This window comes from Doryrhamphus excisus, chromosome 13 (assembly GCF_030265055.1).
Source record: "Doryrhamphus excisus isolate RoL2022-K1 chromosome 13, RoL_Dexc_1.0, whole genome shotgun sequence".
In the NCBI taxonomy this organism is placed as follows: domain Eukaryota; kingdom Metazoa; phylum Chordata; class Actinopteri; order Syngnathiformes; family Syngnathidae; genus Doryrhamphus; species Doryrhamphus excisus.
The window spans coordinates 19,666,213-19,954,570 of record NC_080478.1 but is presented as its reverse complement, the minus strand read 5'-3'; the positions used below and the strand labels follow the sequence as shown (position 1 = coordinate 19,954,570).

Below are 288,358 nucleotides of genomic sequence, written 5' to 3'. Positions count from 1 at the left end.
TCATGTACCCAGAAAAAATTATTACGTTTGATTCATGTTCATGTTAAAGGTTAAATAACTGTTAATAGTTATCCTCCCTATCCGTGTGGAAGTGGTAAGTTTTTTGGCTATTTAAGTTGAAAGGAAATAACTCGAAGGCTACCGTTTAGGTCGCTAGCTCTCTAGTTTGCGAGTTAGCATGTGTCTCGAGACCCTGCAGTTGCGCAATATGTTGTAAATAAAAAGAGTATAAATGTGACTATAGTCGTGTTTTGTCATGTCTACAGGGCTCTAATAATGCTTTGTTCATTTTAATCTGAAAAAAATAATTTACCCACCAACTATATGTGCTTTCTTAAGTTTTTATTATTTGCCCTTTTATTATTATTATATTTATTGATTAATTTTCTTTATTCTTGATTTGTTTATTTATTTTTCATCTTATTTTGTGTAGAAAAATAAAAAGTAAGATATTTGAGAACAGTGGAATGTTTTTGTTGAGGTTTACTTTAAACTATCAGTACTTGTCTTGTATATGTGTTAAGTGGCTGCGTGATGAGTTTAGTGTTCTTTCCAATGGGTTCCAGTGGAGCTTTTATTGTAGAAAATCGGAACCAAAGCGACGTTTTTTTTATTTTTTTGTTTTTAATAAATGCATTTTTTTTTAATTTTTTTCTGAAAACCTGATGCGGCCCAGTCTCACCCAGACCCGAGCTCCAGTGGCCCCCCAAGTAAATTTTGTTTGAGACCCCTGGTGTACAGTGTAGACGCCTTTCATTAGCATAGCTCATGGGGCCAAGTGTAATACTGTACCTGGTCATGTTGAGCAACATTTTCGCCACAATGTTATTCATGGCATCAAACGGCCGCTCGATGCCGTCTTTCCTGATGGCACCTGACTGTCCACGATGGGATGTCTGTTTGATCTTGTTCAATATCTCAACCAATGCCTAGCGATGAAAGGAGAAAGGACGATGTGTTTGGTGTACATTTTTTTTTGTGATGGCGGTGGGGGAACAAACCTGATTTTCAACAGGCAGGACACAGTCGGCATTCTCCGTGAGTTCCCTCATGGCCAGGATGCTGTTGTAGGGGGAGATGATGACATCATCCTCCGAGGACGGATACACGGGGGTGACAATTCTACACACCTCAGGGAATTCATCCTTGAGGAGGCTGAGCACTTTGGTTCCTAGTCCGGAACCTGTACCTGAGGGCACAAAGAATATCATTACTTCGGTTCAATTTCTATTCAGGTGAAAGGATGAATCGAAAATACATTATGACCTTTAAAATGAACTTAATTTAACCTTCTAAATGCTCAAGTCCAACCAGAAAATGTACGCAAAGTTGCACAATGTGATGTCTAAAAGAACTATAGGGGTGTTATTTCATGTCTACAGGGCTCTAATAATGATAAACAGATATTTAGAAAGTCATAAACAGGTTTACTATGCTCTTACTGCAAATATATTCACTTAATATTTATATGACCTCACAGCTAGGAGACCAGGGTTCAATTCCACCCTCGGCCATCTCTGTGTGGAGTTTGCATGTTCTCCCCGTGCATGCGTGGGTTTTTTCTCCGGGTACTCCGGTTTCCTCCCACATTCCAAAAACATGCTAGGTTAATTAGCCACTCCAAATTGTCCATAGGTATGAATGTGAGTGTGAATGGTTGTTTGTCTATATGTGCCCTGTGATTGGCTGGCCACCAGTCCAGGGTGTACACCGCCTCTCGCCCCAAGACAGCTGGGATAGGCTCCAGCACCCCCCGCAACCCTCGTGAGAAAAAAGCGGTAGAAAATGAATGAATGAATGAATGATGGGCTTGTTAACCCATTGGAAAGAACACTAAACTCATCACGCAGCCACTTAACACATATACAAGACAAGTACTGATAGTTTAAAGTAAACATAAACAAGAGAAATGAATGAATGAATAATATTTATATGTAACATTTATTATACAGTAAACCTCGGATATATCAGATTCAATTGTTCCCACTGGTTTTGTCCGATATAAGCGAAATCCGTTATATGCGTATACCGGAAAATGTCCGTTTTACGCATATATGGGATTTATATCCGGTATATGCGTAAATGGGATTTTATCCGTTATAAAAAGGCACTTCCTTGACTATGTTTCCAATGTACCTGGACGCGCAGGCAACGCTGCAAACGCTGCAAATGACGTCGTATAGCGGCCTGTCACGATGCGGCGAATCGGAGCGCCACGATGCGGCCATCCGATATATGCGAGGGAAATTTCATGGAAATGCATTGGAACGGGACTGGAGATTTTGTCCGAAATAGGCAAAATCCGTTATAAAAAATCCGATATATGCAATGAATTTTTATTGGAAATGCATTACAGAAAAATCGGTTCTTTTTTATCTGTCCGTTGTGAGCCAATTTCCGATATATCCGAGTCCGATATAGGTTTACTGTATTAATATTAAACGCACCAAAGTGTAATTATTGCATCCAGTTTCAATAGTACTTCCTGTTAAACAGCTAAGTATGAGCACTTCCATTAAACCCCCATGTGACACGGCTGTCGGGAAGCCGCTACGTTGTGGCGTCTCACCTCCTCCCATGGAGTGGAGAAGAAAGAAGGACTGCAGACAGTCACATTGTTCAGCAGCCTTTCGCAGCTTGTCCAGTATTTCCTCCCTGTACGTTGATCCGTACGTCAAATGTCCAACTGCCCTGATTGGAAAACAAACAAAACAAAACGACTTCACAATGGGGCTAAAAAAATTTACATCGGGTTGAAATTTGGCATCATTTCAAAGTCCAAAATGCGGACGCCGTAGTGCCATATCAAACAGAGCTGGAGAAACTCCTGTGTGTGTTTATTTACACAGCAAACAACCAGAAACGAGGTAAATGTCTATTTTGGCACCTACATATTCATGATCTGGGTTTAGTTGTTTAAACTGGAATGCCAATCATGGCCGACTTCAGACGAAACGTGCATGTTTTTGTAACGTGGGAGTCGTCGTAGATACTTGTGTCTCACCAGTTGTTGCCTGCACCTGATACGTCCGTGAGGAGCTGAGTGCTGTCGAACACGTCCCTCAAAGGGCCCTGCAGAATCTCGCTGACCACACCCTCCTCCATGTCCACCAGCACTGCCTGCAGATACGATAACAGAGATACGGCGTACAGGTCAGGTTTCATGTATGTGTCACTGTTGCATGCAGTTTTTATTGGCGCGTGTTACACTTTTGTGGTTTAAAAGTCACTAATGACTGGGATTACTGAGACTGAAGATGGTTAGCTTAGAACAGTGATTTTCAACCACTGTGCCGCGGTACACTAGTGGACCTTGAGAGACCGTCAGGTGTGCCGTGAGGAATTATCCAATATCACTTTTTATAATTAACATTTATTAATCATCATTTGCAAATATGATGTCAATAGCCATTATGTCAATAGTATACATGGACACAAATATTCCAATTGCATTTGCTTTATTTGCTAAAAAAAACGGAAAGAATTGAACAGGGATGGAATATTCCTTTAACCAATCCGATTGAGGTATCTTGTACCCGCTCAAACGGAAAGTTGTCAGACTGTGTTCTTCTTCTTCTGTTGTTTTTTGGCGGTTGGCAAGCAGCTTTCGTATGCATTAGCGCTTATCTGTGAAACAGAATCTAAACCCTTCTATACTTTATTCATAAGTCCAGTTTTATTAAAAAATAAAATATATATCTATATAAAACATGTCCTGAGTTTAATTATAAAATATTATCAAGATTGAATTTGATCTTTTCCTGTTTAAATTGATCCCGGGTGCGTTCTTTCAGCGCATGCTCAGATATGACGTAACACGCAGATCCAGACGTTCTTCACTTTTAAAAATGGAGGCCAGCAATCGGCACTGGACTAAGCAAAAGTTTGTTTTGGATTCAAACTCAATTTCAAGACTGGACAGACGAAAAACTGGCAATACGGAGTTATTCCGACAAGTGAAAGAAAAACTCGGTATCACGTGATGTTGATGTTTACATTTTACTGGGCATGCCCTATTGACTATTCTGGTTGATTTTTTACGCCGCATGTAGACAAGAGATTGGAATATTCCTTTCTATGGATACTATTGTTTTTCCCGAAAAGGTGATTGGGAAAGAGAAAAAGTGGTGATGTAAAAACGTGGCTACTGTGGAGTGTCTGTGGAGTGAAGACTGGCAGAGCAATGTAATATTGGTCCGTGTGGCAACACCTACCTTGTTCCTCCCATGGACTTATTGATGCACGTGTGAGGTCGTGGTGACATTTTGGAACATTTTTGGTTAGTGGTGTGCCACAAGATTTTTCCAATGTAAAAAAAACGTGCCGTGGCTCAAAAAAAGGTTGAAAATCACTGACTTAGACGACTGAATTATGAGAACATACCCGTGCTTTCAGCAGTTGGATTCTTTCACCACCGGCTACATGTACTCCATTCCTGTTCATTGGGGGAAACAAGTACATTACTTCATGTATGACGAGCACATACGTGCACCAAATATATGGCAGCAATAGCAGATATGACTACCTTGAGTCCACATTATGGAAAAACGTTCCAATGGTGTCGTCGTACAAGCCGCTCTACATAAGACAGTAAATATGTATTAGAGGTTATATATTTTTCATACATTTGGGTCCAGTTTAGAGCTGCTGCTAAGCTATGGAAAAAAAAAACAAATTGCAGATTGTGTCAAATTGCATTAATTAATAAAATTAATCATTTTAATCGAGTCCCACCACTAATTATTTAATCACAAAACTCAGTCAGCATGCCCCAATGAATTCAAAATAAATGCATTGTTTAGATGTAATGTTTACACAAGTAAAGTATAAACACTTACTTTGTTAAAGTGGGCATGCTCTTTCAAAGCAAGATCCCAAAACCGACAACCAATCTGATTTCCGCATTGTCCAACTGAAGAGCAGATTAAAAGGTTTATCAAATACCTGATAATAATCAGTCCCATACAACAAAGATGGCGGCATTCAGCCTTAATCAGACTTTGCTAAGTTACAAATTCATAGCTGTTCAATCGTTAACAGTTATACAGTTAAGCTATGAACAACTCACCCTGGACAACAACCGACTGCGTCATGGCTATTCAAGATGTTACACGGGCGATGGCTTGGCTCATGTTGGCAGTTGACAAGTCTGCCATTAAGTTGGGCTTTTGTATTCTTACCGCTTCTTCTAGGACCACTGTTGCCGGATGTGACGTCACTGTCAGCGGCGGGCGATTGTCCCAGCAGTGTTGCCGTAGCATTTTGGCTAGCATTTAGCTAACTCTTAAAAACTTTACATGAACGCAGATTAAACTAACGTTTTTATTGGAATCATGTTTGGGTTAATAAATGTAGCCTTTTTAAAATATATGTATATAAGTACAAATATGTGTAGTCGGCGGCGTCAATTTACCTTTTCCCATCAAACAGAAAGAAGCAGCATATCCGTCCGCTGCGGATTTAGTTCCGTGGGGAAATTGTTAATAATTTTTAATTCCGGAGTGAAAAGAACTCTCCGAACAAAAACAAACGCAGATGGGAAATATCATTTCTTCCACTTTTTTTCCTGTAATTTGAAACTTCTGCTCATTAGGTGAGTATAGTACATGGAATCATGAGGAGCTTAAGTCTGCTTTATTAGTCGGAGTGGCTTGACATTGACTTGGCAGCGAGTTTGTAGCCTGTGGCTAGAAATCACTGGCTCTTCATGTGCTAACTGCAGTCGGGGCCAAAAGTTTTGGAGAATTACACAAGTCCGATGTTATTATGATAAACCGAGGTATAATTACAAGGCTTTAGTGACAGTTTAATTAAGTTTATGCAAGAACAAATAAATATTGACATTTACACGTACGTCTCGTGAGAGACAATTAAAATGTCTGTATCTAATTACTACTCTATCCTAAGTATAACTACACAGTGTTAGTGACTAGTAACTTGCTGATTTTATATATATATATATATATATATATATATATATATATATATATATATATATGTATATATATTTTTTTTTATGTAGTTAACATTATTCTGTTTTGTGCAGCAATCAGGTGATCCGGTCAAATATGCTGCCTGCTATTAAACACGCAAGGTCTCGCCTGAGATACTTCCGGAGTATCTCAAACAAAGGTAAAACTCTAATGCTAAGAGTACACTGGGCCGGTGCCCGTTGGTGCCAATGCAATTTGCGCCTAGTCTCGCCAATAAGGCGCCTAGTGGCATTCAGTGGCTCCCAACTGGCTCGTGGTGGCCCGTAACGGCAGCCAAAATTGAGTTTGACGGCAAGAAAATTTCAAAATGTTTAAAATCTTCGTCGCGCCACTTGCATCAAGCAATTGGCACAAGGTGTCCACCATGTGGAACCAAATGGAATCCACTGGAATGTAATGGCGGGAGCCAAGTTGCGCCAATGATGCTAGGAGTCCACTGGGCCGGCGCCAGTTGGTGCCAATGCAATTTGCTGTGTCGCCAATAACGTGCCTAGTGGCGTGCAGTGGCTCCCAACTGGCTCGTGGTGGCCCGTAACGGCGTCAAAAATTTCAAAATGTTTAAAATCTTCATCGCGCCACTTGCATCAACCAATTGGCACGAAGTGTCCACCAAGTGGAACCAAATGTCACAAACAATTTGGAAATATTGGAATCCACTGGAATGTAGTGGCGCGAGCCAAGTTGCGCCAATGATGCTAGGAGTCCACTGGGCCGGCGCCCAGTTTGCTGTGGCGCCTAGTGTCGCCAATAAGGTGCCTAGTGGCGTGCAGTGGCTCCCAACTGGCCCCTGGTGGCCCGTAACGGCGGCCAAAATTGAGTTTGACGGCAAGAAAATTTCAAAATGTTTAAAATCTTCGTCGCGCCACTTACATCAAGCAATTGGCACAAAGTGTCCACCAAGTGGAACCAAATGTCACAAACAATCCGCCTATTGGAATCCACTGGAATGTAATGGCGCGAGCCAAGTTGCGCCAATGATGCTAGGAGTCCACTGGGCCGGCGCCAGTTGGTGCCAATGCAATTTGCTGTGGCGCCTAGTGTCGCCAATAAGGTGCCCAGTGGCGTGCAAACAGTGGCTCCCAACTGGCTCGTGGTGGCCCGTAACGGCGGCAAAATTGAGTTTGACGGCAAGAAAATTTCAAAATGTTTAAAATCTTCGTCGCGCCACTTGCATCAAGCAATTGGCACAAAGTGTCCACCAAGTGGAACCAAATGTCACAAACAATCCGCCTATTGGAATCCACTGGAATGTAATGGCGCGAGCCAAGTTGCGCCAATGATGCTAGGAGTCCACTGGGCCGGCGCCAGTTGGTGCCAGTTGGTGCCAGTTGGTGCCAGTTGGTGCCAATGCAATTTGCTGTGGCGCCTAGTGGCGCCAATAAGGTGCCTAGTGGCGTGCAGTGGCTCCCAACTGGCTCGTGGTGGCCCGTAACGGCGGCAAAAATTGAGTTTGACGGCAAGAAAATTTCAAAATGTTTAAAATCTTCATCGCGCCACTTGCATCAAGCAATTGGCACAAAGTGTCCACCAAGTGGAACCAAATGTCACAAACAATTGGAATCCACTGGAATGTAATGGCACGAGCCAAGTTGCGGCAATGATGCTAGGAGTCCCCTGGGCCGGCGCCAGTTCACGTCCAAGATTATGTGATTGCCGCGTAGTGGCTCGCTGTGGCGCCGAATAACGGCAACATGGCAACATACCGAGCGGACATTAATTGGGCGCCACTACGCGCCATTCACATAATCTTTGGCGCCAACTGGCACCAACCCAGTGGACTCCTAGCATAATGGATTCAACACTAATGTTCACAAGTATTCTATGTGTTTCTATTCCATTTTTGAATCCCCGTCTTTGGTGTATGAACTGTGTCGTAGGATACCACCAGGCAGATGTAGTCATCCTGCCTAAACATTTGGCCGACGACTTTGAAGCCTTCTGTCACAGTAACTCTGCACCTTTACCACTCCTCTACCGCAGCCAATCGGGTGACAGCTCATTCCCACCTCTGGCTAAAGATGCTGACATCAGGTAAGACAAATGTTTTATCGTCATTGATTAAGCCTTGCTGGGCTGTATTGTCGCTATCTGTGGCCATGCGTATTGTGTCACGATCCAATATTATATACTCAATTTTTTGCCGATATCGGACTGAAAGGCTAAATCGGCAAAAAAACTGAACAGCTACAATTTCTGATATCAGTACTCAAATACAGGAAGTCCAGGCAGACACGCTACAAAATTAAAATAATGGACAGTATGAGAATGAGAACCGCCTCATTCTGGTTCATTCAGTAAAAAGATCCGTTCATTTCGGTCAATTGGTCGTTAGCCTGTGATCTCCCCCCCCTGTGCATAGACCCGGTCAGCTGTGTCGAGTCAGTCCGTTCACTCACGTTCACGTTCGTTCCGACTCAACTGTCGCTCAATTGTCACGATTCGGCGAATCGGAGCGCCACGATGCGGCCATCCGATATATGCGAGGGAAATTTGAATGGAAATGCATTGGAACGGGACTGGAGATTTTGTCCGAAATAGGCGAAATCCGTTATAAAAAATCCGATATATGCAATGAATTTTTATTGGAAATGCATTACAGAAAAATCGGTTCTTTTTTATCTGTCCGTTGTGAGCAAATTTCCGATATATCCGAGGTTTACTGTAGTTCTTTTGACCCGTTCGTTCATGACCGACGCACCACTACTTGCACACCACTGGGTCTAGATAGGCCTGACTTTACAAATTCCACATTCAAGCATAGTCCTCCATCTGTACTAGGGATCGACCGATATGGTTTTTTTTTGGGGCCGATGCCGATACCGATTTTTTTCCATCACCCTTAGCCGATGGCTGATTTTGCTTGGGCCGATACTGCTTTTGATCCCTCAATTTACATGAAAAAATGACAATGATAAATATTACAGGTCGCATGTTTAAACAAATATGTATTGAAATGTAAACACTGAACACAGTAGGATTCAGCTTTCTTAAACATGCGGGGTCCTCTGCTGCAACACAAAGCTGCCCCGGCGGATGCCTGACTTTAAATCATGCGGTGGAAAAATACATCGGCGAACCCACGCGCGTATCGGCCGATACCGATACAAGGAAATGACTCAATGACTATTTCCTTCAGAAGGTCACATACAGTAGTCAGTATATGTCGAGAAAAATGCATTCCTATCATACATATAAATGACCTTTACTAGATGTTGGGTTTCTGTTACGTGTACTACATTGTTCTCTGCTTATGATATATGTAATATGTGAAAGTATTTGCTTCTTTCCGTGTGTCCAGGACAGACGTGTCACAATACAGAGTGTATCAGGATGGCGTCCTAGTGACAAATGTCTCCAGCCTGCAGAAGGACGGTGCTTCAGTCAGGTGCGATGACACGGACGCATACCGCAAAGTCCATTAGTCGATTAGGGATGGTTTGAAAATGAAGAAGCGGTATGACGCCATCCCTCGTTTAAAGGGACAGCACCTTTTTACGATGCCCAAACACAAGATGACATATTTTGAGTAGAGGTGCATGATCTGTAATAATAACAATTTGGATATGATGTGTTGTGTTCAGGAGCACAGCAACACAGCCAGTAGGTCATCGAGTCAAGTGGTCAGACATGGTGTGTTTCCATCTGGGCAGCAGCTTTGGTTTTGAGGACATCTTGAAGAAAGCCGGAGTCGGCGTTGGTAAAAGTGTGGGCATGTACAAGGTACGTAGATATGAAATATGCCCCTGTATGTTGCCACGGATTCAGGACAAGAAATATGTCCATGTCTTCGTTCAGACTGCAGTTCCCTGTATTAGAGCCGGGGTTTTCCGGTCCCCTCTTGTGGTGTCGATGTATCCGATTCCACCTGATATGTTGGAGGCGGCAGTTCAGGTCTCTCACCGTATCCCACAAGCGCACGGCGCCCCCGTGCACATCGGCGATACAGGTACAAAAACGCTATTTTGGTTATTTTCATGTTGTCTTGAATGAATATGGAAATGTTGACCGTGTGTTTTTAGCTTTCCTTGGCATACAGGATCTATCCAGACCGGACTACGGGGATCGAGTTGAGCTACAGCCTTCGGATGTTCCGGTCTTCTGGGCCAGTGGAGCGACGGCTGTAGAAGCAATAATCAGCAGCAGTCCGTATTTAGTATAACACTTATTGATATTTCATTCATTTTAAGCTAATGTTCCCTTGAACGTGTAAGGATATCAGGTCTCACTTATGGGGAAAATTCTTTTACAGTAAACCTCGGATATATCGGACTCGGATATATCGGAAATTCGCTCACACAACGGACAGATAAAAAAGAACCAATTTTTCTGTAATGCATTTCCAATAAAAATTCATTGCATATATCGGATTTTTTATAACGGATTTCGCCTATTTCGGACAAAATCTCCAGTCCCGTTCCAATGCATTTCCATGAAATTTCCCTCGCATATATCGGATGGCCGCATCGTGGCGCTCCGATTCGCCAAATCGTGACAGGCCGCTATACGACGTCATTTGCAGCGTTTGCAGCGTTGCCTGCGCGTCCAGGTACATTGGAAACATAGTCAAGGAAGTGCCTTTTTATAACGGATAAAATCCCATTTACGCATATACCGGATATAAATCCCATATATGCGTAAAACGGACATTTTCCGGTATACGCATATAACGGATTTCGCTTATATCGGACAAAACCAGTGGGAACAATTGAATCCGATATATCCGAGGTTTACTGTATATGTTTTTGCTGACATTTTTTTAATAAATTAATGCAAAAAATGATCTTATACAATATTCATTGATTATTGTACTGGTCTAAAAGACTGATTTTTTTTGTTTGTTTTTTTTTAATTCCAGAGCCAACGTTGGCATTCAGTCGCTCACCTGGCATGTTCTTGACTGACGCCCCCCTTCCCACTGACAACAAGGAACCCGAAGCCATAAGCCCCCCTCCAGAGCTGACCCCCACCTGCTTTCTGATATCCAAAAATCCTTTGTTATATAGTTTGGTGTCCAAGAGGGTTGCGTCCAAGATCGGCAAATTGGATGCAATTATTGGAGAAGATCCAGGTAAATTATTCCTCGTCTTTTTAGTCGTTTGTCACGACACTGTGACTGAAGCACAAAATTTAAGTCACTCCCAAACTTTTTTGTTGCCATGACTGTTAATGAATATTAATTATAGTAAACCTCGGATATATCGGACTCGGATATATCGGAAATTCGTTCACAACGGACAGATAAAAAAGAACCGATTTTTCTGTAATGCATTTCCAATAAAATTCATTGCATATATCGCATTTTTTATAACGGATTTCGCCTATTTCGGACAAAATCTCCAGTCCCGTTCCAATGCATTTCCATGAAATTTCCCTCGCATATATCGGATGGCCGCATCGTGGCGCTCCGATTCGCCGAATCGTGACAGGCCGCTATACGACGTCATTTGCAGCGTTTGCAGCGTTGCCTGCGCGTCCAGGTACATTGGAAACATAGTCAAGGAAGTGCCTTTTTATAACGGATAAAATCCCATTTACGCATATACCGGATATAAATCCCATATATGCGTAAAACAGACATTTTCTGGTATACGCATATAACAGATTTCGCTTATATCGGACAAAACCAGTGGGAACAATTAAATCCGATATATCCGAGGTTTACTGTACTAGAAAAGTCACATTCCCACAGGGTGATTTCCAACAAAGCGGGAATACTTCTGCACGTCACTTTGAAATATAATACCAAAATATATCAGGAGAATCATTGGCAATATTCAGATTATTTTGGCAGTAGTACTTCTGGTCATGTGACAGCGACGGGGTAGCGTAATGACACGTCAGCGTTATCAGATGTTCCCCGCTCTGGAAGCCAGCGAAGGGCTGAAACGATAAAATACTTCACTGTTTCAACCTGGAAGAGGTGCAAAGAGTCCAAAACAACGAGTGCCAGTAAAAACAAGCTGCTTCTAAAAATGTCGTCTGGGCCACAATTTGGGCTTCCGTACTGGGAAAACTACTTGATTGGTGAAATATAATGTCGTATGTACGATACGTCCGATATGATTGACGGGTTATTGAATCGGAGCGTCTTTCCAACAGGTCAACGAGGGATCAAAGCTTTGTTTGTCCAAGATGAACTCCTGCGTTCCTGTCTGGCTCTCTCCCATGCATCATCTGTTGCCATAACGACAGGCTTTCCCACGCACTACATGCACAGGTACTACCTCTCACACATAGTAAGTATCCCTAATACACTATTCCACTGAGGACAGTATTCTCATTCTGTGATACTACCAGGATTACCTGGATTTATTTGCATACTGCTCAGAGCGTATGCGCCCCTGGAGACCAGTTGAAAAACTGAATTTGGATCTTAAGGAAGTTCTAAGCGGAGCTTCAAAATAATTGTCTGTTTATCAGCTGACGTTTTTGTATTTGGTACTAATATCTGGCTATGCGTCGTTCATCCATTTTCTACCGCGTATCCTCACGAGGGTGGCGGGGGTGCTGGAGCCTATCCCAACTGTCTTGGGGCGAGAGGCGGGGTACACCCTGGACTGGTGGCCAGCCAATCACAGGGCACATATAGACAAACAACCATTCACACTCACATTCATACCTATGGACAATTTGGAGTGGCTAATTAACCTAGCATGTTTTTGGAATGTGGGAGGAAAACTGGAGTACCCGGAGAAAACCTGAGTGTGGCCGAGGGTGGAATTGAACCTGGATCTCCTAGCTGTGAGGTCTGAGTGCTAACCACTCCTCTAGAAAATTAATTAATATCTATAGATATTAATTAATTAATATCTGGCTATGCGTCATTCATTCATTTTCTACCGCTTATCCTCACGAGGGTCGCGGGGGTGCTGGAGCCTATCCCAGCTGTCTTTGGGGCGAGAGGCGGGGTACACCCTGGACTGGTGGCCAGCCAATCACAGGGCACATATAGACAAACAACCATTCACACTCACATTCATACCTATGGACAATTTGGAGTGGCTAATTAACCTAGCATGTTTTTGGAATGTGGGAGGAAAACCGGAGTACCCGGAGAAAACCAGAGTGTGGCCGAGGGTGGAATTGAACCCGGATCTCCTAGCTGTGAGGTCTGAGTGCTAACCACTCCTCTAGAAAATTAATTAATTCATTCATTTTCTACCACTTATCCTCACAAGGGTCGCAGGGGGTGCTGGAGCCTATCCCAGCTGTCTTCTTAGGGTGAGAGGCGGGGTACACCCTGGACTGGTGGCCAGCCAATCACAGGGCACATATAGACAAACAACCATTCACACTCACATTCATGACTACAGACAATTTGGAGTCGCTAATTAACCTAGCATGTTTTTGGAATGTGGGAGGAAAACCGCAGTACCCGGAGAAAACCCGAGTGTGGCCGAGGGTGGAATTGAACCCGGATCTCCTAGCTGTGAGGTCTGAGTGCTAACCACTCCTCTAGAAAATTAATTAATATCTATAGATATTAATTAATTAATATCTGGCTATGCGTCATTCATTCATTTTCTACCGCCTATCCTCACGAGGGTCGCAGGGGGTGCTGGAGCCTATCCCAGCTGTCTTGGGGCGAGAGGCGGGGTACACCCTGGACTGGTGGCCAGGCAGCCAATCACAGGGCACATATAGACAAACAACCATTCACACTCACATTCATACCTATGGACAATTTGGAGTGGCTAATTAACCTAGCATGTTTTTGGAATGTGGGAGGAAAACCGGAGTACCCGCAGAAAACCCACACATGCACGGGGAGAACATGGAAACTCCACACAGAGAGGGTGGAATTGAATTCCGGTCTCCTAGCTGTGAGTGCTAACCACTCGACTACCGTGCAGCTGAGTCAGACTTTATAATGAAAAAAGTGTCCAAGCACATATGTTGATGTTTAGTTAAGATGGCCCATTTTTGTGATAATAACGTCCAAAAATGTTGCTGTTGACTTAAACGGGTTCCACTGAATTGAGGCGTCTAAAATGTGGACGACTTTGAAGGTGGAAAGGCTGCTGAAGACATGCTTTTACCTTCTTCCAGTCCTCCTGATGAGACTGATGGCCCGCCTGGAGCTTTTGCCATAGCGACCATGCTGCAGTCCCTTGGCAAGCGCGTTACAATGGTGACGGACCGGAGAGCCTTGGAGATGAATGGAGCCCTCATCGATAAAGCTGTGAAGTCAGGTAGGAGCTCCGTTATGATGTTTCTGGGTGTCGCTCAGTGTTTCCATAACGGCCATGATTCTGGACTTTCCTGCTCAGGTGTTCTGAAGACCACCATTCCGCTGGTCACCTTTGAAGACAGCGGTCCAAACGCTGCTCTTGATTTTTTGTGTCACCACGGTGACCCCGCTAAGCCCAGGTCAGATGAAGTGACTTTCACCAAAGCATGTTAGCTCGTGGAGTAGAAATCAGACCTTTGCAATAATTCTTCGTTTGTCGCCTTGCAAATGTGTGTAATGATCTGTGATATCAGGTACGACCACCTGGTGGCGATAGAGCGCAGCGGGCGAGCTGCGGACGGGAACTACTACAACATGAGGGCGATCAACATCAAACATCTGGTGGATCCAATCGATGACCTGTTTCTTGCCGCAGAGAAGATCCCAGGAATTACAACCACAGGTTAGCTAACGCCGTCGTAGTTGGCTGCCATTTTGGACACGTCCTGTTCTCCGCAGGCATTGGTGATGGCGGCAACGAGCTGGGGATGGGGAAAGTGAAGGAGAAAGTGAAAAGTTTGATGCCGAAGGGGGATCTCATAGCCTGTGATGTCGCCGCCGACTACGCCATCACTGCAGGTTTGCATTAAAACGCTGCGGTTGATTATATTTCATATTCTCCCAATAATAACACGGTTTATGTATGCCACTCGCAGGGGTGTCCAACTGGGGAGGGTACGCTGTGGCCTGTGGCCTTTACCTGCTGAACACTTGTCCCACCCACCAGCGATACCTAAATAAAGGACTGGGAGTGGATCACGTCACCCCAAAGGATTTACAAGACTGGACCGCTAACCTGCCATCCGTCAACAAGGTGACTCACGCACTTAAATACATTAGACTATTTTTTATGGTAACATAAGATGATTTTAGCTACAGCAAAGCATGCTGGGAAATGCGTACTCTAACAGGTTGTGATGTTTTTGTGTTGATATAAAAATACTGTTGTTTTTTCTCCCCGATATTTTCTACCGCTTATCCTAACGAGGGTGGCGAGGGGTGCTGGAGCCTATTCCAGCTGTCTTGAGGCGAGAGGCGGGGTACACCCTGGACTGGTGGCCAGCCAATCACAGGGCACATATAGACAAACAACCATTCACACTCACATTCATACCTATGGACAATTTGGCGTCGCTAATTAACCTAGCATGTTTTTGTTTTGTTTTTTGTTTTTTTACTTTTAAGAGCCAGTGGCGTCATTAGGCCTATTTTAAAATGTTCTTAAGACCCCCTAAATAATTTCATATTTTTTATTGATTTTTTTTCCATTGATTTTTTTTTTTTACAAAAAAAAAATCATCTCTGACAAATTGTATATAATAGGGCAAAAGCAGGCTAATAAGCAGGCCAATACTAGCTTGCTACTACTACTAGTAGTAGTAGTAGTAGTAATAATCATTCATTCATTCATTTTCTACCACTTATCCTCACAAGGGGAGCGGGGGTGCTGGAGCCTATCCCAGCTGTCTTGGGGCGAGAGGCGGGGTACACCCTGGACTGGTGGCCAGCCAATCACAGGGCACATATAGACAAACAACCATTCACACTCACATTCATACCTATGGACAATTTGGAGTGGCTAATTAACCTAGCATGTTTTTGGAATGTGGGAGGAAACCGGAGTACCCGGAGAAAACCCACGCATGCACGGGGAGATCACTCGGCCACCGTGCAGCCCATATTTGTGAACAGTTTAACAATAATTCATGGTTCCATTTATCACAGTGAGTCTTCCAGGTCCTGATGCAGCAAAACAGTCCCAGACCATCACACTACCACCACCATATTTTACTGTTGGAGTCATGTTCATTCATTTTCTACCGCTTATCCTCACGAGGGTCGTCACCAGCTGTCTTCGAGCGAGAGGCGGAGTACACCCTGGACTGGTGGCCAGCCAATCACAGGGCACATATAGACAAACAACCATTCACATCACATTCATACCTATGGACAATTTGGAGTCGCTAATTAACCTAGCATGTTTTTGGAATGTGGGAGGAAACCGGAGTACCCGGAGGAAAACCCCACGCATGCACGGGGAGAATATGCAAACTCCACATAGACGGTGGAATTGAACCCTTGTCTCCAAGCTGTGAGGTCTGCGCGCTAACCGCTCGACCGCCGTGCAGCCCCGCGTCAAAACAAGTTATTCAGTACTTCCACAGACTACTGGACTGTAGATATTTCAACCAGGAATGAACGGACACAAAAAATGTGGGGGTTACTCTCCTAAACCCCCCAAACTGGGGAACTTGTGTATTTATCTGAAAAAGTCGAGCCAAATTTTACTGTTTTTTTTTTTGTTTTTTTTTAGGAGGAGTCTATTTTGTCAACGCTGGTGGATTTCGGCATTCGGAGTGGGAAAACTGGTCACCTGGCTATGGAGGTGGATGGTTTGACCTTTCACCCGTCACATTCTGACATCATAACCAGACTCCTGGAGGTCACCCTGGGCTCAGCCAAGTAGCTTGTATGCCAATAGATTGAGTTATGTCAATACTGAATAGTCTGTATGTGCGTAGTATATGAAATTGTTGTTTTTGTTGATGATAATAAGTTAGCAATCAATTCCCACAGTGAACCGGCCTTTCTGTCTGCGACCGTGGATCTCATCTATGATTCATCTTATACTTAATATCTTAATCATGTTGCGTCATGGTTTCTGCTATTCCGTCCATTCTTTTCTTGTACTTTTCCACTGTGACCTTTTGACCCAAATTGAATGTGATTTCCTGCTGCATGATAGCAGCATCTGCCAAGATGAATATACGCATACAACGCATCACACATGAATCGGTATCATTGAAGAGATTACACAAACACACACACACAATGCTAGCATCCAGAGGAAAAGATTGGATTACAAAATAAATCCGGTTTTCCTAAGTTACCTGACCACTGTTTTGTGAATCTTTTAAAACTAATAAACAATTTCTCACATTCAGTTCAGCCAACCACAACACAAATGTCCTTTCTTCAAACTGAACCGGAATCAGTCACCCATGATACAAGCAAAGGGATCATATGTGAACTAGAAATTGTGTGTGAATGCTGGCTGTAACGCCGCAGCTACTGCGCTAACACCTAGCATGCTACTGCTGCTAAAATGCTAATTTTTAGAATGCTAGTTTGCTTGGCTGACTTGAACAGGGGACATTTTGACTCGTTTGAGCAGTACTGCAACCTAGCAGGAAACATGTATCATAACATAAGTGAGAAATTTAGCTGGGTACTTTTTTTTTTTTTTTACATAGTTAGCTACTTAGTTACTAGTTAGCTAACCAGAGCTAGCTTGAGCTAACAAATAGACTCGTTTGAACAGTACTGCAACCTAGCAGGAAACATGTATCATAGCATAAGTGAGAAATTTAGCTGGTCACTTTTTTTTTACATAGTTAGCTAGTTAGTTACTAGTTAGCTAACCAGAGCTAGCTTGAGCTAACAAATAGACTCGTTTGAACAGTACTGCAACCTAGCAGGAAACGTGTATCATAACATAAGTGAGAAATTTAGCTGGGTACTTTTTTTTTTTACATAGTTAGCTAGTTAATTACTAGTTAGCTAACCAGAGCTAGCTTGAGCTAACAAATAGACTCGTTTGAACAGTACTGCAACCTAGCAGGAAACGTGTATCATAGCATAAGTGAGAAATTTAGCTAGGTACTTTTTTTTTTTACATAGTTAGCTAATTAGTTACTAGTTAGCTAACCAGAGCTAGCTTGAGCTAACAAATAGACTCGTTTGAACAGTACTGTAATCTAGCAGGAAACGTGTATCATAACATAAGTGAGAAATTTAGCTGGGTACTTTTTTTTTTACATAGTTAGCTAATTAGTTACTAGTTAGCTAACCAGAGCTAGCTTGAGCTAACAAATAGACTCGTTTGAACAGTTCTGCAACCTAGCAGGAAACATGTATCATAGCATAAGTGAGAAATTTAGCTGGGCACTTTTTTTTTTTTACATAGTTAGCTACTTAGTTACTAGTTAGCTAACCAGAGCTAGCTTGGGCTAACAAATAGACTCGTTTGAACAGTACTGTAACCTAGCAGGAAACATGTATCATAGCATAAGTGAGAAATTTAGCTGGGCACTTTTTTTTTTTTTACATAGTTAGCTAGTCAGTTACTAGTTAGCTAACCAGAGCTAGCTTGAGCTAACACATAGACTCGTTTGAACAGTACTGCAACCTAGCAGGAAACATGTATCATAGCATAAGTAAGAAATTTAGCTGGGTACTTTTTTTTTTACATAGTTAGCTAGTTAGTTACTAGTTAGCTAACCAGAGCTAGCTTGAGCTAACAAATAGACTCATTTGAACAGTTCTGCAACCTAGCAGGAAACAAGTATCATAGCATAAGTGAGAAATTTAGCTGGGCACTTATTTTTTTTACATAGTTAGCTAGTTAGTTACTAGTTAGCTAACCAGAGCTAGCTTGAGATAACAAATAGACTTGTTTGAACAGTACTGTAACCTAGCAGGAAACATGTATCATAGCATAAGTGAGAAATTTAGCTGGGCACTTTTTTTTTTTTACATAGTTAGCTACTTAGTTACTAGTTAGCTAACCAGAGCTAGCTTGAGCTAACAAATAGACTTGTTTGAACAGTACTGTAACCTAGCAGGAAACATGTAACATAGCATAAGTGAGAAATTTAGCTGGGCACTTTTTTTTTTACATAGTTAGCTAGTTAGTTACTAGTTAGCTAACCAGAGCTAGCTTGAGCTAACAAATAGACTCGTTTGAACAGTACTGCAACCTAGCAGGAAACATGTATCATAGCATAAGTGAGAAATTTAGCTGGGTACTTTTTTTTTTTTTTACATAGTTAGCTACTTAGTTACTAGTTAGCTAACCAGAGCTAGCTTGAGCTAACAAATAGACTCGTTTGAACAGTACTGTAACCTAGCAGGAAACATGTATCATAACATAAGTGAGAAATTTAGCTGGGCACTTTTTTTTTTACATAATTAGCTACTTAGTTACTAGTTAGCTAACCAGAGCTAGCTTGAGCTAACAAATAGACTCGTTTGAACAGTACTGTAACCTAGCAGGAAACATGTATCATAACATAAGTGAGAAATTTAGCTGGGCACTTTTTTTTTTACATAATTAGCTACTTAGTTACTAGTTAGCTAACCAGAGCTAGCTTGAGCTAACAAATAGACTCGTTTGAACAGTAGTGTAACCTAGCAGGAAACATGTATCATAGCATAAGTGAGAAATTTAGCTGGGCACTTATTTTTTTTTTACATAGTTAGCTAGTCAGTTACTAGTTAGCTAACCAGAGCTAGCTTGAGCTAACAAATAGACTCGTTTGAACAGTACTGCAACCTAGCAGGAAACATGTATCATAACATAAGTGAGAAATTTAGCTGGGTACTTTTTTTTTTTTTACATAGTTAGCTAGTTAGTCACTAGTTGGCTAACCAGAGCTAGCTTGAGCTAACAAATAGATTACTTTTACCTTTTAGCAAGGATTTGTAATTTCCAAAGGCTTCATTGACGTTAAAAACCGGCGTCTGCGTCTGCTTTTTTTTGGCCCGAACAACACACACAAACCTAGCTTTACTTACCTTATTTGTGGATCGACAGGTCGAAGGTATCCATGTCGCAGCTTAAATGGCGGACCCATTTATGTGACGTCATCACAATCGCCATGTTGTTGTTTTTTTTTAACCCTCGAAGGACACGATTTGGTGTCTGTACTTTGAATATTTACTTTGGGTATATTTTTTGATTTTTTTAAAAAAATGTGGTTGGAGCAGAACGAGGAATGTATTGGCTGTGGTGGGCGGGGCCTAGGGTTTGAAAGAAGAACTATCCCAGGCATTCTAATACATTAAGGGGTGATACCAGTTACCGATATCATTCTTTTGGCATACCAAAATGTTTACCCTGACATGTTTACCCTCCAAAAACACACATCAAATATACTGACCATTGCCAACTTTAATGTGTATTTTTGTCACGTATTCATCATACGTGACATCACAAATATAATAATACTTTAATACACAACGTAACATAGGGAAAACCATGGGTGTAACTTGGCTTGTCAAATAGTTTTGCTTTGATCAACCAATCAGAGGACGGAAAGCTGCTGATGTCACTGAGGGGCCAGCCCAGTGAAGCTGAAATTTGATTGGTTAAAAAAAACAAACAAAAAAAAAAACAGCACCATTGTTTATAGTGTGTATGCAACATGCGCCAGCACTACTGATTCTGAAGGCCCTGGGAAGATGACATTGCTATGGCTAATTCTTAACATTAAGGTTAAGATACACATTATGAAATGAAGATTATCGACTGTTGGGAATAAATTCATGCATTTTATTGGTTGTAAATGTAGTTTTCAAATGTCGTTTTCAAGTATTTCATGCCTTTATTCACGCGCTTGTTTAGAACTGATCATTTCAGAGACATGCACCACGACTGGCCGTCATTCTTATAACAATTCTTATTCTGAAATGTTAGTTTATATTATTGTGAAATGATCACATGTAAGTCTATAACAGGGATGGGCAAACTACGGCCCGGGGGCCACATCCGGCCCGCCAAGTGTTTGAATACGGCCCGCCTGTTCTTTCTAAAGTATTTAATTTAACCTGGCATCATGGTTTGAGCCAACCTTTTGATGGTTTGAGTACCTGTTTTATCAATATTATTATTATATTATTTGATGTGGTCTGTTGTTTACAAAGTGCTCCTGAAAAAAGGGACACCAGCACATAATAATTGTAAAATTAAATTAAATTAAATTTATAATGCACTTTGCATCAAAGGAATGATCTCAAAGTGCACATATAGCAGATTGCACGACACTTTTACAGATACAGTAATTCCAGGTGGACAGTTACGTATAAAATATATAGTCTGCCCCCTCCCCCCGTCAATGCGGCCAATGAGTCAAAAAGTTTGCCCACCCCTGGTCTATAATCTTTGTCCTGTGTTTTATTGTAAATATGTAACAAATTAAAGGTAAAAACACAAAATAAGTCCATGGAATTTCAAGTAGAAAATAGTGGAACAGGTCTAGGTAGCTGCAATACTGGCCCCGTATGATGCTAATATGTATGTGCTAATGGGTATAAATAGTAACTGTAGTGCATGGAGTGGATGTAAAGACAATAAGACCATGAAGACGTGATGCTTGTTCATCGGATCCATTGACTTCATAATAATAATAATAATAATAATAATAATACTTTACAGTATGTGATATTCTGACTGTCTTCTGCTTGTCCTCAACAATAATCTTTCCATCAAGTTAACGGTGTGATTGTTTTTTTATCATCTGCGGTAATTAAAATGATATTTTTGCAGTTGTTGCTCATGTGAGAGATCCGAGTCGGGACCTCGTGGGATTCCGTCGTGACGTTGGCGAGGCTGGCGGCGCCGCCGCCGAGGCAGCAGCAAAGAACCCTGGTAGCAGGTCGAAAAAAGGCCCTGAAAAATCCGTGGCGGGCGCTTTCGCTGACGAAGCAGTAGAGAGCGGGGTCAGCCACGCAGTTGAGAGAGGTCAACAACAACGCCAGGTGGTAGTAGTTGAATATTCCTTTGGGAAGAACGACACGGGATGGATGGACGGTGTGGAAAGGAACGTTTCCTTTGCTGACAAAATGGCGTACCTGTGATAAAGTTGCAGTCCCGCTCCAGGACGGTGCGAACCAACAGAAAGATGTGGTACGGGGAGAAGCAGATGAGGAAGATGAGGATGGTGCTGCTCACTAACTGACGGATTCTGGTCTTCTGAACTGGTTGCGTGCCCGCACTCTGACCCACGGCACGGAGCACACACAGGTAGCTGACCTGCAAACAGCGGCATTGAACATGAATGCAGCGCATCCCCACACTGATTACAATTTTACACATGATGGTACACATGCTAATTGTACTGGTACGCATGCTAATTGTACTGGTACGCATGCTAATTGTATTGGTGCACATGCTAATTGTATTGGTACATATGCTAATTGTTTTGGTACACATGCTAATTGTACCGGTACACATGATAATTGTATTGGTACACATGATAATTGTACCGGTACACATGATAATTGTATTGGTACACATGCTAATTGTATTGGTACACATGCTAATTGTATTGGTACACATGCTAATTGTACCGGTACACATGCTAATTGTATTGGTACACATGCTAATTGTACCGGTACACATGCTAATTGTATTGGTACACATGCTAATTGTACCGGTACACATGCTAATTGTATTGGTACACATGCTAATTGTACTGGTACACATGCTAATTGTACTGGTACACATGATAATTGTATTGGTACACATGCTAATTGTACTGGTACACATGATAATTGTATTGGTACACATGCTAATTGTACCGGTACACATGCTAATTGTATTGGTACATATGCTAATTGTACCGGTACACATGATAATTGTATTGGTACACATGCTAATTGTACCGGTACACATGCTAATTGTATTGGTACATATGCTAATTGTACCGGTACACATGCTAATTGTATTGGTACATATGCTAATTGTACCGGTACACATGCTAATTGTATTGGTACACATGCTAATTGTACCGGTACACATGCTAATTGTATTGGTACATATGCTAATTGTACCGGTACACATGCTAATTGTATTGATACATATGCTAATTGTACCGGTACACATGCTAATTGTATTGGTACATATGCTAATTGTACCGGTACACATGCTAATTGTATTGGTACACATGCTAATTGTACCGGTACACATGCTAATTGTACCGGTACACATGATAATTGTATTGGTACACATGCTAATTGTACCGGTACACATGATAATTGTATTGGTACACATGCTAATTGTACCGGTACACATGATAATTGTATTGGTACACATGATAATTGTATTGGTACACATGCTAATTGTACCGGTACACATGCTAATTGTATTGGTACATATGCTAATTGTACCGGAAGACATGATAACCCGCACAGAAAGCCTTCTAGAGTGTGCAACCCTTTCTGCAGCTAATAAATGGTCTGTTTAATGTAGTCCACCCCCGGCCCTCCTCTAGGTACGCCCACTACACTGTGATTGGGCACACTCCAAAGTGCTCCCAAGGACTTCCGGATGTTGACCGAGTGCGGGCAATCTGCTGCCCATATAAGGAAGTCCAACTCATTTAACACGAGAATACAACATTGTAAAAAAAAAAAAAAGGCAACACAAAGAAGTCGCGACGTTGCATTCAATGACAACGACCAAAAGTGTTCTTACCAGCAGAATGGCCAGTGGAAAAATGAAACCAACGGTGAAGCGGTAATAGTTGATTGGATACTCCCAAGGTTGCATGGGGTAGTGCTCGAAACACACCGACTGGTTGTGGGGGTTTTGACTCAGCTCTTTATGGCGGAAGAAAACAACCCCGACCGCAATCTCCTTTAGCCAGATGATGGCGCTGAAAAGAGCGGCGACGCCCATGGAACGGAGGGAGGTGAACCTACGGAGGAAATGGGAGGTGCTTGGTACAGTTAATAACCATGTATACAGTTACATATGGAATATTTAACACTTGTTTTAAAGGTGACTTGTCAGTATTTGTCATTTTCACACCAGAACATCTAACGTAGAACGCTTGGTCAACCTGCTGGTTTATTTTATTTTCCAGAGTAAATCATTGATTTCCTGTTTGGGTTACAGGAAGAAACCAACATTGACACATTGCTGTTGATGAGTCCCCACCGCTGGGACCAACAATGCGGCCAGAGGACCACCGACCGATTATTAGAATCGGTTGGGCCACCCTCAGCAACAACCGCTTTTGTGACCCCTTGAATTAGTCGTCGCTGCTCACCCGGGGTCATTTTGGTTTGGCCCGACACTCCTGGGGAGGTTCACCACTGTTCCATGTTTTTGCCATTTGTGGATAATGGCTCTCACTGTGCTTTGCTGGAGTCCCAAAGCTTTAGAAATGGCTTAATAACCTTTTCCACACGGATAGATCTCGATTAATCTTAGTTATGTTTTAACTGGGGGGGGGGCAATCACTTTTCACACATGTCATTTTGGATTTGTTTTCTCTCGTAATAACACAAAGTTTCATTTAAAAACGGCATTTTGTCTTCAGTTGTGTTGTCACTGACTACATGCTTGATGATCTAAAACATTGAAGTGTGACAAACATGCAAAAAAAAAAAAACAAAAACAGGAAGAGACAAACACTTATTCAAACATTAAATGGTGATTGGGCTGCACGGTGGACGAGTGGTTAGCGCGCAGGCCTCACATCTAGGAGACCTGAGTTCAATTCCACCCTCGGCCATCTCTGTGTGGAGTTTGCATGTTCTCCCCGTGCATGCGTGGGTTTTCAAAAACATGCTAGGTTAATTAGCGACTCCAAATTGTCCATAGGTATGAATGTGAGTGTGAATGGTTGTTTGTCTATATGTGCCCTGGGATTGGGTGGCCCCCCCGCCTCTCGCCCCAAGAAGGCTGGGATAGGCTCCAGCACCCTCCGCGACCCTCGTCGGGATAAGCGGTAGAAAATGAATGAATGAAAAAATATTAGTTTCACATTGAGCTACTTTTACAAAATGAAACATTTCTTTTCATAGCTTAGCTTAGCTTAGCTTGAAGCCAAACAAAGTGAATATGCTTGGTTTTTACCAGAACATGAACCAAATGCTGGTATCCGCCACTCCCGTTTTCTATTTCACGATGCATTATTCATTATTAACTCGCATTAATAACTGAAATCCTACATGAAAAGCAGGTTTGCGCGCCTCTGCTGTGCCCCTCCAGCCGCATCCGCTGCCTTCGGAACCTCATAAGAAGCCGACTCCCTCTTCTGTGCCCTCGGCATATCGGGGAGGAGACAAAATGCCAGCGTTTCAAGCGCGCCACAAACACTCATTCGTCACTCGCCGAGACTGGGGAAGCGCCGGGAATTGAGGTTCCTGTTTTAGTTTGTGTGGGTTGTCTCTGACGTTCCAAAAACATGCTAGGTTAATTAGCGACTCCAAATTGTCCATAGGTATGAATGTGAGTGTGAATGGTTGTTTGTCTATATGTGCCCTGTGATTGGCTGGCCACCAGTCCAGGGTGTGTGCGCCCCGCCTCTTGCCCCAAGACAGCTGGGATAGGCTCCCTTGTGAGGATAAGCGGTACAGAAAATGAATGGTAACGAGGCAGACCGACCTTAAAGGATGGACCACAGCCAGGTAGCGGTCCAGACTGATACAGCACAGGAAGCCGATGCTGATGTAGATGTTCTCATAGAGAAGAAAGCCACACAACTGGCACAACCATTCCCTGTGACGCCAATCGTCATCCTGTAACAACAAAGCACAGACACGAAGCTTAAGGCTCCGCCCCCGGCTGAGCTGAACTACAATACTGTTTTGTTACTATACAGTACTATGAATCAGGGCTTCAGTTTACCTGGAAAATGTACTGGAGCCAGAGTGGTAATGATGCCAAGTATAAAAGATCCGACACGGTGAGGTTTATCAAGTAAACCCCCAATTCATTCTTTTGCTTCAGCTGCAGCACTGCATGGTACAGGGAGTATAGGTTGGAGGGAACACCCACCTGAAATGAGAAAGACAAGCAGCGATAAGAACAAAGTACAAGTATACAAGTACAAGTATCACAGCAGAATCCGCCTTGTGGTGAGTGACATTGCAGCATGAAAAATAATACTCAACTATAGTATCCATAGAAAGGAATATTCCAATCTCTTGTCTACATGCGGTGTAAAAATCAACCAGAATAGTCAATAGGGCATGCCCAGTAAAACGTAAACATCAACATCACGTGATACCGACTTCCGATACTGAGTTTTTTTTCACTTGTCGGAATAACTCCGTATTGCCAGTTTTTCGTCTGTCCAGTCTTGGAATTGAGTTTGAATCCAAACCAAACTTTGCTTAGTCCAGTGCCGATTGTTGGCCTCCATTTTTAAAAGTGAAGAACGTCTGGATCTGCGTGTTACGTCATATCTGAGCATGCGCTGAAAGAACGCACCCGGGATCAATTTAAACAGGAAAAGATCAAATTCAATCTTGATAATATTTTATAATTAAACTCAGGACATGTTTTATATAGATATAGACAGTAAACCTCGGATATATCGGACTTGGATATATCGGAAATTCGCTCAAAACGGACAGATAAAAAAGAACCGATTTTTCTGTAATGCATTTCCAATAAAAATTCATTGCATATATCGGGGGGGCGGCACGGCGGTCTAGTGGTTAGCGCACAGACCTCACAGCTAAGAGACCAGGGTTCAATTCCCACCCTCGGCCATCTCTGTGTGTAGTTTGCATGTTCTCCCCGTGCATGCGTGGGTTTTCTCCGGGTACTCCGGTTTCCTCCCACATTCCAAAAACATGCTAGGTTAATTAGCCACTCCAAATCGTCCATAGGTATGAATGTGAGTGTGAATGGTTGTTTGTCTATATGTGCCCTGTGATTGGCTGGCCACCAGTCCAGGGTGTACCCCGCCTCTCGCCCGAAGACAGCTGGGATAGGCTCCAGCACCCCCGCGACCCTCGTGAAGAAAAAGCGGTAGAAAATGAATGAATGAATGCATATATCGGATTTTTTATAACGGATTTCGTCTATTTCGGACAAAATCTCCAGTCCCGTTCCAATGCATTTCCATTAAATTTCCCTCGCATATATCGGATGGCCGCATCGTGGCGCAATCGTGACAGGCCGCTATACGACGTCATTTGCAGCGTTTGCCTTTTTATAACGGATAAAATCCCATTTACGCATATACCGGATATAAATCCGATATATGCGTAAAACGGACATTTTCCGGTATACACATATAACGGATTTCGCTTATATCGGACAAAACCAGTGGGAACAATTGAATCCAATATATCCGAGGTTTACTGTATATATTTTCTTTTTTAATAAAACTGCACTTGTGAATGGCGTATAGAAGGGTTTAGATTCTGTTTCACAGATAAGCGCTAATGCACACGAAAGCTGCTTGCCAACCGCCAATAAACAACAGAAGAAGAAGAACGCAGTCTGACAACTTTCCGTTTGAGCGGGTACAAGATACCTCAATCGGATTGGTTAAAGGAATATTCCATCCCTGTTCAATTCTTTCCGTTTTTTAGCAAATAAAGCAAATGCAATTGGAATATTTGGGTCCATGTATACTATTGACATAATGGCTATTGACATCATATTTGCAAATGATGATTAATAAATGTTAATTATAAAAAAATGATATTGGATAATTCCTCACGGCACACCTGACGGTTTCTCAAGGTCCACTAGTGTACTGTTGCAGTACTCCATTCTGGTTGTGATGAATGCGTGGATCAGGGAATGTAAGTGATGGACGAAGGAATTAATCTGACAGGATGGACGCGCTTGACCAGGGGTGGGCAAACTACGGCCCGGGGGCCACATCCGGCCCGCCAAGTGTTTGAATACGGCCCGCCCAATCTTTCCAAAGTATTTCATTTAAACTCAACATACAACCTGGCATCATGGCCTGAGACAACCTTTTGATGGTTGTATCAATTTCGTTGTTTGACATGGTCTGTTGTTTACAAAGTGCTCCTGAAAAAAGAGACACAAGCACATAATAATAATAAAAATTAAAATAATAATTATTATATTATTATTATAACTATTATATTTATTATATTAATGCTAATTATTATATTAATTATATATAATAATATTGTTATATTTGCATATTTTACATAATAATAATATAATAATTATTATTTTAATTTTATTTTAATTATTATAATATTTTATTATTTTTAAAATATTTAAATATAAATATAAAATAATAAATAATAATAGCAGATTGCATGACAATTTTACAGATACAATAATACCAGGTGGACTGTTACGTGTAAAATATATAGTCTGCCCCCCCCCCGGAAATTTTGTTATATCAATGCGGCCCGCGAGTCAAAAAGTTTGCCCACCACCCCTCTCTCGACTTGAGCTTCAGTCATGGATCGACTTATTTTACTGTCTTACTCTCCCAATCCAGCTAGTATTTGCTCATTCTTACATAGAAGTGGAATCTATCCCAGCGTGTCCTGTGTGAAAGGGGGAGGGTAAACTACACTCTCCACACTCCAGCCACTGAACATGGAGCAAAACATTATACAATATATTATATACACACACGGTGAAAATATGCCAGCTTCAAATTAAGAGCCTCGTTAGGTTGAAAGGAAGACAAATGTCCAGTGTGACTAAATATATTTAGTGTTATTAACAATGTAATTCCTATACTAGTGAGTATGCGTATAAATATTTACACACGCGGCCACACTTACCAAGAGTACGAGGATATAAACAAAGGAAAAGAGGTACTGGTGGATTTCATGGCTGATGGTGCAGTTCATAATGTCCTCCTCAAGCATAATGGACACCAGAACTATTTCTGCGTCACATACACCAACCCATTCATGTTTCCAGATATGTGCACGAATACACACGTACAAATTAATCTTCCACTGGAGTGCTTGGTTGTCTTCCCAGTTCCACACTTGGGGTTTCTGTCGTCACCCTAAAAGAAAGCAGAGAAACGTGCATATTACTGAACTTATTAAAATTGGGTAAATCACGCAGACAATAGCGCTAGCAGTTAGCATCAAATGCTAATACAAATGAAGGTGCAAAAGCCGTATAAAAAACAAACAACTGTGAATCAAAATGAATGATAAATCAATCAGAATGATCGCACAAACACTGATCGTTTAGCTTGTAGCTCTGAATAAGCGATGAGTAAAGTCCATTCCGAATCGGAACCATAGGTTGGATACCCGTTTGGAGTGTCCCGAGGAAGACAGAAACTAGTGGTGTGTCGTGTGTCATGAACGAACGGGTCAAAAGAACTAGTTCTTTTTTTGTGAACAGAATGAACAAGGTCACCGCCCTCTAAAATACCCGTTCGGTGCGTTCAGTTGTAAATGTGATTGGCTGGTGAGTCAGTTCACCGTTCCTTTTGCAGGGCGGGACTATCTTATCCTATCGTCGCGTTTCGCTCTGTGACTTGGGGGGGGGGATTAGCTCACTGAAAGACCGAGACCGAGAGATTGACCGACACTGTCGGTGACCTTGTTCATTCCGTTTTTTAAAGGTCTTTTGACCCGTTCGTTCATGACCGACACACCACTAGTCATCACCTGTTGAGTCGGAACGAATGTGAACATGAGTGAACGGACTGACTGCGGGGATCACAACTTATTAAAATTGGGTGACTTGGCAAAGTGGACTCATCACATTCGTGGAGTGATGGAGTGATGGAGTGATGGAGTGATGGAGCAGCGTAAGAAGCAAGAGATCAAGAAGAAGAGATCAGAGATTTCCGTCCGTCATGGTGAGTCTGTACGGCAATGAGATGGCCTTTTCACAGACAAATGAAGTTAGCGGACACAAAAGAAGCGCTGCACTCTATCAAACTAGCGCCCGCTGTCCGAGCCTGGGCCCGATGAGCTGCTGTAAAAAGATTAACGGAATAATCCACAGAACGACACAAGTCCACAGAACGTACACTACAAGTTAAGAAGTTAAACACACGATCACATCAGCTTGGCTTGTCACGATAATCCATAAATTGATTAATGGAACGGCTGCACGGCACCCGAGTGGTTAGCATGCAGGCCTCACAGCTAGGAGACCCGAGTTCAATTCCACCCTCGGCCATCTCTGTGTGGAGCTTTCTCCGGGTACTCCGGTTTCCTCCCACATTCCAAAAACATGCTAGGTTAATTAGCCACTCCAAATTGTCCATAGGTATGAATGTGAGTGTGAATGGTTGTTTGTCTATATGTGCCCTGTGATTGGCTGGCCACCAGTCCAGGGTGTACCCCGCCTCTCGCCCGAAGAAGACAGTTGGGATAGGCTCCAGCACCCCCGCGACCCTCGTGAGGAAAAAACGGTAGAAAATGAATGAATGGATGAATGAATGAATGACGGGCTTGTCAACCCATCGGAAAGAACACTAAACTCATCACGCAGCCACTTAACACATATACAAGACAAGTACTGATAGTTTAAAGTAAAAAATGAATGATTATTACTACTACTACTACTACTAGTAGTAGTAAGCTAGTATTAGCCTGCTTATTGGCTTGCTTATTAGCCTGCTTTTGCCCTATTATATACAATTTGGCAGAGATTATTTTTTTGTAAAAAAAAAATTAAAAATCAATGGAAAAAATCTATAAAAAAATATCAAATTATTTAGGAAGTCTTAAGAACATTTTAAAATAGGCCTAATGACGCCACTGGCTCTTAAAAGTAAAAAAAACAAAACATGCTAGGTTAATTAGCGACTCCAAATTGTCCATAGGTATGAATGTGAGTGTGAATGGTTGTTTGTCTATTTGTGCCCTGTGATTGGCTGGCCACCAGTCCAGGGTGTACCCCGCCTCTCGCCCGAAGAAGACAGCTGGGATAGGCTCCAGCAACCCCCGCTACCCTTGTGAGGATGAATAAACTGGAGCATGTCCAAAGCCGTGTCCATTCGACGAGGGCAAAAGGGTTAGCAAACGCTGAGAAAAATGGCTTCCGTAACATCGCCCAAAGACAGCTGGGATAGGCTCCAGCACCCCCGAGACCCTCGTGAGGATAAGTGGTAGAAAATGAATGAAAAAAAAACAAAAACAAAGTTGATAAATTGACATGTGCATTCAGTATATTCCTGTTTGTCTCTCTGTAGCACACAGGCTGGATGACAAGAGTGTTCACTCTACACATCTGTGCGCATTGGTTCTATAGCGGAATGAACTGAGAGCATCAACCCATCAACCCAACTGAGAGTTTTTGTGCTCAGCGGCTCTCAGGAGGCCCCACCGTGCCCCCCCCCCCCGGATTCTCCGCCTCCTAATGCAGTTCTGAGCCCAGACCACAGAAAAAAATAAAAATTACAAAATCCATGATTGAATTGAACCACAACATTGGTGCTAGTAAAGAACATTATGGTAAAAAAAAATTAAAAAGCCATGTCCAGCTGTTTAATGACGTTTGCCATGTTAATGACGGGAGAAAGGGAAGCAGGAAGTCAGAGTTTTACTGCTCTACAAGTTAAACAAGTTCACTAGTTTGATTAATTTGTAATTATCCTAATTATTGCAAAGAAAGTTAGCTCTTAAGTTGAGCTACACGATTATCGCAACAGTCAGCTTCTTTCTTTGTGTTTGGCTTTGACATCAAAAGACGAATGTGACACCAGAGAGCAACGTTTCAGCTTTTAGTGGATGCGTTGCGCAACTTTTAAAACGAACCCACTCGTTTTTTAACGAGATTCATGTGATTGATTGAAGTGTGTTTTGTTGCCCGGGTGTGTCCTATTCAACCAGTTAATAGTACTAAACACCTTGGCCGGTGTAGACTACCTTTACAGGTGAAAACAGTATGAAAAACAAGCAATCGTGAATCCAAATGAATGGTAAATCACGCAGACAATAGCGCTAGCAGTTAGCAAGAAAATGCTAATACGAATGAAGGTGCAAAAGCCGTATAAAAAACAAACAACTGTGAATCAAAATGAATGATAAATCAATCAGAATGATCGCACAAACACTGATCGTTTAGCTTGTAGCTCTGAATAAGTGATGAGTAAAGTCCATTCCGAATCGGAACCATAGGTTGGATACCCGTTTGGAGTGTCCCGAGGAAGACAGAAACTAGTGGTGTGTCGTGTGTCATGAACGAACGGGTCAAAAGAACTAGTTCTTTTTTTGTGAACAGAATGAACAAGGTCACCGCCCTCTAAAATACCCGTTCGGTGCGTTCAGTTGTAAATGTGATTGGCTGGTGAGTCAGTTCACCGTTCCTTTTGCAGGGCGGGACTATCTTATCCTATCGTCGCGTTTCGCTCTGTGACTTGGGGGGGGGGGATTAGCTCACTGAAAGACCGAGACCGAGAGATTGACCGACATTGTCGGTGACCTCGTTCATTCCATTTTTTAAAAAAAAGAACTGGTTCTTTTGACCCGTTCGTTCATGACCGACACACCACTAGTCATCACCTGTTGAGTCGGAACGAATGTGAACATGAGTGAACGGACTGACTGAGGGGATCACAGTCTAATGACCAATTGACCGAAATGACCGAAACGAACGGATCTTTTTACTGAAGGCACTGGAATGATCCGGTTCCACTGAAATGAACAGTTTTGCCCACCACTAACAGAAACCGCCGGCGTACTAAGCAACAAACATCCAACAAGAAGACCAAAGAAAACCTCAGCGGTTAATGGTGGAACCATTTTGGGATCCGTAAAGAAAGGAAGGAAAGTATCACTATCGACTCTTCGTTAAGCACTTCCTGAACCAAATACTACAGTAAACCTCGGATATATCGGACTCGGATATATCGGAAATTCGCTCACAACGGACAGATAAAAAAGAACCGATTTTTCTGTAATGCATTTCCAATAAAAATTCATTGAATATATCCGATTTTTTTATAACGGATTTCGCCTATTTCGGACAAAATCTCCAGTCCCGTTCCAATGCATTTCCATTAAATTTCCCTCGCATATATCGGATGGCCGCATCGTGGCGCTCCGATTCGCCGAATCGTGACAGGCCGCTATACGACGTCATTTGCAGCGTTTGCAGCGTTGCCTGCGCGTCCAGGTACATTGGAAACATAGTCAAGGAAGTGCCTTTTTATAACGGATAAAATCCCATTTACGCATATACCGGATATAAATCCCATATATGCGTAAAACGGACATTTTCCGGTATACGCATATAACGGATTTCGCTTATATCGGACAAAACCAGTGGGAACAATTGAATCCGATATATCCGAGGTTTACTGTAAAAGGGCAAAAGCAGGCTAATAAGCAAGCCGATAAGCAGGCTAATACTAGCTTACTACTTCTACTAGTAGTAGTAATAACCTAGCATGTTTTTGGAATGTGGGAGGAAACCGGAGTATCCGGACGGGGAGAACATGCAAACTCCACACAGAGATAGCCGAGAGTGGAATTGAACTCGGGTCTCCTAGCCGTGACGCCTGTGCGCTAACCACTCCCCCGCCGTGCAGCCCAGAGTTGTTTAATGATAACTAAAATAGAGCTGAAAATAATGCATAATGGCAGAGTTAAAATAGCTGTTTTTCATTTTACTTTAAACTATCAGTACTTGTCTTGTATATGTGTTAAGTGGCTGTGTGATGAGTTTAGTGTTCTTTGTAAAATGACACTGTGAGTCAGACTGAGCTGTGAAAATCCAGCGGTTTCCTGATGAGCTACCAAGTGGCATATTATTTTACACAATATTACTTTAAAAAAAATATGTTGTCATCTGGGTGGCACGGTGGTCTAGTGGTTAGCGCGCAGACTCACAGCTAGGAGACCAGGGTTCAATTCCACCCTGGGGCATCTCTGTGTGGAGTTTGCATGTTCTCCCCGTGCATGCGTGGGTTTTCTCCGGGTACTCCGGTTTCCTCCCACATTCCAAAAACATGCTAGGTTAATTAGCCACTCCAAATTGTCCATAGGTATGAATGTGAGTGTGAATGGTTGTTTGTCTATATGTGCCCTGTGATTGGCTGGTGACCAGTCCAGGGTGTACCCCGCCTCTCGCCCGAAGACAGCTGGGATAGGCTCCAGCACCCCCTGCGACCCTCGTGAGGAAAAAGCGGTAGAAAATGAATGAATGAATGAATGTTGTCATCTGCGGACAGCTAGGAGACCCGAGTTCAATTCCACCCTCGGCCCTTTTACGGACTGATGGATTTTTGCGGCTCATAGCAATTGACCACTTTATGGTTTTCATGTTGTTTTCACCTCTAAATGTCTTCCTCTTCTTTCCTTGCAATGGTCCACCTATTCTTGTCAGTTATGTGACATTTGCTGCGACTCTTTCCATCCACAATTCAACATTGTATGATTTTCATACGTCCACCTGATCTTTTATGTGCCTGTAACCGTTTCAGTTTGGGTTTTGCCCTCGTCTACACAGGCAAAACATAGGCTACCTAAACTGAAACCGAGTGCACACATTCTGTGCTATTTATTGGTTGAATAAGCAATGCAATAACACCTCACACACAGTCACGCGTTCCAATACTTTTGCTCACATCAAAAATGGGCGGGATCGGACTCATATATTTGCCTCATATTTGTCTTTTGATGTCAATGCCAAATTATTAAAAAAAAAAAAAACCCTCACTGGAAGACAATTTGGTGAAGTACATTCTAGTGTATTATTAGTGTGTATTAATAGTTTAAAAAAATAGCTCTCTCAACAACAAAATGAAATAATAACATTTATAATTGTATCAAATGTATTTGGTCACGGGGTTTTTATATGGCACGTGCCAGTCAAAATGTCTGTGCGCGTGCCTGCTGTTTTGTGTATTAAAAGTGTAACAACAAAACGATGTTTGTGAGCATAATACCTCATATAAATATCACATAAAGCCGTGTAAAGACATGTACTCGTGTAGAATACACACTTTCACTTGAATACAACAATCTTGAGCCTTTTCAGTCACAATACCTTCTTATATTTCACTCTTTGTGTACCGTAAGCTGCTGTCCAACTAGCTAATAAAGACTTAATAGTCACATCAATAATTCACAACTATGTATATATATATAGATATATATATATATATATATACAGGCAAGGTGCATCTTAGGTAATTATTCACAACAATTATTAACAACCCGGTGACGATGATATGTGACTTTTTAAAAAAAGTGGTATTAGCTAATTACCGCCGATAGAAACAGACTCACGTGACGTTGAGCTAACATATGAAGAGATTCATCGAAAAATGAGAAAATACAAGTATTACTTAGTATTACTTAGTATTACTTAGTGTTACTTACCGAGTCTCCGTGTGACGCCGTTGTGGAAAGTCTTACTGTGTATCACTGAGGTCTGCTGCATCGTGTACATTCACGACGAGCCCGGCTACAACATTATGGGGATGCTGAGGGAGGGGGGGGGGGCGAGCCAGTCCGCCATTACCGTTTCACTTCATTACTATACCATTAAGACAACAACCACAACAACCGGTACTACTATTGAGTACCATTAGCTTCTTTTTTTTGTATCTTCTTTTCGGTGTTTAAGACGTCCTTTCCTCTTCTGCTACCTAATAGCTGCTGTCTCTACCTGTACTATTACTAGTTCGGCCATTACTATTCCACAGGTATATATGTCAAACATAGTCCAGGTTTACACAGACGAAAATTAGTGGCGGGTGGCACGATCCACATGTCGATAGTTTCAATGTCAAGGGTGATACCAGCATAATGATGATTATATTTTGGAGTTCAATTATATGTTAATTTTCACGTACTGTAATTGAGTTTTGTTGTTATGGCGGCCATATTGTTATTAGAATTAGGAATTCATACAAACATTATAGTTGGGTGGGGGCGGTTGATACCAAGTGTGTATCTAATTTAATACCCTTACCCTTCAGGTTTAATTACCACATCTTTTTTTGTTATTTAGTTGTTTATATTGGGCGGCCATATTGTTATTAGTATTAGGAATTCATACAAACATTATAGGTGGGGGCGGTTGATACCAAGAGTGTATCTAATTTAATACTCTTACCCTTCAGGTTTAATTTCCACATTTTTTTTGTTATTTATATTGTTATATTGTTACTTTGGGAGTAAAACTGCAAAGGGTTTCAATGGGAGTTTTGCTTTTGTTTACTTATTTTGCACTTTATTTTGCTTGAACAAATAAATAAAACCAATATTTTTTTGTTTATTTTGTTTATTATTGCCTTTAATTTTTAACAAATTTCGTATTATTTGCTTTGCTAAAATGTTGGTTTTATTGTGATAATTATCACGATCACACAAATCATTAAATTATCTTGAAAAAATGGCAAGCGAAGAGTATCGGTATCTGATTGATACCGCTACCAAAGTGTGGTTCTGTGTACTATTTATATAGAATACTATGGGGAAACATTACTGTATCAATTTTGTATGGAAATAAATGAACGAGCTTACCTGACACGCCATCATCACATGACTAGGGGCCAGTAAAATGGAGCTCCCAAGCCGCACTTTGGACACCCTTGCTATACTTGTGTTTGGCTGCAGATCGAATGTGTCGGGCTTTTCAGATGAAAACTCATCTCCTCCTGTAGAAGGCAATTAAACCTTAAATGGTTCTATCGGAAAAACAAAACAAGTTATTTTAAGAAGCTGGAAAGCCAAGGGGGGGCCGGGGGGGTTCTCTGTGGTATTTGGTCCATTGGCAACCTTTTTATAGGCTTCTCTTTGTTACCATGAACACTCGAAAAGGCAGCCGCTGGTACATTTCTTTATTATCACAAGCTTTCCGACTGTAGCATAACATCACTTTCCCCCCCACAAAAAAATAGTCTCATTACATTTGCCCAATCAGCAAATTGAGTTCTCTCATCTGAGGATGTTTTATCCTTCGGAGGGGGGGGGGTGCACAAAGAAATACACACACACACACACACACACACAAATACACTTTCCTCTCAGACAGCCAATAATGTCCGATACATTCAAGTGTTATTTCAGGAGGTAAAAAAAAAATAGCCTTGGGGAATTTAATATATTTTCTTATATCAGCAAACACACCAACACAGTCTGCCTCAGCGCAGATGGAAGAAAATAAAAAAAAAAAAAAAAAAATCAGGTTAGTGATCATCAAGTCATCAACTAAGTCATCAACTAAGTCAATCTTATTTCTAATATTTTATTTATTGCATCAAAATCTACATATATTAAACTTTTCCAGTGGAATTAGCTCGTTTAGGGTCTTTATTTTATACCGCATTACAGATCAACTGTGTTTTTTTGGTATGCATTTTCAGCTAGCTAGTACATTTTACCCCCCCCCCCCAAAAAAAAAAAATTAAAATTTTTTTTAATCCAGTTTCATCAACTAAGTAAATTATTCCTACAATTTTAAAGCATCAAAATCTAGAAATATTAAATATTTACATGTCAACTGTGTTAGTGGTATAGTAAATCAAACCTTCCAAAAATGACCCCCCCCCCCAAAAAAAATCCAGTTTTCCTCAACATATAGTGCCAATAATTTAGGTTGTTGCATATAGAAACGTGCTTCACATCCCACAGGGGGAGGGGGGGGTAAACACGGGAAGAAAGGTTCCCGGTCATCTTTCCAAGTCCAGTGTAAACAAGTCCACGTTCCCGTGCCATTGTTCTATCTAGTGCTTATCCATTGGGGGGTCTCTGCTGCCCCCGGTTTTCCATCGGCATTCCGACGGCAGTACGGCCACTCGGCTTCATAATCACGGAATCTGGATGACTACTTCCATCTTTTGTTGTTCTTAAGCAATTGATACTTTGGCTGTTTGTCAAGTGGAATACTTCAAAGAGGAATACACGGTGTACTTCAAAATCCAAATACACCAAGTCCTGTTTCCACCAAGAAGTATAGTTTGGATTGCTTTGCCATTAGGTATTTAGTACGAGTATTTCAATATTACTTACAAACGTACAGGTGCTTTTTGTATTTTTGTTTGTGTGGACATGTCCGGGGCTGCACGGTGGATGAGTGGTTAGCGCACAGACCTCACAGCTGGTAGACCCGAGAGTTCAATCCCACCCTCTGCCATCTGTGTGTGGAGTTTGCTCCATTGTTTTCTCAGAGTACTTCGAGTGCTAGGTTAATTCCCGATTCCAAATTGTCCATAGGTATGAATGTGAGTGTGAATGGTTGTTTGTCTATATGTGCCCTGGGATTGGCTGGCCACCAGTCCAGGGTGTACCCCGCCTCTCGCCCCAAGAAGACAGCCGGTGACGACCGTCGTGAGGATAAGCGGTAGAAAATGAATGAACATGATTCCAACAGTAAAATATGGTGGTGGTAGTGTGATGGTCTGGGACTGTTTTGCTGCATCAGGACCTGGAAGACTCACTGTGATAAATGGAACCATGAATTATCGTTAAACTGTTCACAAATATGGGCTGCACGGTGGACGAGTGATTCTCCGGTTACTCCGGTTTCCTCCCACATTCCAAAAACATGCTAGGTTAATTCCCGACTCCAAATTGTCCATAGGTATGTATGTGAGTGTGAATGGTTGTTTGTCTATATGTGCCCTGTGATTGGCTGGCAAACCAGTCCAGAGTGTACCTCTCGCCTCTCGCCCCAAGAAGACAGCTGGGATAGACTCCAGCATCGTCCGCCGCCCTTGTGAAGATAAGATGGTAGAAAATGAATGGACGTGTCCTTAGTTCGGTAGGTCATAGAAGTGTAACGGTAAAGTTCGGTAGAGAGATACGCCACACGGTCCACGTGAAAAGCTCGAGAATCGCGGTCCCCGGTCCCTCTTTCGTCGTCAAGGTCCCTTTATTGTACCCCGAAATGAACCCGACGGTGACTTTAAACCGAGGTGCACACCAAAACGTGTTCATGGCGTCCCATGACACCCCTAAAAGTAAGACATCGCAGTATTCTCATAGCTTCTTTGTTCAAATAGGCCTAAGCGGAACGAGTGTTGACTCGGGTATCGGTTGCATCAGTTCCAAACCCTTCCAGTCGCCGCCGTTTGGTCTGCCGTTCTTACATGGTAAGACTTCTTCGTTCTTTCGAGAACAAAGTTCGTTCGAGACAAATGTTGGGGTACGACCAGTTCAGTTCTGATGCTACTCGTCGAATTAGGTGGTCCGGTTCCATATGTACAGACTGGAACGCAGTTTTTTCTTCTTGTTTGTAGTCAAAAATGGTGGAAAAATGATACTTGGTACACACTTACTTGGAATCAACGGACCAAATAATCGGTATACGCGGTACCTTGTTTGGACCGCGTATGTCAAGTGTACGTTTTGTACACATGAGGTCTTCCGGGTTACATTTGATCGTAGGATCAAGTAGGACCAGGTTTCTCCAGTTCCTGGTCGGGTTTTGCTAACCATCACCAAGGTTTCAATCCCTCAACGGACCAAATAATCGGTATACGCGGTACCTTGATTGGACCGCGTATGTCAAGTGTACGTTACGTACACATGAGGTCTTCCGGGTTAGATTTGATCGTAGGACAATGGAATCATTTACCAGGTTTCTCCAGTTCCTGCTTCTTCGGGTTTTGGTCGGGTTTTGCTAACCATCACCAAGGTTTCAATCACTCAACGGACCAAATAATCGGTATACGCGGTGCCTTGATTGGACCGCGTATGTCAACTGTAGGTCCCGTACACATGTGGTCTTCCGGGTTACATTTGATCGTAGGACAATGGAATCGTTTACCAGGTTTCTCCAGTTCCTGCTTCTACAGGTTTTGGTCGGGTTTTGCTAACCATCACCAAGGTTTCAATCACTCAACGGACCAAATAATCGGTATACGCGGTACCTTGATTGGACCGCGTATGTCAAGTGTATATTCCGTACACATGGGGTCTTCCGGGTTACAATTGATCGTAGGACAATGGAATCGTTTTCCAGGTTTCTCCAGTTCCTGCTTCTTCAGGTTTTGGTCGGGTTTTGCTAACCATCACCAGGGTTGACTCACATCTGGTGACATTCTATCGGTATACGCGGTACCTTGATTGGACCGCGTATGTCAAGTGTACATTACGTACACATGAGGTCTTCCGGGTTAGATTTGATCGTAGGACAATGGAATCATTTTCCAGGTTTCTCCAGTTCCTGCTTCTTCAGGTTTTGGTCGGGTTTTGCTAACCATCACCAAGGTTTCAATCACATCTGGTGACATTCTATCGGTATTCTGGTGCGTCGGTGCAGTTGGCGTTCTGTTGGAACCTACACCCATCTCTCAGGTGGTCTCGGTGTGCTAGTTTGGTCCTGGGTTCAGTCCATTGCGTTCTTTTTACCCGAAGCAAACTAATACCGAGATCAGTATCTAGTAGTCTCTTGTCACGGTAATAATCCTTTGGTGGCTGCTTCAGTATCCAGTTCTGTTGTGGACCCCAAAAGCCAGGTTTGGTGACTTCCAGTTAAAGACGAACCACATCGGAAAAACTGGGAAGGCCGGATGTACGAGACCTTAGGTTCCCACGTACAGAGAACAAGGCTGGTATCTGATTGGCTGCGGTATTCAGACACAGCCGTATTCATACCACACCGTCTGGGGGTCGTTGTTGGGGTCGGGGGACGCCGGTGTGCTTTTTGGCCGCTCCACGGAACTACAGTCTGGCCGTTCGCCGTCTCCATTTTGTATTTCCTGTACCCGCTCCAAAGCGTCACCCAGTTGGGTTGCGGGCACGGCCCTCACCGGGGTTACCATGGCAACCTCGCCACGGTGATGGTAAGACGAAGGGGGGCCATTATGAGCCACAGGGGTTCGCCCCCTCTCGCAGTCTCTGTCCCCGGGTCTCTCGGTCGGCAGGGCGAGCGAAGACGAGTGGTGAACGGGCGAAGTCAGGAAGCCGCCGTCTCCGTGCTGATTGGTTGAACCGGCCAAACGAGCGGAGAGCGGCCTCTCTCTTCCGCTCGCCCCGCCTCCCTGGCGGCGAATGATCGAATCCGATTGGTTAGGGGATCCTCCATTTCCGCGAAAACTGTCCGGGCCGTTGGAGCGCAGCAAATCCGCCGACGCCAGGCTGAACGTCCTGCTAAGCGAGCGGTTGGTTCGCTGGCTAATCGGGCGACCCGAGGCCGGAGATTGACCAACAGGCTGTCGGGGGGACGGCTTAACACTCTGGCCCGGCCTCTGGTTCGATGTATGCACGGTGGGCGTGACGTAGCTGGTGGGGGTGATCTGATCGCTGACGGCGGGACCCGGCGGGGCGGGACTTCTGGTGAAGTAATCCTTCATTAAGTCCTCTCTGCTTCCAAGTGAAACCTAATTGACAACAAAGGACACAAAGAACATATTTACATTTTGGTTAGTCTTTTCGTGTCGCCGCCATCATCCTTCGTGATGCGGGGTTTCGGAACCCAGACGTTTTTCAAAAGACGTGCGCCCCAAGAGAAATATCACAAAGACATGAAAGACTTTTCATCCAAAACAGACGCTTCTTCTCCTGAGATAAGGAAGAATAAATCACTCGAACCGCCAGGCACCGCCACGTTACCTCCGGCTGACCCGCGTGACCCACGTGACCCGCTTCCCCTCACAGCAGACATACTCAAAGAAACATATGAGGACTGTTAGAACTGAAGTGAAAAAAAGACCAGTAAAATATTCATTATTCGTTCATTTTCTACCGCTTATCTTCACAAGGGTCAGGGGTTGGGGGGCGGGGGTGCTGGAGCCTATCCCAGCTGTCTTCGAGCGAGAGGCGGGGTACACCCTGGACTGGTGGCCAGCCAATCACAGGGCACATATAGGCAAACAACCATTCACACTCACATTCATACCTATGGACAATTTGGAGTCGCTAATTAACCTAGCATGTTTTGTTGTTTTTTTTTATTTTAAGGGCCTATTTTAAAATGTTCTTAAGACCTCCTAAAAAAAATTATATTTTTTATTGATTTTTTTTTATTTTATTTTTTTTACAAAAAAAAAAAATCTCTGACAAATTGTATATACAGTAAACCTCGGATATAACGGACTCGGATATATCGGAAATTCGCTCACAACGGACAGATAAAAAAGAACCAATTTTTCTGTAATGCATTTCCAATAAAAATTCATTGCATATATCGGATTTTTTATAACGGATTTCGCCTATTTCGGACAAAATCTCCAGTCCCGTTCCAATGCATTTCCATTAAATTTCCCTCGCATATATCGGATATATCGCCGCATCGTGGCGCTCCGATTCGCCGAATCGTGACAGGCCGCTATACGACGTCATTTGCAGCGTTTGCAGCGTTGCCTGCGCGTCCAGGTACATTGGAAACATAGTCAAGGAAGTGCCTTTTTATAACGGATAAAATCCCATTTACGCATATACCGGATATAAATCCCATATATGCGTAAAACGGACATTTTCCGGTATACGCATATAACGGATTTCGCTTATATCGGACAAAACCAGTGGGAACAATTGAATCCGATATATCCGAGGTTTACTGTAATAGGGCAAAAGCAGGCTAATAAGCAAGCCAATAAGCAGGCTAATACTAGCTTACTACTACTGCTAGTAGTAGTAATACCCTAGCATGTTTTTGGAATGTGGGAGGAAACCAGAGTACCCGGACGGGGAGAACATGCAAACTCCACACAGAGATAGCCGTGAGTAGAATTGAACTCATGTCTCCTAGCCGTGACGCCTGAGCGCTAACCACTCCTCCGCCATGCAGCCCAGAGTTGTTTAATGATAACTAAAATAGAGATGGAAATAATGCATAATGGCAGTTAAAATAGCTGTTTTTCATTTTACTTTAAACTATCAGTACTTGTCTTGTATATGTGTTAAGTGGCTGTGTGATGAGTTTAGTGTTCTTTGTAAAATGACACTGTGAGTCAGACTGAGCTGTGAAAATCCAGCGGTTTCCTGATGAGCTACCAAGTGGCATATTATTTTACACAATATTACTTTAAAAAAAATACGTTGTCATCTGCGGACAGCTAGGAGACCGGAGTTCAATTCCACCCTCGGCCATCTCTGTGTGGAGTTTGCATGTTCTCCCCGTCCGGGTACTCCGGTTTCCTCCCACATTCCAAAAAAACATGCTAGGTTAATTAGCGACTCCAAATTGTCCATAGGTATGAATGTGAGTGTGAATGGTTGTTTGTCTATATGTGCCCTGTGATTGGCTGGCCACCAGTCCAGGGTGTATCCGTCACCCAAAGACAGCTGGGATAGGCTCCAGCACCCTTGTGAGGATAAGCGGTCGAAACTGAATGAATGTTGTCATCTGCAGGGTATAAATGGCCCTAAACGGCCCCCGGGCTGGACTTTGCACACCACTGAGGAAAATAAGAAAAAAACCTTTGATGCAGGGGTGCTCATTCCGTTCACTAATCTCATGGACTGAACCTTTCCAAATAGATCTTATTCCCATCTGCAGACTACAAGGGCCACTCGTTCCCTACGGGACCATGAGTGAGAATTATTATGGGTGGTGTGTTCAGGGAGACGTGGAATGTTGAGGCGAGGTCAGCCACGTGGACGATTGGAATGGAGGGGTGATTTACAGGCAGGAGCAGATTAGATGCATCAAAAGGAAACAAATAGGCATGACAGCAAATGAAGTTTGCTGGCTTGAAAGCCATATGTCGTTGCGCTAACAGTGAACCTGAACGTCTCATACGTTCTCAATGACTGTGGACTGAAAACTGATTGCAAAGTAAAACATTTTTTTTGTTAAAGTCACAGCGTATTCTTGTATTTCTATGGAAGCCCGTTTCCACCAATTAATTTTTTTTTTATCCCAATCGTAAATCGAAATCTCATCATTTCTACTTTTTAGCTCGTTATTTCGACTTTCTATCTCAGATTTTCGACTCTCTATCTCAGAATTTCGACTCTCTCATTATTATGACTTTCTATCTCATAATTTTGACTTTCTATCTCATAATTTCGACTTTCTATCTCGTAATTTTGACTTTTTATCTCAGAATTTCGACTTTTTATCTCAGAATTTCGACTTTTTATCTCAGAATTTCGACTTTCTTTCTCAGAATTTCGACTTTCTTTCTCAGAATTTTGACTTTCTTTCTCAGAATTTCGACTTTCTATCTCAGAATTTCGACTTTCTATCTCAGAATTTCGACTTTCTATCTCGTAATTTCGACTTTCTATCTCGTAATTTCGACTTTCTATCTCAGAATTTCGACTTTTTATCTCAGAATTTCGACTTTCTTTCTCAGAATTTTGACTTTCTTTCTCAGAATTTCGACTTTCTCGTAATTTCAACTTTCTTTCTCGTAATTTCGACTTTCTATCTCGTAATTTCGACTTTCTATCTCGTAATTTCGACTTTCTATCTCGTAATTTCGACTTTCTATCTCAGAATTTCGACTTTTTATCTCAGAATTTCGACTTTCTCAGAATTTTGACTTTCTTTCTCAGAATTTCGACTTTCTCAGAATTTCGACTTTCTCAGAATTTCGACTTTCTTTCTCGTAATTTCAACTTTCTTTCTCGTAATTTCGACTTTCTATCTCGTAATTTTGACTTTTTATCTCGTAATTTCAACTTTCTTTCTCAGAATTTCAACTTTCTTTCTCAGAATTTCAACTTTCTCAGAATTTCGACTTTCTTTCTCAGAATTTCGACTTTCTATCTCAGAATTTCGACTCTCTCAGAATTTTGACATTTATCTCATTATTATGACTTTCTATCTCGGAATTTCGACTTTCTCGGAATTTCGACTTTCTGTCTCAGAATTTCGACTTTCTGTCTCAGAATTTCAACTTTCTGTCTCAGAATTTGACTCTATCTCAGAATTTCGACTTTTATCTCATTATTATGATTTTCTATCTCATAATTTCAACTTTTTAAATCCTAATTCCGACTTTTTATGTCATAATTTCGACTTTCTATCTCGTAATTTCAACTTTCTATGTCGTTATGACTTTTTATATCGTAATTTCAAGTTTCTATCTCATCATTTAGACTTTTTATCTCGTAATTTCAACTTTTTATACCATAATTTCGACTTTCTTTCTCAGAATTTAGACTCTCAGAATTTCGACTATCTCAGAATCTTGACATTTATCTCATTATTATGACTTTCTATCTCATAATTTTGACTTTTTATGTCATAATTTCGACTTTCTATCTCGTAATTTCAAGTTTCTATCTCATCATTTCGACTTTCTATCTCAGAATTTTGACTTTTCATCTCAGAATTTTGACTTTTAATCTCATTATTATGACTTTCTATATCGTAATTTCGACTTTTTATCTTGTTATTTCGACATTTTATCTCATAATTTCGACTTTCTACCTCAGAATTTCAACTTTTTATCTCATTATTTCGACTTACCATTGGGATATTTTTTTTTCAGCGGCGGAAATATATTCCATCTATAAATAGCTTCCATATATTTCTCACCATTTGCGGCGACTTGAGGTTGCTCTCTTGTAGAAACTCCTCCAACGTCACCATTTCACTTCCGGGAGATGAAGGTCGAGGCCTGTTGCTGTTCCTTCCTCCACGCTGTGGTTGGGCGCGCTGGGGTGTGTGCTCGTACGGGAGGGTCACGCTACGTGACAAGGTCGGGTGTGATTGACTTAGACCTGTGACGTCATCGCTGGACAGACTACCCGACCAGAGATGACCGTCTGATGCGTCTAAAAGAAGAAAAGGTAGAGATGAATCTTAAACATCTTTGTACACGCGTGAGTACTTAGTGTGAGTAGTTAGCCTCGCCCTCTGTTAGCCTCTCAAAGTAGTACCTCTGCAGTTGACAGGTGAGTTTGAGCTGGAGGTGCGGTGACTGACAGCTGATCCCGGACGACCTCCCATGTGACCATGGGCGCCAAACACAGCACCCGTGTCGTCGTCAAAGAACATTCCTATAACATTTGGAAAGCACGGTCATTACTACTCATGCTATTTCAGGTCCGGCATCATACTTTTATTATATTTATTATTATAGGAATGCTAAAGAGCAGCAATTTAACACTTTTCCACATCCTAAAAATCCCCTTCGGTATTCAGTATTCACATGGAATTTCACAGAAATGAGAATCCATCCATTTTCTGTGCCGTTAGCAGAAATGACCTGGTTATTATTATTATTATTATTACCTCTCGGTCTGCAGCCGGCGCCTTGTTCCAGTGGCGAAGTGGAGCTGCTTAGGGCCAATGACGATGACTGATGGCTCGGGGTGGAACTCAGAGCTTTGTGGGTTTGAGATAGGCCTAAAACACACACATACACACACACACACACACACACACACACACACACAAAGTGTTACACTTATACTCCTTAAATGACTAAACTCCAATCTCAAATACATAAGCATGGTTATATGGGATGAACAAATACAGATATTGTTTGCTAGGTCTTGTCCAAATACTTTCCTGATGTAGTACTTGAAAATATATGCATTATGTCAACATTATCCAATGGCTACCGCTTATCCTCACGAGGGTGGCTAATTAACCTAGCATGTTTTTGGAATGTGGGAGGAAACCGGAGTACCCGGAGAAAACCCACGCATGCACGGGGAGAACATGCAAACTCCACACAGAGAGTGGAATTGAACTCGGGTCTCCTAGCTGTGAGGTCTGCGCGCTAACCACTCGTCCACCATGCAGCCCATATTTGCATATTAACAATAATTCATGGTTCCATTTATCACAGTGAGTCTTCCAGGTCCTGATGCAGCAAAACAGTCCCAGACCATCACACTACCACCACCATATTTTACTGTTGGAATCATGTTCATTCATTTTCTACCGCTTATCCTCACGAGGGTCGTCACCAGCTGTCTTCTTGGGGCGAGAGGCGGGGTACACCCTGGACTGGTGGCCAGCCAATCACAGGGCACATATAGACAAACAACCATTCACACTCACATTCATACCTATGGACAATTTGGAGTCGCTAATTAACCTAGCATGTTTTTGGAATGTGGGAGGAAACCGGAGTACCCGGGGAAAACCCACGCATGCACGGGGAGAACATGCAAACTCCACACAGAGATGGCCGAGGGTGGAATTGAACCCCGGTCTCCTAGCTGTGAGGTCTGTGCGCTAACCACTCGTCCACCATGCAGCCTATATTTGCATATTAACAATAATTCATGGTTCCATTTATCACAGTGAGTCTTCCAGGTCCTGATGCAGCAAAACAGTCCCAGACCATCACACTACCACCACCATATTTTACTGTTGGAATAATGTTCATTCATTTTCTACCGCTTATCCTCACGAGGGTCGTCACCGGCTGTCTTCTTGGGGCGAGAGGCTGGGTACACCCTGGACTGGTGGCCAGCCAATCACAGGGCACATATAGACAAACAACCATTCACACTCACATTCATACCTATGGACAATTTGGAGTGGCTAATTAACCTAGCATGTTTTTGGAATGTGGGAGGAAACCGGAGTCCCCGCACGGGGAGAACATGCAAACTCCACACAGAGATGGCCGAGGGTGGAATTGAACTTGTGTCTCCTAGCTGTGAGACATGCATGCTAACCACTCCACCACCGTGCAGCCTTGCATCAAATATTTATACTAATAATTCTGACATGAAGAATGTAATGACATAAGATGAATAATCACCGTGTCCGTGTCCGTCGTCGCCAAGGACGCTGCTGTCTGTAGCCGTGCTGCTGCGGCATGGCCCCCGTCCTCTGTCAATCAAACCTGCACACCAAAGGATAAATAATAACGTTTTGTGTTATGATATGCCGGCGGAATACTGTAAACAGGACGCAAGCGACAACAGGAAGCACAGTGGGGCAAAAAAAAAAAAAGCAGGAAAATGTTGTGATGCGTGTGTGTGATCGTAGGCATGATTAGTTCAAGCGTAGCATTGAGAATGCTAACTAGCCTTAGCTATTAACTCAATTTAAAACATCATCATGGGGTACGAGAATCTATTTTTCACAAAAAATAAAAATGTTGGCGGCACGGTGGTCTAGGGGTTAGCGCGCAGACCTCACAGCTAGGAGACGAGGGTTCAATCCCACCCTCGGGCATCTCTGTGTGGAGTTTGCATGTTCTCCCCGTGCATGCGTGGGTTTTCTCCGGTTTTCTCCGGTTTCCTCCCACATTCCAAAAACATGCTAGGTTAATTAGCCACTCCAAATTGTCCATAGGTATGAATGTGAGTGTGAATGGTTGTTTGTCTATATGTGCCCTGGGATTGGCTGGCCACCAGTCCAGGGTGTACCCCGCCTTACGCCCGAAGACAGCTGGGATAGGCTCCAGCACCCCCCGCGACCCTCGTGAGGAAAAAGCGGTAGAAAATGAATGAATGAATGAATACTCTAGTCACTTCACTGCAATACTGTACATATTACTGCTATTATATATTGTCATATCCATACTGTTTATAATCTGTATAATCTACAATAGCCATATTATAGTCATTTCCATACCCTAGTCACTGCATTGCAATACTGTATATATTACTGTTATTATATATTGTCATATCCATACTGTTTATAATCTGTATAATCTACAATAGCCATATTATAGTCATTTATATCCCTGTACATATCCTCACTGTATTATAGTCATAGCCTGTATAGCAGGGGTCGGCAACCTTTCCTATCAAAAGAGCCATTTTACTAAAAGGGAAATAGACTGGAGTCGCAAAACATAATTCAAAAACAATATCTTATGAACTTTCAGAACTTTGAAAGCGACGTGATCACATCCAAAGCGAAACGCGAGTCTCCCATGATTTTGATTGACTGCCAGATTTAGAGGGAATTTTGGGGTATCAAAGTAGTTCCGAGGAGAAAAAGCGGAGAGTACTTTTTCGAGTACTCTTGCTAGTATCGGATCTTGCTAATATAGAAGATAAATGTACATAAATATCTGTGTAAATTAAATTACATTTTAATTACATTTTGATTAAATGTTAATTTAAAATATTTCTTTTAAATATTAATTTAAATTATATTTAATGTTAAATTAGTTATTATTAAATTATGTTAAATTATTATTTAACATATTTAATGTTAAATTATATTTTAAATGTTAATTTAACATATTTATTTTTATTAACATTTAAAATAATTAAAATTATTAAAATTATTAATTTTAATTTCATTTAATTACTTTAATTAAATGATACTGTTTACATTTGTTGACAAACATGTTCACTCTGGCCCCAACAAGTTCGGGTGTTAAATACTTGACCATTGCGACGGGAGCCACAACAAAGAGGTTGAAGAGCCACATGCGGCTCTGGAGCCGTGGGTTGCCGACCCCTGCTGTATAGTTTTATTTACATAGATTTGTCCATACTAATGTACTTATAAAAAATTGCACTTCTGGTTGGATGCTAACTGCATTTTGTTGCCCTGTACAAGTGACATGAGCAATAACAATAAAGTTGAATCTAATCTAATCTAATCTAATCTAATCTAAAGGGCTGGCGGAGTGAATGTACGCAAACAAACAATATTTATAGGCATAAATACACTTAAAGGGGAAGGCGTGCAGGTAGGTTTGCTGTGCTGTGACAAAGGTGGCGTGGGCTCATCGTATCACACGTGCGCACAAACACACACACACACACACATACACACACACTTACTCGTATTTCTGCCTCTTTTGTGAGTACTTTGATTTGTTGGCTGGAGGAAATGTATGTATGTGTGTATTCTGCAAATATTTGTAAGATGCGCTAAATGTGGATGAGACCTGATGATGATGATGATGATGATAAGTACAGTTCTAAACATGAGGAGGAAGAGCATGGTATTATAAGACTCCATTGGCGGAGACAGACGGGCTAGTGATGATGTCGGCTGTGATGTCAGCGGATGACCAAAATCGGAGTCGTCTGCTGAGAGAAAGGGAAGGGCGGGAGGCGGAGTCGGAGGGAGGGGAAATAGATGGGAGGAGTTTGTCTTGGCTTTTACTGCGAAGAAAACAGAAACGTTTCTGGGCAGGCGGAGCTAAGGGGTGGAAACATGGAGAGAGAGAGAGATGGAGAGATGGAGAAAGGTAGAGAAAAATCATAAAACAAGAGTGAGTTCATGAAAATAAATGAGTTAAAAGTTATTGAATATGTGATGAAAAAAGGCGGCTAGTATTCCCTAGTATGTACTACTAGTAATACTACTGTATTATAACGTGTGTACTTCTACCTCGACTGATGGGCGTCAACACCGGACTGGCGCAGTGGTTGCTATGTTTACTGTGGGCGTGGCCGTTGTCCTGGGAGTCACTTCCTGTCCTCTGGGGAGGTGGGGGTGGGGTTTCCGGCGGGAGCAGAGGCGGGGGCGCAGGCAGGGGGATATCCGGGGCGCTCTTGGCTCGCTCCCGGTCTTTGCCGCCTTCCTTGTCTCGGTCGCCGCCTCGTTCCCTGCTGCCGTCCTTTCTTGGTTTGATGAGTTTAGCCAAAGCTTTGGCGCCCGACCACTGGCTCTTCCTGACACCACGCAAAAGGATGACACATTTGTTAATAATTAATTAATCATGATTAATCACGATTTCAAACTATGTCTGAAAATTTTAATTCTCCGGAATACCCGAAGAAAACCCACGCATGCACGGGGAGAACATGGAAACTCCACACAGAGATGGCCGAGGGTGGAATTGAACCCTGGTCTCCTAGCTGTGAGGCCTGCGCGCTAACCACTCGTCCGCCATGCAGCCCATATTTGCATATTAACAATAATTCATGGTTCCATTTATCACAGTGAGTCTTCCAGGTCCTGATGCAGCAAAACAGTCCCAGACCATCACACTACCACCACCATATTTTACTGTTGGAATAATGTTCATTCATTTTCTACCGCTTATCCTCACGAGGGTCGTCACCAGCTATCTTAGGGTGAGAGGCGGGGTACACCCTGGACTGGTGGCCAGCCAATCACAGGGCACATATAGACAAACAACCATTCACACTCACATTCATACCTATGGACAATTTGGAGTCGCTAATTAACCTAGCATGTTTTTGGAATGTGGGAGGAAACCGGAGTACCCGGAGAAAACCCACGCATGCACGGGGAGAACATGCAAAGAGATGGCCGAGGGTGGAATTGAACCCTGGTCTCCTAGCTGTGAGGCCTGCGTGATAACCACTCGGCCCATCTGCAGCCCTTAAATATTACTTATTATACTTAAATATTACGGTAAATATTATGTAAAGTCCACACAGAGATTGGCCGAATGTGGAATTGAACTCGGGTCTCCGAGCTGTGGGGCCTGTGTGCTAACCACTCCTCCACCGTGCAGCCATGTCTAAATAAAAAAAAATGCCCATTTAAAAAAATAAACAGGAAATTTGAAATGACGCTAAAATATATGACCCATGTGTGTAAATCTATCTTTTAGAAGTTTAGGCAAGAATCGATTCCTCGCCGTTTGGGTACCTTGATTACGAAAAATGACCAAGGAATTTTTTTGGTAGAATTCTCACGTGTCATAAGTTGTAGCGTATTACCCACAAGTTGAACACTTCCATACCAAAACTGAATCAAAAGTCAACATTTTGAAAATTCGAGACAAGGTAAAACGAACATAGTGGATACTAACTTCTTCGGTGTGGGGTCATAGAACTTGTACTGATCCATGATCTTCTCCTCTAGTTTCTCCTTCTGACGACGAAGAGCGTTCAGCTTATCACTAACGGAATAAAAGATGAGTAATAATCACATTTTGGTTTGCGTCTTCACAACGTCTGATGGATATCCCAGACGGTGGAGCTTACATGTAGAGCTTCTGTTCCTGGTGGTAGAGCTCTTTGCTCTCCATGCTTCTCTCCAGCAGGGTGTGGTTCTGCTGACCGAGAAGGTTGATCTGACTCAGGAGGTGATGGTTTTCTTCTTCAAGGTTCCCTTTCAGACGACTCAGCAGCTGAACCGACACGCGAGCGTACAGTGTGTGTTAGATCTCAGGTACATCCTGGAACGAGTACCGCAGGTTTGTTACCTCACAGTGGTTGTCTAGTTTTGTCATGGTGATGTCCAAGCCCTGGTGCTTCTCCATGAGGCCGTCGTATTGGGCCATCCAGCGACTTGCTTCCAGCTGAGCCGAGCTTAAGGAGCCCTTCAGTTCGTTCACCCGCTGCTGGAGCTTGTCCGACTGCTCCGACTGCTGGGATTGGCTGTGTGATAGCCTAGACGTTGAAGGGGAATCAGACGATAAAGATACAGGGTTTGACACATTTGAAGGTTAAATAAAAGGCAAATAAAGTAAAGTAACAAAAAAAAGTGTTGCTTTGTTTCTTTGTAATGCCATAATTTTGGTTTCTTTTTCAGTTGCTGCCATGAATTGGAATGGTGAGCATAGCGCTTTTATTGTGAAAATGTTTATCAAAACTTTATTTTATTTTTATCAAACACCTTTTTGTTTCTTTACTTTATTTGTCTTTTATTTAACCTATGATACCGTATGTACCGTAATTTGCACTTTTTTTTCATAGGTTGGCTGTTCCTGCGACTTATACTCCGGAGCGACTTATAAATGAAAAAAGTGTTTATGTTTACATAAACACTGGACACCTTTTGTGTTCATGTTTATTTTTAGTGTAGCTGAATAAGCATTGTGTTAGCATATCTTACACCTATTAGCATGTTCTCTATTCTTTTATTCATGTTAGAACTTGCCTTCCAAGATGACGTAATGTCTGTTTTGGTCAAGTAGTTTGGAAAATTAATTACCCGCAAAAAATGCGACTTATACTCCAGAGCGACTTATGTATGTTTTTTTATACCTAATTATGCATTTTTGGCCTTGTGTGACTTATACTCCAGAGCGACTTATGTATGTTTTTTTCTATCTAATTACGTATTTTTGGCCTTGTGCGACTTATACTTCAATGCTACTTATGTATGTTTTTTTTCTATCTAATTAAGTATTTTTGGCCTTTTGCGACTTATACTCCAATGCCACTTATGTATGTTTTTTTTCTACCTAATTATGTATTTTTGGCCTTTTGAGACTTATACTCCAGTGCGACTTATGTATGTTTTTTTCTATCTAATTACGTATTTTTGGCCTTTTGAGACTTATACTCCAGTGCGACTTATGTATGTTTCTTTCTACCAAATCATGCATTTTTGGCCTTGTGTGACTTATACTCCAGTGTGACTTATGTATGTTTTTTTTCTACCTAATTACGTATTTTTGGCCTTTTGCAACTCATACTTCAGTGCGACTTATGTATGTTTTTTTTCTACCTAATTATGCATTTTTGGCCTTGTGCGACTTATACTCCAGTGCGACTTATGTATGTTTTTCTTTTCTTTTATTAATGTTAGAACTTGCCTTCCAAGATGACGTAATGTCTGTTTTGGTCAAGTAGTTTGGAAAATAAATTACCCGCAAAAATGCGACTTATACTCCAGTGCGACTTATGTATGTTTTTTCTACCTAATGATGCATTTTTGGCCTTTTGTGACTTATACTCCGGAGCGACTTATAGTCCAGAAAATACGGCAATTTATTTATTTATTCATTATTATTATTTATTTATTTTTACAGTTTTGTTGTTTTTTACCGAGTACGGCATCTGACTTGCAAGTCATGTTGCCAGTTTGTATGTTAAAAGTTGAAATACTTAGAAAGCAACTGGCGGGCCGGATTCAAACGCTTGGTGGGCCGCATGTGGCCCCCGGGCCGGAGTTTGCCCATCCCTGATTTAGAGTCACCTCAAATTAGTATAGATAGTAAAAAATTGAGGTGGCTGCGCGACGGTCGAGTGGTTAGCACGCAGGCCTCACAGCTAGGAGACCTGAGTTCAATTCCACCCTCGGTGCATCTCTGAGTGGAGTTTGCATGTTCTCCCCGTGCATGCGTGGGTTTTCTCCGGGTACTCCAGTTTTCCTCCCACATTCCAAAAACATGCTAGGTTAATTAGCCACTCCAAATTGTCCATAGGTATGAATGTGAGTGTGAATGGTTGTTTGTCTATATGTGCCCTGGGATTGGCTGGCCACCAGTCCAGGGTGTACCCCGCCTCTCGCCCCAAGAAGACAGCTGGTGACGACCCTCGTGAGGATAAGCGGTAGAAAATGAATGAACATTATTCCAACAGTAAAATATGGTGGTGGTAGTGTGATGGTCTGGGACTGTTTTGCTGCATCAGGACCTGGAAGACTCACTGTGATAAATGGAACCATGAATTATTGTTAAACTGTTCGCGAATATGTGCCCTGTGATTGGCTGGCCACCAGTCCAGGGTGTACCCCGCCTCTCGCCCCAAGAAGACAGCTGGGATAGGCTCCAGCCCCCACCGCCACCCTTATGACAATAATCGTCAGAAAATGAATGAATATTTCTATACCTATCCACGTCCGCTTTCAGCTGAAGGTTCTCTTGCTGCAGGAGTCGGTTCTTCTGGTGCTCGAGGTTGAGCTCCTCTCTCTCCTTCTGACCGCGTCCTTCTAGCTCCTCCCATTTCTCCTTCTGCTGTAACAAGGTGCAATACCTGCAGAAAGCCCCAGATTAAAATTAAATATTCAAATCGTCACTGGTGCTACAGCGTACCCAAATTAGTACTTCCACTGGCTGAGTTTGATGCCTACCTTTCTACGCTAGCTTAGCGGCACCATAAGGAGAAACATGGCATTGAACTGCAAATGCGTACTTATTACCGACTACTACATTTCCCATCTTACTTGTTGTGTGTTGCTCTGTGTTCGCTCTCTAGCGCCCTCTGCTTGACTTTCAGAGCGGTGTGTTGAGCGATCAGGTGCTCATACTCCTGCGCCTGCCTCTCGTGGACGCTCAGCAGGCGCTCGTGGTCGTCGAGGACACTTTCTCGCCCTCGCCAGGCCTCCTCACGCTGTCTCTGCCACGACTCCACCTCGGTCTCCAAGGCGCTGACTTGGCCCTGCAGCACGGCATTTTGGGCCATGAGAGACGCACTCTGGGAGGACAGCGTGGAGTTTTCCACCTAGGAAGCAATAACATCCATTCAATTCCGATCCAGGAACGGGGACGTGTTATGATTAGTGGGAACGTGTATACCTGAAGTTTGGCTGTCTGAGTATGTAGAGACGTATTCTGCTCCTGCAGAGTGGCAGTGTGCCGCTGCAGCGTTGCCATCTGACTGTTCAGTGAGGTGTTCTGGTTCTCCAGTTGTTTCAGCTGATCCTTCAACAAACGGCTCTGGGTCTGAAGCGAGGCGTTCTATCGATAACAGTGGCAACGTTAGCAATTATGGAAGACGCAACATTGTCATAATATAGCTGATAAAATGCATAAAAATGGCTATTTGCATGTTCTCCCCGTGCATGCGTGGGTTTTCTCCGGGTACTCCGGTTTCCTCCCACATTCCAAAAACATGCTAGGTTAATTAGCCACTCCAAATTGTCCATAGGTATGAATGTGAGTGTGAATGGTTGTTTGACTATATGTGCCCTGTGATTGGCTGGCCACCTCGCCCGAAGACAGCTGGTGATAACCCTCGTGAGGATAAGCGGTAGAAAATGAATGAACATTATTCCAACAGTAAAATATGGTGGTGGTAGTGTGATGGTCTGGGACTGTTTTGCTGCATCAGGACCTGGAAGACTCACTGTGATAAATGGAACTATGAATTATTGTGAATATGCAAATATGGGCTGCACGGCTGACAAGTGGTTAGAACACAGACCTCACAGGTAGGAGACCAGGGTTCAATTCCACCCTCGGCCATCTCTGTGTGGAGTTTGCATGTTCTCCCCGTGCATGCGTGGGTTTTCCCCGGGTACTCCGGTTTCCTCCCACATTCCAAAAACATGCTAGGTTAATTAGCCACTCCAAATTGTCCATAGGTATGAATGTGAGTGTGAATGGTTGTTTGTCTATATGTGCCCTGTGATTGGCCGGCCACCAGTCCAGGGTGTACCCCGCCTCTCGCCCCAAGACAGCCGGTGACGACCGTCGTGAGGATAAGCGGTAGAAAATGAATGAACATTATTCCAACAGTAAAATATGGTGGTGGTAGTGTGATGGTCTGGGACTGTTTTGCTGCATCAGGACCTGGAAGACTCACTGTGATAAATGGAACTATGAATTATTGTGAATATGCAAATATGGGCTGCACGGCTGACAAGTGGTTAGAACACAGACCTCACAGGTAGGAGACCAGGGTTCAATTCCACCCTCGGCCATCTCTGTGTGGAGTTTGCATGTTCTCCCCGTGCATGCGTGGGTTTTCCCCGGGTACTCCGGTTTCCTCCCACATTCCAAAAACATGCTAGGTTAATTAGCCACTCCAAATTGTCCATAGGTATGAATGTGAGTGTGAATGGTTGTTTGTCTATATGTGCCCTGTGATTGGCCGGCCACCAGTCCAGGGTGTACCCCGCCTCTCGCCCCAAGACAGCCGGTGACGACCGTCGTGAGGATATAAGCGGTAGAAAATGAATGAACATTATTCCAACAGTAAAATATGGTGGTGGTAGTGTGATGGTCTGGGACTGTTTTGCTGCATCAGGGCCTGGAAGACTCACTGTGATAAATGGAACCATGAATTATTGTGAATATGCAAATATGGGCTGCACGGCTGATGAGTGGTTAGAGCGCAGACCTCACAGCTAGGAGACCAGGGTTCAATTCCACCCTCGGCCATCTCTGTGTGGAGTTTGCATGTTCTCCCCGTGCATGCGTGGGTTTTCTCCGGGTACTCCGGTTTCCTCCCACATATTATAATTATTATTATATTATTATTATTAACAATACTAGTATAATAGTAATAATAACAATAATGATAAAAGTATGTATTCAAGACTGGCATGATGACCAGAGAGCTACGTTCCAATCATAAACTGTAAAAGGTTCCTAAAATATTGTGACACTTAATAGGTTATTACTCAGGCCATATTACTTAAAAAAAATATATATACATTATTTTTTTTAAATTGTGCAATAAAACAATAACAAATAATTTTTTAAATATTTGCAAAAATTAATCATATTTTTAATGACCTCTCATGGCCCACCTGCAGTACCGCCACGGCCCACCAGGGGGCCGCGGCCCACACTTTGGGAATGAATCACTGGTCTAGTAGTAGATGGCAGAACAAATGCATGAGTGGTCGTTTTAACTTGGGCACCCGAAGGCAACTGAAACATTCATTCAGCAACCATGCCGTGATTTGATTGACGGGCTCAATAATAATAAAAAAATTATAATAATTAAAAAAAATAACCTACACTCTTTTCTACGTCAATCAGATGATCTTTGATATGGAGCAGCTCAGTCGTGGCCGAGTCTCGTCGCTCATCTCCTCTGGAGAACCCTTGCATGTTGAGCTTTTCTCCTTGATGGACAACCTAAGGTAGAACATACTCATTCATTTCATGAGACCTAACCCTCTTAATCCTTCCTACTACTCTTATATCAAGTGTACATGAAATATGAACATTCATAAAATAAATGAAGTTACTAGTCAATGAATAAACAGACAGGAAGCTGAAGGTTTCACTTACAGCGGCTCGCTCCGCCCGTAGCGTTTTGTTGTGTGCGTTAATCTCTTCCAGTTTCTTTTCCAGACCGGATATCTTCTCATCTTTCATCTTCAGCGCCTGTTGGACCGTTTCCTCCAGTCGGGATTCAAGCAGCTTGTACTTGCTGACACACACACACACACACACACACACACACACACACACACACACACACACACACACACACACACACACACACACACATTTATCATTATCAGAGCGATACAACTGTGATAATTTTATTTTTATTTTTAAAAATAGTCTCAAGACCCACCTATTTAATTTGGTTTTTAACTCGTGCTCTTAAAAATAATTACTTTTAACCTTTTTAACTTGACTTTTATCTAATTTTATACCCTATACCTTTTGTTTTGGCTCTTAAATGTTTTTTTACACATACTTAATTTAGTTTTTATTAGTGTTCTTATATATTTTACTTTTTATGTCATTATTTCTATATTCTTATTTTATATTTTTATCCCATATATCCAGTGTTTCCTCAGTGGGGGGCCCTCTGCGCTGGGGGCTGGGGTGTCTCGTCTCGTGGGGCTCACCGGCTGGAGTGGGTGTGGGCTCTGTGGCGTGTGTGTGTGTGTGTGTGCGAGCGTGTGTGTGTGTGTGTGTCTTGTTGTGTTTTTTCCACATGTAAAGCACTTTGTGTTACATTTTATGTATGAAAAGTGGCTACAAATAAAGTTTGCTTGATTGATTGACAAGATCCATGTTGTTCTAAAATATCTTTGGTAGTGTTGTTACATTATTGATATTGCTATATTATCATATTGTCGACAAAATCAGGGGAAAAAAAATTGGAAACAGGATGGCTTTGGAAGAGGGAATATTACGGTACTTTCCTTTTTGCTTTTGTTTACTTATTTTGCTAAAACAACTCTATGGAATAAGTTGGTAACATTGTCTTACATTGTAGTATTTACCTACGTAGATACATATATATATTGATACATTGTTCACAGGATACTTTTGGGGGCTAAAATCCAGATTATAATCATTAATTAACAAATTCAAGTCAACACATTAACATCTCATTAATCCTTAGATGCATAAGTGGGTCAAAAATGACCCGGTCAGGTTGTTTTCTTGAAATATCTTCGTAATAAATTTTTTTTAGCATTTCATATTCCAGGTATTCCTCAAAAAACATGTTTTGATATCATACCATTCACATTTTTAACTTACTGTTTATACATTTTAAGAAATTTTAGTTTTTGTGTTACTACCCCAACCTTCCATAAGTGGGTCAAAAATGACCCGGTCAGGTTGTTTTCTTGAAATATAATTTTTATTAAAAAAAATTTATCATTTCATATTCCAGGTATTCCTCAAAAAACATATTTTTGATATCATGCCGTTCACATTTTTAACTTACCTTTTATATATTTTAAGAAATTTTAGTTTTTGTGTTACTACCCCAACCTTCCATAAGTGGGTCAAAAATGACCCGGTCAGGTTGTTTTCTTGAAATATCTTTGTAATGAAAATTTTTCATCATTTCATATTCCAGGTATTCCTCAAAAAACATATTTTTGATATCATGCCGTTCACATTTTTAACTTATGTTTTATAAATTTTAAGAAATTTTAGTTTTTGTGTTACTACCCCAACCTTCCATAAGTGGGTCAAAAATGACCCGGTCAGGTTGTTTTCTTGAAATATCTTCGTAATGAATTTTTTTTTTATCATTTCATATTTCAGGTATTCCTCAAAAAACATGTTTTTGATATCATGCCATTCAGATTTTTAACTTATTTTTATACATTTTAAGAAATTTGAGTTTTTGTGTTACTACCCCAACCTTCCATAAGTGGGTCAAAAATGACCTGGTCAGGTTGTTTTCTTGAAATATCTTTGTCATGAAAATTTTTTATCATTTCATATTCCAGGTATTCCTCAAAAAACATGTTTTTGATATCATGCCATTCACATTTTTAACTTATTTTTATATATTTTAAGAAATTTTAGTTTTTGTGTTACTACCCCAACCTTCCATAAGTGGGTCAAAAATGACCCGGTCAGGTTGTTTTCTTGAAATATAATTTTTATTAAAAAAATTTTATCATTTCATATTCCAGGTATTCCTCAAAAAACATATTTTTGATATCATGCCGTTCACATTTTTAACTTACCTTTTATACATTTTAAGAAATTTTAGTTTTTGTGTTACTACCCCAACCTTCCATAAGTGGGTCAAAAATGACCCGCATGCATTTTCTATGGAATCCAATAAGAACCTTTGATTCTTATCAACTCCTAAATATAATACTAAATATCATACAAGTGATTATTCCTAACCAAAATGGCAAAATTGTCATAAAAAGGCATTGATTCTAGTATGGGTGATTTTTGAGCCCCTTATGGAAGAGTGTAGGGTCCAGTCACTCGTGCATCTAAGGGTTAACAGGGACTTGGTCGTGTATTGCGTCATTTTAAAAAGGTACCGTACCTGTCCTCCAGGGTGAGCTCCTGCTGCAAAAGTCTTTCTCGGTTCAGTCCAACCTTCTCCAGTTCTTCACAGAGTCTCTCTAACTCAACACTGTTCTGCTGGACGCTCAGTTTCTCTGACACCAACTCCTGCACATGAGAAGATCAATGATACGTAACTACAATTACCATTTTCTATACCGCTTATCCTCATTGGGGTCGCAGATATGCTGGAGCCTATCCCAGCTGTCTTCTTGGGGCGAGAGGCGGGGTACACCCTGGACTGGTGGCCAGCCAATCACAGGGCACATGTAGACAAACAACCATTCACACTCACATTCATACCTATGGACAATTTGGAGTCGCTAATTAACCTAGCATGTTTTTGGAATGTGGGAGGAAACCGGAGTACCCGGAGAAACAGGCAGAACATGCAAACTCCACACAGAGGTGGTGGAATTGAACCCGGGTCTCCTAGCTGTGAGGTCTGCGCGCTAACCACTCGTCCGCCGTGCAGCCCATATTTGCACATTAACAATAATTCATGGTTCCATTTATCACAGTGAGTCTTCCAGGTCCTGATGCAGCAAAACAGTCCCAGACCATCACACTACCACCACCATATTTTACTGTTGGAATCATGTTCATTCATTTTCTACCGCTTAACCTCACGAGGGTCGTCACCAGCTGTCTTTGGGTGAGAGGCGTGTTTTTGGAAGTACCCGGAGAAAACCCACGCATGCACGGGGAGAACACGCAAACTCCACACAGAGATGGACGAGGGTGGAATTGAACCCGGGTCTCCTAGCTGTGAGGTCTGAGCGCTAACCACTCGCACGCCGTGTAGCCCATATTTGCACATTAACAATAATTCATGGTTCCATTTATCACAGTGAGTCTTCCAGGCCCTGATGCAGCAAAACAGTCCCAGACCATCACACTACCACCACCATATTTTACTGTTGGAATCATGTTCATTCATTTTCTACCGCTTATCCTCACTAAGGTTTCGGGTATGCTGGAGCCTATCACAGCTGTGTTCGGGCGAGAGGCGGGGTCCACCCTGGACTGGTGGCCAGCCAATCACAGGGCACATATAGACAAACAACCATTCACACTCACATTCATACCTATGGACAATTTGGAGTGGCTAATTAACCTAGCATGTTTTTGGAATGTGGGAGGAAACCGGAGTACCCGGAGAAAACCCAGAGATGGCAGAGGGTGGAATTGAACGCGGGTCTCCTAGCTGCGAGGCCTGCGTGCTAACCACTCGACCACCGTGCAGCCCTTAAATATTACTTCATTCATTCATTGTCACTGTCCCGTGAGAGTTGAAGACCTCAGCTGGATGAAGCTACCAGGACCATCAACGCTTTGTCCTCCTTACCTCTCTCAGTGTAGCCAAAGTTCTCTTGTCAATGGTCGCTTGCTTCTGGAGCTCCTTGTGTTCCCTTTCCAGCTCCTTGGCCTTGACTGCCACCTCCTTCAGCCTATCGACTTCTTTGCTCAGAGCCTGGACCTCCTTCTGGACCACAGCCAATTGAGCGGCTTTCTCCTCCAGCTCCGTCTCCTTGTTGTCCAGGAGCAGTCTGATCCTCCAGCTCTCCTTCTCCAGGTGCTTCCTACTATTCTCAGACTCATCCAGATCCAGTTGAAGCTTCCTCCTCTCCGCGTCGCCCTCCTCTCTCCTCCTCCGCTCCTGACTGAGCTCCTCTATTTCCTTCCTCAGCTCCTCCAGCCTACTCGAGGCTCCCTGCTTTTCTCTCTGGAGTTCTTCTCTCTCCTCTTTAAACGTTTCGACATGGACCTCCAAGTGATGCTTCTCCTGGTGAAGTGTGGCAACGTTTGCTTCCAGTCTCTCCGCTCTCTTCCTCTCTCCTTGCAACTCCACTCCGACCTCCTCGAACCTGCTCTGCAGCTCTTGCAGTTTTTTCTGCACCTCCCGATTTTCCTCCTGTTGCTTCGCCAGGAGAGCCGAAGAGGAACGCAGGTTTTCCAGAGTGCAGCGGAGATCCAGGTTCTCCTTGGTGAGGACGCCGTTGTCTGGTCCTTGTCTGTCTGCCTTCAGTTGCTGAAGCCCTTGCTGGGCGTCCGCTGCCTCCCGTTGCAGTCTGTGCAACTCCTGCTCCAAGGAAGACACCTGCTTCTCCAGAAACTCCGAACGCTCACTGCACGTACGCAGAGATGCCACCTGGGGGGGCAAAGACGTCAACGAGCACCTTTGAGTCAGCAGGAAGTACGTTTTGTCGATGACGCGCATTCGATTACCTCTCTGTTGAGAGCGTCCCGGTTTCTCTCCAGCCGCGCCACCTCCCTCTCCACCTCATCGCATCTTCCCGCCCGGTCCCTCAGCCGCTCTTCCTCTTCTTGGGAAACCTTCAGTTGAATTTCCAAGCTAGCCAAGCGAGCGCTGGTGTCCGTAATTCCCTGGTGCAGGAGGCGGTTCTCTGCCTCCACTTCCCGGACCCTCGCCTCGCTGTCGGCTTGAGCGCGCTCACGGAGCGAGACCACCGCCTCGGAGAGATGTTGCCTCTGGCTCTCCAATTCGGAAATCTGTTGGAATATCGTCGATATAAGCCGGAGCCATTTTAAGTTGCAACAACATCTGAGCGTCATTTACCTGTCGGTCTTTGTCCGCTCTCAGGGCATGCATGTCTCGTTCCAGATTGTGTTTTTCCTTTAATAATTCCTCTCCAAGAGACTCCATGTCTTGATTGGTCAGTTTCTCCTGGTCCAGCAAGCCTTGGAGATGCTCCAACTGCAACATCGAGATCAAGAGTTAGGAGGCCGGACTCAGAACAGGCAGTTTGTTCCGTGTCGGACTGTGACAATTTGAATGCATCCCATAATCAGTTCCCAGTTCCACAAGGACTCCAAAAGGAGTAGGAAGAAGCAAAGCTTATTAAATCCTACCCCTCCATCTGGTACTTTTACAATCAGTAACTGTTACATTTGTTCACTTCCTGCTTTCCTAATATAGTTTAAGTTTTTTTTTATAAATGCCTACATTTTTTATCATTATTTTGATATTTTATATTATTATTTTATATTATAAAATTATTGTTATAAATTTTTTATGACATTTTTTATATTATTATTATTTTAAATTTTTTTACGTTTTATTTAATTTTATTTTTGTAACGTCAAAAGAGTAAAAAAAAACATTTTTATTATTATAATTTTTTTTATAGTTTTGAATGCATCCCATAATCAGTTCCCAGTTCCACATGTCCAAAAGGAGTAGGAAGAAGCAAAGCTTATTAAATCCTACCCCATCCATCTGGTACTTTTACAATCAGTAACTGTTACATTTGTTCACTTCCTGCTTTCCTAATATAGTTTAAGTTTTTTTTATAAATGCATACATTTTTTATTATTATTTTGATATTTTATATTATTATTTTATATAATAAAATTATTGTTATAAATTTGTTTATTACATTATTTTTATATTATTATTTTTTAATTTTTTACGTTTTATTTTATTTTTGTAACGTCAAAGGAGTAAAAAAAAATTTTTTTATTATTATAATTTTTTTTATAGTTTTCAATGCATCCCATAATCAGTTCCCAGTTCCACATGTCCAAAAGGAGTAGGAAGAAGCAAAGCTTATTAAATCCTACCCCTCCATCTGGTACTTTTACAATCAGTAACTGCTACATTTGTTCACTTCCTGCTTTCCATAATACAGTTTAAGTTTTTTTTTGCAATTAGGCAATTAACCTAGCATGTTTTTGGAATGTGGGAGGAAACCGGAGTACCCGGAGAAAACCCACGCATGCACGAGGAGAACGTGCAAACTCCACACAGAGATGGCCGAGGGTGGAATTGAACTCGGGTCCTCTAGCTGTGAGGTCTGCGAGCTAACCACTCGACCGCCGTGCAGCCTGCTTTTATAGTTACTACCCCATATTTCCACACAATAAGTATTATAGTAATTGAGCTCTTCCTGGTGATCATATTTCTCCTCTCTTCAAAGTAAAAGCAATGTTTTTTTTTTTGTTTTATTTTGTGAAAATAACCGGACGTTGCTCACTAGCTAGCTTAAATTTTGCTGAATTTGTCCAAACTAAATTGTAAACAAACAAATAAATAACACTCAGGATCTAAACGGGCACTTTCTCACCTGATTAAAAAAATAATCTCAATAAAGTTATGTATTTAAAGAGTTTAGAGCAAAAGTGAAATGGGTTCGGGTAGGAGAGCAATGCATTGTGGGTTATGTAGTACGCTGTAGTGTAAAGGCTTTGCATACTGATGGATCGGGTATGCAGTATAGATGTGATTAGTATGGGCATGGAATTATGTAGTACTTAGTATGCGGTTTCCGTGTCTGACCTCCGACGGTCTTTCAAGTTCAAGCTCCCTACCTTCTTGCTGAGACCCTGCTTTTCCCGGTCCAGCACTTGAGCGTGGAGCTGCTTCTCCTGCAGGAGGTGATTATCTTCTTTCAGTCTCTCAACCGTGACTTGAAGCTCCCCGTTCTCCTTTTCCAGCTTCAAAACCCGGCTGGAGACACACTCATTGAGCTCGTGTACAAACGACTTCCGAGCTGCAGAAGAAGCAAAATATGAAGGAATCACCAGGAAAACGAAGAAATGTTCTCCTGAAGGAGAAACCAGAACCAAAGAACAAAAAAGTGTCTTACTCTCGGAGCTGCAGTTCTCCTGGTTTTTGGTCAGCTGTTCCAGTTCCCAGCCAAGATGAGCCGATTCGTTCATACTTTGTTTCTGCCCAATCTCTAGCAGCATGTTCTCCTCCACCAGCTCCTCCAGCCTGCGACGCTCATTGTCCCTCACCTGCATGGAACATACAAATAGACATAAAATGTCCACAGCATTGTTCTCCACAGCACGGTCTAATGTCAGCTTATTGTTGTGATTTGGCAAAGTTTAGCTACTTTATCACAAATCTGTAATTTTCCATGTAGAAATGTCCATAAATGACATGAATTCAAGGAGACCAGGGTTCAATTCCACCCTCGGCCATCTCTGTGTGGAGTTTGCATGTTCTCCCCGTGCATGCGTGGGTTTTCTCCGGGTACTCCGGTTTCCTCCCACATTCCAAAAACATGCTAGGTTAATTAGCCACTCCAAATTGTCCATAGGTATGAATGTGAGTGTGAATGGTTGTTTGTCTATATGTGCCCTGTGATTGGCTGGCCACCAGTTCAGGGTGTACCCCGCCTCTCGCCCCAAGAAGACAGCTGGGATAGGCTCCAGCACCCCCCCCCCACACCCTTGTGAGGATAAGCAGTAGAAAATGAATAATTGATTCCAACAGTAAAATATGGTGGTGGTAGTGTGATGGTCTGGGACTGTTTTGCTGCATCAGGGCCTGGAAGACTCACTGTGATAAATGGAACCATGAATTATTGTTAATATGCAAATATGGGCTGCACGGCGGACGAGTGGTTAGTGCACAGGCCTCACAGCTAGGAGACTCAAGTTCAATTCCACCCTCGGCCATCTCTGTGTGGGTTTTCTCCGGGTACTTCGGTTTCCTTCCACATTCCAAAAACATGCTAGGTTAATTAGCGACTCCAAATTGTCCATAGGTATGAATGTGAGTGTGAATGGTTGTTTGTCTATATGTGCCCTGTGATTGGCTGGCCACCAGTCCAGGGTGTACCCCGCCTCTCGCCCCAAGAAGACAGCTGGTGACGACCCTCGTGAGGATAAGCGGTAGAAAATGAATGAACATGATTCCAACAGTAAAATATGGTGGTGGTAGTGTGATGGTCTGGGACTGTTTTGCTGCATCAGGACCTGGAAGACTCACTGTGATAAATGGAACCATGAATTATTGTTAAACTGTTCACAAATATGGGCTGCACGGTGGACGAGTGATTCTCCGGGTACTCCGGTTTCCTCCCACATTCCAAAAACATGCTAGGTTAATTAGCCACTCCAAATTGTCCATAGGTATGAATGTGAGTGTGAATGGTTGTTTGTCTATATGTGCCCTGTGATTGGCTGGCCACCAGTCCAGGGTGTACCCCGCCTCTCGCCCCAAGAAGACAGCTGGGATAGGCTCCAGCGACCCTCGTGAGAATAAGCGTTAGAAAATGAATGAATGAATTCCTACCATTTCCAGGTCGTGTATTTTAGCTCGTAGCAGCAGGTTGTCTTTCTCCAAAGTGTGAACTTTATCACAGCGCCCTCTGGAGACCGACAGTTGCTCCTCCAGCAATATCTTGGTCTCCATCAGGGTCAAGTTGTCCTCACGAAGCTCCTAAGTGATACATGAATTTATTTAAAGTTTGGATTATTGTTTTCATGCAGGAATAATGAAATATATCACCATTTTTTTTACCTCCATTCTGGCCTTGTAGAAGTGAACATCGTTGAGCTTCTCTTTACATCGAGTCAATTCTGTTTCTAGTCGGTCAACCCGAGCCGTTTTCTCCCTCAGGGAGTCAACCTCGTCGCGGTACACTCGCACCGAACGCGCCTCACAAGACAGCGACTGGTTCTGAAGCACATGGAGAAACACGTGGACTTGATTTCTTCATGGTGCAGGAAAGCTACAGTGGAATCAAACTAGGACGCCATAAACGGACGTACATCGTTTCATGACGTAGACCAGGGGTGCTCACACTTTTTCAGCATGCGAGCTACTTTTAAAATGACCGAGTCAAAATGATCTACCCACTACAAAAATGCAAAACATCTATTTATTTTCAAATGTATTGAGGATTATTTGTACGTACAATGTATGTTGATGTACCTTACATAACCAAATGAGCCAATATTGCAAAACACACATAATTAACTATTAACATTTTTTGTAATTACCTGAGTTTACTTTGATGACTTGCACTGAATTGAACCAGCCAGGGATGCATAGTCCGGACAGTAGCTGCTGATAGCCAGCCTCAAGCACACTTCCAAATGTTTATCAGTCATGGATAATATCCGTATCATAATATCCGTATAATATTCCATATCCGTATGGAAGTGATATGTTTTTGCCTTTTTACTTGGTCCAGTTTTTGCCTTTTTACTTGGTCCAGCTCCTTCACTCATTTTAGTGACCATAAACTTTAGCGAGGGCTTAAAATCTGACGCAATTCGCCGACTAGCTTAGCACTTTGCATCGTTGTTTACGCATGAGCGGTGACCTAAAGGTCAAAATTCAGTTGTCATCTGACTGGTTGTCCTGTATGTCAATCAAGTAACGGGGATGGATGATAGGCTGACATCGTAAGTTCTGCTGCACTTAGAGACGTTGTTTGATTTGATTGGTCGCCCGAAGGGCAACATTCAGTTGTCATCTGAATGGCTGCCCTGTATGTCAATCAAGTGACGGCATTGATGCTGGGATGATATTTTTTTAATGTCACGCCGCGATCGACCAGCGATCGACCAGTACCACCTCCGCGATCGACCGGTAGATCGCGATCGACTTAATGAGCACCCCTGACGTAGAGTACCGTATACTTGTGTACTGTATACTTGTGTACTGTATAGTTGCAATGACGCTGACCTCCTGTTTAAGTCGCTGAAGCTCCTGATCCAGACGCTCCACCTCGTGTCGGGAATCCATCAACTGCTCCGTTTTCTCCTCCCTGCACAAAAGACGGCTCCAATCATCTCCGGCCTCGTGTCGTGGTTTTATGAAGTCAGCTTTAAAAGACGACGGAGTTCCGGACTCACAGTTCTTGTCTGTTTCGGCGAAGCTTGGCCTTCGTGTCGGCCAGCTCCACTGACAAATGTTGCTTTTCTTCTTTGGTGAGGTTGGTTACGGTCAAGGCTGGTCCGCCGTTATTCACGACAACACCTCCAGGACTGGTGCCTTGCTCCGGGCTGCGTATTGGTCTTTCCTGGGGGTGCAGGCTGGACAGGTAGTCCCTCTCGTTGGTGAGATCCACAATCACCTATGAAGGACATGAAAATTATCATTCAAAATTCTACTTCCTTATCCGATATTTGTAACATGACGTATCTCCTGTGGTGGAATAAATGCATATGTTTTGTATATAGCATTTTTTTATATGTGGGAAAAAAATCTGATACTGATATCGAATTTTTATGCTGATATCGAGCCGATAAGTATCAGTAGCGGTAATTATCAGACATCCCTGGGGTCCTCTCATCCATCTCTAATTTTGGGTTCCACCTCGCTACCAATGCTAACAATATTGTTGTATTTATATATTATATTGTATATTATGTAACACTAAAATCTGCTGTGTTTATACTAATAATCATGAGCAAAAAAATTGAAATATTGAGAAAATCCTAGTAAAAAGTACTGCATTTGTATCTGTACTTAGTATCAGATCATCATCAAAAGTTGCCGTATAATACTATAAAAATATTGTGTTAAGTGTAAGACAGATATCCCTCCGCCTGGCTAACTTCCTGGTAGCCGATATCGCATTTTTATGCTGGTATCGGCCCGATAATTATCAGTAGCGGTAATTATCAGAATTTTTGTGTTTGCAGCGTTTGGAATAATAAAGAATATGAATTAGTTTTCATGTTATTCCTGTGGTGGAATAAATGCATATGTTTTGTATGCAGCATTTTTTCATATCGGGGGAAAAAAAATCTGATACCGATATCAAATTTTTATGCTGATATCGTGCTGATAATTATCAGTAGCGGTAATTATCAGACATCCCTGGGGTCCTCTCATCCATCTCTAATTTTGGGTTCCATCTTGGGTTCCACCTCGCTACCAACGCTAACAATATTGTTGTATTTATATATTATATTGTATATTATGTAACACTAAAATCTGCTGCGTTTATACTAATAATTATGAGCAAAAAAATTAAAATATTGAGAAAATCCTAGTATAAAGTACTGCATTTGTATCTGTACTTAGTATCAGATGATCATCAAAAGTTGCTGTATGATACTATAAAAATATTATGTTAAGTGTAAGACCGATATCCCTCCGCCTGGCTAACTTCCTGGTAGCTTGGCTAACAGTTTTAGCTTTTGTTTTTATTTTGTTTTTTATGGTGTTTGTGTGTTTTGAGTTTTGGATCATTTTTGTCTTTGCGGCATTTGGAATTAAAAAGAATATTAATGAGTTTTTCCTCTTCATATTAATCTTTGACAGTTTTTTTTCCCAACGTCGTTACCTCACTGGCCTTGTCTCTTTGCTCAATCAGTTGCCGTAGCGATGCAGCCATGCTGCGTGACAGCGGTTCCAGCTCTTCCTGTCCAAGTCCTGCTCCTTCCTCCAGCCACGAAAGGTCAAGAACATTCTGCCGGTTGTGGGTCACCTGAAAAACACACTTTCATGTGACTACAGTAATGGTGGTTCCCTTATGGTGGCAGGAACCCTTAGGGGAAAAAGTCTGGACAATCAGAACACTTGAAGTGGTCTGGGCTCTACTGACCTCCTGGATGTGAGACACAATGGCTGCCTGGGTCCCGATGTCCAGCAGTTTGATCTTCTCGATCATCTCCTCCTTACGTTCGCACTGGGGATTCACAAACACCTCAAAAGGTTAAAAACATGGGCAGAAAGGGTGAAGACCGTATGGGAAATGGAGTTATTCGTCATAGTTAACACGTCAGGGTGGCCTGACACGATATTTCCCATCCCTCCATTCACCGACTGCTCCCATCCTTCCTGTTTCATGAAACCAGTCGAACAAAATAACGGAAAAAGACGAGAGCAGGGAGTGTTCAATGCTGTCCATTATTGACAGAAACACCACAGAGCTTTATGGTAATGGTAATGGTTTTATTTTATTTGAACATGCATCAGATTAGTAACTGTCAGTAACTGTTACATTTGTTCACTTCCTGCCTTTCTAATATAATTTAAGTTTTTTTTATTTTTTGTATTTAAAAAAAATGTTTTTATTTTTTTTTATTTTAATTTTTTTATGGCTTTATTTCATTTGAACATGCATCAGATTACAATTGAGTGCATCCCATAATCATTTCCCAGTTCCACATGTCCAAAAGGAGTAGGAAGAAGCAAAGCTTATTAAATCCTACCCCTCCATCTGGTACTTTTACAATCACTAACTGTTACATTTGTTCACTTCCTGCTTTCCTAATATAATTTAAGTTTTTTATTTTATTTTTTTAAATTAAAAAAATTTGTTTTTAATTTTTTTATTATTTTAATTTTTTATGGTTTTATACTGTTACATTTGTTCACTTCCTGCTTTCCTAATAGTTTTTTTTAATAAATGTATACATTTTTTATTATTATTTTGATATTTTATATTATTATTTTATATTATAAAATTACTGTTATAATTTTTTTATTATTTTTTATATTATTATTTTTAATTTTTTATGTTTTATTTTATTTTATTTTAGTCACGTTCCGAAGTACGAGTTGATATGACCATCCTATGACATAATGGTTACCATAGTAACCGTCAATATAGTGATATATATATACATAGCACATCATGACTGGTTCAAGACCAGTCTAGCATAACGTAGTCCTAGCATAAAAGTGTTTCTTTATGAACTTACTAGCATCTTACTTATTAAACAACACTTTAAGCTAGCCGCTGCTGAGTGTACTAATTCTCATTATGTTGGAAGTGGGGATTGTTCAATCTGACTGGAGACTTTTAGTCATGACAAGCTACACAAACAGTCCCGTTATAATGTGTTTGAGAAACAGCTAGCACCAAATCTGCCAGTAAAAACGGTAGCGAAGACTCGTTTGTGTACAAAAGCTTTCATGATTTTAGTCATGGCTGCACGGTGTTCGAGCGGTTAGCACGCAGGCCACGCAGCTCGGAGACCCGAGTTCGATTCCACCCTCGGCCATCTCTGTGTGGAGTTTGCATGTTCTCCCCGTGCATGTGTGGGTTTTCTCCGGGTACTCCGGTTATTGTGGCAACGTTTAATTCCACAGCGGCGCCAACGTGCAGCTGAGTCTATTGATGCAGCGTCGGCAGTCGGCTCTGCTCAGACATGAAAAGCTAAACAGAAATACTCCTTGGGTGAGCGACGCAGTGGGAGAGACCGGCTGTCTGGGCATGTGTATTTGGTATTTGTGTAAGAGTTACCTGAACAGCACAGCCAAGAATTAACAGTAGAAGTCTTTTCAGCTCCTCCATGCTCTTTGCTGTGGGGGCAAACAACACAAAGACTTACTTTTTCTGCTTTTGGATTAGAGTAGATTAAAAAAAATGATAGAAACAATTTTTTTTTGCATGTTCTCCCCGTGCATGCGTGGGTTTTCTCCGGGTACTCCGGTTTCCTCCCACATTCCAAAAACATGCTAGGTTAATTAGCCACTCCAAATTGTCCATAGGTATGAATGTGAGTGTGAATGGTTGTTTGTCTATATGTGCCCTGTGATTGGCTGGCCACCAGTCCAGGTTGTAACCCCGCCTCTCGCCCCAAGAAGACAGCTGGTGACGACCGTCGTGAAGATAAGCGGTAGAAAATGAATGAACATTATTCCAACAGTAAAATATGGTGGTGGTAGTGTGATGGTCTGGGACTGTTTTGCTGCATCAGGACCTGGAAGACTCACTGTGATGAATGGAACCATGAATTATTGTTAATATGCATATATGGGCTGCACGGTGGTCGAGTGGTTAGCATGCAGACCTCACGGCGAGGAGACCAGGGTTCAATTCCACCCTCGGCCATCTCTGTGTGGAGTTTGCATGTTCTCCCCGTGCATGCGTGGGTTTTCTCCGGGTACTCCGGTTTCCTCCCACATTCCAAAAACATGCTAGGTTAATTAGCCACTCCAAATTGTCCATAGGTATGAATGTGAGTGTGAATGGTTGTTTGTCTATATGTGCCCTGTGATTGGCTGGCCACCAGTCCAGGGTGTAACCCCGCCTCTCTCCCCAAGACAGCTGGTGACGACAATGAATGAACATGATTCCAACAGTAAAATATGGTGGTGGTAGTGTGATGGTCTGGGACTGTTTTGCTGCATCAGGACCTGGAAGACTCACTGTGATAAATGGAACCATGAATTATTGTTAATATGCATATATAGGCTGTACGGTGATCGAGTGGTTAGCGCGCAGACCTCACAGCTAGGAGACCAGGGTTCAATTCCACCCTGGGCCATGCGTGGGTTTTCTCCGAGTACTCCGGTTTCCTCCCACATTCCAAAAAAACATGCTAGGTTAATTAGCCACTCCAAATTGTCCATAGGTATGAATGTGAGTGTGAATGGTTGTTTGTCTATATGTGCCCTGTGATTGGCTGGCCACCAGTCCAGGGTGTACCCCGCCTCTCCGCCCAAGAAGACAGCTGGGATAGGCTCCAGCATACCCACGACCCTCGTGAGGATAAGCAGTAGAAAATGAATGAATGAATTTATTAGTGGGAACGGCGCTTAAGTGTTTCCATGAATGTTATCAAGATGTTTGGGGCGTGTCAGTTACCTGATAATGGATCCTTGGCGATGCAGACGATGTTAGGAAGGGGCATCACTATTAGCTGCTGAAGGGTATCCTGTAACAGAAGAGGAACGTTCATAAAGGCAGAGGAAAAAAAACTACTTGAAAACCGCCTCATCCATGACATGCTAGTCATGAACAAGACTCTAACATGAACAGAATCTAAAGTTGCGTGACTCCATGTTTATAGCCTTCTTAGGTGTGTTTCCCTCCCCACTCGTGTGTCTGTGGGTGTGGAGCCAACACTCAGCCAACAAGGTTTATCAGGAAAAAGGTCAGAATGGAGGATAGGAGCAAAAGCTTGACATGCTTCTTCAACTTGGGGTGAGCGGATGGATCAAAATGTTAACTGGTATTGGAATTGGATCAATACTAGCTTGATGAGAGTGATATTTTTTCACTTGGGTTGGGAATGTTACTTTAAAAAAGTAATTAGTTATAGTTACCAGTTATATGTTACCAGTAAAAGTAACTACTGCTACCCCCCCTCCCCCAAAATACGTGGACATAGTTTTTTTCCGGGGATATAACGTACTTTCGACGTGTACATATTTTTACCTTTCGCCTCAACGAGGTTAAAGTAGTGTCTGTACTTCCTTTTGGCAAACGCTGTATTCACACTAGATTGCACTAAACACCCGCCCACTCAAGTTCTCTGATTGGCTGAAGACGCAATCTTAGCCAATCCTCATTGCTTATGTGCTGTACACACCCGCCCAGCTAAGTTCTCTGATTGGCTGAAAACACAATCTAACTAAACCTTAGCCAAATGCTCATTGCTTATGTTGCTCTAAACACCCGCCCACCCAAGTTCTCTGATTGGCTGAAGACGCAATCTTAGCGAATGTGCTCTAAACACCCGCCCATTCAAGTTCTATGATTGGCTGAAAAAGCAATCTTACTAAACCTTAGCCAATTCTCATTGCTTATGTGCTCTAAACACCCGCCCACTCAAGTTCTCTGATTGGCTGAAGACGCAATCTTAGCGAATGTGCTCTAAACACCCGCCCATTCAAGTTCTCTGATTGGCTGAAAACGCAATCTTACTAAATCTTAGCCAATTCTCATTGCTTATGTGCTCTAAACACCCGCCCACTGAAGTTCTCTGATTGGCTGAAGACGCAATGTTAGCGAATCCTCATCGCTTATGTGTTTTTTCTTGTTTTTAATATTTTAATATCTATTTTACGATTTTATTTCTTAAATTATCTTTTAGTTTTGGATTAAATTCAATTTGTACATTTATTTATTTGTATTTTATTTTTACTTTATATTTTACTAGTCTGTGCAGCACTTTGGAAACTCTGTTTATAAATTAAAGTGGATTGGATTATGTGCTCTCTAAACACCCGCCCACTCAAGTTCTCTGATTGGCTGAAGATGCAATTTGTGAAGTCTGTGATATATTTTTTAGGCGGCTTCAGTAACGTACAGTAACGGGGTGTCGAAAAATGATAACGGCGTTAATGCCGACAGTAAAAGTAATTAGTTAGATTACCCGTTACTGAAAAAAGTAACACCGTTATTCCCATCGCTGGTCCTAGGTCTGCCCAGGGGCCTTTTTTCCCCGGCTGGGAACGCCAATGGAGGCGTTTGGACTACATGCCTAAGCCACCTCAAGCCCCGCTCGCAAGTATCTGCAATTGACTTGGTATTGCATTGATATTAAAATTTCCAGTATCGGCCACCCCATCATCAACATGGTATTGTTCCGACAATTCCAAAATGTACGTGAATGAAAGGTTGTAATGGAGAACAATGGACTTGTTTACACGAGGACACATGAGGGTGGATTAAGGACTCCATGAAGAGAGATAGAGAGTTTAGAGCGAGGACGTATGGGAAGAGACATAACAAGGTGTGTGCTTGTGGGCGAGAGAGAGGGGGAGAGAAAGTGGAAGTCCCTGGGAGCCGTCTGGGAATAACGCACGCAAAAACAAGCCCCCCCCTCACACACACACACACACATAGTTCCATAACGCACATTTCAAAAGTCGTCGTTTGGTTTGTGTTTCTCGACTTAATACGTCGTCTGAAAGTCGCCTGCGCTTGCATCGCCTTACATAAGCGTTCCAACTGAACTGGCGTACGGGAAAAGGCTCGCAGGGAGCACAATGGCTGCAGGTACGATTACAATGACCTTAAGACCAGGAGGTAACTTGATCCTGGAACCTCGCTCTCCCTTTACCCACAATGCACTGGAGGTGTGAATAAAACATGCGTGCCGATTACCAGCTGGTCCTAGGAGGTTTGACACAGCTTACGTCCCATCAGGGGGGGGGGGAAAGCCACAATATTTGAATAGCAACTGTAACCGTGCTAGTCTGGAGCTATATGCTAAATGTACAAATATAGACATGAACAGGAGAAATATGATCCCATTATGTCATTGGATGCTCATATCACCGCCTACTTCGGTACGAGGTGCATTATTATTAACAAAAAAAAAACACCTTAAACTGTATTATGGAAAGCAGGAAGTGAACAAATGTAACAGTGAGTGATTGTAAAAGTACCAGATGGAGGGGTAGATGCATGTTCAAATGAAATAAAACCATTAAAAAAATTAAAATAATTAAAAAAAATAAAAACTATTAAAAAAAAATTAAAAACTATTTTTTCAAAACAAAAAAATAAAATAAAAAAAATTAAATTATATTAGAAAAGCAGGAAGTGAACAAACCATAAAAAAAATAATGAAAAAATTAAAAACAATAAAAAAAATTAAAAACAATTTTTTTAAATAAAAAAATGAAATTAAAAAAAACTTAAATTATATTAGGAAAGCAGGAAGTGAACAAATGTAACAGTTAGTGATTGTAAAAGTACCAGATGGAGGGGTAGGATTTAATAAGCTTTGCTTCTTCCTACTCCTTTTGGACATGTGGAACTGGGAACTGATTATGGGATGCACTCAATTGTAATCTGAGGCATGTTCAAATGAAGTAAAACCATAAAAAAAATTTAAAAAAAATTAAAAACTATTAAAAAAAATTAAAAACTATTTTTTTAAAACAAAAAAATAAAATAAAAAAACAAATTATATTAGAAAGGCAGGAAGTGAACAAACCATTAAAAAAATAAAATAATAAAAAAAATGTAAAACAATTAAAAAAAATTAAAAAAAACAATTTAAAATAAAAAAATAAAATTAAAAAAACTTAAATTATATTAGGAAAGCAGGAAGTGAACAAATGTAACAGTTAGTGATTGTAAAAGTACCAGACGGAGGGGTAGGATTTAATAAGCTTTGCTTCTTCCTACTCCTTTTGGACATGTGTAACTGGGAACTGATTATGGGATGCATTCAATTGTAATCTGATGCATGTTCAAATGAAATAAAACCAATACAAAAATTAAAATAATTAAAAAAAAATTAAAAACTATTTAAAAAATTAAAAACTATTTTTTTTAAACAAAAACACAATTAAAAAAATTAAATTATATTAGAAAGGCAGAAAGTGAACAAACCATTAAAAAATTAAAATAATTAAAAAAAAATTAAAAACAATAAAAAAATAAAAACAATTTTTTTAAATAAAAAAATCACAATTTTTTTTTTAATTATATTAGAAAGGCAGGAAGTGAACAAATGTAACAGTTTCTCCTTTTGGACATGTGGAACTGGGAACTGATTATGGGATGCATTCAATTGTAATCTGATGCATGTTCAAATGAAATTAAACCATTACCATTACCATCACCAAATAAAAGACAGGTGGCGTCAGGTAGCGCTTTACTATTTTGAGTGGAGCAAGATTTTTTGCAAGAATTGTTATAAAGACGCATTTGAATGTGATCTGATAAAATAAAAATAAATATAATATCAAGTAAAATATATATATATATATATTTTTTTTTTTTTTTATTTTATAAATCTAAAAATAAAATATGTGCTGTGCATCAATGCTGAAAAATGACTGCTTGCATCCAACGCATAAGGACATTATAACAGGACTCAACAATGACCCATTTACACACACACACACACACACACACACAAATCCATGCCCCATTAACACTGTGGGCTCGCATGTCTAATACCAGATCAATATAATATTGGCAGCCACCAGGAGACCTGACTTTAACAAATCCTCTAAGCGTCACTTTCGCTTTCACACCAGGAGGAGGAGGAGGGTTCACTCGCTCTCCTCATTCTGCTAGAAAACCAACACGCCCAGGTGCCGTGAGACATACGTAGTACATAGTGAACCCGAGTGGTACCACTACTTTTGTGTGTATGTACGTAAAGTAGGCCAGAGGATACGGTGTTCAAAACAACCACAGAGTCAACCTTTTGTTTGGCAGTTTCCTCCGTCTCCCAAGAGTCGGAATTCCGACGGGAAGACCAGACTTAGAGGGCCAATTCTACTAGTCAAAAAAAAAATACTACAACGGGTACTTGGATCAAGATAAATATAAATATCAACTATGTTTATTTTTGTTGATATTGTTACATTTAGGGCAGCACGGCGGACGAGTGGTTAGCGTGCAGACCTCACAGCTAGAAGACACGAGTTCAATTCCACCCTCGACCATCTCTGTGTGGAGTTTGCATGTTCTCCCCGTACTCCAGTTTCCTCCCACATTCCAAAAACATGCTAGGTTAATTAGCCACTCCAAATTGTCCATAGGTATGAATGTGAGTGTGAATGGTTGTTTGTCTATATGTGCCCTGTGATTGGCTGGCCACCGGTCGCCTGAAGACAGCTGGGATAGGCTCCAGCATTCCCGCGACCCTTGTGAGGATAAGCGGTAGAAAATGAATGAATGAATGAATAATACATATCAAGGCTACACGGTGGACGAGTGGTTACCACGCAGGCCTCACAGCTAGAAGACACGAGTTCAATTCCACCCTGGGCCATCTCTGTGTGGAGTTTGCATGTTCTCGACATGCATGCCCACATTCCAAAAACATGCTAGGTTAATTAGCCACTCCAAATTGTCCATAGGTATGAATGTGAGTGTGAATGGTTGTTTGAACATGAACTAACACCCCTATAGTCACCTTTACAGCCTTATTGTGTAATATAGTAAGCATAATAAGAGTATATAAGCCATTTAAAACGGCGGTCTAGTGGTTAGCGCGCAGCCCTCACAGCTAGGAGACCAGGGTTCAATTCCACCCTCCGCCATCTCTGTGTGGAGTTTGCATGTGTGGGTTTTCTCCGGGTACTCCGGTTTCCTCCCACATTCCAAAAACATGCTAGGTTAATTAGCCACTCCAAATTGTCCATAGGTATGAATGTGAGTGTGAATGGTTGTTTGCCTATATGTGCCCTGTGATTGGCTGGCGATTGGGATTGGCTCCAGCACCCCCCTCCCCCCCCGGCGACCCTTGTTAGAATAAGTGATAGAAAATAAATGAATGAATGTATTATCAGAGCTCTCTGAACATGATCTAACACCCCTATAGTCACCTTTACACCCATATTGTGTAATATAGTAAGCATAATAAGAGTATATAAGCAATTTAAAACATAATTAAGAGTTAATTAACAGACCCTGTCCACAGGAAGTGGACAGGGTCAAGTTTTAGCTTAGCTTGAGTTACTGTTACTAACTTTCGTATGAAGGATTTTTGTTCCTGTTGTGAGACAATGCAAACCTGCAATAAAAGCCTGTTGTTGGCATTACGCTAACATTATTTACATGTGGTGGCCCGTTGGAGAATATGAATATTATTTACATATTATTACTTGGATATAATAGGCCATATTCCATACAATGCAACGTTCACAGACTGATTGTACTTCGAGTCTGTATGCACCGTTGAAGTGGGTCATTCCGGGCAGTATGGGGTTAATCTGATGGTTAATCTCTAACCACAAACAAATACCTACCACTGAACACACACACACACACATACATACACAGTGTTACACATGTACAAGTACAAGTAGACAAGTAGTATTTCTGAAACGTGATTCTTAGAATGCCTTTAAGATGCGCCAACTAAAACAACTAAATAATACAACTGATGTGTTGGATGGCGTCCTATTGGTTGATCATCCATACACACGTGTGCTCCTCGATGTATGACATTCCTCGTTATGATGTTTCGGGATCATGAACGCACCCACGATCAGGTCTCAGCACGTCACAATCACAAACAGTCCAAAACCACCAAACGCTACACATGGAATGATATCTGCAGACTGGAATCAGACTTCCTGACTACAAGTTGCTATTAGCATCACGGGGATGTCGATATTAGCATCGCTGTAAAAGCCCCAGGGTAAGAAAAAAAATTGTTCTTTTTTCTATTACTGTTTCATTTCATTCTTATTTCTTGTTAGATGCTATATGACAACACTCACTGGCTAGCATATGTTAGCATTCATTCATTTTTTACCGCTTATCCTCACAAGGGTCACACGGGGGTGCTGGAGCCTATCCCAGCTGTCTTCTTAGGGCGAGAGGCGGGGTACACCCTGGACTGGTGGCCAGCCAATCCCAGGGCACATATAGACAAACAACCATTCACACTCACATTCATACCTATGGACAATTTGGAGTGGCTAATTAACCTAGCATGTTTTTGGAATGTGGGAGGAAACCGGAGTACCCGGAGAAAACCCACGCATGCACGGGGAGAACATGCAAACTGCACACAGAGATGGCCCAGGGTGGGATTGAACTCGGGTCTCCTAGTATTGAAGTGCTAACCACTCGACCACCGTGCAGCCTGGCTGGGATAATGTTAAAAACGATATTTGGATGGATGGATGGATGGATGGATGGATAGATAGATGGATGGATGGGATAATGTTGAAAACAATATTTGGATGGATGGATAGATAGATAGAGAGATAGAGATAGAGAGATGGATGGATGGATGGGATAATGTTGAAAATGTTGTTTGGATGGATGGATAGATAGATAGAGATAGATAGATAGATAGAGAGATGGATGGGATAATGTTGACAACGATATTTGGATGGATGGATAGATGGATGGATAGATGGATGGATGATGGCTGGATGGATGGATAGATAGATGGATGGATGGGATAATATTGAAAACGATATTTGGATGGATGATAGATGGATGGATGGATGGATGGATGGCTGGATGGATGGATAGATGGTAGATGGATGATAGATAGATGGATGGATAGATGGATGGGATAATGTTGAAAACGATATTTGGATGGATGGATAGATGGATGGATGATGGCTGGATGGATGGATAGATAGATGGATGGATGGGATAATATTGAAAACGATATTTGGATGGATGATAGATGGATGATAGATGGATGGATGGATGGATGGATGGGATAATGTTGAAAACGATATTTGGATGGATGGATAGATGGATGATGGGTGGATGGATGATGGCTGGAAGGATGGATGGATGATGGCTGGATGATAGATAGATGGATGGATAGATGGATGGGATAATATTGAAAACGATATTTGGATGGATGGATGGATGGATAGATGGATGATAGATGGATGGATGATGGCTGGATGGATAGATAGATGGATGAATGGATGATAAATGGATGGATAGATAGATAGATGGATGGAATAATGTTGAAGACGGTATTTGGATGGATGGATGGATGATAGATGGATGGCTAGATAGATGGATGGATGGATGATAGATGGATGGCTAGATGGATGGATGGATGGATGATAGATGGATGGCTAGATGGATGGATGATAGATGGATGGCTAGATGGATGGATAGATAGATGGATGATAGATGGATGGATGGATGGATGATAGATGGATGGATAGATGGATGGATGGATGATAGATGGATGGATAGATGGATGGATGGATGGATGATAGATGGATGGCTAGATGGATGGATGGATAATAACATGGAGAATAAATAGATGACATAAAGTGTTTTTCTACACTCCAACTCCAATAAAAATGTATTCCAGAGTTCCTGTTCCCTTGAAGTTCTTCTTGAGTGATTATGGTCTGATTCCACACCTTCCTCATAATCCCCTTGGAGGTGTAAGGGGAATATAAGGGGAATAATTCACTTATCTTGGATTTATTCCATTTTTTATGATCACAGTGGTTTCTTTCTCATAAAGCTCCTTGAGGAACAGGAATAGGAACAGGAATAGGACCAACTTGTGTCCTTGATGTGCTCGTATGTGACCTGTACCCAAGTGGTTTCTGGAGGGACGCAGCAACCAAATGTGTGCATACCTGGTAGTACGTCCTGACGTGTCGGGTGAGGAGGGTCAGGTTGTGAAGACGGAGTGACACGTCGTTGTTCACGTTCTTGTTCAGCCTCTGATTATTTGGTCCGGGGTCACTATGGGAACAAAAACACATCCTTAGAGGACTTAGTTGGCACCCATTTAGGACGAGGACTACTAGAAATAATTCCTTTTGTACGGAAGGAGGATTTACGATAACAGACGTCATCCTCTGACAGGCTCATTTGCATTTCAACAGTGTGTGTGTGTGTGTGTGTGTATGTGTGTGTATATGTGTGTGTGTGTGTGTGTGAGCCTTGAAAGTCTTTTCCTGACCTGAGCCACGTCCCAACATAACCAAGTCCAACATGGAAGGTGGCAGGAATAAACGGTCCTGGGTTAGCCATTAGCGTGTTCACATAAAAGGGCGACGCTAGCACCAAACGACCAGTTACAAACATCAACAATGTACTGGTGTTGGTAAACTGGTCTGGTATGGCGCTTTGCCAGCTCCGTCATCAGGAGCAACTGGGGCTTCTTGCTCAAGGGTACGTCGACATGATAATGCTAATGATGGTAATGGTTTAATTTCATTTGAAAATGAAATTCAACTTATTAAATCCTACCCCTCCATCTGGTATTTTTACAATCAGTAACTGTTACATTTGTTCACTTCCTGCTTTCCTAATATAATTTAAGCTTTTTTTATTATTTTTTTAAATAATTTTTTTTAATTTTTTTACAATTTTTTAAATGGTTTAATTTCATTTGAACATGCATCAGATTACAATTGAATGCATCCCATAATCAGTTCCCAGTTCCACATGTCCAAAAGGAGTAGGAAGAAGCAAAGCTTATTAAATCCTACCCCTCCATCTGGTACTTTTACAATCAGTAACTGTTACATTTGTTCACTTCCTGCTTTCCTAATACAATTTAAGTTTTTTTAATTTCATTATTTATTTAAAAAAGTTTTTAATTTTGTTTTAAATTATTTTTATTATTATTATTATTATTTTATTTTTTAATGGTTTGTTCACTTCCTGCCTTTCTAATATAATTTAATTTTTTTATTTTATTTTTTATTTAAAAACATTTTTAATTTTGTTTTAAATTGTTTTTAATTTTTATTATTATTTAATGGTTTGTTCACTTCCTGTCTTTCTAAAATAATTTATGTTTATTTTATTTTAAAAAATAGTTTTTAATTTTTTTAAAAGTTTAAAAAAAAATTTAATTATTTAAAACATTTTAATGGTTTTATTTCAATTGAACATGAATCAGATTACAATTGAGTGCATCCCATAATCAGTTCCCAGTACGTTCCCTGGTACTTTTACATTCAGTAACTGTTACATTTGTTCACTTCCTGCTTTCCATAATGCATCCAATGCCATAATGGGTACCATAGTAAGTGTCAATATAGTGATATATATATATAGCACATCATGTCGGCGGCATTATGAATTATCCTTACTGGCCTTTTTTGCAGTACATTTAGCCATGAAATAAGGAATGATGGCAGTTTCCCATATTTCCCAACCCATTTAGGATTCCCCCAAAAGCGACTGCATTCCCTAGTTAGGTTTTATTTTGTGTGTCCAATCCAACAGAATGAAGAATGATCAGTTGGGGGGTGGGGGGTTGGGTGGGGTGGGGTTCCTAAGGTGCGGTGAACTCCGGTCATGTCCTATGGAGTTCTGTGCCAGCTTCATGTGGACTGAAATAATAGACTGACTGGGCTGAATGACCTTCCTTTAATAATGTTCACAGCACCTCCACCCTGGGCCCCCTCCTGTTTAACCCACTTTCTTACAGACCCCCCCCCCACAAGACCCAACCCCAGACTGAATATATGCGAGGGGGCTGGGGATGCAGTGGGAGAGTGGAGAACAATAGCGTTATTATGATTGGAATAACGTATCCTAAGACAATGAAGTATGAACGCGTGTGATTGGCCGGCTTCAAATGCACAGAAGCCTTTTATGTTCAGCGCAAACAACCATTCACACTCACATTCATACCTATATGGACAATTTGGAGTGGCTAATTAACCTAGCATGTTTTTGGAATGTGGGAGGAAACCGGAGTACCCGGAGAAAACCCACGCAAACTCCACACAGAGATGGCCCGAGGGTGGAATTGAACTCGGGTCCGCTAGCTGTGAGGCCTGCGCGCTAACCACTCCACCGTCGTGCAGCCCATATTTGCATATTAACAATAATTCATGGTTCCATTTATCACAGTGAGTCTTCCAGGTCCTGATGCAGCAAAACAGTCCCAGACCATCACACTACCACCACCATATTTTACTGTTGGAATAATGTTCATTCATTTTCTACCGCTTATCCTCACGAGGGTCGCGGGGGTGCTGGAGCCTATCCCAGCTGTCTTCTTGGGGCGAGAGGCGGAGTACACCCTGGACTGGTGGCCAGCCAATCACAGGGCACATATAGACAAACAACCATTCACACTCACATTCATACCTATGGACAATTTGGAGTGGCTAATTAACCTAGCATGTTTTTTGGAATGTGGGAGGAAATCGGAGAGATGGCCGAGGGTGGCATTGAACTCGGGTCTCCTTGCTGTGAGGTCAGTGCGCTAACCACTACTCCACTGTGCAGCCCTTCTAATTTATAGCCTTTATGGAATGTTTTTTAGGGATTTTTTGTTAAAATTGAAAATAGAGTAAAACAGTTAGAGTACAGTATAAAAGTGCGTTTCATACAAAGGTTTGCTAGTCTTTGTAATGATAGAAGTATAATAAAGTATAATGTAATAAAGCCCTTTTAGTACATGAAAGCCATTTTGTTGAGTCATGCTGGACCGTCTGAATCCCATCAAAGATGCTTCATAAAAAGGCTAAACTATCACTTTTAAGAGCGTGAGCAACACATGTGGCAGTGACGCCCTCAACCTGAAACAAGAGCGTCACAGGATGTGGTCGCGCATAAACGCACGCAAGACGCACTAACACACACACACACACACACACACACACACACACACACACACACACACGAGTCAACCGAACCAGAAGCATCACCTACATGTGTGTCATGATCTTGTGCAGGAAGACGCCATCCACGAGCTCGATGAACATGTTGACACGATCCTCCGAGCCCACGTGGTCACATGACCCCAGCGGGCCCAATGTCCGCACCTGAAAACACACAATGTAAGGACAAAAACAATCATTGTGACACAAATTTATTTTACGAAAAATAGAAAAAAATGCTGCGTTCCGCTAATGGCCCCCGGGCCGTACTTTGAAGACCATATAAATTTTTTGGCTTTTGAAAAAAAAAATTATTACAAATATAAAAATTTGATTTTTCAGATAATTAAGATAATTTGCTTATTATTTTATTTAATGTATTTCAATTATTTTTTAATATTTTTATTTTTAAAAGGGCATTGATTTTTTTTTTATTGTTTTTATAGTACTGGTTCACGCGGTTAATAGTTAAATAAGTAAATAATATAAATATTATTTAAAAAATAAAAATATTTTATTTATATATTTAACTATATTGTTCAATTCTGTCACAAGAAAGGGCATTGATTTTTTTTTAATTGATGGTACTGGTTCAGGCGGTTAATAGTTAAATAAATACTTAATATAAATATAATTTTAAAAATAAAAAAATATTTTAAAATAATTAAAATACATTAAACTACATTAAATAAAAGTATAAGCAAATTATCTAAATTATCAGAAAAATCGAATTTTTATATTTGTAAGATTTTTTTAAGGCAAAAAAATGTATAAGGTCTCCAAAGTACGGCCCGGGGGCCATTAGCGGACCGCAGCATTTTTTCCCCAAATTTTTTTAGTGCACCCCCCCACCCCCCAGTACTCGGTGGAAAAAGTTTAGACACCCAAGCAGTATCGTATATGAATTGAAATGTACTGATAGAAGTTGAAAGGAAGCCATGATTATTATTTACCTGTCATCCATGTTCGATACTGCCACCTACTGGATTGGAGTATGCACCTTTTCAAGTCAAACCGCCATTGTACCAAACAATAACCTTGTTTTGCTATTGATATTTTTGGTGTTAATAAATTAATATCTTAATAAAAAAGGATAAGAAATAAATTTGTAGACTGGAATAGCAAATTAGTGAACTTTTACTTTTACGTGACAGTACTTTTACGTTGACATGTGTACCCAAGACACGGTCATTAGAATTAAAACTATAACAAATATGCATACAACATATATTTAGAACCCGTCGTGATGCGTTTGTGGAAGTTTGTTAACTTCTACCCGGGAGAGAGAGACACGCTTCCACTCACCCACAACACGAGTGGGGACTCCAAGAAGGCAACCAAGAGCTCGGAAAGAGTCACATCCATGTTGGTGGTGGTTGGTTGGGGCTGCGGATCAAACAATCGATCAATCAATCGATGATCTCCACAGGACGGAACAAAGCCCCCCTCGCGGAATAGACCTCCCCCGGATGAGCTTTCTCTCCAACGCTCACTATTGTTTCACTTTGTCCCTCCACACATGGTTTAGTATTCCCAATCGTCTCCAAATGGTCCCAAAAAGTCTTCCGCAAAGTTCCAAAAAGCGACACAATCATATCCGGTGGCTACACTTGGGAAATATCCATTTTATTCCACGGAAAAACACTTGATCCCAACTTCGCAGGACTCGCGTTGTCCGGGATACATCACACATGTACAAACAAAAAACTATTAAAAAAAAAAGCAGCAAAAATACGCGATAAAATATTACTTTACACGCAAATGCGACGTTTTAATGGTCTTTTTCTTAAACGTCCTACCGCAATGGTAGCGGAGATACAATACACAAACTAAAAGCGGACAAGCGGAAGTTGATTGGCGGCAGTTTTGACCAATCAGCTCAAGCGAACAAGCAAACCCCGCCCTTTACTACAAAATAACCAATTATCACGCAGTAAAATGCGATCGCTGGTTTTCATCTGGCTGACGTCACAGCTAGCTGTGTTTTTTTTAATCAGTATTGCAATACTGCTAACTATTGCTGATGCTTTTTTTACTTGAAACATTTCAAGCTCATTGACTTTGTTGATTTGATGATCAGGATTATAATCATAATAAACAAAAGAGTACTAAAAGTAAAACTACGAACAACAGAAATAATCGATTTGTAAAAACAAACGGAAGGATACTGAAATCAATCGATCTCATCTTACGCTTCCTATCGACACTTTCGACATTCTGAACAGCCCACCTTCCTCTACGACCCCAGGTTAAATTAAGCAATTAAAAAATGAAAATAAAGTTGAGAATCATCAACCAAACAAACTTAAATGATTGGCCTCACTTGGAAAATATTATAATAAAATATAAGTACACCGTTTTACTTAAAACAACATCACAACAACGCCTAATTTTGAGGAAGATGAAAAGTGTGCAGCACCGCCACCGCGTGGAGGCTTATTGTTACTACAAATATGACTTTCATGCAATCCGGCAATTGCCCAATAATGGCTGCCAATATGAGCATAATGTTCATGGTGCTTACCTGTATGCTCGATATGTGGAGGCAAATAATCATACAAGGGTATTACCAATTATTTTAAGGCAAAACAAAATATTAATGTTATTAAAATATGAATCATTTTTGACAGCGATCAACATATGTTGCGGAGCAAATTACCGTTTGTGTTTGTCTCATATTGATTTAGCAACGAGGCTGCACGGCGCACGAGTAGTTAGCACGCAGGCCTCACAGCTATGAGGCCCCGAGTTCAATTCCACCCTCTCCGGGTACTCCGGTTTCCACATTCCAAAAACATGCTAGGTTAATTAGCGACTCCAAATTGTCCATAGGTATGAATGTGAGTGTGAATGGTTGTTTGTCTATATGTGCCCTGTGATTGGCTGGCCACCAGTCCAGGGTGTACTCCGCCTCTCGCCCCAAGAAGACAGCCGGTGACGACCCTCGTGAGGATAAGCGGTAGAAAATGAATGAACATTATTCCAACAGTAAAATATGGTGGTGGTAGTGTGATGGTCTGGGACTGTTTTGCTGCATCAGGACCTGGAAGACTCACTGTGATAAATGGAACCATGACAAATATGGGCTGCACGGTGGACGAGTGATCTCCAAGTGTATGCGTGGGTTTTCTCCGGGTATTCCGGTTTTTCCTCCCACATTCCAAAAACATGCTAGGTTAATTAGCGACTCCAAATTGTCCATAGGTATGAATGTGAGTGTGAATGGTTGTTTGTCTATATGTGCCCTGTGATTGGCTGGCCACCAGTCCAGGGTGGACCCCGCCTCTCGCCCGAAGAAGACAGCTGGGATAGGCTCCAGCAACCCCCGCGACCCTTGTGAGAATATGAATGAATGATTTAGCAATGATGCAATAACCAAAACACCAACTTTAGATTAATTAACTCAGCAAATAATCATTAGTTACAGATTTAATTTGAAACAGATTTTCAAAACAAGAACAGAAACCAATTATTTCTTCAATTTATTGTGAAAAACAACAAAAAAAAAGGCAAATTTTCCAGAAAGATGCAAGGTCAAAATTGACATAAAGTGGTATTGATTAACTTCACATTCAATACAGTTAATTCCACTTTGCCCCGCCCCCTCACCTCCTCCTGGACCAATGGTACGAAGGTGAGGTAGCTGAAACCTGCGATCCCATTGGACTTCATATATCTATTCTGAATATTACAAATATAATCAATGCTCTAGTCAGTGATACCACTTCATACTAGTACTTCATGTCGTAATACTTCATTGTGTGTAAATACACGGACACACACAGTCGTCCACTCATGTACAGACACTCAAAATATATTATTCCATCAGCAACACGTGCCGAATAGGACGCTGCTGAGTTTGATCACGGCGCTTGCTAGCATATATTTTGTCAGCATGAAATATTTATTATGCACCATTACTTTCTATAGTCCATGTTTGAGATAAATGTGACTAAAATGTGACTAAAATGTGACTAAAATGTGACTAAAATGTCATACAGGAGGCGCTTTGTGTGAGCTGGAAGGTGCTTGTCACTGCTGTTTTTCCATACAGGAAAAGCCTTTTTTTTTAACAACAGCAGCAGCACTCGCTAACTAGCAAAAAAGTCAAATAAAAATCCTGAATGAATTAATTAATCTGACTGTGGAGATGTTGGATTATACAACCAAGCTCACCAGGAAGCGATCTGACTTTTACAACAAAGTATGAGAACGTGTCCTGGACAAGAAAAGGCTGCATGTACTTCATATACAAATAAAAAAAGTTAAAAACATAAATTTTTTCCAGTTAATAGAAAATAAATAAAGCGGACTAAAATATTTGACAACAAGTTGAAGAATTATTTTTTTAACAAAAGTTAATTATTCTCTTAAAAACCTCCGCGGGTCAGTGCCCCACCAGCCATGAACCTCATCGTGGTTGTTTGCGTATTAATAAATCTCAGCATTGACGTTCATATTTACTCCTAAAAATGAGCCTCATTAATTATGAGCGCTCGGGACTTAAGTTTTATATGATGTTGTTTTTATTCTTCAGTGATCATTTTATTTTGAAATTTATTTTGAGATTTGTTCGGCGGTTTCTTGAACACACCATGTGCTCCAATCGGGGTTTAATCGCGGTTAATTGGTTCCAGACCACACCGTGATAAGTGAATTTCCATGAAGTAGGATTCCTTTATAATTATATTTTTTGTAGTTTTAGCATGGAAAAACTGTTTAGAATCTTCTAGATACATTTTTGTTAGCATTTTTACACCTTTACAAACGTATTATGCAATATAGTAGACATTAATATATTCATTTTTTATGCCGCTTAATCCTCATTAGTGTTAAATAATAATAATAATAAAATGTATTTGTATGGCGCTTTTCAAAAATAACGGATGTTGTAAATAAAAAGAGTATAAATGTGACTATAGTCGTGTTTTGTCATGTCTACAGGGCTCTAATAATGCTTTGTTCATTTTAATATGAAAAAAATTAATTTGTCTACCCACCAACTATATGTGGTTTCTTAAGTTTTTATTATTATTATTATTATATTATTTATTACTGATTGATTGATTTCTTTATTCTTGATTTATTAATTTCTCATCTTATTTTGTGCAGAAAAATAAAAATTAAGATATTTGAGAACAGTGGAATGTTTTATCAGAGCTTTTATTGTAGAAAATCGGAACCAAAGCACTGAAAAAGTTTGTGTATTTTTCTGTTTTTAATAATTTTTTTGTTTTTTTTTGTGGAAAACCTGATGCGGCCCAGCCTTGCCCAGACCCTAGCTCCAGTGGCCCCCAGGTAAATTGAGTTTGAGACCCCTGTTGTATACTGTACGACAAAAATGCAGTATAATGTCAGTACGCGGATGTTGCACACAAAAAAGCCTAAAATAGTGAGTTGCTAGTCTTGGCTATGCAGCAGAAAAGGAGGGACTAACTTGAAATAAAGGCGTCTGAAAGTGGAAATCGGTGGAAAGTAGTGAAGGAAAAAAAAAAAAAAGGTAAATATTCGGTAAGTGTGCAATGACAGTAATTAATTTGAAACAGTCAACATTCAGGAACCAAGTCCCCAGTGTGTGCAGCATACATACCCGAGTGTACTACTGACAGAAGTATGTGATTTTTTGGCGTGGATGGTGTGTACCCACTACGAACACTGTGTATGCGTCAGCGCAGCCAGGAGCTGGGCACCCACTGAGGCTCTGTGTCCAGCTTGTTGATGAGTCTTTGCAGTTCGGCGTAAGCTTTGTCCTGGTCCGTGTTGACGATGATGGCATCAAACAGGTGACCCCAGCTCTGCTCCATCTCCCGCGCTTTCTCAATGATGTCTCGTAGCTCCTCTGGCTGTCCACAACGCATAAATTATTTAAGTAAACAGACGCAACCTTTTATTCTCTTGTGTGAGCTTTCTGGTATCATAGACATAGACTTTCTTTATTGTTATTGCGCAATAACACAGCAGTGAAATTGCCAACGAAATGTCGTTGCCTGGCTCCCGTGTAATAATAAATAATAAATAATAAATAATAAATAATAAATAATAAATAATAAATAATAAATAATAAATAATAAATAATAAATAATAAATAATAAATAATAAATAATAAATAAATAAGAAATAAGAAATAAAATATAATAAATAAATAATAAATAATAAATAATAAATAATGTGGAGAATAAATAGATTACATCAAATATGAACAACAATGTACAGCGTAAACAGTAATTTGTACAAATAATTATACATCTCTTATGTTAACGGGTCTGTAAAATTAAATAATTAATAATTTAAAAAATTGTTACAACTATAATGATGAAAATGGTAATATTAATGATGATTAAAATGATGGTAATAATGATAAAGATTATAACAATAATTATAATAATGATAATAATAATAATATTACAATGATAATAATAACAGGGGAAAACAAGACAGTGGCATGAACATGATTATATCTTGCAAAAAAGGGGTAGGCATTTATAACCTTTTGCTTCTGCCTACTCCTTTTGGGCTTGTGATCAGATAGTTGAATACAAATGTTTCATATATTTGCCCAAATTAAAAAAAATATACACTAAAAACAATAAGTTACCATCAAATTTGCTTCTCATGTCTTGGTTACCTTCTTAGGCTTCCTCATCCATGAAAATGTTGGTTTTAATACTTTTGGTGATGGCATGTAGGCCTTTTTTGTCACTATACCCCTCCATTTCTATTTCCAAAAATGGTAAAAATGAACCTCAAAAGAATCATATTCATAAATTGAAGGTTCTTTTATTACCTGGTTATTACTGAGGGCTATAGAACATATCTCTTGAATCAATTAGTTTTATTTATTTTCTCATTTTAGTATTAATCACTAAAGAAACATCTATGGCAGGGGTCTCAAACACGCGGCCCGCAGCCAAATGTGGCCCGCAGGACACTAGTTTGAGGCCCCCGCCTTGATATGAAAGTTTAATGTTAGTTTGATATGGATGCTGTATGGTATCATGTACCCAGAAAAAATGATTACGTTTGATTCATGTTCATGTTAAAGGTTAAATAACTGTTAATAGTTATCCTCCCTATCCGTGTGGAAGTGGTAAGTTTTTGGCTATTTAAGTTGAAAGGGAATAACTTGAAGGCTACCGTTTAGGTGGCTAGCTCTCTAGTTTGCGAGTTAGCATGTGTCTCAAGACCCTGCAGTTGCGCAATATGTTGTAAATAAAAAAAGTATAAATGTGACTATAGTCGTTCATGTTTTTTATATCTTCTGTACAGAAGATCTGCGCTTTGAAATAAAATGTATTATTCAAAGTGAGTGAATTCACCTCACATGTCTGTTTTTCTGCTGGTATACTGGAAAAACGGTCAAAATAAGAATCCCCTGAAGCTTCCATGATGAGAAGAAGAGCTGGTTGTCATTGTGTTGGCTAATTGTACACTTATGATTTCGGTTTTGGCTCAAAATATTAGCTTTATGGTCATATTATTGAAACCGACCCTAACAATACAGTGGTCATAATTTCAAATAGTCCATTTTAAAATGTAGTAAAAAAAATTTTTTTGGTTTTATTTTGTTGAAATAGAGTTTCCTGACAAAGTCAAAAAGCCTTGATGCAATAAACAAATGTTATGTGATTCTTAAAACAACATAAAAAAAAAAGTGTTCGAGCAGCACCTTGGGGTTCTTGTTGTCTTTAGCCAACAGCGCTCTGAGCCTTTCCTGGGATGGCGGGGCTATGAAGATGATGTAAGGTTTTAAATCGGAACTCCTCAGCACCTTCAGGGCCTGCAAACAGAAACACACGTTTGTTTATACTTCCCCAACGTGGCGGGCGACAAAGGAGAAGACACGCCTGAATACACCAACCTGAGTGTGCAGACAGAGGACGCATATTTTTCCAGTGTTTATGACCTGCCTCACGGAGTCGGTGTTGGTCCCGTAAAGATTCTTCTCAAACTCGCCGGATTCAATCAGCTTCCCTAAGAAAAGTATTCAAGGTAAATAAAAGGTAAATAAATGACATGAACTGACATAAAGTTGAGACAAGTTAATATGTAACCTGCTGCTTGCACGGGAGTAAAGGTGAGTTCAAATGCATTCCATTCATTCGTTCGTTTTCTACCGCTTTTCCTCACGAGGGGTGCTGGAGGCTATTCCAGCTGGTGGCCAGCCAATCACAGGGCACATATAGACAAACAACCATTCACACTCACATTCATACCTATGGACAATTTGGAGTGGCTAATTAACCTAGCATGTTTTTGGAACGTGGGAGGAAAAACCGGAGTACCCGGAGAAAACCCACGCATGCACGGGGAGAACATGCAAACTCCACACAGAGATGGCCGAGGGTGGAATTGAACCCTGGTCTCCTAGCTGTGAGGCCTGAGCGCTAACCACTCGACAACCGTGCAGCCCATATTTGCATATTTACAATAATTCATGGTTCCATTTATCACAGTGAGTCTTCCAGGTCCTGATGCAGCAAAACAGTCCCAGACCATCACACTACCACCACCATATTTTACTGTTGGAATCATGTTCATTCATTTTCTACCGCTTATCCTCACGAGGGTTGCGCAGGGGGTGCTGGAGCCTATCCCAGCTGTCCTTTTGGGCGAGAGGCAGGGTACACCCTGGATTGGTGGCCAGCCAATCACAGGGCACATATAAACAAACAACCATTCACACTCACATTCATACCTATGGACAATTTGGAGTCGCTAATTAACCTAGCATGTTTTTGGAACGTGGGAGGAAACCGGAGTACCCGGAGAAAATCCCCGGGAGAACATGCAAACTCCACACAGAGATGGCCGAGAGTGGAATTGAACTCGGGTCTCCTAGCTGTGAGGTCTGCGCGCTAACCACTCGCCCACCGTGCAGCCCATATTTGCATATTAACAATAATTCATGGTTCCATTTATCACAGTGAGTCTTCCAGGTCCTGATGCAGCAAAACAGTCACAGACCATCACACTACCACCACCATATTTTACTGTTGGAATAATTCATTCATTTTCTACCGCTCATCCTCACAAGAGGGTGCTGGAGCCTATCCCACCTGTCTTTTGGGCGAGAGGCGGGGTACACCCTGGACTGGTGGCCAGCCAATCACAGGGCACATATAGACAAACAACCATTCACACTCACATTCATACCTATGGACAATTTGGAGTCGCTAATTAACCTAGCATGTTTTTGGAACGTGGGAGGAAACCGGAGTACCCGGAGAAAACCCACACATGCACGGGGAGAACATGCAAACTCCACACAGAGATGGCTGAGGGTGGAATTGAACTCGGGTCTCCTAGCTGTAAGGCCTGCGCGCTAACCACTCGACCACCGTGCAGCCCATATTTGCATATTCACAATAATTCATAGTTCCATTTATCACAGTGAGTCTTCCAGGTCCTGATGCAGCAAAACAGTCCCAGACCATCACACTACCACCACCATATTTTACTGTTGGAATAATGTGCATTCATTTTCTACCGCTTATCCTCACAAGGGGGTGCTGGAGCCTATCCCAGCTGTCTTTGGATGAAAGGCGGGGTACACCCTGGACTGGTGGCCAGCCAATCACAGGGCACATATAGACAAACAACCATTCACACTCACATTCATACCTATGGACAATTTGGAGTCGCTAATTAACCTAGCATGTTTTTGTAATGTGGGAGGAAACCGGAGTACCCGGAGAAAACCCACGCATGCATGGGGAGAACATGCAAACTCCACACAGAAATGGCCGAGGGTGGAATTGAACCCTGGTCTCCTAGCTGTGAGGTCTGCGCGCTAACCACTCGACCACCGTGCAGCCCCCCAAATGCATTCCAATACACCATAAATATGTGAGTATTTAAATCTTACCGGCAGCCATCTCTGCCTCAAACGTTTGACGAGAAACAAAATGATAATCTCGACCAATCAGTTCGCCATCTCGCCGGCTCCGCGTTGTGTCTGCAACACACAGTCAACATGTCAGCCGCCATGCGTTACAAACCCTGCAGTGAGCGCTTGTGTTGACGTCTTACAAGGCACGGCTCCGGCAAAGCGTTCTGGTTGGTTATTCAGCAGCCTCTGCCTGAGCTCCGCCTGCCCACAGCTGGTTGGGCCAATCAGCGCAATCGGCCGCTTCCTATTGGCCGGCTGGTGGTACAGGGCCATCTCCTCATAGGTCAGAATCTCTTCATCGATATCTGGATGAATGCACAGACGGACAATGACCATCCACCTTCAAGTACTTCATGTATTAATACTGAGAAAGTACATTCATGATGTTGTACCATCGTTTTTGTTGTTGTAAAGCAACTTCTTTCTCTTCTTTTTGTTCTTTTTGGCACACCACAGCTTTCCTGAAAGCAAAGAGACACATTAAAGGACCGTGGAGACAGACTGACAATGTTACTGAGCATTTTTAATTCAGATACAATCCCTAAAGGGACGTACAGACAACATTTTGGGGTGATTGTCATGTCAAAGTCATGTGACTATCCCAGAGTATAGCTTTCCCAAAATGGCAGTGTTTCTACTATTTTCCAAAAGCTAATTTTTTGCCATTAAAAAGGTCTTTGTAAAGCAATTTAACACTCGGCTAAAGTGTTGATTGAATTCATTGGAATCTAACATTGCTCTGACATAGCCTGACATAACGTGTACATTTCCAGAGAAGTTAAACACACCTGACTTCTCAGGTTCCTTGTCTTCTTCTATCGTCTGTTTCATGGCTTCTCTCTGCTGCTGGAAATTCTTACCTTTGGGGAAAAAAAAACAACAATAAATGAGGCCCATGTGGTGTACTGTACATCCTGAAAAGCATTTGTAACAATAGAAAAAAATATATATGTAAATATATATAGTGTAGACATTTTTTTATATTGGTATTTAATAGGGGAGGAGAGATCAGTCAGGAGATCAGGAAGACCTGGGTTCGAGTCTCCATTTGGGCATCTCTGTGTGGAGTTTGCATGTTCTCCCCGTGCATGCGTGGGTTTTTCTCGGGGTACTCCGGTTTCCTCCCACATTCCAAAAAAACATGCTAGGTTAATTAGCCACTCCAAATTGTCCATAGGTATGAATGTGAGTGTGAATGGTTGTTTGTCTATATGTGCCCTGTGATTGGCTGGCCACCAGTCCAGGGTGTACTCCGCCTCTCGTACAAAATCAGTCTGAGGATAAGCGGCATAGAAAATAGATGGATATTAGGGAAGCTACCAATCTGTGAAAATGTATTATATGATTAAATAAAAAAATATATATACAAATTTAATAAATATAATTCTATAATTATAAATATATAATTATAAAAATATTATATATATATATATATATATATATATATATATATATATATATATATATATATATATATATATATATATATATAATTATATTTATTAAATTTTTTATATATATTTTTTTTATTATTTAATCATATAGTACATTTTCACAGATTGGTAACTTCCCTAATATTATTTATTAAATTTGTATATATATTTTTTTATTTAGGGAAGTTACCAATCTGTGAAAATGTATTATATGATTAAATAATAAAAAAAAAATATATATAAAAAATTTAATAAATATAATTATATATATATAATATTTTTATAATTATATATTTATAATTATATAATTATATTTATTAAATTTGTATATATATTTTTTTATTTAATCATATAATACATTTTCACAGATTGGTAACTTTCCTAAATAAAAAAATATATATACAAATTTAATAAATATAATTATATAATTATAAATATATAATTATAAAAATATTATATATATATAATTATATTTATTAAATTTTTTATATATTTTTTTTTATTATTTAATCATATAATACATTTTCACAGATTGGTAACTTCCCTAATATCCATCTATTTTCTATTAAATAATAAAATATATATATATATAAAAAATTTAATAAATATAATTATATATATATATATATAATATTTTTTATAATTATATATTTATAATTATATTTATTAAATTTGTATATATATTTTTTTATTTAATCATATAATAAATTTTCACAGATTGGTAGCTTCCCTAATATCCATCTATTTTCTATGCCGCTATTTTTATTTTTACATTTTTGGGGAAGCCAAGGAACCTTAGAATTGTCCTGACTTTTCCCCTTTATATGGCAGCTGGGTGTCTGGTGACACCCCCAGTATTTAAATATTACCTGGTACCAATCCAGCGAGAGGCTGGTTATCCTCGTCTCCATCCCTGTAAGCCTGCCACCAATTAGGGTCTGACTGGCTAATGATGTGAAGAATATCTCCTTTCTGGAAGGACAGGCCCAGCTCTCTGCATGGCACGTAAGGGTCATCGGATGGGTCATAATCAAAATGGGCTTTTACGTGAACCTAAAGGGATCAGAGAAGGAAATGAGATATACAGTGCTATTATGTTGCTAAGACATAAATCGGGTCTCAAACACGTGGCCCGCAGGACACTAGTTTGAGGCCCCCGCCTTGATATGAAAGTTTAATGTTAGTGCGGCCCGCGCAAGTTTGATATGGATGTTGTATGGTATCATGTACCCAGAAAAAATTATTAAGTTTGATTAATGTTCATGTTAAAGGTTAAATAACTGTTAATAGTTATACTCCCTATCCGTGTGGAAGTGGTAAGTTTTTGGCTATTTAAGTTGAAAGGAAATAACTTGAAGGCTACCGTTTAGGTCGCTAGCTCTCTAGTTTGCGAGTTAGCATGTGTGTCAAGACCCTGCAGTTGCGCAATATGTTGTAAATAAAAAGAGTATAAATGTGACTATAGTCGTATTTTGTCATGTCTACAGGGCTCTAATAATGCTTTGTTCATTTTAATCTGAAAAAAAATAATTTGTCTACCCACCAACTATATGTGGTTTCTTAAGTTTTTATTATTTGCCTTTTTGTTATTATTATTATATTTATTTATTACTGATTGATTGATTTTCTTTATTCTTGATTTATTTATTTTTCATCTTATTTTGTGCAGAAAAATAAAAATGAAGATATTTGAGAACAGTGGAATGTTTTATCAGAGCTTTTATTGTAGAAAATCGGAACCAAAGCACTGAAAAAGTTTGTATATTTTTCCGTTTTTAATAAATGCGTTTTTTTGGGGGGGGGAAACCTGATGCGGCCCAGCCTTGCCCAGACCCTAGCTCCAGTGGCCCCCAGGTAAATTGAGTTTGAGACCCCTGACATAAATATTATTGCAACTCTAAAACTGCTTTGGCGTACAGCTGTTTTGTTTTATATGTACGATACATTCAATTACAATAGTAATACTAATAGTATTCAGTAATATCAGCATAAGGCTAAAAGCTTCAGTACTTACCACAGACTCTTTGACGAGTGGGGGTTTGCTCTGACTGCTCGGAATAAGCACAAAGGTCAGAAGGCCGTGCATGTCCGCCTGAAACAAAATTAAAAAAATGACATCGGCACAGAATCGTTTTGTGTTGTGGACGTCGGCACAATAAAATGTCTGTCATGACATCAACAGAACAATTCCAATTGTAATATGTGTATGTTCTTACGAGGATGTCAAAGACTTGGTTGACATCTTTCCCTCTGATCTCAACGCCGTTAATTTCCAGTATTTCATCTCCTTCCGCTAAAAGTCCACTGCGTTCGGCTGCTCCACCTCGAACAATTCGACTGATAATCACGCTCTCCATTTCGTTACGGACCGTTGCCCCCTGCCAAACGCACGGATACAACAATTGTGAAGGATGCACAACACTGCCAACCCCTTTACTGTCAGTGACTGATCACGCTGCCCAATTTGGAGTGGCCAATTAACCTAGCATGTTTTTGGAATGTGGGTGGAAACCGGAGTACCCGGAGAAAACCCACACAGAGATGGCCGAGGGTGGAATTGAACTCGAGTCTCCTGAGGCCTGCGAGCTAATCACTCGTCCGTCGTGCAGCCCGTATTTGCAAACAGTTTAACAATAATTCATGGTTCCATTTATCACAGTGAGTCTTCCAGGTCCTGATGCAGCAAAACAGTCCCAGACCATCACACTACCACCACCATATTTTACTGTTGGAATCATGTTCATTCATTTTCTACCGCTTTTCCTCACGAGGGTCGCGGGGGGGTGCTGGAGCCTATCCCAGCTGTCTTTGGACGAAAGGCGGGGTATACCCTGGACTGGTGGCCAGCCAATCACAGGACACATATAGACAAACAACCATTCACACTCACATTCATACCTATGGACAATTTGGAGTCGCTAATTAACCTAGCATGTTTTTGGAATGTGGGAGGAAACCGGAGTACCCGGAGAAAACCCACACATGCACGGGGAGAACATGCAAACTCCACACAGAGATGCACCGAGGGTGGAATTGAATTTGGGTCTCCTAGCTGTGAGGCCTGCGTGCTAACCACTTGCCCACCGTGCAGCCTTAAATATTACTTCATTCATTCATTTTCTACGGCTTTTCCTCACAAGGGTCACGGGGGTGCTGGAGCCTATCCCAGCTGTCTTGGGGCGAGAGGCGGGGTACACCCTGGACTGGTGGCCAGCCAATCACAGGGCACATATAGACAAACAACCATTCACACTCACATTCATACCTATGGACAATTTGGAGTCGCTAATTAACCTAGCATGTTTTTGGAATGTGGGAGGAAACCGGAGTACCCGGAGAAAACCCACGCATGCACGGGGAGAACATGCAAACTCCACACAGAGATGCACCGAGGGTGGAATTGAACTCGGGTCTCCTAGCTGTGAGGCCTGCGTGCTAACCACTCGACCACCGTGCAGCCTTAAATATTACTTATTATACTTAAATATTAATTCATTCATTTTCTACCGCTTATCCTCACGACGGTCGTCACCAGCTGTCTTTGGGCAAGAGGCGGGGTACACCCTGGACTGGTGGCCAGCCAATCACAGGGCACATATAGACAAACAACCATTCACACTCACATTCATACCTATGGATAATTTGGAGTGGCTAATTAACCTAGCATGTTTTTGGAATGTGGGAGGAAACCGGAGTACCCGGAGAAAACCCACGCATGCACGGGGAGAACATGCAAACTCCACACCGAGGGTGGGATTGAACTCGGGTCTCCTTGCTGTGAGGTCTGCGCGCTATAGATTCAAAATACACAAAGTCCACAATATATGTCAAACGGGGTTGATTGTACATTCATTGGTATAATGTGCTGGAAGCTATACGGACCCATTTCACCCAACCACAGTAAGACTCTTTCTGTCACGTGATCCAGTCTCTCCATGAAGACCAAAATGAATGTGAGAGCAGACTTATATCCCCCGGACTTACCAGTGGTATGTCTCGGGCTTTCTCTATTTGGACAATCTTTACAGGCTCTCCGCCCCACTGTCTCAGTGTCTCCGTTTGGCTGCTCAGTGGTTCTGGTTCCATTTCTCTCTCTGCTATGTTGTCGTGTGCCACAAGCAAAGACTGCAGCGCGGGCGAGCATAAAGACACATATCATATAAAGACATATGAAGAGCTTGCAACCAAAAGGCGCTAAATCCGTTTTGACTGATTTTGAGAAAATCAATGATTTTTAATTACGCACATATCAATCTATTTGGTCATCAAGTCTATATTGTAAATGAAAGAGCTATCAATATAGGTCATAAAAATGCATGCTATAAAAATCCTGCACACACCATGTATTTTATATATATTTTTTAAATTATTTTTTTTTCGGATTTAGCGCCTTTTGGCTGAAATAAATTTGAAGTCACCTTTAACTTCTGCAATGGCATTGTTATAAAAGAATGTAATGTGCTTTAATGTGCTATGCTAATAAAATAATTACAACACAGAAGCCATTCTCAACATACAATACACCCCCCCCCACACACACACACACATGCACTCGTTCACCTTCACACATGCTGTATGGTATCATGTACCCAGAAAAAATTATTATGTTAGATTAATGTTCATGTTAAAGGTTAAATAACTGTTAATAGTTATCCTCCCTATCTGTGTGGAAGTGGTAAGTTTTTGGCTATTTAAGTTGAAAGGAAATAACTTGAAGGCTACTGTTTAGGTCGCTAGCTCTCGAGTTTGCAATACACCCCCCCCACACACACACACACACATGCACTCGTTCACCTTCACACATTACAGAAACAAAATGTTATAACCTACCACTAGTACACTGTTACTGATAAAATTTTGTTAAGATATTATAGCACACATTAACATCATCCACATTCCATGATGATCAGCTTTAACACAACTCAACATACCCAATTATACAAGACAATGATACAAAACATGTCATACATTGCAGGTGCATTCAACCTGTAGGCTGCAGTAGAGCGACACATGAAAAATAACAATTACTGTTTGTGTACTTAATGTACGTACAAACAAAACAGGATGCGCACTGATACTGGCTTTCTGTATGTGCAGTGCCAATTGTATTCTTCTCTCTGATTGGTCAGATTATCAATAGATGGGAAACTTGGGCCAATCAGAATAAAGATAAAGAAAGGGATTTAGCCCCCTTTGGTTGAAATCTGAAATGGAAATAGCGCCTTTTGGTTGAAAGCATAAATTTCAAAATTATCACTTTTTTTCATATTTTTAAAAATGATTTCAAGACCAAAATATGTGATTTGGATACACATGACAGAGGTCTATTAAACTCATGAAAAACATGCAACTTAGTGAAAATTGGATTTAGCGCCTTTTGGTTGCAAGCTCTTCATATAAAGACATATAAAGGCATAAAGACACATATGATAGCCACAACATCACACGGAGCAATACTTTGGTGTATTGAAAGTGTCAATGGATGTGAATCTTTACCTGGATGTGTGTGTCCGACAGCAGGCTGGAGAGTTCCAGTCCTTCTTTGTTATGACTTGTTTGGCTGAGATTTCTGACCTGAATCAACAACATGAAATAACGTCAGAAGAAATATTACATCTACATTATAAAAGAATTGTATTAATTACCTCCAGTGCCAGTTGTAGTGCCTGGTGTGTGTGGGGGTACGGAGGGGAGGGTCGGTGCATGCTGCTCGCCACCGCATTATGTATTTTAAGTGCAGACTGGAAATCAGACTAGACGCAAAAGCCAGGGTACAAAATGTTTAGCATTAGAAATATGGAGATACAATACAAGTGAACTTCAAAATATATCTGAGATGTGGAGTCATTTGTTCAAAAGCAGATGAAGGGAAGGTCATCAATACGTTTATTTTAGTGCGTCCAGATCAATCCAAACAGACAGTGTTGATACCAAGGGTACTATCAGTACCAGGTCGATACTAGAGTGATATTTTTAATTGATATATTTTCACAAATACAGTAAAGTCTCGTTATATCGATATCGGTTATAACGAATTACTGCTTATTACGATACTATTTTCATTTCCCGGCAAATTTCTAGTCTTTTATGATATAATTAGTTCCGTTAGTACGATACCCGGTTATTATGATAACCCTTTTCATCTCCCGCCAGCCAATTTGGTCTGCTTATATCGATACAAAAGCAGCTTAAATCAATCTTTGCTTAAGGATTTCAATACCAAAAAAAGAACACGGCGAACGGCTGCTTCCAGTCAACTTTATTTTTCACACTTCCACCACCAGAGCGCAGCACACACACCGATTCCCGCACTTCCTGGTTCACAGGTCATGCTCAACCCGCCCCACATAGCTGGCCAAACACATGCCTGCAACAGAAGAACCAACTGACATAGCATACACACCTATTCCAACGAAGACACAAGCGTACAAATACATGTATTTAATTGTGTTGTATTCAGATATCTTTTTATTCTATACACACGATAGAAACCACGAACGCAGTTGGTTCTTCTGTTGCAGGCATGTGTTTGGCCAGCTATGTGGGGCGGGTTGAGCATGACCTGTGAACCAGGAAGTGCGGGAATCGGTGTGTGTGCTGTGCTCTGGTGGTGGAAGTGTGAAAAATAAAGTTGACTGGAAGCAGCCGTTCGCCGTGTTCTTTTTTTGGTATTGAAATCCTTAAGCAAATATTGATTTAAGCTGCATTATTGCCCACTTTTAATGCAGTTCGGCGCAGGATCGGACATATCGACAGTCAGGTTATATCGATATTTTTTCCGACTCCCGACAATATCGATATAACGAGACTTTACTGTATCTTTGTTTTTTCCAATGTGTCTTTCATATTATAATACCGATATTGTTACATTTACATATTAAAAACAAACAAAATGTCACCTCAGAGAATATGTGACATAGGAGAGCTTTGACTTTATTCAGTATCAGTATGAGTATTTCATGCAACTTTCCCTAAAAATATACTTATGGTAAATACTTTGAAGTTCACTTGAAGTAAACAGACTTTACATTTGAAGAGACTGCACATGACTGGAGGAGAAATACTGGTAAAAAAACAAACAAACAAATAAAAAATGGGTAAAATACAGAATAAGCACGAAGCAATACAAAATGTACAATTTTGGATTTGATGCTACCTTTGACTGAAAGTTATAAAAAATGAACAGTTCGACATTTGAAGCGTCATAAAAGCAGATATGAAGGTTAATGTTTCTTTATTACCAAATACTTTTAGACTCTCAATTCATGAAAGTGATTTTTTCTGTTTCAATTTTGTGTTTGTTTTTTTTTTACATCAAATTATGCTGAAAATGTAATTGAATAAAAATTCATAAGCAATGTGTGTTCTTAAAAAAAATCATTTTTTTTTACATTACACAGGGTGTGAGACACGTGTCATGTGACTCAGCACATTACACTTGAATGGCTAGCTCTGAGAAGACGTGTCTTTTGCTTACAAAATTTCATTCAAAGATAATTTCCAGCATACAATTGCGGACAAAAGCCCAAAAAGAAGCAAATTAACCTTCATCAATAAACACTAATGCCCATAGAGCAGGGGTGGGCAAACTTTTTGACTCGCGGGCCGCATTGATATGACAAAATTTACAAGGGGGGGGGGGGGGACTATATATTTTACACGTAACAGTCCACCTGGTATTATTGTATCTGTAAAATTGTCATGCAATCTGCTATTATTATTTATTATTTTATATTTATATTTAAATATTTTAAAAATAATAAAATATTATAATTATTACAATAAAATTTAAATAATTATTATATTATTATTATGTAAAATATGCAAATATAACAATAATATTATATATAATTAATATAATAATTAGCATTAATATAATAATTATAATAATTATAATATTTCTAATAATTATTATAATAATCTAATAATAATAATTATTATTATAATAATCATAATTATTATTATTATTATTATGTGCTTGTGTCTCTTTTTTCAGGAGCACTTTGTAAACAACAGACCATGTCAAAAAACGAAATTGATACAACCATCAAAAGGTTGGCTCAGGCCATGATGCCAGGTTGTATGTTGCGTTTAAATTAAATACTTTGGAAAGATTGGGCGGGTCGTATTCAAACACTTGGCGGGCCGGATGTGGCCCCCGGGCCGTAGTTTGCCCACCCCTCCCATAGTGTTAAAAAACAAGACCGGCTTGGAGGTAAAAGAACTACTGTAGGATGTTTGGGATAGCGAGGAGGAGGAGGAGGATGACGACAAACCAGGTTCTACCTACAGAATATTTACACTGACCTCAAATTCAAACTGCTTGTTGACTGGACATCAAAATGAAGAGAATTGCATGTGCTTGTTAAGTGGCTAATTGTGCAGCGGACTTGACCCTATGTTGACCTAGCCTAGCAATGTTGCTTACAGTCAAAACCCTTGAAAGACTTATTTAAAATGTGCTTTATGTTGAAATGAGTAAGTACGAGGTTAGCTTAGTACACTGAGGAAATATTTAATACAGGAACAATAGCAGTGCTGTTTATACACGCTGGACTTGACCTCCTTTTGAAGCAAAACTTTCATGGTTTTAGTCCATTTGGTTTTGGAGGTAATAAAATCTGGCATGTTATTACTAGGAATTGTCCAATTTGCTAATTTACTGCATCAGATACTGTATCTAGCGTGGGAACAAACCTTCAAATCCGATGCAAAAGCCTACTAAATACTCAATTTAACATTGCGCAACATGCCACTACAGGAAAAAACTAAATTGTTGGCATGGTGTAGAACAGGGGTCGGGAACCTTTTTGGCTACAAGAGCCATGAAGGCCAGATATTTTAAAATGTGTATCTGTGAGAGCCATATACATTTTTTTAAACATTGAATGCAATAAAATGTGTGCATTTTTAATGTAAGACCAACAGTTTTAGATATAATGGGCTCTAATTACGTAGACCAGGCACACTACCCCACGCCAATGGGGTGTGGCCAGCACACTTTCGTGAGCAGCGCAGTGTCTAATAATAAATCAAATACTTGTTGCCATTAATGCAACTTCTGCTGCTGCATGGTTTTGCACCGTACTCCGTATATTTAATTCTTTTGGCCATCTTCGTCAGAAGGCTTGGTTCTGTAGCTTTAGCTAGGTGACTATTTGACTAAAGGAGGAAAGTTTACATTTACATGTTGACATCTCAATGACCGAGGTAGACTACCGCATTATCCAGTAATAATCAAGTTTTGGTGTTTGACCTGGAAAATATCATCAAGAAAGATAGATATGGTCGGCCATATTGCAGTAGAAAATAGATGGACGAATTAAAATGCATAAGAAAGTTGTTGATTTTTAATATTATTTTTAACAGTGATTTCTGTGATGTTTACTTTAAAATGTTAGCAAAAATACATTTTTATTGTGGTAAGAAATGCTTGAGAACCAGATACAGTCATCAAAAGAGCCCAACCTTGCTCCCGAGCCATAGGTTCCCTACCTCTGGTGTAGAAGATGAAGCGGAGAAGGTGAGACAGTTTTTGTCAAAACCTGAATTGTGTCAACCTTTTTCATAGTACAAACATGAGCCAGATGCTCTTGACAGCAGCACGGTTGTCAGTGTTCTCGGGATGAAGCCGACCCTGCGACTGATGCTTTTCATCACATAGATATATTAAAGTATTAAAGCAGTAAACTACATTAAATGTTGCTTCTTATCAATTATAGTAAAAAGCATTGAGATGATTCACTTGTTAGGTAATAATAATAATAATAATAATAATAATCCCTCAGGAGGAGTTTAAGGACTTGAGCTTGCTCAGGAAAATAGGATAAAACTTGTCAGTGCAGTTACCAGGATGTAGACGGCCCCAATGACTAAACACGGCCCTGACTGTAGCACAGTAGCTCACTAATATACAGTAGAGCAGGGGTCTCAAACATGCGGGACAATAGTTTGAGGCCCCCGCCTTGATATGAAAGTTTAATGTCTTGTTTGATATGGATGCTGTATGGTATCATGTACCCAGAAAAAAAAATTATTACGTTTGATTCATGTTCATGTTAAAGGTTAAATAACTGTTAATAGTTATCCTCCCTATCCGTGTGGAAGTGGTAAGTTTTTGGCTATTTAAGTTTAAAGGAAATAAGTTGAAGGCTACCGTTTAGGTCGCTAGCTCTCTAGTTTGCGAGTTAGCATGTGTGTCAAGACCCTGCAGTTGCGCAATATGTTGTAAATAAAAAGAGTATAAATGTGACTATAGTCGTGTTTTGTCATGTCTACAGGGCTCTAATAATGCTTTGTTCATTTTAATCTGAAAAAAAATAATTTGTCTACCCACCAACTATATGTGCTTTCTTAAGGTTTTATTATTTGCTGTTTTATTATTATTATTATTATATTTATTTATTACTGATTGATTTTCTTTATTCTTGATTTGTTTATTTATTTTTCATCTTATTTTGTGCAGAAAAATAAAAATGAAGATATTTGAGAAGAGTGGAATGTTTTATCAGAGCTTTTATTGTAGAAAATCGGAACCAAAGCACTGAAAAAGTTTGTATATTTTTCTGTTTTTAATAAATGTGTTTTTTTTTTTTTGTTTTTTTTTTTGGAAAACCTGATGCGGCCCAGCCTTGCCCAGACCCTAGCTCCAGTGGCCCCCAGGTAAATTGAGTTTGAGACCCCTGCAGTAGAGTATGTGTGGTGTTACTTTACATACAAAAGGGAAAAGTAGAGTACAATTTCTGCGACGCGTCTCCAGAGGCGTTTGAATCAACGCTTTTCAAAAGGATCACAGTGGTTCTTAATGTCAAGAATCACTAGGAAGAAACCTGAGGAATGACGGTGGTCATTCCAAACTTTGCTGTGAACTCTTTGCAAGGTGCTTCTGTGTGTTGGACAATGAAAAATACTACTGCAGTACACGCGTTTGAAGGATTGCATAACTTCAGTCATGCTAATTTCATTCCTTCCTTCAGGGGACCAGAATAATAGCATAGTACAATAAAAAACAAATACAGTATTGCGGTATCGGTAGCTAATCCATTACCTTGTTTAGTAGTGCAAGAACCAGTTGTATGTCGTTCTGACTCTGTTGGTCCGACAAAGAGCCCTGGACCTGCTTCAGTGACAGTAGCAACTCCTCCAACTCTGCAGACAAAAGACGGCACATACAAGCGACCATGTTTACCCACCTAAGAGACTCTTTATCCAGGCTGCAGATTAACATGTGCACCATTTAATTTCACAGTATAAACATCAGCGTCCCCAACAGTTTTAATAAAGTGGCTTCCAGGAGCCCCCGTGTACAGTATTGTCGCTCCCTCCCTCCCTCCCTCGCATTCCTTTCACTACAGCATCGGCTTGACTTCCTCTTTGACGGCATTCCCTTTCGCCGACATACTCTCTGAACATTTGACGACTTTATTTGTAGTCTCATTATTTGTTGTGTGTTTATACAGTACCTAGCAAAGGGTGCTGGTTGCTGAGTGGCGGCTGCTGTGGTGCGTTTGTGTCCTGGAGGAACGTGGGGTTGTCAATGCCGGTGTGGGGATTCTGGGAGAGCTTCTTGAGCCTGAGAGAGGCGTTCAGATCCAGCTGCCGACCCTCCTCTTCTCTGCGCCGACGAAGGTCCTCCTAGCAACCGCAGAAAAGACGAGTGGATGAGAGTATAGCTACTATGTCTGCAGGAGCGGTACAAGAAAAAAAATGAGTGGAATAGGGCTGCATGGTGGACGAGTGGTTAGCGAGCAGACCTCACAGCTAGTAGACCCGAGTTCGATCCCACCCATCTCTGTGTGGAGTTTGCATGTTCTTCCCGTGAATGCGTGGGTTTTCTCCGGGTACTCCGGTTTCCTCCCACATTCCAAAAACATGCTAGGTTAATTAGCCACTCCAAATTGTCCATAGGTATGAATGTGAGTGTGAATGGTTGTTTGTCTATATGTGCCCTGTGATTGGCTGGCCACCAGTCCAGGGTGTACCCCGCCTCTTGTCCCAATGACAGCTGGGATAGGCTCCAGCAACCCCTTGTAAGGAAAAGCGGTAGAAAATGAATGAATGAATGTTAGGAGTGACGCTGCACGGTGGATTGAGTGGTTAGCACGCAGGCCTTACAGATAGGATACCCGAGTTCAATCCCACCCTCGGCCATCTCTGTGTGGAGTTTGCATGTTCTCCCCGTGCATGCGTGGGTTTTCTCCGGGTACTCCGGTTTCCTCCCACATTCCAAAAACATGCTAGGTTAATTAGCCACTCCAAATTGTCCATAGGTATGAATGTGAGTGTGAATGGTTGTTTGTCTATATGTGCCCTGTGATTGGCTGGCCACCAGTCCAGGGTGTACCCCGCCTCTCGCCCCAAGACAGCTGGGATAGGCTCCAGCACCGCCTGTGACCCTTGTAAGGAAAAGTGGTAGAAAATGAATGAATGAATGTTAGGAGTGAGGCTGCACGGTGATGTAGTGGTTAGCACGCAGGCCTCACAGATAGGATACCCGGTTCAATTCCAATAGGGTTACACCCTGGACTGGTGGCCAGCCAATCACAGGGCACATATAGACAAACAACCATTCACACTCACATTCATACCTATGGACAATTTGGAGTGGCTAATTAACCTAGCATGTTTTTTTGGAATGTGGGAGGAAACCGGAGTACCCGGAGAAAAGCCACGCATGCACGGGGAGAACATGCAAACTCCACACAGAGATGGCCGAGGGTGGAATTGAACACTGGTCCTCCTAGCTGTGAGGCGCTAACCACTCGAGCGCCGTGCCGCCCTGAATGAATAACATAATAAATGAAAATGAACTCAATAATTTTGCCGGCTTCAACAAGCTCTGAAAGGCTTGCTCTCGCCGTAACGGCATCGAACTTCAGCAGCAATGGCACACTACAAGTAGTCTACAAGATGGCTTTTCTAACTTTCATGTTAAGTATAAACTCGTCTTAACGTTTGATCAGGAGCGTATTTGGTCAGTGTGTGCTAGCTTGCCTGGTGTTGTCGTATCCTCTCCAGTTGTGCAGATCGTCGGACCGGCAGCGTTCGGCTCCCCAGCTCTCCCGGACAGTCGACCGCCATTTCCCTGTGCTGCTGTCCTAACCTCAGCTCTTCATCTCCTCCTCCGTGGCCATTCAGGTAGGATGTTGTCATCCCTGACGCAACTCGGAGCCACAAGTGTGTGTGACTTGTGTGTGGATCCCAGGGTTGTGTAGCTGTGTGTGGCTAAATGAGGATGTCTAGGAGGGGAGCTCAGTAAACAAGGCAGCCATGTCACCTTTCCCTGTGGAGAGAGCAAATGCCCAGTGAACAAAGGTGTGCATATTTATTGTATGAAGATTATTATTACAAACAAACACAAGAAACAATCATAACGTGTAAAATAAAGTATTATTCATAATAAGAAGTCTGCACGGTGGACGAGTGGTTAGCACGCAGACCTCACAGCTAGGAGACCGGAGTTTGCATGTTCTCCCTGTGAATGTGTGGGTTTTGTCCGGGTACTCCGGTTTCTTCAACAAGCATTCCCACTCACATTCATACCTATGGACAATTTGGAGTGGCTAGCGGCGGCACGGTGGTCTAGGGGTTAGCGCGCAGACCTCACAGCTAGGAGACCAGGGTTCAATCCCACCCTCGGGCATCTCTGTGTGGAGTTTGCATGTTCTCCCCGTGCATGCGTGGGTTTTCTCCGGGTACTCCGGTTTCCTCCCACATTCCAAAAACATGCTAGGTTAATTAGCCACTCCAAATTGTCCATAGGTATGAATGTGAGTGTGAATGGTTGTTTGTCTATATGTGCCCTGGAATTGGCTGGCCACCAGTCCAGGGTGTACCCCGCCTGTTGCCCGAAGACTGCTGGGATAGGCTCCAGCACCCCCGCGACCCTTGAGGAAAAGCGGTAGAAAATGAATGAATGAATATATTTCATAGAATATTGTGTTCTGCTGCACGGTGTTCGAGTGGTTAGCACGCAGGCCTCACAGCTAGGAGACCGGAGTTCAATTCCACCCTCGGCCATCTCTGTGTGGAGTTTGCATGTTCTCCCCGTGCATGCGTGGGTTTTCTCCGGGTACTCCGGTTTCCTCCCACATTCCAAAAACATGCTAGGTTAATTAGCCACTCCAAATTGTCCATAGGTATGAATGTGAGTGTGAATGGTTGTTTGTCTATATGTGCCCTGTGATTGGCTGGCCACCAGTCCAATGACATTTCCAATGACTGCAAATGACAAACTGATCTCCAAGTCACCTCTTGCTCTTCAGATGCTCAATAATCAGGCTCAGGCCTCCACTTTTCATGATTCTCATGACACCAACTCTTCCCACAGTTAGATGGTCCACCAGCTACACACGTACTACTACTAGTATGCACATACAGGCCACAGAAATATATACAATTGTGGGAGAGCACTCAGTGGGTGGTTGGGACAAATGAGAGAGGATTAACAACAACAATGGACGTCAACAAATGAAGAGGATGTAAACGTTACAATGAACTGATTGCTTATCTCGTTGTGTCACAATGTATTTGATTTCTATGTCTTACCGGCAGGACTGTGTACCTACACACACACACTTTCACACACACACAAACAGAAACAGACCCCATGATGCAGGAGTGAGGAATGCCAGGCAGTCCTGGGAACAAAATTCCACGGCTGGGGGAGGGGAGTGTGTGTAGACAAGACGATGAGTGATCAACACACGCAGACTTTACAATATTAACTCAACCAAGGACAAAACTGAAGGTAAAAAAAAAATAGCATTTCAGTATGTGGAATCAAACTATGGAATGGATTGAGTAAGGAAATCAAACAATGCACAACGATGAGCCAATTCAAGAAACAATACAAGCAGTTGATGTTTGCTAAATACAAGGATGAAGAGTCTTGAACCAGTCATGATGTGCTATATATATATATATCACTATATTGACACTTACTATGGTACCCATTATGGCATTGGATGCTCATATCACCGAGTACTTCGGTACGAGGTTCATTATTTTAAAAAAATGTTTTTTTTAATTTAAACTGTATTATGGAAAGCAGGAAGTGAACAAATGTAACAGTTAGTGATTGTAAAAGTACCAGATGGAGGGGTAGGATTTAATAAGCTTTGCTTCTTCCTACTCCTTTTGGACATGTGAAACTGGGAACTGATTATGGGATGCACTCAATTGTAATCTGATGCATGTTCAAATGAAATAAAACCATTAAAAAAAATTTTTTAATAAAAAAGAAATACTTTTTTTCTTAAATTTTTTATTTAAAACAGAATTTTAAAATTAAATTTAAAAAAATAAATAAATAAAACTTAAATTATATTAGGAAAGCAGGAAGTGAACAAATGTAACAGTTACTGATTGTAAAAGTACCAGATGGAGGGGTAGGATTTAATAAGCTTTGCTTCTTCCTACTCCTTTTGGACATGTGGAACTGGGAACTGATTATGGGATGCATTCAATTGTAATCTGATGCATGTTCCAATGAAATAAAACCATAAACAAAATTTTTTTTAATCATCAAAAAACAAATAAAATTTTTAAATTTATTTTTTTTTATTTAAGACAACATTTTTAAATTAAATTAAAAAAAATAAATAAAAAAACTTAAATTATATTAGGAAAGCAGGAAGTGAACAAATGTAACAGTTACTGATTGTAAAAGTACCAGATGGAGGGGTAGGATTTAATAAGCTTTGCTTCTTCCTTCTCCTTTTGGACACGTGGAACTGGGAACTGATTGAATTAAACCATTACCATATTTCATTGCAAAGCCAAACTGTCCAGAAATCCACTTTCTCAGGTTCACAGCCACAGCCAGAGGTTCATCTTAGAAGATTAAAATCACACGTTTCATGGATGTTAACTATATGCTAACCACCTTAAGCCACTACAGAGCAGGAAAACAAACAAACAAACCAAAAGCTCTGTAATTAACAGACATATTGAAAGACAAATAAATGCTGATCCAACCATCTTTGGCAGACAGAACAAAACAATAGCAAATACTATGGCATTCCTTGCTCCATCTCATCTCCTGTCAGGGAAGAATTTCATTTGAGACCGAGACATTTCAACATATATCAACAATGGAATATCTTTTTTTTTTTTTTTTTTTAAAACATTGTTTTTCCTCCGTCTTCCCGCACTTGCTGTGAGACAGTCTACCTGTATCTGGTCCTCTGCTAATCAAGTCACACCAGTGTTGCCTAACAGGTGAGTGGACGAGCAGCTCTGTTTGAAACGGTTCTAGATGAAAGGTGGTGGAGCCATAAAAGTGCTAAAGGGAGTCTGACTGGTCCAAGTCTGTGGATCAGACATCCCTGAGCAGACATTCAGGAGGATTTAGGCAGCTCCTGTTGAGGGGTTGGAGGGGGGGCTGGACAAGTTCCTATGATAACAAACGTTAAACTAACAATTCTGAAGAGCACGAAATCGAGTATAAAAATGAGGCCTTCAAAATTAATTCATTCATTTTCTACCGCTTATCCTGGACTGGTGGCCAGCCAATCACAGGGCACATATAGACAAACAACCATTCACACTCACATTCATACCTATGGACAATTTGGAGTCGCTAATTAACCTAGCATGTTTTTGGAATGTGGGAGGAAACCGGAGTACCCGGAGAAAACCCACGCATGCACGGGGAGAACATGCAAACTTCACACAGAGATGCCCGAGGGTGGAATTGAACTCGGGTTTCCTAGCAGTGAGGCATGCGCGCTAACCACTCGGTTACTGTGCAGCCACAATTTGGTTCAAAATGCTAAATATGAACCTGCTAAGCTATCGTGTAAGCAGCTTAAATTTTTTTTTAATGAAACATAAACAAGTAATTCTCCAATACTGTAACTTTTAATTCTCATAAGAAAATCTATCTACAAAAATTAAAAAAAATTACGAGGGATCACTTTGATACATTTTGTGCATTAAAATATATTATAACTAATCCAATGCAGGTCAAAATGCCGCTAGTATTATTGATCCAAACACCCTTACATGCTAAACAGATATCCTCTGTAAGGGAAAAGACTATACTTTCCCTATTGTATAGATTATTATCTGATGCTTTGTTGTTATGCAAATTTGGATTGACCGGATCGGAGCAGGAGGGGATAGAAAAGAAGAAAATAAATTATGTCACATTATGTAAATTTTCTTGATACTACACGTTTTATATAATCATGTTCATGCCACTGTCTTGTTTTCCCCTGTTATTATTATCATTGTAATATTATTATTGTTATTATCATTATTAATATTATTTATAATCTTTATCATTATTACCATCATTGTAATCATCATTAATATTACCATTTTCATCATTATAGTTGTAACAATTTTTTTTAAATTAATTATTTAATTTAATTTTATAGCTGATTTAATACAAGGGTCAAAACCGACCCGTTAACATAAGAGATGATACCAGAAAAAGCTAACACAAGAGAAACGTTAAATCCGTCTTTAGCGTTAAGGAGGACAATTTTCAGGAAGACTGTTGTCATGTAAAGGTCAGCCGAAATTCCACATTCCTTTCCCCTCAACTTCCTTCTCAAGCAGCTACTTCTCGCTACAAGAGGGACATTCCAGTGAAATGATCGTTCGAAAGACGTACGAGGGATGTTTCTGTAGATAATGTCACCGGAACTAAAATAACATATGCTTAACGCATTCAGGCACAGTTACAATAATGATTTACTTTACATGATGATTTTCTCTATTGTAATAATTAAAAAAAAAACATGTCAAAGGATACGACTACTGTGTTGCATGACAAAATTAAACAATGAAAATAGTAATTTAGGACAGAGACTGAACAAATCTGCAGCTATGTAACCTGACCTTATCAGGCCTTGGAAAGTGTACACATGAAACACACACACATACACTCCTAAAACAAGGCTGTACCACTCAGTACCAAGCTAAGCAAAAACAACCCAAAAGACAGACAGAGGAAGCGAACTATCTGGACTAAATCAACTACTTTTCCTATAGTGTTGTTTTCGGAAAAGTTTATATCAGGGGTCTCAAACACGCGGCCCGCGGGCCATATGTGGCCCGCAGGACACTAGTTTGAGGCCCCCGCCTTGATATGAAAGTTTAATGTAAGTGCGATATGGATGCTGTATGGTATCATGTACCCAGAAAAAATTATTACGTTTGATTCATGTTCATGTTAAACGTTAAATAACCTTATTTAACCTCCCTATCCGTGTGGAAGTGGTAAGTTTTTGGCTATTTAATTTTAAAAGGAAATAACTCGGAGGCTACCGTTTAGGTCGCTAGCTCTCTAGTTTGCGAGTTAGCATGTGTCTCGAGACCCTGCAGTTGCGCAATATGTTGTAAATAAAAAGAGTATAAATGTGACTATAGTCGTGTTTTGTCATGTCTACAGGGCTCTAATAATGCTTTGTTCATTTTAATTTGAAAAAAATCATTTGTCTACCCACCAACTATATGTGCTTTTTTAAGTTTTTATTATTTGTCGTTTTATTATTATTATTATTATTATATTTATTTATTTATTACTGATTGATGGATTTTCTTTATTCTTGATTTGTTTATTTATTTTTCATCTTATTTTGTGTAGAAAAATAAAAATTAAGATATTTGAGAACAGTGGAATGTTTTATCAGAGCTTTTATTGTAGAAAAAACAACGTTTTTTTTAAATGTTTTTGTTTTTTTTGGGTTTTTTTTGGGAAAACCTGATGCGGCCCAGTTTCACCCAAACCCGAGCTCCAGTGGCCCCCCAAGTAAATAGAGTTTGAGACCCCTGGTCTAATATGATGGTTAGGGGAAGCACTGATTACCGTCAGTCCAACACATATTTGGAGGCACATTTTGCTTTGTCTGTGGCCTAGTTTTGAGTCCCTCTCAGGTCACAGAGACAGAGTGAGAGAGGATGACAGAGAATTCCACAGAACAGTGGATGTGTGTATTGGCCTGGCCTGTGTCCCACGCGCTTGTCCTCACTAGCTTAATATGTAATATATATCAATAAATATTAGCTTTGGCCGCATCACCGCATCGATGCGACTAAATACCTGGCTAGGAATAGAGCCAGCTCTAACACACATTACTGTGTTTACACAGTGTTTTACTGCTTGTTAATGTACTCGAGTGTTTTACGATGCCTGCTGACGTATGAAAAATTCATAGAGAAATAAGGACGAGATGCACATTTATTGTAGCTCCCGGTTCATCTTGAGTCAATACACATAAGAGCGCTGTTCGACACATAACGACTAATTGTGTAAACAAAATAAGGGTGTCCAAAAAAATATCTTACAATAATAACACAATTACACCTTAAGCTCAATTCCAACAAAGTATGCAGCTCAGCTCAGCTCGTGCACACATCTGTTCCTCATTCGCCACACTTGCAATAACGCTTCCTCCTTAGCCACCAAAGACATTAACAGCAAGGTGCATTCATGAACACCGGAATACAGGACATCCATGCTACAACACTAACAGGTTGTTATAATACATGAGTTTTCGTGGATGTTGCTTCGGTCGTCATTGTTTATTACTACAGTCCTAGGTACCTATACATAGCTAAATGGTAATGGTAATGGTTTTATTTCATTTGAACATGCATCAGATTACAATTGAATGCATCACATAATCGGTTCCCAGTTCCACATGTCCAAAAGGAGTAGGAAGAAGCAAAGCTTATTAAATCCTACCCCTCCATTTGGTACTTTTACAATCAGTAACTGTTACATTTGTTCACTTCCTGCTTTCCTAATATAATTTAAAACATTTTTGTTAGATTTTTTAATAAAAAAAAATTGTTTTAATTTTTTTTACACAGGGGAAATTACCAAAAAAAATTGTTTTAATTTTTTTTGGTAATTTAAAATGTTTTTTTAATGGTTTAATTTCATTTGAACATGCATCAGGTTACAATTGAGTGCATCCCATAATCAGTTCCCAGTTCCACATGTCCAAAAGGAATAGGACGAAGCAAAGCTTATTAAATCCTACCCCTCCATCTGGTACTTTTACAATCAGTAACTGTTACATTTGTTCACTTCCTGCTCTCCTAATATAATTTAAGTTTTTTTTTTATTAAAAAAAAAATTGTTTTAATTTTTTTGGGTAATTTAAAATTTTTTTTAATGGTTTAATTTCATTTGAACATGCATCGGGTTACAATTAAGTGCATCCCATAATCAGTTCCCAGTTCCACATGTCCAAAAAGGAGTAGGAAGAAGCAAAGCTTATTAAATCCTACCCCTCCATCTGGTACTTTTACAATCAGTGACTGTTACATTTGTTCACTTCCTGCTTTCATAATATAATTTAAGTTTTTAAAATAAGTTTTTTTTATTTGTATTTTTTATTTAATTTAAAAAATTTTTTTCATTTTTTGGTAATTTAAAATGTTTTTTAATGGTTTAATTTCATTTGAACATGCATCATTTGTTCACTTCCTGCTTTCCAAAATACAGTTTTTTTTAAATAATAAAATATGATATGACCATACAATGACATAATGGGTACATAGTAACTGTCAATAAATAGCTAGTCACTGCCATAAACCAGTCTGTTACAATAATTTGAAACGATAAAAAGATAAAAACATTTATCTTGCATTTAATTTTTTTTTTTAAAAGCATTTTTGTTCTATGTTTTTATAATGTACACTTACGAAGCCATGAAGGGCCGCCGTCAGGTCATTGAGGTTCTGGGGTACAGAGTTATTAACCTCAACATAGCGCCTCAGCTGGAGTATTCTATGGGACTCGGGTCCATTTGAGGTTCCCCTAGTCTCAAGCAACTGTCCTCTAGTAATGATGCAACTGGAACACTGTAGTCCATGAAGATGAAATTAGGTCTGTGTTGTTTATGCAGTGGCGCAATGATAAGATTAGCGATGTTATTGCGGGAGTATGGGCTGTCCTGTATTGACTAGACACACCTACCCGCTGTGTAACAGCTTGGCAATCATTTCTGCTCAACGTGAATCAACTAGAACAGCTCCGAGGTCTGCTGGTCCCTCGTCCAGCGAGCAGACCTCTCCGATGGCTTACTGTGAAACCTGTGTGCCTCTCACTTCCTTCCTGGAGCTGAGTGGCATCATCCAGTTCAAGTCACAAGGATGTGACCGAATGACATCCACTTCTACGCCTTTGAATAACACCATGAAGAGGACTGTTTAAATACCAATTTTAATTGTACAGTAAACCTCGGATATATCGGATTCAATTGTTCCCACTGGTTTTGTCCGATATAAGCGAAATCCGTTATATGCGTATACCGGAAAATGTCCGTTTTACGCATATATCGGACTTATATCCGGTATATGCGTAAATGGGATTTTATCCGTTATAAAAAGGCACTTCCTTGACTATGTTTCCAATGTACCTGGACGCGCAGGCAACGCTGCAAACGCTGCAAATGACGTCGTATAGCGGCCTGTCACGATTCGGCGAATCGGAGTGCCACGATGCGGCCATCCGATATATGCGAGAGGCGAAATCCGTTATAAAAAATCCGATATATGCAATGAATTTTTATTGGAAATGCATTACAGAAAAATTGGTTCTTTTTTATCTGTCCGTTGTGAGCGAATTTCCGATATATCTGAGGTTTACTGTATTGGTCGATATATGGATCACAGGTTTATTATGAATTATTCCGGTCAGTTGCTTGTTAGAGAACAGGAAAAGCTCTGAAACATTAAACAATTGGATAAGTGCATTTAAAAAGGTCAGAGATGGTCAAATTAAGTTCACTTTTAAGGGTAATTAGTGCATTTTAGGTTTTTCCTGAATTTTCTTTATGTGAATTGGGATCTTTAAATTAATCTTATAGATAATATTAGGAGCCCTAATAGACTGTTTACTATTCCGTGGGGCGTGTCACTTCTGATGCTTGTTAAAATCTTTATAATTGAAAGAGTAAATAATTATGTCTAGTTTATCAAATAGAAGGGCTTGAGTTAAAAAATAGGCATTTACAAAACAAGCATTGACGATATAACACAACACGTCTACGACAAATATAAAAAAAAAGTATTTAATGTAAACACTACCATTTAAAATACATATCTCATTAAATGTAAAATGTTAATTATGTTCTAATAACATTAAACGCGGTGACAGCTAGCTTGGGTTAGCTAACATAGGGTTAACTGAGACAACTGTTTGGATAATCAGTACCAGTATCAAAGTAACTTGTTACTGCTAGTAAAACTATTATCCCCCAACTATGTTTATTTCGGTATGACTTTATTAAATTACCGTTCCAAGTCGGCGCCCTCAGAAAAGCTTAGTAAATGAACCGAGTGCGTTTTTTCCCACACTTATTGTTACTAGCCTAATGTTAGCATTGAACTAGCTAGCTCTCTGGCGTCTTCCTGTGGCACCTGTTGATAACAAAGCCACTTCAGTCCGGACGAAAAAGCACAGCAAATACTCACGCCGTATCCCAGGACGTCCGCGTATAAACAACAACTTTAATCCAACCGATCCCACTTCAGGTTTGATGGAGATATGTGACAGTTTCGCTCTTGGCAAGTTTGCAGCTCGTTGGTGCGACTCGGCGGCTTGCGAGTCTCTCGTTACTGTCATTTCCACATCCAGCCAGGCGGAGGGGGGGGAGGGAACAAACCGCATCCAACCAGATAGAACAAGGAAGATAATTGGATAGAGTGATAAGAGGAATCTTGGCTTGACCAATCAAATGAGACTTCTTTCTTACGTCATCACTCGGCATATAACACTGTGTAAGTTTGTATCGCATGAATCAAAATGAGTCAGTAATGTATCATATCCGCTATTTAAGTATGTTGTGATTTGGTATTGTAACCAATAAACCTCATATTTAATATAAAAATTAAAAAATATCCGAAGAGCTTGAGGTGGATGCAAATATGAAGAGTTTCGATACTGGTAGTATGGTATCACATCAAGAGTCACGTGATGTTGTTTATATCCTTACATTGTTTATAGGCAAAAAGCAATATTTATTTAACAGAAAAACAAAACAGAACCCAGACACGGTGTACAGAATAATCAGGATGAATTTTTATTAATTCTTCTTCAGTTTCAATAATATCATTACAGAAAAAAAAAAAACATCCTTTACATTATATTTTATACAGTTGTAGTAGAATGCTGTGTAATTGCTTCAAGTGCTGGTCATAGTTTATAAGTGTGTGCAATGTGACACTGATTTCAGTCCAGTGTTAAGAATCACTCGATAACAAAGGCAGTAATAACCTGCTTCTTCTAACTCAAAATCAATCAATCAATCAATCAATCAATCTGGGGTTGATTCTGCCTGGAAGAGCTCTTATGTTGTGTTTAGATCATAATGGATTTACCATAAATATACGTTGCACAAAACATGTGGCAAGTCATTATAGATTTTTTTTTTTTTAGAATTATTTGAATGTAATAAACCTCTATTTACCTATAGCACACAACTATGGACCGAGATAATATGAGATGTTAATCTACTCATGTTCCTTCACTTGTATGGGTGTGACGTGAATGCAGCACGAAGCCGCACACATAGAATGATGATGCATTTAAGGTAACGGGGAATTTCTAAATTTACACACTACAGAAATGCATGACCCGACATCTTCTACGCATAATCCCCTTAACCCATAAGAACCCATAAACTTGAATAATAATAATAATAATAATAATACTGCTTTGTGCTTATTTGTGACATATAGGACATATTTTGAAGTGGTTGTCATGTGACAGTCATGTGACTATCCTTGGATATGGCTTCTCCATAATGGCAGTGTGTCGTGTGAGATAAATTATTAACAAAAGCGTATTTTTTTGCAGTTTATTGTCATTTTAAACCCATTTAGCCATACTGTTTAGTTAATACGCTAAGTGTACAATATTAAAATTACCATATTTCTTTAATTTATTCGTATAAAATAAGCTAGGAAAATATCAACATCGGGTTTTAGCCTGAAAATTGCTAACAAACAGCCTGACGTGAAGTTTTTTGTCGAGGCGATGTATTGCCTCTCATTCCAGCAGGCTTCATCAGTTTATGCTAAACGACTAGATAGGACAGCTCTACCTCCACGCAGACTAGAGACGGACTATATGTACTCTATGTACTCTATGTATATGTACAGTATGTATATGTAACATGAATGGAGATGGGCAGCTCATACTGTAGTCAGACTACAGCTGTCCTATCTAGTCAATAAGCATGAACTGATGAACGACAGCTCGAGCCAAGACTGCATCTACCCTAGCTTGTCTTTATGTATGAACTGACAAACCCTGCTCAGATGAGAGATCCGATGCTCTAGCTCTGGTCGGACTCAAGCTGTCCTATCTAGTCAATAAGCATGAGCTGATGAATGAAAGTTCTAGCTCTAGTCAAGACTACATCTACCCTAGCTTGTCTTTAAGTATGAACAAACCCTGCTCAGATGAGAGACCCAATGCTCTGGCTCTGGTCAGACTCAAGCTGTCCTATCTAGTCAATAAGCATGAACTGATGAACAACACCTCTAGCTATCATCAAGACAACATCTGTCCTAGCTTGTCTTTGAGTATAAACTGACGAACTCTGCTCATATGAGAGACCCAATGCTCTAGCTCTGGTCAGACTACAGCTGTCCTATCTAGTCTTTGAGCATGAACTGTGGATAGTTCTAGCTCTAGTCAAGACTACATCTGTCCTAGCTTGTCTTTGAGTATAAACTGACGAACTCTGCTCAAATGAGAGACCCAATGCTCCCGCTCTGTCAGACTACAGCTGTCCTATCTAGTCTTTGAGCATGAACTGTGGATAGTTCTAGATCTAGTCAAGACTCCATTTATCCTAGCTTTTCTTTGAGTATGAACTGACGAATCCTGCTCAGATGAGAGACCCAATGCTCCCGCTCTGTCAGACTACAGCTGTCCTATCTAGTCTTTGAGCATGAACTGAGGATAGTTCTAGCTCTAGTCAAGACTCCATCTGTCCTAGCTTGTCTTTGAGTATGAACTGACGAATCCTGCTCAGATGAGAGACCCAATGCTCTAGCTCTGGTCAGACTCAAGCTGTCCTATCTAGTCTTTGAGCATGAACTGTGGATAGTTCTAGCTTTAGTCAAGACTACATCTGTCCTAGCTTGTCTTTGAGTATGAACTGACGAATCCTGCTCAGATGAAAGACCCAATGCTCTAGCTCTGGTCAGACTACAGCTGTCCTATCTAGTCAATAAGCATGAACTGATGACAGTTCTAGCTCTAGTCAAGACTCCATCTGTCCTAGCTTGTCTTTGAGTATGAACTGCCAAACCCTGCTCAGATGGGAGACCCAATGCTCTAGCTCTGGTCAGACTACAGCTGTCCTATCTAGTCAATAAGCATGAACTGATGAACAACAGCTCTAGCTCTAGTCAAGACTGCATCTCTCCTAGCTTGTCTTTGAGTATGAACTGACGAACTCTGCTCAGATGAGAGACCCGATGCTCTAGCTCTGGTCAGACTCAAGCTGTCCTATCTAGTCTTTGAGCATGAACTGTGGATAGTTCTAGCTCTAGTCAAGACTAGATCTACCTTAGCTTGTCTTTGAGTATGAACTGACGAACTCTGCTCAGATGAGAGACCCAATACTCTAGCTCTGGTCAGACTCAAGCTGTCCTATCTAGTCAATAAGCATGAACTGATGAATCCTGCTCAGATGAGAGGCAAAACTAGTATAGTTTTTGAACGTGAACAGATGGACGGCTCATGTAGTAGTCAGACTACCGCCGTCAGACTCGAGCTGTCCTATCTAGTTATGGAGCATGAACTCATGAATAGAAATTCAATGCTCTTGCCTCAGTCAAACATGATGTGTCCTACGTAGTCTTTGAGCATGAACTGATGAAGGCCGCTCGCATGGGAGGTCAACCGTCTCCTAAGACAACCTTAAGAGTCCAGTTGCATTCGAGTCAAGCCAGGAAAAAACAACAACCTGGATAAAAAGGAGAATATTCACGTACATATTTTGGTATGTTCCTGACGTGACCCATAAAGCCACTTTTAATTGTTTTGAATCGATATATGTTCCTTCATTAAATTCAAAGTACATTTGTGATACTAAGCACAAAAAAGTATCAAGTTTACCATAAACGCCCCATGTGTAATATCGTGTATCTTTTACAATAATTCGTAGCATTAATAAAAAAAAAGTCTGGGTTCTTATGGGTTAAAAGTATCAGCAAAACAAACTTGTAATTCCAATATGACTCGAACGCAGCATTGTTTGTTTCGATAAAAAGAAAAAAACATAATTAGTTGATCGAGTGCTGTTTTTATTTTATTTTATTTTATTTGGCCAATCACGATTTGTTTCCAATTATGAAAACACCGCGGCTAACCGGGTCCACTTTTTTTTTTTTAGACTGAAACGGATCTTGTTTGGGTTGGTTACATGTTAGATATATATAGCAAAAAAATAAAATAAAATAAAAAACACAGGTCAAATACTAGTACTCTTTTCTTTTTCACATTTTGTTGGACTGCATACAGTACAGCGAGAGAAGGATTTTTTTTTTTTTTTTTTTAAAAGGATTGAGATTTTTTTTTTTGGCTTTTTCTAAAGAACCTGAATGATGCGTTGAAAAATGACGCTGCGTGAGAAAAACAAAGATGCTGTTGGATTATAAACAAGGAGGGATTTGACTTGACTATCGCATGCAGTCGAGGGGGGCGGTTGGGAGGGTGGGGGGTGGGGGGGTGGGTAAAAAAAAATCGAGTTTGTGACTGGTGGTGGGCACGTCAGTGTGTGTGTGTGTGTGTGTGTGCACGAGTGTTTTTCTCTTTTATTTTTCCGTCCTTCCACATCGCAAAAGCATGCAAGCAAGTTAGCTTCATGGAATTCTCGAAATTGTGAACGCTTGTTATCCCGTATGTGTTCGTGACTGGGACTGGTGGTTGGGGACACGTTACGCGGCTTCCCGAGCACCGTCGAGGTGCCCTTAAGCAAAAATAAAAGAAGATTAAATAACTTTCGGGGGCGGGCAGCTCAATATAAATATTAATACCAAAGATGAGATGAATATTTTTCAGTTCTTTTCAATCATCATAATGAAGGAGGGTTAAGCGGCATAGAAAATTAATGTTGTTCCATTTATATTACAGTAAACCTCGGATATATCGGATTCAATTGTTCCCACTGGTTTTGTCCGATATAAGCGAAATCCGTTATATGCGTATACCGGAAAATGTCCGTTTTTTACGCATATATGGGATTTATATCCGGTATATGCGTAAATGGGATTTTATCCGTTATAAAAAGGCACTTCCTTGACTATGTTTCCAATGTACCTGGACGCGCAGGCAACGCTAACAGCAAACGCTGCAAATGACGTCGTATAGCGGCCTGTCACGATTCGGCGAATCGGAGCGCCACGATGCGGCGATATATCCGATATATGCGAGGGAAATTTCATGGAAATGCATTGGAACGGGACTGGAGATTTTGTCCGAAATAGGCGAAATCCGTTATAAAAAATCCGATATATGCAATGAATTTTTATTGGAAATGCATTACAGAAAAATCGGTTCTTTTTTATCTGTCCGTTGTGAGCGAATTTCCGATATATCCGAGTCCGATATATCCGAGGTTTACTGCATTTGTAAACTAAGTACCTGGACAGCGGAGGGCTTTGGGGGCAAAAAGCCAAAGCATTTGAGAAAGAGCCAATAGAAGCTTTTGCTTCGGTTATTGGGCAAAAATAATCTTATTTGCTAAAAATAAAAATAAAAATAAAAATAAAAATAAAAATAAAAATAAAAATAAAAATAAAAATAAAAATAAAAATAAAAATAAAAATAAAAATAAAAATAAAAATAAAAATAAAAATAAAAATAAAAATAAAAATAAAAATAAAAATAAAAATAAAAATAAAAATAAAAATAAAAATAGTAAAAGTAATAAATAAATTTACATTCTGATAATGTATTTATATCATGTTAAATTGTTTGCCTAAAATCTGGGATCTGTGTTTTATTCTGGTTCTAATCCCGATGGACACAATAAAAAAAGGCAAAAATCACAAAATCATTCAATGAGCTTGGAAAATTTCAAGTAAAACGTTATCGATATCAGTATCAGAAATACTAGCCCTGTATTGTATTTGTGACAACGTGGTATTTGACCTGTATAAAAGAAATGGGTTTCAAAGAAATATGTTGTTATTATTATTATTATATTCCCGTAAATAGTTTTACGCGACAAGAATGTACTTGCATGTTTGTCTCCATCAAAGAAAACTGCTTGCTAATTTAAATAAAAGAATACAAACCATAACAAAAATATGTAAGTAAAAAAAAAAATTTTTTTAGTACTTTAGTTTTAGTGGCTAACACGAAGTAATCACATTTATTTTAAGGAAAGGGCACCTTTAATGTTCATTTAAATAATTCTTCCCTGACCATTTGTGGGTGAAGCCACGCCTCCTTGGTAACCGCATGTTATTTTCCAACGGAAATTTGCCACATAAAAAAAGGGGTGTAACGGTACGCCGTAATCACAGTTCCATCCATACCTTGGTTTAAGGTCACGGTTCGGTTCATAAATCACAGTTCGATCCATACCTTGGTTTAAGGTCACGGTTCGGTTCATTCATTCATTCATTTTCTACCGCTTATCCTCACGAGGGGTGCCGGAGCCTATTACAGCTGTCTTCGGGCGGGGTACACCCTGGACTGGTGGCCAGCCAATCACAGGGCACATATAGACAAACAACCATTCACACTCACATTCATACCTATGGACAATTTGGAGTGGCTAATTAACCTAGCATGTTTTTGGAATGTGGGAGGAAACCGGAGTACCCGGATGGGGAGAACATGCAAACTCCACACAGAGATGCCCGAGGGTGGAATCGAACTCGGGTCTCCTATCTGTGTGGCCTGTGCACTAACCACTCGGTACACCGTTTCAATCGGCAATTAACCTAGCATGTTTTTGGAATGGCGGACGAAACCGGAGTACCCGGATGGGGAGAACATGCAAACTCCACACAGAGATGCCCGAGCGTGGACTTGAACTCGGGTCTCCTAGCTGTGAGGCCTGCGCACTAACCACTCGACCACCGTGCAGCCACAATTCGGTTCAAAATGCTAAATATGAACCTGTAAGCAGCTTAATTTTTTTTTAATGAAACATAAAAAAAGTAATTCTCCAATATTGTAATTTTATTTTTTATTAATTTTTAATTCTCATAACAAAATATATCTACAAAAAATTTAAAAAAAAATTACGAATAATCAATTTTGCATTAAAAGATATTCTAACTAATCCAATGAAGGTCAAAATGTCACATCTTAGCTTTTTGTTTTAGAATGGCCGAATGGTTAGCATGGCACGGTGCCGAGTGGTTAGCATGTAAGCCACGCAGTCAGGAAAACCTGGGTTCGATTCTCGGCTCATGTTCTCCCCGTGCATGCGTGGGTTTTCTCCGGGTACTCCGGTTTCCTCCCACAATTCCAAAAACATGCTAGGTTAATTAGCCACTCCAAATTGTCCATAGGTATGAATGTGAGTGTGAATGGTTGTTTGTCTATATGTGCCCTGTGATTGGCTGGCCACCATATATGCGACCCTAGTGAGTATAAGCGACATAGAATACGAATGTATAGGTTATTCTAGAATATGCTAGGGCACAATAAAAAGCTACAAAAGTGCGAGGAAAGTGCAAAGATGCATTTGTAAGAATTTAAACAATTATTGTCTAAATTTGCAATCATTGGGTTCCTTATCTTTATCGAACAACACCGGCACCTTTTTCACGGAAAAGTGTTCCCGAACAGAACAAGATGGCTTCCAGGCTCGGGATTGTCCTTGGCACTATCGCTAAACCAAATCCCGGGTTGCACGGTATTTAAGGAACTCCACAAGACTAGTTCATGGAATCGGGATATAGCAAAACATCTGTACGGAAAGACCTGTTGACAAATGTACCGTTACACCCCTAGTAATATAAATAATCTTAATTATTCAATAATAAAAGTGGAATTTATCAAAAATATTCCACATGCTACAAGCAGGTGACCCCGGAACAGGAAATATAACATCTGTCCAATTTTTTTTTTTTTTTTTAAACTTGGAAAAGTATCTATTTTAATGTTTAATGTCATTCCGGTAAGGCTTTGCTAATATTAGATTGACCTTAAATCTTTGGACATCCATTTGCGTTTCTCCACCTTCTTCAGGTGTAAAGTGCCTGGACATAAATCGATGCTGTAAATTTGCCGCTATATATATATTTATATATATATAAATAAAATGGACTTCCTTAAAAACAGTATTTGCATGGCTTTCATTGAGGATAGTCGGCATGACTTGTAGCGTGTAATAAAAAGCAGTTCTTGCTTGGAAGGGGGTAAAAAAAAAAAAAAAAAAAAAAAAAAAAAATCGCAAGGGTCGTTGGATTAAGCGAGAGGGGGGGGTATCTACATATATGGATTATGACAAAAAAATAATTCTATATCTATATATATCTATTAAGGAAAAATGCACAATGTAAATGAACGGGAAATATGAGAACGTGAGTACTACCAACATGATCAATACCAAAATAATGATAATAATAATAATAGAATATGAAGTAAGAATATTAATAATCATTCTAATCAGGAGAATTATATCATATTACAGAATAAATTTCATATTTATATTTTTTTCATTGAAATACAATGATTTTTTTTTTGTTTTTTTTTGTTGTTTCTCAATGCAGACATATGAGAATTCAGCCTCTGCTGGCTCCAATTGGCTGTTGCATATGACATCACAGCTAATAGCGGCCAGGTAGACATGCTTTAATTCTTGCCCCCGAGGAGGTCCGAGCACCACCGTCACAAGTGAAAATCTGGGGAAAACAAGGGGTTGAATGGGTTTCTTACCCCCCCCCCCGACCCCAAACCCCCAGTATAGTGTGTTCAATACCTGTAGTAAAAAGTACCTGCATCATAGTCGTCCGATGACCATGACGTCCACGACTTCCCCCTTGTGCAGTTCCACATACTGCTCTGTTTTAGGAGGCAACATCAGGAGGCCGTTGGCGCTGCGCATCGACATTAGCCTGCTGGACACCTGGTTACCTGTGGAAGGGGGGGGGGGGGGGGGGCGGCGAGTTACTTTGGGTTAGGGAGGGGTATCCATCCATTTTCCTCCGCTTATTCGGGTCCGGGAAGCAGTCTTAGTAGGGACTGCCCAGACTTCCCGGGTCCCCGGCCACCTCCTCCAGCTCCACCAAGGGAGGACACCAAGGTGTTCCCGGGCCAGCTGTGAGACATAGTCCCTCTCCAGCGTGTCCTAGGTCTGCCCCCGGGGGTCTTTTCCCGGCTGGGCATGCCCGGAACACCTCACCAGGGAGGCGTCCGGGCCATGTCTCAAGAACCAGATTTGGCCGCCGAAGACCAGGTCAGCCCATGCACCCACCCTTGACCGCCACCAAACACACAATGCACCGGACCCTTATGCTTGCCCCCGTAGGTGGTGGGTCTACGAGGGGTAGATCCCGTGTGGCTTCTTCGTGGGCTGGGCCCGGGCCTGGCTCTAGGGTGAGGCCCCGTTATCCCACATCCGGGCGAGGTACCTTGAGGTTCCTCCTCTTGTTTTCAATCATACGGGTCTTCTGAATCACTCTTGGTCTGTCCCGTCACCTCGGACCTGTTTGCCTTGGGAGACCCTACCAGGGGCATGTAGCCCCGGACAACATGGCTCCTCGGATCACTCGATAAGGTGGTGGGTCTACGAGGGGGAGATCGCGTGTGGATTCTTCGGGCTGGGCCCGGCTCCACAGGTGAAGGCCCGACAACCAGGCGCTCGCCTGCGAGCCCCTCCCCCGGGCCTGGCTCTAGGGTGAGGCCCCGGTATCCCACGGTTCCTCCTCTTGTTTTCAATCATACGGGTCTTCTGAATCACTCTTGGTCTGTCCCGTCACCTCGGACCTGTTTGCCTTGGGAGACCCTACCAGGGGCATGTAGCCCCAGACAACATGGCTCCTCGGATCACTCGGGCACTCAAACCTCTCCACCACGATTAGGTGGCTTCTTCGGGCTGGGCCCGGGCCTGGCTCTAGGGTGAGGCCCCGGTATCCCACATCCGGGCGAGGTACCTTGAGGTTCCTCCTCTTGTTTTCAATCTTATGGGTCTTCTGAATCACTCTTGGTCTGTCCCGTCACCTCGGACCTGTTTGCCTTGGGAGACCCTACCAGGGGCATGTAGCCCCAGACAACATAGCTCCTCGGATCACTCGGGCACTCAAACCTCTCCACCACGATTAGGTGGCTTCTTCGGGCTGAGCCCGGACCTGGCTCTAGGGTGAGGCCCCGGTATCCCACATCCGGGCGAGGTACCTTGAGGTTCCTCCTCTTGTTTTCAATCATCCGGGTCTTCTGAATCAATCTTGGTCTGTCCCGTCACCTCGGACCTGTTTGCCTTGGGAGACCCTACCTGGGGCATGTAGCCCCAGACAACATAGCTCCTCGGATCACTCGGGCACTCAAACCTCTCCACCACGATTAGGTGGCTTCTTCGGGCTGGGCCCCGGGCCTGGCTCTAGGGTGAGGCCCCGGTATCCCACATCCGGGCGAGGTACCTCGAGGTTCCTCCTCTTGTTTTCAATCATACGGGTCTTCTGAATCACTCTTGGTCCGTCCCGTCACCTCGGACCTGTTTGCCTTGGGAGACCCTACCAGGGGCATGTAGCCCCAGACAACATAACTCCTCGGATCACTCGGGCACTCCAACCCCTCCACCCCGATAAGGTGGTGGGTCTACGAGGGGGAGATCGCGTGTGGATTCTTCGGGCTGGGCCCGGCTCCACGGGTGAAGGCCCGACAACCAGGCGCTCGCCTGCGAGCCCCTCCCCCGGGGCCTGGCTCTAGGGTGAGGCCCCGGTATCCCACGGTTCCTCCTCTTGTTTTCAATCATACGGGTGTGTGTGTGTGTGTGCATGTTCACACCTGTGCTTTGGGCCCAAGGCAGTGGTTCTTGGTGATGCCAGGTGAGAATACAGCGATGGTACTCCGGTCTCGGATCCAGCTTCACATCACATGAAAGCTAAACATAAACACACAAGCAAATATTTATGACCAAAGTTATTCTCCTCTGAGTAACATTTACTAAAATATAGGAGTAGGACTACAACGGTAGGGCGAGCGGTTAGCGAGACCCGAGTTCGATTCCACCCTCAGGCACCCTCCCACATTCCAAAAACATGCTAGGTTAATTGGCCACTCCAAATTGTCCATAGGTATGAATGTGAGTGTGAATGGTTGTTTGTCTATATGTGCCCTGTGATTGGCTGGCCACCAGTCCAGGGTGTACCCCGCCTCTCACCCCAAGAAGACAGCCGGTGACGACCCTCGTGAGGATAAGCGGTAGAAAATGAATGAACATGATTCCAACAGTAAAATATGGTGGTGGTAGTGTGATGGTCTGGGACTGTTTTGCTGCATCAGGACCTGGAAGACTCACTGTGATAAATGGAACAAATAAATATGAGCTGCACGGTGGACAAGTGATCTCCCCGTGCATGTGTGGGTTTTTTTCCGGGTACTCCGGTTTCCTCCCACATTCCAAAAACATGCTAAGCTAATTAGCGACTCCAAATTGTCCATAGGTATGAATGTGAGTGTGAATGGTTGTTTGTCTATATGTGCCCTGTGATTGGCTGGCCACCAGTCCAGGGTGTACCCCGCCTCTCGCCCCAAGACAGCTGGTGACGACCCTCGTGAGGATAAGCGGTAGAAAATGAATGAGTAAAATATGGTGGTGGTAGTGTGATGGTCTGGGACTGTTTTGCTGCATCAGGACCTGGAAGACTCACTGTGATAAATGGAACCATGAATTATTGTTATACTGTTCACAAATGAATGGTTAGCGTGCAGGCCTCACTGCTAAAAGAGCCAAGTTCAATTCCACCCTCGACCATCTCTGTGTGGAGTTTGCATGTTCTCCCCGTGCATGCGTGGGTTTTCTCCGGGTACTCCGGTTTCCTCCCACATTCCAAAAACATGCTAGGTTAATTAGCCACTCCAAATTGTCCATAGGTATGAATGTGAGTGTGAATGGTTGGCCCAGTGGACTCTTAGCATAACAGACCGATGGCCAGTGTGTGTGTGTGTGTGTGTGTGTGTGTGAAAGAGAAAGTGTCTTACCCTGGCTTTAATAATCGTAGGTCTGGGGTCTAGAATGCCTTGCATCTTCCTCAGTGCAGGAATCACAAATAGATTGCATGTCACCACTGCAGACACTGGGTTACCTGCAACAACAAAATGTCCGCAGGCTTACAGCATTACACAAGGAGAAACTAGGAATGACCACATGCATCATTATACCTGACTATAGCATGACTATAGTCACATTTATACTCTTTTTATTTACAACATATTGCGCAACTGCAGGGTGTTGAGACACATGCTAACTCGCAAACTAGAGCGCTAGCGACCTAAACGGTAGCCTCCAAGTTATTTCCTTTAAACTTAAAAAGCCAAAAACTTACCACTTCCACACGGATAGGGAGGATAACTATTAACAGTTATTTAACCTTTAACATGAACATTAATCAAACGTAATAATTTTTTTCTGGGTACATGATACCATACAGCATCCATATCAAACCCAAAAACTTACCACTTCCACACGGATCGGGAGGATAACTATTAACAGTTATTTAACCTTTAACATGAACATGAATCAAACGTAATAATTTTTTTTTCTGGGTACATGATACCATACAGCATCCATATCAAACCCAAAAACTTACCACTTCCACACGGATCGGGAGGATAACTATTAACAGTTATTTAACCTTTAACATGAACATGAATCAAACGTAATAATTTTTTTTTCTGGGTACATGATACCATACAGCATCCATATCAAACCCAAAAACTTACCACTTCCACACGGATCGGGAGGATAACTATTAACAGTTATTTAACCTTTAACATGAACATGAATCAAACGTAATAATTTTTTCTGGGTACATGATACCATACAGCATCCATATCAAACTAACATTAAACTTTCATATCAAGGCAAGGGCCTCAAACTAGTGTCCTGCGGGCCACATTTGGCCCGCGTGTTTGAGACCCCTGACATACCCTCTTCCAAAAATGTTGATTTTTGATTTGATTTCTCTGATCCAAAACCTACCATAAAAACTCCAGACTGTTCAACTCTTGGTAAGGCGGTCAAACATAAAAAAATCCTTATTCCTCCTCATATAAGTTTCGTACCTGGCAGAGCAAAGATGAGTTTCCGTGCTCCATCAATGTCAACAGTGGCAAAGGTAGTAGGAAGACTGAAAAACAGAAACAGAACCACTTAGGTCCTTTCTAAATACAGTTTTTAACATCATTAGAGTGCTACAAACGTGAAATAACACCCCTATAGTCAGCTTGACACGACTATCATTCTTTGTTTACGACACATTGCTCGGCTCTTATGCTGCAGGGACTCGAGAGTAGCTAGCAAGCTAGTTAAATTCACCACTTCCACACGGAATCGGAGGAGAATCTTTTGTCACTTAATAATGCCGGACTTCATGCAGTGTTAAGGTTCTATAATGTAAGGTAAAGTCAATGTTTTGTGTCATTACTGCCGCCTAGTGACCAGAATACTACATATCATTTGTATGTACTTCGTTTTGTTTTGACTAATAATACAATTTTGTCTGCCATGACGGCCGAGTGGTTAGCATGCAGGCCTCACAGCTAGGAGACCGGAGTTCAATTCCACTGTGTGGAGTTTGCATGTTCTTCCCGTGGGTTTTCTCCGGGTACTCCGGTTTCCTCCCACATTCCAAAAACATGCTAGGTTAATTAGCCGCTCCAAATTGTCCATAGGTATGAATGTGAGTGTGAATGGTTGTTTGTCTATATGTGCCCTGTGATTGGCTGGCCACCAGTCCAGGGTGTACCCCGCCTCTCGCCCCAAGAAGACAGCTGGTGACGACCCTCGTGAGGATAAGCGGTAGAAAATAAATGAACATTATTCCAACAGTAAAATATGGTGGTGGTAGTGTGATGGTCTGGGACTGTTTTGCTGCATCAGGACCTGGAAGACTCACTGTGATAAATGGAACCATGAATTATTGTTAAATTGCACGGTGGATGAGTGATCTCCCCGTGCATGCGTGGGTTTTCTCCGGGTACTCCGGTTTCCTCCCACATTCCAAAAACATGCTAGGTTAATTAGCGACTCCAAATTGTCCATAGGTATGAATGTGAGTGTGAATGGTTGTTTGTCTATATGTGCCCTGTGATTGGCTGGGGATTAGTCGCCCGAAGACAGCTGGGATAGGCTCCAGCAACCCCGCGATCCTCGTGAGGATACCTCGTTGCCAGTTTGTATGTTTAAAGTTGAAATGCTTAGAAAGCAACTGGCGGGCCGGATTCAATCGCTTGATGGGCCGCATGTGGCCCCCGGCCCGGAGTTTGCCCACCCTTGATTTAGAGTCACCTCAAATTAGTATAGGTAGTAAAAAAGTTGAGGGGCTGCACGACGAGCGAGTGGTTAGCACGCAGGCCTCACAGCCAGGAGACCCGAGTTCAATTCCACCCTCGGCCATGTTCTCCTCAGAGTTTGCATATTGTCCATAGGTATGAATGTGAGTGTGAATGGTTGTTTGTCTATATGTGCCCTGTGATTGGCCGGCGACCAGTCCAGGGTGTACCCCGCCTCTCGCCTGAAGACAGCTGGGATAGGCTCCAGCACCCCGGCAACCCTTGTGAGGATAAGCGCTAGAAAATGAATGAATGAATGAATGAATGGATCATGGGACTTTATGCAGTGTTAAGGTAATATAATGTAAGGTAAGGTCGATTACTGCCACCTAGTGACCAGAATACTACAAATCACTTGCATTATGTTTTGTTTTGACTTATAATAGATTTTAGTCTGCCATGACACAGCAATAATTTATTATATATTTTTTCTGTAAAAACACAATAGAGCAATAATCCAACTGCAATATTGCTTACCCCGGCTTCATGAAGACGCGCCCAAAGTGGATCTGAGCATGAAGATCGATGTCCAGAACCTGCTTCAGGTAGTCCTGGTTAGAGACGGTAAATACAAAGTGTGGTTAACCCTGAATGATATACAATACAATACAATAAGCAATGGCGATGTCGGTGGCGTGTCGGAGGTCAGACGTTACCTTCTCTCCCATGGACACGCCCCCCGAGGTGATGATGACATCAGCCCGACTGATCCCCTCATGGAGAGCCGAGAGCAGGTCATCGGGGCTGCAAATACGGTTATGATGCATTAAAGCAAAAATAGCTGAAGGATGAAGAGCACCGCTGAGACAACATGGGTGAGTTCTTGTGAAGCATTAGCTCGGTCGTTGCTAATTGCTAATGTTTTCATTTACCATTCAGTCAAAAAGTCAAGTCATGTTGTTTTGGGCTAGTCTCAACTACAACAAGAAATGATACAGTAGCTAGCTTACACGGTTACTTTAAAAAGTTCAAACGCATCCCAATAAGGAGCCTGCAGAGCTTTGACAGTAGCGCTGAGAGGAATGGTAATGGTTTAATTTCATTTGAACATGCATCAGATTACAATTGAGTGCATCACATAATCAGTTCCCAGTTCCACATGTCCAAAAGGAGTAGGAAGAAGCAAAGCTTATTAAATCCTACCCCTTCATCTGGTACTTTTACAATCACTAACTGTTACATTTGTTCACTTCCTGCTTTCCTAATATAGTTTAAGTTTTTTTTTATAAATGCATACATTTTTTATCATTATTTAGATTTTTTTATATTATTATTTTATATTATAAAATTATTGTTATAAAAAAATTTATAACATTATTTTTTATATAATTATTTTTAATTTTTTTACATTTTATTTTATTTTATTTTTGTAACGTCAAAGGAGTAAAGAATTTTTTTTATTATTATAATTTTTTTTATAGTTTTGAATGCATCCCATAATCAGTTCCCAGTTCCACATGTCCAAAAGGAGTAGGAAGAAGCAAAGCTTATTAAATCCTACCCCTCCATCTGGTACTTTTACAATCAGTAACTGTTACATTAGATTAGAAAGGCAAGATGTGAACAAATGTAAGTTTATTTTATTTTTGTAATTAAAATTTTTTTTAATTGTTTTTAATTTTTTTAATTTAATTTTTTTTAAGTTTTTATTTCATTTGAACATGCATCAGATTACAATTGAGTGCATCACATAATCAGTTCACAGTTCGAGTAGGAAGAAGCAAAACATATTAAATCCTACCCCTCCATCTGTTACAGTTGTTCACTTCCTGCCTTTCTAATATAATTTAAGTTTATTTAATTTTTTTTTTATCTAAAAAAAAATGTTTTTAATTTTTTTATGGTTTAATTTCAATTGAACATGCATCAGATTACAATTGAATGCATCCCATAATCAGTTCCCAGTTCCACATGTCCAAAAGGAGTAGGAAGAAGCAAAGCTTATTAAATCCTACCCCTCCATCTGGTACTTTTACAATCACTAACTGTTACATTTGTTCACTTCCTGCTTTCCTGATATAGTTTAATTTTTTTTTGTTTTTTTTATAAATTAAATTAAATTTTATAAATTATTTTGATATTTTATATTATTTTATATGATAAAACTATTATTATAAAATCTATAAAAAATTATTATATTATTTTTTAAAATTATTATTTTTATTTTTTTATGTTTAATTTTTATTTGTCACGTTCCGAAGTACTCGGTGATATGAGCATCCAATGCCATAATGGGTACCATAGTAAGTGTCAATATAGTGATATATATATATATATAGCACATCATGACTGGTTCAAGACTCTTCATCCTTGTATTTAGCAAACATCAACTGCTTGTATTGTTTCTTGAATTGGCTCATCGTTGTGCATTGTTTGATTTCCTTACTCAATCCATTCCATAGTTTGATTCCACATACTGAAATGCTATGTGGAGCAGAAAAAGAGGAGCAGACTCGTCTTACTTGTCTCCAACAATGCCCAGGTTGATAGTTGGGTATCCATGTTCCTGGATGGTGGCCAGCAGAGTGGAGCGGTTGGAGTCTCTGATCTTGCCAGGGTGGAGGTCATCCTCTGGATTCAGCAGCTTTTCAATGAAATCAATTCAGTGTATTTATAGCAACAATGTAAACAAGGTCAAAACCGGAACAAGTGTAAGTGTGTTTGCATGCACACACACACACACACACACACACATATACACACCTCATTACCAGTGGACATCACAGCCACCACTGGGAACTTGTGCACGCTGACGTCAGTCACTCCCACCGTGGCCAGCAGACCAATCTCTGATGGGCCCATGTGTGTTCCTTTGGCTAACACGCACTCCCCCCGTCTGATGTCGTGACCTATTGGCCTGAACAGACAATTCACACGTGGTGACCATTTCTCAAGCACTTTGCGGTTTGAAATTTGTAGTAAAAAATGAATTAATATTCGGAAAATGTGCTTAATAAGCGTTTTCAAGCATGAAGATGATACAATGAAATAAAACACACATACAGTTTAAAGGACGGTGATGAACTACAGTCTAAACTGGCCACAAGATGTCAGTAGTTACTATTATTGCAGGTTTCAGGGGCTGCGCGGTGGTGTGAGTGGTTAGCACGCAGGCCTCGTAGCTAGGAGACCCCAGTTCAATTCCCATCTCGGCCATCTCTGTGTGGAGTTTGCATGCGTGGGGTTTTCTCCGGGTACTCCGGTTTCCTCCCACATTCCAAAAACATGCTAGGTTAATTAGCGACTCCAAATTGTCCATAGGTATGAATGTGAGTGTGAATGGTTGTTTGTCTATATGTGCCCTGGGATTGGCTGGGGATTAGTCGCCCGAAGACAGCTGGGATAGGCTCCAGCAAACCCGCGACCCTCGTGAGGATAAGCGGTCATGTTGCCAGTTTGTATGTTTAAAGTTGAAATGCTTAGAAAGCAACTGGCGGGCCGGATTCAATCGCTTGATGGGCCGCGTGTGGCCCCCGGCCCGGAGTTTGCCCACCCCTGATTTAGAGTCACCTCAAATTAGTATAGATAGTAAAAAAATTGAGGGGCTGGACGACGGACGAGTGGTTAGCACGCAGGCCTCACAGCGAGGAGACCCGAGTTCAATTCCACCCTCGGCCATGTTCTCCCCGTCCGGGTACTCCGGTTTCCTCCCACGTTCCAAAAACATGCTAGGTTAATTAGCGACTCCAAATTGTCCATAGGTATGAATGTGAGTGTGAATGGTTGTTTGTCTATATGTGCCCTGTGAAGACAGCTGGGATAGGCTCCAGCACCCCCGCAACCATCGTGAGGATAAGCGCTAGAAAATGAATGAATGATCAGGCCCAATAACATCAACAATCATCATCTTCATAAATCATAATAATAATCAACTCTGAACTCTCGCCGGCGGAATATAGGGGTGTTATTCTATTTCTAGAGGGCTCTAATAATATATATAAAGTTGTGAACAGGTTTTCTGTGGTCCAACAAAGGATTTCGACCGTCTGGTAAGTCGACCGAGCATGCAGTTTTTCATGTTTTTTGTTTTTACCTGATGTCCTGCCCAGGTCGAGCCTGAACCATAATCCTCACTTCTAACTCTTCTGTGCCCTGAAACACATCAGAGTTAAATGACAAGGTAATCCCCTCCCCCCTCAAACAAATTGCGGTGTGCTTACATCTTCAGACTCCCTCAGTAGTTCTGTATCTTCCACTTGGACGACAGCATCAGCACCACAAGGGATGGGAGCGCCGGTGGTCACTCGCATCACTTGGCCTGGCATCACTGTGTGGGTGGGCTGCAGAGACACACACTCAATATTAGAGACGGCGTCACAAATCATCTGGTTAAGGTCATAAGAGTTCATTCATTCATTCATTTTCTACCGCTTATTATTCCAACAGTAAAATATGGTGGTGGTAGTGTGATGGTCTGGGACTGTTTTGCTGCATCAGGGCCTGGAAGACTCACTGTGATAAATGGAACCATGAATTATTGTTAAATTGCACGGTGGATGAGTGATCTCCCCATGCATGCGTGGGTTTTCTCCGGGTACTCCGGTTTCCTCCCACATTCCAAAAACATGCTAGGTTAATTAGCGACTCCAAATTGTCCATAGGTATGAATGTGAGTGTGAATGGTTGTTTGTCTATATGTGCCCTGTGATTGGCTGGCCACCAGTCCAGGGTGTACGACGCCTCTCGCCCCTAGAAGACAGCTGGGATAGGCTCCAGCACCCCCAGCGACCCTCGTGAGGATAAGCGGTAGAAAACGAATGAATGAATGAATGAGTTCTGTATGCTGCACGGTGGAAAGTGGTTAGCGTGCAGGCCACACAGCTAGGAGACCTGAGTTCAATTCCACCCTCGGCCATCTCTGTGTGGAGTTTGCATGTTCGGGGACTCCGGTTTCCTCCCACATTCCAAAAACATGCTAGGTTAATTAGCCACTCCAAATTGTCCATAGGTATGAATGTGAGTGTGAATGGTTGTTTGTCTATATGTGCCCTGTGATTGGCTGGCCACCAGTCCAGGGTGTACCCCGCCTCTCGCCCCAAGAAGACAGCTGGGATAGGCTCCAGCACCCCTCCCCCGAGACCCTTGTGAGGATAAGCGGTAGAAAATAATTATTATTTGACTAATTATTCCTCATAATGTTCGGAGGCCATTGTTGGCTTCGGTGCAATGAAGGGACCAGTCTCAGAGTTTGGGAAAATGAATAATGTGATAGATGACTATCACGTCTGAGTCCCATGAGATTGACGGTTCTTTCCTGTTCAAGCGTCAAGCTCCGCCCTTTAAGCCATGTACCAATTCGATTTGACTCCAAAATGAACTCACCCGGTACTAATTTTGGAGTCATTGGCATTACATACAATTTCATAAAGAAGTAATATGTATGTATTCAGGGTGGCACGGTGGTCGAGTGGTTAGCGTGCAGACCTCACAGCTAGGAGACCAGGGTTCAATTCCACCCTCGGCCATCTCTGTGTGGGTTTTCTCCGGTTTCCCCCCACATTCCAAAAACATGCTAGGTTAATTGCCCACAGGTATGAATGTGAGTGTGAATGGTTGTTTGTCTATATGTGCCCTGTGATTGGCTGGTGACCAGTCCAGGGTGTATGAATGAATGTATGTATATAATTTTTTCTTCAAGATGACTAAATGATAGAATGTAGAAGGGCTAACCTGCTGTCCAGCCTGTGATTCTCCCATGATGAAGCGATCTCCGGGGCCATCAGCAGCTACAGGACAATAATACATAGTCAATGTAATTATATATTCATATTAATACAGATTTCCAGTGTAAAATCAGGAGAAAAAAAAACTATTTAAATAAATCATTCAGCGCTCCGAATTAACATTTTTTGTAATTATTTTTGTAATTTTTAAGGACATTATTTAATTCATCAATTGACATTTCTGCTTTCTTCACACACAAAAAAAAGATACTTGATGTTCACTTGAGTGGGATTCGGTTAGCGTTCACACTTTGCTCGTCCTGGCAGAGCAAATAGACTATTGGTCGTTTGAACCAAACCAAATATGACAAGTGTGAAGGCACCCCTTGGTGCATGGCGGCGCAGCACAAAAGCCGAGCGCACCCTTCACATTTGTACAAATAACTTATGTTAGAATTATAAATTATGTATAGTTAAATTAATTAATATTTTTAACTATAAATTAATTAAAAAATATTTTTAACTATAAATGTATTATTTTTTACATTTTTATTATTGTATTATTGTATTATTTTATGATTTTATTTAATTAATCAATTAATTTTTATTATTTAATTTATTTTATGATTTTATGATTTTATTTAATTAATCAATTAATTTTTATTATTAAATTTATTTTATTGTTTTATTTTATTAATCCGTTAATTTTTATTATTTAATTTATTTTATTATTTTATTAATTATTTTTTATTAATTCATGAAATTAATTAATTGATTAATTTTTAGCTATGAATTAATACAAATCAATAAATTTAACTATAGCTTTTCATGGGAAAACAACTGTGTGAAACACTGTAGTCAGTGTAGAAATGTGCGGTCCTCTCAAAATATTAAACATGTTAATTCAAGATTTAATCACGATTAATCGCGTTTTTGCCCACGGTTAACCCAAAATTAATCACAATTAATCACAAATAAAAAGAAGTCTGTATTTATCATAAGTAAGGATGTGAATCTCTTTTCCTACGCAATATTTACCTTTGCTCTTCTCCTCCTCTGCTTTTTAACCGTATAATGTATTCACTCCGCTTCGCCCATCATTCCATACGCACCATTAAAAGGCATTTTGAGGGCATCGTGTGGGGAACTGACCATGCACTCCATTTTGCCGTACTTTTACCGTGAGTGTGCAGGCACTTATGCACTCAAAAGGCTAAGTCGCTACCATAAGTGCGCAAATTGAGACGCGACCTTGTGAAGCAACCTTGTGAAGCTCTGACCACAAGCGTGTATATTTATGAGTATACTGTATACTTAGTATATTTGCCACGACCTACCTCGTACAGCATAGCCATCTTTAACAGAGGCTGGAAATGGAGGAAGGTTGTCTTTGGCATAGATGTCCTGAGCGAGCACTCGACCCAAACCATCTAGGAGACAACAGCGTGAGAATCGTATCCAAATTTGAAATCGGACAACAAGACAAACACGGCAAGTGGGGGAAAAGATCTAAAGCAGGGGTGCTCACACTTTTTCAGCATGCGAGCTACTTTTAAAATGACCGAGTCAAAATGATCTACCCACTACAAAAATGCAAAACATCTATTTATTTTCAAATGTATTGAGGATTATTTGTACGTACAATGTATGTTGATGTACCTTACATAACCAAATGAGCCAATATTACAAAACACACATAATTAACTATTAACATTTTTTGTAATTACCTGAGTTTACTTTGATGACTTGCACTGAATTGAACCAGCCAGGGATGCATAGTCCGGACAGTAGCTGCTGATAGCCAGCCTCAAGCACACTTCCAAATGTTTATCAGTCATGGATAATATCCGTATCATAATATCCGTATAATATTCCATATCCGTATGGAAGTGATATGTTTTTTGCCTTTTTACTTGGTCCAGTTTTTGCCTTTTTACTTGGTCCAGCTCCTTCACTCATTTTAGTGACCATAAACTTTAGCGAGGGCTTAAAATCTGACGCAATTCGCCGACTAGCTTAGCACTTTGCATCGTTGTTTACGCATGAGCGGTGACCTAAAGGTCAAAATTCAGTTGTCATCTGACTGGTTGTCCTGTATGTCAATCAAGTAACGGGGATGGATGATAGGCTGACATCGTAAGTTCTGCTGCACTTAGAGACGTTGTTTGATTTGATTGGTCGCCCGAAGGGCAACATTCAGTTGTCATCTGAATGGCTGCCCTGTATGTCAATCAAGTGACGGCATTGATGCTGGGATGATATTTTTTTAATGTCACGCCGCGATCGACCAGTACTACCTCCGCGATCGACCGGTAGATCGCGATCGACTTAATGAGCACCCCTGATCTAAAGCATCAATACGAATGTGCGTATGATGATGGAAGTACGGATCACATTCGGCACTGACCTCTGTAGTTAATGACCTCGATTCCTAGAATGGGAGTCATCTCCAGAACAGTGATGAAGGCTTTGTCCATTGATGTCAATGGAAACGGGGACATGCGATGGCGGCGCGCCACTTTGCTGATGTCCACCGCACTGTGGCCTGAGCACGTGCACGTGCACACGCACACACACACGGAATACAAGTTACACTTTGCAACACGTTGGTTTGGGAAAGTGGGCAAGCGACTGCAGTGATGACTTACTGGCTCGGAGAATGTTCTCATTGCTGCCACATCGGGACTGGACCTGGGGGGGGGGGGGGGGGCACGGGTTTAACTCTTTTTTTATTCATCGTTTTAGTCACATTTAGCCAACCGTTGGATTTTATGCACTAGAAGGCGTTTATGTCGAGGTCCCTCGGTTGGAAACGTTGAATGCGTGTCCGTACCTTGGGTGTCGGGCACGATGCAGTGGAAAGGCGGGAGGTCGCCTGTGTGGCCCGTGGTGACTCAGAAGGGGTGGAGCTCAAAGAGGCAGAATCTCGAGGAAGCACCTGAACACCTCGAGAAATGATCGAGTCCGGAATCTGCAGGTTAAGAGAGAATAGACATTAGCATCATCCATATCTCCCGTGAAATTCCATGGAATTGATGCTTTGGTTAAACGACAGCGCTCATTCATTCATTTTCTAACACTTATCCGAGGGTGGCAGGGGTTGCTGGAGCCTGTCCCAGCTGTCTTCGGGCGACTGGTGGCCAGCCAATCACAGGGCACATATAGACAAACAACCATTCACACTCACATTCATACCTATGGACAATTTGGAGTGGCTAATTAACCTAGCATGTTTTTGGAATGTGGGAGAAAACCGGAATACCCGGAGAACATGCAAACTCCACACAGAGATGGCCGAGGGTGGAATTGAACTCGGGTCTCCTAGCTGTGAGACCTGCGTGCTAACCACTCGTCCGTCGTGCAGCCCCTCAATTTTTTCTTTTTTTACTATCTATACTTAATTTGAGGTGACTCTAAATCAGGGGTGGGTAAACTCCGGGGCGGGGGCCACATGCGGCCCATCAAGCGTTTGAATCCGGCCTGCCAGTTGCTTACTGAGTATTTCAACTTTAAACATACAAACTGGCAACATGACTTGCAAGTCAGATGTCGTACTCAGTAAAAAAAAAACAACAACAACAAAACTGTAAAAATAAATTACCGTATTTTCTGGACTATAAGTCGCTCCGGAGTATAAGTCGCACAAGGCCAAAAATGCATCATTATGTAGAAAAAAACATAGATAAGTCGCACAGGAGTATAAGTCGCACAAGCCCAAAAATGCATAATTAGGTAGAAAAAAAACATACATAAGTCGCACTGGAGTATAAGTCGCACAAGGCCAAAAATAAATAATTAGGTAGAAAAAAAACCATACAAAAGTCGCACAGGAGTATAAGTCGCACAAGGCCAAAAATACATAATTAGGTAGAAAAAAAACATACATAAGTCGCACTGGAGTATAAGTCGCACAAGGCCAAAAATGCTTAATTAGGTAGAAAAAAAACATACATAAGTCGCACTGGAGTATAAGTCGCACAAGGCCAAAAATACGTAATTAGGTAGAAAAAAAAACATACATAAGTCGCACTGGAGTATAAGTCGCACAAGGCCAAAAATGCATAATTAGGTAGAAAAAAACATACATAAGTCGCACAGGAGTATAAGTCGCACAAGGCCAAAAATACATAATTAGGTAGAAAAAAAACATACATTTGTCGCACAAGGCCAAAAATGCATCATTACGTAGAAAAAAACATACATAAGTCGCACTGGAGTATAAGTCGCACAAGGCCATAAATGCATAATTAGGTAGAAAAAAACATACATAAGTCGCACTGGAGTATAAGTTGCACAAGGCCAAAAATGCATAATTAGGTAGAAAAAAACATACATAAGTCGCACTGGAGTATAAGTCGCACAAGGCCAAAAATGCATAATTAGGTAGAAAAAAACATACATAAGTCGCACTGGAGTATAATTCGCACAAGGCCAAAAATGCATAATTAGGTAGAAAAAAACATACATAAGTCGCACTGGAGTATAAGTTGCACAAGGCCAAAAATACATAATTAGGTAGAAAAAAAAAACATACATAAGTCGCTCCGGAGTATAAGTCGCACAAGGCCAAAAATGCATAATTAGGTAGAAAAAAAACATACATAAGTCGCACAAGGCCAAAAATACATAATTAGGTAGAAAAAAAACATACATAAGTCGCACAGGAGTATAAGTCGCACAAGGCCAAAAATACATAATTATGTAGAAAAAAATATACATAAGTCGCACTGGAGTATAAGTCGCACAAGGCCAAAAAGCATCATTAGGTAGAAAAAAAACATACATAAGTCGCACTGGAGTATAAGTCGCACAAGGCCAAAAATACATAATTAGGTAGAAAAAAAACATACATAAGTCGCACAAGGCCAAAAATACATAATTAGGTAGAAAAAAACCATACATAAGTCGCACAGGAGTATAAGTCGCACAAGGCCAAAAATACATAATTATGTAGAAAAAAATATACATAAGTCGCACTGGAGTATAAGTGGCACAAGGCCAAAAATACATAATTAGGTAGAAAAAAAACATACATAAGTCGCACTGGAGTATAAGTCGCACAAGGCCAAAAATACATAATTAGGTAGAAAAAAAACATACATAAGTCGCTCTGGAGTATAAGTCGCAGGAACAGCCAACCTATGTAAAAAAGTGCCACTTATAGTTCGGAAAATACTGTACATAGTTACAGATAAAATTACACAAATAATTCAAGGAAAATTATAAACATAAAATAGCGTGTTAACAATTTTGTTAACTTGAGTCAAAATATTTGCCCACTGGTCTAAATCAATGAAAATATGAATTGATGGGAAGGGAAGGGAAGGGGGCATGCAGTGGTCTCACCTGTTGTTCATGGCTACAGGAGCAGGTGAAATGAGTGGGAGGGGCAGGTGTGTTGCCGGGCAGATGGGGACCCCCTTTAGCCATGACCACAGCATGGCTTGTCTGATGGACCACAAAAAACATGCAAGCGAGAGACACACAGGACTTATGTGGCTAAAAGATGGAATGGATGAATGACATGAAAGTCCGAAACTCCGGTGGGATTGCTCCGGTGTTCCTTGTTGGTATCCTTAACCCTCTTAGATGCACGAGTGACTGGACCCTACACTCTTCCATAAGGGGCTCAAAAATCACCCATACTAGAATCAATGCCTTTTTATGACAATTTTGCCATTTTGGTTAGGAATAATCACTTGTATGATATTTAGTATTATATTTAGGACCACACAAGAATCATTTCATGTTAGAAACATCTTCATTTTTCACTTTTTTACATCTTTGATAAAGAAAATGACCCCGTACAACAATAGAAAATGTGAGGATCCATTGTGTGTTACATAAAGGTAAGTTAAAAATGTCAATGGCATGATATCAAAGATACGATTTTTGAGGAATACCTGGAATATGAAATTATAAAAAAAAATTCATTACAAAGATATTTCACAAAAACAACCTGACCGGGTCATTTTTGACCCACTTATGGAAGGTTGGGGTAGTAACACAAAAAATTTCTTTAAAAAAAATTTTTAAGAAAAAATTTTATGATATCAAAAACATGTTTTTTGAGGAATACCTGGAGTATGAAATGATTTTAAAAAATTTATTACGAAGATATTTCAAGAAAACAACCTGACTGGGTCATTTTTGACCCACTTATGGAAGGTTGGGGTAGTAACACAAAAAAATTCTTTAAAAAAATTTTTAAGAAAAAATTTTATGATATCAAAAACATGTTTTTTGAGGAATACCTGGAATATGAAATGATAAAAAAATGTCATTATGAAGATATTTCAAGAAAACAACCTGACCGGGTCATTTTTGACCCACTTATGGAAGGTTTGGGTAGTAACACAAAAACTAAAATTTCTTAAAATGTATAAAAATAAGTTAAAAATGTGAATGGCATGATATCAAAAATATGTTTTTTGAGGAATACCTGGAATATGAAATGATAAAAAATTTAATTACAAAGATATTTCAAGAAAACAACCTGACCGGGTCATTTTTGACCCACTTATGGAAGGTTGGGGTTGTAACACAAAAACTAAAATTTCTTAAAATGTATAAAAATAAGTTTAAAATGTGAATGGCATGATATCAAAAACGTGTTTTTTGAGGAATACCTGGAATATTAAATGATAAAAAATTTCATTACAAAGATATTTCAAGAAAACAACCTGACCGGGTCATTTTTGACCCACTTATGGAAGGTTGGGGTAGTAACAAAAAAACTAAAATTTCTTAAAATGTATAAAAGGTAAGTTAAAAATGTTAACAGTATGATATCAAAAACATGTTTTTTGAGGAATACCTGGAATATGAAATGATAAAAAATGTCATTACAAAGATATTTCAAGAAAACAACCTGACCGGGTCATTTTTGACCCACTTATGGAAGGTTGGGGTAGTAACACAAAAACTAAAATTTCTTAAAATGTATAAAAATAAGTTAAAAATGTGAATGGCATGATATCAAATCGTGTTTTTTGAGGAATACCTGGAATATGAAATGATAAAAAAAAAAATTCATTACAAAGATATTTCAAGAAAACAACCTGACCGGGTCATTTTTGACCCACTTATGGAAGGTTGGAGTAGTAACACAAAAACTAAAATTTATTAAAATGTACAAAAAATAGTTAAAAATGTGAATGGCATGATATCAAAAACATGTTTTTTGAGGAATACCTGGAATATGAAATGATAAAAAAAAAAATTCATTACAAAGATATTTCAAGAAAACAACCTGACCGGGTCATTTTTGACCCACTTATGGAAGGTTGGGGTAGTAACACAAAAACTAAAATTTCTTAAAATGTATAAAAAATAGTTAAAAATGTGAATGGCATGATATCAAAAACATGTTTTTTGAGGAATACCTGGAATATGAAATGACAAAAATTTTTCATTACAAAGATATTTCAAGAAAACAACCTGACCGGGTCATTTTTGACCCACTTATGGAAGGTTGGGGTAGTAACACAAACACTAAAATTTCTTAAAATGTATAAAAATAAGTTAAAAATGTGAATGGCATGATATCAAATCGTGTTTTTTGAGGAATACCTGGAATATGAAATGATTAAAAAAAAATTAATTACGAAGATATTTCAAGAAAACAACCTGACCGGGTCATTTTTGACCCACTTATGGAAGGTTGGGGTAGTAACACAAAAACTAAAATTTCTTAAAATGTATAAAAATAAGTTAAAAATATGAACGGCATAATATCAAAAACATGTTTTTTGAGGAATACCTGGAATATTAAATGATAAAAAATTTCATTTAATAGTGTTGCCCTGTACCAGTGACATGAGCAATAATAATAAAGTTTAATCTAATTTAATCTAATTTAATCTCATTCGAACCAACAGCCCGACTCTACACTGCAATGACCCGATTCCCCAGGTTTGACAAAGGTTCCGCTTTTGTTACCTTTGCGGCAATAGCAGCCGCGGTGATGTGGGAAGAACCATGCTGGTGATGGTGATGATGGTGATGGTGCGCATGTCGACCTCTCCGCCGCTCTTCCTCGTCGTTGTCCTCCTCTTCACACTGGGTGCCACGCTCCATGGTGTGCGAGTGGGCGTGCGTGTTGGTGTGCGCGTTGGCCAGCAGGGAGGACGGAGAGGGTAGCTGCTCGAGTGCGGCGTGCACGGATTTGACCCTGACCGTGGCCTCGCGGAGCAGATCGATGGCGTGGGGCAGCGCCGGAAGGATGAACTGAAAACACTCCTGAAGGAAACAGCGGAAATGTTACATTCAATGAAGTTGCGTAAATTTAAAAAGGTGCGGGAGAAAAAAAGTCAACTTCACCTGAGATCCTTTCTTGCTTCCTGGCAGGTTGATGATGAGAGTTTTACCACGGATACCGCACACGGGCCTGAGATCAAAACGTTACAATGAGCACACATGAGCTGGAATCGAACTACTTTGCAGAATTGGCATTGAAATGGTCACCTGGAGAGCATGCCAAGTGGTGTGACGTTAAGGGATCCCATCAGCATGGCCAGAGCCATGCCTGGAGCCTCTCTCTCGATCACCTCTCTGGTCGCCTACATCACAAAACGGGGCTAAATCAGGGGTCTCAAACTCAACGCATTTATTAAAAACAGAAAAATATACAAACTTTTTTAGTGCTTTGGTTCCCATTTTCTACAATAAAACATTCCACTGTTCTCAAATATCTTAATTTTTATTTTTCTGCACAAAATAAAATGAAAAATAAACAAATCAAGAATAAAGAAAATCAATCAATCCGTAATAAATAAATATAATAATAATAATAATAAAAACTTAAGACACCACATATAGTTGGTGGGTGGACAAATGATTTTTTTCATATTAAAATGAACAAAGCATTATTAGAGCCCTGTAGACATGACAAAACACGACTATAGTCACATTTATACTCTTTTTATTTACAACATATTGCGCAACTGCAGGGTCTTGAGACACATGCTAACTCGCAAACTAGAGTTAGCTAGCGACCTAAACGGTAGCCTTCAAGTTATTTCCTTTAAACTTAAAAAAGCCAAAAACGTACCACTTCCACACGGGTAGGGAGGATAACTATTAACAGTTATTTAACCTTTAACATGAATATGAATCAAACGTAATAATTTTTTCTGGGTACATGATACCATACAGCATCCATATCAAACCCAAAAACTTACCACTTCCACACGGATAGGGAGGATAACTATTAACAGTTATTTAACCTTTAACATGAACATGAATCAAACGTAATATTTTTTTCTGGGTACATGATACCATACAGCATCCATATCAAACTAACATTAAACTTTCATATCAAGGTGGGGGTCTCAAACTAGTGTCCTGCGGGCCACATTTAAACCAATTAATTAACCAATTAAACGGAAACCAATCGACTACCTACATGTCAGCTTTGTGTTACCAGCACCAAGATTTCACGTCAACGCCACTCAGACCGGCTGAAGAGTTGAAATCAGCCGCTGTCGATATAACCAAAACCAAAAATAGCCATTGTTTTCAGGATGTGCTGTGGCCCAATAAAAAGTGGTCTGTGGAATATTAAAGTGGAATTCCACAAGTCTCACATGTGGATCACATGTCTTGTTTTATGATGATACACTCATTTTAACAGAGAAATCATTTCTGTTTGGCTGAGTGTGTGGTCTTAAGAACATTTTACGGGGACCCTATTATATATGAAATTATATGAATTTTTTTTAAATAAAAAAAAATCTATAAAAAAAAATACTAAAAAATATCAAATTATTTAGGGGGACTTAAGAAAATTTTAGGGGAGCCCTATTATATGAAATTTGTCAGAGATTTTTTGTAAAAAAAAAAATCAATACAAAATAAAACAATAAAAAGTATCAAATTGATTTAGGGGGACTTAAGAACATTTTAGGGGGGCCCTATTGTATGAAATCTGTCAGATTTTTTAAATTTAAAAAATCAATAAAAAAATTTAAAAAATTATAAAAAATATAAAATTATTTAGGGGGCCCTATTATATGAAATTTGTCAAAGATTTCTTTTGGGAAAAACATAAATCTATTAGGAAATCAATAAAAAAAATTAAATTATTTAGGGGGTATTAAGAAAATTTTAGGGGGGCCCTATTATATGAAATTTGTCTGATATTTTTGGTAAAAAAAAATTGAAATAAATAAATTTTAAAAATCAATAAAAAATACCAAATTATTTAGGGGGTGTTAAGAACACTTTAGGGGGGATCCTATTATATGACATTTGTCAGAGATTTTTTTGTAAAAATAAAACAATCAATTTTTTTTAAATCAATAAAAATATCAAATTATTTAGGGGGGCTTAAGAACATTTTAGGGGGACCTATTATATGAAGTTTGTCAGATATTTTTTGTAAAAATAAAAAAAATCAATAAGAAAAATTAAAACTCAATAAAAAATATAAAATTATTTAGGGGGTGTTAAGAACATTTTAGGGGGGTCCTATTATATGAAATTTATCGGATATTTTTTGTAAAAATAAAAAAATCAATTTTAAAAATTAAAAGTCAATTAAAAAATATGAAATTATTTAGGGGGGGCTTAAGAACATTTTAGGGGGGACCTATTATATGAAATTTGTCAGAGATTTCATTTGTAAAATAAATGACTAAATAAATAAAAATCAATAAAAATATCAAAATTATTTAGGGGGACTTAAGAACATTCCAGGGGGGCTTCCTAATGATACCACTTTTATTTTCAAGATCGACACAAACCAGAAGATGGATTTGACTGTGAAACCATGAGAAATATCCGACTGACGTCCCGGCAAAAGACACCTAAACGGTTCCAGCGGTGAGCAAAGATCATTGCCATCACATGCCAAACGCGTGTACCTCTGGTGTAACATCTCTGGGTGCGAATCCAGTTCCTCCAGTTGTGAGAATGAGATTAAGCTCCTGTTCATCGCACCACTCCAAAAGAGTGTCCTGTACACACAAAAACACACAAAACGAATGGCGACGCCGTGCGTACACGCGGACACGAAGCCAAGTCAGATACCTTGATTTCATCGATCTCATCCGGAACTATTTTATAGGCTGTGATGACTCCGCCTAACCTGCAGGCGGTGATGGAGAGCGTAAATGTAAACGATGCTGAATGTAAACATGTATGCTGCTACCACAGTACGTGCGTGGAGACTTACAGTGATGGATCGTGGACCAGGTCCTTCAAATTGACGCCGCTTCTGTCCTCGGCCAAGTTCTTGTAACAACTGTCGCTGACTGAGGAGGACATTTTAGACAAGGGCAAAGCGAAGTTAGTCAGAGCGGGAAAATGACACAAAGTATGTGTGCAATTTACGGGGAATAGAAGGACAGTTTGAAGACCATTACGTTGTTTGGGTAACCCTGGTAGACAGCATGTATTATAGCGTAGCCACAAATCTGACAATCCAGGTACTACATGTATATTTATCACACAAGTCATCATGTGGTAGGTAGGGTATGTATGGATACCGTGCTCATTGATTGATATCGATATCGGATGATTTTCAAGTCTGAAATATCGGTATCTTATTGGAAGTGAAAAAGTTGGGACACCCCTAAATTATTTTTAGTTGACGAGTCATTTGACTATTTATATTCCATTTTTCCTTTATTATTATTATTATTAGACATTGTTTTCTGCATTTATTCATTGATTTTCTAAAAAAAACATCAATAAAAGATATCAAATTATTTAGGGGGTCTTAAGAACATTTTAGGGGGGCCCTATTATATGAAATTTGTCAGAGATTTTTTGGTAAAAAATCAATAAAAATATCTAATTATTTAGGGGGCACTATTATATGAAATTTGTCAGAGATGTTTTTTGTAAAAAAAAAAATCAATAAAAAATATCAAATTATTTAGGGGGGCTTAAGAACATTTTAGGGGGGTCCTATTATATAAAATTTGTCAGATTTTTTGGGTAAAAAAATCAATAAAAAATATCAAATTATTTAGGGGGTCTTAAGAACATTTTAGGGGGGTCCTATTATATGAAATTTGTCAGATTTTTTTGGTTAAAAAAACAAATAAAAAATATCAAATTATTTAGGGGGGCTTAAGAACATTTTAGGGGGGCCCTATTATATGAAATTTGTCAGGTTTTTTGGTAAAAAAATCAATAAAAATATCAAATTATTTAGGGGGGATTAAGAACATTTTAGGGGGGCCCTATTATATGAAATTTGTCAGGTTTTTTGGTAAAAAAATCAATAAAAATATCAAATTATTTAGGGGGGCTTAAGAACATTATAATTATTTGACATTGTTTTCTGCATTCATTCATTTTCTACCGCTTATCTTCACGAGGGTCACGGAGGTGCTGGAGCCTATCCTAGCTGTCTTGGGGCGAGAGGCGGGGTACGCCCTGGACTGGTGGCCAGCCAATCACAGGGCACATAAAGACAAACAACCATTCACACTCACATTCATACCTATGGACAATTTGGAGTCGCTAATTAACCTAGCATGTTTTTGGAATGTGGGAGGAAACCGGAGTACCCGGAGAAAACCCACGCATGCACTTGGAGAACATGCAAACTCCACACAGAGATGGCCAAGGGTGGAATTGAACCCTGGTCTCCTAGCCGTGAGGTCTGCGCACTAACCACTCGTCTGCCATGCAGGCCATATTTGCATATTTACAATAATTCATGGTTCCATTTATCACAGTGAGTCTTCCAGGTCCTGATGCAGCAAAACAGTCCCAGACCATCACACTACCACCACCATATTTTACTGTTGGAATCATGTTCATTCATTTTCTACCGCTTATCCTCACGAGGGTCGTCACCAGCTGTCTTCGGGCAAGAGGACTGGTGGCCAGCCAATCACAGGGCACATATAGACAAACAACCATTCACACTCACATTCATACCTATGGACAATTTGGAGTGGCTAATTAACCTAGCATGTTTTTGGAATGTGGGAGGAAACCGGAGTACCCGGAGAAAACCCACGCATGCACGGGGAGAACATGCAAACTCCAAACACACATGGCAGAGGGTGGAATTGAACCCTGGTCTCGTAGCCGTGAGGTCTGCACGCTAACCATTAGTCCACCGTGCAGCCCTGCACATGATAAAAAGTGTGAACTCTCTGAGGTGGACACCAAGTATCTTTGAGTTAATTCTGGGTCCGGACCAGAGTACCGGACTACATGTGTGCGCCTTAAACGAAGTGGATGGCGAGCAGGGTTTTGCATCCTAAAGGCAACCCCTTAAAATCCCTACTTGGGCTTTCTTCGTCAGCTGCTGGCTTGCATCCTCTTTGAGCATTTTTCTCACGTTTCCTCCTGCCTCGGAAGGCAGCAGGCCTACTGGTGACTGGTCCAGATCTTCCTCTTCACGACTTTAAGGAAAACGTCAGCTAAGCAAATTAGTGGAGCTGGTAGACAACCTGCAGAAGAGAATGAATTGGACGCGCCTCGCCTAAATAAATGCATTATGATTTCAAAGATTTAAATGTATGTACTAAATGTGACACAGGCAGGCAAGGCAGGGCCGTCGGAATGTATGTCGGACGAACAGGTGTAGTGGGAACCACCAAATACACCCGCAAAGGCAGGCAACGAATCTGCAAAAATACATGAATTATGCAGCTCATGTAGACGATCGTTATTACACGGCTAGAAATTATACCACATAGCAGCGTCAAGGTAGCCATTAAAAAACACCTTCACAGGAAATTCAGCCTTCAATGTCAAAATAAAAGCACGTTATTACATTTTCAGCTCAACTCAACAACTAGCTTGTGCGGGGAATAGCCCCTCATTTCGAAAGGGATTTACCACACGTCCGCTTTTCCCTCTGCGGCTTTACGCTAGTTAAAATAAACCTGTATGCTATATGTATGTAAAATGATACCGAATAACACATAAATGTTTAATAAAGACAATTAAACACCCGCACGGAACAGCACCGCCGTCGTTTCGAAGCCTCTCCCCACATCTGTCCGACCTGTCAGGCGGCTACTAGCAGCAGCTAGCGTTAGTCCCAATGACAGTCAACTGCACCGGTTATCACGCTGGCTAACCACGGCTAGCTCTTGTAGCTCGGATCGTGACACCGACAAACGACACAAGATTGTTAAAAAATAATCATCCGCATTTCATCGCCTTTCACTTTCTTACCTGTGAGGATCCCCACTCGGGTCTGATGGTCGTGGTTGGTGAGCACCATCCCGTCCGTCGCCATGTTTACAACCCCTGTCTGCACTGTGACAGCATATATATATATATATTTAGATTTATATATATATATATATATATTTATATAAATAAATATATATATATATATTTATAGAGAGAGAAATACATATATATATTTATAAATATATACATATATATACACTAGTATATATATAGAAACAATGCTAGCTACCGCGCCGCCTCTGAAGCACGATTGCCGGTGTTGTGTTTATGTGTCAAGTTTGCCTTCATGCGTGTTTTTTTTATGTCAAATACAGATCAACTGCGACACTATAAAACACAGGTTGTGTCACTCACCTGTCATTTAAAATAAAAACACACAAAGTACTCGAAAAGTTAGCTGTTTGTCAGCGGTGGCCGATACTGCAAATTCTTGTATCTATCCGATACCAACTTAATACAGGATGTTAGCTTTGCTGGTACAGATGATACTTTTATTTTGAAATGTTATGTTGTTTTTTTTAATATGAATTTGTTATTTGTGTTCATAATCAAATTTAAACACATAATATAGATTTATTAGTAAATATGACAGCATAAGACAGTGTAATGTGACAATGTTATAACTTATTTTATTTTTTTATTCCATACAGTCATTTGTGGTGATGTTATGGTACAGTCTGGTGCCTTTGTGCAGATGGCCATGGGTTTGAATCCCAGACCCAACACCCAGCCATTAGGAATGTCCGAAGGCAACCCCTGATGGGAAAAAGTCGAAAGGCTAACACAAATAAAAGTTACAAAGTTACAAATAAAATCAGAAATAAAATGTAGAAAACATATTCACAACTTTCTAATCATGTTTTATTTTAGTATTATTAGAGCACTCTAGCCATTAAATAACATTTTTACACTCATATTACTCATATAGTCGATATAATAAAAGAAAATAAGACATAATATAGACTCACACATGTTAGCATTTGAATTTTTTGTTGTTTGTTTTTTACTTCCGGTTTACTGTAGTACTTTTTATGTCATCATTGTGTCATTAGCGTAACATAATGTAATATTATTGACACATGACTCGTGGAGAATACTAAATATACTAAATACTAAATATATTTGCATTCTAGTTCATGACTGCCCTCTATAGCCCGCACACAGAACAGCAGCTTGGTACAACACTATCGTACGCCATATAAATGATATGCTAATTAAACTGTAGCGTCATCACGTGACTTATAGGTCAGCAAATAACCAGTTTTCTTGCTGGAATGTCGGCAACAGGGCGCCATTTTACTTGACTCCGCCCACCCCAAATGTGCACGTGAATGTGTATCGTATGTTTCTCGTATACTTTCGTTATGACCCTGAGCTAGCGACTTGCTATGGCATCATATACGTAACATAAAATCCTAAAATCCATCAAATAGAAACAGAAATGTACTTCAAAGAATACTATAATTGTTCTCTCTAAAGGCAACCGATTGATATGTTCCTCACAGTCTATTCAAGTGAAATTTAAATACAGGATACGTATTTACCCACCTGCCTTTACAACTCCTGGAACTGCGCATGCGCGAACTGTGTGGACTGTTATCGTCATAGCAACCGGAGTCGCCGATCAACATGGTGGTAAGTACCTTATCCAAAATACATGATTTTCTAATATGTCCTTTTATGATAGTACTTTCAAGAAAAAATATTGTGTATTAAGTATAATAACATACAACTTGCTCTTATAAGTGTTTTATTCATGTTTACAGGGAAAAGCAACAACATTAAAGGAAGCACTGGCCAAATGGGTATGTGGTACACAAGCACACTGTAGCATACTACATACTGTACTGCATACTGTACTGCGTTTGTATATCTGTATCTGTATCCAGGAGGAGAAAACCGGGGAGAAGTGCGGTGAGGCCACGGTTGTAAAGCTATATAATCAAATCCCCCCTCTGGAAAAGCTGGATAACACCCTCAGCAAAATACCCAAATGCGAGTGAGTCATTTCACTGAATCGTTTGAAACATTGTTGCAGATATTAATCACACACTTTTCATAGATAGAAATTGGCATAATGTGGTTATTGGTGAACACGGCTGCCTCATATCCAGAAGATTCTAGATTCCAATCTAGATTTAGACCATGAAAGAAAGTAGGAAACCAAGTACGATTCCTTATGTCTGAATTGAATATTTGGAGTTAGAGCATAGAAAACCTGTTTACAACCTTCAAAATATGGCTTTTAACATTATTAGAGCCTTCTGGATATGATATAGCACCCCTATTTGTCCGTAGCTCATTTAATAGCAAATAAATGCTATGTAGTATTGTATGTATTACTCACTGCCTGGTGTCTATACTCTATCATCGACAGAAAGCTGTGTCTGTCCACCAACTGCATTGATAAAATAACCAATCTGGGTGACCTGAGTAAGTACTTTATACACACATGTGCGCCTAAACACATTTTATATTAAGTATATTTAAGTATCATTTCTGGTACTTTTACAATCACTAACTGTTACATTTGTTCACTTCCTGCCTTTCTAATATAAATGAAGTTTTTTTTTACAGATTTTTATGAATTTTAATTTTAATTTTAATTTTAATTTTAATTTTAATTTTAATTTTAATTTTAATTTTAATTTTAATTTTAATTTTAATTTTAATTTTAATTTTAATTTTAATTTTAATTTTAATTTTAATTTTTAATTTTTATTTATTTTTTGTCACTTACCAAATTACAAGGTGATATGAGCATCCAATGACATAATGTGTACCATAGTAAGTGTCAATATAGTGAATTTAGATTTTAAATAAAAAAAATTTAATTAAATTATCATTTAATAATTAATTTTTTTAATTTTAATTTACAAAAAAATGTACAAAAATTTTAAATGTAAATTTTTTAAATTTTATTTTAAAAAATGCATTACATGCATCCCATAATCAGTTCCCAGTTCCACATGTCCAAAAGGAGTAGGGAGAAGCAAAGCTTATTAAATCCTACCCCTCCATCTGGTACTTTTACAATCAGTAACTGTTACATTTGTTCACTTCCTGCTTTCCATAATACATTTTTTTTTATAAATGTATAATTTTTTTATTATTCTTTTGATATTTTATATTATTATTTTATATTATAAAAATTATTGTTATAAACATTTTATTATATTATTTTTTATATTATTATTTTTTATTTTTTTCCACATTTTATTTTATTTTTTATTTTATTTTTGTCACATTCCGAAGTACGAGCATCCAATGCCATAATGGGTACCATAGAAGTGTTTCGAATGTACTTGAATGTACTAGCCAATTGGTTGTTTTTATCCTAGTATATTGTTTTTGTCCTTTCAGAAAACCTGAAGATTTTGTCATTAGGAAGAAATAACATCAAGGCCTTCACTGGTCTGGTGAGTACGTACACAAAAGTGCCAAAAAATACCAAAAATGCTTAAGTTGGTTGCGTTTATGGATCATGTAGGATCCGGTCGGGGACACATTGGAAGAGTTGTGGATCTCTTACAACCTGATCGAGAAGATGAAGGGAGTTCACATTTTGAAAAAACTGCGTGTTCTCTACATGTCCAACAACCTGGTGAAAGATTGGGGTGAGCAATAGTCATTTGTTCATAATGGCATTAATAGATATTATTGATTAATTGATAATAGTAGCTTTTTTTTTGCACAGACGCTCATAACATTGAATGTAAAAATGGTTGTTTTTCTGCAGGAGAGTTTTCAAAGCTGGCTGATCTGCCGTGCCTTGTAGACCTGGTCTTTGTAGGAAATCCTCTAGAAGAGAAACACACGCCTGATGGATCATGGATGGATGAAGCTTCCAGAAGGTTACCCAATCTGAGAAAACTGGATGGTAAGAATTTCAGCACCACTAATGTCCTCATACAGTATATTACACAGACCTATGAAAATGAGTAAAAAATAGATGCATATAGATGCAGATGCAATAGATGCATACCCGCATATCCGCTTAAGAAAGCATATTTGCTTCTTCCTACTCCTTTTGGACATGTGGAACTGTGAACTGATTATGTGATGCATTCAATTGTAATCTGATGCATGTTCAAATAAAATAAAACCATATAAAAAAATTAAAATAATAAAAAAAAATTTAAAACTATTAAAACAAATTAAAAACTATTAAAAAAAAACTATTTTTAAGACAAAAAAATAAAAAAAACTTAAATTATATTAGAAAGGCAGGAAGTGAACAAAACATTAAAAAAATTATAATAATTTTCAAGAATTTAAAACAATTAAAAAAAATTAAAAACTTTTTTTTCAATAAAAAATAAAATAAAAAAACTTAAATTATATTAGAAAGGCAGGAAGTGAACAAACCATTAAAAAATTAAAATAATTAAAAAAAATTAAAAACATTTTTTTAAAATAAAAAAACTAAAATTATATTAGAAAGGCAGAAAGTGAACAAATGTAACAGTTAGTGATTGTAAAAGTAACAGATGGAGGGGTCAGCACCACTAATGTCCTCATACAGTATATTACACAGACCTATGAAAATGAGTAAAAAATAGATGCATATAGATGCAGATGCAATAGATGCATACCCGCATATCCGCTTAAGGAAGCATATTTGCTTCTTCCTACTCCTTTTGGACATGTGGAACTGTGAACTGATTATGTGATGCATTCAATTGTAATCTGATGCATGTTCAAATAAAATAAAACCATATAAAAAAATTAAAATAATAAAAAAAAATTAAAAACTATTAAAACAAATTAAAAACTATTTAAAAAAAACTATTTTTAAAACAAAAAATAAAAAAACTTAAATTATATTAGAAAGGCAGGAAGTGAACAAAACATTAAAAAAATTATAATAATTTTCAAGAATTTAAAACAATTAAAAAAAATTAAAAACTTTTTTTTCAATAAAAAATAAAATAAAAAAAACTTAAATTATATTAGAAAGGCAGGAAGTGAACAAACCATTAAAAAATTAAAATAATTAAAAAAAATTAAAAACATTTTTTTTAAATAAAAAAACTAAAATTATATTAGAAAGGCAGGAAGTGAACAAATGTAACAGTTACTGATTGTAAAAGTACCAGATGGAGGGGTCAGCACCACTAATGTTTTGATACAGTATATTACACAGACCTATGAAAATGAGTAAAAAATAGATGCATATAGATGCAGATGCAATAGATGCATACCCGCATATCCGCTTAAGGAAGTAACTGCTGCTGGCACGGACTCAAACCCAGGTCCCAACCCGAATCTTCTGGTCTTTCCAGGGATCCCTGTCATCAAACAAGGAGGGGATGATGACGAAGACGGCTGAGTGGCTTCACGACTTTGTTGTCACCATCTTTGTTGACATTTTTCATTCTATCCCTTTGGTTATTCCATGCAACCAGTTGCTGTAATTCTGCTACCATCCTAAACAGCCGATGTGAAAATGTGATATTTAAGCGAAATGAAACATCTGACAATGCTTGACACAAGTCATTTCTTAACCTTTCTTACAAAATTTCATCCAAAAGTAAGTGATAATGTTGTCTATATCTACAAGATCTATGTGGATTATATTGGTTATTGTGAAAAATAACTCAATAAAAGCAAAAACGACACTTCTCACATCTCATTATTCATGCAAAATGTTCTAATACCCTGGAGACATTTTCTTTGTAAACAAAACACAACACACTGAAACCTGAAAAGTACTGATCTCATCACACTAATATTCACCATATTTACCATATTTTAAGTTTTACACACATTCACATTATTTTTTGTTAAATATCATAGTTAAGTTATAATAGGGATGAGTGGTTAGCACGCAGGCCACACAGCTAGGAGACCCGAGTTTGATTCCACCCTCAGACATCTCTGTGTGGAGTTTGCACGTGCTCTAATTTTTGGTGTGGTTATTACTACAATGTCTATATACCAGTGGCGTCATTAGGCCTATTTTAGGGGGACTTCAGCCCCCCCTAAAATATTCTTAAGCCCCCCCCCTAAATAATTAGATTTTTTTTAATTTATTTTTTTTTTGCAAAATTTCATATACTAGGGCAAAAGCAGACTAATAAGCAAGCAAATAAGCAGGCTAATACTAGCCTGCTACTACTACTAGTATTGTAGTAGTAGTAGTAATAATTATTATTTAATTATTAAATTAAATAAATAATAATAAATAATTTTATGTAAAAAATATATTAAAAATAAATAAAAAAATAAATTATTAAAATATTTAATAATTAAATTTTAAATTAATTTTGCAGTACGGTTGCCTAACTGAGAAGGGGAGTAGATGACGTTTCACAAAATGTCCAGCAGGGTGCAGTAATACGCCGCCTAGTATCCATTAGGCTCGATATGAAAACAGAAGAAGAGGGCATCGGTGACATAAACAAACCCAGTTGCTAGGAATGCCGCGCGGTAAAGCGACTGTGGAAGTAAAGGAGGTGATTGGAACTTTGTGTAGATTATTGGCGGCCGTCGGACTCCGGCATGTTCCAACACCGCAGACTTTTAGACTGGCGAAGTTCGGTGAAGTTAATGCGGTAAGCCATTTTCTCTTCCGTCAAGTTACACACGAAGTATTTAACACGAGAATGCTGTGGTGTTTTTTTACAATATGGCGGCTTTTTTAAACCGCTTCTTTGCTAAAGAAATACAGTACTACAGTACTTTCTCAGGTTCCAAATACGGACCCCCAGAGACTGTTGTCGCAATATATAAATATAAATTCAACACTATATAACAATATAAGAATGTAACAATATCAACTAAATAATCAAAATACTTGTTTAATTTATGACATACAGTTGTTGAACAAAAGTATCGAATCTTTTTCAATGCCACTTTTCCGTAGGGTCACGTGGGTGTGCTGTAAGCCTATCGCAGCTGACTTTGAGGCGAGGTACGCCCTGGCCTGGTCGTCAGCCAATCACAGGACGCGTATAGACAAACAATCCAAAATGAAGTAAATACAGGAAAAACACAAAGCAAAAACTAATACTGGGTCGTTCAAATCATTTGGATTTTTGCTCCTGGGGCCAACAATGTATTCCCTGATTTTGTATATATATATATATATATATATATATATATGCATAATGTATATTCCTAATATCAGTATTCCTTACTGTTTTCCAGGAGGACCAGTTCTGGCAGCTGCTAGCCAACATTCTTCAAACAACCAAAACTGTCTCCTCAAGTACACAGATTCAAAATGGTATTTCATGTTTTTACAGACTTCATGTTGAAATAATGTACAGTAAACCTTGGATATATCAGATTCAATTGTTCCCACTGGTTTTGTCCGATATAAGCGAAATCCGTTATATGCGTATACCGGAAAATGTCCGTTTGACGCATATATGGGATTTATATCCGGTATATGCGTAAATGGGATTTTATCCGTTATAAAAAGGCACTTCCTTGACTATGTTTCCAATGTACCTGGACGCGCAGGCAACGCTGCAAACGCTGCAAATGACGTCGTATAGCGGCCTGTCACGATTCGGCGAATCGGAGCGCCACGATGCGGCCATCCGATATACGCGAGGGAAATTTCATGGAAATGCATTGGAACGGGACTGGAGATTTTGTCCGAAATAGGCGAACTCCGTTATAAAAAATCCGATATATGCAATGAATTTTTATTGGAAATGCATTACAGAAAAATTGGTTCTTTTTTATCTGTCCGTTGTGAGCGAATTTCCGATATATCAGAGTCCGATATATCCGAGGTTTACTGTATATGTTACGCGCTAATGATGGATCTGCGCGATGGATTCATTGTTAGCGCACAAATCGATTGATTTCTGCGCTCACGATCGATGGTATATTACTGCGCCCGGGATGGATGTGTGTAGTTTGTTTAGATGCCAACAGATGGCAGCGCTGAGCGTTGTTACTTACAAGAATCAACAAGAAGTCGATGCAGGCAAATTTCAAATATTTGATTAATTGTCAAGCAGTTCACTTTGTTCACCTGTGTTTGTAGCCTCCGAGTGCAGGACCCTGGTGAGTGCAGGCCTGTGGCAGAGCGGTTACTATGCTAGCTGGATGTACCGGAAGGAGGAAGGAGTTTCCAGCAGGGAACTTCTTCTGGCACTCGGCTGGCAGCTGGCTTCGGGAATAATGGAGACACTTTTAACACAGCGAGTACAACAACTGGACACGACGTTACTCGCACCCATCGTCGTAAGTCACCAATATCCGACCTGCAGAAAACTTCCGTCCTTTTCTTCAACTTATCAATGTCTGGGTTGCAAGGGCAGGTGTCCCAGTAGGGGGACAAAGACCTACCGGTTCCTGTCCATCCACCCCTTCCAGTTCTAAAGTACTAAATAGTGCAGGTGTACTTTATATTTTTAGTGAAGTGTTTTTAATACATGAATTTCTGTGCCTGTAGATGGAACTTGAGCTTTCTTCGCAGCCTGGAGTCGAGTCCACTGACCTGCGACGACTTCAGTGGCTCATCGGCATCCTGAGACATCAAGGCCAGATGCTGCTGTCCATGCAGGACGAGCAGACCTCGTTGCTACATGCTGTGAGGAAATGACCATTTTTGGCGTTTATGAATTTATATTAGCAATTTGTGTCAGTAAATCAACTAGGTCCAGGTACACCATGGACCGGTGGCCAGCCAATCACAGGGCACATATAGACAAACAACCATTCACACTCACATTCATACCTATGGACAATTTGGAGTGGCTAATTAACCTAGCATGTTTTTGGAATGTGGGAGGAAACCGGAGTACCCGGAGAAAACCCACGCATGCACGGAGAGATCACTCGTCCACCGTGCAGCCCATATTTGTGAACAGTTTAACAATAATTCATGGTTCCATTTATCACAGTGAGTCTTCCAGGTCCTGATGCAGCAAAACAGTCCCAGACCATCACACTACCACCACCATATTTTACTGTTGGAATCATGTTCATTCATTTTCTACCGCTTATCCTCACAAGGGTCGTCACCAGCTGTCTTCTTGGGGCGAGAGGCGGGGTACACCCTGGACTGGTGGCCAGCCAATCACAGGGCACATATAGACAAACAACCATTCACACTCACATTCATACCTATGGACAATTTGGAGTCGCTAATTAACCTAGCATGAAACCGGAGTACCCGGAGAAAACCCACATGCACGGGGAGAACATGCAAACTCCACACAGAGATGGCCAAGGGTGGAATTGAACCCTTGTCTCCTAGCTGTGAGGTCTGCGCGCTAACCACTAGACCACCATGCAGCCTATTTCCATTTTATACGGAAAAAAACGGGATTTAATACGAAAAATATCACCTTTAAATGTTGAAATAACGTACCATAAATATAGTAACGCATTGAATTATGGTTGTCATACTCATATTTCTCATAAACAAGAGATTACAGTTTGCATGTTGTGTTTGAGTTGAATGAAGGTTTGGAATTTTGCTGGTGTGGCCGACATTGAAAATTCATCATAAAATTATTTTCCTACAAATTTCTCAGGTTCATTCTGCTAGCGAACTTCCTGGATCGTCTTCTTCCTCGGGTCAACGCTGTACTGTGCTGAGTGAGGTGTGTGCTGACCGATTTTGATCCAACTTACTTAATTAAAACTTGCTGATATAGTTCATCTTCAAACAGCTAAAATAATGCATAAGGCTAAAAATAAGCAATTAGCTAAAAATGTCATCCAATACTTCTCTACAAGAGAGGAGAAAAAAACAAAAAAAACTTAAATTGTATTATGGAAAGCAGGAAGTGGACAAATGTAACAGTTAGTGATTGTAAAAGTACCAGATGGAGGGGTAGGATTTAATAAGCTTTGCTTCTTCCTACTCCTTTTGGACATGTGGAACTGGGAACTGATTATGGGATGCATTCAATTGTAATCTGATGCATGTTCAAATGAAATAAAACCATTAAAAGAAAAAATAAAATAAAAACTATTTAAAAAAATTAAAACTATTAAAAAAATTAAAAGATATTTTTTAACACAAAAAATAAAAAAAACTTAAATTATATTAGAAAGGCAGGAAGTGAACAAACCATTTAAAAAATTAAAATAATTAAAAAAAAATTAAACACAATTAAAAAAAATTAAAAACTTTTTGTTTTGATAAAAAAAACTTAAATTATATTAGAAAGGCAGGAAGTGAACAAACCATTTAAAAAATTAAAATAATTAAAAAAAATTAAACACAATTAAAAAAAATTAAAAACATTTTGTTTTAATAAAAAAAACTTAAATTATATTAGAAAGGCAGGAAGTGAACAAACCATTAAAAAAATTAAAATAATTAAAAAAAATTAAAAACATTTTTTTTAAATAAAAAAACTAAAATTATATTAGAAAGGCAGGAAGTGAACAAATGTAACAGTTACTGATTATAAAAGTACCAGATGGAGGGGTAGGATTTAATAAGCTTTGCTTCTTCCTACTCCTTTTGGACATGTGGAACTGTGAACTGATTATGGGATGCATTCAATTGTAATCTGATGCATGTTCAAATGAAATTAAACCATTACCATTACCATTACCATAACTTGAAATCAAATATAATGTAATCCTCGTGTTTTTCTCCTAGAGTTGTGTCCGTGTGCAGGAGCTTTGTGATCTTTTTGAGTTGTACTTAAACTGGAAGCAGGTGGAGACTGTTTTCTGGACTTGGATGGTAAGTTAAATGTAACACATGCACATCCCAAAAAACCTGTGTTCATTTGTGTGGTGTGCTCTTGTAGGACAGTGTGGTGATTTGCCATGTGACAGATGCCGTCGCTGAGAGGCCCACACACACGCTCACGAAGAGAGCAGCTGCGTGCCACCCTGGAAAGTTGTGTGCAGACAAACTGGAGGGCATACGCTCCAGACTGACTACAGTGCAGGTGCGTGTGGATTCGTGCAAGTTGATACTTGGTACACCCTGGACTGGTGGCCAGCCAATCACAGGGCACATATAGACAAACAACCATTCACACTCACATTCATACCTATGGACAATTTGGAGTGGCTAATTAACCTAGCATGTTTTTGGAATGTGGGAGGAAACCGGAGTACCCGGAGAAAACCCACGGGGAGAACATGCAAACTCCACACAGAGATGGCAGAGGGTGGAATTGAACCCTGGTCTCCTAGCCGCGAGGTCTGCGCGCTAACCACTCGCCCGCCGTGCAGGCCATATTTGCATATTCACAATAATTCATGGTTGCATTTATCACAGTGAGTCTTCCAGGTCCTGATGCAGCAAAACAGTCCCAGACCATCACACTACCACCACCATATTTTACTGTTGGAATCATGTTCATTCATTTTCTACGCGCTTATCCTCACGACGGTCGTCACCGGCTGTCTTCTTGGGGCGAGAGGCGGGGTACACCCTGGACTGGTGGCCAGCCAATCACAGGGCACATATAGACAAACAACCATTCACACTCACATTCATACCTTATGTTATTCCTGTTAACTCCACTGCATTCTTATTATTATTATTAAAAAGTCATTGTGGAAATATATGGTCGATAGGCCTGTCACGATGATGGAGATATCGATATTTTTTTAATATGTCGATAATTAAAAAAAAAAAGCTGGGAAAAAAATATTCTGCATTATATGTTTGTAGTGTATTGTCTGTTTTTATCCACCTATTGCTTTTCTTTGTGTGTGTGTGTGTGTGTGTGTAGTTCTTTTGACACCAGGAGTAGGAATTGTGCGTGACGTGATGACGCTCCGCTAATATGGTTGGCTAATATAGTTGTGACAGGCCCAATGGTCTGGTCCAATGTCAACAAATTACCATAGGACTTAAACGGCTTCAATTGTATACCATATATACTGTATGTTTTATACAATATATACATGATAATATATTGCCTTGTTTATTTATGTACACGGCTTACAGCTCTTGTCCCAGAAAGGACCGAAAGCAGCCAAAGGGGACGCTGAAGACAAAGGAGACAACGACCGTGACGAGGCGTCCTTCTTGTATTCGTCCACCCCGCTGGCCCTCTCCCAGGCATACCGAGCCAGATTCCAAGCGCAAAGGCCAGTCAAGCATCACAACCGTCCGGCGGAGGAGGAGGCGGAGGAAATGTCAGCATCTCAGGTTGCACGACTGTTTCATCAAATTGAGAGACAGCTGCTGAAGAGGCGGGACAGACAGAGACTGACCAATAGGATGCAGCTGCAGGATATGATTGGAAAGCTGGAAGAACTGGTGCTGATACCACCGTAAACATCATGTTGGGTAGGTCTAATTCACTTTTTTATGTTCAAACCGCACTGCAATATTGTTTTTTTTCCATGTAGTGGTACATAATGATGTATGACTGTGAAAATGAAAGTAGAAATGGCTGTTTCGATTTGTTTGGAGAACAAATGTACTACTAAAAACACCCCAAAAATGGTGTGTGCACTGTATAGAACACCGTAAATGACATGGAAATAAAATAGTATGGGTGCTATTAACGCAACTCCTTTCCACTTTTAACCTGGAATGGGACAATGTTGATACAGTAAACCTCGGATATATCGGACTCGGATATATCGGAAATTCGCTCACAACGGACAGATAAAAAAAGAACCGATTTTTCTGTAATGCATTTCCAATAAAAATTCATTGCATATATCGGATTTTTTTATAACGGATTTCGCCTATTTCGGACAAAATCTCCAGTCCCGTTCCAATGCATTTCCATTAAATTTCCCTCGCATATATCGGATATATCGCCGCATCGTGGCACTCCGATTCGCCGAATCGTGACAGGCCGCTATACGACGTCATTTGCAGCGTTTGCAGCGTTGCCTGCGCGTCCAGGTACATTGGAAACATAGTCAAGGAAGTGCTTTTTTATAACGCATAAAATCCCATTTACGCATATACCGGATATAAATCCCATATATGCGTAAAACGGACATTTTCCGGTATACGCATATAACGGATTTCGCTTATATCGGACAAAACCAGTGGGAACAATTGAATCCGATATATCCGAGGTTTACTGTACCTTCAAGCAGCCACATGTAGCATTTTTAGCATTTTACTATTATTATTATTATTAGATTCCAGAAAGCACATACAGAACAGCCATTGACCTCAATGCAAGCAATTTAATTATCAAAGGCACTTCATTTTCAACATAATGAATTCCGGTTTGTGGTTTATGGATCAGAAACGAAACCTTTGGTCCGTAGTGTCCCTTTAAACAAGTTAATACTATATTTAAAAAATGAAAATAATGGACAGTATAAAGCAGATCAATCATATACGGTAATAATAAACATGCCTTCCTCGCATAGTGCATCTTAATTAAGTGCTCGACCCCACCAGTTCCAGGGAGGAGTGATCGCGTAATCGACTTTTCGCTTAACTAGAGCAGTGATGGGCAAACTGCAGCCCGGGGGCCACATCCGGCCCGCCCGTTCTTTCCAAAGTATTTAATTTCAACTCAACATAGAACCTGGCATCATGGCTTGAGCCGAACTTTTGATGGTTGAAGTAGCTGTTTTATCAATTTTTGTTATTTGATCCTGAAAAAAAGGGACACAAGCACATAATAATAATAATAATAATAAAAATAAATGTAATTTATATCGCACTTTATATCAAATAAATGATTTCAAAGTGCACATATAGCAGATTGCATGACACTTTTACAGATACAATAATTCCTGGTGGACTGTTATGTGTAAAATATATAGTGTGCCCCCCCGGTTCAAAAGTTTGCCCACCCCTGAACTAGAGTTTGCTATATTACTGACTTGATGGATTATTTTCTCCTTCTATAGTTTGCCGGAAACACCATTGCAAGTTTAACAACAGTAAAAAATAATAATACTAAAAAATAGACAAACATGATTAGAGTCCCAGACTCCATCTTTAGAAATACAAATGCATCAAAATTAGCTGTAAGAACATTCAACTGATTGTCATGTTTTCAGTGTACACCTGAGCTGACTTTGTTCCATCGGTTTACATCTTCCGATTGCAGCTACAAGCTAATCAGACTTGGCTCTGCTTCCCGGGTTGGTAAAATGCTCTGCGGGGGCGGTCGCGGGGGCGGACCGGTGGGGCACGTGCGGCCTGACGGCTTGCTGGGTTGGTCCCTGGGGTGATAGATGAAGCAGTAAGCTCCCGGTTGACAGTTGTTCTTCACAGTCAGCGCCAGCTCTGTATTGTCCAGGGACCGGAGGACACCATCTATGTGGATGCTAAGCATGTACGAGTCTGTGTGGAAAGGGGGACAGGGGGCGGGGGGCAGAAAGGGGAGGATGTTACACCACAAGGAGTGGACATTTGGGTTACATGATTGCATCCATCCAAGCATTTCCAACCCACACTACCTTGTTGGAAGCGTGAGGCACACTGTTCAGCCAGCTGTTGCACCGTAGTGGTGGGAAAGACGCCCAACGTTTTGGGGTTACTTCCGATTTCAGGACAGCACACTGTCAAAAAGTCCTACACGAGAGAGACACAATAGTGAGTACACATCTCATGTATCTTCTCAAGACGTAATACAAATAGAACTTGCATACACTTTACATGTACTGCAAAAAAGGCCAGTAAGGATAATTCATAATGCGGCCTACAGAGAACATACTAATTATTTCTAAAATGACAAATACTTCAACTTGCTGATATAGTTCATCTTCAAACAGCTAAAATAATGCTAAAGGCTAAAAAATAACCAATTAGCTAAAAATGTCATCCAATACTTCTCTACAAGAGAGGAGAAATATGATCTCAAAGTACATTTGAAAGGAAGTCATGACAAAATAAAAGCGTAAACAGGAACTGAGGCATAATAAAGGAAAACAAACAACCCCTCATGCAGGATCCGACATTTGTGGATTAGGCTTAATTTAAAAGCTTTCTAGATCTTCCATATTGTGCACCTATCCCTGTAGTTTTTCCATGGACTTCCTGCTACAATCACATCAACTCAAATGCTTTGTTTGATTTCCTGCACCCACCGTCCTCCTCTAGGTGCGGCCAATCCGCTGTGATTGGTCACGCTCCCGAGGACTTCCGGACTTTCAGGTCTCACTTACGCTTTGGCATAGTTTATTATTATTATTATTATTATTTTGTAATCATTTTTTTGCAACTTTGAGTATATGTTCACGTGTACCTGAACAGAGTTTTGGGCACAACCGTCCTGGTTGAACGTACGTCGTCTCTCCCAACGTTGGATGGAGTCCTGAATCTCCCGACTGAGCTGTCGTGGTGCTGACATCTGTTGGTCAAACGTCTTAATGTGCTCAAGAGCCCCGAAGGTGGTTGTCAAATAATACGAACCTACACACACACACACACATATATATATAGAGTCAATGAGGGAACTAAATGGTTCATTAGGTTCCGAAAGGGAACACATAGTACCTTCTCCTATTGTTAGTGCGGGGTCCATCAACTCCATCATGTATTCCACATCCAGCATTAAGTCTGCCAGATTCGATCTAGCCAGGACGTACATCATTACAGGCAGGAAATCATCAGCTCCGTGGGCCCGCCCTAAACAAACAAGCCGTCATGTTTCCTCCACAATAGAGGACAGATGCTTTCATTACCAGTGTTGGGCACGTTACCTTAAAAAAGTCATTAGTTATAGTTAATTGTTGTAACTACTTAACTACTTCGAAAAAAGTGTGTTTCTGTGGGTTTGAGTTGCTCACACAAGACGTGGACAAAGTTTTTTTCGGGGATATAATGTACATTTTAGCTTTTGACATCAACAAGGTTAAAGTAGTGTCTGTACTTCCGTTTTGCAAACACTATTTGGACATGCTCTAAACACCCGCCCACCCAAGTTCTCTGATTGGCTGAAAACGCAATCTTACTAAACCCTAGCCAATCCTTATTTGCTTATGTGCTCTAAAAACACCCGCCCACCCAAGTTCTCTCATTGGCTGAAGACGCAATCTTAGCGAATCCTCATTGCTTATGTGCTCAAAACACCCGCCCACTCAAGTTCTCTGATTGGCTGAAGACGCAATTTTACTAAAACTTGAGCCAATCCTCATTGCTTATGTGCTCTAAACACCCCGCCCACTCAAGTTCTCTCATTGGCTGAAGACGCAATCTTAGCGAATCCTCATCGCTTATGTGCTCTAAAGACCCGCCCACTTAAGTTCTCTGATTGGCTGACGACTCAATCTTAGCAAATCCTCATCGCTTATGTGGTCTAAACACCCGCCCACTCAAGTTCTCTGATTGGCTGAAGACGCAATTTTACTCAAACCTGAGCCAATCCAAGCCAAGCCAATCCCTTGTCCCTCTGCAGCACTCTCACTTGCGCTGCAGATTAGTTATGAAGTCTGTGATATATTTTTTAAGCGGCTTCAGTAACGGGGTGTCGAAAATGGTGACGGCGTTATGCTGACAGTAAAAGTAATTAGTTAGATTACCAGTTACTGAAAAAAAGTAACGCTGTTATTCCCTTTACTGTTCATTACATTCGTGGAGTAAATTGCATAGAGTTCCAAGCAAATGAAAATGATTTTTGTGATCTTATTTTTGTTTTGTTCCCTTACCTGGAGAGCTGACAGACATGGAGTCATAGATGATCTTACAGGCCTTCAGCAACAGTTCAATCTTCTTTTGTGGAGAGTATTCAAGATGGAGATTGCTAAGTTTGATGCTAATCTTCTCCATTGCTGAGGCTTCGGGGACGGCAGTGGTAACCCCTAGAGCTGTGGTGGTACTTCCAAGAACGATAGACTGATTGACACGGAATGACACAGACCTCAGTCATGCTGTTGTGTCCACACGTGGCGACTTTCAACTTCAAAATGGAAATATATATATATGTATATATACGTATATTGCCATACCTGGTTCTGTGCCATTTGCTTAAGGCTGCCATTGTTGCTGTGCAGTTTCTCCAAACTGTTGTAAATCGGCTCCCTCAGTGGCTTCAGCACACTCTTACATAGAGCTGCTTCCACAATGCTCTCTGTGGGGGTCATGACACAAATTTAGCCGTATATATATATTTAGCCAAAATGTCTAAACAACAATACCACAACGTAAACAACACACAAAATGATTGTTAAAATTAGTAGTCTCCTTGGCATTACATAGCATGGTGCCTTTTCATTGGGAGAGATTCAGACCGAGCTCTTATAAAATGCGTCCAAAAAAGTTAAAGGATGTACGGTATAAATATATCTTTGGAAGCGAATGAGTGTTAAGTTGCTGTGTGATGAGTTTAGTGCTCTTTGTAAGAGTCAGGCGGTTGTATTGCAATTTCCGATGGGTTGACAAGCTCGTGGGGGGGGTTTCTCATCGCTCATGATTGGCTGCCTCGCAACATTTTTTTTTAATTTTCTTATCATTTTATTATAAATTGGGGGGGGGGGGTAGTTTTGTCCATATAGGCCAGAGCAAATGAGTGTTAAGTTGCTGTGTGATGAGTTTAGTGCTCTTTGTAAGAGTCCGACGGTTATATTGCAATTTCCGATGGGTTGACAAGCTCGTGGGGGGGGTTTTCTCATCGCTCATGATTGGCTGCCTTGCAACATTTTTTTTTAATTTTCTCATCATTTCATTATAAATTGGGGGGGGGGTAGTTTTGTCCATATAGGCCAGAGCAAATGAGTGTTAAGTTTCTGTGTGATGAATTTAGTGCTCTTTGTAAGAGTCAGGCGGTTATATTGCAATTTCCGATGGGTTGACAAGCTCGTGGGGGGGGGGGGGGGGTTCTCATCGCTCATGATTGGCTGCCTCGCAACATTTTTTTTAAATTTTCTTATCATTTTATTCTAAATTGGGGGGGGTAGTTTTGTCCATATAGGCCAGAGCAAATGAGTGTTAAGTTGCTGTGTGATGAGTTTAGTGCTCTTTGTAAGAGTCTGACGGTTATATTGCAATTTCCGATGGGTTGACAAGCTCGTAGGGGGGGTTTCTCATCGCTCATGATTGGCTGCCTTGCAACATTTTTTTTTAATTTTTTTATCATTCTATTCTAAATTTGGGGGGGGGGTAGTTTTGTCCATATAGGCCAGAGCAAATGAGTGTTAAGTTGCTGTGTGATGAGTTTAGTGCTCTTTGTAAGAGTCAGACGGTTATATTGCAATTTCCGATGGGTTGACAAGCTCGTGGGGGGGGGGGGGGGTTTCTCATCGCTCATGATTGGCTGCCTTGCAACATTTTTTAAAAATTTTCTTATCATTTTATTCTAAATTTGGGGGGGGGGGTAGTTTTGTCCATATAGGCCAGAGCAAATGAGTGTTAAGTTGTTGTGTGATGAGTTTAGTGCTCTTTGTAAGAGTCCGACGGTTATATTGCAATTTCCAATGGGTTGACAAGCTCGTGGGGGGGTTTTCTCATCGCTCATGATTGGCTGCCTCGCAACATTTTTTTTAAATTTATTTTCTTATCATTTTCTTCTAAATTTGGGAGGGGGGTCGTTTTGTCCATATATGCCAGAGCAAATGAGTGTTAAGTTGCTGTGTGATGAGTTTAGTGCTCTTTGTAAGAGTCTGACGGTTATATTGCAATTTCCGATGGGTTGACAAGCTTGTGGGGGTTTTTTTCTCATCGCTCATGATTGGCTGCCTCGCAATATTTTTTTTTAATTTTCTTATAATTTTATTCTAAATTGGGGGGGGGGTAGTTTTGTCCATATAGGCCAGAGCAAATGAGTGTTAAGTTGCTGTGTGATGAGTTTAGTGCTCTTTGTAAGAGTCAGGCGGTTATATTGCAATTTCCGATGGGTTGACAAGCTCGTGGGGGGGGGGGGGGGGGTTCTCATCGCTCATGATTGGCTGCCTCGCAACATTTTTTTTTAATGTTCTTATCATTTTATTCTAAATTGGGGAGGGGGTAATTTTGTCCATATAGGCCAGAGCAAATGAGTGTTAAGTTGCTGTGTGATGAATTTAGTGCTCTTTGTAAGAGTCAGGCGGTTATATTGCAATTTCCGATGGGAATTTCCGCTCAATTTCTTCTAAATTTGGGGGGGGGCGGCAGAGCTGAATACAAACTACATACCCAGTTTGTCTTGTGAATACTGATGTTGTGGCTCCATCATGGCCTGCAGCTCAGTACTCTGGAGCAGGTAACTCTTCAGCTGAGTCATCATCTGCCTCATCTCCTGTAACAGCTCAGTGGACGTGGAGTGCTTGGACATGGTCTCGAGGGTGAAGGTGCGATGCTCTTTCACCTGCAAGTCACGCACCAAAACCCGATCTTTGATTCTACGTGTTGGATGTTTAAAAACTAGGATGGTACAAGATACAAGCCAAAGGTAAGTCCTCCTTACCAGGTTACCAAAATAGCTCAGAGGATCTCTGGCCAGCTCCACGATGCGTTGTGAGAGGCGCCGATCGTGACTGATGAGGCCGGTAATAACAGTCGACAGGCGGGAACGAGCTTTGTCCAACATGATGGTGGTTGATGTTCGCTTTCCTTTGGGTCCACGGCTTTCTGAAAGGTTACTAATAAGAGAGGTGCAGTCAAGTCCAATGTCTCACGCCGACTTGCCCACCTTTGTATGATACGTGTCGTGTTGGCCAAGCGTCACTCTGGGGGAAACCAAAATAATAGGATGAATGATGAATACAAAATACTTGCTTTGTGTACACAGTACATTTCTGCCACTTTAACCTCATAAACCTCAGATGTGCGCGGTTCGTCGGTTGGATCGATTTTTTTTTACATTACAAGTAGAATGACTTCGCCATCAGTAGTGTAGTGCATCAGTAGTAACTTACCCCCCCACTTCATCTTCATTAGTTCTGGTCTAGTTAGTTAGTGTAAGTAGTTTTGGATGGAGTCTTGTGTTTATGGACCAAAATTAATTGGTTAATTCGTAACGGGCTGCACGGTGGTCGAGTGGTTAGCACGCAGGTCACGCAGCTAGGAGACCCGAGTTCGATTCCACCTCTGTGTGGAGTTTGCATGTTCTCCCCGTGCATGCGTGGGTTTTCTCCGGGTACTCCGGTTTCCTCCCACATTCCAAAAACATGCTAGGTTAATTAGCCACTCCAAATTGTCCATAGGTATGAATGTGAGTGTGAATGGTTGTTTGTCTATATGTGCCCTGTGATTGGCTGGCCACCAGTCCAGGGTGTACCCCGCCTCTCGCCCCAAAAAGACAGCTGGGATAGGCTCCAGTACCCCTGCATACTACTGTACTACTACTACTACTACTACTACTACTACCTGTTTTTGCACCATACTATTAACATTCTATATGCCTCACAGCCAGGAGACCCGAGTTCAATTCCACCCTCAGCCATCTCTGTGTGGAGTTTTGTGTGGGTTTTCTCGGGGTACTCCGGTTTCCTCCCACATTCCAAAAACATGCTAGGTTAATTAGCGACTCCAAATTGTCCATAGGTATGAATGTGAGTGTGAATGGTTGTTTGTCTATATGTGCCCTGTGATTGGCTGGCCACCAGTCCAGGGTGTACCCCGCCTCACGCCCAAAGACAGCTGGGATAGGCTCCAGCACCCCCGCAAGGATAAGCGGTAGAAAATGAATGAATGAATGAATGAATAATAGATATCAAGGCTACACGGTGGATGAGTGGTTAGCACGCAGGCCTCACAGTTAGGAGACCTGAGTTCAATTCCACCCTCGGCTATCTCTGTGTGGAGTTTGCATGTTCTCCCCGTGCATGCGTGGGTTTTCTCCGGGTACTCCGGTTTCCTCCCACATTCCAAAAACATGCTAGGTTAATTAGCCACTCCAAATTGTCCATAGGTATGAATGTGAGTGTGAATGGTTGTTTGTCTATATGTGCCCTGTGATTGGCTGGCCATCAATCCAGGGTGTACCCCGCCTCTCGCCCCAAGAAGACAGCTGGGATAGGCTCCAGTACCCCTGCATACTACTGTACTACTACTACTACTACTACTACTACTACTACTACTACTACCTGTTTTTGCACCATACTATTAACATTCTATATGCCTCACAGCCAGGAGACCCGAGTTCAATTCCACCCTCGGCCATCTCTGTGTGGAGTTTTGTGTGGGTTTTCTCCGGGTACTCCGGTTTCCTCCCACATTCCAAAAACATGCTAGGTTAATTAGCGACTCCAAATTGTCCATAGGTATGAATGTGAGTGTGAATGGTTGTTTGTCTATATGTGCCCTGTGATTGGCTGGCGACCAATCCAGGGTGTACCCCGCCTCTCGCCCCAAGACAGCTGGGATAGGCTCCAGCACCCCCGCGAGGATAAGCGGTAGAAAATGAATGAATGAATGAATAATAGATATCAAGGCTACACGGTGGACGAGTGGTTAGCACGCAGGCCTCACAGCCAAGAGACCTGAGTTCAATCCCACCCTCGGCCATCTCTGTGTGGAGTTTGCATGTTCTCCCCGTGCATGCGTGGGTTTTCTCCGGGTACTCCGGTTTCCTCCCACATTCCAAAAACATGCTAGGTTAATTAGCGACTCCAAATTGACCATAAGTATGAATGTGAGTGTGAATGGTTGTTTGTCTATATGTGCCCTGTGATTGGCTGGCCAACAATCCAGGGTGTACCCCGCCTCTCACCCCCAAAAAAACAGCTGGGATAGGCTCCGGCACCCCCCGCGACCCTCGTGAGGATAATCGGTAAAAAATGAAAATATCGTTGTTATTCTCCTACTTCGAGTTTTGATCTTGCTCCTGGTTGGTTTCTCCTTCTTCTTCAGTGCTGCTATTAGAGTAGGAGTCCGGGTCGGTTCCAAGGACAGTGCCCCCTTGAGGAGAGTACAGTGACACGTCTGGCCGCTTTGCCGGGGCGGGAGGGCCTCCCTTCATGCCGGCATTCTGATGTGCTGACGCTGTTAGAGCCTGGTTGGGACTTCCATGTCTCTCCGAGGACCAGACTTTTTTCCTTGGCTGAGGTACCGGTCTGGTGGGTTTCTTCACTGAAGTCTGAGGGCTCGATTGCTTGTCACCTTCTTTATCCTTTCTATCTTTCACTTTCACGTATTTGTTGTTCAATAGTTCAGCATCGTCACCCTGCTGTGTTTTCTCCTCCTCTCTCGATCCTTCGGTTTCTGTTCCCCTCACACGTTTTTGTTCCTTCTCGAGTCCATCAGTACTGTTCCTGGAGGAGCTGTGCCGGAGAGGTGCAGGAGGCAGAGGGGGTCCGGCTCGATTCTGCGGTGGGACGGGAGGCCTTAACGGGGGAGGTGACGTCAACATTGACTTCCTCTCTTCTTTGTCGCCTCCTCCCACTCTTCCTTCATCCATTCTGTCCGCTGCAGATGTCAAAGAAGGTGAACTTTTGTCCAAGGGAGGAGATGAAAAGAGGAGGCCCGTGCCAGAGCCTGTGCCCAAGCTGGGGGGCCTGGGTGGAGGCCGCTTGAATTTAGAATCTCGGCTCGGCGCGGTCTTCATCTCTGGGGTTTCCTTCTGTAGGGATTCTCCATTAAGCAAGGAGAATACGATGCTTTCAGGGGTTTCGATTTTTGCTGCGGAATCGTCACAGTTTTTGGTTTCCTTGTTGGGTTTCTCCTCCAAAGCGACTGCGTTGACATACATGTAATTATTGTGGCTCTGATCCAAATCCAGAATCCGGCTCATCGTCTTCTCATTCATATCTGATGTCCAGAAGTCTGCAAAAAAAAAAAATACAGTCAGCAAGCATATTTTTGTATTACTATTTTTCTTTATTTTTAGCATATTAGCTCTTAAACTCGCCCTCAAATGTTCAGCAAATACAAAATGTGAGCAAGTGAGACCTCTCACACTAACTATGTTTTTGTTTATTTGTGTCAGCTCAAAATAAGATTTGTTTATTTACGATACTGGTTTTAAATTCTGAATGTTTGTGAGTAAAAAGCCTATTTAGGAACATTAAGAAATGATTATTATTTAAAAAATGCACCTTTCCTTCATGAAATGTACAAATGAAAATACCTAAAACATAAGGCAACAGTCATAAAACATTTCATCCAAATTGCAAACATAAGGTCATTTAATTTCTCTTTTAAAACACATTAAAATACATAGAAATTAATCATTATATTACAGTAAATATTATTTTATTACAATACTCGAACTATTTCCACAGTTTTTTAATGTTTAATGCGATTTCCGATTTGTCCTACTTTTTCGACGGTCACTGAACGCACCCACGCACCGATCTCCGACGCAAAGAGGGCTGTATGGATGTATTTTAGAACGTTTTTGGATGTATTTCGCCCCTTTTTCTTTCATCTTATACTTGCTCCCGAATTCTGATACTATGTGGGAATACATAAAGGTAAGATTTGATGACTTTTAGTGCTAATGTTCATCATTGTGGTAGTTCGATGCTAAATCGCTAACGCTAGCTAAAACACTGGAGTTAGCCACGGTCATCTCATTCACAGCCCGTCAATAGCAGCCGGAAGTGCAGTTTAGCTAGCAGTTCAATACAAAAATCATCAGAGAGATGTAAAAATGTGAAAAAAACTGGTTAGTTGGGTCACTTTTATGCCAAGGTAGCACTTATATGACAATAAATCGATAATAATAAAGCAATACCTGCACTGCTCCGGTCTCTGGCAGGCCATGTAATCCGTGATAAGTCAAACACAGCGACAGTAGATACAAATAACTTTGGTTATCACTACAAGAGCCATCTGCCAAAGCTAACGTTACCAATCTAAATACTATTTTTTTCCTCAATTTCCCATCAATATTTGTTTTAACTTGTAGCTACAGAGTTACTGTGCTTCAACCAAACTACGGTAGGGGTCGAAGGTCAAAACAGGAAACGTTAATGGCGCGTCAAAACATTTGCCGCCTTTAAAGGGAACTTCCGTTCACTTTGACAGCCCTACTTATTATCAAATATTATTCCCATTTAAAAAAAATTATCAACTTATTTATATTTACCTGTACCCATAGCAGCAATGATCTCCAGTTCCTGTCTCTGTTTGGCCAATGTAATGGCTCGGGGTAACTTCAGCGGTGCAGCCAGGATGTCCCTGATTGGAATCAACAACAAAAAAAATGACACAGTTCCTGAGTGGGTAGGTCCATGAGGACATGACAGCTGTGGAATCAATGTCTCCATTCATGCACTTTTGTATTTAAAGTTTGCGGAAAGTGAACAAAAGTGGATTTTGGATTCCAGGAAGTAAGTCCACAATGTCCATCATATACTAGTATATCATATAAGTCCATCATATAAGTATATTGACAAAAATATTAGATTTGAGATATATATATTCTCCCCGTGCATGCGTGGGTTTTCTCCGGTTTCCTCCCACATTCCAAAAACATGCTAGGTTAATTAGCCACTCCAAATTGTCCATAGGTATGAATGTGAGTGTGAATGGTTGTTTGTCTATATGTGCCCTGTGATTGGCTGGCGACCAATCCAGGGTGTACCCCGCCTCTCGCCCGAAGAAGACAGCTGGGATAGGCTCCAGCACCCCTGCAACCCTCATGAGGATAAGCGTTAGAAAATGAATGAATGAAATACGACCAAGCGGCCGCATGGTGGACGAGTGGTTAGCACAGCTAGGAGACCCGAGTTCAATTCCACCCTCGGCCATCTCAAATTAGCTAATGGAGCGGTCAGTCGATAAATTTTTTAATCACGATTAATCACATTCAATCCGCAGTTAACTCATAATTCATCACAATTAATTGCAGATAAAAACGTTTTTATCAATAAAATAAGTAGGGATGTAAAAATGGTTATAGATGAAATTTTGTATTATAATAATGATGTAAACGGCGGCACGGCGGTCTAGTGGTTAGCACGCAGACCTCACAGCTAGGAGACCGGGGTTCAATTCCACATCTCTGTGTGGAGTTTGCATGTTCTCCCCGTGCATGCGTGGGTTTTCTCCGGGTATTCCGGTTTCCTCCCACATTCCAAAAACATGCTAGGTTAATTAGCGACTCCAAATTGTCCATAGGTATGAATGTGAGTGTGAATGGTTGTTTGTCTATATGTGCCCTGTGATTGGCTGGCCACCAGTCCAGGGTGTACCCCGCCCGAAGACAGTTGGGATAGGCTCCAGCACCCCCACGACCCTTGTGAGGAAAAGCGGTAGAGAATGAATGGAGTAATATTTAAGGCTGCACGGTAGATGAGTGGTTAGCATGCAGGCCTCACAGCTAGGAGACCCGAGTTCAATTCCACCCTCGGCCATCTCTGTGTGGAGTTTGCATGTTCTCCCCGTGCATGCGTGGGTTTTCTCCGGGTACTCCGGTTTCCTCCCACATTCCAAAAACATGCTAGGTTAATTAGCGACTTCAAATCGGCCATAGGTATGAATGTGAGTGTGAATGGTTGTTTGTCTATATGTGCCCTGGGATTGGCTGGCCACCAGTCCAGGGTGGACCCAACCTCGGTCACCCTGGTGACCCTCGTACATCCGAGCATGCTTTTGGGACTGTGGTACGGCCATGCTGGGGCAGTAACAGTACCATTAATACTAACCAGTACCAGTCTATGTAGGTGTATCCCAACCTGTTATTGTTTAATGCCTTAATTAAGAGGTGTGTCTCAGTGACTCTTTCCACGTGGAAGTACACGTTCTACCATGTGAATCGTGTGTTTTTGCGTGTCTTACCTGCTGACGCAGTAGAAGGAGAGAAGTTTGTAGATGTCATCGAAAACAAGGGTGGAACCGTCCAAGTGAAGAACTGGGTAAAGGAACAATTAGAGAGTGTTTTTATTTTTATGTACGTATAAGCGAGACATGCAGTTCAGTTCATATGTTCAAAAACAGTAACATACACGTCTTGTGCTGTTTGACCTTCAGGTGCTGCACGGGCGATGTCTCCTGCTTCTCCGGCAAGTGCACGGACAGCGTCATGTTTTGGTCGTCAGTACTCTCAACCAGGAATGCCTTCAAGTACCACAGTCAGAGGTTCCAAAGACAAACAGAGATCAAGAAGAATATATTGGTATATGTTAAAAGTATAAACTCGTAAAGTGAAGTCAATATCGTAAACAAATACTCTAGCTCAGGGGTGCTCACACTTTTTCAGCATGCGAGCTACTTTTAAAATGACCGAGTCAAAATGATCTACCCACTACAAAAATGCAAAACATCTCTTTATTTTCAAATGTATTGAGGATTATTTGTACGTACAATGTATGTTGATGTACCTTACATAACCAAATGAGCCAATATTGCAAAACACACATAATTAACTATTAACATTTTTTGTAATTACCTGAGTTTACTTTGATGACTTGCACTGAATTGAACCAGCCAGGGATGCATAGTCCGGACAGTAGCTGCTGATAGCCAGCCTCAAGCACACTTCCAAATGTTTATCAGTCATGGATAATATCCGTATCATAATATCCGTATAATATTCCATATCCATATGGAAGTGATATGTTTTTTGCCTTTTTACTTGGTCCAGTTTTTGCCTTTTTACTTGGTCCAGCTCCTTCACTCATTTTAGTGACCATAAACTTTAGCGAGGGCTTAAAATCTGACGCAATTCGCCGACTAGCTTAGCACTTTGCATCGTTGTTTACGCATGAGCGGTGACCTAAAGGTCAAAATTCAGTTGTCATCTGACTGGTTGTCCTGTATGTCAATCAAGTAACGGGGATGGATGATAGGCTGACATCGTAAGTTCTGCTGCACTTAGAGACGTTGTTTGATTTGATTGGTCGCCCGAAGGGCAACATTCAGTTGTCATCTGAATGGCTGCCCTGTATATCAATCAAGTGACGGCATTGATGCTGGGATGATATTTTTTTTAATGTCACGCCGCGATCGACCAGCGATCGACCAGTACCACCTCCGCGATCGACCGGTAGATCGCGATCGACTTAATGAGCACCCCTGGGGTAGATCATTTTGACTCGGTCATTTTAAATGTAGCTCACATGCTGAAAAAATGTGAGCACCCCTGCTCTAGCTTGTTTTTCCCGAGATATTAACGTCTTAAGAAGCAAAAATCTTAAATCTTGAATCTCTCACCCCGGACGTCTCCTTTTCCAGGATGCAAATGACTTGCTGTTGGTTCAGTCCTTTAGTCAACCACACGGAAGCGCTTCCTACCAGCCGATCTACAAAGCTCAGCAGCGGAGGTGTTGGAGAAGGAGGTGGGATGACAAGTGGGGGAGGGCTGCAGGGTGAAGGAAGAGGAGTTAAACAGGGGGGGAGGTCAGCTGCGTTAAACGTCTGCGGGGTCGGTGAGGGAGACACGGAGATGGGGACGGGGGAGAGAGGCCGCAGGAGAGAAGGAGGCGATGTATCGGGGACGAGAGGCGACGGAGGCGGGTTGGGTTTGCACGCAGGAGGGAGCGACGGACAAGAAGGAGGTTGAGGAGGTCGGAAAGGGAGCTGGGAGGTCTTTGCGGTCGGAGGTGGCGGTTTGGGTCTGCCTGGCCTTGAAGGGGGTAGGGAGGAGGGCGTGGAAGGAGGCGAGAGGGGTGACGACTGAGGAGTGTGTGCTCCCGTCGGATTGTTGCCGTGGCTGTGAAGGACAAACAGAAGGTCGTAAAATTCCATGCTGACAAGTTCGGCTCGAGACACAACACTCATGTGTGTATTCCGTCACAGTGCTCCATTGTTTCAGGAAGCAGGAAGACGCTGATATTCCCAATGTTTTGCTAAAATAGTTTGCTACCGTGCATAAGCTTCGGGGTTAAAGTTACTTTGTCACATTGTGTTCCGGTCAACACGGGGACATGGTTGTTATTCAGAGCACATTTGACTCTATTTTTCTTGTAGTTAATCTTCAACTAAACAATTAATCTACTGTACATTATTAAGACTAATTATGCATGCGTGGGTTTTCTCCGGGTACTCCGGTTTCCTCCCACATTCCAAAAACATGCTAGGTTAATTAGCCACTCCAAATTGTCCATAGGTATGAATGTGAGTGTGAATGGTTGTTTGTCTATATGTGCCCTGTGATTGGCTGGCCACCAGTCCAGGGTGTACCCCGCCTCTCGCCCCAAAGACAGCTGGGATAGGCTCCAGCACCCCCGCACCCTCGTGAGGATAAGCGGTAGAAAATGAATGAATTAATATATTTCATAGAATATTGTGTTCTGCTGCACGGTGGTCGAGTGGTTAGCACGCACACCTCACAGCTAGGAGACCCAAGTTCAATTCCACCCTCGGTCATCTCTGTGTGGAGTTTGCATGTTCTCCCCGTGCATGCGTGGGTTTTCTCCGGGTACTCCGGTTTCCTCCCACATTCCAAAAACATGCTAGGTTAATTAGCCACTCCAAATTGTCCATAGGTATGAATGTGAGTGTGAATGGTTGTTTGTCTATATATGCCCTGTGATTGGTTGGACACCAGTCCAGGGTGTACCTCGCCTCTCGCCCCAAGACAGCTGGGATAGGCTCCAGCATACCCCACGACCCTCGTGAGGAAAAGCGGTAGAAAACAAACGAACGAATTGAAATCTAGACATGGAACATACCCAAATCTTTCATATCTTAGACTAGTTCCTACAGTTTTCTCTTCTTTAGTAACCAGCAGTAGAACATAGGTAAGTCTCAGGAAAATATCAGTTACCGACTAAAAAAAGATAAGAAAAACAGCTTTATGTGAAAAGATGTGTGCGTGAGGAGCGTACTAATACATGAAAAAGAGCCCGAGCGAACTCTTATCAAGCGCACCTTGTGGCAGTTTTTATGGCTTTGCACAAAATAACTTCTATTTTGCACTCGTATCGTCACCTCTTTTTGCCTCGTGTGCAAAAAAACCCCATCAAATAAGTATACATACGTTTTTGAGAGCGGGCGTTTGGGGGGGGGGGTGTGTATCCATAAAATTAGCTAATGGGGCGGCCGATTAAATTTTTTAATCACAATTAATCACATTCAATCCGCAGTTAACTCATAATTAATCACAATTAATTGCAGATAAAAACGTTTTTATCAATAAAATAAGTAGGGATATAAAAATGGTTATAGATGAAATTTTGTATTATAATAATGATGTAAACGGCGGCACGGCGGTCTAGTGGTTAGCACGCAGACCTCACAGCTAGGAGACCGGGGTTCAATTCCACATCTCTGTGTGGAGTTTGCATGTTCTCCCCGTGAATGCGTGGGTTTTCTCCGGGTATTCCAGTTTCCTCCCACATTCCAAAAACATGCTAGGTTAATTAGCCACTCCAAATTGTCCATAGGTATGAATGTGAGTGTGAATGGTTGTTTGTCTATATGTGCCCTGGGATTGGCTGGCCACAAGTCCAGGGTGTACAAGACAGCTGGGATAGGCTCCAGCATACCCCGCGACCCTCGTGAGGAAAAGCAGTAGAAAATGAATGAATGATGATGTATCTACACCGAGGAGGCGGAGTTCAATGCCGTGAAATTGTAAGTAAACTTTGCGCATTGCTGGTGCTGCATCATCAAAATATGGTCAACATCCCTCCCTCCACTCAGTCACTGTTGTTGTGTCCTTGAGCAAGACACTTCATCTTGCCTCCAGTGTTGTGAGGTGGCTTCATTTCATTATGAAGCACTTTGGGTGCCTTGAAAAAAAACGCTGACATCAAAATCTGTATGGAAAGGGAAGCCATAACCTGGGATAGTCACATGACCGTCATCTAATAACCACTCGGAATATTTCCTGTACATCAGTCTCAGTGAGAGACATGTTTTTTTTCCCAAACCTATTCCAAGGACGACTTCCAGGAAAAAATTGAAGCATACATTTTACACATTGATGATGCCACAAGCAATGGTCTGGTATCCGGGGCCTCCTTTTTGGACCCCCCCCTGGTCTGTCATCTCTCATGGTCAGGCGGTTGCATACTTTCACGACATGTTAAACCAAAATTTCTTTAAGAGGATTCACTAGTGTTGCCACAGATCACGTTACAAACGTGATTTGAGGGTAATAAGATGAAAACAAAATGGCACCATACTAAGATCAGTCCCGCTAATCTTAGCCCAGGGGTGGGCAAACTACGGCCCGGGGGCCACATCCGGCCCGCCAAGTGTTTGAATACGGCCCGCCTGTTCTTTCCAAAGTATTTCATTTAAACTCAACATACAACCTGGCATCACGGCTTGAGCCAACCTTTTGATGGTGGAAGTGGCTGTTTTATCAATTTTATTATTTGATGTGGTCTGTTGTTTACAAAATTCATTCATTTTCTACCGCTTATCCTCACTGGGCTCCAAAAATTATTGTTTGTCTATATGTGCCCTGTGAGTGGCTAGCGACCAGTCCAGGGTGTACCCCGCCTCTCACCCGAAGACAGCTCTTCGGCACATATAGACAAACAACCATTCACACTCACATTCATACCTATGGACAATTTGGAGTGGCTAATTAACCTAGCATGTTTTTGGAATGTGGGAGGAAACCGGAGTACCCGGAGAAAACCCACGCATGCACGGGGAGAACATGCAAACTCCACACAGAGATGGCCGAGGGTGGAATTGAACCCTGGTCACCTCGCTGTGAGGTCTGCGCGCTAACCTAATAATAATTCATTCATTCATTTTCTACCGCTTTTTCCTCACGAGGGTCGCGGGGGTGCTGGAGCCTATCCCAGCTGTCTTCTTGGGGCGAGAGGCGGGGTACACCCTGGACTGGTGGCCAGCCAATCACAGGGCACATATAGACAAACAACCATTCACACTCACATTCATACCTATGGACAATTTGGAATGGCTAATTAACCTAGCATGTTTTTGGAATGTGGGAGGAAACCGGAGTACCCGGAGAAAACCCACGCATGCACGGGGAGAACATGCAAACTCCACACAGAGATGGCCGAGGGTGGAATTGAACCCCGGTCTCCTAGCTGTGAGGTCTGCGCGCTAACCTAATAATAATAATAAATGTAATTTATAATGCACTTTACATCAAATAAATGATCTCAAAGTGCACATATAGCAGATTGTATGACACTTTTACTTGTAAAAATGGACTATTACTTGTAAAATACTATAGAGTCTGCTATAGTAGACCCCCCCCCCCCCGTCAATTTTGTTAAATCAATGCGGCCCGCGAGTCAAAAAGTTTGCCCACCCCTGTCTTAGCCCCTGACCTATTTATTAGTAAGTGACTCACATCTGTTTTTGCTGCTGTGGCTAACCGACTACCCCCGCCCCCCCTCTAGGACACAAACTTCCTCTGCTCTCCACTAAATACGGTTCCCGGGTTCCTTTTCTCGCAAAGTCCCCCCAAGTAAAGTTTCTACCCAACTCACCCTTTTTCTTGAGAATCAACGCTGGCTTCCATGGTAGAGTCTTTAAGACTGTCGGACCGAACAGTCTATGTCTCTTCCTCTCTCGGTCTCGGTTCTCAGCTTCACCCAAAACCCGCCTCCTCTGGCCTCTGCACGCCTCCCTGGTTCTGCGTCGACTTGTAATTCAAAGGGAAAAAAAAATCATTCTCAATGTGTCAGCTCTGGTTTCAACTTCCTGTTGTACCATCCATGAGTACAATACAAATCCAAATATAAGACGTCGGGCGGTCATGTGAGCATTGCTGTCATGTGGTCTGCATATTCAAAAGCTCCAAGTTCCTCCTCCTCCGTTCCCTCCTTGTTCCACTCCCATGTCCTTTAAAGGTTTCCAGATGCGTCCAACTTCACACTGTGGAATGTAAAACTTCATGTTTCCCTTTTTTCTGGCACGCCCATTCCATGTTGACTCTTCCCTTCCTTCCTTTTTCCAACTCCTCCTTTTACATTTTACATTTAAATCCCATCGCTTCTTGTTTACGGCCTTCATTATAATCTACTTTGCTTACTTGGCGTCTTTTTATTCTCTCTGCCAAAGTGGTTTTTGAGAGGTTCGGAAAGTTGGAATGTTGGAAAGTTGGAAAAAAAGACACAGCACATTCCTAAAGTCAGGATGGATAATCTACTCATAATATATAAGCATATTATAGAAAAAAGTACAATTTCATTATATAATCATTCATTTTTTTTTTATATTGATTTTCATTCCTGGCGGCACGGTGGTCAAGTGGTTAGCGCGCAGACCTCGCAGCTAGGAGACCAGGGTTCAATTCCACCCTCGGCCATCTCTGTATGGAGTTTGCATGTTCTCCCCGTGGGTTTTCTCCGGGTACTCCGGTTTCCTCCCACATTCCAAAAACATGCTAGGTTAATTAGCGACTCCAAATTGTCCATAGGTATGAATGTGAGTGTGAATGGTTGTTTGTCTATATGTGCCCTGTGATTGGCTAGCCACCAGTCCAGGGTGTACCCTGCCTCAAACCCGAAGAAGACAGCTGGGATAGGCTCCAGCACCCCCGCGACCCTCGTGAGGAAAAAGTGGTAGAAAATAAATGAATGGATTTTCATTCCCGGTGGCACGGTGGTGTAGTGGTTAGCGCACAGACCTCACAGCGAGAAGACCAGGGTTCAATTCCACCCTCGGCCATCTCTGTGGGGAGTTTGCATGTTCTCCCCGTGCATGCGTGGGTTTTCTCCGGGTACTCCGGTTTCCTCCCACATTCCAAAAACATGCTAGGTTAATTAGCCACTCCAAATTGTCCATAGGTATGAATGTGAGTGTGAATGGTTGTTTGTCTATATGTGCCCTGGGATTGGCTGGCCACCAGTCCAGGGTGAACCCAAGTTGGTATCAGCTTGAAGTCACACAGAGATGTTCTCCAGGTCCCGAAGCAGCAAAACAGCCCAGACCATCACACTACCACCACTATATTTTACTGTTGGTATGATGTTCTTTTTCTGAAATTTTCTGAAAAGTATTTTCTCCAAGGTCTTTAAGGATCATTAAGATGTTTTTGGCAAAATTGAAAACGCCCGTAATACTCTTGATGTTTGTTTTGGAAGTTTTTACCCAGGATCTTTCTTATGGTGGATTCATGAACACGGATCTTAACTGAGGCAAGTGAGGCCTGCAGTTGTTAGGATGTTATTGTGGGGTCTTTTGTGACCTCTGTGACCTAAGGGTACAGTTTTATGATTTTATGGATACTATTACATTGCCTTATATTGCTGTATTTATTGTTCACAAATATATTTGTGTACTTTATTCAAGTTGCAATCATGATACAATCCTTTAATTCTTGACAAACAGATGGTCAAAAGTCATTGAGGTCCATTTCCTGTCAAGTCCTGTCATTTCCTGTAAAGATACGGTTCTTTGTCATGCATGTGTGGTTAGTCAAAGTTCAATGCCGGCGTCCACACTAACCAGTGAGCATCTGCTTCCTGTGTAAACACCACCGGCGGTGAACCATGCTCTGCTCAGCGTACGTTTGTGTACTTTCACTTACAGTAAACTGCCACTGGGTGGAGCAAAGACACTGAACAAGACAGTAATCCGCCAGTGTTCTGCTGCAGTGTTTTGAAACACAGTAACCACACATTCTATTCATCAAATATAAAAACCAGAGGAGAACTATTCATTTCTTAGAAATATTTAACGCAAGAGGGTTTGATAACTACACAAAATCATTCATTCATTCATTTTCTACCGCTGGAGCCTATCCCAGTTGTCTTCTTGGGGCGAGAGGCGGGGTACACCCTCAACTGGTGGCCAGCCAATCACAGGGCACATATAGACAAACAACCATTCACACTCACATTCATACCTATGGACAATTTGGAGTGGCTAATTAACCTAGCATGTTTTTGGAATGTGGGGGGAAACCGGAGTACCCGGACGGGAAGAACATGCAAACTCCACATAGAGATGGCCGAGGGTGGAATTGAACTCGGGTTTCCTAGCTGCGAGGCCTGCATGCTAACCACTCATTAATTCATTCATTTTCTACCGCTTATCCTCACGAGGGTCGCAGGGAGGGGGTGCTGGAGCCTATCCCAGCTGTCTTCTTCGGGCGAGAGGCGGGGTACACCCTGGACTGGTGGCCAGCCAATCACAGGGCACATATAGACAAACAACCATTCACACTCACATTCATATCTATGGACAATTTGGAGTCGCTAATTAACCTAGCATGTTTTTGGAATGTGGGAGGAAACTGGGGAATGACGAGGAAAACATTCAAACTCCACACAGAGATGGTTGAAGGTGGAATTGAACTTGGGTCTTTTAGCAGTGAGGCTTGCACGCTAACCACTTAACCACTGTACAGCCCCTCTAGGAAAACATTCATTAATTTTCTACTGCTTAACGTCACGAGGGTCGTGGGGGTTGCTGGAGCCTATCCCAGCTGTCTTCACCCTGGACTGGTGGCCAGCCAATCCCAGGGCACATATAGACAAACAACCATTCACACTCACATTCATACCTATGGACAATTTGGAGTCGCTAATTAACCTAGCATGTTTTTGGAATGTGGGCGGAAACCGCAGTACCCGGACGGGAAGAACATGCAAACTCCGCACAGAGATGGCCGAGGGCGAAATTGAACTCGGGTCTCCTAGCTGTGAGGCCTAACCACTCCTACGCCGTGCAGCCCTACTCAAAATCAAAACACACAAAATTCTCTGATGACCCTGTCGGTACCCTCATCATATTCTAGTCGACGTTTCCAATTCACTGTGTTTGCACCAGTTTGGACGACGGTTGCTTCCAGGCATGTTTTGTGTTTCTGGGGTCTCGGTGGTTAGCAAGACTGGAACAACTTCGACTGTCTCACTGGCGAAAAGTTTCCGCTTAAATATCAGAATCGGTATAAAGTGGGAGTTGTTGATCCTTTTCTGAAGACATGAACAGTCCATAATTTGATGCTTGGTTTATTTTAAGAGCGAGAGACAGAATGTAGAAAACCGGTTCCTCTCGTGCATGCTGATTGTTGTTGTGCCGACTTAGGCGAATGAGACGTTGAGGCTCAAAACAGGGGTCTCAAACACGTGGCCCGCGGGCCAAATGTGGCCCGCAGGACACTAATTTGAGGCCCCCGCCTTGATATGAAAGTTTAATGTTAGTTTGATATGGATGCTGTATGGTATCATGTACCCAGAAAAAATTATTACGTTTGATTAATGTTCATGTTAAAGGTTAAATAACTGTTAATAGTTATCCTCCCTATCCGTGTGGAAGTGGTAAGTTTATGGCTATTTAAGTTGAAAGGAAATAACTTGGAGGCTACCGTTTAGGTCGCTAGCTAACTCTAGTTTGCGAGTTAGCATGTGTCTCAAGACCCCGCAGTTGCGCAATATGTTGTAAATAAAAAAGAGTATAAATGTGACTATAGTCGTGTTTTGTCATGTCTACAGGGCTCTAATAATGCTTTGTTCATTTTAATCTGAAAAAAAATAATTTGTCTACCCACCAACTATTTGTGGTTTCTTAAGTTTTTATTATTTGCCGTTTTATTATTATTGTTATATTTATTTATTTATTACTGATTGATTGATTTTCTTTATTCTTGATTTGTTTATTTATTTTTCATCTTATTTTAACAATTTTAAATTTTACATTTTACATTTTACATTTTTAATTTTTAATTTTTAATTTTTAATTTTTAATTTTTAATTTTTAATTTTTAATTTTTAATTTTTAATTTTTAATTTTTAATTTTTAATTTTTAATTTAGACCAGGGTTCAATTTCACCCTCGGCCACCCTCTGTGTGGAGTATGCATGTTCTCCTCATGCATGCATGAAATAATCTGAAAAATATAATTTGTCTACCCACCAACTATATGTGGTTTCTTAAGTTTTTATTATTTGCCGTTTTATTATTATTATTATTATTATTATTATTATTATTATTATTTATTTATTACTGATTGATTGATTTTCTTTATTCTTGATTTGTTTATTTATTTTTCATCTTATTTTGTGTAGAAAAATAAAAAGTAAGATATTTGAGAACAGTGGAATGTTTTATCAGAGCTTTTATTGTAGAAAATCGGAACCAAAGTGACGTTTTTAATTTTTTTTTTTGTTTTTAATAAATGCGTTTTTTTTTTTTTTCGACTGTTATCGAATTCCGTGTGCTATTCTTCAGGCCTTCCATTTCATTCAGTGAGCTTACTCTTGCTTCTGTTTGCTGTTTGATTCTGTCTTCTATCCCGTCTGCGCTGAATCAACACCAGTGGAGTTCTGTCCGATATCGCTACAAATACAACAATGAAGAGTATGAGTCAGTCTTTCCCTTTTGTCAATCACACACAGTTTGTTGTGAGTCAGCAGGATACTTTTGTGACAGTTGGTAGCGTTACCTTTAACAGTCAAAGGAGTGAAATGCTCATCTCTGACAAAAGGTAGATTCTGCCATGTTTCTTCTTGTCCACTTGTCGTTGTCCACTTGAACGACAGAAGAGATTCCCATGACACTGACTTCTCCTTGGCACTATCACTGTCAGCCTGGTGCTTGTCAATTATTTTCTGTCATGAAATTTTTCACATACCCCCCCCCCCAACCCCCACCATGAGAAACTGCTAATGTATTTCTATTTCTATATCTGTACTGTGCAGAGTGTATTTCAAACTGAAACCAAGAAACTACAAAAAATGGAGCGTTGTAAAGCAAACAATAGTGGTGTGTCGGTCATGAACGAACCGCTCAAAAGAACTAGTTCTTTTTTGTGAACAGAATGACCGAGGTCACCGCCCCTAAAATAGTCGTTCATGCTTTTTTTTTTTGATTGACTGGAGATTTCAAGGTACGTCATCACGTGTTGTTGCGCTGTTGAGTCGAAATGAACGTGAACATGAGTGAACGAACCGACTCAATACGGCTGACCGGGTCTATGCACAAATGAACGAAATGACCGAAATGAACGAGATTACGGAAATGAACGAAATGAACGGATCTTTTTACTGAATGAACCGGAATGATCCCAACGACCAATTGACTGAAATGACCGAAACGAATGAAATGAACGAAATGATTGAAATGAACGAAATTACCGAAATAAACAAAATGAACGAAATTACGGAAATGAACGAAATGAACAAAATGGAAGAAATGAACGAAATGAACAGATCTTTTTACTGAATGAACCGGAATGATCCCAACGACCAATTGACTGAAATGACCGAAACGAATGAAATGAACGAAATGATTGAAATGAACGAATGAACAAAATGACCGAAATGAACAAAATTACAGAAATAACGGAAATGAACGAAATTACGGAAATGAACGAAATGAACAGATCTTTTTACTGAATTAACTGGAATGATCCCAACGACCAATTGACTGAAATGACCGAAACGAATGAAATGAACGAAATGATTGAAATGACCGAAATGAACGAAATTACGTAAATGAACGAAATGAACAAAATGAACGAAATTACAGAAATGAATGAAATGAGCGAAATGAATGAAATGAACGGATCTTTTTACTGAATGAACCGGAATGATCCCAACGACCAATTGACTGAAATGACCGAAACGAATGAAATGAACGAAATGATTGAAATGAACGAAATGACCGAAATTAACGAAATTACAGAAATGAACGAAATGAACAAAATGAATGAAATGATCGAAATTAACGAAATTACGGAAATGAACAAAATGAACGAAATGAACGAAATTACGGAATGAACAAAATGAACGAAATGAACGGATCTTTTTACTGAATGAACCGGAATGATCCCCCCGACAGTTCCCTATGCCCCCCCCCAATATTTAAAGTAAACTATGATGCTCATTTTTCAACCCTTTGTATTGAATTGTGTACTCCTATAGAGCAGCTACACACAATAACCTGAACAGAAAACTTTCTAGATCTTCCAGAATGTACACCTATTCCAGCTGTATTTCCTTGTATTACTTGGATGTGCGTCATTGTCGTTATTCTCTCCTTGTAAGCACATTATCCGTTTTTTTCATGACATGATCGAGAGCTACCCCATCAATCCTGCCTGGCGTCCCGTGATGCGTTTTAGTGCCTGGAGTAAATCATGTGAAACAAATGGCGCTGTGGTGATTTCACTTCTGTTGTCAATCAAACAAGCTCTTTCTGCTTGGACATGTTTGGTTATGTTTGGTTATTTGGTGTCCAACATTGGGGCTCCTCCTGCTGCTGCTGCTGCTGATGCTGATGCTGCTGATGCTGATGCTACTTGTGCTAACTACCTTTGCCGCCTCCACAGCGATGCATGTTGCATTAATGCAGAGGTGAAGAGTGGGAGGTAGAGGCCAAGCTGAGATGGCTACAGGAGGGACTCAGACTAGGGAAACTGTGTGGGAGATAGATAGATAGATAGATAGATAGATAGATAGATAGATAGATAGATAGATAGATAGATAGATAGATAGATAGATAGATAGATAGATAGATAGATAGATAGATAGATAGATAGATAGATAGATAGATAGATAGATAGATAGATAGATAGATAGATAGATAGATAGATACATAGATAGATAGATGGATACATAGATGGATAGATGGATAGATGGATACGAGATAGATGGATAGATACGTAGATGGATGGATGGATGGATGGATAGATACGTAGATGGATGGATGGATGGATTGATACTGGATACTGGATGGATGGATGGATGGATGGATGGATGGATGGATAGATAGATATATAAATAGATGGATGATAGATAGATTGATACTAGATACTGGATACTAGATACTAGATAAATAGATAGTGACATAGATGGATGGATGGACAGATGGATACTGGATGGATGTGTAGATAGATAGATGGATGGATGGATAGATAGATACTGGATTGATGGATGGATGGATGATGGATAGATAGATAGATAGATAGATAGATAGATAGATAGATAGATAGATAGATAGATAGATAGATAGATACTGGATAGATGGATGGATGGATGGATGGATGATGGATGGATGGATAGATAGATAGATACTGGATAGATGGATGGATAAATAGATGGATAGATAGATTGATACTGGATACGTAGATGGATGGATGGATGGATGGGTAGATAGATGGATGGATAGATAGATAGATACTGGATAGATGGATGGCTCGATGGATGGATGATGGATGGATGGATAGATAGATACTGGATAGATGGATGGATAAATAGATGGATAGATAGATTGATACTAGATACTGGATACTGGATACGTAGATGGATGGATGGATGGATGGATGGATGGGTAGATAGATAGATGGATGGATGGATGATGGCTGGATGGATAGATAGATACTGGACAGATGGATGGATGGATGGATGGATGGATGGATAGATAGATACTGGATAGATGGATGGATGGATGAATGATGGATGGATGGATAGATAGATAGATGGATGGATAGATAGATAGATACTGGATGGATGGATGGACGGATGGATAGACGGATAGATGGATAGATAAATAGATGGATGGATGGATAGATGGATGGATAGATGGATGGATAGACGGATAGATAGATGATGGGTAAACCGATGGACAAAAAGTTTCATCTCTTCCACCTGTGAAGCCTGGCATGGAGCGAATATAAGTATATATGTATATAAGTATATATGTATATATGTATATATGTATACTTATGTATATACGTATATATGTATACGTACATATCTGTAACGTGAGGGAGGGCGAGCAGTCGAGTGAGGTTGAATGGAGGAGAAGAACAGCTCCAGGGGGAGGGATGGAGGGATGGAGGGATGGAGGGAGAGAGGGAGAAAATGTGAGAGGAGGAGAAGGGTTTGCGTTGGTGTATTGGTTGGCAGAGAGAACGCTTGTCAAAAAAAAAAAAAAAAAAAAAAAAATCCTTCCTCTGACAGAAGGCATGATTCACAGCGGAGCGAGAGAGAGAGGAGCGATAGAGAGAAGAGAGAGAGGAGAGAGGAGGTGGAGAGCCGTACGAGCGTCTGAAAGAGAGGAAAACAACGGTCAAGATGAAGATGTGAGACGAGACGAGGGACGGCTTGGGCACGATTCCGGTAAGCACAACAAATCCACAAGGAGCCATTTGTTCCCTGGATGGGATGGAGGCTGGATTCAGGATGATGGGAAATATTCCGGAGCAAAATACAGCAGGTGGCTGGGGAAGTGATGGAAAAGAGGGATGCGGAGAAGGGCAGAATGATGAATAGATGTCAGCTCATTGATGGAGGACAACTCATTTGTGTACTAATTTATGTTCCTCTATGAAATATGCTTATCATATTATGTGTCATTTTTTTTTGTTTTTTTTTTGTGTATTTCCAATTTAATTATAAGTTCATTGATGGCGGTCAAATCCAGATATCACCTAAACTCGAAGTACTCCAAGCATTAGCGGAATTGGTTACGAGTTGGTATTGCGTGGAATACGACTAATACGCTGAGGAAAATTATTATATTTCATTTTTTAAGCTCCCCAAATACGTTTAAATACAAAATAATAACAATATTTCAATAGAATGATCATGTGACATTTTAATGTGTGACTCCACACGGTTTGCTTTTGTTTTTTTTATGATGAAAAACAAAAATAATCATCCAACCCGAAAGTATGAATTGGAAATTATTGGTTTTACTTCTTATTCTACCTACTCACACACACACACACACACACACACACACCAGCAATACTTATAAAACACAACGCGGTGACATCATTACTGTGAAAACTAGGTGGGCGATACTGCAAAGTTTGGTATCTACCCAATACCAAGATTTCAGGTATAAGCATATTAGACACTAGTATTGATTTAAGTATCAATACTGTCAATCAATATTTGGATGTATATGTATTTCATAGTACTGTGGTCACTAGCACTTCATATTTATTATGCTTGTTCATTCATTCATTCATTTTCTACCGCTTATCCTCACAAGGGTCACGGGGGTGCTGGAGCCTATCCCAGCTGTCTTCTTGGGGAGAGAGGCGGAGTACACCCTGGACTGGTGGCCAGCCAATCACAGAGCACATATAGACAAACAACCATTCACACTCACATTCATACCTATGGACAATTTGGAGTGGCTAATTAACCTAGCATGTTTTTGGAATGTGGGAGGAAACCGGAGTACCCGGAGAAAACCCACGCATGCACGGGGAGAACATGCAAACTCCACACAGAGATGCCCGAGGGTGGGATTGAACCCTGGTCTCCTTGCTGTGAGGTCTGCGCGCTAACCCCTAGACCACCGTGCCTATATTGATTATATTAATGCTAATTATTATATTAATTATATATAATAATATTGTTATATTTGCATATTTTACATAATAATAATAATTCAATAATTTTTATTTTAATTATTATAATATTTTATTATTTTTAAAATATGTAAATATAAATATAAAATAATAAATAATAATAGCAGATTGCATGACAATTTTACCGATACAATAATACCAGGTGGACTGTTACGTGTACAATATATAGACTGCCCCCCCCCCCGGAAATTTTGTTATATCAATGCGGCCCGCGAGTCAAAAAGTTTGCCCACCCCTGATCTAGATTATACGGAAATAGAATTGTGAAAAGATGCTTTCAAGCTATACTGCATCCATTTTTTGTTATTTGTTTTTCACAGATGGGCGACTTTGGCCAACAAACAGAAGACAAGCTTTGACTGCATCCAGTCTTCCGTCTTTCACTGTGTGCCTGCGTTCCAAACGCTCTGGTGGAATCAAACTCAACCGGCTTTCGTTGTAATGAATTGAAGAAAAATACTAAGCAAGAAGCATTTTTTTAATTAGCAAATAAGCAAAGAACCTAGAAATTTTTGGGTTGTTTTTTTTTGGGGCCACTAAAATGTTTGAAAGACAAGACGCCCTCTAACATAATCGAGTCTGTTTAGCTCCTCCCATCGATATTAACAACCTTCTTCAAATTCCGACACCCAAAAGACTTCACGATTGACCCTTCAAACTTCCCACGTGTCTCCCATCCACCCTTCCCACCACCGTCGGCCATCCAACAAAACATGGGAAAACCACTTAGTCGTCCCGGCTGTTTCCGAAAGAGCTCCTGCTGCCTGGAGAAACATGGAGTCGGGGAAAGAGTTCGAGGTCGAGATGGCCTCATGGAAGCGGGATACGGCGACGGCTACGTACCGCAACGCTCCATCTACGATACCATGTGCATTAATCAACAAATAGACAACCACCACCATCACCACCACCACGCAGGGGGGTCCACGCGACGAGACGTTGGAGGCGAAGGGAGTTTTTACTCCGCGAGTGGCTCCCTTCGGGTCAGCAGGGCCCCCCCGGCCGAAATGTTCGATTCTCAGCCGTGTTCTTTGACTCCGAACCCTTCGTTTGTTCGCCGTCTGGACGAACGCGCCATTTACGATTCGCTAAATCTCGGTGCTCCGGATACCGGCGGATGCTCTTCGCCTGGACATTTTAACCGTTCAGTTTCTCCGGCCGTGTCCTCGTTTTCGGCTCCAGGAGTGTCGTCATCATCAACGTCATCGAAGAAGCACCCGCATCACTATCACCATCATCATGGCGACAGCACAAAGAGCAGAGATGGCCGCCACTCGTGGAAAGTTCTCACTCCTCCAAAACACTTGGAGTGTTTGGACATCACAACAAATGAGATGATAGACCGAGGAGGAACAGGAGGGTATTTGAACCCAGCCCACTATTCACACCCCGGGGGCCAGTCCTCGTCTTTGACATCCCCCCTTATATCACCCTTCTCCGGGTCACCTCTCTCGTCTGGTTACCATACTCCGGTCTTCTTCTCGCCTGCAAAACCTCGTCCGAGTCAAAGTCAGAGTCTACGTTGCTCACCTCCGCATGTCCTCCAACCCCGACATTATTCCCAAACGCAGAGCCTAAGAATGTCCCCGCCTCATGAGCTCAGACGTTCCCCTTACCGAGCACCGTTGGTCCAACTATCAGCTCATGACCTTGAGCTGGACTTAAGAGACCAGGGCGGATGGGGTCAAAGTGAGCGAGAACGGGAATGGGAAAGAGAGAGAGAAAGGGAAATGGAAAGAGGATGGGCGCAGAGAGAGTGGGAAAGAGAGCGGGAAAGGGGGCGGCTGGAAAGGGAGCGAGCAAGAGAACGGGAAAGGAGGGACACGTCGAGTTTCGGGTCCTTCGGGTACGGGCGACCGGTTCCTTCGGAAAGAGATTCGGTCTTTTTAGAAACCGATCACGTTTTAGACACAACGCCTCTTTTGCTGACTCAGTCCGGACCTTCGCCGTCACCGAGCGCCGCCCCGAGAATGGGTACGAGCGCAGTGGGCAGGAATAGAGCTGGGTCAAAGGTCGGTTCGGATTCCGTTGGCGGTAGCGTGGTTTCTAAAACCGACAACGGGAATATGTGCCTGGGGTTTGTTGACAGCAAAGCTGGTTGTGGACCAAGACTAGTCAGCGGCGGGGGGAGCATATCCGAGGCTGAGATCATGATCGGAATGCAAGGGAAAAATCGAGTCGGAAGTTGGGGCAAATACGAAAATGGATCCAAAACTGGTATTAAAAATGGCTCTGAAAAACGAATGGGCTCACAGGTGAAAACAAGACCCGGAGGAAGGGATTTGGAAGGAAAAGTGGAATCCGGAGTCCAGGTAGAACATGTGTCTAAGGCTCCCAACCGGGAAGGACAAAGGGGGGGATCAAGGAGTGGAGAAAAACTCCTAAGAGGTGTCACCAAACCGGAACCAATTGCTGAGGCGGTACCATCAACTTTTCATGATGTTGTTCCTGGAGACAAAAACATTCCCGGATCTGGGTCTGATTCGGAAATGAAACCAGAGATTAAAACCGGACCTGAGATTAACGATAGGTTTGAGAACAATCCCGGAACAGCTCAAGCTAGTCAGGACTTTAGCTCAACACAAGCGTCAACACCAGAACCTAAACTTGACACGGAGTTAAAGTTTGTGTCTTCAAGTGAACCAGTTCTAGACCTTGGGTCGGTTCAGGAACAGGAGGATAAAATTCCGAGTTCCGAGACTACCGTTGAAGAGCACAGAAGCACAAATAAAACTCCGGTAAATGTGGATCTTGGGGATCAAACTGAAACCACCCCTGCAGAACCGTCTCAGAAATCCGCTGTGGACTCCAAAATAATACCTGGCCCCGTCGGAAAGGGATCCAAAAGCCAGAAGACCAAATCATCGAAATCCCATTCCAGAATTCGACCCGGTACAGCCACAGGTCTCAGACCCGGGGCGCTTAGCCCGAGACTTCGAAAAGGTCTCGCAGACCTGGAGTCCACCGGCCCCGCTGAAGGCATTGAGTCCACTTGGCCTCGTCGAATCATGGTCAGAAAGAGGACGGTTCGTCAGGGTGGTGCCATCCATAACCTCCCAATCCTCCCACCGCTTCCCTCGGTGATATCAGCCTTGGAGAAGCGGCGCCCGCACGCCCATCTCCATTCCCGCCCGGGTCACCACTCGGAGAACCCGCTTAGTACGGATCTCACCATTTTTACAGGCCGATGTTCTCTGAAAGAGCCGTCCCATCAGGAACAAGTACAGGGTACAAATTTAGTGGGAAGAGCTTCTCTGAAAGAGCAGAACCTGGAGCACTGGAGGGTCTACAGAGACCAGGAAGAATCCAGGAGATCCAGGAGCAGGGAGAAAGAAGGAGACACGAGTAAGGAGAACATAAACAATAACGAGGATAGAAGAGGAACAGAACAGATTGACCAAAATGAGAAGATTCCCGATAAAGCCGAGGAAGAAGTTGGGAAGCAAACAGTGGAAGAAATCAAACAAGAGAAGATCAAAATAAGCTCGGAAGAAAAAGTCCAAGACGGCGGAGTCCTGGAAGAAAATCTCCCGATCTGCGAGAAAACTGAAAAAATAAATCTTAAAGAGGAGAGAACCGCAATGGAAGTCAAGAAAGAAGAAGAACTCATGGAAGGAACTCACCGAGGAACATTCGGAGAGCAACAGGAAGTGGAGAGTTGGGATTCAGTTCTGGACATGGTCAACACATTATGGGACGAAGGCTGGGAAAAAGGTGGAGCGGTAGGCGGTGATACGGATTCCTTATCGGGTTCTCTTCAACGTTGGCCTCTCCTCCGGCCCCCGGTGGGCTTCGGGGGCTCCCATCCGCCCTCCTCTGCGGCGTCTGAGCTCAGCTTGACGGAGTTGGAGCGGAGAGCCAGAGAACTGGATTCTGACTTGGAGCACCTGGATCTCTCTCAGCCCCGTCGAGACGACCAGGATGAGTACCAGAGACAGATGGAGTCTCCAAAGGAGAGAGCTGACACCTACCAAACCCACCCGGGGCCACAGAGAGAGAAAGGGGCCCTTTCAACAGGTATGGAGAACCAAAAATGTCCCACTTCCACACAGAATGGGAGGATTCATTCTAAACATAAGAATAGGTTTAAAATTGAATGGCACAGGAAGACAAAGAAACAACCCAAAAATGTACCACTTCCACACAGAATGGGAGGATTAATTCTAAACATGAAAATAGGTTTTCATGTTTAGAATTAACAAGCCAAAAATGTACCACTTCCACACAGAATGGGAGGATTAATTCTAAACATGAAAATAGGTTTGAAATTGAATGGGAAAAAAAGACAAAGTAACAAGACAAAAATGTACCACTTCCACACAGAATGGGAGAATGAATTCTAAACATAAGAATAGGTTTGAAATTGAATGGGAAAGGAAGACAAAATAACAAGCCAAAAATGTACCACTTCCACACATAATGGGAGGATTAATTCCAAACATAAGAATAGATTCGAAATTGAATGGGAAAGGAAGACAAAGTAACAAGCCAAAAATGTACCACTTCCACACAGAATGGGAGGATTAATTCTAAACATGAAAATAGGTTTGAAATTGAATGGGAAAGGAAGACAAATTAACAAGCCAAAAATGTACCACTTCCACACAGAATGGGAGGATTAATTCTAAACATGAAAATAGGTTTGAAATTGAATGGGAAAAAAAGACAAAGTAACAAGACAAAAATGTACCACTTCCACACAGAATGGGAGAATGAATTCTAAACATAAGAATAGGTTTGAAATTGAATGGGAAAAAAAGACAAAGTAACAAGACAAAAATGTACCACTTCCACACAGAATGGGAGAATGAATTCTAAACATAAGAATAGGTTTGAAATTGAATGGGAAAGGAAGACAAAGTAACAAGCCAAAAAATGTACCACTTCCACACAGAACGGGAGGATGAATTCTAAACATAAGAATAGGTTTGAAATTAAATGGGAAAGGAAGACAAAGTAACAAGCCAAAAATATACCACTTCCACACAGAATGGGAGGATTAATTCTAAACATGAAAATAAGTTTGAAATTGAATGGGAAAGGAAGACAAAGAAACAAGCCAAAAATGTACCACTTCCACACAGAACGGGAGGATTAATTCTAAACATAAGAAGAGGTTTGAAATTGAATGGGAAAGGAAGACAAAGTAACAAGCCAAAAATGTACCACTTCCACACACAATGGGAGGATTAATTCTAAACACAAGAAGAGGTTTAAAATTGAATGGCACAGGAAGACAAAGAAACAAGCCAAAAATGTACCACTTCCACACATAATGGGAGGATTAATTCTAAACACAAGAATAGATTTGAAATTGAATGGGAAAGGAAGACAAAGTAACAAAATAAAAATGTACCACTTCCACACAGAATGGGAGGATAACTTTTTTCATATCCGAGTCATGTCGGACTCGAAGAATCCATGGCTGCAAGGCTAAGGTCATGTAAATTAATGACTTGTTTTTCAATATTTTTTTTACTTATAATAGGCTATAGTCGCCCAAGAAACCACCACCATAATTACTATATTAATTCATTAATTGAAGAATCATGATTTGCTTAATATTTGTGTTGTCATTTAGGAGTGAGGAGCAGGTTCCTGGTCAATCTTGAGCTCAGCTCTAAAGCTCTACTACCTACCACTGACACCGACCCCGACCCGGACCCCGTGGGATGGTCGACTAAATCTTCTACTGTGGCTTCTTCTGTTGGCATAAGGTCAGTGTGAGTGTCTACTTTTGTGGATTGTTTATTTTAGTTGGTTTGACCGAGGACACCGCTATCTGTATCTGTCATGGCGATATGACAGCCCCTAACTCGATATAACATAGCCCTAGATACATACATATACTACGTATATCTTAGCATATACTGACCTACATTGGATTAGCTTTAGCATCTTTAATACGAACTATGGAATGGATTGAGAAAGGACCTCAAACAATGCACAACGATGAGCCAATTCAAGAAACAATACAAGCAGTTGATGTTTGCTAAATACAAGGATGAAGAGTCTTGAACCAGTCATGATGTGCTATATATATATATATCACTATATTGACACTTACTATGGTACCCATTATGGCATTGGATGCTCATATCACCGAGTACTTCGGTACGTGACAAAAAAAATAAAAATAAAAAAAAAATAAAAATAAAAAAATTCAAATTCAAATTCAAATTCAAATTCAAATTGCACCATGACAGGGAATGTGGGATAGCCAAATTGTGTGCTGTTTATGTCCAGTGCCCCCTTTTTGTTTTGAGTGTGTTTGTATTGCTGTTGACGTTTTTAAAAATATATAAAAATATAAAAACAAATAAAAATAAAGTATAAAAAATAATAATAATAATAAATAAAATAAAAATTTTAAAACTAAAAAACACAAAACACAAAACACAAAACACAAAACACAAAATTAAAAATTAAAAATTAAAAATTAAAAATTAAAAAAGCAGGAAGTGAACAAATGTAACAGTTAGTGATTGTAAAAGTACCAGATGGAGGGGTAGGATTTAATAAGCTTTGCTTCTTCCTACTCCTTTTGGACATGTGGAACTGGGAACTGATTATGTGATGCATTCAATTGTAATCTGATGCATGTTCAAAAAAAATTAAACCATTAAAAAAAAATTTAATTACAAAAAAATTAAAAACATTTTTTTTTATAAAATTAAAAAAATAAAATAAAAATAACTTAAACTATATTAGGAAAGCAGGAAGTGAACAAATGTAACAGTTAGTGATTGTAAAAGTACCAGATGGAGGGGTAGGATTTAATAAGCTTTGCTTCTTCCTACTCCTTTTGGACATGTGGAACTGGGAACTGATTATGGGATGCACTCAATTGTAATCTGATGCATGTTCAAATGAAATAAAACCATGAAAAAATTTTTTTAAAAAATTTTAAATTAAAAAAAATAATGAAAAAAAACTTAAATTATATTCAGAAAGCAGGAAGTGAACAAATGTAACAGTTACTGATTGTAAAAGTACCAGATGGAGGGGTAGGATTTAATAAGCTTTGCTTCTTCCTACTCCTTTTGGACATGTGGAACTGGGAACTGATTATGGGATGCATTCAATTGTAATCTGATGAATTACAATCAATGAATCTGATGTTCAAATGGAATTAAACCATTACCGTTACAACGTATCAAAATGGCCAAATCAAAATTATCAAAATTTTTCTGAATATGGTAAAAGTTTGGACACCCTCGGTTGCTTCTGACGGACAAGTCAACTGACATACAGTAATATACATGATTAGCTAGTAAATCCACTCAATTCCTGTCTTCACCAAAGCAACAAATGGCGCGGCGGTATTGCGGACAAAAGCAATTTCTAGTCCTCCACCCAGAAATGTAGGCCAGATGTAATGTCACCGTGACGGTAAGCGATGCTATCTTTCTTCCAGCCCGTATAAAGAGGACAGCTCTCCAGACTCCAACCTAACTCTGGAATCTGACTCCAGCGGCATTTTCCTGTCGTCCAATCAGAGCCAGGAGGAAGGCGGGTCTGACAGCGACCAGCCAATCAGCGGCTCCGACCTCGGTAGCAGCAGCACGTCACTGGATAAGGACGACGGAAGTTTAAAAGAATGGGGCAGGGAGGAGAGTGCTGACCTCCAGTGGTGCTACCCCTCGCTCCTCGACGCCTCCCCGCGCGATGACGTCGACGGGAATAGTCAAATTGAAGAGGATGCTTGTGGCACGGAAGAGAGTGATGGGAATGGATGGAGGGACGACAAGACAGGAGAAGTGGTTTCAATTTATGACACAAATCTAAATGAAGCAACGCGACCGAGCAGAAAAGTTACCGTCATGGCGACTGACCCCCTTCTTCCCGCGTCCCCGTTGAAGCAGCACGTCAAGCATGTTATCGATCCGTATCATAAACCGATTCGAAGCTCAGGACTGGACTGTGGCGACATCGATCCATACGTCCAACCGGATAGCTTCGTTTACCTTGCCGTGTCCGCCGGACCCCCTGGCGAGATCCCCATGGTTACGGATTTTGCCACCCGTGACATCAAACAAGAGAACGTGCACCAACACTTTGACAAGAGGAAATCACACATGGAACCGGATGCCAGGCCGTCTCACTTTGTCCCCCATAAACCGGAGGAGGGAGACTTCTTGTGCACGGACAGCTTCGTCTACCTAGCTGCTCCAGCCTGCCTCCTCTTGGGGCCTGAAGGATCGACGTCGTACAGCGGAAGGTATGTTCCTTACCTTTACAGCACAACGCCATCCATCCAGGAAGACAAAGAAACAAGCCAAAAATGTACCACTTCCACACATAATGGGAGGATTAATTCTAAACATAAGAATAGGAAGACAAAGTAACAAGCCAAAAATGTACCACTTCCACACATAATGGGAGGATTAATTCTAAACATAAGAATAGGAAGACAAAGAAACAAGCCAAAAAATGTACCACTTCCACACATAATGTGAGGATTAATTCTAAACATAAGAATAGGAAGACAAAGAAACAAGCCAAAAATGTACCACTTCCACACATAATGGGAGGATTAATTCTAAACATAAGAATAGGAAGACAAAGAAACAAGCCAAAAATGTACCACTTCCACACATAATGGGAGGATTAATTCTAAACATAAGAATAGGAAGACAAAGAAACAAGCCAAAAATGTACCACTTCCACACATAATGGGAGGATTAATTCTAAACATAAGAATAGGAAGACAAAGAAACAAGCCAAAAAATGTACCACTTCCACACATAATGGGAGGATTAATTCTAAACATAAGAATAGGAAGACAAAGAAACAAGCCAAAAATGTACCACTTCCACACATAATGGGAGGATTAATTCTAAACATAAGAATAGGAAGACAAAGAAACAAGCCAAAAATGTACCACTTCCACACATAATGGGAGGATTAATTCTAAACATAAGAATAGGAAGACAAAGAAACAAGCCAAAAATGTACCACTTCCACACATAATGGGAGGATTAATTCTAAACACAAGGATAGGAAGACAAAGAAGCAAGCCAAAAATGTACCACTTCCACACATAATGGGAGGATTCATTCTAAACATAAGAATAGGTTTGAAATTGAATCGGAAAGGAAGACAAAGTAACATGCTAAAAAATGTACCACTTCCACACATAATGGGAGGATTAATTCTAAACATAAGAATAGGTTTGAAATTGAATCGGAAAGGAAGACAAAGTAACAAGCCAAAAATGTACCACTTCCACACATAATGGGAGGATTAATTCTAAACATAAGAATAGGTTTGAAATTGAATCGGAAAGGAAGACAAAGTAACAAGCTAAAAAATGTACCACTTCCACACATAATGGGAGGATTCATTCTAAACATAAGAATAGGAAGACAAAGAAACAAGCCAAAAATGTACCACTTCCACACAGAATGGGAGGATTAATTCTAAACATAAGAAGAGGTTTAAAATTGAATGACACAGGAAGACAAAGAAACAAGCTAAAAATGTACCGCTTCCACACATAATGGGAGGATAACTTTTTTCATATCCGAGTCATGTCGGACTCGAAGAATCCATGGCTGCAAGGCTAAGGTCATGTAAATTAATGACTTGTTTTTCAATATTTTTGTACTAATAATTGGCCACGCCAAACCATGTGACATTGACATGACGCAACAAATTTTATTGTCTTCTTTAATCCTTAACCCTTAGATGCACGAGTGACTGGACCCTACACTCTTCCATAAGGGGGTCAAAAATCACCCATACTAGAATCAATGCCTTTTTATGACAATTTTGCCATTTTGGTTAGGAATAATCACTTGTATGATATTTAGTATTATATTTAGGACCACACAAGAATCATTTCATGTTAGAAACATCTTCATTTTTCACTTTTTTACATCTTTGAAAAAGAAAATGACCCCGTACAACAATAGAAAATGGGAGGATCCATTGTGTGTTGCATAAAGGTAAGTTAAAAATGTCAATGGCATGATATCAAAGATACGATTTTTGAGGAATACCTGGAATATGAAATGATTAAAAAAAAATTCATTACAAAGATATTTCAAGAAAACAACCTGACCGGGTCATTTTTGACCCACTTATGGAAGGTTGGGGTAGTAACACAAAAACTAAAATTTCTTAAAATGTATAAAAGTTAAGTTAAAAATGTGAATGGCATGATATCAAAAACATATTTTTTGAGGAATACCTGGAATATGAAATGATAAAAAAAATTCATTACAAAGATATTTCAAGAAAACAACCTGACCGGGTCATTTTTGACCCACTTATGGAAGGTTGGGGTAGTAACACAAAAACTAAAATTTCTTAAAATGTATAAAAAGGTAGGCTAAAAATATGAATGGCATAATATCAAAAATATGTTTTTTGAGGAATACCTGGAATATGAAATGATAAAAAAATTTCATTACAAAGATATTTCAAGAAAACAACCTGACCGGGTCATTTTTGACCCACTTATGGAAGGTTGGGGTAGTAACACAAAAACTAAAATTTCTTAAAATTTATAAAAGGTGAGTTAAAAATGTGAATGGCATGATATCAAAAACATGTTTTTTGAGGAATACCCGGAATATGAAATTATAAAAAATTTCATTACAAAGATATTTCAAGAAAACAACCTGACCGGGTCATTTTTGACCCACTTATGGAAGGTTGGGGTAGTAACACAAAAACTAAAATTTCTTAAAATGTATAAAAGGTAAGTTAAAAATGTGAATGGCATGATATCAAAAACATGTTTTTTGAGGAATACCTGGAATATGAAAAGATAAAAAAAAATTAAAGATAAAAAGAAAATGTACTCCAAAAAAGGCCAGTAAGGATAATTCATAATGCCGCCTACAGAGAACATACTAACTTCTTATTTCTTATATAAGGCTAAAAATAAGCAATTAGCTAAAAATGTCATCCAATACTTCTCTACAAGAGAGGAGAAATATGATCTCAGGGAAGAAGTAGATCAATTGGACACTTTGGATTTGCCGGTGAACAGGATGAAGAGTAGAAAGTGAGTGAATGAACGTGTGGGTGGTATCTCGGGTAGGAGATGCAGTAAATATTATCGACCCCCCCGAGAATGGAAACACAGCTGATGTGAGTTAGTTCAATCAATCCCGAGTATGTTGACTCAGAGTGAAGCGTGTGCACGACCACAATAAAAGCACGGATACTAGGATTCACCATGGCAACCGCAGATCAAGAACGGCTTTCTTTACCTCGCTGGAACTCAGAGGGTTCATGTTTGCTTAAGTGATGAGGAAACATTTTTAGAAAATACGTTTATTCTTTATTCTACCGTGCTGGAGCCTATCCCAGCTGTCTTCTTGGGGCGAGAGGCGGGGTACACCCTGGACTGGTGGCCAGCCAATCACAGGGCACATATAGACAAACAACCATTCACACTCACATTCATACCTATGGACAATTTGGAGTGGCTAATTAACCTAGCATGTTTTTGGAATGTGGGAGGAAACCGGAGTACCCGGAGAAAACCCACGCATGCACGGGGAGAACATGCAAACTCCACACAGAGATGGCCGAGGGTGGAATCGAACTCGGGTCTCCTAGCTGTGAGGCCTGAGCAACCCGAAAACAAAGTTTTTCAGTAAAAAATAATACAGAATTGAATCTAGTTTTGGCTGCATGATGATCGAGTGGTTATTATTATTATTATTATTATTATTATTATTATTATTATTATTATTATTATTATTATTATTATTATTATTATTATTATTATTATTATTATTATTATTATTATTATTATTATTATTATTATTATTATTATTATTATTATTATTATTATTATTATTAATGAATCTTAATAATAATAATAATAATTTGTTGTTATTATTAATTTGTTTTTACATTATTATTATTATTATTATTAATGAATCTTAATAATAATAATTTGTTATTATTATTGTTAATTTGTTGTTAAATTATTATTATTATTATTATTATTCATGAATCTTAATAATAATAATAATTTGTAATATTATTATTACTTTGTTTTTATATTATTATTATTATTATTATTCATGAATATTAATAACAATAATTTGTTATTATTATTGTTAATTTGTTGTTAAATTATTATTATTATTATTATTATTATTCATGAATCTTAATAATAATAATTTGTTATTATTATTGTTAATTTGTTGTTAAATTATTATTATTATTATTATTCATGAATCATAATAATAATAATAATAATAATTTGTAATTATTATTATTAATTTGTTTTTATATTATTATTATTATTATTCATGAATCTTAATAACAATAATTTGTTATTATTATTGTTAATTTGTTGTTAAATTATTATTATTATTATTATTATTATTATTATTATTATTATTATTATTATCATTATTATTATTATTATTATTCATGAATCTTAATGATAATAATAATTTGTTATTATATAATATATATATATATAATAATTATATAATATAATCCATCAAATCTGAAACCGATTTTTGGTTGGCAAGTTGGTATAGTTGGGATGGTTGGGACAGTTAGGTAGTTAGTTATAGTTGGGATAGGTTCCAGCATTCCAACATCCTGTATATTGTCATAGCAAATGACATGAATAATTTTAAGGGACTTTAAGGGAAGTTTGAACTGAACTGAACTGAAAAGTCAAAGGTTTGTTTGATTTATCTTATCTTTTTTTAGGGAGTCAGACTCTGACTCAGACTCTGGTCCCGTTGACGAGTCAGTACTGGGTTGTCCTTCAGTGGCAGGAGACAGCGACTGGGATTCAGACCTGTCTGACTCGGATCCCTGTCGCCCCTTCAGAGTCGCCGCTGCCGGGCCCAAAGCCGCCGGGGCGGCGCGACCCAAACGGCGTTGGGACTCCTTTGGAGATACCGCAGATCATAACGCCCCGGATGAGCCGTTCGCCGATCAAGACCAAAGCGACAGCAAAGCCACGACGACGGCTACCGGCGAGTCGTCCCACGCGACGACAACATCGGCCAATCAGCCTGAGACGGCATCAAACCCGAGCGAGCTCTCGTCCTCGACCAAGAAGGTCACATGGCAGTTCAAACCAGCCCAGAGGTCAGTCTGCACGGGAAGCAGGAAGGAGAAGGAAGTGACATCGTTGGCGAGGATAACCGAATTTGGTGGAGGCGGCGAGTACGCGCCCCCGCCATTGTGCTCATCACCTTCATCATCTTCCTCATCCTCGTCCTCATCGGGCTAGTACCTAGCACTTTTTCGGGATGGAGCTTTTCAACGCCGAAGCTGAGTCGGTTCCAAAAAGGTAGAGTTTCTCTAACGACTTGAACGATCATATTTACATGAACATGAATGTTATTAATATTGTACCTAGCTTATTCCATTATTGCTACATAAAGCTACATAAAAAAAATGTGATTTGTACATGACCAAACATCAGGGGTGTCCAAACGTCCGGTGGAGGTCAAGAAATGCTTAGATGTTTTCAGGAGAACCTCCGCGTCAGAGCTTGGTTTTATATACGTTTATGTATGTGACAAACGGTACAACGCCACAATCATCAGTTTTAGTGTGTACCTCGGTTTTCAAGACACCAGTTTCGAGTTCTTGTTTTTTTAATGCACAAAACTATTTTTTTTTATTTAAAAAAAAAAAGTTTTTATTTTTTTTTAATTCTTTTTAATTATTTTAATTTTTTTAATGGTTTAATTTCATTTGAACATGCATCAGATTACAATTGAATGCATCCCATAATCAGTTCCCAGTTCCACATGTCCAAAAGGAGTAGGAAGAAGCAAAGCTTATTAAATCCTACCCCTCCATCTGGTACTTTTACAATCACTAACTGTTACATTTGTTCACTTCCTGCTTTCCTAATATAGTTGATTTTTTAAATTTAATTTTTTAAATTTAATTTAAATTTTACATTTTTTAATAAAAAATTGTTTTAAATTAAACATTTAAAAATTGAAATTCAAAAATTTGTTTTTTTAATTAATTTTTTTTTAATGTTTTAATTTCATTTGAACATGTATCAGATTACAATTGAATGCATCCCATAATCAGTTCCCAGTTCCACATGTCCAAAAGGAGTAGGAAGAAGCAAAGCTTATTAAATCCTACCCCTCCATCTGGTACTTTTACAATCACTAACTGTTACATTTGTTCACTTCCTGCTTTCCAAGTTTCCTAGTTTACTTTTTTTAATTTAAATGTTTAAATTTTTTAATTAAAATTTTTTTTTACATTAAACATTTAAAAATTAAAAATGCATTTGTTTTTTTATTACATTTTTTTTATGTTTTAATTTCATTTGAACATGCATCAGATTACAATTGAATGCATCCCATAATCAGTTCCCAGTTCCACATGTCCAAAAGGAGTAGGAAGAAGCAAAGCTTATTAAATCCTACCCCTCCATCTGGTACTTTTACAATCAGTAACTGTTACATTTGTTCACTTCCTGTTTTCCATAATACAGTTTAAGTTTTTTTTAATTTTTTAATTTTTTTTTTTAATAATGTACCTCGTACCAAAGTACTCGGTGATATGAGCATCCAATGCCATAATGGGTACCATAGTAAGTGTCAATATAGTGATATATATATATATAGCACATCATGACTGGTTCAAGACTCTTGTATCATCCTTGTATCCATATACAAAGAGCCAATGAAAAATGCCCAAAAATTTAGCAAAAACGGGCCGCACTTTGGACACCCCTGGTTTACGATGTTTCTTTTTTCGGTAAGTGCAATGACGAGTGCGAGTGCGACGGCGACGAGACGATAAAAGACTCAGGTTGAGATGACGAGGAAAATACAGCCAATGGTAGAGTTTGACTTTTAGAACCATAACAGGGTTTGGTGGATTGTATACATTTTTACATATTCTCTTTATACTCTGTACTTTCTTGTACTGTATGGGACTATAATACGCATAACAAGGATCCAGTTTAAAACCATATTAGAAATATAAAAAGTCGATATTAGCCAGTTGAAGGGCGATCAAAAGGAGGCCGATATCTAAAAATGGAACGTGACTCAGGCCTTTTTATTTCATATATATATATATATATATATATATGGATGTATTTTACTAAAAAAGTACTCCTTTAGAACATGACTGTATTTTATAGGCGCATTTAACACGACAAGCGTATTAAGAGTGTGTGAGCGGTGCGTTTTTTGTGGGTTTTCTAGACGGTATGCGTTAAAAAAAAAAAAAAAAAAATATGCAGACACGGAAGGATTTATGAACACAATGTTTTTATTTATCAAAAAAAATTGTGAATGTAATAACCATTCAGCAATATGCTTACAAATCCATGCTATATTCTACGTGAGACGTGTTTCCTGAGCGATATGTGTAATAATACTTTACGCTAAGTTTAATTTTCGTATGTATGTAAGTAATTATGAATGCAGTTTTATGGCGATAAGTATCAGAGGTATTGAACGAGATCATGTCTGAAATGATGGACAATGTTTGTCTTAAAATGATGGTATTTTTTAACCAGAGATTGCTATAATTATTATCATTTTAAAGATTATTATTCTATGTGATCAGTATTTGCCTTTCTACGGTGGGAGACGGAAACACAGAAATGATCCAAAAAAACAAAACTCATAACCTCCATAAAACAGATTCGATAAATTCTCGCATCACGTAATAAGCAATGTGGATGAATAATGTTGCCAGATATGAACATTTTTCTTCTGCATTTGTGTATAATTTGGATTTATTTCCTAGTGTTTTGTGGTTTTGGGTTTGGATCCTTTCTGGGTTCGGAGCGTTTGAATGTTTACTCTGCCCGGCCGCCATATCTTTGACATTAATGTAACAACATGAAGAGTGTTGCTAATTTTAAAATCTATGAAATAAATTTCAATGTTGTTTGCTCTCCTTTGGATGAGTGGGAAGTTTGGAAGCGAAAAAAAATCTGACAACAATGTACCGCTGACTGTAGCCTGGTTGCATTTGCTATGCTAACCGCTATGCTAACTGCTATGCTAACCGCCTATGCTAACTGCAATGCTAACGTCTATGCTAACGGATATGCTAACCGCTATGCTAACGGCTATGCTAACTGCTATGCTAACCACCTATGCTAACCGCTATGCTAACGGCTATGCTAACCACCTATGCTAACGGTTATGCTAACGGCTATGCTAACCACCTATGCTAACGGCTATGCTAACCACCTATGCTAACGGCTATGCTAACTGCTATGCTAACCGCTATGCTAACGGCTATGCTAACCACCTATGCTAACGGCTATGCTAACTGCTATGCTAACCACCTATGCTAACGGCTATGCTAACCGCTAGGCTAACGGCTATGCTAACGGATATGCTAACCGCTATACTAACGGATATGCTAACGGCAATGCTAACGGCTATGCTAACCACCTATGCTAATGGCTATGCTAACTGCTATGCTAACCACCTATGCTAACCGCTATGCTAACCGCTACGCAACGCTTGTTTCAGTATACAGACACAACAACGTAACCGGAAGAAGGTCGGTCATTTAAATGGGAAAAATGTCAAAAGTTCACAAACGAACCGGTTCAAACGGTTTGAACGGCTCATTAAAATGAATGATGGGAACCGAGTCACAGCTGGGAACCGTTCTCTCTCTCTCTCTCTTCTTAAAACTTTCATTCATTCATTTTGTACCGCTTCTCCTCAAGAGGGGGGTGCTGGAGCCTATCCCAGCTGTCTTCTTGGAGGGAGAGGCGGGGTCCACCCTGGACTGGTGGCCAGCCAATCACAGGGCACATATAGACAAACAACCATTCACACTCACATTCATACCTATGGACAATTTGGAGTGGCTAATTAACCTAGCATGTTTTTGGAATGTGGGAGGAAACCGGAGTACCCGGAAAAAAACCCACACATGCACGGGGAGATCACTTGTCCACCGTGCAGCTCATATTTATTTGTTCCATTTATCACAGTGAGTCTTCCAGGTCCTGATGCAGCAAAACAGTCCCAGACCATCACACTACCACCACCATATTTTACTGTTGGAATCATGTTCATTCATTTTCTACCGCTTATCCTCACGAGGGTCGTCACCAGCTGTCTTCTTGGGGCGAGAGGCGGGGTACACCCTGGACTGGTGGCCAGCCAATCACAGGGCACATATAGACAAACAACCATTCACACTCACATTCATACCTATGGACAATTTGGAGTCGCTAATTAACCTAGCATGTTTTTGGAATGTGGGAGGAAACCCACGCATACACGGGGAGAACATTAAAACTCCACACAGGCCGAGAGTGGAATTGAACTCGGGTCTCCTAGCTGTGAGGCCTACATGCTAACCACTCGACCACCGTGCAGCCTATCTGTACAATAATAACCTAGCATGTTTTTGGAATGTGGGAGGAAACCAGAGTATCGAGGGTGGAATTGAACCGTGGTCTCCTAGCTGTGAGGCCTGTGCGCTAACCACTCATCCACCATACAGCCCTTCTTAAAACGTAATAAATATAAAAATGACCCAAATGAGCCATTTTTTTGAACGGCTCTTTGAAAGGAACTACTCACCAAGATCCGGCTCCCCTCAAAGATCCAAATATGTCATCTCTAAAAAGCAAGCCAGCAGTCTGAGCCCATCCTATGTCATTAATAATTTCATGAAAACAAACCACTAATGTGACAAACTTAGCATGATTTGAAATGTAACCCTTAGCACGAGTACGATTCCTCTACTGCCGTCCTTTACTTTTACCCAGCAGCAAAGATTCCATTTCATCGACTTTTATTTACCAGCGGAGGCTGCTGGTGTTTGAAGCCGAGGAAGCCCGTTGGGGTCTGACATACATTTAATAGGATTTGTCTGCAGCCATCGTAGCTAGGCTAACTAACTAGCTAACTAGCTAGCTAGCTACTCCTCCGATGAACCAACGAATGAACAAAAGTCAATAATGCTGGGATTATGTTGTTTGTTTACATACAAAGTGACTCTTAACTTCACTGTGGAAGGGACTGTGTAACCGTGTCATATGGGGAACGGGGCCATGTTGCCCATCATTCGAATCCTTATGTGATGATAACATGGAATACCGACAGTATCTTGTCGTATTTGGATGATTTAAATCAAACTTTACCAACTCAGGGCTCACTTGAAAATAAAAAAAATGTCCGCGGCCCACCTTTGTCCTATAAACAGTACATAGAGGAAATGATGCGTTCTCAGAGCACTTAACTGAACAAATTATTATTATTATTATTGTTATTATTATTATTAAAAAATAACTAAAACATTTTAGTTATTTACTTATTTTTGTTAGTTTTTTATTTTTAATAATTTTAGAATTAAATTTTTAAATAATAAAAAATAACAAATTATTATGATGATTATTATTAAGATTCATGAATAATAATAACCAATAATAATTCATGAACAATAATAACAAACATGATGATTATTATTATTAAGATTCATGAATAATAATAATAATCATCATCATCATAATAATTCTATAACAAATTATTATTATTATTAATATTCAGATTAATGAATAATAATAATAGTTTATTATTATTATTATTAATTTGTTATTAAATTATTATGATTATTATTATTAGCATATAGTAGATATGCATATTAATATTAATTAATAATAATAATATTTTTATTGTTATTATTATTTTTTTATTATTCTGATTATTATTAGCAAATAGTAGATGTGCATATTAATATTCATTAATAATAATAATAATATTTTTATTGTTATTATTAATTTGTATTATTCTGATTATGATTAGCATATAGTAGATATTAATATTAATATTAATATTCATTAGTAATAATATTTCATTATTTTTATTATTAATTTGTTATGAAGTTATTATTATTATTATTATTATTATTAGCATATAGTAGATGTGCATATTAATATTCATTAATAATAATAATAATTTGTTATTATTATTAATTTGTTATGAAGTTGTTATTATTATTATTATTCATGAATCTTAATAATAATAATAACAATAATCATAATAATAATTCGTTATTATTATTATTATTATTAATTTACAAAAATTTTACGAAATTTACTAAAAAAAACATTGTCTGAACACTGAGCAGCAGGATGGACCAAACCAAACGTCGGTGTCAAGCAGGCGATATTACGAGTTTGTTCGCTTCTTGTTTTTCAAAATAAAAGCAGTGATTTATCACTTTTTTTTGTATGAGAAAAGTAAGGGGGTGTTTTATTTTCTGAACATTTTCTGGACCCATGTGACACCTTGGGGGCCAGGTCGTGACCTTTCACATACGTAAACACTCCAAAATAGCATCTGGAGGTACAACAGTGGAATTCGGCTTTAAGAACTTTCTCCTCCTGATGAAGGTTCCTCACAAGAAGAAGAAGCCAAATCTCAAAATCCCAAGGTTCTTAATTGTAATATTATTCATTGCTTCAGTCATTTAGTGAGATAAAAGCTTAAGAGAATTTTCCTGGCAGCGTGTTCTTCTTCTTCTTCTTCTTCTTCTTCTTCTTCTTCTTCATCTGGCAGGCTGCATAATCGTTCAACAAAATAAACCAATTACCATAAACGCTCACGCTCACCACTCATCCACTCACACAACCCTTTCAAAGATGGAGGTACTCATGGTGGTACAATGACTCATGACCAGGATGCTAAACCAAAACCAAAACAACACCCCCCCCCCCCCCCCACGTCAGTCCTTACATCGACCTTTAACCCTTAGATGCACGAGTGACTGGACCCTACACTCTTCCATAAGGGGGTCAAAAATCACCCATACTAGAATCAATGCCTTTTTATGACAATTTTGCCATTTTGGTTAGGAATAATCACTTGTATGATATTTAGTATTATATTTAGGACCACACAAGAATCATTTCATGTTAGAAACATCTTCATTTTTCACTTTTTTACATCTTTGAAAAAGAAAATGACCCCGTACAACAATAGAAAATGGGAGGATCCATTGTGTGTTGCATAAAGGTAAGTTAAAAATGTCAATGGCATGATATCAAAAACATGTTTTTTGAGGAATACCTGGAATATGAAATGATAAAAACATTTCATTACAAAGATATTTCAAGAAAACAACCTGACCGGGTCATTTTTGACCCACTTATGGAAGGTTGGGGTAGTAACACAAAAACTAAAATTTCTTAAAATGTATAAAAATAAGTTAAAAATGTGAATGGCATGATATCAAAAACGTGTTTTTTGAGGAATACCTGGAATATGAAACGATAAAAAAATTTCATTACGAAGATATTTCAAGAAAACAACCTGACCGGGTCATTTTTGACCCACTTATGGAAGGTTGGGGTAGTAACACAAAAACTAAAATTTCTTAAAATGTATAAAAATAAGTTAAAAATGTGAATGGCATGATATCAAAATATGTTTTTTGAGGACTATCTGGAATATGAAAAGATAAAAAAATTTCATTACAAAGATATTTCAAGAAAACAAGTCAAGTATATTTCATCCCAACATGCGAATGTAATTCCATCACTACCCACCAATTGAGTTTCTTCCATCGGATGGTGTGACTAATGTTCATCTGATGTCCACCAAGGATGGAGGCTACCAATGTGGGTAATAAATATGGTCTGATACGTATTGTACATTACGTCCATAAGGACGCTTGTACCAGTCTGTCACCCGGTCAGGGTTTGAACTAGTCCTCGGGCATTTCTTGGTTTACACACACACACACACACACACACACACACACACACACACACAGAGACATAGATATGAGCCACATAGCCTGTGGCCCCATCTGTGTTGGAGATGGATTCGTATGAGAAGTGGTGTCACAAATGTAGGTCTCTTCGTCTATTTAAGGCTTGATTAATTAGAGCATTTCAATAAGGCCAACGTGAGAGAGCAAGAGCGAGCGAGAGAGAGAGAAGAGAGAGAGAGAGAGAGAGAGAGAAGGATATTACCTTTATGAATACTTCATTCATGTGCCACTTCCTGTGACCACCATGACTGAGGAGATGAATTGGGCCGCTTGATCCGTTCTTTGTTAGTTTTCAGTTAAATACTACGGATGTTTCTACAATTATTGTCCCAGTGTTTACTAATTACTGGGAAAACAGGAATTAGTAATTATTATGTTACTCCCAATACTGAGAATGAGTACACTTATACCTGGTTTAATGGTCTATAGCTCAAAGACACATCACTGATATGTTGTCCATCCATCCATCCATCCATCCATCCTTCCATCCTTCCATCCTTCCATCCATCCATCCATCCATCCATCCATCCTTTCATCCATCCATCCTTCCATCCATCCATCCATCCATCCTTTCATCCATCCATCCATCCTTCCATCCATCCCTCCATCCATCCATCCATCCTTCCATCCATCCATCCCTCCATCCATCCCTCCATCCATCCATCCATCCTTCCATCCATCCATCCTTCCATCCATCCATCCCTCCATCCATCCATCCATCCATCCATCCTTCCATCCATCCATCCATCCATCCTTCCATCCATCCATCCTTCCATCCATCCTTTCATCCATCCATCCATCCTTCCATCCCTCCATCCATCCATCCATCCATCCCTCCATCCATCCATCCATCCTTCCATCCATCCATCCTTCCATCCATCCATCCCTCCATCCATCCATCCATCCATCCATCCTTCCATCCATCCATCCTTCCATCCATCCATCCTTCCATCCATCCATCCTTCCATCCATCCATCCATCCATCCATCCTTTCATCCATCCATCCATCCCTCCATCCATCCATCCATCCATCCATCCCTCCATCCATCCATCCATCCATCCATCCATCCATCCTTCCTTCCATCCATCCATCCTTCCATCCATCCATCCATCCATCCATCCATCCTTTCATCCATCCATCCATCCATCCATCCATCCTTCCATCCATCCCTCCATCCATCCATCCATCCCTCCATCCATCCATCCTTCCATCCATCCATCCATCCCTCCATCCATCCATCCATCCCTCCATCCATCCATCTATGCATCCTTCCATCCATTCATCCTTCCATCCATCCTTCCCTCCATCCATCCATCCATCCATCCTTCCATCCACCCACCCATCCATCCATCCTTCCATCCTTCCATCCTTCCATCCATCCATCCACCCATCCCTCCATTCATCCATCCATCCATCCATCCTTCCATCCATCCCTCCCTCCCTCCCTCCCTCCCTCCCTCCCTCCATCCATCCATCCTTCCATCCATCCTTCCATCCATCCATCCATCCATCCATCCATCCATCCCTCCATCCATCCATCCCTCCATCCATCCATCTATGCATCCTTCCATCCATCCATCCTTCCATCCATCCTTCCATCAATCCATCCATCCATCCATCCTTCCATCCACCCACCCATCCATCCATCCATCCTTCCATCCATCCATCCATCCATCCATCCATCCATCCATCCCTCCATCCTTCCATCCATCCTTCCATCATCCATCCATCCTTCCATCCTTCCATCCTTCCATCCTTCCATCCTTCCATCCTTCCATCCTTCCATCCTTCCATCCTTCCATCCATCCATCCACCCATCCCTCCATTCATCCATCCATCCATCCATCCCTCCCTCCCTCCCTCCCTCCATCCATTCATCCATCCATCCTTCCATCCATCCTTCCATCCATCCATCCTTTCATCCATCTGTCCATCTGTCCATCCTTCCATCCATCCATCCATCCAACTTTCCATCCTTCCAACCTTCCATCCATCCATTTTCTACCACAATCCTCACGAGGGTCGCAGGGGGTGCTGGAGCCTAATGCGTGCTAACCACTCGACCACCGTGCAGCCCACTTCTATGTTGTATATCAACAAAAACCTTCATTTTGCATCATCTCCGTATCTGTCAGTGACCATTACCAACACCCTGATGCAGCAGTTGCCATTTGCAATTCAATCTCGCTTTCATTATGGCTGCCATTTATGTTAACATGAGAAAAGATGAAAGCCCACCAGTTTTTTCTCTCATTTGGTTAGCTGACTGCTTTCCTTGTTGTTGTGTAGCTTGTAGGTGTGTGTATAAGTGTGTGGGTGGCTGCTAGCTTTTATATTGTCTATGTGAGTGTCCTCTGTGGGTGCTAGCTGCTTGTGCGTTGCATGTGTGAAAAGACGAGGACGAATCTCTGAATCTGTGCAGAATGTAACACACACACACACACACACACACATTCAAGGTCGTCTTTCTTTTGATACATACTGATGATCTGGGTATGTTTTTATATCATGTAGAAATCCTCCCTATGAGGACTCGAATAGTGGGTTTTGAATAGAGGATAAGGGAATCTTAAAAAAACAAATTATAGAGAACCAGATTGTTGTTTATTCCTGACAACAATACCTAATACAGACATCCGGGCTTATCTGCAGTCCCTGTATGCCTACAAGTAAGCGGGTCTTATTACAATTATAATGAGAACCAGATTGTTTATTCCTGACAGCAATACCTAATACAGACATCCGGGTTTATCTGCAGTCCCTGTATGCCTACAAGTAAGTGGGTCTTATTACAATTATAATGAAAACCAGATTGTTTATTCCTGACAACAATACCTAATACATACGCCGGGGCTTATTTGCAGTCCTTGTATGCCTACAAATAAGCGGTTCTATTACAATTATAATGAGAACCAGATTGTTTATTCCCGACAACAATACCTTATACATGCGTCCGGGCTTATTTGCAGTCCCTGTATGCCTACAAGTAGGCGTGTCTTATTACAATTCTAATGAAAACCACGTTGTTTATTCCTGACAACAATACCTAATTTCAGACATCTGGGCTTATCTGCAGTCCCTGTATGCCTACAAGTAAGCATGTCTTATTACAATTATAATGAGAACCAGATTGTTTATTCCTGACAACAATACCTAATACATACGTCCGGGCTTATCTGCAGTCCCTGTATGCCTACAAGTAAGCGTGTCTTATTACAATTATAATGAGAACCAAATTTTTTATTCCCGACAACAATACCTAATACATACAACCGGGCTTATCTGCAGTCCCTGTATGCCTACAAGTAAGCGTGTCTTATTACAATTATAATGAAAACCAGATTGTTTATTTTTGACAACAAAACCTAATACATACGTCCGGGCTTATTTGCAGTCCCTGTATGCCTACAAGTAAGCATGTCTTATTACAATTATAATGAGAACCCGATTGTTTATTTTTGACAACAATACCTAATACATACATCCGAGCTTATCTGCAGTCCCTGTATGCCTACAAGTAAGCGGGTCTTATTACAATTATAATGAAACCCAGATTGTTTATTCCTGACAACAATACCTAATACAGACATCTGGGCTTATCTACAGTCCCTGTATGCCTACAAGTAAGCGGGTCTTTTTACAATTATAATGGAAACCAGATTGTTTATTTCTGACAACAATACCTAATACAGACGTCCGGACTTATCTGCAGTCCCTGTATGCCTACAAGTAAGCGTGTCTTATTACAATTATAATGAGAACCAGATTGTTTATTCCTGACAACAATACCTAATACATACGTCCGGGCTTATCTGCAGTCCCTGTATGCCTACAAGTAAGCGTGTCTTATTACAATTACAATGAGAACCAGATTTTTTATTCCTGACAACAATACCTAATACATACGCCGGGGCTTATTTGCAGTCCTTGTATGCCTACAAGTAAGCGTGTCTTATTACAATTATAATGAGAACCAGATTGTTTATTCCTGACAACAATACCTAATACATACATCCGGGCTTATCTGCAGTCCCTGTATGCCTACAAGTAAGCGGGTCTTATTACAATTATAATGAGAACCAGATTGTTTATTCCTGACAACAATACCTAATACATACGTCCAAGCTTATCTGCAGTCCCTGTATGCCTACAAGTAAGCGTGTCTTATTACAATTATAATGAGAACCAGATTGTTTATTCCTGACAACAATACCTAATACATACATCCGAGCTTATCTGCAGTCCCTGTATGCCTACAAGTAAGCGGGTCTTATTACAATTATAATGAAAACCAGATTGTTTATTTTTGACAACAATACCTAATACAGAAGTCTGGACTTATCTGCAGTCCCTACATGCCTACAAGTAAGCGGGTCTTATTACGTAATAATTATAATGAGAACCAGATTGTTTATTCCTGACAACAATACCTAATACATACGTCCGAGCTTCTTTGCAGTCCCTGTATGCCTACAAGTAAGCATGTCTTATAACAATTATAATGAAAACCAGATTGTTTATTTTTGACAACAAAACCTAATACATATGTCCGGGCTTATCTGCAGTCCCTGTATGCCTACAAGTAAGCGGGTCTTATTACAATTATAATGAAACCCAGATTGTTTATTCCTGACAACAATACCTAATACATACGTCCAGGCTTTTTTGTGAGGGTGCGTGTATAAGTATCCTTTGAATTTGTGTTTAGCTTTAGCTAACAAAATTTAGCTAGCAAAATTGAGCAAATACCTTCAATCATCAGCAGTAATATTACAATATTTACCATCAGCTTACTTGTGCAAACCTAAAAACCCAAAACAAGCAAAACTGGGATGATTGTGGTTTTTTTGGTGATTAATTGATTAGATTAATTCCAGATTATACACTAAGAATCTTGAAATCTTGAAAGAGTTTCTGAGTATTACGCAAGACAGTCGCCAATATCATGCATGCTAAAAGGCCTGGGAGAGAGCTGATCTATTTTAAACCTCCAGGCTCCAGCTCACAGAAAGAAGCCATGTGGGCTGCTAACGTTGGCCACCACAGCAGGCGCTGCTGATTTGTGTGTAAATGCTGTGTTCAACCCCCTCCCTGCAGAAACCTGGCACCACTGACTGCTACTTTGAAGGCAGGTTACATAACGGTGACTGGGACTGCATCGACAAATGTGTATCCTGTTCAAATCCCCCCCCCCCCCCCCCCCCACACACACTCCCAAAAAAAAATTCTGACTTTTATTTAGGATGCTTGTGGTATTTGTGTGTGCAAGAAAGAAAGCTGCAAATACAAAATGACACTACCACCACCATATTTTACTGTTGGGATAATGTTATCTTTCTGAAATGTGCCAGCAAAACTTTTGAAGGTTAGTTAAGCTGAGATCACAGTGAGTCTTCCAGGTCCTGATGCAGCAAAACAGTCCCAGACCATCACACTACCACCACCATATTTTACTGTTGGAATAATGTTCATTCATTTTCTACCGCTTATCCTCACAAGGGTCACATGGGGTGCTGGAGCCTATCACAGCTGTCTTTGTGAGAGAGGCGGGGTACACCCTGGACAGGTGGCCAGCCAATCACAGGGCACATATAGACAAACAACCATTCACACTCACATTCATACCTATGGACAATTTGGAGTGGCTAATTAACCTAGCATGTTTTTGGAATGTGGGAGGAAACCGGAGTACCGAGGGTGGAATTGAACTCGGGTTTTCTAGCTGTGAGGCCTGTATCCATCCATCGATCCATCGATCCATCCATCATCCATCATCCATCATCCATCATCCATCATCCATCATCCATCATCCATCATCCATCATCCATCCATCCATCCATCATCCATCCATCCATCCATCTATCCATCCATCCATCCATCCATCCATCCATCCATCCTTCCATCCATCCATCCATCCATTTTCTACCACAATCCTCACAAGGGTTGCAGGGGGTGCTGGAGCCTATCCCAGCTGTCTTCGGGCTGGTGGACTGGTGGCCAGCCAATCCCAGGGCACAAACAACCATTCACACTCACATTCATACCTATGGACAATTTGGAGTCGCTAATTAACCTAGCATGTTTTTGGAATGTGGGAGGAAACCGGAGTACCCGGAGAAAACCCACACAGAGATAGCCGAGGGTGGAATTGAACTCGAGTCTCCTAGCTGTGAGGCCTGCGAGCTAATCACTCGTCCGCCGTGCAGCCCATATTTGCAAACAGTTTAACAATAATTCATGGTTCCATTTATCACAGTGAGTCTTCCAGGTCCTGATGCAGCAAAACAGTCCCAGACCATCACACTACCACCACCATATTTTACTGTTGGAATAATGTTCATTCATTTTCTACCGCTTATCCTCACGAGGGTCGTCACCGGCTGTCTTCTCGGGGCGAGAGGCGGGGTACACCCTGGACTGGTGGCCAGCCAATCACAGGGCACATATAGACAAACAACCATTCACACTCACATTCATACCTATGGACAATTTAGAGTCGCTAATTAACCTAGCATGTTTTTGGAATGAAGTCGGCCCCATATGTGACACCAATTCATTAAGTCCATTGTGTTCTTATTATTGATGAAAACCATTTTTATAACCGGTTTATTAATGTCGTCATGTGTTGTAGTATTGTTAACATCAGCATTATTATTATTATTATTATTATTATTTTATTACCAAAGCAACTGTCTCGTCACAGCACATTAAAAACAAGTTTCAACACCTCCATTCACACACTCCATTCTTTCATTCTGACCCCGAATGAGCCTCACTGCGTCATCCTTTGTGTTCTCCGCTCAGTCCTGTAGAGCAGCAAGAAATGCCAGCTGATACGACACATCCACATGACGTCTCCTCCGCCTGCTGAGGCTGCATTTCAAGGGTTCACCTTGAAACAAAGGACATTCCGCCTCGCTGGGTTATTTCACAAACACACACACACACCAAAAAAAAAAAAAAAACACAATTCATACTGAAACACACACTTGACTTCAAAGTCGCATCAGTAGCATCAATGTAGCATGCAGCTTTAAAAAAAAACAACACAAAATATAATATAAACACAAGCAGTGTAGGACTGTCTTTCATTGAAGTGTAGCGCCCTCTGGTGTATTTAGACATGTACTGTACAGTACTGTCATTTCAGCTTGAGCAGATGATATCATTTCAAAGAAGTAGTATTCGCACAACGATATCGTTTTTAGCATTTTTCCACCACAATAAATCTAAAATAAAACAATCAATGCAAAAAAAAATAATTTTTTTTTGATGGCGCTATCTGCAGTTATGAATCGAGCAGAGAGTGCCATCTCACAAGTCAATTCACTCAATATTTTCCAGCAGGAAGATGCTTTGCAAGACATTTTATACATATGTTTAATAATTTAGGGTATGTTTAATTTTTGGTGTTGTTTTATGGGTTCAAGTTTTTTGGCCATTTCTGGGAGGGGGGGGCATAAACCCCCACAAATAGCACCTCGAATTCCTCCATATTTTGGGAAAAAATATTTTTTTTATTTGATATTTTTGGGAAAAAAATTGAATAATACTCTTCAGGCATTATAATAAAAACAATAATAATAATAATAGTGAAAAAATTAGCTTACTTTAAGTTTTTTAGTTTTATTTAGTTTTATTTTGAATGCATTATGGGGGTGTGTAAAGGTTAAAATCCGAAATCCGAATCGAGCAAATTATTATCTGCAGTTATGAATCGAGCAGAGAGTGCCATCTCACAAGTCAATTCACTCAATATTTTCCAGCAGGAAGATGCTTTGCAAGACATTTTATACTTATGTTTAATAAATTAGGGTATGTTTGATTTTTGGGGTCGTTTTATGGGTTCAAGTTTTTTGGCCATTTCTGGGGGGGGGGGGGGGGGGGGCATAAACCCCCACAAATAGCACCTCGAATTCCTCCATATTTTGGGAAAAATATTTTTTTTATTTGATATATTTGGGAAAAAAATTGAATAATACTCTTCAGGCATTATAATAAAAACAATAATAATAATAATAGTGAAAAAATTAGCTTACTTTAATTTTTTAGTTTTATTTAGTTTTATTTTGAATGCATTGTGGTGGTGTGTAAAGGTTAAAATCCGAAATCCGAATCGAGCAAATTATTATCTGCAGTTATGAATCGAGCAGAGAGTGCCATCTCACAAGTCAATTGACTCAATATTTTCCAGCAGGAAGATGCTTTGCAAGACATTTTATACATATGTTTAATAATTTAGGGTATGATTGATTTTTGGGGTCGTTTTATGGGTTCAAGTTTTTTTTGGGGGGGGGGCGCATAAACCCCCACAAATAGCACCTCGAATTCCTCCATATTTTGGGAAAAAATATTTTTTTTATTTGATATTTTTGGGAAAAAAATGTAATAATACTCTTCAGGCATTATAATAAAAACAATAATAATAATAATAATAGTGAAAAAATTAGCTTACTTTAATTTTTTAGTTTTATTTAGTTTTATTTTTAATGCATTACGATGGTGTATAAAGGTTAAAATCCGAAATCCGAATCGAGCAAATTATTTCGGAATAGTTAAAAAAAAAAGGTAAATCATGAAAACGAAACTTAGCGACAGATTTCATAATCGTTAAGCGACTTTTCTCCGAACATCAAAAATTGTCACGCAAAATTCGAAAGCGAAACCCTTTTTAAGCCGACATCACTCAAAATGGCTGACTCGTGTTGACATAAGCGGTTGTGAACATCACCAAAAAAAAAAATTGCTCGGACATTCCGATTCCGGAATTCCGATCTTTTGAAGTTACATAAGTGGCAGTCCCCGAGTCGCTGCTTTGTTTTGATTGATTTTGACGTGACGGCACGATAAAGGTCCTCCATTTTTAACGCCAAAGTGCCATTTTTTTTTCTCGGTAGTCCCAACGGTCTTTGAAAGTTTTTTCGGAAAGTCTTTTCCGTATGTCTACAATGTCGTAGTAGCACCGATTTCTTTGGCCTTGTCCCGCTTGTTCAGACTTAGTTCTCTCCCTCCCAGGGTCGGATCGGTCTTCCTGTACAGCGACCGGGGCGGAGCCATGTTGGTGAGTTCGTGCTGGTCGGCAAACAGCATCCTTTCGTTCTCGTGTTGGACTTTCAGTTGTTTGGCGATGCGCTTGCCGATGAGATAAAACATCTCGCAGATGCACATGAAGATGCACAAGGCGCTGGAGACCACCATGAACAGCATGAAGATCTTCTTCTCAGTTGGCCGGCTAATGAAGCAGTCCACCGTGTTGGGGCACGGTTCCAGGGAACACTTGGATAACCTGGGAACATTAAAATCGCATTAAGCACCTCGTTTAAAAAGAAACTTCGATTATATTTCCGGCAATTACTTAGGTAGATCATATCCGTGGTAAATCCGATACAGGATGTAGAGGAACGAGATGTCGAAGCCGGCTTTGAAGACCAAACTCAGCAGATAGGTCCACCACAGACCTCCTCGCTTCTTGCCCGGGTTGGCGTACAAGTGAGAGCCTTGGTGCAGCTCCACGTATTTCTTGTCCTTCCCTTCTCGGAATTTAACGTGAGCCATCACCATGAGGGACGGGCAGGTGACAAAGATCAGCTGCAGCGCCCACAGACGGATGTGGGAGATGGGAAAGATGTGGTCGTAGCAGACGTTGGTACAGCCCGGCTACGAAACAACAATGACAAATTAACACAATCCATTGCAGGAAGGAAATCAGACAACAAAAACCAAAGAACAAGACAAAGTCTGTAATTAGGATTTTTTATCTCAGAATTTTGACTTTTTATCTGATAATTTTGACTTTTTTATCTCATAATTTCAACTTTTTATGTCATTATTTTGCTTTTTTTATCTGATAATTAGGACTTTTTATCTCAGAATTTTGACTTTTATCTTATCATGTTGACTTTTAATTTCATAATTACGATGTTACCTGATATTTTTGACCTTTTAATCGCGCGATTTTAACTTTTTATCTCATTATTTTGACTTTCTTATCTCATCATTTTGACTTTTTATCTGAAAATTATGACTTATGTCACAATTTTGACTTTTTATCTGATAATTATGGCTTATCTGATCATTTTGACTTTCTTATCTCATAATTTTAACTTTTTATGTCATTATTTTGATTTTTTCATCTGATAATTTTGACTTTTTTATCTCATAATTTCAACTTTTTATGTCATTATTTTGATTTTTTCATCTGATAATTTTGACAAAAACCAAAGAACAAGAACAAGTCTGTAATTAGGACTTTTTATCTCATAATTTTGACTTTTATCTTATCATGTTGACTTTTAATTTCATAATTACAATGTTTACCTGATATTTTTGACCTTTTAATCGCACGATTTTAACTTTTTATCTCATTATTTGGACTTTCTTATCTCATAATTTTGACTTTTTATCTGATAATTATGACTTATGACTTACCTGATAATTTTGACTTTTTTATCTCATAATTTCAACTTTTTATGTCATTATTTTGATTTGATTATTTTGATTTTTTTTATCTGATCATTTTGACTTTTTATCTCTTAATTTTAATGTTTTTTTCTCTTAATTTTGACTTTTTATCTCATAATTTTGGCTTTTATCTTATCATGTTGACTTTTAATTTCATAATTACGATGTTACCTGATATTTTTGACGTTTTTATCTCACAATTTTGACTTTTTATCTCATTATTTTAACTTTCTTATCTCATAATTTCAACTTTTTATCTGATAATTATGACTTATCTGATAATTTTGATTTTTTTATCTCATAATTTCAACTTTTTATGTCATTATTTTGATTTGATTATTTAGATTTTTTTATCTGATCATTTTGACTTTTTATCTGATCATTTTGACTTTTTATCTCTTAATTTTAATGTTTTTTTTCATAATTTTGACTTTTTATCTCATCATTTTGGCTTTTATCTTATCATGTTGACTTTTAATTTCATAATTACGATGTTGCCTGATATTTTTGACGTTTTTATCTCACAATTTTGACTTTTTATCTCATTATTTTAACTTTCTTATCTCATAATTTCGACTTTTTATCTGATAATTATGACTTATCTGATAATTTTGACTTTTTTATCTCATAATTAAAATTTTTATGTCATTATTTAGATTTTTTAATCTGATAATTAGGACTTTTTATCTCATAATTTCAACTTTTTATTTCATTATTTTGATTTTGTTTTAATCTGATAATTTTGACTTTTTATCTCATAATTTTGACTTTTTTCTTATAATTATGACTTTTTATCTCATTATTTTTGACTTTTTAACTCATAACTGTGAAGTTTTTTCTCATAATTACGACTTTTTTATCTCATAATTTTGACATTTTTTTCCTCATAATTCGGACTTTTTATCTCATTATTTTTGACTTTTTATCTCATAATTTTGACGTTTTTTCTTATAATTATGACTTTTTATCTCATTATTTTTGACTTTTTATCTCATAACTGTGATGTTTTTTCTCATAATTACGACTTTTTATCCAATTATTTTTGACTTTTTTATCTCATAATTTTGACTTTTTACCTCATAACTTTAATGTTTTTTTCCTCATAATTTTGACTTTTTATCTCATAATTTTGACATTTTTTCTTATAATTATGACTTTTTATCTCATTATTTTTGACTTTTTATCTCATAACTGTGACGTTTTTCTCATAATTACGACTTTTTATCCAATTATTTTTGACTTTTTTATCTCATAATTTTGTCATTTTTTCCTCATAATTCGGACTTTTTATCTCATTATTTTTGACTTTTTCATCTCATAATTTTGAATTTTTTTTCTCATAATTTTGACTTTTTATCTCATTATTTGGACTTTTTATCTCATAATTGTGATGTTTTTCTCATAATTACGACTTTTTATGTCATTATTTTGATTTGAAATTGGTATCATGTTTTTCAGTAGCAGAAACTGGCTTTTTTGTTAATTTTTTCTTTTTTTTTAAGGGCTTTATCGTTGAAATAGGTGTGTTTCATGACATGTATCGTTAGCTCCCTCATGCTAACTCATTTGCCCTTTTTGTTGACATAAACAGCACATGTGTATTCCGCTTTGCATGTCGTCTTACCTGCCGTGTGTTGCACACAAAGTCTTTGCTCTCATCGCCCCAAACTCTCTGTGCTGCCACCACAAACACCAGCACACGGAAGACAAACACCATGGACAGCCAGATCCTCCCAAATGCCGTGGAGTACTTGTTGACTCCACTCAACAGACTCTCAAGGCCCGACCAGTTCATCCCTGCGGCTGCTCTTGCCTGGGTGATGAAATGTGCCCCCCCCTAAAGGACAAAGTGGGAAACACAGTTAAATCAGAAAACAATCACTGGCAAGTGAGGGAATTACAACCAGGAATTCTGGGCCCTGTGACAAAAAAACTCATCCATCCATCCATCCATCCATCCATCCATGGTTGCGGGGGGGTGATGGAGCCTGTCCCAGGTGACTTTGGACGAGAGGCGGCGTACACCCTGGACTGGTTTCCAGCCAATCATAAAGCACATCCAGTATAGACAAACAACCATTCACACTCACAGTCACATTGATGGACTGCTGAATATGGTTTTTATTATTATTATTATTATTATATCATAATTGGGACTTTCATCTCATAACTTTGACTTTTTAACTGATAATTTTGACTTTTTATCTCATTATTTTGATGTTTGTTCTCATAATTTTTACTTTTTATCTCAGAATTTTGACTTTTTATCTTATTATGTTGACTTTTTTCTCATAATTAGGACTATTTCTCTCAGAATTGGGACTTTCATCTCATAACTTTGACTTTTATCTGATAATTTTGACTTTTTAACTAATAAGCTTGACTTTTAATCTCATAGTTTTGATGTTTTTTCCTCATAATTTAGACTTTTTATCTAATAATTTAGACTTTTTATCTCTTAATTTTGATGTTTTTCTCATAATTATGACTTTTTATCTAATAATTTTGACTTTTTATTTTATTATGTTGACTTTTTTTTCCTCATTTCTCATTTCTAATTTTTTAATTCTCTCATTAGGACTATTTATCTCATAATTGGGATTTTTATCTCATAACTTTGACTTTTTATCTCATAATTTTGACTTTTTATCCTATTATGTTGACTTTTTTTCTCATAATTAGGACTATTTATCTCATAATTGGGACTTTTATCTGATAACTTTGACTTTTTATCTGATAATTTTGACTTTTTATCTCATAATTTTGACTTTTTTCTCATAATTACGACTTTTTATCTCATTTTATCTCAGTAGAAGAATAATACTTTTACCATTGGAATCATCACTTGGGCGTGTACCCTGAGAGAAAGTTTTCCGGTATTACCATATGCTGTATACAGAACATTGATAATAGCAGCACAGCATAAAGAGTAACCAAAACATAACCTGAGAATAAAAACAATCCCAACGTTGCCAGCTATGAGCGTGTGCATGCATGTGCAAGCATGTCGCACGTCACTGATTGGTGCTGCCAAGCAAGAACATGCAGTGGAAACACTGATGTGGGTGAGGTTTAGGTGGTTTGGGAAAGAAAAAACAGTCCGACTCACTTGTTCCGCTTCAGTTTATGAAGAAAAAATTCAAAAAGATATCACATTTTAGGAGGAAACCGGAGTACCCGGAGAAAACCCACGCATGCATGGGGTAACATGCAAAATTATTTTTATTTTTATTTTTATTTTTATTTTTATTTTTATTTTTATTTTTATTTTTATTTTTATTTTTATTTTTATTTTTATTTTTATTTTTATTTTTATTTTTATTTTTATTTTTATTTTTATTTTTATTTTTATTTTTATTTTTATTTTTATTTTTATTTTTATTTTTATTTTTATTATAAAGGGTTTATTTGTCGATTTGAGGGGCTTGGGCATCTAGTCCGGATGCCTCCTGGACGCCTCCCTGGTGTTCCGGGCATGCCCATCCGGGAAAGCCTTCCTTATATGGTTTATTGTTAAGAAGCACGGAATGATGGGCATGCCCAGAGCTGGGCCGTGGGTGGAATAAATCAAAACAGACCGTTTTGGCGGGAATAGGTGCAGATTCTGGAAAATCTAAAAAGTTTTCTGTGCAGGTTATTGTGTGTAGCTGCTCTATAGGCCCACAACTCAATACAAAGGGTCGAAAAATGAGCACAATAAGTCCCATTGAAGTCATTGTCAAAATATATTTGTATTTTTTACTGTCCAGTTATTGTTGTTGGAAGAATATGTTTTAGTTGATCTGACTTCAGTACGGCAACTTTTTTAACATTAACTATTTTAACTATTTTAACCATTTTAACAATTTTAACAATTTTAACAATTTTAACTATTTTAACCATTTTAACTTTTTTTTAACTTTTTTAACTTTTTTAACTTTTTTAACTTTTTTAACTTTTTTAACTTTTTTTTTTACTTTTTTTGCTTTTTTTAAACTATTTTAACTATTTTAACCATTTTAACTATTTTAACTTTTTTAACTTTTTTAACTTTTTTAACTTTTTTAACTTTTTTAACTTTTTTAACTTTTTTAACTTTTTTAACTTTTTTAACTTTTGTTTAACTACTTTAACTATTTTAACTATTTTAACTATTTTAACTATTTTAACTATTTTAACTATTTTAACTATTTTAACTATTTTATTATTATTACTACACAAGCATCTTTATTTACACATTTTCATATAAATTGTAAATACCTGCCCTTTACTTTGATACCAAAATCATACATGTAGATCAGGGGTGTCCAATATGTGACTCGTGGGCCATTTGCAGCCCATGACTCATTTTTTTTGGCCCCTTGGCTCTTAAAAAATAAAATTAAAAAAGTAAAATTAAACATAAAAAGACAGCAAAATTGGAGAAATGGAGCAAAATTGAACAATGCAAAGAGAAAAAATGAAAAATGGGCTTTTGTACAAATTAAAAAAAATACCGTACATTCGATTTTCAGTATGCAGTCAGTCATTTACTGATGTATTTACCGATGAAAACCACATAAGGAGGGAATCTGTATATCATCGATTAACATATTCCCGATACAGTAACTCACTGTTTTGCTGAGAAAATGATTTTTTTTTAGATGACTTAAAACAGGCGAGGCACAGCATCGAGGACTATTCCGCTTTGACAAAACAACCGCTAGTCTCCATGGCAACTCCACTGCCTACTAAAATGACCTTTGTCTTGTCTAGGCTTGTTGGGACATTCGTGAACGAGGTGTCATCCGTTGTCATGTACTTTAACGTCGGTTTTAACACATGTGTTTCACCCCGGTCGCCGCACACAGTGGAAACAATCCACGCAATACACTATACGACTATGACGCCATTTGTCATCATGAAGTAAGAATCTTTTTTCATCAAGCTAAAGTTTCCGAGAATAAAAGGATTCATTCGTTTCATTGGAATAACTTAGCTTAATAGTGTTTACAATAGGCTTGTTTACTGTTCAATCCCCCGCTGGCGACATACTTGTGTTACTATTGAAAAAGTTATATTTGTGATACAAGAAAATACATGAAATACACTTACCCGGTGATGAAACTTCTTTTAAAACTCTGGCACTTGGAAAAAAAACCAACAGAAAGAATGAGTTTACAACATTAAACACGGAACATCTGGTGAAAAAAGCATTTCGCTCCTTTCCGCCTTTCAGGATTTGCGTCTTCTTTGCTCAGCCTTTACTCGGATCCTGCCAAACCAGATTCAGACTCTCCTACGTCATCGCACACACCTACACACACACACACATACACACACATGCCCGGTCTTGTTAGAATTAACAATACAACTATGTAGTACAACACCCAAAACCTAGCAAAAGAACGATACATATGTATAGTATAAGTACATATGGTTTCATATGGGACCAATTATCCATCCACTGTTCACACATGTGGGCCTCTGTGGGGGCTTTTGCGGGAAGTAAATACACGGAGCCACACCCTTTTTTGTCCCACACTGTATGTACACTCATTGGAATGAAATGTTACAGGGTTTTTTTTTATCATATTCTGTGCGTCTTTTGTTAAGACGATGTTAATACAAAATGGTGGTTACCCAGGGCGGCATTCTTTTACCCAGGGTAAAAAAAAAATATTTAGTAATACTCAGCGCTCATCAAATCCTCATCCGGTACAATAGTAATTGAAATTATATTGTATTCATTATATTGCAGATGGGCTGCACGGTGGTCGAGTGGTTAGCATGCAGGCCTCACAGCTAGGAGACCCGAGTTCAATTCCACTCTCGGCTTGTGTGGAGTTTTAATGTTCTCCCCGTGCATGCGTGGGTTTCCTTCCACATTCCAAAAACATGCTAGGTTAATTAGCCACTCCAAATTGTCTGTAGGTATGAATGTGAGTGTGAATGGTTGTTTGTCTATATGTGCCCTGTGATTGGCTGGCCATCAGTACAGGGTGTACCCCGCCTCTCGCCCAAAGAAGACAGCTGGTGACGACCCTCGTGAGGATAAGCGGTAGATAAATGAATGAACATTATTCCAAAGGTAAAATATGGTGGTGGTAGTGTGATGGTCTGGGACTGTTTTGCTGCATCAGGACCTGGAAGACTCACTGTGATAAATGGAACCATGAATTATTGTTAAACTGTTTGAAAATATGGGCTGCACGACGGACGAGTGATTAGCTCGCAGGCCTCACAGCTAGGAGACTCGAGTTCAATTCCACCTTCGGCCATCTCTGTGTGGGTTTTCTCCGGGTACTCCGGTTTCCTCCCACATTCCAAAAACATGCTAGGTTAATTAGCGACTCCAAATTGTCCATAGGTATGAATGTGAGTGTGAATGGTTGTTTGTCTATATCTGCTCTGTGATTGGCTGGCCACCAGTCCAGGGTGTACCCCAAAGACAGCTGGGATAGGCTCCAGCACCCCCCCGTCCCCCGGACAGATAAGCGGTAGAAAATGAATGAGTGAACATTATGGAATGTATATGATCAAATTAGCTAACGTTACTTGGTGGCTATAGACTAACAGCAGTTAATTTGACTGTACTGACTGGCTATCTTACTCATGAGATTGGCCTCGGGCCGCATTTTGGACACCCCTGGCCTACGTCTATGAGTGAGGAACACCATTCTTTTCATGGGGTCCTCTTTATCTCATATAAACAAGTTAATGGAGACTCATATGACCTGCCTGTTTGCCTCATATTGCAGTCCCGAGTGGGGTGCGATACCCCTCGAATTGGTATCAATCCGATACCAAGTAAATACAGGGCCAGTAGCACCGATATTGATACATTTTTAAAAATAAATGTTATTAAAATTATTAAAATTATTAAAATTAATTATAATTTTATAATTTTATAATTTTATAATTTTATAATTTTATAATTTTATAATTTTATAATTTTATAATTTTATAATTTTATAATTTTATAATTTTATAATTTTATAATTTTTAATATATTATTATATATCTATCTGTCCATCTATTTATCTGACTGTATAATGCTATTATATTTGTATAAAATGCTACAGCACATACGAATAAACTCCAAAGGAAAACATCCGTTCAATGAGAGGAAAGTTAAAAACCGGATGTAGTAGTATTTACCCTTCAAAGTAAGACTAAATAAACGGTGAGGGAATAAACTGCAATGGGATTTCACGGGGTGTTCATTTGACTTTGAAAACCCTGTAGCCAAGTTGGCGATGCGTGTTATTTGGTTCCATTTCAACATTTCGTTTCAACATGTCTTCCCAAGCCGATTAAACTCTTAATAGACGCTACTCTGACATTTTGAGAACACCACGGTGCGTACGTATGTACTTTTTTATATACCGTTGTTTATAGCGTATGTCGTACGGCTTTTTGTTGTTACAGTCTTAATATCGGATGCTTTTTGTAAGCGGATCTTGTTGAATATTTCGAGGTTAAAACTTGCCTTAAATGTATTTTAAGCTTTGCACTTTTATATGTACGATAATATTCGTGTAAACAATGGCGTCCGGGTTCTAAAATTGCGTATTTAACATGTCGGTTGATTGGAACGCCGACCCAGCTAACGGTTAGAGTTTAATGACATCATAAATCAGTGAATCCGTTAATAGTTATCACTAACTAGCATAGCACCATAGCCCAGAAACCTTTATTCAGTGACAGTTGTGTTCAATGTCATACTCGACAGTTGATGATTATAAATATCATCTGGTAAGAGCAACATCTTAATACATGTCGCAAAAACACGTCTTATCCTTGAATATGTTGTTGAAATATATCGCTAGAATGTGCTGCAAGCTAACCTCCCCTTGCTAATGATTTCCACTGCACAGCAGCTTAGCATCAAGCTAGCGGGCCTTTGTCAGCCGGGAGCAGAACCAAAACAACAACAGCATCACCATCAATGGTGTGTCTACATCCAGGAGCAGTCACATTGTCCTGTGTGTGCTCAATGAACTATCACCTCAGCTCACATCACGGTGAGTACCGGTTGTTTTTTATTATTATTATTTTTTAAACAAAAATACTCATACACCCCATATATTACAGGCCTTTGAGTGTCCATTCACCCTTGCTGTGATTGGTCAGGTTGAAACAAACTGAAATCCATTTGCCCTGCTAGTATGGTTCATTTGGTCAATTTCAAGTTTGTATTTGGTCTTTAAAACAGAGAAGAGCTGAGACATTTTTCCACATGATTTATAGCCTAAACAGGAACTTTTTACGGTCAGTAATCAAAAAACAATAGTTGGGGTAATAACTATAAAATCAATTTTCACTCGCTAAATGTACTGCAAAAAAGGCCAGTAAGGATAATTCATAATGCCGCCTACAGAGAACATACTCACTCCTTATTTCTAAGATCACAAATACTTCAACTTGCTGATATAGTTCATCTTCAAACAGCTAAAATAATACATAAGGCTAAAATTAACCAATTAACTAAAACTGTCATTTAATACTTCTCTACAAGAGAGGAGAAATATGATCTCAGGGAAGAACTCCATTTGAAACACTTACCGTATTTTCCGGACTATAAGTCGCACTTTTTTTTCATAGGTTGGCTGTTCCTGCGACTTATACTCCAGAGCGACTTATAAATGAAAAAAAAAACACCTTTTCTGTTTATGTTTATTTTTTGTGTAGCTGAATAAGCATTGTGTTAGCATATCTTACACCTATTCAGCCTGTTCTCTATTCTTTTATTCATGTTAGAATTTGCCTTCCAAGAGACAAAAATGTCTGTTTTGGTCAAGTAGTTTGGAAAATAAATTACCTGCCAAAAATGCGACTTATACTCCGTCGCGACGTATGTATGTTTTTTCTACCTAATTATGCGTTTCTGGCCTTGTGCGACTTATTGTCCGGAAAATACGGTATATGCTAGGACTATGTTAAAAAGCCATAGCATTTTAGTATGTGGAATCAAACTATGGAATGGATTGAGTAAGGACCTCAAACAATGCACAACGATGAGCCAATTCAAGAAACAATACAAGCAGTTGATGTTTGCTAAATACAAGGATGAAGAGTCTTGAACCAGTCATGATGTGCTATATATATATATATATATATATATATATATATATATATATATATATATATATATATAATCACTATATTGATACTTACTATGGTACCCATTATGGCATTGGATGCTCATATCAGCACGTAGTTTGGTATGTGACAAAAAAATAAAAAAACTTCAATTATATTATGAAAGCAGGAAGTGAACAAATGTAACAGTTACTGATTGTAAAAGTACCAGATGGAGGGGTAGGATTTAATAAGCTTTGCTTCTTCCTACTCCTTTTGGACATGTGGAACTGGGAACTGATTATGGGATGCACTCAATTGTAATCTGATGCATGTTCGAATGAAATAAAACCATTAAAAAAAATCAAAAACAAAAAAAAATTGTCATTAAATAAAAAAATAAAATAAAATAAAAAAACTTAAATTATATTATGAAAGCAGGAAGTGAACAAATGTAACAGTTACTGATTGTAAAAGTAACATGTGGAACTGTGAACTGATTACGGGATGCACTCAATTGTAATCTGATGCATGTTCAAATGAAATTAAACCATTACCATTACCACCATTACCATTACCAAACCAATGTTTCTGTTGATTAATTCCCCGTTGGACCTAAATGCGAGAAATCCCAGAGTGTACACACATGACATATTGGTCTCTTTCTTAGGCTGCACATGTATGGCGTTTGCAAGACGTGAAGGGGAGTTCTGCCAAGCCCAGCACCTGCTGCTCATTGTGGACAAGTGAACCAGATACTCCAAAGGCACAAATACTGCCATACACACTCACACAGGTATGTCAAAACACACAAGTACCGTGGAACTTTAAAGGTTACCGACAATGTCTTCTAGGGATGCTGATTGGCCTCAGATTTGTTTGTTCTGTCGACTTCAGCTTCCAGCCTTTCTGTGTGTACGTTGATGGGATAACCTTCTCAAAGGACAACCGTCCTCATCGGAGGATAAAATCATATTTTCCGTCATATACACAATATATCACTGAGTGACTGTCTCTACCTTTTGCAGGCTTTCATTGCCATCCTGTCAAACCCATATGAAGAAAGGACACCGTTTTGGGAACAGAGGAGGCTTTGCATTGCCTTTGACTTCCTCGCCACTCCCTTTCTACGCTAATTTACTTTGCTGAGTAATTTTTGGGCTGAGAAATTTTTAAGGAAAGCCAGCACAGGTCTTTTTTTTTTTTTTTTTTTTTTGGCCATCCTTTTTTATAAAGCACAGTACCATTTTTGTAAATTAAATAAAAATGAATCGACCGGCTGCAGTGGAAATCTCCTATGACTGTTTAAGGTTCCTTATCACGCACAATCCCACTAATGCACAACTTGGAAGGTTTATAGAGGTAGGACGCTCTTTTTTTTTTTTTTTTTTTTTTTTTTTTATTAACACCATTTGTAATTTTACTCCTAAGCTGTGTTTGAAGTCAGAGTGACATGCTATTTGATCGTGTGTTAATCTGAAGGATCTGAAGGCATATGGCGCTAACACCCTGGTGAGAGTATGTGCTGCTACTTACGACAAAGCACCAGTGGAACAGGAGGGCATTCGAGTCCTGGTGAGTGTACTACTTTTTTTTTTTCTCATTCTCAGGATCATAGTGGCCAGCCAATCACAGGGCACATATAGACAAACAACCATTCACACTCACATTCATACCTATGGACAATTAGGAGTGGCTAATTAACCGAGCATGTTTTTGGAATGTGGGAGGAAACCGGAGTACCCGGAGAAAACCCACGCATGCACAGGGAGAACATGCAAACTCCACACAGAGATGGCCGAGGGTGGAATTGAACTCGTGTCCACCGTGCAGCTCTCTCTTGGAACATGTCGCGGGAATTCAGGGCACGGACAAACAGACTAAAAAAAAAAACAGTTTCTTTCCTGGAGCCATCATCTCTATCAACAATTTGTAACCATGGCAACCAATCGTCCTCGACAATGTAAATCCTTCTATATTTATTATTTATTAATTCATTCATTTTCTACCGCTTATCCTCACGAGGATTTATTATTTATTATTTATTATTTATTATTTATTATTTATTATTTATTATTTATTATTTATTATTTATTATTTATTATTTATTATTTATTATTTTCTATATTTATTATTTTCTATATTTATTATTTTCTATATTTATTATTTTCTATATTTTGTATTTTGTTATACTGTCTTGCACTGAAAATGGAGCTGCTGCATTCTGATTCTGATATATATAGTATATCTGATATATAGGGGTCGAGTGGTTAGCGCACAGACCTCACAGCTAGGAGACCAGGGTTCAATTCCACCCTCGGCCATCTCTGTGTGGAGTTTGCATGTTCTCCCCGTGCATGCGTGGGTTTTCTCCGGGTACTCCGGTTTCCTCCCACATTCCAAAAACATGCTAGGTTAATTAGCTTTTGGAGTTAATTACACTCCAAATTGTCCATAGGTATGAATGTGAGTGTGAATGGTTGTTTGTCTATATGTGCCCTGTGATTGGCTGGCCACCAGTCCAGGGTGTATATATATATATATATATATATATATATATATATATATATATATATAAAATCAGAATTTATTAATTTTTTTCAGAATGCGCTTTATTGTCATTTTCCATATAGAATGAAATTGCAGCAGCAATCCAAAATAACTTGTTGCAGGATATGCCATTTGAGGACGGCTCCGCCCCCCCGGAGCAGGTGGTTGATGATTGGCTGAGTCTGCTGCAGACCAAGTTCCGAGATGAGCCTGGCAGCTGTGTGGCTGTGCATTGTGTTGCTGGTCTGGGAAGGTATGTTTGTACCACACATTTGATTGGGTCCATTTACAGTAAAAAAAAAACAACACACTAAATGTACATACCATTTTTTCGTAGTAAATTAGGTCCTAAATGTAGTACTGAGACACCCGGCTCTAAGACGCACTATCATGGGGGTATTCATTGAAGGTCACTATTTACTGTATCAGCACAGACATTTTGTTCTATTGGTGTCCCTTTTTAGTGTGCTTTAGAATTAGATTGGTATGCTCCTTTTTATTGATTTGTGCTTTTTGGTTTTTCTTTCCCAGAGCTCCCGTGCTTGTGGCCCTGGCTCTAATTGAGTGTGGGATGGAGTACGAAGATGCCGTTCACTTCATAAGACTGTGAGTAATGGCGCCTGACACATCCTTTTCGTGCAAGTTGAAGTATTTGTGATTTTAGAAATAAGGAGTTAGTATGTTCTCTGTAGGCGGCATTATGAATTATCCTTACTGGCCTTTTTTGCAGTACATTTAGTGAATGAAGATTGCTTTTTATAAGTCGCATTTTTTGCGGGTAATTTTTTTTTCCAAACTACTTGACCAAAACAGACATTACGTCATCTTGGAAGGCAAGTTCTAACATGAATAAAAGAATAAAGAACAGGCTGAATAGGTGTAAGATATGCTAACACAATGATTATTCAGCTACACAAAAAATAAACATGAACATAAAAGGTGTCCAGTGTTTATGTAACATAAACACTTTTTTCATGTATAAGTCACAGGAACAGCCAACCTATGGAAAAAAGTGCTATATCTGTATGGGTTGATATCCACAACTATATGGGTAATGTTTTGGAATGTTGTTTTTTTTTTTTCCCAGGAAGCGTCGTGGAGCATTCAACTCAAAGCAGCTGCTTTTCCTGGAAAACTACAAACCCAAATTGTGCTTGCGCTCCAAAGATGCTAACGGACAGAGCTGCAGCATACAGTAGGAATCGGGATGGACAAGCACCCCCGCCCTCTGTATCTTTACTGACGTGTCATAGGACCAAGCGTGTCGTGATGATATTGGATGTTGTAAGGATGTCGGTAAAATTCCCACTCGCTATACAGAATCTAAGATTACACCAGAAGCAACAAGACTGTTCTCATTAAGTTAACATAAAGCACACATTGAATATATGTTGCTTCAATTGTATTTTGGTGTTTTGCTGTGAAAAACGTAGCACGCAGGCTAACTAGGCTAGGCTAATTGACCACTCCAAATTGTCCATAGGTATGAATGTGAGTGTGAATGGTTGTTTGTCTATATGTGCCCTGTGATTGGCTGGCCACCAGTCCAGGGTGTACCCCGCCTCTCGCCCCAAGACAGCTGGGATAGGCTCCAGCACCCCCTGCAACCCTTGTGAGAATAAGCGGTAAAAAAATAATGAATGAATAATAGATATCAAGGCTACGCGGCGGACGAGTGGTTAGCACGCGGGCCTCACAGCCAGGAGACCCTAGTTCAATTCCACCCTGGGCCATCTCTGTGTGGAGTTTGCATGTTCTCGACATGCATGCCCACATTCCAAAAAACATGCTAGGTTAATTAGCCACTCCAAATTGTCCATAGGTATGAATGTGAGTGTGAATGGTTGTTTGTCTATATGTGCCCTGTGATTGGCTGGCCACCAGTCCAGAGTGTACCCCGCCTCTCGCCTAAAGAAGACAGATGGGATAGGCTCCAGCACCCCCTTGTGAGGATAAGCGGTAGAAAATGAAAAAAACGTCCCTAGCAGCACATTCGACAGTTCTGATGTTTTTAGCTATTGGCTTGCGGAAATGTCTCCCGGTGGCCGCCAACAAAAAAGTCGCATTTACTAGTGGTTACGTTTGGTGAGTCGAAGACAAGTCGGGGATCTTTCTGCACGTTGCAGTAGGCGATGTGAGAACCGACGGGGAAATGGCGAAATCAGCACAACAGATTCTACTACGAGTATATCTACACACGACTGCACAATGTCACACAACACTGTGAAGTAAAACAATAATATTAGTATTAGTACCGTATATATACATATATAGACATGATACTGTGCGTTGAAAATGTAGCGCCCGTCTGTGACATACGGGAACGTTAATGTGAAGGCATGGCCACTTTATTATGTCTGACATTGATACCAATACTGCAATGCATATGATGCATAACTGCCAATTTGACCATTTTTGGACCAATGGCATCATAGCATCCCCATTGTGTACATGATATTATCATATATGCAGTATATATATATATATATATATATCCATTGATGGGACCTCCCCTCCTGCCACATTGGTAATGGTTTAATTTCATTTGAACATGCATCAGATTACAATTGAGTGCATCCCATAATCAGTTCACAGTTCCACATGTCCAAAAGGAGTAGGAAGAAGCAAAGCTTATTAAATCCTACCCCTCCATCTGGTACTTTTATAATCAGTAACTGTTACATTTGTTCACTTCCTGCTTTCCTAATATAATTTAAGTTTTGTTTTTTTTTTTTAAATATGTTTTTTTAATTTTGTTAATTTTTTTTAATTGTTTAATTTTATTTCAACATATGATACATATAATTTAAGTTTTTTTTCATTTTATTTATTTATTTTTTTAATTTGGTTTTTAATTTTTTTTTATTTACATTTTTTTTAATGGTTTAATTTCATTTCAACATGCATCGGATTACAATTGAATGCATCACATAATCAGTTCCCAGTTCCACATGTCCAAAAGGAGGAGGAAGAAGCAAAGCTTATTAAATCCTACCCCTCCATCTGGTACTTTTACAATCAGTAACTGTTACATTTGTTCACTTCCTGCTTTCCATAATACAGTTTAAGGTTTTTTTTTTTATAATAATGTACCTCGTACCGAAGTACTCGGTGATATGAGCATCCAATGCCATAATGGGTACCATAGTAAGTGTCAATATAGTGATATATATATATATATAGCACATCATGACTGGTTCAAGACTCTTCATCCTTGTATTTAGCAAACATCAACTGCTTGTATTGTTTCTAGAATTGGCTCATCGTTGTACATTCAAAAATAGGTGACACGTTTGCAAAAATGATCACAAAACAAAGAATCACAATTATGCTTAGCAAAAAAAACAAAAAACTATTTTCTTCCTGTGGTGTTAAAGTGATCCGCAGTATAAAATGTCACGAAGTTATGTAATAGTCGGTGTCTGCTTTGACTTCTCCATCCGTGCCACGTAATTTGCGTCCCGGGGTGTAAAGATGCAATCCGACCGACTCGTCTCCGGTAGTCGTTAAAAGAACACACGTTACTGTACTACACACTTGAAGTGTACCTACTGTTTGTCCCATGTCGCAGTACTGCCACAAGTTTAAAGGGTGTGTTCAACAGAATGTATTCTTAAAAGTAAAAAAAAACAAAACATTTTATAGATTGTATTAATAGTATTACCTTAGTTCCGTCATATGTGCTTTTTACAATACAGCTTGCTATCGTCCTTGAGTGGCCTGTGGGATGATACACAAAATGTGCAAAAATAATTTTTCATGTAATATTCTACTTTGATTTAGACATCATACGGTACTACAGGTAAATCTGAACTTGATTACCCCAAGTTAAGGTAAATGACTTAGTTTAACTACAGTTTTTTTTCTTAATAAGCACTTTGTAAGTATTGGCAACAAACAGTATCACATCATATTGATCATGTCTATTCAGCATGCAGAGCCCATTTCATTATAAAAACAGCGTGCGCTAGCAGGTTTAGCAATGGGTAGTAGTGGCAGTATTTGTTAAAGTCCTAAAAAGAGTACACAAGTACATAAAATAATAATAAGTAGTTAATGAGGGATGAACCGACCAAACCGCTACCCAGTAGTTCCTCATTAGTTCATTGGAAACTACTGTATTTTTGTGTACCTTTTCATTGTAAAATGACACCAAGTGCAAAACTTGTCATGCACAAGTTTCCCCGTGGTGTCACCGAATCGGGGACGTTTAATATGACCCTCGTAATGAATTTGGATTTTTCACAATTTCATGATTGGTAACAGAAACTTCAGAATTTCGTGGAAACTACAAGGTGGATATTTATAAGCAGCTGGCGGCAAACAAAGCTAACCTTTTTTGCAATCCCATCTAAATTTCTTTCCATTGAACTGTACAGAAATGTTGTTCACTAAATCTACGTTAGTTAGTACTGTATTTTCCGGACTATAAGTCGCTTCTGAGTATAAGTCGCACAATGTCGAAAAATGCATAATTAAGTGGGAAAAAAAACATAAATAAGTCACACTGGAGTATATGGTAATGGTTTGATTTCATTTGAACATGCATCAGATTACAATTGAGTGCATCCCATAATCAGTTCCCAGTTCCACAATTTCATGAATGGTAACAGAAATTTCAGAATTTCTTGGAAACTACAAGGCGGATATTTATAAGCAGCTGGCGGCAAACAAAGCTACCCTTTTTTTTTTGCATTCCCATCTAGATTTCTTTTCCATTGAAGTGTACAGAAGTAAGCGATGAGCACGGTTAAAAGAGTGTAAGAAACAAGCCAAATAGCGTTGTTCAGATTCGGAATCGAGGGAATTGTGTTATTTTAGCCACGTTTACTTGTTCCCGTTTCAACCACGGAGCACGACATTGACGCTAACAGTCACATGTTTTTGCTGCGTGATTCCAAATGTGCTTGTAACATGCTGTCGTTTATATTTTTATTTAGTTTATATTACCCCGTTGTTCCTTTTTAGTGTTTTGGTTCTATGTTTTTTTTTTTTATTTTGCGGTGTTTGTTGGTGAAATGTCTAACGTCTAATTAAAAGTGAGTGTGTAGTGGAGTAGTTGTGTTTACTTGTGCAAAGCTAGAGAACATTCAGAAGTCTTACACGCTACACATTATTTTTTTCTGTGTAGCAAACGTAACAAAATAATAAACTACTCATGCTGTGAGGTCAATGGTTGTCTATTTGGGATTCATTTGTAATGTGGACACCAAACAGACCTCTGTAACCCCTCTCTGTGTGTGTGTGTGTGTGTGTGTGTGTGTGTGTGTGTGTGTGTCATTGCCTGTGGCTGTGGTCTTTGTACACGTGCACGGAGATGTCAAAGTGGAATCACATGGAGTCAATAGCTGGTTCAAGGTTGATTGCTTTTCCTGACTGACATGCCGCACTCCATGTTGAACACCATAGGGTCTTGACCTGTACACCAAAATATAAAAATAAGGTCTACATCATGGGTGGCCATTTTTTTTTCCACCAAGGAAAATATATAAACAGCCAATCACAAGGCACATATAGACAAACAACCATTCACACTCACATTCATACCTATGGACAATTTGGAGTCGCTAATTAACCTAGCATGTTTTTGGAATGTGGGAGGAAACCGGATTACCCGGAGAAAACCCACGCATGCACGTGGAGAACATGCAAACTCCACACAGAGATAGCCGAGGGTGGAATCGAACCCTGGTCTCCTAGCTGTGACGCCTGCGTGCTAACCACTCGTCCGCCGTGCCGCCCTTTCTGCTGTTTTTTGTGTTTAATTTATACCAATAATAAAGGAGTCGGGTTGCATGGCGGTCGAGCGGTTAGCACACCGGCCTCACAGTTCAATTCCCTTGTTCAATTCCACCCTCGGGCATCTCTATGGGTTTTCTCCGGGTACTCCGGTTTCCTCCCACATTCCTAAAACATGCTAGGTTAATTAGCGACTCCAAATTGTCCATAGGTATGAATGTGAGTGTGAATGGTTGTTTGTCTATATGTGTGCCCTGTGATTAGCTGGCCACCATTTGCCCGAAGAGAGCTGGGATAGGCTCCAGCAACCCTGCGACCCTCGTGAGGATAAGCGGTAAAAAATGATAATAGCATGATAGTAGCTCTTATATATTTTTTTCTTAGGTAATTTCTGTATGATATCATTACTAAAATAACCATAACTAGCATTGCTAGGAATGCTACATGTTTAGCATCAATATAGTTGTTTATTAATCCCCATAATAGTAGTCTTATGAGTGTTTATTTACCTGCCACATGCTGTTCTGTCATGTTTTGTTGTCACGGTGATTGTAATTAGTGTTCTGTTTACTCACCGCACAGATTTAAAACCCCTGAGCTAACTCTTAGCTAAACTGCTATTTTGGATCAGCCCAAAAAAAGAATAGGTTTGTATTGAATGTGTTGGGCAAAGACAATGCCAATACAAGCCTTATTTTTTTTTAATTAAACCTCATTTATTACCTTTAACTGTTCGAGAAAATGGTGTAAAATAACAGAACAAAGAAAAAAATACAATATAACCCTTGTTATCAATATTTGGATCGATCCGCCCACCCCTACCGGTCACCTCTAATTAGGGTTGAGAATGCTACATGTTTAGCATCAATATAGTTGTTTATTAATCCCCATAATAATAGTCTTATGTGCGTTTATTTACCTGCCACATGCTGTGCTATCATTTGTTTTGTTTGTTGATTGTAATTAGTGTTTTGTTTTCTCACCGCACAGGTTTAAGACCCCTGAGCTAACTCTTAGCTAAACTGCTATTTTGGGTCAGCCCAAAAAAAAGAATAGGTTTGTATTGAACGTGTTGGGCAAAGACAATGCCAATACAAGCCTTATTTTTTTTTAATTAAAACTCATTTATTACCTTCAACTGTTCGAGAAAATGGTGTAAAATAACCGAACAAAAAAAAGATACAATATAACCCTTGTTATCAATATTTAGATCGATCCGCCCACCCCTACCGGTCACCTCTAATTAGGGTTGAGAATGCTACATGTTTAGCATCGATATAGTTGTTTATTAATCCCCATAATAATAGTCTTATGTGTGTTTATTTACCTGCCACATGCTGTGCTATCATTTGTTTTGTTTGTTGATTGTAATTAGTGTTTTGTTTTCTCACCGCACAGGTTTAAGACCCCTGAGCTAACTCTTAGCTAAACTGCTATTTTGGGTCAGCCCAAAAAAAGAATAGGTTTGTATTGAACGTGTTGGGCAAAGACAATGCCAATACAAGCCTAATTTTTTTTTATTAAACCTCATTTATTACCTTTAACTGTTCGAGAAAATGGTGTAAAATAACCGAACAAAGAAAAATATACAATATAACCCTTGTTATCAATATTTGGATCGATCCGTCCACCCCTCCCAGTCGCCTCTATTTAGGGTTGAGAAAGCTACATGTTTAGCATCAATATAGTTGTTTATTAATCCCCATAATAATAGTCTTATATGTGTTTATTTACCTGCCACATGCTGTGCTATCATTTGTTTTGTTTGTTGATTGTAATTAGTGTTTTGTTTTCTCACCGCACAGATTTAAGACCCCTGAGCTAACGCTTAGCTGAACTGCTATTTTGGGTCAGCCCAAAAAAAAGAATAGGTTTGTATTGAACGTGTTGGGCAAAGACAATGCCAATACAAGCCTTATTTTTTTAATTAAAACTCATTTATTACCTTCAACTGTTCGAGAAAATGGTGTAAAATAACCGAACAAAGAAAAAAGATACAATATAACCCTTGTTATCAATATTTGGATCGATCCGCCCACCCCTACCAGTCACGTCTAATTAGAGTTGAGAAAATGCTTTTACATCAGTCCGCCAGCAGGAGGCGCACTCGCGCATGTTATAGCGAAGCTACAGTGCATACCCAAAAAAAAATGGCTTATAGCTTTTTTATTTCCCAGCGTCCATTTATGTGATTTGGAATAAGCCATAATTTATTGTGTGTCGGGGGGAGGGAGGAGAGACCAGAAGTGACCGACAGATGTCACGGATGAACGGTGACTCTGACCCACTTCACCCCGCAGAGCAGACCGGAAGCCCGCTAAATGACGATGAAATGGTGCAAAAAATGTAATTTTCTTCAATGAAACTGCGGTTTTTTTTTTTTTACATCCGTGCGGGTTACATTTGGATTAAACGGCACTGCAACAGAGATGAAGGAAGGAAGGTAGGAACGAAGGAAGCAAGGAAGGAAGGGGAGGGATTGAGAGGAAAGTGAGGAGCAGCACTTTTGGGCTTCCTTGCATCTGGACGTCTGGTCTGCTGCACTCCATGAGACACGAAGAAGAAGGAAACACAAGCACCAAGGAGAAGAAAGTTCTTTTTCCAACGGGACAAGGGAGCAGCGGGAATGTTGCCGGTGAGTTCCCCCCCCCCCCCCCATCGTGGGACCAACTAATATGCGAGCATGACTAATATGTCGGGAAATATCACAATATCAAATACACGACACCTCATTTTGTGTAATGTACATTATAATACTAAGCGTGTTTATATCAAAGTAGCACAATAGCAGACCTCGAACATTTGTTTTTTTTATCTATAGAGTTGTGGTGGTGGTAGTTTACATCAATAAGCTAAACCATGGGTGTCCAAAGTGCAGCCCGGGGGCCATTTGTGACACACTGCATATAAAAAGTACTAAAAAAAACACATTTTGGCGTCTGTTCCAAAATCAGAGTAAAGAATAAATTGTTGTGACAGGAAGGAATAGGATTAAATTTTACTTTTTTTCATTATTATTATTATTTTTTTTACGAAGTGAGATGTCATTGTATGGTCATATCACCTCGTACTTCGATACGTGACAACAAAAAAATAATAGGAAAGCAGGAAGTGAACAAATGTAACAGTTAGTGATTGTAAAAGTACCAGATGGAGGGGTAGGATTTAATAAGCTTTGCTTCTTCCTACTCCTTTTGGACATGTGGAACTGTGAACTGATTATGGGATGCATTCAATTGTAATCTGATGCACGTTCAAATGAAATTTGGTGGCCAGCCAATCACAGGGCACATATAGACAAACAACCATTCACACTCACATTCATACCTATGGATAATTTGGAGTGGCTAATTAACCTAGCATGTTTTTGGAATGTGGGAGGAAACCGGAAAAAAACCTACACATGCACGGGGAGAACGTGCAAACTCCACACAGACATGGCCGAGGGCGTAATTCATTCACAGTCACATTCATACCTATGGACAATTTGGAGTCGCTAATTAACCTAGCATGTTTTTGGAATGTGGGAGGAAACCGAAAAAAACCTTCCCATGCACGGGGAGAACGTGCAAACTCCACACAGACATGGCCGAGGGCGGAATTCATTCACACTCACATTCATACCTATGAACAATTTGGAGTCGCTAATTAACCTAGCATGTTTTTAGAATGTGTGAGGAAACCGGAAAAAACCTTCCCATGCACGGGGAGAACGTGCAAACTCCACACAGAAATGGCTGAGTGCGGAATTAAACTCGTGTCTCCTAGCTGTTAGGCCTGCGCGCTAACCACTCGGTCCATAACTTTATTATATAGTTATGCAGTTGTTAGCCGTTAGCATAAACAACTTCATTTATTTTATGTATGAACTGGAGTACCCTCCATGTACACAGGTTGTGTGATGACACTTTTATGGTTACAGTTGATTACAGCTCCTCAAATAGTGGGGCGGGACCCCTTTCGGCGTCAGTGCAGACCTGCCAACATGTACATTTTTTGTGTACTCGGCATTTAATTTGACTTTCTTCACATTTTATTGTATTTTCCTGTTTTCAGTATATTAAATAGTATGAATAAATAGATATTAGTAGTTTCTCCATGTTATTGTCCACTATGGGGGTCATTACAGAAAAGAATTGGGAACCACTGCCATAGATAAATTTTACTGGGAAAAAAAAACAACCCAGTGTGTGTCTCTGTTTCTGTGGAACTCTGACACACACACACACACACACACACATACACACACACACTGGAAACACTTCTTTGTAGTTAATTATGGGTGCTGTCAGCACTGAACAATACACTTGAAGATATAGGGATGTTTTTTACTGCTGGGAGAAATGCCGAAACGGAGAGAGCTTCTAATTTCACCTTTGACCTTACCTTTCACGTCTGTTCTTCATGTACTCTTGTTTTGGTGCAAAACATTTTAGGTACATAAAAAAAAAAAAAAAAAATCCCCCCTAAACTTGCTTTATAGTACAGGCCGTTGGTATTAGCTGGATTTACAAATGGCGCAGCGTCAACAGCCGTGCTAAGCTGATTAAGTACTGTGCAGTGGAAAAATGTGCAAAATCATTTTTCATGTAATATGCTACTTTGAGGATGCATGGCGGTCGAGTGGTTCGCACGCAGACCTCGCAGCTAGGAGAACCAGGGTTCGATTCCACCCTCGGCTATCTCTGTGTGGAGTTTGCATGTTCTCCCTACGTTTTCTCCGGGTACTCCGGTTTCCTCCCACATTCCAAAAAACATGCTAGGTTAACGAATGTGAGTGTGAATGGTTGTTTGTCTATATGTGCCCTGTGATTGGCTGGCCACCAGTCCAGGGTGAATGAATGAATGAATGAATGCTACTTTGATTTAGACATCATACGGTACTACAGGTAAGTCTGAACAAACTTCATTACTCCAAGTTAAGGTAAATTACTTTGTTTTTAACTAGATTTTTTTCTCAACAAGTACTTTTCAAGTACTAGTATTGGCAACAAACAGTATCACATCATATTGATCATGTCTATTCAGCATGCAGAGCCCGTTTCATCATAAAAACAGCGTGTGCTAGCAGGTTTAGCAACGGGTAGTAGTGGCAGTATTTGTTAAAGTACTAAAAAGACGTAGCAGCCGAGTACACAAAATACACAAAATAATAATAAGTAGTTAATAAGGAATGAACCGACCAAACCGCTACCCAGTAGTTCCTCATTAGTTCATTGGAAACTATTGTATTTTTGTGTACCTTTTATTGTAAAACGACACCAAGTGCAAAACTTGTCATGCACAAGTTTCCCCGTGGTGTCACCGAATCGGGAACGTTTAATATGACACCTCGTAATGAATCTGAAGCGGGATTTTTCATGATTTCATGAATGGTAACAGAAATTTCAGAGTCTCTTGGAAACTACAATGCAGATATTTATAAGCAGCTGGTGGCAAACAAAGCTACCCTTTTTTTTTTGCATTCCCATCTAGATTTCTTTCCATTGAACTGTACAGAAATGTTGTTGACTAAATCTGTGTTAGACAGGGCAGATATTTATAAGCAGCTGGTGGCAAATAAAAGCTCCAAAGCGCTCCCTGAAGATACGCTTTTTTCGCATTCCCATCTGGATTTTTTTCCATTGAACTGTACAGAAATGTTGTTGACTAAATCTGTGTTAGACAAGGCAGATATTTATAAGCAGCTGGTGGCAAAGAAAGCTCCGAAGCGCTCCCTGAAGATACGCTTTTTTCGCATTCCCATCTGGATTTCTTTCCATTGAATTGTACAGAAGTAAGGGATGAGCACGGAGAAACATTCCCTCGGGATATTGATTACAGCTATGGAGAAAAGATATCGGTTAAAAGAGTATAATAAACAAGCCAAAAAGCGTTGTTCAGATTCTGAATCCAGGGAATTGTGTAATTTTAAGTGATATTTTAGCTTGTTTTTCACAAGATATTCAATAACCCAATGACGTAAGATATTTATTGTTTATGAAAACACTAAAAATACTTTGTTGTCGCGACTTGTCGTCTTTTCCGAGTGTTCTTCCTCTTGCGTACGAGACACGTATGCGATGCGCTCCAAACGAGGCGGTAAGCTCACAGTCAGGATTAGGGAAGGCCGGGTCAAGGATGATGTCTTCCGGTGTGTCTGCAAAGCTCAGTGAGGTGGAGGCTCAAGTTGAAGTGCTCACATGTGGTTCCTATAGAGATGGCGTAGGCCGCATGAGCACGTTTGGGTGTGGACAGCAGAAGCTGGAGTGTCTGGAAGTCAAATCACATTCAGATGTCACTAAGTTCTGCTGCACTATATGCATGTTCACACACAAGAGATGAACATTGAACAATGTATTAAAGGAATCATGTCGGAAATTTACTCGGAAAAAATAGCAATATTACGATAATAAAGTAGTTAAATTTACGAGAATCGAATTGTGATCTTAGCCCTCGGCTGTGTGAAGGCAGGAAAAGTGGATGTGAGAATAAATATTAAAATATTAAAATATTATTTTTCACATAAAATAATATTTTTTCAAAAAAAATAAATACATTTTTAAATCAAATTATATATATTTTTAAATAATAGTAATATATAAAAATATCAAGTATCAATATCAAAAATAAAATATAAAAATATGAAAACATGAACAGGAAAACAGGAAAATATTAAAATATTAAATATAAAATAATATAAAAATAATATATTTTACATAAAATAATATTTTTTCAATAAAAATGTTTTTTAAATAACAGAATACATTTTTAAATACAATTATATATTTTTTGAATAATGGTAATATCTTAAAAATTTAAAAATTTAAAAATTTAAAAATTTAAAAATTTAAAAATTTAAAAATTTAAAAATTTAAAAATTTAAAAATTTAAAAATTTAAAAATTTTAAATTATAAAATTTAAAGATAAAAAAATAAAAAAAATTTAAAAATTTAAAAATTTAAAAATTTAAAAATTTAAAAATTTAAAAATTTAAAAATTCAAAAAATCAAAGATTCAAAAATTAAAATATTAAAATATTAAAATATTAAAATATTAAAATATTAAAATATTAAAATATTAAAATATTAAAATATTAAAATATTAAAATATTAAAATATTAAAATATTAAAATATTAAAATATGATTTTTTACATAAAATATTATTTTTTACATAAAATAATGTTTTTTTCCAATAATTTTTTTTAATTGAAAAAAATATTTTCCTCTACTCTTTTTCTACCTTTTTGTTAAAAAGGGGTAGTTTGGAACACTATTAATATAGTAATGTCGCCTAAACTGCTAATCAGTGATTGTCTCTGACCTCAGCATGTTATTTTTTTGTTTTTTTTTACTGGATGCCATTCTTTGTGTTTGTACAACATCAAAAGAGCTAAAGAGTACGCTAAACATGTTAACATGAATGATTAGAATCCAGGAATACAACCCCGGTATTTATCTGTGTTTGCAGGATTTGCATGTTTGTGCGTGTGCGCGTGTGCGTATCTAATCCAAGATTGACAGAATCCCTGCCCAGTCTGTCTGCATGCAACCACATCACATGATCTCAACAAGTGTGTAGAATACATCGAGATTAGGGTAGGAGACTTAATAGTACATGTATGGGAAGTATAGGGAGTATAGGAAAAAAAAGTGTGTCATGTGTCACCATGACAGATTAGCCGAAATTTGATCATTCAACGGCTGACGTGACATCATCATCACATCGCCAATGACTGGACTGGCAAAAACCCAGGATGTTCTTTTCTGATTGCTATTTTAATCTTTCATCTCTGCGTTTTAGAGGATTTGATCGGGCCGTGTAAAAGGTTAACTGATAAATTATTTTCATTTTCTGGCTAGCTGAAATTTGGAATCTTATTTGTGGATACTGATTTCAAAATGTGGCTGCACGGTGGTCGAGTGGTTAGCGCGCTGACCTCACAGCTCGGAGACCCGAGTTCAATCCCACCCTCGGCCATCTCTGTGTGGAGTTTGCACGTTCTCCCCGTGCATGGGAAGGTTTTTTTTCGGTTTCCTCCCACATTCCAAAAAAACATGCTAGGTTAATTAGCGACTCCAAATTGTCCATAGGTATGAATGTGAGTGTGAATGGTTGTTTGTCTATATGTGCCCTGTGATTGGCTGGCCACCAGTTTGCACGTTCTCCCCGTGCATGGGAAGGTTTTTTTTTCGGTTTCCTCCCACATTCCAAAAACATGCTAGGTTAATTAGCCACTCCAAATTGTCCATAGGTATGAATGTGAGTGTGAATGGTTGTTTGTCTATATGTGCCCTGTGATTGGCTGGCCACCAGTCCGGGGTGTACCCCGCCTCTCTCACCCGAAGACAGCTGGGATAGGCTCCAGCACCCCCACGACCCTCGTGAGGATAAGCGGTAAATGAATGAATGAAAAACAGGAGTATGGTTTAGCAAAAATTTTCATCGAAAACACAAGTTGTCGGCTGCACGGTGGACCAGTGGTTAGTGCGCATGCCTCACAGCTAGAAGACCCGAGTTCAATTCCACCCTCGGCCATCTCTGTGTGGAGTTTACATGTTTCCCTCTTTTTCTCCGGGTACTCCGGTTTCCTCCCACATTCCAAAAAAACATGCTAGGTTAATTCCCGACTCCAAATTGTCCATAGGTATGAATGTGAGTGTGAATGGTTGTTTGTCTATATGTGCCCTGTGATTGGCTGGCCACCAGTCCAAATGATTTCAAAATGTGACCGAATGAGGCCTGCCCTTTTTTGGCTTCACTTCACTTCCTGATCATGTGACAGGATGTTTGAGTCATCCAGGATTGTAAAAAATAGTAAGCTTTCCGTAACATTCCTCTTCAACGGTCCAAAACATCCCGGAGAACAAAATATGAATACCTATATGAATAACGTGTTTCTATGGTTCCAGGTGATCCTGACAGTGTACCTCAACGACACCCAACAGATGCTGACTGAGGTCCCAGTGACTCCTGCAACCAGGGTTGTGGATGTTGTAGAATACTGCAAAGAGCCAGGCGAGGGGGAGTGTCACTTGGCTGAAAAATGGAACGGACGTGGTAAGTGGTAACCATAGAAATGCAAGGTTCAAGACAGCTGGGATAGGCTCCAGCATCCCCGCGACTCTTGTGATATAAGCGGTAGAAAATGAATGAGTTGTACTTTATATTTATTTATAGTGTTAATAACATCACAAGACGAGCACCATATTTTAAGCTAACCGGAAAATGTATGCAAACTGTGTTTTTGACGGCCTTAATATAATATAATATATAATATAATATATATTATATAACTATAATATATATAACAATATATACGTATAATAATATATATTATGTAATTATAATATATATATATGTAATATATGTATATATAATATAATAATAAAATTCCTTTAATAATAATATTAATAAAAAAAAATAATGGAAAAAATAAAAAATATATATTTATAATATATATTATATAACTATAAAATATATAACAGTACACTATATAATAATATATATTATGTAATTATAATATATATTACAAATTATAAAATATATTACAAATTTCCCCACTGAGGGACGAATAACGGCATTTCTTAATCTTAATCTTAATCTTATATATATATATATAATATATGTATATATAATATAATAATATCATTTAATATTTAATAATAATATTAATAAATAAAAAAATTAAATAATGGAAAAAAATAAAAATATATGTAATAATATAAAATATATTATGTAATTATAATATATATATATATATATATATATATATATATATATATATATATATATATATATATATATATATATATATATATATAAAATTCCTTTAATAATATTAATAAATAAATTTAAAAAATAATGGAAAAAAATTACAAAAATATAATAAAAAATATAATAAAAATAGAATAGTTAAAAAATAATTAAAAAATGGGCCATCCTTGGAAGAACGTTCCTAAATCTGACTTGATTATAAAAAGGTGTGTGCAGGAGCCTACAAAAACCTCCAAGCAGGTCTTGGTCATGACAACACGACCTCATAGTTGGCCTTGTAAAGCTAAATAGTCCCGTCCATCACATGTTGGGAGAGACGCCGTGTCCGTCTCAAACACGGCCTACATTCATTCCGTCCAAGCGATTAGATGAGTGAACGACATCACTAGAAGCTTTCTTAAAGGTTGACCTGCTAAAGCAATAAATGATAAATGGAGTTATGAATTGTGTTTTGCTGTGACGAGATCATGCCTCAAGGCCAGGCTGGTGTTTTTATACGTGTGGATGCCATGCGCCATTGTCCATGGGTCTACTAAGAGCTTTGGTGGGGTCTTTTTTCCTGGGGGGGGGGGGCACGGGGTCCTCTGTCAAGAGTTTTTTTCAAATGCCGTATGGGAATCATATAACAATATATAAATATGGATGCTAAATTGAGTATTTTTTTTTGATCTTTGAATGAAGTTTTCTTTTCCAGAGAGAGTTCTCCCTCAGGAGGTGTTACTCCTGGATCTCCTTCAACAGTGGGGAGCGAGGAGGCCAGAGGTCAGCTTCTACCTGCGGCACTGTCCTTCCTGGTCACAAGGTACATAGATATCTATCTTCTAATCTAATTATGTAATGTTTTTTAATTGAATATTTAAGATTTTTTTTTAAATAAAAAAAATATTTTTGAATAAAAAAATACATTTTAAATAAAATAATATTTTTTAAAATAATAATAATATATAAAAAATCTAATATCAAATCTAAAAATCTAAAAATCAAAAAATCAAAAAATCTAAAAATCTAAAAATATTAAAATATTAAAATATTAAAATATTAAAATATTAAAATATTAAAATATTAAAATATTAAAATATTAAAATATTAAAATATTAAAATATTAAAATATTAAAATATTAAAATATTAAAATATTAAAATATTAAAATAATATTGTTCACATAAAATAATATTTTTCACATGAAATAATATTTTTTCAAAAAAAAATTATATAATAGATATTGATATAATATTTATATCAAATATATAGTTTTTTAATAAAAAATACATTTTTAAACAAAATAATATTTTTAATAAAAAATATTTTTAAATAAAATAATATTTTTAAAATAATAATAATATATAAAAAAATCTAATAAATCAAAAAAATCAAAAAAATCAAAAAAATCAAAAAAATCAAAAAAAAAATATTAAAATATTAAAATATTAAAATATTAAAATATTAAAATATTAAAATATTAAAATATTAAAATATTAAAATATTAAAATAATATTGTTCACATAAAATAATATTTTTCACAAGAAATAATATTTTTTTCAAAAAAATATTATATAATAGATATTGATATAATATTTATATCAGATATATCGTTGTCGTAGGTACAACATATTATACTGCTTTTATAATACCACTACTACTATGAGAAAATACTGTCATGAACATATATTGTCGATTCAACTTAATGCTATAATAACAAATGATACTGTATTAGTTGTCATGCACAGTTATTGTTATTACAGTAATTATTACCAGCCTCAAGTACAGTGGGTGATGTTTATGAGGTTTAGATGGAAGGTCGGGGGCTCGGTCAGTAATTAGTCACATAAGATGATTACAATTATATAACATGCATGGTGCAACCCTGGATGGGGGGGGGGTGTTGGACAGACAACGCTCGGAAATAATATTGACTGACATAAAGTTCATTCATTCATTCATTCATTCATTTTCTACCGCTTAATCTCATGAGGGTTGCCGGGGGGTGCTGGAGCCTATCCCAGCTGGACACCCTATCCACACTCAGGGGTGGCCATTTTTTTTCCACCAAGGAAAATATATAAACAGCCAATCACAAGGCACATATAGACAAACAACCATTCACACTCACATTCATACCTATGGACAATTTGGAGTCGCTAATTAACCTAGCATGTTTTTGGAATGTGGGAGGAAACCGGAATACCCGGAGAAAACCCATATTAGCGTCACTACTTCCTGATCTACACTCTAAGCATCGTGGGAACTGTAGTTATTTTAGCCATAAATTACCCATATTATTATTTAAGCCGGGCTGCACGGTGGTTGAGTGGTTAGCGCGCAGACCTCACAGCTAGGAGACCAGGGTTCAATTCCACCCTCGGCCATCTCTGTGTGGAGTTTGCATGTTCTCCCCGTGCATGCGTGGGTTTTCTCCGGTACTCCGGTTTCCTCCCACATTCCCAAAACATGCCATAAGTACGAATGTGAGTGTGAATGGTTGTTTGTCTATATGTGCCCTGTGATTGGCTGGCCACCACATGCCATGAAGACAGCTGGGATAGGCTCCAGCATCCCCTACGACCCTTGTGAGGATAAGCGTTAGAAAATGAAATGAATGAAATACGACCAAGCGGCTGCATGGTGGTGAAGCGGTTCGCACAGCTAGGAGACCCGAGTTCAATTCCACAGTGACTGGCTAGGATTAGTCCAGATTTCTGGTCTTTCTAGGATTTAAAACAAACCGTCCTATTTATAGTTTATACACCAGAACAAAGGAGTAAGTTAAAAATAGACGAGAGGAAAAGGAAGTGGCTGTTCTCTTTGAGTGCTCGGTGTTGGGAAATTGGAATCCAGCTTTTTGGCAGCGGTACCTCTTGTAAAAAAACTCCTACTGCACATTCGCAGTATCTTCCAGAACACTTCTCATAATTTGTACCGGGTATTTGAACAAGTATTTGATCACAGCAGGGTATAAGAGGACATACATACATGGAGCAGCACAACCAGGAAGCAGGAATATCGGACCGGGAATATTTGTGACGCTGCCACGGGAATAGAAGCCCTTGCATGGCATGTACCACCCACAAATAAGGAAGTGGCTGACAACACCGAGGCACTAATCCTGGCAACAACACAAGATCAATTTTCCCGCTATTTGTCCCCATTTTTTTCCACAATTCCAAATCCAAATGTTGACCTGTATGGCTTTTTCCAATCGATGCATCCTTGAAGGCGAATCGCTGTGTCGACTTTATTTTGTCTTTGTGCCTTTAATACGAAACAGTGACACAGAAAAAGAAAATGATTATTATCAGGGTAAAAGGAAAAGGGTAACTTCCACCCTATTTCCCGATTTATTTTCCCAGTTTATCACTTTTTTTTTTTACAGGAAATCAGCAGCCTTTGGAGACCGCTTGGACCACGGATGGACCGTGGAACTCTAATGATGGCGTAAGACACTCAAAACATTCACTATATGTAACTATATATTTCATATATACAGTTTTATTCTACATTGGCAACAAAGTTGTTGTTGTTCAGGGAGACAGGGACCAGTCCTCATTGTCACAACATGCATTTATTGCAATATTATTACTCTTATTATGTCTACTATGTTAGCTAAAACAGGCTGCACGGTGGTCGAGTGGTTAGTGCGCAGGCCTCACAGCTAGGAGACCCGAGTTCAATTCTCAAATCTCTGTGTTTGTGAGTTTGTATGTTCTCCCTGTGGGTTTTTTCCGGGTATTCCGGTTTCCTCCCACATTCCAAAAACATTGGCGACTCCAAATTGATATATTGATATAATATATATCAAGGCCGCACGGTGGATGAGTGGTTAGCACACAGGCCTCACAGCAAGAAGAACCTAGTTCAATTCCATCCTCGACCATCTCTGTGTGGAGTTTGCATTCCAAAAACATGCTAGGTTAATTGGCGACTCCAAATTGATATAATAGATATCAAGGCTGCACGGTAGTCGAGTGGTTAGCACGCAGGCCTCACAGCAAGAAGACCTGAGTTCAAATCCATTCTCGGCCATCTCTGTGTGGAGTTTGCATTCCAAAAACATGCTAGGTTAATTGGAGACTCCAAATTGATATATTGATATAATATATATCAAGGCTGCACGGTGGACAAGTGGTTAGCACGCAGGCCTCACAGCTAGGAGACCCGAGTTCAATTCCACCCTCAGCCATCTCTGTGTGGAGTTTGCATTCCAAAAACATGCTAGGGTAATTGGCGACTCCAAATTGATATATTGATATAATATATATCAAGGCTGCACGGTGGTCAAGTGGTTAGTATGCATGGCTCACAGCAAGAAGACCCAAGTTCAATTCCATCCTCGGTCATCTCTGTGTGGAGTTTGCATTCCAAAAACATGCTAGGTTAATTGGCGACTCCAAATTGATATACTGATATAATATATATCAAGGCTGCACGGTGTTCAAGTGGTTAGTATGCATGGCTCACAGCAAGAAGACCCAAGTTCAATTCCATCCTCGGCCATCTCTGTGTGGAGTTTGCATTCCAAAAACATGCTAGGGTAATTGGCGACTCCAAATTGATATATTGATATAATATATATCAAGGCTGCACGGTGGTCGAGTGGTTAGCATGCAGGTCTCACAGCGAGGAGACCCGAGTTCAATTCCATCCTCGGCCATCTCTGTGTGGAGTTTGTATTCCAAAAACATGCTAGGTTAATTGGCGACTTGAAAATTTACATATTGATATAATAGATATCAAGGCTGCACGGTGAAGAGTGGTTAGCACACAGGCCTCACAGCAAGAAGACCTGAGTTCAAATCCATTCTCGGCCATCTCTGTGTGGAGTTTGCATTCCAAAAACATGCTAGGTTAATTGGCGACTCCAAATTGATATATTGATATAATAGATATCAAGGCTGCACGGTGGTTGAGTGGTTAGCACGCAGGCCTCACAGCAAGAAGACCCAAGTTCAATTCCATTCTTGGTCATCTCTGTGTGGAGTTTGTATTCCAAAAACATGCTAGGTTAATTGGCGACTCCAAATTGATATATTGATATAATAAATATCAAGGCTGCACGGTGAAAAAGTGGTTAGTGCACAGGGCTCACAGCAAGAAGACTCGAGTTCAATTACATCCTCCGCCATCTCTGTGTGGAGTTTGCATGTTCTCCCCGTGCATGCGTGGGTTTTCTCCGGGTACTCCGGTTTCCTCCCACATTCCAAAAACATGCTAGGTTAATTAGCCACTCCAAATTGTCCATAGGTATGAATGTGAGTGTGAATGGTTGTTTGTCTATATGTGCCCTGTGATTGGCTGGCCACCAGTCCAGGGTGTACCCCGCCTCTCGCCCAAATAGAAGACAGCTGGGATAGGCTCCAGCACCCCCTTGTCAAAAGAATGAATGTTAGCTAACAGCAGTGTATTACATTACACTGACGAGACAATAGCCGCCTCAGGAAGTACGCTGTCCAGAAAAAAAAAACAAGGAACTTCTCCTGTGTTAGTCAGGAATTAACCGTGATTAATTCAAGTACTTAGCTTTAGTGTAAAGAGATTTCATGATTTTTTTTATAATAATGATTATTATTTACGTTAGCGAGCTACTGCTTTTGAACATGTTAGCCTGTCATTGACCATGTTTGTGTGTAACCGTGTTGGTCAGTCTGCTCTTGAGTCAGCGGTGTGTGTGTGTGTGTGTGTGTGTGTGTATGTGTGTGTGTGTGTGTGTGTGTGTGTGTGTGTGTGTATGTGTGTGTGTGTGTGTGTGTGTGTTGGTCAGTCAGTGAAGGTGGGATTATCCTGGTCTCATGACATAACCAGGCTAAGAGGATTGTTAGCCAGCCAAACAGCTCCTCCTCCTCCTCCTCCTCATCCTCCTGTGTCTTCCTTTCACCTTTCTCACTCCTTCATTCTCGTCTTGTGTGTTTTTCTCCACCTGGTAAATTTACCTTTAAAGAGGCACGGACGTCATTTGGGGGAGGGTAAGTTTTGCACGTTTGCAACTACACTCAACTTATGTGTTATTTCTCCATATTAGGCAGCATGGTGGTCACCTTTATGGTATGGGTGGAACTTATTTTGGCTGCTTGGTGGTATCCACGGGGCGGCACGGTGGAGAAGTGGTTAGCGCGCAGACCTCACAGCTAGGAGACCCGAGTTCAATTCCACCCTCAGCCATCTCTGTGTGGAGTTTGTATTCCAAAAACATGCTAGGTTAATTGGCGACTCCAAATTGATATATTGATATAATAGATATCAAGGCTGCACGGTGGTCGAGTGGTTAGCACACAGACCTCACAGCTAGGAGACCCGAGTTCAATTCCACCCTCGGCCATTGCTGTGTGGAGTTTGCATTCCAAAAACATGCTAGGTTAATTGGCGACTCCAAATTGATATAATATCTATAATAGATATCAAGGCTGCACGGTGTTTGAGTGGTTAGCACGCAGGCCTCACAGCTAGGAGACCCGAGTTCAATTCCACCCTCGGCCATCTCTGTGTGGAGTTTGCATTCCAAAAACATGCTAGGTTAATTGGCGACTCCAAATTGATATATTGATATATTGGTAATGTGAATGGTTGTTTGTCTATATGTGCCCTGTGATTGGCTGGTGTGTACCAGGTTGTACCCCGCCTCTTGCCCGAAGACAGCTGGGATAGGCTCCAGCACCCCCCGCGACCCTCGTGAGGAAAAGCGGTAGAAAATGAATGAATGAATGAACATAATCAGTTCCCAGTTCCACATGTCCAAAAGGAGTAGGAAGAAGCAAAGCTTATTAAATCCTACCCCTCCATCTGGTACTTTTACAATCAGTAACTGTTACATTTGTTCACTTCCTGCTTTCCTAATATAATTGAAGTTTTTTTATTATTTTTTCTTTAATTAAAATTTTTTTTTTTAATATTTTTTAATGGTTTAATTTCATTTGAACATGCATCAGATTACAATTGAATGCATCCCATAATCAGTTCCCAGTTCCACATGTCCAAAAGGAGTAGGAAGAAGCAAAGCTTATTAAATCCTACCCCTCCATCTGGTACTTTTACAATCAGTAACTGTTACATTTGTTCACTTCCTGCTTTCCTAATATAATTTAAGTTTTTTTTAATGTGTTTGAATTTTTTTATTACATTTTTTAATGGTTTAATTTTATTTCAACATATAATTATACATATAATTTAAGTTTTTTTAAATTACATTTTTTTAACGTGGTTTTTAATTTTTTTTGTTTACATTTTTTTAATGGTTTAATTTCATTTGAACATGCATCAGATTACAATTGAATGCATCCCATAATCAGTTCCCAGTTCCACATGTCCAAAAGGAGTAGGAAGAAGCAAAGCTTATTAAATCCTACCCCTCCATCTGGTACTTTTACAATCAGTAACTGTTACATTTGTTCACTTCCTGCTTTCAATAATACAGTTTAAGTTTTTTTTTTTTTTTTTTTTTTATAAATAATGTACCTCGTACCGAAGTACTCGGTGATATGAGCATCCAATGCCATAATGGGTACCATAGTAAGTGTCAATATAGTGATATATATATATGTATAGCACATCATGACTGGTTCAAGACTCTTCATCCTTGTATTTAGCAAACATCAACTGCTTGTATTGTTTCTTGAATTTGCATATTGAGAAAGAGAAGCTGCAGCAGGGGTGTCTGTTCACCCCATCCCATCCCATCCCATCGACATGTGTGTGTGTGTGTGTGTGTGTGTGTGTCATGCCTAACCCATATATATCGCTATATAAATGATCCAACCACATTGCGTTTACATCTAAAATGGTGACAGGCAGGCAGTGCTGCAGTGATTTCCCTCCCGAAGGAAGAAAGTGAGAGAGAAAGAGAGGGCGGTGCGGTGCGGGGAGGTTGATATTGTGGGAGGGTGCGAAACAGAGAGGGGATGTCGTTGCAGCAAAAAAAAAAAAAAAAAAAAAAAAAAAAAATCAGCTGCAGAGTCACGACAAGGACTGAGTGAAGGAGAGGTGAATGGATGCGTGGTCAGTAGTGGGGCGTGAAAAAGACACGATATTAACACCAAAAATATGGGGGGGGGGGGGGTTATAAAATACAATGCATTGTATAGAATAGTCAAATGTGTTTCCTGTATATATAGAATTAATTTTTATGCAGTAATATTAGAAGTGTCACATTATTTGGCATCGTGTTAGAACGCATCAATAACAGAAAGATTTAATATAAGAGCACCGCGGAGGGAGGGATGTGTGGGCCGAGCGAAGATAGGAGCGAGAGAGACGGGGGGGGGGGGGGTTGCAAATGATAGCACATCATTTAGGGAGACAAGGAGAGAAAGTTGTGATGACAACTGGTTTCTTTTACCCCACTCCAATCCCGGGGCATCCTTTTGCGATCATATAAGACGTAAAAAAAGGAGTCGGAGCTGCGAGGATGGAGTGGAATGAAGTGGATCTGGTGCAGGAATTTACACTTGAAGGACAATGCAGCAAAATTAAAGTCCGCTCCTGCAGGATCACATGGGACAGCCTGCAGGTAAATACTAAATAGAACCCGACAGGAAACTACTAGAGTTTGCATGTTTATGATTGGATGTTGCCGTGTGTTGATAACTTGGGCTGCAAAAACACTCTTGTAGGTCACTTTTGTGAAATGCTCGTTATTATTATTATTATTATTATAATAATAGCTCTGCTTTTTATACTTCAGTCATAAAGTTTATTCATTTCTTCTCAATCAGAAATCACTCCACACTCTTTATTGCTCTCTGCTTCTACCATATTTTACTTATTTTGTGGAAAATATGGGCTAATAACTTATAAAAGCAATCTTCACTGGCTAAATGTACTGCAAAAAAAAAAAGGCCAGTAAGGATAATTCATAATGCCGCCTACAGAGAACATACTCACTCCTAATTTCTAAATTCAGAAATACTTCAAATTGCTGATATAGTTCATCTTCAAACAGCTAAAATAATAATGCATAAGGCTAAAAATAACCAATTAGCTAAAAATGTCATCCAATACTTCTCTACAAGAGAGGAGAAATATGATCTCAGGGAAGAAGTACATACAAATAAAATAAAACATAAAAAATAAAAATAAATAATATAATAACAAATTTTATAATAATATTTTATCATATAAAATATCAAAATAATTTATACAATTTTATTTAATTTATATAAAAAAATTAAACTATATTAAGAAAGCAGGAAGTGAACAAATGTAACAGTTAGTGATTGTAAAAGTACCAGATGGAGGGGTAGGATTTAATAAGCTTTGCTTCTTCCTACTCCTTTTGGACATGTGGAACTGGGAACTGATTATGGGATGCACTCAATTGTAATCGGATGCATGTTCAAATGAAATTAAACCATAAAAAAAAATGTAATTACAAAAAAATTAAAAATATTTTTTTTATTTAATTAAAAAAATAAAATAAAAATAACTTAAACTATATTAGGAAAGCAGGAAGTGAACAAATGCATGTTCAAATTAAATAAAACCATTTAAAAAATTAAAAAAAAATAAAAACAAATTTTTTAAATTAAAAAAATAATAAAAAACTTATATTATAGTATTAGGAAAGCAGGAAGTGAACAAATGTAACAGTTACTGATTGTAAAAGTACCAGATGGAGGGGTAGGATTTAATAAGCTTTGCTTCTTCCTACTCCTTTTGGACATGTGGAACTGGGAACTGATTATTATAATCTGATGCATGTTCAAATGAAATTAAACCATAAAAAAAAAATTATTACAAAAAAATTAAAATTGTATTTAATTTAAAAAATAAAATAAAAATAACTTAAACTATATTAGGAAAGCAGGAAGTGAACAAATGCATGTTCAAATTAAATAAAACCATTAAAAAATGTAAAAAAAAAATATTATAAAAAACTTATATTATATTAGGAAAGCAGGAAGTGAACAAATGTAACAGTTAGTGATTGTAAAAGTACCAGATGGAGGGGTAGGATTTAATAAGCTTTGCTTCTTCCTACTCCTTTTGGACATGTGGAACTGGGAAGTTCAACTATGACGAGTGATCTGTAGGAACCAAAGTTCAACCACTTCAATTTGTGTTTGACTCACAAATGAACCCCACAGGTCACATGAAGTCGGGGAGGAATCGGACCTCCTCGTCTATTTCCAACTTTTTTTGTATCAAGCTAGCCTGCTATTACTGCTAACCGTGCTTGGGCACATAAATATTGTCCCACCAAGACAGCACCAGCATCATTTTTTTTGACCTCAACCTAACCTTGACATCGCTGCAGTGTTTCCCCTGCCATTATATCGGCATCCCCCTTCCTCCCAAGAAGGAAGAAATGTCAATTTATACTGTATAAAGCCTTCCATTGTAGAACAGGTATCCCCTGTTCAATCCCCCAAATGGTTGATACTGCATTGCACGTTCAGTTTATGCCTTCTTAGTACTTTTTCATTTAGCTGCTTTGTAATGTGAAATGGAATATTGCCATCAACTTTCACCAGGAATATTGGGTCCACAGATTGGACATGAGTGTGTGTGTGTGTGTGAGTGTGTGTAGGGAATGTAAACAATAGCAGGATGTGGCTGGGCTGGGACCTTCCTTCCTTGTTGTCACACATATCTCACATTACACTTTTAAGCAAATAAATCATCTCGGGGTGCAAATGATTAAACGACACGATACTCCGACATCATCATGGTGGTCAGTATTGCAGATGATGGGCGTGGATTTCAAATATGGTAATGGTAATGGTAATGGTAATGGTAATGGTAATGGTAATGGTAATGGTAATGGTAATGGTAATGGTAATGGTTTAATTTCATTTGAACATGCATCAGATTACAATTGAATGCATCCCATAATCAGTTCCCAGTTCCACATGTCCAAAAGGAGTAGGAAGAAGCAAAGCTTATTAAATCCTACCCCTCCATCTGGTACTTTTACAATCACTAACTGTTACATTTGTTCACTTCCTGCTTTCCTAATATGGTTTAATTTTTTTTTTTAATTGAAAATTTATTTTTTAATTGTTTTAATTTTTTCTATGGTTTGATTTCATTTGAACATGCATCAGATTACAATTGAGTGCATCCCATAATCAGTTCCCAGTTCCACATGTCCAAAAGGAGTAGGAAGAAGCAAAGCTTATTAAATCCTACCCCTCCATCTGGTACTTTTACAATCAGTAACTGTTACATTTGTTCACTTCCTGCCTTTCTAATATAATTAAATTTTATTTTTTTAATAATTTTTTTTTCTTACATTAAATTTTTTTATTACATTAAAAAAAATTATTACATAAAAAAAAATTAATTTTTTTCAAATTTTTTTAATGGTTTTGTTTCGAAAAAACATACATAAGTCGCATTGTTTGTGGGTAATTTATTTTGTAAACTACTATATTTTCTGGACTTTAAGTCGGTCCAAGGCCAAAAATACTTAATTAGGTAGAAAAAAAACATACATAAGTCGCATTTTTTGTGGGTAATTTATTTTATAAACTACTGTATTTTCCGGACTATAAGTCGCTCCGGAGTATAAGTCGCACAAGGCCAAAAATACATAATTAGGTAGAAAAAAAACATACATAAGTTGCATTTTTTGTGGAAAATTTATTTTATAAAACCGTATTTTCCGGACTATAAGTTGCACTGGAGTATAAATCACACAAGACCAAAAATGCATAATTAGGTAGAAAAAAACATACATAAGTCGCACTGGAGTATAAATCACACAAGACCAAAAATGCATAATTAGGTACAAAAAAACATACATAAGTCGCACTGGAGAATAAGTCGCACAAGGCCAAAAATGCCTAATTAGGTAGAAAAAAAAACATACTTAAGTCACACTGGAGTATAAGTTACACAAGGCCAAAAATACATAATTATGTAGAAAAAAACATACATAAGTCGCACTGGAGTATAAATCACACAAGACCAAAAATGCATAATTAGGTACAAAAAAAACATACATAAGTCGCACTGGAGTATAAGTCGCACAAGGCCAAAAATGCATAATTAGGTAGAAAAAAAACATACATAAGTCGCACTGGAGTATAAGTCGCACAAGGCCAAAAATACATAATTTGGTAGGAAAAAACATACATAAGTCGCACTGGAGTATAAATCACACAAGACCAAAAATGCATAATTAGGTACAAAAAAACATACATAAGTCGCACTGGAGAATAAGTCGCACAAGGCCAAAAATGCATAATTAGGTAGAAAAAAACATACATAAGTCGCACTGGAGTATAAGTCGCACAAGGCCAAAAATTCGTAATTAGGTAGAAAAAAACATACATAAGTCACACTGGAGTATAAGTCGCACAAGGCCAAAAATTCGTAATTAGGTAGAAAAAAACATACATAAGTAGCACTGGAGTATAAGTCGCACAAGGCCAAAAATGTCTAATTAGGTAGAAAAAAAACATACATAAGTAGCACTGGAGTATAAGTCACAGGAACAGCCAACCTAGGAAAAAAAGTACGACTTATAGTCCGGAAAATACGGTAATCGATGTGGAAGAATTATGAGTAAATGTTGTGATATTGGGAAGGCTTCGGTTTAGATAAACTCTGCTTCTTCCCACTCCTTTTCGGACACGCTGATATACATGTAACCATGTATGCATTTTATTGTATACTACACGTTCTCATTCCACTGTCCTCGGTGTTTAGGTTCCCCGTGTGGAGCTAACCCTCTCTCAGCTTCAGGAAATGGCCACAAGACAACAGCAACAAATAGAAGCTCAGCAACACATGTTGGTCGCCAAGGTTGGTACACACACACACACACACCTACACACACACACACACACACACACACACACTAGCCAGACGGATGACCTGATCAAGGCTGCACGGTGGACAAGTGGTTCTCACACAGGCCTCACAGCTAGGTGACCTGAGTTCAATTCCACCCTCAGCCATCTCTGTGTGGAGTTTGCGTTCCAAAAACATGCTAGGTTAATTGGCGACTCCAAATTGATATATTGATATAATAGATATCAAGGCTGCACGGTGGTAGAGTGGTTAGCACACAGACCTCACAGCTAGGTGACCTGAGTTCAATTCCACCCTCGGCCATCCCTGTGTGGAGTTTGCGTTCCAAAAACATGCTAGGTTAATTTGCGACTCCAAATTGATATATTGATATAATATATATCAAGGCTGCACGGTGGAGAGTGTTTCGTGTGCAGGCCTCACAGCAAAGTGACCTGAGTTCAATTCCACCCTCGGCCATCTCTGTGTGGAGTTTGCATTCCAAAAACATGCTAGGTTAATTGGTGACTCCAAATTAATATATTATCTATAATAGATATCAAGGCTGCACGGTGGACAAGTGGTTCTCACACAGGCCTCACAGCTAGGTGACCTGAGTTCAATTCCACCCTCGGCCATCTCTGTGTGGAGTTTCCGTTCCAAAAACATGCTAGCTTAATTGGCGACTCCAAATTGATATATTGATATAATAGATATCAAGGCTGCACGGTGGTTGAGTGGTTAGCACACAGGCCTCACAGCAAGAACACCCGAGTTCAATTCCATCCTCGGCCATCTCTGTGTGGAGTTTGCATTCCAAAAACATGCTAGGTTGATTGGCGACTCCAAGTTGATATATTGATATAATAGATATCAAGACTGCACGGCGGTCGAGTGGTTAGCACACAGACCTCACAGCAAGGTGACCTGAGTTCAATTCCACCCTCGGCCATCTCTGTCTGGAGTTTGCGTTCCAAAAACATGCTAGGTTAATTGGTGACTCCAAATTAATATATTATCTATAATAGATATCAAGGCTGCACGGTGGGCGAGTGGTTAGCACACAGGCCTCACAGCTTGGTGACCTGAGTTCAATTCCACCCTTGGCCATCTCTGTGTGGAGTTTCCATTCCAAAAACATGCTAGCTTAATTGGCGACTCCAAATTGATATAGATATCAAGACTGCACGGTGTACAAGTGGTTAGCATACCGGCCTCACAGCTAGGTGACCTGAGTTCAATTCCACCCTCAGCCATCTCTGTGTGGAGTTTGCATTCCAAAAACATGCTAGCTTAATTAGCGACTCCAAATTGATATAAGAGATATCAAGGCTGCACAGCGGTCAAGTGGTTAGCACACAGGCCTCACAGCTAGGTGACCTGAGTTCAATTCCACCCTCAGCCATCCCTGTGTGGAGTTTGCGTTCCAAAAACATGCTAGGTTAATTGGCGACTCCAAATTGATATATTGATATAATAGATATCAAGGCTGCACGGTGGTAGAGTGGTTAGCACACAGACCTCACAGCTAGGTGACCTGAGTTCAATTCCACCCTCGGCCATCCCTGTGTGGAGTTTGCGTTCCAAAAACATGCTAGGTTAATTTGCGACTCCAAATTGATATATTGATATAATAGATATCAAGGCTGCACGGTGGAGAGTGTTTCGTGTGCAGGCCTCACAGCAAAGTGACCTGAGTTCAATTCCACCCTCGGCCATCTCTGTGTGGAGTTTGCATTCCAAAAACATGCTAGCTTAATTGGCGACTCCAAATTGATATAGATATCAAGGCTGCACGGTGTAGTAGTGGTTAGCATACCGGCCTCACAGCTAGGTGACCCGAGTTCAATTCCACCCTCGGCCATCTCTGTGTGGAGTTTGCATTCCAAAAACATGCTAGCTTAATTGGTGACTCCAAATTAATATATTATCTATAATAGATATCAAGGCTGCACGGTGGACGAGTGGTTAGCACACAGGCCTCACAGCTTGGTGACCTGAGTTCAATTCCACCCTTGGCCATCTCTGTGTGGAGTTTCCATTCCAAAAATATGCTAGCTTAATTGGCGACTCCAAATTGATATAGATATCAAGACTGCACGGTGTACAAGTGGTTAGCATACCGGCCTCACAGCTAGGTGACCTGAGTTCAATTCCATCCTCGGCCATCTCTGTGTGGAGTTTGCATTCCAAAAACATGCTAGCTTAATTGGTGACTCCAAATTAATATATTATCTATAATAGATATCAAGGCTGCACGGTGGACGAGTGGTTAGCACACAGGCCTCACAGCTTGGTGACCTGAGTTCAATTCCACCCTTGGCCATCTCTGTGTGGAGTTTCCATTCCAAAAACATGCTAGCTTAATTGGCGACTCCAAATTGATATAGATATCAAGACTGCACGGTGTACAAGTGGTTAGCATACCGGCCTCACAGCTAGGTGACCTGAGTTCAATTCCACCCTCAGCCATCTCTGTGTGGAGTTTGCATTCCAAAAACATGCTAGCTTAATTAGCGACTCCAAATTGATATAAGAGATATCAAGGCTGCACAGCGGTCAAGTGGTTAGCACACAGGCCTCACAGCTAGGTGACCTGAGTTCAATTCCACCCTCGGCCATCTCTGTGTGGAGTTTGCATGTTTTCTCCGGGTACTCCGGTTCCCTCCCACATTCCAAAAACATGCTAGGTTAATTAGCCACTCCAAATTGTCCATAGGTATGAATGTGAGTGTGAATGGTTGTTTGTCTATATGTGTATCTCTTTGTTTGTGCTTCAAGGAGCAGAGGCTGAGGTATCTTCAACAGGGAGGCAGATCCAACCAGGGACTCACACAGGTGAGTGGCGGACATTTTTTTTTTTTTTGCCAAGTTGCGGAAGGTACAAAGACACACGCTAGAGTATGAAATGTACTAATAAAAATACTAGCGAAATCCGTAGGTATACAACATACCATAAAATAAATGCAATGTTTTGGTTTCCCTTTTTAGTAGAGACTATTGTCTAATGATATTTAATGAGAGATTTAATTTTTTTATTATTATTTCATGTAGTTCATACAAGTACAAAGTAACACAAGAGTAGTATTAGGGAGGCTAACAAAGCCCTCTATAGGTTGATTCTGTCTTTATGTTAAGAATCAAAATCATCTTTATTCAGCATATACAATACTCATACTTAATACTTCTCAGTCTGAAGCTGAGAAACTTCAACGACTGAAAGAGCGAGTGGAGACTCAGGAGGCGAAGCTGAAGAAGATCCGAGCCATGAGAGGACAAGTGGACTACAGTAAACTGATCAACGGCAACCTATGTAAGTATGCAACCTATGTAAGTATGAATATTCCGTACTACTGGATGGTCAAGGTCATTGTGTCATAAAAAGTATTATTATTATTATTACTATGATACATTTTGTGACCTGTAAATATTGTTAGGATGTTGTATTGTCGTGTTAAATGATGACAAAGTTAAAAGATAAAACAATATTTATAGGCCTAAGTAATAACCTATTGAGTGTTATTGACCCGTCATAATATTTTAAGAATCTTATACAGTTTATGATTGATATGAACGTAGCTCTCTGGTCATCATGCCAGTTTTGAATGCAGTTATGAAAAGTATGAGAATTAATTGTGTGTACATAACAGATTAAATGTTTGGGCTTCCTTTATCCCCCTGCTTTCATTTCAATCCTGAATCTTAATAATAATAATAAAAAATAAAATAAAAATAACAATAATTACTATTATTATTGTTATTATTATTATTATTATATGTTACACATTATTAATATTATTATTAATATTTATTAATATTAATATCTAATAATCACTAATATTATTATTTTATAATGATATAATATACATAACATATAATAATAATAATATATTATATTATAATATTATTATTATTATAACATTATCATTGTTATTATTATTATATTATTATAATATATTCTTATTATTATTCATAATAATAATAATATATTCTATATATTATATTATAATAATAATATTATTTTTATCATTATCATTATTATTATTATTATATTATTATAATATATTATTATTATATAATTATTATCAATATTATTATTATTATTATATAATTATTATCAATATTATTATTATTATAAAATAATGATAATATTATTATTATCATTATAAAATAATGTTAATAATAATATAATAATATTATTACCATTATTCAATAATAATAATAATTATTATTAATAAAAAGTAACTAAATAAAAAATAAAAATTAAAAATATTTATTTAATGATATTATTATTATTAATAATAATAATATATCATTATATTAATTATATATATATATATATATATATATATATTATATTATTATATTATATTATATTATTATATTAGTAATAATAATAATTATTATGTTATTATTATTATTATTATTATTATTATTATTATTATTATTATTATTATTATTATTATTATTATTATATTATTATTATTATTATTATTATTATTATTATTATTATTATTATTATTATTATTATTATTATTATTATTATTATTATTATTATTATTATTATTATTATTATTATTATTATTATTATTATTATTATTATTATTATTGTTATTCAACAGCCATTGAACTGACTTCATATTCAATAGTTTGATTCCTTGTGTGTCCAGCTGCTGAGATCGACCATGTTAGCAGCCTGTTTCAAGAGAAGCAGGCCGAGCTCCAGTCTGCTGTGATCCGAGTGGACCAGGTAACACTAAGGAGTCCAGTTCTTCCTGGGAATTCCTAGGAATTATTCATCATCTTATCTTCAAACTCCTCCACCAGTTGACCCAACAGCTGGAGGATCTGAGGAAAGGACGCCTCCAACTCCATTCTGTCGCATCCCAGAAGGCGGCAACCAATAGAACCCAGAGTACGACTACCACCGGAGTCAAAGGGTCTCCGCTATCAGGAACTGCAGCTTTAGAACTGAGGAAACTCTACCAAGAACTGCAGGTAAGGAAGTAGATTTATGGTGGAAAACCAGAGCGGAGAACATTTCTATGTTCTTCTGTATTTGTCATGCCAGGCTCGGAACCATCACAACCTGGAGCGCAGCAGCAAGTTCATGCAGGGCAAGGATCTGCTCAACAAGAGGAACACTCAGGTGACAGCGATGGATCAACGCATCGGCGACCTGAGGGAGCGACTGCAGAAGAAACGAGCAGAAGTACTTTTCAACTTCCTGTTTTATTTCTACGCATGGCGATGAGTTCAAGTGCTTCATTCCTGTCTTTGTAGTTGAGTCGTATGAGTGAAGGAGGAACGCCTTCTCCTCAAAGCTCTCCTCTTCTGAGCGGTGGAGTTTCAGGCCGAGTGGCTGCTGTTTGCCCCTACGTCCAAGCTCCACCAGAAGGGGGGCAGAACCTGTCACCGGACCCCTCCCCCAAAACCACTCCGCTCAGTCACATCCGCTCCCTGTCAGGTTTGTTTGCAGCTTTTGGATTTTTGTTACGGAATTTTAAAGCTGCTGAATGTCACTTAACCCAACATCAGCCAACAGCCAATCACAGGGCACATATAGGCAAACAACCATTCACACTCACATTCATACCTATGGACAATTTGGAGTCGCTAATTAACCTAGCATGTTTTTCGAAAATGGGAGGAAACCGGAGTCATGCAAACTCCACACAGAGATGGCTGAGGGTGGAATTGAACTCAGGTGCCCAAGCTGTGTGGCCTGCATGCTAACCACTTATCCACCGTGCAGCGTACAGAACTCATTCATTCATTTTCTACCGCTTATCCTCATGAGGGTCGCCGAGGGGTGCTGGAGCCTATCCCAGCTGTCTTCTTGGGGCGAGAGGCGGGGTACACCCTGGACTGGTGGCCAGCCAATCACAGGGCACATATAGACAAACAACCATTCACACTCACATTCATACCTATGGACAATTTGGAGTCGCTAATTAACCTAGCATGTTTTTGGAATGTGGGAGGAACCTGGAATTCCAGGATGGGGAGAACATACAAACTCCACACAGAGATGGCCGAGTATGGAATTGAACTCGGGTCTCCTAGCTGTGTGGCCTGCACGCTAACCACTTTACCACCGTGTAGTGTATAGAACTCATTAAGTTGTTTTCTACCGCTTATCCTCACGAGGGTTGCGGGGGTGCTGGAGCCTATCCCAGCTGTCTTCACCCTGGACTGGTGGCCAGCCAATCACAGGGCACATATAGACAAACAACCATTCACACTCACATTCATACCTATGGACAATTTGGAGTCGCTAATTAACCTAGCATGTTTTTGGAATGTGGGAGGAAACCGGAGTACCCGGAGAAAACCCACGCATGCACGGGGAGAACATGCAAACTCCACACAGAGATGGCCGAGGGTGGAATTGAACTCGGGTCTCTTAGCTGTGTGGCCTGCGCGCTAACCACTTAACCACCGTGCAGTGTATAGAATTCATTCATTCATTTTCTACCGCTTATCCTCACGAGGGTCGCGGGGGACCCTGGACTGGTGGCCAGCCAATCACAGGGCACATATAGACAAACAACCATTCACACTCACATTCATACAAACTGTATTAGACTATGAAAAATACTATTTTTTTGGCGCGGAAGTTCTATAAAATTAATGAATTAACTAATGAATTATGTTTAATTGTGCAGAAGTCGGGGGTACGCGGATTCGGGTGAAATATCTGAAGGGGTAAAAAGTTTGGGATCCACTTCCATAGGCCATACATTCCACGATAGCCAACATTAGTAGCTAAACTTAGCCTAATCACTATGAATGGATGACAACAAACACAACTAGCGTGCATGTTATATCGGGTGTATTGGGTCTACGTACACAAAAGTGGCAGGTTTGAATCCCTGTCTCCATGACATCCAGCAGCTTTAACCAGATATGTCGACTTCCTGTGATATCTGTCCTCTCTAACCGGCTGCTTTTCTTTTTCCTTTTCCTGTCCGTCTCCTTCCTCTTGCCTCTTGTATCTGTTGTTGTTTACCTTTTTACTCCTTACTCGTTCTACTGTGTTTGTCACCGTTGCTATGATGTCATTCCAATGTCATCATACTGGTTGTTGGTCCTGTTGCCGTCACGTCGTGGTTGTTGACTGTACTCGTCTTTTCCGTTGTTGTTGTTGTTGTTGTTGTGGTGATGGTTGTGGTCAAACAGACGAGGATAGGAGTAGCGTCAGGAAACCTCCCAGCCAATGGAAAGTGTCAGATTTAGACATCATCCTGTCGGATGGGAATGACGCATGCAAGGGCCCTCAGTCTCCTCAGGAGTCCAAGAGTAACACAAACAGCAACAGTGAGTCTTTAAGGGGGGGGGCATGTACCACCTCTTCACCCCCCCCCCCCCCCCCCCCCCACTTGTCGACCCCGTGTTGATGTGCTGAGATTCAGTCAGGTTTTAATATTGACATTTTCAACGCATGTTCAGTGGAAAGAACCTTTTAATGTAATGTTTTGGGGGTTTAGGGACCCCGTTCAGTGTAAAGGACCTTTTAATGTAAAGTTTTGGGGGTTTAGGGACCCCGTTCAGTGTAAAGGACCTTTTAATGTAAAGTTTTGGGGGTTTAGGGACCCCGTTCAGTGGAAAGGACCTTTTAATGTAAAGTTTTGGGGGTTTAGGGACCCCGTTCAGTGGAAAGGGCCTTTTAATGTAAAGTTTTGGGGGTTTAGGGACCCCGTTCAGTGGAAAGGACCTTTTAATGTAAAGTTTTGGGGGTTTTAATGTAAAGTTTTTGGGGGTTTAGGGACCCCGTTTGGTGGAAAGGACCTTTTAATGTAAAGTTTTGAGGGTTTAGGGACCCCGTTCAGTGGAAATAACCTTTTATTATAAAGTTTTGGGGGTTTTAATGTAAAGTTTTGGGGGTTTAGGGACCCCGTTCAGTGGAAATGACCTTTTAACGTAAAGTTTTGTGGGTTTTAATGTAAAGTTTTGGGGGTTTAGGGACCCCGTTCGGTGGGAATGACCTTTTAATGTAAAGTTTTGCTGGTTTAGGGACCCTGTTCAGTGGAAAGGACCTTTTAATGTAAAGTTTTGGGGGTTTAGGGACCCTGTTCAGTGGAAATGACCTTTAATGTAAAGTTTGGGGGGTTTCAATGTAAAGTTTTGGGGGTTTAGGGACCCCGTTTGGTGGAAAGGACCTTTTAATGTAAAGTTTTGGGGGTTTAAAGACCCCGTTCGGTGGAAAGGACCTTTTAATGTAAAGTTTTGGGGGTTTAAAGACCCCGTTCGGTGGAAAGGACCTTTTAATGTAAAGTTTTGGGGGTTTAGGCACCCCGTTCGGTGGGAAAGACCTTTTAATGTAAAGTTTTGGGGGTTTAGGGACCCCGTTCGGTGGAAAGGACCTTTTAATGTAAAGTTTTGGGGGTTTAGGGACCCCGTTCAGTGGAAATAACCTTTTATTATAAAGTTTTGGGGGTTTTAATGTAAAGTTTTGGGGGTTTAGGGACCCCGTTTGGTGGAAAGGACCTTTTAATGTAAAGTTTTGAGGGTTTAGGGACCCCGTTCAGTGGAAATTGCCTCTTAATGCAATGTTTTGGGGGTTTTAATGTAAAGTTTTGGGGGTTTAGGGACCCCGTTCGGTGGGAATGACCTTTTAATGTAAAATTTTGGGGGTTTAGGGTTCCCGTTCAGTGGAAATGACCTTTTAACGTAAAGTTTTGTGGGTTTTAATGTAAAGTTTTGGGGGTTTAGGGGCCCCGTTCAGTAGAAAGGACTTTTTAATGTAAAGTTTTGGGGGTTTAGGGACCCCGTTTAGTGGAAATGACCTTTTAATGTAAAATTTTGGGGGTTTAGAGACCCCGTTTGGTGGAAAGGACCGCTTAATGTAAAGTTTTGGGGGTTTAGGGACCCCGTTCAGTGGAAATTAGCTTTTAATGTAAAGTTTGGGGGGTTATAATGTAAAGTTTTGGGGGTTTAGGGACCCCGTTCAGTGGAAATGACCTTTTAATATAAAGTTTTGGGGGTTTAGGGACCCCGTTCAAACAGTAATCACAAAGCAGAAGTCTACTGCAGCACAACAACATGTGATGGTTTCTTGTAGTGGACGTCTAATCTCTACTCACAGGCAGATAGCCAAGTTGACTTCCTGCTTCCACTGCCCCTCCTTCCTCTTGGGGTCAGCAGGTCAGACCTGTGGCAACCAACGTGTTGTGCAAATGATCTTACTGACCACAGGAGTCAATAGTTAATCAGTATTAGTCTGAGTCAGTCGTGACGCGGTCGTACTGCAGAGACGTGCCAAACGATTAGGTAACACTGCTTAAAAGGATACTTGAAGATGGAGGCGGGGCTTCTAGTTTGGAACTGCTCGCCACTCCATGGAACATCATTCAATATATTTTGGGGCGTCTCACTTTCCCTTTTTTTAACCCTTATTTTTCCTCTCTCATACAGCCAGTGATGCATCGTGGCCCAGCATTGGGAAAAATGTGTCTAATTGGAGGACTAACGGTCCAGAACAGGTACAGTTTTGACACTTGACATGTTAATGTCATATATATATATATATATATATATATATATATATATATATATATATATATATATATATATATATATATATATATATATATATATATATATATATATATATATATATATATATATATATATATATATATATATATATATATATATATATATATATATATATATATATATATATATATATATACTGTATATATACCGTATTTTCCGGACTACACTTTTTCACAGGTTGGCTGTTCCTACGACTTATACTCCAGAGCGACTTAGAAATGAAAAAAGTGTTTATGCATTTTTGGCCTTGTGCGACTTATACTCCAGTGCGACTTATATATGTTTTTTTCTACCTAATTATGCATTTTTGGCCTTGTGCGACATATACTCCAGTGCGACTTATGTATGTTTTTTTTCTACCTAATTATGCATTTTTGGCCTTGTGCGACTTATATTCCGGAGTGACTTATGTGTGTTTTTTTTTCTACCTAATTATGCATTTTTGGCCTTGCGCGACTTATACTCCAGTGCGACTTATGTATGTTTTTTTTCTACCTAATTATGCATTTTTGGCCTTGTGCGACTTATATTCCGGAGTGACTTATGTGTGTTTTTTTTCTACCTAATTATGCATTTTTGGCATTGTGCGACTTATACTCCAGTGCGACTTATGTATGTTTTTTTCTGCCTAATTATGCATTTTTGGCCTTTTGTGACTTATACTCCAGTGCGACTTATATATGTTTTTTTTTTTACCTAATTATGCATTTTTGGCCTTGTGCGACTTATACTCCAGTGTGACTTATGTATGTTTTTTTCCTACCTTATTATGCATATTTTCTGGCCTTGTGCGACTTATACTCCAGTGCGACTTATGTATTTTTTTTTACCTAATTATGCATTTTTGGCCATTTGCGACTTATACTCCAGTGCGACTTATGTATGTTTTTTTCTACATAATTATGCATTTTTGGCCTTGTGCGACTTATACTCCAGTGCGACTTATATATGTTTTTTTTTTACCTAATTATGCATTTTTGGCCTTGTGCGACTTATACTCCAGTGCGACTTATGTATGTTTTTTTTCTACCTAATTATGCATTTTTGGCCTTGTGCGACTTATACTCCAGTGCGACTTATGTATTTTTTTTTTAACCTAATTATGCATTTTTGGCCTTTTGCAACTTATACTCCAGTGCGACTTATGTATGTTTTTTGATACCTAATTATGCATTTTTGGCCTTGTGCGACTTACACTCCAGTGTGACTTATGTATGTTTTTTTCCTCGCTAATTATGCATTTTTGGCTTTGTGCGACTTATACTCCAGTGCGACTTATATATGTTTTTTTCTACCTAATTATGCATTTTTGGCCTTGTGCGACTTATACTCCAGTGCGACTTATGTATGTTTTTTTTCTACCTAATTATGCATTTTTGGCCTTGTGTGACTTATACTCCAGTGCGACTTATGTATGTTTTTTCCTACCTTATTATGCATATTTTCTGGCCTTGTGCGACTTATACTCCAGTGCGACTTATATATGTTTTTTTCTACCTAATTATGCATTTTTTGGCCTTGTGCGACTTATAGTCCAGTGCGACTTATGTATTTTTTTTACCTAATTATGCATTTTTGGCCATGTGCGACTTATACTCCGGTGCGACTTATGTATGTTTTTTTTTCTACCTAATTATGCATTTTTGACCTTGTGCGACTTATACTCTGGAGTGACTTATGTATGTTTTTTTTCTACCTACTTATGCATTTTTGGCCTTGTGCGACTTATACTCCAGTGCGACTTATGTATGTTTTTTTTATACCTAATTATGCATTTTTGGCCTTGTGTGACTTATACTCCAGTGCGACTTATGTATGTTTTTTTCTACCTAATTATGCATTTTTGGCCTTGTGCGACTTATACTCCAGTGCGACTTATGTATGTTTTTTTCTACCTAATTATGCATTTTTGGCCTTGTGCGACTTATACTCCGGAGCGACTTATAATCCAGAAAATATGATATATATATAGTATATACGAGGGGTCTAACAGTACACAATAATTTTGGTTGAGTACATACATGAATCCCTCATTTATCACTGTTAATCGGTTCCTGACCGGGCTGTGATAAGTGAATTCAAACAAAGTAGAGCATAGGTTCAAACATAGAAAACCTGTTTCCAACCTTCTAAATTGAGTTTTTTAAATGATTAGCGCCCACAAGGCATAACATAACACTGGTATAGCTACCTATGCTAGTAATTATACTACTACTTACGTTAAAGACTTTGTGTAGCCCCCCCTCCATGAATCATTGTCGGACTTCCAGACAACTTTGTCTCAATTTTTCTTCTTTTGTTTTTTCCGTTCAGATTCCTTCCGGGTATGGCACCTACCCCAGTGCCACCCACCAGGCAGCAGGGCATCATTGCTCCACCAGCTCCCTACCTCGATCGGCCCCTGGCACCCTGGGGTGGCCTCGAACCAGCACTGCTCATGGCACCTCATCTTTTTCTTCATCCTCATCCTCAAAGCAAATGGAACAACATGTTTCTGCAACTCCACAGTCCAATCAAGGTACTTCCAGATCGGATATCGAACCTCATTGAAGATTAGAATCCTAGTCCATGTGGAAATAACATTTTTTATATCTTCTCCCGCTGTAGGTTCTGCCACCAGCTCCCAGTCATCTTCACTTCCCCCTCCGAGTGAGCGAACGGATCCTCCTCCAGCAGTCGCTGTACGTCCATACGTCCCCGACCATCCCTCCCGGCCCCAGTCCCCTCGAAAAGGCCCCGCGACAATGAACAGCAGCTCCATCTACAGCATGTACCTCCAGCAGCCTCAGACCAAAAACTATGGCTCACTCAACAATAGGAGCACCGTCAAAGCAAGTAAGCAAATCATAGCGAGGACATAAAAACATGAAGGGGACGCTTGAATCACATCCGGGATGTCGATGAATGAAATGTTGCAGTTTCATTCATTCATTCATTTTCTACCGCTTTTTCCTCACGAGGGTCGCGGGGGGGTGCTGGAGCCTATCCCAGCTGTCTTCTTGGGGCGAGAGGCGGGGTACACCCTAGACTGGTCGCCAGCCAATCACAGGGCACATATAGACAAACAACCATTCACACTCACATTCATACCGATGGACAATTTGGAGTGGCTAATTAACCTAGCATGTTTTTGGAATGTCGGAGGAAACCGGAGTACCCGGAGAAAACCCACGCATGCACGGGGAGAACATGCAAACTCCACACAAAGGGTGGAATTGAACTTGGGTGTTCTAGCTGTGAGGCCTGCACGCTAATCACTCAGCCCGGTTCATTTTCTACTGCTTTTTAAGGTTTCGCGTATGCTGGAGCCTATCCCAGCTGTCTTCTTGGGGCGAGAGGCGGGGTACACCCTAGACTGGTCGCCAGCCAATCACAGGGCACATATAGACAAACAACCATTCACACTCACATTCATACCGATGGACAATTTGGAGTGGCTAATTAACCTAGCATGTTTTTGGAATGTCGGAGGAAACCGGAGTACCCGGAGAAAACCCACGCATGCACGGGGAGAACATGCAAACTCCACACAAAGGGTGGAATTGAACTTGGGTGTTCTAGCTGTGAGGCCTGCACGCTAATCACTCAGCCCGGTTCATTTTCTACTGCTTTTTAAGGTTTCGCGTATGCTGGAGCCTATCCCAGCTGTCTTCTTGGGGCGAGAGGCGGGGTACACCCTAGACTGGTCGCCAGCCAATCACAGGGCACATATAGACAAACAACCATTCACACTCACATTCATACCTATGGACAAATTTGGAGTCGCTAATTAACCTAGCATGTTTTTGGAATGTGGGAGGAAACCGGAGTACCCGGAGAAAACACACGCATGCACAGGGAGAACACTCGTCCACCGTGCAGCCCATATTTGTGAACAGTTTAACAATAATTTATAGTTCCATTTATCACAGTGAGTCTTCCAGGTCCTGATGCAGCAAAACAGTCCCAGACCATCACACTACCACCACCATATTTTACTGTTGGAATAATGTTCATTCATTTTCTACCGCTTATCCTCACGAGGGTCGTCGCCGGCTGTCTTCTTGGGGCGAGAGGCGGGGTACACCCTGGACTGGTGGCCAGCCAATCACAGGGCACATATAGACAAACAACCATTCACACTCACATTCATACCTATTGACAAATTTGGAGTCGCTAATTAACCTAGCATGTTTTTGGAATGTGGGAGGAAACCGGAGTACCCGGAGAAAACCCACGCATGCACGGGGAGAACATGCAAACTCCACACAGAGATGGCCGAGGGTGAGGTCTGCACGCTAACCACTCGACCACCGTGCAGCCTGGATTATTCATCTCCCTTAATAATTGTATTGGTGTTTCCAAGTCGTTGAGTGAACATTTGGACCATTTGGTCTTCTCTCGCAGTCTATGGGAAACCCATCCTCCCAGCATCCTCTACATCTCCATCCCCTCTTCCGTTCCTCCATGGAGGAGGAATCAGAGCAGCAGAAGATGTTCCAGACAAGGAAGAAGGAAAAGTGGTTGAGGGAGGAATGACCAACATTGGGCCAATCCTCCCTCCCCCGAGCGTGGACAACATCCCTCGTCCTCTCAGTCCTACCAAGCTGACTCCAGTTGGTAGGTTGCACCAAATCAATCGGATTATTAATTCATTGAAATATGTGTATGGAATATTTAGGATGGTTTATCTATAATATAATATAATATAATATAATATAATATAATATAATATAATATAATATAATATAATATAATATAATATAATATAATATAGTATAATATAATATAATATAATATAATATAATATAATATAATATAATATAATATAATATAATATAATATAATATAATATAATATAATATATAAATGTATTATTAATAATTATTATTAATAATAATACATGTTTATTATATATTATTATTAATATTAACACTAACAATACTACTAATGATAATTTTTATTATATATATTATAATTAGGTATAATTCGGTAAAATATATATATATATTAATATGATTATTAATACTAAAATTATTAATATTATTAATAATAAGTATTAATAATTATTATTATAAATAATAATCATTATCATCATCATGAACTGTATTATTATTAATAATAATTATTAATAATCATAATCATAAACAGTATGCTTATTATTAATAATTTTGATATTATTAATAATAATAACAATAATACTACTACTAATACTAATAATAATTTTTATTATATCATATTATTATGATAATTATTATTATTAATGTTATTAAATGTTATTATTAAGATTATTAATAATAAGTATTATTATTAATAATAATAATCATCATCATGAACTGTATTATTATTATTATTAATTATTAGTAATCATAATCATAAACTATATTTTTAATGTTAATAATCTTAATATTATTAATAATAATAACAACAATAATAATAATTATCATCATCATAATCATGAACTGTAAGGTTCCTAAAATATTGTGACAGGTCAATAACACTCAATAGGTTATTACTTGGGCCTATAATTTTTTTGCATTAAATATTTTACAATAAAAATAATTTCAGAAATAATATTTGCAAAAATGAATCACATTTTTAATGACCTCTCATGACCCACCTGCAGTACCACCACGGCCCACTAGGGGGCCGCGCCCCACACTTTGGGAATCACTGATCTAAACTACATGACAGACATTATCTTGTCTAAATCCAATAACAACAAAGCTGACATAATATGGTCTCTGCCTCCAGCGTACTCCCAACTTCGTTACCAGAGTGATGCTGACCTGGAAGTCCTCCGCCGCCGCCTCAGCAATGCCCCACGACCCCTGAAGAAACGAAGCTCCATCACCGAACCCGAGGGCCCACAGGGGCCAAACATTCAAAAACTATTGTACCAGAGGTGCGTGCTACTTTTCACGATCCATACCCAACGTTCAGCAGATGATTGATTTCTTTGGTTCTCCAGGTTCAACACTTTGGCTGGAGGCATGGATGGAGTCTCAGGTAGGATCATGTAGTCTGAGCTCATGGAGTACTGCAGAAAATACCCAAAACACATACCAATAAACTACATACTTTATCATAGGGAACACGTTCTACCAGCCTGATTGTCTTTTGGCTGACATGGACAACAGCCTTCCGGCAGAGGGGGCTTCAGAAGCGGGTGAAAAGCATCCCGGTTTGGCGACAGAGGACGCTGAAGTTCAAAACCTGAACCTGGACTGCCGTCGCTTGTCGCCTGCGCCCTTCGAGACGCCCGGGGAAACGACTACAGCAGGACAAATGAAACACAATCCGTCTCAATCGCCACAAACGAGACTTCCCTTGGCTCCTGTCAGGCCCGAAGACCAGAATAACAACCAGAGTGATTCTAGTCCCACCCACGTCACGGGGCCCGTTTCCCCCTCGCCGGCACCACAGCCTCCTAAGGTAAAAGACACAACCCATGTAGTTCATAGGCTACTAGGAAGTGGTACTTCGTGTTTCATCAAATTCATCATAGTATCCAAAAGAAACGTATTTTTGGCCTTTTGCGACTCATACTCCAGTGCGACTTATGTATGTTTTTTTCTACCTAAATACGTATTTTTGGCATTGTGCGACTTATACTCCAGTACGACTTATGTATGTTTTTTTCTACCTAATTATGTATTTTTGGCCTTTTGAAGACTTATACTCCAGTGCGACTTATGTATGTTTTTTTCTACCTAATTATGCATTTTTGGCCTTGTGCGACTTATACTCCAGTGCGACTTATGTATGTTTTTTTCTACCTAATTATGCATTTTATACTCCAGTGCGACTTATGTATGTTTTCTTTCTACCTAATTATGCATTTATGGCCTTGTGCGACTTATACTCCAGTGCGACTTATGTATGTTTTTTTTCTACCTAATTAAGTATTTTTGGCCTTTTGAAGACTTATACTCCAGTATGACTTATGTATGTTTTTTCTACCTAATTATGCATTTTTGTCTTTTTGAAGACTTATACTCCAGTGCGACTTATGTATGTTTTTTTCTACCTAAATACGTATTTTTGGCATTGTGCGACTTATACTCCAGTGCGACTTATGTATGTTTTTTTCTACCTAATTGCGTATTTTTGGCCTTTTGCGACTTACACTCCAGTGTGACTTATGTATGTTTTTTTCTACGTAATTGTGTATTTTTGGCCTTTTGAAGACTTATACTCCAGTGCGACTTATGTATGTTTTTTTCTACCTAAATACGTATTTTTGGCATTGTGCGACTTATACTCCAGTGCGACTTATATATGTTTTTTTTCTACCTAATTAAGTATTTTTGGCCTTTTGAAGACTTATACTCCAGTGCGACTTATGTATGTTTTTTTCTGCCTAATTATGCATTTTTGCCCTTGTGCAACTTAGTATACTCCATTGCGACTTATGTAGGTTTTTTTTCTACCTAATTATGCATTTTTGGCCTTTTGAAGACTTATACTCCAGTGCGACTTATGTATGTTTTTTTCTACTTAAATACGTATTTTTGGCATTGTGCGACTTATACTCCAGTGCGACTTATGTATGTTTTTTTCTACCTAATTACGTATTTTTGGCCTTGTGCGACTTATACTCCAGTGCGACTTATGTATGTTTTTTTCTACCTAATTGCGTATTTTTGGCATTGTGCGACTTATGTATGTTTTTTTCTACCTAATTATGCATTTTTGGCCTTGTGCGACTTATACTCCAGTGCGACTTATGTAGTTTTTTTTCTACCTAATTATGCATTTTTGGCCTTGTGCGACTTATACTCCAGTGCGACTTATGTATGTTTTTTTTCTACCTAATTAAGTATTTTTGGCCTTTTGAAGACTTATACTCCAGTGTGACTTATGTATGTTTTTTTCTATCTAATTGCGTATTTTTGGCTTTGTGCGACTTATACTCCAGTGCGACTTATGTATGTTTTTTTTTCCTAATTATGCATTTTTGGCCTTGTGCAACTTAGTATACTCCAGTGCGACTTATGTAGTTTTTTTTCTACCTAATTATGCATTTTTGGCCTTGTGCGACTTATACTCCAGTGCGACTTATGTATGTTTTTTTCTACCTAATTACGTATTTTTGGCATTGTGCGACTAATGTATGTTTTTTTCTACCTAATTATGCATTTTTGGCCTTGTGCGACTTATACTCCAGTGCGACTTATGTATGTTTTTTTCTACCTAATTATGCATTTTTGGCATTGTGCGACTTATACTCCAGTGCGACTTATGTATGTTTTCTTTCTACCTAATCAAAAATTGTATCAAAAAAATACAGTAATTGCGAATTTTTACTGTATTTTATTAGCAGAAAGTGACTTTTTTCTAACTTTATTCTGACCTGAACACATCAGACATCAAGTGCAATCCCAACACCGTAAAGAAACAATACCACACCGCCACGAGGTACACGTTTAGTACGTTGCCTTCACGTTCTCTCTGTGCATCAGGCCAAACGAACCAACTTGAAGAAGCCATCATCTGAGCGTACGGGCCACGGGCTGAGGGTCAAGTTTAACCCTCTCGCTCTGCTGCTCGATGCATCGTTAGAGGGGGAGTTTGATCTGGTACAGAGGATTATATATGAGGTATAAATTCACACTTTTTTAACTCTTTTTTTTGGATGTTGATGTTTTTAATACTTTCATGTGCCAACACTATTGAAGCCATTCATTGGCTTAGAAATGGAACCGAATGAGATAATCAATGAATTGGACTTTTAAGGTGGAAAATCCCAGCATGCCAAACGATGAAGGCATCACCCCGCTCCACAATGCCGTCTGCGCCGGCCATCACCACATTGTCAAGTTCCTGCTGGACTTCGGAGTGAACGTCAATGCAGCAGACAGCGACGGATGGTGAGTGGCTTTTTGTGCAGTTGAAAACAGGACGCCATGTTCCGGGTAAGACTAAGATCAATATCAAATTGCAATATTTAAAGCAGGGGTCTCAAACTCAATTTACTTGGGGGGCCACTGGAGCTAGGGTCTGGGCGAGACTGGGCCGCAAAAAAAAAACAAAAAAAAACGCATTTATTAAAAACAGAAAAATATACAATATAATATACTCTTTTTATTTACAACATATTGCGCAACTGCAGGGTCTCGAGACACATGCTAACTCGCAAACTAGAGAGCTAGCGACCTAAACGGTAGCCTTCAAGTTATTTCCTTTCAACTTAAATCGCCAAAAACTTACCACTTCCACACGGATAGGGAGGATAACTATTAACAGTTATTTAACCTTTAACATGAACATGAATCAAACGTAGTAATTTTTCTGGGTACATGATACCATACTCAAACTAGTGTCCTGCGGACCACATTTGGCCCGCGGGCCGCGTGTTTGAGACCCCTGCTTTAAAGGGATCAGCAGCAGTGTAGTTCATCAACCGTGACTTACTCTTGACTGATGAGAACGAACGCCATATTTTGCCAATCAATCTGTGGTGTTTGCTTGTCTTCCCAGGACTCCTCTGCACTGTGCGGCCTCATGTAACACCGTCCACCTGTGTAAGATGCTGGTAGAGTCCGGGGCGGCCATTTTTGCTCAAACAATCAGTGATGTTGAAACGGCGGCAGACAAATGTGAAGAAATGGAGGAGGGCTACACACAATGCTCTCAATTTCTTTATGGTAAGGGCTTGGAGATGGATGGATGGATGGATGGATGGATGGATGGATGGATGGATGGATGGATGGATGGATGATGGATGGATGGATGGATGGATGGATGGATGGATGGATGGATGGATGATGGATGGATGGATGATGGATGGATAGATAGATGGATAGATGGATAGATAGATGGATAGATGGATGGATGGATGATGGATGGATAGATGGATGGATGGATGGATGGATGGATGATGGATGGATAGATAGATGGATAGATGGATAGATGGATAGATAGATGGATAGATGGATGGATGGATGATGGATGGATGGATAGATGGATGGATGGATGGATGGATGGATGGATGGACGGTTGGATGGATGGATGATGGATAGATGGATGGATAGATGGATGATGGATGGATGGATGGATGGATGGATGGATGGATGATGGATGGATGGATGGATGGATGGATGGATGGATGGATGGATGGATGGATGGATGGATGGATGGATGGATAGATAGATAGATAGATAGATAGATAGATAGATAGATAGATAGATAGATAGATAGATAGATAGATAGATAGATAGATAGATAGATAGATAGATAGATAGATAGATAGATAGATAGATGATAGATAGATAATGGATGGATGGACGAACGGATGGATGGACAGATGGACGGATGGATAGCTAGATGGACGGTTGGATGGATGGATGATGGATAGATGGATAGATGGATGGATGGATGGATGGATAGATGGATGATGGATGGATAGATGGATGGATAGATAGATGAATAGATGATGGATGGATGGATGGATGGATAGATAGATGGACGATGGATGGATGATGGATGGATAGATAAATGGATAGATGGATGATGGATGGATGGATGGATAGATGATGGATGGATGGATGGATGATGGATGGATGATGGATGGATGATGGATGGATGATGGATGGATGATGGATAGATGAGTAGATGGATGGATGGCTGGATGGATGGATGGATGATGGATGGATAGATGATAGATGGATGGATAGATGGATAGATGGATAGATGGATAGATGATGGATGAATAGATGATAGATGGATGGATGTTAGATAGATGGATGGATGGATGATGGATGGATGGATAGTTGGATAGATAGACGGATAGATGGATAGATGGCTGAATGGATGGATGGATGGATAGATAATGGATGGATGGGCGGACGGATGAATGGACAGATAGACAGATAGATAGTATAATAATAATAATAATAATAATAATAATAATAATAATAATAATAATAATAATAATAATAATAATAATAATAATAATAATAATAATAATAATAATAATAATAAATGTAATATAGCATATCATCATCATCAAGGTCTCGTGTTGGAGGATAAAACCGCCCTGACATTCAACGTTTTGTTGCAGGTGTCCAGGAAAAGTTGGGTGTGATGAATAAAGGCTCGGTCTTTGCCCTGTGGGACTACAAAGCCCAGCAGTCTGACGAGCTGACCTTCGGCGAGGGGGACGCACTCACCGTCCTGCGACGGCGTGATGACACGGAGACGGAGTGGTGGTGGGCGCGGCTCAACGACTGCGAGGGATATGTTCCCAGGAACCTGCTGGGGGTACGACGCCGTACACGGCTAGCTCATACGTATATTCTCTTACGTCTTCATTGTCTAGCTAAGGATTAGCATTCCTTTATGATAACATTTTCATTGTCACTCAAAGGTGTCCAAAGTGCGATCCGGGGGCCATTTTTGTCCCGCAATTTCTTTTTTATTGGCCCTTGACATATTGTTGACATTTATTCTTTATCAACGGGATACAGTGGATTCAAACACTTTCACGGCCTTGCAAATTTGTGGATTTGGGGGCTTTTTTCCCCGCTGAAATAGGCCGATTTTTCTCATTCTCATTCACCCTACGTCGGTAATAATTTATAAATATGTGATGATACATGTAACACCTTAATTTTTTTTCTACATGTGCATTGAGATTCCATTGTTTGTCATTATATACCAATATAACAATATAACAGTCTCACCCACGCTGTCTTGTCACAAGGAACACTAAAATCATCACACAGCAACTTAACACTCAAAAGGTATACCTGAGAAATAAACAAACATAATGCATTATTACGTCTGAGCAACGCATTCGTTGGCGCGCTGCAATGGCGTCAGCCTCCCTCTGGGCTCCAGGCTCTTTTGGCTCCCTCTGGCGGACAGAGGCAGCGTTGCCACACCATCGAAATGCATTATGGGAAAAATTTTAAATGTTTATTTTTTCCTTTTAAACTTGTATTTGTGTATTTGTATAGGTATATTAGGTATACCTTTTGAGTGTTAACTTGCTGTGTGATGATTTTAGTGTTCCATGTAAGATGACTCAGTATAATGAGTATTGACAATTTCCAATTGGTTGACGAGCGTGTGAGGTTTTTGTCATAGCTCACGATTGCTACCTCGTTCACTCAGACTTGTACGTGCCATTTTATGACGTGGGCGTGGGCGGCTTATACTGTATATGTATTTCTTTGAATTGTAGTGGTTGCGGCTTATACGATTATATACTTTTAGGCTAGCTGCATTGCGTCTGAGCAACGCATTCATTGAGGCGCTGCAATGGCGTCAGCCTCCCTCTGGGCTCCAGGCTCTTTTGGCTCCCTCTGGTGGACAGAGGCAGCGTTGCCGCACCATCAAAATGCATGGGAAAAATTTTAAAATGTTAAATTTTTCCTTTTAAACCTGTATTTGTATATTTATTAGGTATACCTTTTGTATGTGTTAACTTGCTGTGTGATGATTTTAGTGTTTCTTGTGTGTGAGGTTTTTGTCATAGCTCATGATTGCTACCTCATTATCACAGACTTGTACGCGCCACAATATGCCATTTTATGACGTGGGCATGTGCAGCTTATACTGTATGTGTATGCATCGCGTCTGAGCAACGCATTCATTGAGGCGCTGCAATGGCGTCAGCCTCCCTCTGAGCTCCAGGCTCTTTTGGCTCCCTCTGGTGGACAGAGGCAGCGTTGCCGCACCATCGAAATGCATTATGGACTTGCATTAAACTTGTATTTGTATATTTACTAGGTATACCTTTTGCGTGTGTTAACTTGCTGTGTGATGATTTTAGTGTTCCTTGTAAGAGTACTGAGTATATATGACCGAGTATAATGAGTATTGAGTATTTTCAATTGGTTGACAGGCGTGTGAGGTTTTTGTCATAGCTTTATATTTATTATATTATTTTTTCATATGATATATTTTTAAGCTAGCTGAAAATGACTGCATCATTGTACACCTGCATTTAAAATGGTGCATTCATTCCAATGCAATGCAGCGTCTTCCATAAACATGTAGTCTCTCTGTGTGTCACTCCCCAGCTCTACCCAAGGATCAAACCCAGACAACGCTCGCTGGCCTAAAGCCCGGAGCAGTAACCCCGTGCACGCTCACGTGCACGCTCACGTGCAGCCAGAGAAGCAGCGTCTACTGCAGGTGAAGATGGAGGCTGATGGAGCAGAGAAGAGACAAAGTGACAAAATACTGTATATTACCACTTAGTAATATACTTGAGGTTGTTTTTGAGGTCGCTGATGATGAAGCGCTGTCATAACATCAACAGGACAAAATCACTCAAGCATGCGATATCATTCACTATGCCGTTCAAATGTAAAAAGTAGCTGAAATGATATTAAAAAAAAAAAAGACAAATATCAACTGTTAGTGTTTTTGCCATGAAGTCAACAGTGGTGCATGCAGACATGACAACATCAGTCCAGCTTTGAAAGGACGCTTGATGAGGAGTAGAATTCAATGAGGCTAACTGGGCAAAACAGTAGGGGTGGGCGATACTGGATATGTTGGTATCGATGGGATACCAAGTAAATGCAGGGACAGTCGTGAAAGATTTTGTGAGTTTGCCGCTACTTTTTAATACATAACGATTAAAGACAAGCAAAAAAACCCCCCACATAATTAATTATAATTATATTATAATTATTAGATTATATATAATAATTGTTATATATTATAATTATTATATATATTAATTATAATTAATTATACATGCAATTGACAAGCAAAAAAACCCACATAATTAATTATAATTATAAAATTATTATTATATATATTATATATAATTATAAATATATAATAATTATTATATAATTATAATTAATAAATATATAATAATTATTATATAATTATAGTTATATATTTATAATATATATAATAATCTATAATATAATATATATATAATTATAATTATTAATTAATATTATTATATAATTAATTATTATTATATATATTATATATATAATAATGTATAATATAATATATATAATTATATTATATAATTATAATACAAATAATTATTAGATTATAATTATAATTAATTATGTGGGTTTTTATTATAATTTTAAAATATAATAAAAAATATATAATTATAATTATTATATATAATAATTATTATATAATTATAATTTTATATATAATAATTATTATATAATTATAATTATTATATATAATAATATATAATTATTATAATTATAATAATATATAATATAATAATTAATTATACATGCAATTGTGTTAGTAAAATAAAATCAATAGTGCGAAACTCATCCTAATCCTGTGGCTTTTTGCCCACAAAGCCCTGACTTTTTAAACCACAAAACAATACCAACAATGTAAATAATATGCGCACCACAACAACAACAAAAAAACACATATTTGCGAAACTAAACAGAGAACTGATCCATCTCATTACAATAATACGGTGTCAATACTAATCCATATTGGAATTGATACGGACTTTTGTGTATTTTTACATCAGGAGAATGCTTTTCTCCAAGCGCTACTAATCTACTAGACTTCAATATTGGAGTTTGTCACTTATTTCAGGAATAAAGTGTCTGTATGAAAAGCAATGCTCATCCCTAACTAACAGGTTTCATACGCCAAGTGGCTAAATTAATAAAATTTAATAAAAACCATCTAAGACAATTCACTCAAATTATATATACTTTTTTTTTTTTAGCTATTTTACGGAATGTATTGTTCATTATAATCGAAAACAAACTTTTTTTTATTGTATCATTATTACTGTACAGTAACATATGGGTGTATTGCGCTTGTGTGTCAAGATTGCATCGCTCACATTGTCTACATTTAACTGAATAAGCACTTTCTGTGTTGTGTATATATTGTAGTAATAAACCAAACTGTGTATAATCTGAAAAAAAAACGGGTGTGCACTGAGAAACTGTAATCATTATTTAGTCCTGTATGCAGTATGACGGTTTAGTGAATTTCCATGAAATCGGATTCCTTCTTTGTAAATGGAATATTTATGTAGTTATGGCTAGAAAACATGTTTTTTTTTACATAATTAGAGCCATCTAGATATGAAATAACACCCATATAGTCATCTTTACACATATAATCAAAGAAATAGGACCTATTATGCTCATTTTTCGGCCTTTATATTGAGTTGTGGATTCAAACACGCGATAACCAGCACAGAAAGCTTTCTAGATCTTCCAGAATCTGCACCTATTCCAGCTGTATTTCTTTGATGTCATGTTAGGAATTCTAAACAAATTTAGCTTTCCCTTACACTCGATGAAATACTTCCTGGGAGACATTGCGTAACAACACCGTAAACAGAGCGTATTTGGCGTACACAGCATGCCCATATAAGGAAGCCCGGCAATTTGTGACATCACAAACAGCCAGTGTTAGATCGCCCTCTGAAAACGAGTGTTCTGAACCATACCAAACTTTTTTTCAGGGCTCATTTCCAAACCTCGTTATCTGAAACTTTGGCATCGTTTAACACCAGAATACAGCATTCTAACAATATTTATAGGTCAGAAATGTGGAAAAAGCATAATAGACCACATATAGTTTACAACATATTGCGCAACTGCAGGGTCTTGAGACACATGCTAACTCGCAAACTAGAGACCTAGCGACCTAAACGGTAGCCTTCAAGTTTTTTCCTTTAAACTTAAATAGCCAAAAACTTACCACTTCCACACGGATAGGGAGGATAACTATTAACAGTTATTTAACCTTTAACATGAACATTAATCAAACGTAATAATTTTTTCTGGGTACATGATACCATACAGCATCCATATCAAACTTGCGCGGGCCGCACTAACATTAAACTTTCATATCAAGGCGGGGGCCTCAAACTCGTGTGCCGCATGTTTGAGACCCCTGGTTTAAACCTAAGGAAGCACTCGGAGAGCGCAAACTTCTGCAAAGTTCCCCCCATATTATGATTTACATCAGAAATATTAGCCCTATATTTATTTTATCTACGTATTTAGATAACCTACTTTTTGTGTTTTTTTTCTCAAATGCTCTGACCAATTTTTGTTGAGTTCTATG

The 288,358-nt window shown here is 39.7% G+C and overlaps 13 protein-coding genes across 29 annotated transcripts in view; 6 read left to right on the top strand and 7 right to left on the bottom strand.

The window, feature by feature from the left end:
- Positions 1–5,200, bottom strand: part of LOC131140050 (tubulin epsilon chain-like) — a 10,824-nt gene extending 5,624 nt beyond the window's left edge. Inside the window, exons 1-8 of the mRNA XM_058090122.1 lie at positions 5,069–5,200; positions 4,839–4,912; positions 4,526–4,578; positions 4,384–4,435; positions 3,005–3,120; positions 2,570–2,691; positions 1,002–1,189; positions 793–929 (exon numbers count right to left, since the gene is read on the bottom strand). Coding sequence (XP_057946105.1) covers positions 793–929; positions 1,002–1,189; positions 2,570–2,691; positions 3,005–3,120; positions 4,384–4,435; positions 4,526–4,578; positions 4,839–4,912; positions 5,069–5,093 — 767 coding nt within the window. The 5' untranslated portion in view covers positions 5,094–5,200. The remainder of the gene's footprint in view (positions 1–792; positions 930–1,001; positions 1,190–2,569; positions 2,692–3,004; positions 3,121–4,383; positions 4,436–4,525; positions 4,579–4,838; positions 4,913–5,068) is intronic.
- Positions 5,201–5,392: 192 nt separating this feature from the next.
- Positions 5,393–17,189, top strand: LOC131140049 (D-glutamate cyclase, mitochondrial-like). 3 transcript variants are annotated; one of them, XM_058090119.1, is made up of 15 exons: positions 5,393–5,593; positions 6,047–6,132; positions 7,871–8,024; positions 9,292–9,378; positions 9,575–9,713; positions 9,789–9,939; positions 10,013–10,135; positions 10,849–11,061; positions 12,093–12,210; positions 14,043–14,185; positions 14,264–14,363; positions 14,478–14,626; positions 14,683–14,802; positions 14,880–15,037; positions 16,538–17,189. In XM_058090119.1, exons 2-15 carry the CDS (start codon positions 6,069–6,071, stop codon positions 16,688–16,690), a joined length of 1,872 nt encoding a protein of 623 aa, XP_057946102.1. In that variant the 5' UTR covers positions 5,393–5,593; positions 6,047–6,068; the 3' UTR covers positions 16,691–17,189. The 3 variants fall into 3 exon arrangements, with proteins under 3 accessions (XP_057946102.1, XP_057946103.1, XP_057946104.1); XM_058090120.1 differs by having other exon boundaries at positions 5,394–5,593; positions 7,974–8,024; XM_058090121.1 differs by lacking the exon at positions 6,047–6,132 and having other exon boundaries at positions 5,394–5,593.
- Positions 17,190–21,176: 3,987 nt separating this feature from the next.
- LOC131140051 (ovarian cancer G-protein coupled receptor 1-like) lies at positions 21,177–35,382 on the bottom strand. The gene is made up of 7 exons (XM_058090123.1): positions 35,059–35,382; positions 28,534–28,766; positions 25,643–25,792; positions 25,400–25,533; positions 23,480–23,702; positions 21,856–22,036; positions 21,177–21,782 (listed from the first exon to the last, which is right to left on the bottom strand). Exons 2-7 carry the CDS (start codon positions 28,618–28,620, stop codon positions 21,490–21,492), a joined length of 1,068 nt encoding a protein of 355 aa, XP_057946106.1. The 5' UTR covers positions 28,621–28,766; positions 35,059–35,382; the 3' UTR covers positions 21,177–21,489.
- Positions 35,383–36,210: 828 nt separating this feature from the next.
- Positions 36,211–84,972, bottom strand: LOC131140048 (protein Daple-like). Of its 2 annotated transcripts, XM_058090118.1 has the most exons (31): positions 84,445–84,972; positions 83,192–83,304; positions 80,146–80,254; positions 71,951–72,020; positions 70,604–70,662; positions 68,957–69,040; positions 68,696–68,839; positions 67,257–67,477; positions 67,087–67,168; positions 65,914–66,072; positions 65,686–65,832; positions 64,247–64,397; positions 63,969–64,150; positions 62,218–62,355; positions 61,866–62,150; positions 60,985–61,788; positions 59,617–59,744; positions 57,138–57,279; positions 56,862–56,981; positions 54,690–54,851; positions 54,338–54,615; positions 54,004–54,147; positions 51,648–51,834; positions 51,427–51,572; positions 51,252–51,341; positions 49,856–50,139; positions 47,310–47,393; positions 45,821–45,934; positions 45,466–45,585; positions 45,122–45,360; positions 36,211–41,009 (listed from the first exon to the last, which is right to left on the bottom strand). In XM_058090118.1, the coding sequence occupies exons 1-31, from the start codon at positions 84,502–84,504 to the stop codon at positions 40,263–40,265; spliced, it is 5,793 nt and encodes a 1,930-aa protein (XP_057946101.1). In that variant the 5' UTR covers positions 84,505–84,972; the 3' UTR covers positions 36,211–40,262. The 2 variants fall into 2 exon arrangements, 1 of the variants encoding a protein (XP_057946101.1); XR_009132338.1 differs by lacking the exons at positions 36,211–41,009; positions 45,122–45,360; positions 45,466–45,585 and having other exon boundaries at positions 45,861–45,934; positions 47,310–49,663.
- Positions 84,973–88,354: 3,382 nt separating this feature from the next.
- On the bottom strand, positions 88,355–117,075 carry LOC131140356 (protein PALS1-like). 2 transcript variants are annotated; one of them, XM_058090690.1, is made up of 17 exons: positions 116,902–117,075; positions 107,455–107,743; positions 105,924–106,095; positions 105,509–105,609; positions 100,107–100,214; positions 99,958–100,035; positions 98,446–98,586; positions 96,678–96,839; positions 96,476–96,553; positions 95,331–95,514; positions 93,817–93,888; positions 93,421–93,489; positions 93,169–93,333; positions 93,005–93,094; positions 90,998–91,110; positions 90,806–90,916; positions 88,355–88,982 (listed from the first exon to the last, which is right to left on the bottom strand). In XM_058090690.1, the coding sequence occupies exons 2-17, from the start codon at positions 107,611–107,613 to the stop codon at positions 88,806–88,808; spliced, it is 1,980 nt and encodes a 659-aa protein (XP_057946673.1). In that variant the 5' UTR covers positions 107,614–107,743; positions 116,902–117,075; the 3' UTR covers positions 88,355–88,805. The 2 variants fall into 2 exon arrangements, with proteins under 2 accessions (XP_057946673.1, XP_057946674.1); XM_058090691.1 differs by lacking the exon at positions 116,902–117,075 and adding an exon at positions 108,712–109,446.
- Positions 117,076–122,394: 5,319 nt separating this feature from the next.
- On the bottom strand, positions 122,395–151,235 carry LOC131140354 (gephyrin-like). Of its 6 annotated transcripts, XM_058090686.1 has the most exons (25): positions 151,153–151,235; positions 150,778–150,861; positions 147,803–147,881; positions 147,658–147,715; positions 147,492–147,584; positions 145,093–145,187; positions 144,949–145,015; positions 144,568–144,867; positions 141,973–142,074; positions 139,460–139,597; positions 139,275–139,317; positions 139,034–139,171; positions 137,964–138,056; positions 136,634–136,689; positions 135,124–135,243; positions 134,997–135,055; positions 133,667–133,820; positions 133,426–133,547; positions 131,620–131,707; positions 131,441–131,514; positions 129,695–129,759; positions 128,612–128,715; positions 127,415–127,511; positions 125,407–125,545; positions 122,395–125,313 (listed from the first exon to the last, which is right to left on the bottom strand). In XM_058090686.1, the coding sequence occupies exons 1-24, from the start codon at positions 151,157–151,159 to the stop codon at positions 125,412–125,414; spliced, it is 2,370 nt and encodes a 789-aa protein (XP_057946669.1). In that variant the 5' UTR covers positions 151,160–151,235; the 3' UTR covers positions 122,395–125,313; positions 125,407–125,411. The 6 variants fall into 6 exon arrangements, with proteins under 6 accessions (XP_057946669.1, XP_057946670.1, XP_057946666.1 ...); XM_058090687.1 differs by lacking the exon at positions 141,973–142,074 and having other exon boundaries at positions 151,153–151,233; XM_058090683.1 differs by lacking the exons at positions 150,778–150,861; positions 151,153–151,235 and having other exon boundaries at positions 125,391–125,545; positions 147,803–148,943.
- On the top strand, positions 150,486–156,362 carry LOC131140355 (dynein axonemal light chain 1-like). Of its 2 annotated transcripts, none has more exons than XM_058090689.1 (9): positions 150,486–150,815; positions 152,330–152,433; positions 152,565–152,603; positions 152,688–152,797; positions 153,176–153,231; positions 154,162–154,217; positions 154,289–154,415; positions 154,538–154,678; positions 156,084–156,362. In XM_058090689.1, exons 2-9 carry the CDS (start codon positions 152,428–152,430, stop codon positions 156,128–156,130), a joined length of 582 nt encoding a protein of 193 aa, XP_057946672.1. In that variant the 5' UTR covers positions 150,486–150,815; positions 152,330–152,427; the 3' UTR covers positions 156,131–156,362. The 2 variants fall into 2 exon arrangements, with proteins under 2 accessions (XP_057946672.1, XP_057946671.1); XM_058090688.1 differs by having other exon boundaries at positions 150,487–150,815; positions 152,304–152,433.
- An 829-nt stretch (positions 156,363–157,191) lies between these two features.
- LOC131140130 (tubulin epsilon and delta complex protein 1-like) lies at positions 157,192–164,845 on the top strand. Its single transcript, XM_058090285.1, has 8 exons — positions 157,192–157,355; positions 157,951–158,029; positions 158,804–159,003; positions 159,215–159,352; positions 160,302–160,370; positions 161,384–161,470; positions 161,538–161,681; positions 162,695–164,845. Exons 1-8 carry the CDS (start codon positions 157,221–157,223, stop codon positions 163,025–163,027), a joined length of 1,185 nt encoding a protein of 394 aa, XP_057946268.1. The 5' UTR covers positions 157,192–157,220; the 3' UTR covers positions 163,028–164,845.
- Positions 163,864–182,277, bottom strand: LOC131140129 (ras and Rab interactor 3-like). 2 transcript variants are annotated; one of them, XM_058090283.1, is made up of 14 exons: positions 181,906–182,277; positions 177,692–178,190; positions 176,485–176,596; positions 176,318–176,390; positions 174,624–174,715; positions 172,399–173,356; positions 170,058–170,232; positions 169,787–169,958; positions 167,626–167,747; positions 167,326–167,512; positions 166,175–166,306; positions 165,924–166,090; positions 165,136–165,250; positions 163,864–165,019 (listed from the first exon to the last, which is right to left on the bottom strand). In XM_058090283.1, exons 1-14 carry the CDS (start codon positions 181,935–181,937, stop codon positions 164,784–164,786), a joined length of 3,072 nt encoding a protein of 1,023 aa, XP_057946266.1. In that variant the 5' UTR covers positions 181,938–182,277; the 3' UTR covers positions 163,864–164,783. The 2 variants fall into 2 exon arrangements, with proteins under 2 accessions (XP_057946266.1, XP_057946267.1); XM_058090284.1 differs by lacking the exon at positions 177,692–178,190 and having other exon boundaries at positions 163,865–165,019; positions 181,906–182,276.
- On the top strand, positions 171,455–207,641 carry LOC131140128 (uncharacterized). 2 transcript variants are annotated; one of them, XM_058090282.1, is made up of 7 exons: positions 171,455–174,006; positions 176,510–176,654; positions 190,346–190,488; positions 192,074–195,770; positions 197,335–197,470; positions 199,171–199,974; positions 204,450–207,641. In XM_058090282.1, the coding sequence occupies exons 4-7, from the start codon at positions 192,467–192,469 to the stop codon at positions 204,979–204,981; spliced, it is 4,776 nt and encodes a 1,591-aa protein (XP_057946265.1). In that variant the 5' UTR covers positions 171,455–174,006; positions 176,510–176,654; positions 190,346–190,488; positions 192,074–192,466; the 3' UTR covers positions 204,982–207,641. The 2 variants fall into 2 exon arrangements, with proteins under 2 accessions (XP_057946265.1, XP_057946264.1); XM_058090281.1 differs by lacking the exons at positions 171,455–174,006; positions 176,510–176,654 and having other exon boundaries at positions 190,240–190,488; positions 197,335–197,476.
- Positions 207,642–221,148: 13,507 nt separating this feature from the next.
- On the bottom strand, positions 221,149–228,392 carry LOC131140568 (gap junction beta-4 protein-like). The gene is made up of 4 exons (XM_058091111.1): positions 228,031–228,392; positions 224,582–224,794; positions 221,852–222,153; positions 221,149–221,782 (listed from the first exon to the last, which is right to left on the bottom strand). The coding sequence occupies exons 2-4, from the start codon at positions 224,750–224,752 to the stop codon at positions 221,440–221,442; spliced, it is 816 nt and encodes a 271-aa protein (XP_057947094.1). The 5' UTR covers positions 224,753–224,794; positions 228,031–228,392; the 3' UTR covers positions 221,149–221,439.
- A 1,725-nt stretch (positions 228,393–230,117) lies between these two features.
- LOC131140124 (protein tyrosine phosphatase type IVA 2-like) lies at positions 230,118–239,996 on the top strand. Of its 2 annotated transcripts, none has more exons than XM_058090277.1 (8): positions 230,118–230,276; positions 230,796–230,942; positions 232,670–232,795; positions 233,028–233,361; positions 233,482–233,574; positions 234,633–234,802; positions 235,081–235,155; positions 235,637–239,996. In XM_058090277.1, the coding sequence occupies exons 4-8, from the start codon at positions 233,266–233,268 to the stop codon at positions 235,746–235,748; spliced, it is 546 nt and encodes a 181-aa protein (XP_057946260.1). In that variant the 5' UTR covers positions 230,118–230,276; positions 230,796–230,942; positions 232,670–232,795; positions 233,028–233,265; the 3' UTR covers positions 235,749–239,996. The 2 variants fall into 2 exon arrangements, with proteins under 2 accessions (XP_057946260.1, XP_057946261.1); XM_058090278.1 differs by having other exon boundaries at positions 234,672–234,802; positions 235,637–239,995.
- Positions 239,997–242,501: 2,505 nt separating this feature from the next.
- Positions 242,502–286,045, top strand: LOC131140123 (apoptosis-stimulating of p53 protein 1-like). Of its 4 annotated transcripts, XM_058090273.1 has the most exons (24): positions 242,502–242,923; positions 249,182–249,329; positions 250,741–250,848; positions 253,416–253,477; positions 262,685–262,780; positions 265,550–265,606; positions 265,961–266,081; positions 267,439–267,518; positions 267,596–267,766; positions 267,840–267,980; positions 268,052–268,235; positions 269,951–270,088; positions 272,186–272,253; positions 274,643–274,847; positions 274,937–275,164; positions 276,716–276,928; positions 278,063–278,213; positions 278,280–278,317; positions 278,400–278,743; positions 280,774–280,911; positions 281,048–281,181; positions 281,792–281,958; positions 283,374–283,573; positions 285,340–286,045. In XM_058090273.1, the coding sequence occupies exons 1-24, from the start codon at positions 242,915–242,917 to the stop codon at positions 285,379–285,381; spliced, it is 3,243 nt and encodes a 1,080-aa protein (XP_057946256.1). In that variant the 5' UTR covers positions 242,502–242,914; the 3' UTR covers positions 285,382–286,045. The 4 variants fall into 4 exon arrangements, with proteins under 4 accessions (XP_057946256.1, XP_057946257.1, XP_057946259.1 ...); XM_058090274.1 differs by lacking the exon at positions 269,951–270,088 and having other exon boundaries at positions 242,503–242,923; XM_058090276.1 differs by lacking the exons at positions 242,502–242,923; positions 249,182–249,329; positions 250,741–250,848; positions 253,416–253,477 and adding an exon at positions 253,511–256,002.
- Positions 286,046–288,358: the final 2,313 nt, after the last annotated feature.

Coding starts and splice junctions, on each gene's coding strand:
- LOC131140049 (XM_058090119.1), top strand. CDS start 6,069: ATGCTGCCTGCTATTAAACACGCAAGGTCTCGCCTGAGATACTTCCGG. Junction 6,133..7,870: donor CCGGAGTATCTCAAACAAAG/GTAAAACTCTAA, acceptor ACTGTGTCGTAG/GATACCACCAGGCAGATGTA. Junction 14,364..14,477: donor GGTGACCCCGCTAAGCCCAG/GTCAGATGAAGT, acceptor CTGTGATATCAG/GTACGACCACCTGGTGGCGA.
- LOC131140051 (XM_058090123.1), bottom strand. CDS start 28,620: ATGCTTGAGGAGGACATTATGAACTGCACCATCAGCCATGAAATCCAC. Junction 25,793..28,533: donor TTTATATCCTCGTACTCTTG/GTAAGTGTGGCC, acceptor TTCTCATTTCAG/GTGGGTGTTCCCTCCAACCT. Junction 21,783..21,855: donor GGACTGCAACTTTATCACAG/GTACGCCATTTT, acceptor TTCTTCCCAAAG/GAATATTCAACTACTACCAC.
- LOC131140048 (XM_058090118.1), bottom strand. CDS start 84,504: ATGGATGTGACTCTTTCCGAGCTCTTGGTTGCCTTCTTGGAGTCCCCA. Junction 57,280..59,616: donor GAGCTCACCCTGGAGGACAG/GTACGGTACCTT, acceptor TGTGTGTGTCAG/CAAGTACAAGCTGCTTGAAT. Junction 54,148..54,337: donor CACAGAGCAACACACAACAA/GTAAGATGGGAA, acceptor GGCTTTCTGCAG/GTATTGCACCTTGTTACAGC.
- LOC131140356 (XM_058090690.1), bottom strand. CDS start 107,613: ATGACAACATCCTACCTGAATGGCCACGGAGGAGGAGATGAAGAGCTG. Junction 106,096..107,454: donor AGAGGATACGACAACACCAG/GCAAGCTAGCAC, acceptor TGCGGTTGCTAG/GAGGACCTTCGTCGGCGCAG. Junction 96,840..98,445: donor AAGCCCGAGACATACCACTG/GTAAGTCCGGGG, acceptor TGCGTTTGGCAG/GGGGCAACGGTCCGTAACGA.
- LOC131140354 (XM_058090681.1), bottom strand. CDS start 148,089: ATGATGACTTGTGTGATAAATATACATGTAGTACCTGGATTGTCAGAT. Junction 147,716..147,802: donor CTGGTCCACGATCCATCACT/GTAAGTCTCCAC, acceptor CACCGCCTGCAG/GTTAGGCGGAGTCATCACAG. Junction 145,188..147,491: donor CCAGAGATGTTACACCAGAG/GTACACGCGTTT, acceptor TTTGTGATGTAG/GCGACCAGAGAGGTGATCGA.
- LOC131140355 (XM_058090689.1), top strand. Junction 154,416..154,537: donor CAACCTGGTGAAAGATTGGG/GTGAGCAATAGT, acceptor GTTTTTCTGCAG/GAGAGTTTTCAAAGCTGGCT. Junction 154,679..156,083: donor CAATCTGAGAAAACTGGATG/GTAAGAATTTCA, acceptor TGGTCTTTCCAG/GGATCCCTGTCATCAAACAA.
- LOC131140130 (XM_058090285.1), top strand. CDS start 157,221: ATGCCGCGCGGTAAAGCGACTGTGGAAGTAAAGGAGGTGATTGGAACT. Junction 157,356..157,950: donor AGTTCGGTGAAGTTAATGCG/GTAAGCCATTTT, acceptor ACTGTTTTCCAG/GAGGACCAGTTCTGGCAGCT. Junction 158,030..158,803: donor AAGTACACAGATTCAAAATG/GTATTTCATGTT, acceptor CTGTGTTTGTAG/CCTCCGAGTGCAGGACCCTG.
- LOC131140129 (XM_058090283.1), bottom strand. CDS start 181,937: ATGGAAGCCAGCGTTGATTCTCAAGAAAAAGG. Junction 170,233..172,398: donor GAGCAAGATCAAAACTCGAA/GTAGGAGAATAA, acceptor CTCTCTTATTAG/TAACCTTTCAGAAAGCCGTG. Junction 167,748..169,786: donor GTATTCACAAGACAAACTGG/GTATGTAGTTTG, acceptor TGACCCCCACAG/AGAGCATTGTGGAAGCAGCT.
- LOC131140128 (XM_058090281.1), top strand. CDS start 192,467: ATGGGAAAACCACTTAGTCGTCCCGGCTGTTTCCGAAAGAGCTCCTGC. Junction 197,477..199,170: donor TCTGTTGGCATAAGGTCAGT/GTGAGTGTCTAC, acceptor TCTTTCTTCCAG/CCCGTATAAAGAGGACAGCT. Junction 199,975..204,449: donor TCGACGTCGTACAGCGGAAG/GTATGTTCCTTA, acceptor ATCTTTTTTTAG/GGAGTCAGACTCTGACTCAG.
- LOC131140568 (XM_058091111.1), bottom strand. CDS start 224,752: ATGAACTGGTCGGGCCTTGAGAGTCTGTTGAGTGGAGTCAACAAGTAC. Junction 222,154..224,581: donor TTGTGTGCAACACACGGCAG/GTAAGACGACAT, acceptor GTTGTTTCGTAG/CCGGGCTGTACCAACGTCTG. Junction 221,783..221,851: donor CACGGATATGATCTACCTAA/GTAATTGCCGGA, acceptor TAATGTTCCCAG/GTTATCCAAGTGTTCCCTGG.
- LOC131140124 (XM_058090277.1), top strand. CDS start 233,266: ATGAATCGACCGGCTGCAGTGGAAATCTCCTATGACTGTTTAAGGTTC. Junction 233,362..233,481: donor AACTTGGAAGGTTTATAGAG/GTAGGACGCTCT, acceptor GTTAATCTGAAG/GATCTGAAGGCATATGGCGC. Junction 234,803..235,080: donor TGTGTTGCTGGTCTGGGAAG/GTATGTTTGTAC, acceptor TTTCTTTCCCAG/AGCTCCCGTGCTTGTGGCCC.
- LOC131140123 (XM_058090273.1), top strand. Junction 278,318..278,399: donor AGGCATGGATGGAGTCTCAG/GTAGGATCATGT, acceptor ACTTTATCATAG/GGAACACGTTCTACCAGCCT. Junction 283,574..285,339: donor TTCCCAGGAACCTGCTGGGG/GTACGACGCCGT, acceptor GTCACTCCCCAG/CTCTACCCAAGGATCAAACC.